Here is a 288,358-nt window from a genome sequence, read left to right on the forward strand (position 1 = left end):
CTGAAAACAATGTGGCTTATACCTTGAGCTTTCACACCTCTGATATTCTCTAAAATTTAAAAACCAAATTAAGTATCTTCTGAATAATTGTTGTTCTGTATGAAGAACTTAACATCTGTACACAACATATCGCTATTTAGGATATTTTAAATCATGATCAAGTAATTTCTTACAATTTTACCTCAAAGCCCAAGAGACATGCCAGTATCAATCTAGGTTTGGTTTAAGTGCAAAGAATTTCTGTATTAACCTTAACTTATTCCAACCATGACTTTTGCAGATTCCAACGCCTCCAAGAAACACAAAATGAACATACAATAGCGTGAGATTGCACAATACATTTTATTTCTGTACAAAAAGTTAGAACTACATTCAAATAACCAAATTCTCCTGCAACATTGATATTCTATATATGTAAAGCCACTTTGCCAATGAAATGCATTCAGTAGCTTGCAAACTGGTCTATTTATCGCTTTCTGGAAACTCAGGATATCCATTGTCAGCACCAACTTAGTCTGATGAGTAAACGGCAAAGTGTTACATCATCTCAGTTCTAGGTGAAAGCGTTTTGACCAAGAATTTTGTACATGCATGTTTCTTTTTTTTACACAGATATGGATTAGACAAAAAAGTTCCTGTTTTATTCTAACAGACCAAAATCTAAAAATGCAAGTATATAAATAAGCACTCAAATTAATAGATTTCAGTGTTTTTGCACTTAGTGTTGACATGTGCACAATTTCAATTTTGTGTAACATGGAAAACTATTAAATTAGTAAATGAACTGTCCTTAAGATCAAGCAATAACAGGAGACTAACATTGCGGTTTTTCAGATGCAGATTGGTTCTAAATGGATCAAATATGCAGTTTTTTATTGATTCTAAAATATCCACAAACAGAAGTTTGGCAAATGTACAGTATCAAATAAAACTGCCATTTCATAGGAAAAAAAATCTCAGTATACAAAGCATAATTTACATTTGTGGAAAGACTTACTGAAAGAGTTCAGATTTCTTAGTGGAGATCACTTTCTACAGTCAGCACCAATTTATTCTCCAGCAACACAGTGAAACCCAATATTATACTGTTCTAGTGTAGGAAAATGTAAAAATTATGTGCATCAAAACATTTAAAATAAAACATGCCAAGACTACCTTATTGATATGCACATTCTTGCAATGTCATCCTCTGGAATTATGGTCCCTTTAGTTGTGGCTCTTCAGAATCCCCATAACCTTTATAGTATACCTAGAGTTTCAACAAAGGCTGGATTTAGAATCAAGTCGAAAATAAAAACAGATAGATAGTGGAATACTGCTGGTATTTTAGATTACACAGTCTCAGCACAAAGACATTACTTCTATATATCTAGCACGATTTGTAACCTGGCATTATAGGCTTGCTAGGTTGCAGCAACCCTGCTACTTATAACATTATTTCTTACCTCATTTCACTCTGAAGGGAATCTCGCAGATTGTGACCATCTCCAAAATGATCCACCTATATGTAAAGGTTAAATAAATACAAAAAAAATGATGTTTAAGAAGGACTTTGTATTGGGATGCAAGATACCACCATTTCAATTCCTAAATGCATCCAAGACAAAAACGTTGATTGTGTTTCTACCAGTCTGTCAAGGAAAACCTTGCTTCTAACTGTTTTGGAATCTCTGATATTCTCAATGGTCAGCACTATTTGTACATTCAGATTGTATAATCATAATCATTGATCAACAATAATGGTATTTCAGATTTATGTGGCAACTGACTATCAAGCTTTCTATCACATTTTTCAATGTTAACGATGGTTTGTGTATCGTTTCTCGTTAAATATTTTCAGTTTCCTTGATCTCACAATGCAACCATTTTCACCTCGTATTATGGCATAATCTCCAGAGAATTACTTGCAGCCTCTTCACCGACAGTTTTAGTGGAGTCTCCATCTCCATTGGAGTGCATACCTACAGCTGAACAGAAGAGAACTTTACAATCCAGGAAAAGAAAACAGAACATTGTTTAATCTGAAATGCCAGCATTCTCAGCATAGTGACATCATTTAGCAGATGGGTAAACAGCAATAGTAAAATAAATCAATCAAGCAAAGTTTTGTAAACTGGCCATCAAGGCAAGTTATCAGTGTACCTTGGCCCCTGGTGTACTCTTAGTCGAAACGTACACTTTGGTTGAGTTATCTGGTAATATGGAACTACAATTAAAATGTATTCTAACCTCATTTTACTTCGAAAGGCAAATCTCCAGCAGTTATAGAATCCCAAATTATGACCCAAATCAACACATCTTCCAAGCTCCCATCCTCATGTAACAGTTAATTGTTTTGTTTGTTGATTAGCTCTGGCCATACACTATACAAAACATTCAGAGGCTGTACCTCTGGGCGATTGATATTTTGCAGCATTCATTGATCCTTCTATAATACAAAGGTCACTAGTAGTGCCTGAGGAAGAAAATCAAGCTCATGCCATCACACAACCTTCACCATGTTTAATACTGGGCATGATGAACTCTTCAAACATATTGTTTTCTTAGTGAAAAAAAGCAACATTTTGGATTCATCTAATCACTTTATATTTTGCAATTTTCTAATAAAATCAGTTTTGAAATGCTGTACATTTTCAATTTTAATTTACTGTACTTAATATTTGTCTAGAGAAATTCATTGCAACCTCATAATGTGATTTAATTTGTTACACTAATGTGTGTATACAGTACTGTATTTAAATGTTTAAAATAAAGGCTTGGATAAAGGCATCTGTCAAATTAAATTATAATGTATATTATACTGCACCTATCAGTGGGTTATTTTTATATACTGTATATTGTGAAATACTGTTCTGTTTATCCCACAAGCAATGCACACTGAAAGCATACAATTGCTTTTCCTCAATTAGTTTACCAAAACAAAAAACAAGGTTTACAGAATGATACATACCCAATTATTTCCTACCTCATTTCACACAGTCTTCAGATTGCACAGAAACTGCATGGTCACCTTCAACAGGCAACCTAAATGCAAAGTTGAAGGTCCAAGCACAGGAATACAAACATTAAAATCAATTCAACAATTTGGAGTCTTATAATAAGAGCAGTCCAGTTAATTAGGAAATTAATACATTGTCTGAACAGTTTATTATGAATGCATCTACCCTCCCATGACAACCTTAAGCCTGCATCCTACAGTGCCTGTGCTGGAAACTGAGATATTGTAAATCAATACAGACACCAACCGAACATTGTTTGTACAACAGTCACTGCTCCGGGGATATCAATACAGGTTTGGAATCAAACGCGATAAAAATCACGTTGTACAACAAGCCGATTTTCACGTGTTACCGTGCCGTATAATTCTTACCACACGCCCCTGCAATGGCAGAGGACATAGGTTCCTTTAAGGATATTTTTTGATGAGACATTAGTGTTTAACACGGAATTAAACCAGAGTTATGTTCTTGTCAATAGGTACATTGTTCAGATGAGGACAAGCTTGTATTTGGTCTACACTCAGTTCAAGAGAACTTCACTCAACCCAAATGATGGATCACTGCTTGGGGACTACACATTGGACTGCATTACATCCCAAGTGACATTTCAAGCAGTTTTAGCATTCAAACTTTAGGAAAATGCTAGGCCAGAAACAAAGTTGGACAGGGTTAGCATTAACTGTAACTTGAACTGCTTCAAAAACAGGTCTGCCACAAAGAACCAACTGGTGAAGCCGCCCAAACAATACTGCAAAAGCACAGTGCCCAATTCTACACTAGATTTACAATACAACTTTCTTTATATTAACTGTTTAAAACATGTTGTTGTTTGTAGTTTGATTCCAATATTAAAGTGTAACATGACAATTAAGGGAAAACAAAAAAAAAAAAAAGGATTGAACCGGTACAAACTGGAGAGCAAAATTACACCATCCCAGTTTATAAAATGTAATCGTGACTAAAATGGGTTTTCCAATGGGGCTAAGGGTCTGTGTGACAGAAAGGTGTAACAGTATGACAAATCACACATTCAACACACAAGTATTGATTCCTTCCTCTCTCCACCCCCTCGACATGATGTTTCTAATGAGTCACCAATACATCAGCAATTGAGTTTGACAAGAACAAAAAGAATGAAAGATGAACTACAGTTCAAAGGTCACAAGTAGGACAGCTTGGTAGCAGAGGTTCCAGTACAGGCTTAATGGTGCTCCTCCGGCAGGTTCAACTCAACGTCAAGACCTTTACTAAGACTACAGCCCCTCAGAGACAGGCAACGTTAGGCTTTTCCAATATACCCCTGTACAGCAGACTCCCTAACCAAAAGCCACACGAGCAGTGTCAATGTGAGGGCCTGGTCCGAGACACTGGGCAGCTCTCCGACCACAGTAGCAAGGGGGCAATTCATCATCTCAACTGGGACAACCATCTGCCAGCATGATTTATGATACTTCAGGCACATTCAAGTTATTTGTTCAATTCATAATTTTACAGAAAAAAAATGTACATCTTTAAAAGAAATGTCAATAAAAAAAAGTGTGCAAAAATGTAAAGTAATTGCTCACAAGGATTTATCTGTGCTTGCCATAAAAAAGCAGCCAATAGCCTTGAACAGAGAAAAGAGGATACAGCCTAAGGCTGCTTTAAACAGAAAACGTTCGACACATTGTACTGCATGGAGAATGACTAAAGGAGAGCAAACCTTTACTGCAACTGGCAAATGCTGCTTTTTTTTTTTTTTTTTTTTTTTTTTTTTTTTTTGTTACAGCACATCAAGGTGTTTAGGTTAATGACTACATTAAAATGTACTATTTTTCACTATCGAAAATATTAGAAATTTTATAATATAAAATATAGATATTATATATATATATATATATATATATATATATATATATATATATATATATATATATATATATAATATATATATATTATCGTTATCTTTGACAATAGTTCCGAAGGGTCGGGAAGGTACAGGGTGGGTGTCCTAGATCTCTCTGGGGGGGGTGATATGGGGGTATGGATCTATTGGGTGGTTGTAGTATTGTTCTATGGTGGGCATGATATAAAGTACAATAGAAACTGTTTTAGAGGGAGGGAGAGGGGGAGCTTGTACAAGGCCAGGGCACATTCCGTTAATATTTCAAACTGTCCTTCGCTTGGACTTCTGTTAAGACAAAAGTACCGGTATTGCCATTGAAGGCATTTCTAAAATGTCTTCGACACCAATGTGCCGAGTGTGGTTTTCTCTGGAATACAATGAATCATACCTAACCAATTATCATACGAATTACTGTTTTTTTTTTTGTTTTGTTTGTTTGTTTAGTTTTTTTTAATATAATTAATATATTGTGCCATAAGAAAGTTTTTAAAATAATTCAGTGTACAAGACTCAACAAATGACCCGCTAGTTAGGATACTACTGGATTGCGTTTATATTATTTGCCACCAACAGTCCAGCCACGTGGTCTCGCCAGTATGCATTCGGACATTGAAACATCACACCACACGAGGCAAGCCAAGAGTATGGTATGGCAGCTATTAGCAACACGCGTTTAAATAAAATATAGGTTTTGGTCAGTAGAGATTATTCATTGTAAACGCATAATTAAACCGAAACGCGGTACACAAGTATAGGGATTATAATATGCGTTTGATATACACATATTTTATTTTTTTTCTACTATAGTTCATGTAATATTTACGTTGTGTAGCAACAACCCTTAAATTATACAAATTTGATACCTTCAGTATTGACCAGATTGCACACACACTCGCTGATCACCTCTGGGCTTCTGGGACACAGGTGACATCTCCTCCCCAAAACATCCGTTTGATCCTGAAGTGTAAACATTCTTTACGTCACGGCTTTTTAAAATACCGCAACGCCAGCCCTGCACAATGAGTAGGCAAAGCCTCTGCTGATTGAACAATGTCATCAGAAATGTTGAATATATATTTCAAATGTCGTTGATCTCTTAAAGTTTAACGCTTACGAAGACAACATTTCTGAAAAAAAGAGTACATCTATTTTAGTCGTATAACTGTAACATAAAACAATAATAATTGTCAAAATACGTGCCTTTGCATTGGCAGCGAAATGTGATTGTCATTCTATTCACTTCACAAAATGTTTTCAAAACGTAGTGATGGCGGAAAAGAGACGCGTGTACAGAAGTTCACAAAGAATCCCACTGATTCATGTAACAATTTCAATTTAGATGCATTATATTATTGTCTTTGTTTTCTTTTATCACACACTGCTGAGCAAATGTATAATTATTATTATTATTATTATTATTATTATTATTATTATTATTATTATTATTATTATTATTATTTACAGTTTTACTAGATTATACAGTACACGGCATTACCAACATGAATCAATTCATGTACCTTACATCGATAAAACAAGACGTGAATTTTACAAGAATCGAAATACTTACTGTTACAGACTCTGATGTTCTATTGCTATTTAATGTACAAAAAAAATTACAACCCTCCTGCAATTATTAGGCATATTATAGATAAATGCTGCACAGTATATAATTCATGAAAAGCCAATATGAGTAAAATAATGGATTATGTATCAATCCCACATAATGAAAATGATGGACAGAAAAGTTAGATCGGAAAATAACTAATCACAAAAACTATTCAAGGTGACCGTTGCTTTGTTTTGCACATTTCTAGCAAAGGTGTTCAGCTGTAAATGGGCTTGTTTCATTATCGTTAAATAGGCTACTACTGCATATTACATGAGGGCTTCTAGTGGTTGCAGAAGGTAATACAATCTTTCATCTCATATCTACAACAATTAACCATACACATACGGCTTCTAGTTTTCGGTTTTTATTTTCCATCTCTCCCCATCCTTTCAACCCTTAATTAATAGTTGTTAAGCCTTAACTGAATACCAGATTGTTTCCATTAGCGACGCACTACTAGAAACTAACGCAGTGGAAATGGATAAGCTGCATACGGCGATTAGAGCCAGAACGACATGCAAGTTCAAATAGAATCAGGTGAGATCAGTGCACGTCGTTTGTTAACTCAATCAAGATATCAGGGTAAAATGAAACAGCTCCCTTTGGTAATTAGTGTTTGATTAAGAAAGCGACTTGGCTCAGAATATGGTTAAAGGAACATCACGTGATAAAAAATAAACCCCTAAATCTAGAAGCCCCAAGTGATTATATTGTGGTTAATATGGCACATAGACCCCCAAACCCCCCCACCTCCCAACAGCCACCAATTAACTTATAATTAACGTATAACATATGACAGTCTTTAGAAGTACATTGTTGGATTAATCATTTTGGTTCTTGTCATCTTGTAATTCAAGGATTTACTTAAAACGCAATAGGAACCAATATTGTTTAATTTTATAAAATGTTTGCGGAGCTGCAGATATGTAACATAAATTAAAGCATTAAATTAATTAGCATTAAAAAAAACTGAGGAAACGAGGTGGTGACATGTTCAAAAAAGGCCTCACACAGCGCACTTCAAGTGGATTGCTAATGTAGTAGAGCTTCTCCCATTCACATCATGGCTTGTTGGCATTGCTGTTTTTGTTTTCATAGCCACTGCGGGAAAAGAGCACTGTGTAAAAAAGTGACGCAGTCCTGGGAATCCTTAATCTCCTCAGAAAGCAGGGGAGCCTTGGAGTGCTGACAGTCCTGTGTAAGACATAAAGTCCTTGGTCAACAGTAGACCTGGAAAAATCTTCCAAAGCACTCCAACAAACCAACTAACCTTTTTTTTGTTATTTTACAGAAACCCAGACTGCCATTTGTCATTGTAAAGGCATTGCTCCATTAGTCCACATTAGCCTTGTTCCAAAAGGGTGTTTCACGGTGATCCCTGTCTTGCATACAATTGTTATTGTAAGGCTTTAAGGCATGAAGATAACAGGTATCACAGGCACTTGCAGTACATTTTTATAAAGTAAATATTTATTGACTACATTTTTTTTTTTTTAAATCTATGAGCTAGACCCCATAAACTACAGGGAAAGGTACAGTAACTTGAAGCAAACAGGGGCTCTTAGGATCTGAATGCACCAAAGCAGCTCCTTCCATCAACAAGATAAGAGTTTCATAAATTAAATTAGCCTGAATGTTACAATTTCTTCCTCTATTAACTAACCCCATCACGAGGGTCTTCAGTCAGCGTTCAAAACCCCAAATCCCCTGTATAAGGTTACAGTCATTGACGCCATACACAGTTGTTGGCATTGGCTGATATCTAACCCAGCACTTCATTAATGCCTTAAGTGACACAAGCAATTGAACGGTTGTTTCTTCTTGAAATACTTTTGAGAGTGACTCAAGCATCATGAGGAAACTGACAATTTGGATAACCTGATTCAACCTGTCAGTAAATGGTGTCTTGGGCACCACTGAAAAAAATAAGAAAGTTAGCTTTTTTTTGGAGGGAGGGGGCATATATGTATGTCCCTGTGAATGGATAGCGTCGGCAAGGAGACTCAGACCAGAATGCTGCAGTTCAAGTACTCAGGTGCATTTATTTACAATTACACAAAAACAACAAACATAACTCAGCACAGCACAGCACAACACAGCACAGCACTGCACTGCACTGCACTGCACTGCACTGCACCATTCCTTCACCATCACAAATCTTAACTAACACCTGTGATCACCCTTTTTATACACTTGCGGCTAGAGCCTAATTAATCACTTGATCATTTATTCAATTCACAGCTCCAGCCACATTCCTAGGTATTTTTACAGGGAGGAATTTAACCCCCTCCCTGCCACCCAACATTCCCCACACGCACATCCACACCCTGCCACACTGCCACAGTCCCTTAAAGGGTTAAGGGTATAAGAGCATGTTGCTCTTGTTTGACGCCTAAGCTAGGAATCTACCCATACTCCTAGAGGGGTGTCTTCTTCCAGCGCTATTACGCTAGGAGTTCCATATTGGTTACATTCCCCTACATTCCTGATTACAGTCCCCTAATATAAATTGGACATATATTTTTTGGTACCAGTGTTCCAGATTAGTGACAAATCAATTCTCCCCTCTGTGTTTCACTTCCACCCAGCTGCAATTCTGGGAACAAACAGAACATCCTGTTGGGAACCAGAAGTTGCATCACAGTCAGGCTACCATCCGTAATGTAATTCCAAATCAATTATTATGCATGTTACATCAGTTTTACAAACTAGCCACTTGGCAAGTACCATTGTAAGGATAAAGACATGTGTGATTTAGACAAATGATTTAAATGCAGAATGACTATGGTTTGAAAAATTTCAACAGAAAAGTGTTCTAGTTAAACACAATATTATTTAAAAGGTTCTACGGTGTGTTCTTTGAGATAAAGAATTGGACAATATTAGGAAATATCATTATATCATAATATCATAATGTAATTGTAATTTGACAGTATTGCTTGTGATATTTTCACCAGAATCATGTAACAAGAATCTCAATCCAAAAATGCAAAAGTAATTACATTTTTAAAGCTACCTTTTTTGAGAATCAGACCCTAAGCCTGTATCCTAATGCCATGTTCTCTTTTGAACATATATAATTTTTCATATATTCTTGGAAAGAATTTAAAGACATAATATAATAACAGCCTTGTTGTGAATGTAATCTGGCAACATGCAATACAGTGTAAATAAACATGTTACACCTTTTCTACAATGCATGTTTTGTTTAAGCATATAATCTAAAAGTATGTTTTATTTATTCTCATTGATGATGATGATGATAATAATAATAATAATAATAATAATAATAATAATAATAATAATCTATCAGTATGACGAATGGCCATGAGGTATATAAACAGTATGGACAGAATAATATACTGTATAATAAGAATGGCAAGGGATAGTTTATTGAAAATAGAAGTGGTATTTAAGACCTAAATCTAAAGGTAAGCAAGTGAGGTGTTAATATCATGATTAATATTAAAATGACTGATTTACAGTAAGTGAAATAACAGCTGACGTTTATACAGACGGACAGGTTTGCAGAGAGAAACCACTATATATGTACGAAGTTTCATCACAAATTAATTTGTGGAGTTCCAGATATATGCAATGTAAGTTTGATATACAGATGGACAAATGTACAGACAGACACCACAGATATCCCAAAAATATAACTCTCACCATAACTTCTACTAAATAATGCTATATGGCTTGCATTTGATTTAGTCTGTATAATCTGTGTTTCTTTTATACTTATTGCCTTACAAAGGATGCTGCATGGTTCCAGCTTGTGCTAAGCTGTCCTCATACATGTATTAAAAATGAACATACAAATCTTATTAGGCCCTCTTCACCTTTGCAATAAAAACTCACATCATTGCCACTGGCATGTTTCTGTGTTTTTTTCTTTTTTGTTTGTTTGTTTTTTTGTTTAAAGACATGAATGATTGCTGTTGTATTAAACTAAACCATTTTCTCATAAAATACAATTGAAATACTGTACTGGACTTAGTTATTTTTTAAATACCTAATACTTCAAAATACATGAAATTATATGAATAGTGTAACAAGGGACATGCTACCATTGTACCTGAACAGCCAATCACAAATTAAGATTTTACAATTTTGAAGTGCATGAAAACCAATGTTAACACATTAAAAGAAACAGAAGGCCTACGTATTGCAAAATGACAACCATAAAACTGAATTGAAAGAAAAAAGAGAAAATGTAAGTTCACCCAATCAAACCTGCTTTGTCTATTTGTGTTAATAATACTCAGCAATTAGAAATGTACTTTATAAACGTACTGTATTTTCAACAGGCTGTGTTTATTCACAAGACTAACAGTACTTTTTTTTTAAGTCTTGTTTTTATTTCTCATTTCATTAACTAATAGTACAGCAGTATTTACAAATATTTACAAAGAGCATGGCACACAATAGTAAGAAGTTTTCATTCAATACATTAACACTATTGTTGAGAGTCTGACAGTGCACTTCACATGACAAATGTTTAGTTATTCAGGCATGCATTTAGTGCAAATGTTTTAACTGAAAGTGCAGAGCCGACAAGTGAAGCGTGAGCGCTCATTTCTTTAACATAAATGGAATTTCTAAAAGCACAAAAGTAAATAGTTATTGAAGAATCTTAAACAAGTACAGAGTTGCAGTACCAATATTGTGTGTGTGTGTGTATATATATATATATATATATATATATCCATAATATTATATATATTAGAGCTATAGAACGATATAGCCATGCAATGTAAGCACAGGCAATAACATTAAAATACATCTCTTACAACATTCATTAAGTATTCTGTACTTAAAATGAATTATTTACATACTGACAAATATATTAATGTTCTTTATACAGAATTTTGGTTAGCTACATAACTTTTGACCCACAGCACTGACCTTCACTTGAACAAATGCTTTTCGCTGTTTATGATATTGTACTGTGTCTTCAAATACTGTGTCTGAGGTTTTAAATAACAGCAATGCAGATGACTGCATAGAATCCACATTTCAGTCCTTTACAGTTTTGCCACAACTATGTCACAAAACAAAGCAATTTAGCAGAACCTCTCATACCTCTTACTGAACTTCAGGCTTCTGATATCAGTATACATGGACGACCGCAAATGTTCCTGGAAAATCTTTATTCCTATGAGGATGTGGATTTTTGGGTTTGAGAGTTGACCATTAAATGAAATACCCCCACTGATGCTTAGTTAAGTCTGTGAAGCTGATGATGATTCACCTTGGTCTGGATTTTCAGCCTGCCCTGAATTATTCAGAAACTGGCCTGTAGCTCCAATGTACAACCTGGATCGCATAGGCCATTTCTGCAAAGTAAAGAAAAAAACAGATTACATATAAGCAAGTCATAGCAGTGAAAGTTTATTTTTTCTGTAATAATAAAAAAGCATGTTTTAGAAGTTGCACAATTTGTATTCCCTACATTCCCTTATACATATAAATCTGCTAAAAACATGGCATTTGCAATCTTAAAGTATGGTGCTTTCAAATGTATTCAGTCTTAACAGCAATATAAAGCTATGATTGATCAATGGTAAAATACTCAATTTACTGAATGTACTGTGAATCAAATCTCAGCATATGTGCTTTTAGGTACAAACCCCAGCGGACAGCAGGACATTGAACAAAATGTTCCAATGGAAACAACAAGACATATTTTAATCAAATAATATTGTTTCCTCCAATTTCCTCTTCTGTAACTACTGAACCGCATTGGGGTACACCTCTGCCCCACATTGCTTCTTGTTCACTTATTTAACACACAATGACGCACTGTCTCAAAAAAAAGTACACTACTTTTGTACAGAGCACCTAATTAATAAGTAAAGCCTATTAAATATCACTTTTTAAAATATTTAATATGCCTGTTCAATACCACATGCGAGCAAAAATGCAGTGTTTCTCAAAAAGGAAAACCAAAATGTCATCATACATTACAACTTTACATGCTTAAATATTTGTTTTGTTTTGTTCACAAGTAAATGTTTAGCGAATCTGGCACTAAATTTGGTTAGTCTAAATTATATTTTAAAAGGTTACGCTCAATTTGATGCCTGTATAGATATATTTTATGGAACTGTATTTCATATTAACACAAGCATTTTAGTATAAAGTATTTGTATAAATCATTACGCCATTGTTTAAAATTTTTGACTCTTCGTTTTTAATAAAGGCTAAATTAAAAACAAACTCAGTAAACTATCATTAACTACTATTTGTAATATTTAGAACATGTACTAAGTAATACGCCTACAAAATAAGTTAGGAAAATTGTATCAATAAATACATAAACAACCTTCCCATTTAAAAAATTGATCACTGGGTAAAATAATAATAAGTGATTATTTCATTGACCTAAGCATTGTCTAAAAAAATAGTCCTACCAGCAGCCTACTTACTTTTACAGGGTGCAAGTAGCCCTCTCCTTTGAGAGAATGTAATACATCAGCATGCCTCGTGCCCTCTCCGTCTTCCATCCCCTCTTCTTGCAGGGTCCTGGTCAAATGGGCGATATACGTGGTGGCCAGTATTAAGACGTCGAGTTTGGACAGCTTGGTGTCCGGAGGAACTGAGGGCAGAGTTCGCTGCAGTTCCAGAAAAGCGTGTCGCAGTGTCTGAACTCGGCTCCTTTCCCGAGCCGCGTTCGCAGCTGCAGGCCTGCCCCTGCCACCAGCGCTGAGTCCGAGCGGGTCGGAGCGCCTCCTGTCCGGGGAGAGGAGCGAATCAATGTCAGGACTCGAGCTGGAGCTGGAGCTGGAACCGGGACTCTCATCCATTATTGTCACTGAAACATTCGCACTATCCATAATGGATTTCTCACTGCCAAGCACGGGCTGCAACTCAGTCTGAAATAATAGGAGAATGAGTTTATGCGAATGCATTTTATTTTAAAAATAAGTTCAAGATTTTTTTAAAAAAGTAAACAAATAAATAAATAAATAAATCATTTGCGATACAATACATCCCCGATTAATGTTGTCGTTTAGAACAGGTTCACAATCCAGCTTCATATGCTTATTACATTTTTTAAATACAATTTTCATTTGCAAACGTAATTAAAAACTTCCTAATTAATACACAGCAAAATGTTACGCATTACTTATTAGCCTACATGTTGATAGCATTGGTCTAAACAGATCAATTGTACATTAAAAGTTACACAAATAACTTTTTTTTTAATTTGTTTTGTTTTTACGAGCTACAATTTTAATCAAACGTACTGCTTTTATAATATATCGAATTACTTAGTAATCTGTATTAAGTATAAAGATATTAAATGTTTTAGGTTAGCCATACTTGACACGTTTTGTCAGGCCTATTAGTTTTAACTGTTTATATTGGCAATAATAATAATAATAATAATAATAATAATAATAATAATAATAATAATAATAATAATAATAATATCAGTATCTCTTTTTTTGTAAATAATGATTACATGTTATAGTTAAATAACACTCTTAGATACTCAAATCTGAAAGAAAAAAAAATACAAAAATGGTTCTATATGAAGTTTTAAAAAAAACCTCTGTAAATGATCCACTGCTATATTATATCATACACTGGAAGTTGTGAATTGGTCAGCCCCTACCTTAAAACGTCATGTTTTAAAATAATAACCTAAATATGCATCCTTTAGAATCCTGGTACTTTACCTTTCCAATCCAGTAATTTAAAATACTTCCTGGGTCCTATTACCACAACCCCTAGGAACGTCTATATTTTATATCTTCTTACCTTCGAGGTTCCACTGTTCATGTAAAGTTGCATTTAGTGCAGTCTGTGCAAACTCTGGTTCGCCTCTAACGAGCCCTTCCCTGTTTTGCAGAACAGAAGTCTTCTGGTGTTTTGACTCCAGTAAAATGATGTAGTTCCCAGTACAGTGGGCTTTATAAAGCAGTGATTGCTGGTGGTGGTGGTTGGAGGTGCTGCTGTCTGTGCGTATGAGTGTTGAGATCTCACCTGAATGTGCGTATTGGTCTCTGGAGCCTCTAATTTAATGGGAACACAAAGAGTTGACAGCTAGTTCACTCCAGAGTAATTAATCATATAACCCCTTAATCTCCATGGCAGCGGGAGAAAGACACCCACGTACCCACCCACTTTTCTTTCAAAACTTATTTTAATTAGAGGGCTTTTCAGTGGCTGTTATTCTTCCAGCGACATTCTACACGTTCTCTTGCAACATATGTACATATGCATATGCAGGGTATAGTGCCAAATTGCCAAAAATAAATAAATAAATAAAAAATAAATCAAATAAAAGGCAACATAATACACCTATGACCCAATGTTTCACAAGCTTTGTGTGATTTTTTCATGAAATGATGTACCAACCCAACACCAATGGTATACTTTAATAACACAAGGAAAAGCAACCGTTTTTTTAAATGGACTATTAATTGACGGATATAAAGAAAATAATAAAGCATGCAATATTTAGCCAATCATTATTACAGTATTAATAATAGCAATAATGTCTTCTTCTTCTTCTTCTTCTTCTTCTTCTTCTTCTTCTTCTTCTTCTTCTTCTTCTTCTTCTTCTTCTTCTTCTTGTGGTTGAGTAGAGTATTGTTGACTTATTTATTACAAATAGCATTGGTGACCACTCATAAAGAACTGCAAGAGCAACGAGGAATCATACACAGTATTATAAAAACTGGACTTAAAAACAGCTTCTTTTAGTTAGTCTACACCCTAGTTGATATTGCAATGCAGAATTGGCACTAAGAAATCAGTGTATCTTCTCATAATCATAGCATTTAATTCCCCGAGTTAAAGCTAATAAATAAACCCTAAAACTGCAATCAACATTCAGACATGAGGAAATACTTGCGAGCCTCATAAATTAATCACTTTGATTTCCACAATGTCTGCTAACGGGGATCCCGGCAAATTAATGAATGGAATTATTCATACCATGTACCTAATAACATTGTTTTTGTAAGGATGGAGTAACAGTTTTGCCCCTGGCACTTATTATAAAGTAAAGCGGAGGTTAAGTAAGCTTTTTCGTTCATTACTATACGCCGTTCAAGGGTTATAATCACGTCGTTTTGAAAGACCCCATCAAAGCTGATGTGGGAATTAAAGGCTATGTAATAATATAATAACCTCTTTAGTTACTCGTCGTCTTTCAGTGGGCATTATACTCACACCATTCACTCGAGCTATCAAACCTGCTCCCTAATTTACAAACAGATACTGTAGATAGTTTGGATACAATATACTGAACATGGCATAACGGTATTTATTCTGGCATATTAAACAAAGGTATTGTGAAAACAATTTTAAACAACTTAAATGTATTCAAGTGAATTTACTTATTTTACAAAAAATGTCATACTATTTGTAGTATGAATTAAAACATACCTGCAACACAATGGAAAATAAAATTTCATAAAATATGCGTATATGCCTCCATTCTACTGTAAAAGTGTAATGATGCATCGATTTTAACACTTATTAATGTGCAAACCCGATTTTTATGTTTGGAAGATTAATATTACATAATAATATTAATATAATCTGTTATATCTGTATACAAATGACAGCGAACTGTTAATATTTCATTATGTAGTGTTTTAAACACAAGTAAAAATTATGACATATTCAGTTCTATCGATTTATCTGAAAGGGTAGGCTATTACTGAACAATTTGCATGCGAGTATTTCCTCTTGCGAAACAGAATGGCTAAACCAAAAAAAACACGCGTTGTGTTGTTTTCACCAACGTGTCAATCAGATTTGGATGCACCGGTAGCTGATCAACAGATTCTGGTTAACTTTTTTAAAATGTATTATTTTTTTTTTATTGTGAAATATAGCGAACAACAACTTTACATTTAAAATATTAAAGGTGAGTGCCTGTAAAACACGTCCATCATGAAACAAGTAGAGCCAACTAAAAATTAACTACTATTTTTCATATTTGCTCAACAGACAAACACATTGCACATTGTAACCCTAATGACATACTATTTTCTGTTATTTTATACCTCAGGTTATTATATATTTTTTCAACCAATTCTTAACAGTAGGTTCTACGCCACACATTTCCACACTGGATTGAAAGGTTTTTTTTTTTTTTTTTTTTTTTTAGAAATAGATCTGGCATAGAATGTTGTGCGATTTAAATATACCAATTCTAAAGCCTTTATGAAGCAGGTTTATTATAAAATAGGATATAGATGGCCAGTGAATAAGAAGTAGAATAAATAAATAAATAAATAAATACCAGTATAGTGTTATGCAATAAACATTCCCGTAGAAAAATGTATCATGCAAGTTGGGGTTCAGGTAGATATATGCAAATTCTGGAAAATGCAGTTGTTTGTGACTTTTAAATAATGCTATGCCGTGTAGCTACCCCGTTTAACCATTTAAGTGCATTACTGTATTTCAAAAAGACGTACAATGCAAATAGCCAATATCAGTTTATATTATAAATTATAAAATATTAAAAAGCGTAGGCTACTGTATAAACTGTTTTAGAATAACATATCTTGATAGACTATCATTAGGAAACTATTAACCAGTATGTATGCAGTTTTTAAATATTGCGAACTGTTTTTCTTCTTTCCTTGAAACCATTCCCTGGCAGGAAGATAGACCCAGGTGATGGCAAGTACTGCAGGCTTAATTCCTTCAAGCGCGTGTCAACGTTTACACCCGCTGCCAAATGTCCTCGTGCATAAGGCACAATTCGAAACGTAATGTCTAAAGCACATAATAAATAAGACAAGCTTTGGTTAAAAAATAAATGCATTTTATGCTTCAGCAAAAATCAAATATGCAATTTCGGCAATGTGAAACATGATCTGAACCGATTGTTTTTAATTTGGTTTACAGTAAAGCTAAAGCTCCATCACCGAGTTTGTAATAGAAATGAAATACAATTTGCAATGATGGAAAGGTATCAAGCATCTCTAAATATCTCGATCATATGGTTTCAGTGGAGTTAGAAGTAATCAGAATGACAAACACCAGGCCTTATAAGATGTGGAAAATAAAGGCCAGGTTTTTTAAATTTTTTTATTAAAGTGAAATTCAGATAATCTGTAAATTGCAGTACTGTTGACTTGGAACTCGCAGATCTCATAAACTAAAAAACATCACTCTAAATTTAAAAGGCATCTATGCATTATGTTTGGTCAATATCAGTTATAGATTTGTCAGAATTCCAGTACATTCCAGTTATCCTGTGTTGTGGAATGTGTTCATGGTTTCCAGAGAGCTCTCATAAGCCTTCAATGGGGCTGCTACTAATTGATAGCAACTGAAGAACGAAATAATTTATCAAGTGAACAGTTATTGTCAAATTCTGCAGAAATTAGAAAATGACAGATAGTACAAGTTATTAAGAGTCTATGAATCTGCGGGTAAGTGGAGGCATCCTGTCTGCCTATCTCTCCATCCATATGGCACACTAAATTCTATATCTAGAGAATCACTTATTCATTTATGATGAAACTTGCTCTGGAAATGCTTCAGCACCAAGCTACTGAGTGTATCACAATCTAGAAATGTGAAGGCACCTGTCTATCTGTCTGCATGTCAAAATTGACATTAATCCTGCTTGAGTTTCATAAAAGATCCGGTTTAAAAGTTTTGGGGAGGTGTCATTAAAATCTTCCCCTAAGCTTATTAAAATATACCTGTGTTATTAAAGTAGAAGTTAATCATTTATTAATAGGAATTCTATAGGACTTGAACTGCTTCTTAGAAATGTGTGAAACCTCCTTTCCATTTCTGCGGATCTCATCTGAATATTGATTTGATTACATTAAAGGACAAGAAGCATGGTGTTTACTTAAATAATGCACCTGTTGTTGTGTTTGTGGTTTTGGTCGAGTTCTAGACTAAAGATTTCTAAAGTTCATACCAGCTTTCTTAGTCCCACCCCTTACTTTACTCTTTACTATGATTGATTCTGCAATGTCATTTTGCTGGTTATTGCACTTAAAAAAAAAAAAAAAAAAAAAAAAAAGTTAGAATTTATTATTTATCCTTGTATTTCCTTGAAACACACAGGCAACACAAACTGTAGTAGCAACTTACAGACTTCATGCATTATGTAATGCAGTAGAGTACAACAAACATATTTTGAGGTAACGGCTCTTTTAAGTTTATTTTTGTAGAATGTGCTTAAATCACATGTAATAATTAACTGTCAGAAGGAATATTAGATTTTAATACAATTCACTGTCAAAAAACAACCAAAAAACCTCTGTTTCAGGACATCTGTTTTTTAAAAGTTTAGCACTTAAGCAGTCCGAATTAAGCAGGTATGCTGTGCATAAACGGTTTAATGTTAACCACTACATCTGGATTATCACATCTCAGTCATTCATCTTTAAACATCTGGAATGGGAAGAAAAGCTTTGTCTTTTGATAGCATCCATCGCTCAGAAAGTCAATTTTAGGATTTATTAATAACATAAACAAAGTTCATGTGAGCAATCTGAGACAGTGTTTCAAGTTTCTTAAACATGAGTAACGATATAATTTCAAAACATAATATTACATTAACAAGGCAAATGTCATAATAAATTAATTATGTCTCTCCATTTTTTTTTTATTCCTTTGCAGCAGAACCCGCAGACACAAGGCAAATCCATCATTGAGTAAATGCCAAGGAATTTTGTGTTTTTAAGAAACTGTAATCCCATTTACTTACACAGCCTCTTCTTAAGTTTAAAAAAAATAAAATAAACAGCATACATTTTTGCAATGAAAGACAAAATAGCAAAATTGGTTTATAATGTAATAGACAGTGCATTTCACAATTAGCAGCCATTTAAATTAGCAACAGTTAAGACAATTTAATGGCACACTGATAAAAGGGGGTTAACAGTATTGAGTGAAATTTAGAGCACTGACTTATGCCTTTACAATGAGACCAGAATTACCAGGTCACTGAAGGGACTGAACCTTTGTGGTTGCTTATTCATGGTTCCCATCATTAAAGAACAAGGCTGTTCTTGAACTTAAAAGAGAAGTTGAGCAGTTTAGATGACCATACATACTTTTTAAAAGTTTTATTTCCAAGACAGTCATAATAAAATCTTGAGGATAATAAGAAAATAATAAGAATTTTGTGTTCTATTCCTTAAACAATACACTAATCTAATTAAAACGTACATCTGCGGTCTTGAAAGTGGTCACAGGGACACTTGAGTGAGGAGTGAGGGTCTCAGATACATCCTGCACTGCAAGTGCAAACTGGGGCGTCTTCAAACTCAGATGTCTGTGTTAAGAAAAGAATCAGAAACAGACAAGACATCAACCATCATTTTTGTTACTTACTTCACCAGGAATAGAAATATGAACGTCAAATGTGATTTCATATTGAATTCTCATTCAGTACAAACTCCATAGTCTTATTATAATCCTTTGTTCATATGAATTGTATGGTATTATCAAAACACACACACACACACACACACACACACACACACACACACACACAAAATTTCATTTCTTTGAATTCCCATCTAATACAACAAACCCTAGGGATTAAGTTTGCAAAGTTGTGCATGGCAGAATGGTTCTCCTTAAGTCACAGGTATTCCTCCCTAGTCAGCCACGTCCCTAAGTGACTGACCTTTGCCTGTGATCAAGTGCAGAGATGTGTGTACAATGGCAGACACTTCACTACTGTACATATGTGTGTATGTATGCCTGGGTAATGGGTTATACATGCTGTTTCAGTAAAGCTGCTGTTTGGATCTGTTTATCTAAGAATGAATGAGCTCAATCCACATGCATTGAACAAGCAGACTGAGATTAAAAAAAACAAACAAAAAACGTAAATTGTAGGTGAATTGTGAATCAGTTCTGGAGTGGTGAAACAAACAGAAAATCCAATTAGATTCCTGTCACTGTTACCAGTGAACCTTGTTGTTTGCATTTGTTCATTCCCTCCCTTTTAATAAATAAACAGAAGCCCATTACAGATAATGATTGTGTTCCCAATTAACATTCACTGTATTTGAAGCATTACTAATACCCACTAAGGTAAAGGGGGTATAAGATGTTCTGGCATCTGGCTTGAAATAGATATTTGACTTTAGTCTTAGAACAAAAAAGAGGGTTTTAAATCCAGCATAGGTGTCAGAGAAGAAATATTACTTTGCTGAAACATTATATGTTTACAATTACTTCACAACAACACAAATAAAAAAAAACATTAAAAAAGTTAATTTATACTCATCAAAATAACAGTTCAGTAATTTGTTTGACCTGCTTTAGAATAACTTGCAGGATGTGAAACAAAGAAAGGGAAGTCTGAAAACAAACAGCATTGACCAGATTATTAATGAACCCACACAATAAAAACAAATTACAGGAAGGACAGCCACCACGAAATGTTATTGTTTACAGTTTGTGTGCCATGAGGATGTAAGTTACAGTGTGACTTGAATGTTATACTGTAAATCCGGCTTGCAGCAAGGTGGTGATCTTGACTGGTGCATTTGCCCTTGCGCTCCTGCAGGCTTCCCAGGCATTTCACAGTATTAAGTGGGTTAGTAATACACATAGATATGTAGGGAGGTTTGGTTTACACAAGGTAAATTATATCAGCATTTTGAAGTCATTCATCAACAGACTCTAGTGTAATAATGGTATTTGGAGCAAGTAATTTCATTGATAAAACTGGAGACATATGTTAAGCAGAATCATTTGTTTCCTAAAATGTAAATAAACAATACCATAACCCATCTGTGAAGTAATAACTAGCTATATTTCTGATGTAATTCACAGTAGCATCACTAATATATAGCTGGGGGACCTGCCTGAAGGAGATTACATTTGACTCAATAGGATTAAAATCAGAGGTGGGCAAACTTGGAACTACAGTTGTCAACCCCTGACGAATCTAGAATAAATTACAAAATTCAGGTGTAGAGTTGTAATCATGTGAAGAGAAACTTAGCACATTAAAAATGACAGGCACAAGATGGACATATTAAATATCAGTTTTCATCAAGCTTTGAAAAAAGTTTGATCAATAACAAATTATAAAAGTGAGAAAAAAAGAAAAAAACCTTAAAATTTCCTCTGCAAGAACAGGAGCAGCCGAGCATGACAGGCCCCCGTGTGCTCTTTGAAATGCACAAATAAAACCTGGTCAAAGCCTGAAACTAGGCTTCTCCTTTCAGCAAGCAAACCTTTGGGTCACTAGCAGAAAAGAAAATGCTGTTTATCTGCAGGAATAAAATCTCTGAGATTTATCAACTGACAAAAAGCAGGCCATTCATCAAAAACAAACACATAAAAAAAGGAAGGAAATAAGCAGTTAAGTGAAAAATGTTTATATTGGAATCACTTAATACCATTGAAATTATGTTTTCTATTGATTTTCTAAACAATATTTTATGATATGAATTGTACTTGTTTCTTAGACGACTCAACATTATATTTAATGCTGAAAAACAAAATTATCTTATTTTTTCAAGTTTTATAAGAAGCAGAGAAAAACATTTAATATACGCTGTTAAAAAAAAAAAACAGCAACTTGAGTGCCCAGTTTAGTTAACAATCAGCAGAATGATTTCCATGTCAAATAAAACATATTTATTTTTAAAGTATTTGTTAATGTATTTATTCAACATACAGAAAGCTTACACTTGGTATATTTTGTAAAATATGAAAAATAATAAAAACTAAAAAAGTATGTGGTGGGAGGCTAAAAAAGAAGGAAATAAGTAGTTATTTTTAAGTAATTTAAGTAATTATTTTTCTTTTTTCTTTTGAGACAAAACATCCCCTGTTACATGTACCCTAATTGTGACTAGCTTACAATTTATATATATATATATATATATATATATATATATATATATATATATATATATATATATATATATATACACACACACACACACACACTGACACTTGAGATGCTGTGTCTCGTTGTCTTGTGTTCATGAACTGAAAATGTTATGCGTTTGTACAGGAATAAACTTCACTGTGGTTAACAGAGTTTAAAATGACTGACATACAATGAAGAATGAGATGACTTACTGTGACAATGCACATATTATTATTGTATTCACTTCTGAGAGGTTTAATTAACATACTATTATTAATGATGTTTTTTGGTTAGTATTTTGTTAAATCAGAATAATAAGACATTGACAGAGGGAAAAATACAATATATATTATACAGTAACTGTAAAACCAAAGGGTTGAAATATTCTTATAATGTGTACATGTTATATATCTGTGAAGACAGAAATGAAGGACCCTATTCACAAAGCATTTACCTATGTGCTAAATATTGCCACCATTTGTTTTGTAACAAGGATAACAAACTGTTAAGGTTACAGAACTATCAAGAAACAACTAAGTCAAATTATCGTAGACTTTCAGAGCTGGGACATACCTTAATTCATTGCCATGGATTTGTCTGCGATCCACTCTCCCTGGTAAAGGCCGTTTTACACCCTGGTCCTCAACAGAACTGGGCAGGTTGTGTGCCTTATCCAAAACAAACTCTAAATGCTTCCTCGGAACACGTGGTTTACCAATTTGAAACTCAACTGAAAAAAAAAAAAAAAAAAAAAAAAAAAGAAGCATACATTTAGACATATTTGGTTATACACACCTGGAATTGAATTCCTTGAGTTAAGTGCCTTTCAAGGTAATAACATTTTTTTTGAAAATATGATTTAAAATAAAGCATCTCACCAGGATTTGAGAAGGCTCCAGGTGCGCTTCTTAGTCTTTCATCCTTGCTTCTCTTCTTGGCTTCTTTTGAAGCTTTCCAGTTCATAAGAAACTGTCTAGATGTTTCATTTATATCCTTCCCATCAAGAACCTCTATAAAATAAAAATAAAAAACAGATTTTTTTTATCATGCATATTGCAGCTAGTGTTTTCTTTTTTTGTTATGTTTACTTATTAATCAAATTACTGATGTCTAAACTGCAAGGACTAATAAGTTAATTGAATACTTTATTTAATTTTCTCCCCAATTTTGAATGTCCAATTATTTTTTCTCCTCACCGCAGCAATTCCCTACACAGCTCAGGAGAACCGAAGACCCAGTGGGCGTCCTCCGATCCCACGACCAAGCCAGCCTCCTCTTTTACACCCAGGATCTCGACAGCGGATGCCAGCGAGCTACCAGCCTCTGGAGGACAAAGGCCAGCCCTGCACGTGTCCACTCTGACCTCACTGGGAGCCTGGCCAGCAGGCTTCACAGTAGCATGATAAGGAGAAGCAGTCCCTGACGAGTTTGCCTTCCTAACCCACGGAAGTGTCAGAGCCAACGCGACGCTCCCTTCACAATCTTCAGCGAAGACCAGCAACTCTGCACAGCCAGGACGCGCCCCTGTGCTGTATGACTCACCCTGCACACCACGCAGCCGTGCTTCTACCAGGTGAACAACTCAGGGACCCCTTTGCATACTTAAGTTTAAGTGGTGTAATAAAAGTGATACAGTCCAAAGATAAATTCAGGAATTCTACTCACTTACAGTACACACAGTCAGATCATACATCAAGTGGATAACACATACAGTATCCAGGAAGAAAATACTCACAATTCAGTCATTAAAATAAATATCTCATTTTAAAAAATCAATCTAAAGATAAGATTTTTTTGTTTGTTTAATTAACATATTTATTTATTACTGGTTTTAAGAGGGTTTTGATATCAGTACATCTAGATCCCCAGCAATATATTTTCTTACCAAGAGTTTTGCACATCATTATAATTGTGTCTCTGTACTTTGGTTTATTACACACAGGGTTTCTGCTCAAATCCATCCGCCAGAGTAAAGGCCATTGGCTAAAAACCAATTCTAACTCCTGCAATGATACAAGAATAACATTATTTGTCACTAAATCATGTGCACACATTGAAAAATAAAATCAGCATAGATCTTATTTCAATTAAAGCCATCAAGTTCAAGAACTTGTTATTGTGAGCCGTCTTGTAAAGTGGATTGATATAATGGCAGACATCAAAAATCAGTTTTCTCCTAATACAGTCCAAAAAGTTATACTAATCTAATTAAGTATTTACTCTGATGGCTTCAATTAACAGGACCAATTTTTTGCATTACACTTAAAAACCCCTGATATACTAACATAGTTTGAGGAGAGAGGTCTAAAAATTAGCTTGAGCGCAGTGGCTGAACAATGATCCAATCCCAGGATATTTAACTCACACTGCATTACACATCCTTTCTAGGACCTTTTACTGAACGTTTACGTAGTATTTTCTTACTTTCTTCATCCAAGGATTGGCTTCTAAACCACAAGGAGTTTGTTGACTTTATAGGGACTACTTGTAAATTATCAAACAATCAGACTTCATTCATTAAATTTCTCTGAGTCTTGTCTATACATTGCTTTAATTTATAGTACAGACAGACCTATTGTTTTGAAATGGCATCCAAATGTGGCTAGCAGGGTATATGTTTATTGAAACCCATCTGTTTATGAAAGTACAAAAAATTTCTACTTCTGAAAAATTCTAGTATGTGAAATGCACACTTTACATCCATTCAAGACCTGAAGTTACTAAACAGGAGCTATTAAGATTATAGTTTGCAAAACTTAGGCATGTTTTTTTTCTGATGTTTAATTACACTCATTGTGTGCTACAACTGTAATAAACAAATAAAAAAAGGATTATTTTGTATAAGACTGCTGATAATCCAAGTACAATCTAAATCTGTTTCAATTAAAGCAGCCCTCTTGTGTTCATACTGTATATGTAGGACTTCTGTTTTTCAGTTTTTATTAATTTCACTTTTCGGTGCTTATTTTTTAGCTATGAGTTTTATGCAAATCTTTTTTTTCAATGCTTTCGTTTTAAATACTGTATGAAATTACTGTTTTCGGTTACTTTCGTTTTTTTCTGTCACAATATGCATAACTCGACAGTACTTACACACTTCAACCGTACCTTCTTTCTTTTGCTGTCTTCCACAACAAAATCCTTATGGTCATGGGCATATTCTCAGGGTTTTTTGTGTGTTTAGGTATTTTTTTACATTTCGCCACAATGGGCAATTCTGTTTTAAATTCCATGAGTGTATAAATACTCCCATAAAACATATCACTGGGATACTGGTTTAATTTAATTTTCCACACTTTAATATTTGCATAAAATATGACAGTATGATTAATAGTCTATCTTGCTCTTATAATTTCTGCAACATCTCTCAATCACATACATTTCCATCAAACTCCCGAAACCATTACACAGTCTACAGCACTATTTATGGACAGGAAACAGATACATGTCAATACTGTCTGTGGGCTCTTAAGGTACACTGCTATAGGCCTTTAAAATTAAGCTAAAGGAAGCCTTCAAGCTTAATCACAGTGATTTTGTCAAACATTTATTAAATAAAATTAACACAAAAAGCACGCAGCAAAGGTTTATTTCCAAACAATTCTGCCCTTTTTAAAAATGTCATAAAAATATTTCACCAGTAGAGGACACGACACTGGATTAAGTGCTCAGACACTCAGTTAGGTTTTTTTTTACATATATGTGTAAAAAATAACTACAGCAGAAAAAGGTTCAATAAACAAATTGTATGTATTGATACATAACTGACTTATACAAAATCCTGGGATGTTTAGGGTGTTCTTGAGATTTTGTTGTCCAACCCAGTTCAAGTTTCTAAATTTAGCTGATATGGCAGAGCGATATATATATATATATATATATATATATATATATATATATATATTATATATATATAATATATATATATCGAAATTATTTAACCTTTAATTAGGTACAATCCTGTTGGTGTTTTTTCTTAGGTGTGATTTAAAGAAACTCTATCTTAACTTGCCTAAGACTAGAAAAAATATTGCAGAGCGAGGTCCAAGAAAGAACAGGTTTAGACATTTTAGGGCACAGGTATCATACATTGTAAAACCAAATGTTTAAGAATTAAATCTTAGAAAACAGATTGTAAATGAAAGTATTGTTTATTTAAATAAAGTAAACATTACAGTGTAACGTATATAAATGATGTGTTATTCTGTAGCATGCTTAACATTGAATTGCAGTGTATTAAAATCCATCACAGTTAAAAGACTGTTAAAAAAGTAATGTTTAAAGTGAAATAATAATAATAATAATAATAATAATAATAATAATAATAATAATAATAATAATAATAATAATTATTATTATTATTATTATTATTATTATTATTATTATTATAATCTTACAAGCTATAATTTCGGGAAAGCCTAAACCGAATAAACTAATCAGCCAACTATTTTTTTTAAATTACAAAAGTAAATGAATAAAAACTATAAAAGTAAATGAAAAAAAGAAGACAGATCCAGCTCTTGTTTTAATAAATTAGGTCCCAAATGTCATGTAACTTACAAGTTACCTCTGTATTTTCCCCTAGAACATGTTGCCTACAGTGTATGTTTATCTAAAAGAACATTAATCCAGGGTGGAAATATGATTACTCTCTGGACACGCTCTGATTGTTCTCTGCCTTCCTGTCTCAACTAAAGTGCTTCCACTTTTCAGGCATTCTGTAATCAGTTCTAAAGGGACCCCTCTCTGCAGTGCGCTTTCTGTTTGATAAATGACCGTGTCAGACACGTCACTCAGAGGGACTTGCCATAAAAATACTGAGCAGTAAATTAGACTCCACGTGCAAGTGTTAAGTGTACCTCAGCAGGCACCCACTGGATCTGCAATAGACTTCTACTCTGCTAATGATGACCAGTTATGAACCTGTATTTGACCAGCTCTTCGATCTGTATATGGAATGTCTAACTCAGCCACACTAACTGGGTCTGCAGACACCAATTTGTCACCCTGCTGACTGCCTGTCATAATCTATTTAAGAAAATCTATAATTTTTCTTCTGGTTTCTGACTAAATTGTGAGAAGGATGAATTTATCTTTTTGGGTACTGTCTTTGTTAAATCAATAGTGGGCAGAGGTTGTATAAATTAAAAGCTCTACCAGTTAAACATGAAAGGCTCTTTGATGCCAGTTGTACTGCAGTTAGTTGTATTACATAACTCTGAAGAACAATCTCTTTTCTTTATGTTTTAAGGTTCAAGTAACTATAAAAAAACAAGTACTTTAAAAAATGTTCAACAGTAATACCATTTAACTTAACCTCTGATGGAGCAATGTAACACTGACTGCAAATACTTTATTACTTATACAGTATCAATGCTCCGAAAGTTTTGATCCATATTTATGCAGTTTATATTTGTATCCAAGCTAAGCTTGCATAGTACAATCTCAGAAATACTTGTTTGTTGAAAACTGAATCCATCATTCTGTGGAAAACGGTCCAGTAAAAAATGCATGCTTGAATAAGTTGTCAGCAAAGGCATTCCTATGGGAATTCTTGCTGCATTGCTTATTAATTCTGACTCTGTAGGCAGCACACAGGCACGCACAAGCTTTGCGGTACCTACAGGATACTGCTTTAATAGATCGCATCTCTCCATAACATTTCATAGCATTGGGAAATGTGCATAACACCCAATTCCTTATTAGGCTGTAGAAAAAAAAAAAAAACCCAATGGATAAACAAACCACTTGTATTGAATTTTAAAATGCAATGCAGTTTACCTTCAAATTCTGAATCTTATTATCTTCACCAAAAAATTGAGTTATGTTCTGCAGAATGGCCAATTCTTTTATGTCGTCAATGCAGTTGTTTCTGACATTAAAAACTGACAAAGATTTCTGAAAAAAAAGGAGAAGCAAAAAAAGGTTTTAGGGGATTCAACCTCAAATAACATTCGTTCAAACACAAAGTAAAAATCATAAATCAATGAAAAGATTCATTACTGTATTTCTAGCACAATTATTCTTAATCAGAAGGCATTTATTCAAATGCATTTAACAAATAACGAATGGTATATAAATGATCTGATTAACTCATCAAGTTCATTTGTCACATGTTTTTTAACTATTACCAGGGCTGGGATTAAAACATTAAGTTGGCGTGCACCTTGTGAGATGCTGCAAAATGAATGTGGCTTTAAATACTGCTGTTTCTTAAATCTAGAGTGCCATGAAAATATTAGCATTGCAGAATGGGAGGTGAGCTATTACACACAAAAAACAAATACAAGGAAAATAAGTGACAGCTACTTACATGGGGGGATATCAGCACCATACAATATTCTACAAATATTCTATATGCTGGTAACAGGTTCCAATGGAGACGTGACTTACAATGTATACTGCAGTTGTGTTGTAATGTAATGTTTAAATGAAGGCTTCATAAACACAAATCTATTCAATTAAATTAAAAAAGTTACCGTTACTTTTATTCTTTTGCATGTTTTACAAACAGTTCACAAACCATCTTTGCTTTTGTGTACGACGTATCTGAAGTGAAGAACACTTCAATATAAGTAGAAGATTTGTTTTTATCTAAAAAATATTGTTCTTTTGCAGTCTATTTAATTATTCAAAGATTGCTAGTATTAGGTTTCTGGTATCATGTAAATCATGTTTATTATTCATGAAGTTAACTACAGAGTTAAATTTTGTTTTCATCTGAAAAGCATTTTAGGTAAAAAAAAAAAATTAAAAAAAAAAGCTAAATCATTGTTGATGTTTTGTAAAGCATGACCCATTTTATAAGAGCCTTTTTATTAGGACAGATTTTATTTTAATAAACTGTTGAAGGGGAGCTAAAATTTAAAGACAAACTGCTTCTTTATTAAATTGTGTTGTGTATGGTAGATCACTACTGTATATTTACTGTGGGGAGATGATAATAAAATAAATATAAAAGCAGATTTTTGATCTTTTGTTCACTTCATGTGTGAATAAGAATATGTACATTGGTTCTCTTTTTGACACTTGAAATAATATGAGTATAGATTAATCAAACAACACCAATACCACACCTGATTCATTTAGTTCAACACAGGACAAACTCGAGAATGATAGCTAGTGAACAAAGACACACTGTGACAGAGAAAGAATCTTTTTTATAATCTCCCTCCCAACCTGTGAGGGCGTTGTGTAAAGGGAAGAGTGTCCCGGACTGGATGGTCTGACAATTCATTCCAGGGAAAGGTGGAAGTCAGCCATCTAGAAAGGGGGCAGCGCTACGGTACACCAAATCATTGCCCCATAAGGGAAGTGATGTGCAACCACAGAAACGGTTGCACTCACTAACCAAAATGGCGTGGCTGACGGTACAAAAGGGGACATGGATAAGCGATCTGTTCCTTTGTTATGGTTGCGAGCGAACCGCTAAAAGGAGAACCAAAACATACCATTAGTGTTTAGTGTTTGTTTGTTTTGTTATGTCTAATTCTAGTCGTTTGTTGTTATTAGACGGCTAACACGTACCGGGAGCTGTCGCTTAAGGCCAGCACCAACTCGGACAACACTTCACAACTGTACATGAATAAATTGTACTTCACCACTTGCACGTTAGCACTTACTCTGGACTGGTGATCATGTGTGTGTCTTTGTGTGCTTATTATTTCGGGACTGTAATCCAAGGTTTAAAACCGTGCAATACACTTTGCTGTGTATTGCCTGGGATTATTATTTATGGTCGCAAGGACCACGGATTACAAATAAAGATCTGTTTGGACCGTGAACTTTGTTGTCTGTCTTCTGTTACGTATCACATCACCTCTGCACCTGTGCACTGCAAATCATTTTGCCACACACATTAATTCAGTTCCTCAGCTTTAAAATGTACCTGAGCTCACTGAGAAAAAGAACTGCCTAACACCGCCACATTACACCCGAGGAAGTAATCTAATCCCTTACTTTATAAAATAGGTACTGAACTTAAAAGTCCTTGACTACCTTGAAAACTGATCCTAAAAAAAAAAAAAAATGTGTAGAATTGATCCTTAACCCAGCAGCTCATCCTTCCTAAAACATTTAGACAGTCATCTGACAAGAAGACAAATAGAACAGCAGTCACTTCTTACTGAGAGCGAGTGGAGGGTCCTGGGATCAAACAGGAGCTTCTCTCCAAGGGGAAGTCGTTGACTCTCAATGTGCAGCTCCTGCAGTTCTTCTAGCCCTTCCAGCCCTTCCACTACAGTGATGCAGTTACCTCCAAGGTACCTGCAATCAGAGAAAGCACAAAGGTTTTAAAAAGTTATGACAGAGATTGATAGGGCTAAAGGATGTATCAAGGTTATAACATTTTAAGTAAATACAAGCAAGATATTTTCAGCACATTCCTCAACAATGGCTTTGTACTAATGCTTTGACTTGTTTTTACAAAAATGCATGGCTACAGAGGAAGAGAGAGATTTCTGTGTTGCTTTTTACTAATACTTGTGAGGTTCTATATATTTGTATAAGTACAAAAAAGTATATTTATTAAAGGATTGTTGAACTGGAAGGTGGGTACATTTTAGAAAGAACAGCTTCAAAACTGATCATACCAAATATAAGCAGACACTGTTATATGATACAACTTAAGAGCATTATTTATTTATGCAAGCATTGTTTCAAGTTTCTTATATCAAATAACTACGTAAAAAGGTTGTGCTGTATGTTCATGTAGCTTACATTCAGGTTTGTACCATGTAAAAAAATACTTCTCACTTTAATATAAGCGTAGTATCATACACAACAATGAACACATATTTGCCTATTATGATAATAGTTGTGGATTATTTTTTAAATTAAGATACTACAGTACATTCCATACTCACAACTTGGACAGCCTCTGTAGTGACGACAGGTTTTCTATGTGTGTTATGTTATTGTTCTGTAAGTACAGGTGTGTGAGATTCGAAGCAAAACTCAAGTTGCAGATCTGCGTTATTTGATTATCATACAAGTACAAAACAGTGAGTTTTCTGCACAAGGAGAGATCATCCTAAAAAAACAACACACAAAAAAAAAAAAGATTACACTTTTTTCAAATAGAAATCCATTTCAAAGCAATCAGAACCTGAACAGTTCCCAACCTAAATGTGTTTAACTCACGTCCATTCCCTTAGAGAATCTCATTTTTAGGTCTTAATATTCAATACATGTAGTAGGTATATGTGCTATAAGAAATGTTATGGCCAAAATATGGAACTCCAACCAAGTTAAGCTGCCCTAGAAGAGTCATGGCTTTGAAAACAACTTTCTATTATAACTAAAGGCCACACCAAGTAGTCCTTTATTATCTGAGATCTGCTGGAGGTAGCCCTGGCAAGCGTCTTTGTCTAAATAGGAAGTACAAGTGGCTTAGAGACCTCTTCATTCAGTATTTTTGTTTATATGACACCATTTATTCAACGTTTCATATTGTCACTGTCTTCCACAACGAAATCCCTATGGTCACACATTCTTCTGGGGTGTTTGTGTATTTGCATATTTGTACATTTCGCCACAATTGTTTTAAATCCTCTGTACCATAACTGTAATACAGCTTTAAATCCCGCTAACAAGCCTCCATCCTGATTGTAATCTTGTTTTAAATCTCGCAAGCGGAGCCTCCAATAGAAATGTAGCCATGTGCTAGTTGGGGCGGGTTTAAAGTATTCAGGAAGGCGGGACATTGCCCAAGAGCACTGGGAAATGTATTTATTATTATTTTTGTAGTAGGTTTAGTTTTTTTTTTTTTAATGGGAAAAGGGTAAAGTCAATGTGAATTGATTAACCATTTCCACAGTTTTTACAGTGTTTTCCGGTGTTTATTGGCTATCCACTGATTATTTTTTTTGTATCGCGAGTGTTTTATCGGGTTTTATCGATTAAAACCAAAAATCAGAAGCCCTAAGTATATCAAATGCTGTTTTTGCTTTTTGCTTTGTCAAGAGCCATTACATTATTACAGTGTACTGTGCACAATATACAGAACCACATGGAAACATTAAATATGTTTTAAAACTCTACCATACTCTGTATGGCTTTCATGGTACACTGCAGTTAAATCCAATCCTGACAGAAAATCATTTAATCTGAAGGTTGTTAGAATCACTTCCTGTTCAATTCCTGCTGGGATGAGCCTAGACATATGGCTTATATGGGATAATGTCGTGAACAACAGCACACAGAAGTATTGTGCAAAAAAATTTTCAATGATATCCTGTTTATTTTTAAACAGTGGCAGCCGCATTATACCAATGCTTTTCCCTGCTACAGAGTCTTGTTTTCCATATCAAATACTTAAAGGGTGAAAACTGACAGGTGGAAGTAAAGCATGACGTTAATGAAAAATAGCCTTTTCGTTTACAGAAATAAAATTCCTAATATAATTGTCATAAAAGCCATTTTACAGATATACAGCACCATCACAACTTTTCCTTATTTATTTTCTCTTTTTTCTATGTGTACCTCATTACAGCTTAAGTGAAAGTTATTTAATTTTATTTTAATAAAATAACTGACATTTTAATAATTGACAAAGTACAATGTTATAACAGTTACTTTTGTGACGTTTTACAAATATTTTAAGGAATTCCATTAAAGAGATGCATATTCACTGTGAGATTCTTGAGTTGCATAACCTTGGTACACAAGAGCCCTTAGTTATGCGAACAGTGCTGGATCTGACTTTGTTTAGATAAACTGAATTGCCACCACAGTGTTGACTGTTGGTTATATTTTAATAGACCAATCATTTGTATTTACAAAGGAGATCAGTATGTAATTGTAGAGTTGTGTTTTTCTTTTTCTAGAGCTTTTACAAAACAATAGCACCCATACATTATGGGTATTCGGTATTACTGTTCTTAATTTACCTGTTCATTTCCCTACATAAGTACAGTATTCCTTTGTTATTTTTGCTATCAGGCTTACAGATTAAAAAATATTGAAATATTGAAAACAGTGCTACTTTCTACGGTAAAGTATAGTACAAGTAAAAATTTCAGTAAATTAACCAAATTTGTGGTGAATCCTGAAATAATGAGGGAGCAGCGTGAACATACAGTATTTACAAATAGAAGAACATATTGTAAGATACTTACAATGTTTTCAATGTTCTTGTTAGAAAAATTCAGGTGAGTAAGTTTCTTCAGATACTGCCCCAGTGGCTCATCCCTTCTGTTCTTTATGTGAATGCTGCTTTTAGCAATCAGATCCACGTTCAGACGGACCATGTTTTCTCTGCTACAGGAAGATTTTCAGACAACAACTTATGTTTAGCTTCAATTATGGTTCTGACATTGACTGTAAAACAAAACATGTAGAACAAATATATAGGCTAACTCTAAATGAACAGATATTTAAATAAGTTTCTATTTTTTGAAACTGATAATGTACAGTAAAAAAAAAAAAGTTATTGAATGTTTTCATCCTAGCCTACATAAACGAATGGATGAATTTAAGAAAACGTTATGTTGAAAATGACAATTTGTTTTTTTTAAAAAGCAGTCTCGTAAACAAAACAACAACAAAAAAAAAACATTATTCACTAGTACTAATCATTTTCTTTTATTAAATAAATACAACTCTCCACTTGAATAACATATTTGCCATTCTATATACCAGTAAATTATATATTAAAAACCTGACATTAAAGCATAAAGGTAAAAGAATAAAAGAATAATATAAGGAACATAGTTCACTTTAACTCATTATTAATACTGTAATGTATAATTCCACTTGAAGGATCTAGAATAAAAGGGTCTAAAAACTACTTTACTGCTTTTATCATAGAATTATCCCTCTGTGTATAATTCCTGTAACATGCAGACATAGAACACAAACCCCCCAAAAAGCATCCATTAAACAATTACATTTTTGAAGGTACGTAAATTATTTGGTATTAAATTGTCATTTACCTGGTCAGCATGTTACCAAAGTAAATATAAAGTGTACTTAGATCTTTGTTCCCATAGTGCAATGATTCCAATCATAAAATATATCTTAATGCACTGTTTTTTTTTTGTTTTTTTTGTGCTATACACAAACATAAATGTTTTGTCTCCCTAAAATTCCTGTTCAATATGTTATAATTCTAGACGGGAAATGACTTTAAATCACACATGTGGCTTCTGTTCTCCAAAACAAATTAAGTTAAATTGCATATACAATTAATTTAAAGACCTTTTAGTAAAGTTATCCAAAATAGCTTTTTTATACCTATTACCTAATACAGGATTACCTAACTCAATAAGAGCACAATTTATGCCAATGTGTTAAATGCTCATTATGCAGTTATTAGTCTCACATTGCTACTGGCAAGCCTTACTGCAGCAAACGTGTTAAATTCTAATTAAAATGTGCTAAAGTATCAATTCAGTTTGGCAGGACTTTAGCCGTGCATGGTCATACGTTTAAATATGCACTGTGACTACATCAAGGCCTGTAAGGTCATTTGAACAAATTCTGTTGCCAATTTACAGCAGCAAAACTGTTTCAGTGACATCACTACTGACCTGCCTGAAGGACATTTTTGTCTGGTGCAGCACGTCTTACTAGCAGTATCATAAAAGCATTAACATACGTTTCAGGTGACTGTTCAACTTGATCACTCAACTTTTAGCACTGTGGCACAATGAATAATACGTGAAAACTGACAGGAGTTAACTTTACATGATACTGCAAGAAAGAGAATTGGGAGGGGGGGTGGTGGTAGGGTTTAAATAAAAAAATTGTGAAAGAGTAGGCCAAAATTCCTCCACGGCACTGTGAGAGCCTGATCAATAACTAAAGGAAGCATTTGGTTGCAGTTATTGATGCTAAAGGTGGCGTAACCAGTTATTGAGTCTAAGGGGGCGATTACTTTTTCACATGGGGGTATTGGCTGTTGCATAACTTTCTTTAATAAATGAAATAAGTATCAAAATTTTGTGTTATTTGTTCTCTCAGGGTCCTTTTTATCTAATATTAGATTTTAGTTGAAGATTTGATAACATTCAGTATCAAAAATATGCAAAAATACAGAAAATCAGACAGGGGGCAAATACTTTTTCACAGTACTGTTCCTCAGACAAGGTACTATTACTTGTTGTAAACATTAAACTGGAGGTTTTCAACGTTTCCATTGATTGTAATTAATTAAAATGAACGAAGCCTCTGTGCTGGTCTCAATCGCTCCGTAAACAGAGCTGACATAACCTGCAATGTTTGCCTTATTAGTGACCAAACATTTAAAAATGCCAATCATGTATTTTTGTTGATAATAAAAAGATACAGAAAAGGAGAGACAAAGTTCACTATTCACGCATTAATACTGCTAACCTGGATAAGCCAATACAAAAATACATTATTGGATTATTAATTGGCTTGGTCACAACAGGCTATTGTTGCAGTTTACGTCAGCACTGTTTACACAGACTGGGGCTAACATAACAAAATCGAGTACATTTGAGTAGCAGAATTACGTACTGAAGCATAGCATTACCGTAGCGGACCGTTTAGATGTTCAAGACAAGCTGTTTTTAAGTCGATTACCATGTCTTTATGTTTCATCAAATCAATAAAAACACCGCCTGCTGAAGCATATGTTTTCTTTGATTTCATTAAGTTGCTGACTTGAAATTTTGGTCTCTTGCTTTTTTTCCAAGAGTTTTTGTTTCTTGTAATTCTATCCAATTTACACTGTCATGCCTCTGAAAAGATCAAATGTGACAAAAGGAATGTCATTCATTTTTAAAAACTCCAAAGTCCAAATCTGGCACAATATTAGCCCACAAAGAGTACCATATATGATATAAATGATGTGACTGTATATGAAGAGGAAATATATAAGACCCACATTAAGCCTTGTTTTCCCATCATAAAAACATGCTTAACGTGGCTGAATGTACTAAAAAATGCATCTAGTCGAAATTTGGTATATTATCCCACCAAGAGTACCACATATGATTGATGAACATTATGTGACTGTAAATGAAGAGGAAATATATAAAACCCATGTTAAGCGTAATTTTCGCATTATAAAAACACGCCTAATGTATCCAAATCTATTGCTATTAAGTCCAAACTTGACACAATGTTACCTTTTCAGAAGAACTCCCTTGAACTTAATAAAGGCTTTACGCTGTCAAATGTATGCTTACCTATAAGGTGTTTTACCAACTGTTTTCACTAAATATATGGATAGTTGGAAAAGTAACATTGTGTCAAGTTTCGAGTTAATAGCAATAGATTTGGATACATTGGGCCACATTAAGCGCTATCCATGTAATGCGTAATAGAGTCTTAATGTGTCTTTAATTGCTTCCTTTTGTAATTACTGCTTGTAACTATATGGATAGTTTCCTATGTTGAACACATTGTGTCAAGTTTGGAGTTTGTAGCAATTGATTTGGATACATTAAGCCACGTTAAGCGTGTTTTTATAATGGGAAAATGAGGCTTAACGTAGGTGTTTTATATTTCCTCTTCATATACATTCACATAATTTATATCAGATATGGTACTGTTTGTGGGCAAATACTAATTTGGACTTTGTAGCTGCATTCTTTAGTACATTAAGCGACGAAAAGCGTTGTAGAATGTCCCCCCCCCAAAAAAAACATTCAGGTGTAAAGAGTAAAAAGTGTGACAACCAGCACCGGTCTCCGATACATACGCATCTAAATGTGTCCGGGGTTTGCAAAACACACAAAAAAAAAAACGTTGGGTGAAAAAGGAGAAGTACATTTTTACCTTGATTTGTCGACTTATTTCTCTTACTGTATGACAGGTAGTGAGCTTTTTTCTACATTTCCTCTCAGAGTGTAGGGAAATACAAATTAAAAGTGAAACGGTGCTTTTGGCTGATTTACTTTTGCTGCGCCAATACCCTGAAAACGCCTAAAACTATCCGTGTTGAAAAGAGTGTGGTTAGTTCTCGCGCTTCGCTGACCGCTGATAACTTGGCACGAGGAACTATCGTTCCTCTCAATTCTTCTCTTCACCGCCATCTTCAACAGGATTCAGCTAAACTGTTGAGAACAGTTCAATTAAATGAAATAAAAATTGCATTCAATAATAAAAACTGACATTAAAAACATTTTAGTACATAACTCAAAAGTAGAAGGGGCAAATGTTCAAACCGTTTATTACAGTATTTATTTATTTCCCGTTTGTTTAACAAAACTAGAATTAAAATATTGTAAGGCAAATTAAAGCAATAACTTTTGAGCACTCTCAAGTTTTTGTTTAACAGCAGTAATGCCAAAAGTTATCGTTTTAAAAATAAAGAGTTAATTAAATATTGGAGTAAAAACAAACAGCATACGTTTTCTGAATAGGTCCCGTGTTACACACAACTCACTTATTCCTTGTCATAACCTTCAAGAGACTTCTCGGCGCATCTGAAAACTAGCTTAGCCGGTTGTGTTGAAAGAAATAGGAGACCAGTTAAAAAATCTAGCTACTGCTGCAGTCAGCATACTATTCTATATTTCTGAAAAAATTGCAAACTATACAATGGCAAGCTGAAGTTCTACACGAATTACATTATTATATAATTATGATGAAACAGATATTACCCAAAACGTACAAACTTTATTGCCCGGATGTGTCTCACTCAATAAGTGTGGCACTGAATGCAGAGACGAAAAAAAAACCAAAAACGAAATAAACAAGAATTAATCTCACATGCTAAATGAACCTCCAAGGCAGCACCATAGACAGATCGCAAAAAACAAACCCCTTAATTTACAATCGGTCAATTTTAATATAACTTTCCCCAATGTTACAATTATTTTAGTTTAAAATCTGCGCTTACCTTACAGTTACTAGCTGTTCTTCACAATTATGAGAGTACCAGTACCACACTGTCCACCGCACACATGCAAAAACATTCAGCTACAACTTGCGTTCTGAAGAAATACCTGCGGGATACTGTTTACATTTCCATTCGGGTTTGCCCTACTGTTTTAAATGCACTTGCTGAAAGTTATGGTTATTTCTGAATATGATTCCTCACAGACGACTTAAACATAAAACACCAATTTGTTCTTCCGTAAGATGGTTACGAGTTGCAGAGAGTAGGTGTTGTTTGTTGAGAAGTGTGGCCGTGTCTGTTGCTATGGAGATAAAACACTCAAACAGGCTGAGTGTGTTGGGAGAGAATCCCCAAGAGGGGTGGAAAGACAAAGTGTAGAACAATTTTATTTTTATGTTTAGTTCCCTTGAGCACTGTTTAATATATTGCACATCTTTACTGTACTTTTAATTTGAGGACAGACAGGAGCACTTTGATTGGCCAAGAGACCCATGGTAACGCCTTATTTGAATACCTTGGCTATCTCATAGCCATTTTATAAGCGCGATTCATGTGTAATATACACATCTTTGTGTGTGTTGAAGGCCTTGACGTTTACCTGGTGTATCACACACCCAAAGCATTATATATTGCAGAGCTGCACACGCTGTTGAGTTATAGCTTGAACTGAATATGTCCAAGAACTCAAACGCAACCAATCTTGTATCAAGCTGGAACCTGTTATTAAATGAATAGTGTAAGTTATAGTAAGTTTCGTTTTTCTTTCCTGTCCATCACAGTGTGGTGAAATTAATGTTATTGTCACATATCACATAACAAGCTGCTTATTTGAGTCCACAGAAAGATATGATGAATTGTTTTATAGCCTAAAGTAATTTGTCAAAGCATTTTCTAAAATGTATCACATTTCAGTCATTGCTTGATAGCGGAAAACAAAACAACAAAACAAAACAAAAAAATATATATATTTTTTTAAAATATGACTTAAATTAAAATAATTGGCAAGCATATCCTGTTTTTTTGTTCATACAGGATTGCATGCCCTAAAATAGTCATAAATTAATTTCCTTTCCAATGAAAAAATGTCATTTGAGATAAACAAAGGCCCCAAGGTAATTTGATCTAAAACAAATACAAGAATTCACAAAGGAAATGGTAGATGAATTACTTTAAAATTAATGAGCTGTGTACACATGCATACATTCTCTCAAAGGAATGCTATTATACAGTATTCAGCATAACAGATAGAAACAACAGTATGTAATTTATTGGTGTTTATATAGCCTTACATATAGTACTAGTGATGCATAACAATGTGTGTGTATGTATATATATATATATATATATATATATATATATATATATATATATATATATATATATATAGAGAGAGAGAGAGAGAGAGAGAGAGAGAGAGAGAGAGAGAGAGAGAGAGAGAGAGAGAGAGAGAGAGAATAGTGTTACTGCTGTACTGCTTACCTTGGAGTTTTTTTTTGTTCTGTTCTCTGACTAAATAAATACCATGCAAGCTGCGTCTGAAGATTTGCAGCATAGTCTGTCCTGCAGAATGGCCCTAAGTCATCCTTTCCGAGACTGTTACATGGGAAACTTAAGATATTTGTGCAGTCTGGGATACAGAACCACCTTTGAACCGTGAGCCTATGATCAGCCTTGCATCAAGGTCTGTCAGAACTGCTGCCTTGGAACAGGCAGATGCAGCTTTTATATATTGCTATGCTATTTAAGTAACAAGTTAATCAGTTATGTAAGACATCGACATACACAAAAGTGTAACCTATTGCAGGTTTATATGTTTTTTTTATTTGATCTGCCCCCATAACTCACACCACAGGAGTAAAGCCTTCAGTCATCTCATTATTTTTTTTATAATGTTGCTTATATCCTCCGTGGGGGATAAAAACAGAACACCACATGTCATTTTAAGAGCTACATGCTTGTGGAATCACATCAAAATCATATTTACTGTATATAACTGATAAGACATGGGTAAATGATAACATGGTGTATAGTCTTTTAAAATACTTCTGTATTTATTATTAAACCAGTAGCCTCACCTAAAGGTGTACAATAATTAGGAGAGAATGTGTCATATGAACTCTGGCATGTAAGTGTGTGTAACTGAGTAGTACATTTTTTAATTAATAAAACAAGATGTATTAATGAAACATTCCTTTGCTTACCATATAATTTAAGCTATTTGAGCAATTGATTTTTCAAGCATTTCAGTGACCCGTGTATTGTTATATCATGTCAAGAGACAGACTTCCTGTTACTGAGTGACTTACTATATTTATACATGCAGAATATTTGGCAGCGAGGAAATGTAGAACTGCTGTTTTCCCTAAATTTACCTCCAGGGCACTTAGTGGTTTTCATCCAGTCACTAACATGCTTGTTAAAATGATTTTCAAATCCAACATAAACACAAACGCTACCAAATAACTTGAGACCTCTGTTGCTCAGTTGTTCTGTAGGCTGAAGTCTAAAAAGGCCTAGTGACAAATAACCATTTATCATTAATCTTACTTACCATTCTTATGCTTGAGAAAATTCCAACCTTTCAGTATTTTAGCTACTTATTATATAGAGGCTTTATTTATTATTGTAATACATTTCTTTAGATTTTTCTTAATGAAGCGGAATTCCACTGTAATTTAAAGAAAACGTTTTGTAATTGGAAACATACCAGAAAGCTTGTACCTAAGCTATGCAAATTTTCACTTGCTGGTGAAAGGTAAAATGTCTTCATTTTTTGATGCACTTTCAATTCCCTCGAATGTCAGAGGCCATTGAGGTAGACATTCAATTCAAAGGGTTATATAAACTGGTGACCCTCAACATGACCCCCAACCCAATATGGGTGCCATAGCAAATTGCCTCTTGCTAGTTTTATACCAATAACACAAACTTTGCACTGGTGCAGACTGATCAAAATCAGTACATTTGCATTATTATTTATTTATTTGCAGCCATTCAAAAAAAATAAAAAGGTTGCTTACTGAATCAAATCCATTTTGTATTGTTTTCGTAAGTAATAAAAAATGCTTGCTTAAAACACTCAAATAATCCGCTTAATTTATTATAGAGACCTAGAATAAAAGGTGCAGTCACCATAAGGCAGGGGTGTCAGACTCCAGTTCCTGGAGGGCTGCACTGTCTTCTGGCTTTTGTTCCAGTCTAGCGATCAGTTACTTAATTGGTCTAATTATTTGATTGACTGGACACATTTAACATTTCTCTTCAGGAATCAAAATGGTACATCGGTAGTGTACCTTGAATCAAGTGCATTTGTAAAACCATCAACTGTAAAAGTCCTTGAAAAATATTAAATATGTCAAATTCAACAAATAATTACATCAATTATGTTAATTGAGAGCTTAAGCTGGAATGAAAACTAGAAGACCCTGCAGCCCTCAAGGACTGGAGTTTGACACCCCTGCCATAAGGAGATGCCAATGCATTCTGTAACACAAAAAAGGAATTAACTAAATTTCAAATAGAGTAGATATATTTAATGAATATTTAAAGTTGTTTATTGGGGCTGCACTTTGTTAATGAGCAGTCATTAAAAATGAATGAATTCCAGTGTGCTATGCTGCTATTCCTGTACTGCGTCATTGACACACCGGTGCTGAATTCAAGCCCTGAAAGGTTGTGCATTAAAAAGACTTGCCCAGATCTTTTGCTTATGTACCTGCCAACCTTTGTTTATTCTTTAGCAACTGCAGGGGTTGAGTTTATTATTCCATTATGTAAAGATATGACTGCCTGAATTTTGAACGACTGGTTGAACATTTTGTTGTAGAAGAACAGTAACCATGTTCTTTGTTAAAGTGCTAATGAGGTGGTGCAGCTTTATGGGTAGAGAATGATCACGTTTTGCTATCAAAATGCCATTGCATTCATTTTATACAGATTCCTTCTACTAGACAACACACTGCAAGAAGGTTACAGTTGTTGAGTCTAATAAATGTCAATTTGATGTGCAACTATATGAGGAAATAAAATAAGCTGTTACTTGGCAACAAAAAGAAGCAGATTTAACACTTTGAAGTCACATTGCAGCAAGGAAGAGACAACATTTTTGTGGCAGGCATCTTAAAAACATTAGTAAAATATTTTTGGTCTAAGTGCAGCCAAAGGCACTTGGTGACTGATAGGTCAAGATGTAGTTCAAAATATATAGCAAAACCTTTTTTTTTTAACAATAACTAAAGAAAGTGGACCATCTAAGAGTAGATTTATATGCTGGTGGTTTTACCACTGTAAATGTCCTGTTATAGTCACAATGTGTATGTAGTCCTTCCATTCATGTAGCCATATACAGCTCTATACAGAAAAAAATTAAGAGACCACTGCAAAATTATCAGTTTCTCTGGTTTTACTATTTATTGGTATGTGTTTGGGTAAAGTGAACATTTTTGTTTTATTCTATAAACTACTGACAACATTTTTCCCAAATTCCAAATAAAAATATTGTCATTTAGAGCATTTATTTGCAGAAAATGACAACTGGTCAAAATAACAAAAAAGATACAGTGTTGTCAGACCTTGTACAATGCAAAGAAAATAAGTTCATATTCATTTTTAAACAACACAATACTAATGTTTTAACTTAGGAAGAGTTCAGAAATCAATATTTGGTGGAATAACCCTGATTTTCAAGCACAGCTTTCATGTGTCTTGGCATGCTCTCCACCAGTCTTTCACATTGATGTTGGGTGACTTTATGCCACTCCTGGCGCACAAATTCAAGCAGCTTGGCTTTGTTTGATGGCTTGTGACCATCCATCTTCCTCTTGATCACATTTCAGAGGTTTTCAATGGGGTTCAGGTCTGGAGATTGGGTTGGCCATTACAGGGTCTTGATCTGGTGGTTCTCCATCCACACCTTGATTGACCTAGCTGTGTGGCATGGAGCATTGTCCTGCTGGAAAAACCAATCCTCAGAGTTGGGGAACATTGTCAGAGCAGAAGGAAGCAAGTTTTCCTCCAGGACAACCTTGTACTTGGCTTGATTCATACGTCCTTCACAAAGACAAATCTGCCCGATTCCAGCCTTGCTGAAGCACCCCCAGATCATCACCGATCCTTCACCACATTTCACAGTGGGTGCGAGACACTGTGGCTTGTAGGCCTCTCCAGGTCTCCATCTAGCCATTAGACGACCAGGTGTTGGGCAAAGCTGAAAATTGGACTCATCAGAGAAGATGACTTTACTCCAGTCCTCCACGGTCCATTCCTTATGGTCTTTTGCAAACCTCAGCCTGGCTCTTCTTTGCTTCTCATTGATGAAGGGCTTTTTTCTAGCTTTGCACGACTTCAGCCCTGCCCCTAGGAGCCTGTTTCGAACCGTCCTCACCGTGCACTTCACCCCAGCTGCCGTTTGCCATTCTTTTTGTAGGTCACTTGATGTCATCCTACGGTTGCTGAGTGACATTCGAATGAGTTGGCGGTCATCCCGGTCAGTGGAGAGTCGTTTTCGCCCTCTGCCGGTCTGTAGCTTTGTTGTCCCCAATGTGTGCTGCTTGACCTTGTTCTTATGAACCGCTGTCTTTGAAATTTTAAGGATGGAAGCAACCCGACGCTCACTGTATCCCTCTGCCAGTAAAGCCAGAATTGAACCCTTCTTTTCCTCACTCAAAACTTTCCTTTTCAACTCTTTGGGCATGGTCAATAGTTATTTTTTGATTCCAATTACTTTTGAGGTACTACTAGCACTGTTTTGCCATCCAGCTGGTCCTATTGCAAGAGGATAGTGATGACCACAGGAGTGGTTTTTATACTTTTCCTCGTTAAATAAGATTTGGTTCAGGTGATCCTGTAATCAGTACCTCATTCAGTAGAATGAGGTGTTCCTGTGTTGGAATTCAACAGACACTGGAATGGAATGGCTGCCATACATGTAGAAATGCTGATTTAAGAAAAATTTACAGTGGTCTCTTAATTTTTTCCAGAGCTGTGTGTGTGTGTGTGTGTGTGTGTGTGTGTGTGTGTGTGTGTATATATATATATATATATATATATATATATATATATATATATATATATATATAATGTGTAAATGATATGGGTGCTTTTCTGATTTTACAATGAAGCCATATAAACCTGAATATTTTCTTGGATTAAACCTGGATTTCAAGATTCTGATTTTTAGCAACTCTGGAATTAATAGCTACATTAAGGTCTGATGTGGACCAGAAACGCGCAGTTACAGATATATCCAGGTCTTGCAGCGGTTAAATCATGCCCTCCAAAGTAAGGCCCCCCAGGCCCAGAGTTGCCCATGCCTGTTCTAGACCTTAACAGTTGTACATGGCTAGATTGTGAGAGTTAAAAAAAATAAAACAAAACAAAGTGAAAGCAGCATTGGAAGTGTCTTTTCATGCAGAATCATTTTAATGCATAAAGCTTCTTAATGACTGTTTTCTTATAGCACTGATGAATGCAGGTAAAAGTAACTCTTAAATTTAAAATTAATTTCATTCTACATATACACAGTCAGCACTCACATATCTGACTAAAATTTTGACTTCAGTGACGGTTAAACGGTTGTGACGCATATCTGATTATTTCATTTTGGCCCATTCCAACCCTTGTCCGTTTTCCAGGGAACATAAAAAAGATAGAATATCAAAAATGCGTATCTGAAAAGACTGTTTTAAAATAAGCAGGCTTCCATGTAGATGTACTGTACTGTTGGTACAGTACTATATTTAACAGAAAGTATTTTAATTCAGAATGATATGATTCTGAAAAAAAAACCCTTTCCAAGAGAGATGACATGTGGACTGCAATACAGTACATACTTTTAAACCTGGTACGTATTGTAGCAGTATGTAAAATTCGTTAACGACCCAAAAGCAAAATTAAATGTCAATATTACCCATGCACAGAACTGTGTACAACGTAAAAGGTAATTTCAATTTAAAACATACATCACAGTATCTAAAACGGTTTAATGATTAACAGTTACATTACCATAGCTCGTCTCTTTGCTTTGGCTGCCTTTTCATCAGGTGAAACTGGAGGAAGCCCCGTGTAACTGCACAGACTGATTTGGCATGCACAGAGAAAAAAATAAAATTTAAAAAGTGGGCTGTGATGGATATTCAAATAAATTGTAACATTGAAGAGATGGGCCTTGTATCAAAAACTGGTGACGGAGTAGCAAGGCGGAAACCTCTGCTCACTAAGAAGAACATGAATGCTCATCTCAAGTTTGCCAAAAAGCACCTGGATGATCCTCAAGAGTTCTGGAACAATGTTCTACGGACAGATGAGTCAAAAGTGGAACTTTCAGGCCAACATGGGCCCTGTTATGTCTGGCGAAAACCAAACGCTGCATTCCACTGTAAGAACCTCATACCAACGGTCAAGCATGGTGGTGGTAGTGTCATGGTTTGGGGATGCTTTGCTGCATCAGGACCTGGATGACTTGCCATCACTGAAGGAACCATGAATTCTGCTCTGTATTAGAGAATTCTACAGGAGAATGTCAGGCCATCTGTCCGTGAGCTGAAGCTGAAGCGCAGCTGGGTCATGCAGCAAGACAATGATCCGAAACACACAAACAAGTCTACATCAGAATGGTTGAAGAACAAGAAATTTAAAGTTTTGGAATGGCCTAGTCAAAGTCCAGACCTAAACCCCATTGAGATGTTGTGGCAGGACCCGAAATGAGCAGTTTATGAAAACCCACAAATGTCACTGAGTTGAAGCAGTTCAGCATGAAGGAGTGGGCCAAAATTCTTCCACGGCGCTGTGAGAGACTGATCAATAACTACAGGAAGCTTTTGGTTGCAGTTATTGCTGCTAAAGGTGGTGTAACGAGTTATTGAGTCTAAGGGGGCGAATACTTTTTCACACGGGGGCATTGGGTGTTGCATAACCTTCTTTAATAAATAAATAAAATAAGTATCAAAATTTTGTGTTATTTGTTCACTCAGGGTCCCTTTTATATAATATTAGATTTTGGTTGAAGATCTGATAACATTCAGTGTCAAAAATATGCAAAAATGCAGAAAATCAGACAATGTGCAAATACTTTTTCATGGCACTGTATATATTATATAGATATATAATATATATATATATATATATATAATATAATATATATTTTTAGAAATTCCTTAAAAGGCACAAAAACACACTGTTCACTGGACAGCAGATAACTTGAAATTCCGTCTAAACATTAGCTTCTGTAACCACACAACACAGTATAATCATTTTTTATTTATTTTTATTTAAGTGCACATGTTTTTATATGTCACATAAAAACAAATCCAGTTTGGAGAAGCTTTACTAAAATGGCATGTCAAAATGTGCTTCTATGCATTACTTCAAATATGCCAGTTTGAAAAAAAGGAGCAACATAAGCAGAATAAACATCACAATTAATGTCTACTCCACCCCCAGGAGGACCTCCCTTTGAAAAGCCTAGCCACAGTTAACAGATTATTAAACAGAGCTAGGATATGTGCGTTGGTGAAACAAAATTCATTGTAAATCTTGGCTTCCAGGTAGTGACATGAGATCAGGTAGAGGATGTATTAATTTGATTGAAGAGTTTATCCTTAATAACCTGAGACATCAAGCCATGGATAGCTTCTATTGTGGTCTTGCAGCTAAAATCAAAACAAACCAAAAAATACACTCCAGTTATAATGAAAGTAAACTGCTAAACAATTTATTTTGATACACTGAGTAAGTTGGTAAACTACAGTTTAAACATTACATTTCAATTACTTTTACATTTGTAGTTATGTACTGCATAGTAAACATCTTTAGTTTGTCAAATTAATGCTTCATGCCTTAACAATACAGCATGAATGCGATTGATTGTCACCTGGGTTCTAATTGAAAACAAGACAGTACCTACCAGTTTATGTGGGTAAGCGGAAGTTTAATAAAATAAAATAAAACAAAAATCAGGTAAAATTGTCAGTAGCCTTTCCAAAGCGATCCCTGATCTTAACAAGTATTTCCTGGGTAAATTAAAATATACTGTTTGGTTTCAATCCAAGAGACAGTGTATGTGTGCCAAGTTTTGAAGAGGACTGGAGTAATGGCAATGAAAATAAACTGTATTTAAACTGACTTTAACCAGATATGTTAACAGAGAGATGACGTAAGTGACAACATAATACCACATTTCACTATACACGAGGAACATAAAAAATGGATTTCAGAGCTGTCCTAACAGACACAAACTTAAATTCATTCCTGTATTATTGAAAATACATTATATCAGGAAATAAATCAGTATCATCTATGTTAATAAACTAGACTGAGTGTGCCCTTACCTGTCTCTTGTCGCCTTAGCCAATTTATCTTCTGACTTTCTGTCATGTGTATCCAAACCTAACATAAAACTGCCTCGGCCAAGCTGGGCTTCGGACTGCTCCAGCTTCTCAGACAAGTCAAAAACCTGTCCTGTGGTATAATCCGAATTCTGGAAGGGAAGCAGGGAGAAGAACAAAGGCATTCAGAGCTGTTTAAAGGAAGGACATAAAGAATACACATTTCCCTTTGCATCTCTACAAGTTTGTTTTAAGGAGCTTGTAGCAGGGCGGTAGGAAAGCCCTGCTTAAACGTATTTGTTTATTTCTAGAATGGGGCTTCCCCCTCCGCCCCTGTGTTATTTTGTATTTGTTTGTTTTATGATTTATTGTATTGTATTTGTTTATGACTGCAAACCGTTGTGTGTTTTATTGTTTTATATTTGTATATATAACGGCGTGGCCGTGCGTTTTGTTTTGTTATTGTTTTTGTATTGTTTTGCAGCGTGGATGGAAAGTCCCATCCACATTAAAAACTTGTGCAGAAGGTGGCCATCTCCTGAATTAAGTGATTAATTTGTTGCCAATCGGGAGATGGTCGCCTGTATAAAAACCCTGCAGTTTTCCCTGCTGGTGGTGGGTGTTCAAGAAGTGGAGAATGGGAGAGCAAGAGGAGAAAACTAAAACCGAAACTGAAACTTAAAGGATCCGTGAAGGCTACTGCCCAGCCGGACCTTAAGTGTTATTATTGTGTTTGTGATTTGTTTTTGTTTGAATATTTATTTTCTGTGGTCTGTGAGCAGTGTTTATTTTTGTTTAAATATTTTAGTTATTTTTGTTGTTCTAAATAAAACGGCGCACGCCGCGCCTTTGAACTGCAGTACCTGCCTGTCTGTGTTTGTTCCGCCCTGACGTCACCGCAACGCCATTTCCTGCCACAGAGCTATACAGTTAGGTGGCACATGAATTTCAGTACAGCAAGAATGTACGTACAAGATAATGTTGGAATATACACTGAGTGTACAAAACATTAGGAACACCTTCCTAATATTGAGTTGCACCCCCTTTTGCCCTCAAGGCAGCCTCAACTCGTCGGGGCATGGACTCTACAAAGTGTCGAAAATGTTCAACAGGGATGCTGGCCCATGTTGACTCCATTGCTTCCTACAGTTGTGTTAAGTTGGCTGGTAGTGGATCTCTACTCCGAAAAGCTCGTCCATTTCAGATTGAGATCTTGCGACTGGGCAGGCCACTGCAGTAAGCTGAATTCACTGTCATGTTCGTGGAAACATTCCTGGACAACCGTAGCCCTGTGGCATGGGGCAGTATCCTGCTGAAAAAATCCATTAGCAGATGGATACACTGCTGCCATGAAGGGATGCACCTGATTGGCAATGATATTCAGATATGCTGTGGCATTCAAATGTTGCTCCACTTTTATCAAGGGGCCCAATGTGTGCCATGAAAAAAACACCCCACACCATCACACCACCACCACCAGCCTGCAATGTTGACGCACGGCATGATGGATGCATGTACTCATGTGATTTTCTCCATACTCTAGTCCTCCCATCAGCGTGAAACAGCAGTAACCGGGATTCATCAGACCAGGCAATGTTTTTCCAATCCTCCAGTGTCCAGTGTTTTCGTTCCTTAGCCCACAGCAACCACAGTTTCTTGTGTTTTGCTGAAAGAAGTGGAACTCTGTTAGGTCGTCGGCTGCCATACCCCATAAGTGTCAAGGTACTATGAGTTGTGTATTCTTTTAAGGGTCTTTCGGCACCAATGTTGTACTGGACTGTCAGTTGACTAACTGTGGCCCATCTGTTGCTCTGCACAATTCGTGTCAGCCTCCTTTAGCCTCTTTCATCAATGAGCCATTTTCGACCACTGGCCTGCCGTTGGCTGGAGGTTCTTTGAGTGGCGGACCGTCCTTGATACACACAGGAAACTGCTGAGCGTGAAAAACCCAGCAGCGTTGTAGTTCCTGACACACTCAAACCGGCACACCTGGCACCTACTACCATACCCCGCTCAAAGGCACTTAAACCTTTTGTCTTGCCCATTTACCCTATGAATGGCACACATAGACAATCCATGTCTCAACTGGGTCAAGACTTAAATCTCCCCTTCATCTACACTGATCAAAGTGGATTTAACAGGTTATATCAATAAGGGATCATAGCTTTCACCTGGATTCACCTTGTCAGTGTATTTTATGGAAAGAGCAGGTGTTCCTAATGTTTTGTACACTCAGTGTGTGTGTGTGTGTGTATATATATATATATGTTATATATATATATATATAGTAATACAGCAGGGAGGGGGTTAGTATCCTCCCTGCAGAAAACATGTGCGTATGCACATTTTGTTAATTGTTTTATTATTAATTATCACCTGCACCGGGTAGATATTGTTAAATTAAACTCAGGTGCAGGGTATTTAGAGAGCAGCCAGTTCGCTCAAGGTTGCTGCGAGTGTAGAGCCTGATTGCACAAAGGCAACAGCAAAGTATCGTGGTGCCGTAAGGGTACAAGAGAGAGAGAGTGTGTGTGTTTAGTTTGTTTTGAACCGATAAACAGGTTAGCTGTCCGGTCCTGTTTTAGTTAGGTTCCAGTTTGTGTATATAGTTAGTGCTCCGAATGGGAGCTAGGTGTTTATTTTCTGTTTTGTTTATTTCTGTTTATTAAAAGTGCGCGTAAGCGCTGTAAAAATCAATTTCTTGTGTCTTGGGTCTGAATTTAAAGGGGCAACGAACTGTGTGAGTGGCAAGGATCTATTACATATGGTGGCAGTGTGTGTGGGCGCCCCTATGACCCAAAAGAAATGGAAAGCATAGAGGAGTTGATTAAGAGGATCAACAGCAATATGCTGCTCAAATAGAGCAGACTATGAGACTGGAGAGAGAGATGAAAGAGTCGGGATGGGCTCCGCTGGAAAGAAGGGAGCAGGAGCCAACAGAATTGGAGCTGCTGCTCCAAAAGTGGGAGCAGGCAGAGAATGCGTTGTCGTCAGTGCTGGCGAGAGAAGTCCCGGAGTCGCCTGCACCAGAGGAGCTGATGCAGGAAGAACAGGAGGAAGAGACCGTCCCGGAGCCAGAGAAGGTGAGCACCGCACCTCCACCACAGTTCCAGCCCATAACCCTGGAAAAGGTTCCGGCGCTTCTTAGGTCGGTCCCTTGCCCCTTGCTCCTGGACACCCTGCCGGTCTTCCTAGACCTCCCTGCGCTGGACCTGGAGCCCAGGAGTCTGCAACATTGGCCACAACTCTGTCCCTGGTTCCCTGCTCCGCTCTTCTCGATCACCCAGATGTCGCTGGGCTGCTGCCAGACGTCGCTGCTTCGCTCCCCCTGTGTGATCGGACATCGCTACGCCAGTCCCCAGGTGAAGACCTTTGTCCACTGCTGCATCCTCCTGTTCCCCGGTCGTCGCTTCGGTCAGCCCTGTCATCCCGGTGGGGTCCCGTGTCGCCGGTTCACGGTCCCTTCTGGGAAGTGCCGGAAGGACCGACCCACCCTCAAGCCCGCCCGTGGAAGAGGGCGAAAATGGACATTTGTGGACTTGAGGGTGGGTGGTTGTGTTTTAGGGGAGGGGGCAGCCTTGGAATGGCCGGTCAGTGTTGCACACTTGTGGGGGAGGATGTGTAATACAGCAGGGAGGGGGTTAGTATCCTACCTGCAGAAAACATGTGCGTATGCACATTTTGTTAATTGTTTTATTATTAATTATCACCTGCACCGGGCAGTTATTGTTAAATTAAACCCAGGTGCAGGGTATTTACAGAGAGCAGCCAGTTCGCTCAAGGCTGCTGTGAGTGTAGAGCCCGGTTGCGCAAAGGCAACCGTAAAGTATCGTGGTGCCGTAAGGGTATGAGAGAGAGTGTGTGTGTGTGTGTTTAGTTTGTTTTGAACCGATAAACAGGTTAGCTGTCCGGTCCTGTTTTAGTTAGGTTCCAGTTTGTGTTATATAGTTAGTGCTCCGAATGGGAGCTAGGTGTTTATTTTCTGTTTTGTTTATTTCTGTTTATTAAAAGTGTGAGTATGCACTGAAAAATCAATTTCTTGTGTCTTGGGTCTAAATTTAACGGGGAAACGAACGGTGTGAGTGGCAAGGATCTATTACTATATATATATATATATATATATATATATTTTTTTTTTTTTTACAAAAATATAAACACGATATGCAACAATTTCAAAGATTTTACTGAGTTACAGTTCATATAAGGAAATCAGTCCATTGAAATAAATTCATTAAGCCCTAATCTATGGATTTCATATGACTGGGAATACAGATATGCATCTGTTGGTCACAGATACCTTAAAAAAAAGGTAGGGACGTGGATCAGAAAACCAGTCAGTATCTGGTGTGATCACCATTTGCCTCATGCAGCGTGACACATCTCCTTCGCACAGAGTTGATCAGGCTGTTGATTATGGCCTGTGGAATGTTGTCCCACTCCTCTTCAATGGCTGTGTGAAGTTGCTGGATATTGGCGGAAACTGGAACACGCTGTCGCAGACGTCGATCCAGAGCATCCCAAACATGCTCAATGGGCGACATGTCTGGTTATTATGCAGGCCATGGAAGAACTGGGACATTTTCAGCTTCGAGGAATTGTGTACAGATCCTTGCAACATGGGGCCGTGCATTATCATGCTGAAACATGAGGTGACGGCGGCGGATGAATTGCACGACAATGGGCCTCAGGATCTCTTCACGGTATCTCTATGCATTCCAATTGCCATCGATAAAATGCAATTGTGTTCGTTGTCCATAGCTTATGCCTGCCCATACCATAACCCCACCGCCACCATGGGGCACTCTGTTCACAACATTGACATCAGCAAACCGCTCGCCCACAAGACGCCATACACGCTGTCTGCCATCTGCCCGGTACAGTTGAAACCGGGATTCATCCGTGAAGAGCACACTTACGACGCCAAACTGCAGTCAGGTCAAGACCCTGGTGAGGACGATGAGCATGCAGATGAGCTTCCCTGAGATGGTTTATGACAGTTTGTGCAGAAATTCTTCGGTTGTGCAAACCCACAATTTCATCAGCTGTCCGAGTGGTTGGTATCAGACGATCCCACAGGTGAAGAAGCCGGATGTGGAGGTCCTGGGCTGGCGTGGTTACACGTGGTCTGCAGTTGTGAGGCCGGTTGAACGTACTGCCAAATTCTCTAAAAGAACGTTAGAGGCGGCTTATGGTAGAGAAATAAACATTCAATTCTCTGGCAACAGCTCTGGTGGACATTCCTGCAGTCAGTATGCCAATTGCACGCTCCCTCAAAGCTTGAGACATCTGTTGCATTGTGTTGTGTGACAAAACTGCATATTTTAGAGTGGCCTTTTATTGTCCCCAGCACAAGGTGCACCTGTGTAATGATCATGCTGTTTAATCGGCTTCTTGATATGCAATACCTGTCAGGTGGATGGATTATCTTGACAAAGGAGAAATGCTCAGTAACAGGGATGTAAACAAATTTGTGCACAAAATCTGAGAGAAATAAGCTTTTTATGTGTATGGAAAACTTCTGGGATCTTTTATTTCAGCTCATGAAACATGGGACCAACACTTTACATGTTGTGTTTATATTTTTGTTCAGTATATATATATATATATATATATATATATATATATATATATATATATATATATATATATATATATATATACATACACACACACACACACTAGAGTCAATTATCCAATCTCTGATCAACTACACTCTTTAATCAACAGAACACACCTGTAATCACATGATTAATTACGTGTGGTGTATTACACATACAGCTTCTGCTGCTAAAATGGCTAAGTGATTTAGCTGCCAAGAAACAGACCAGCAGACCGAGGCAAATAAAAGATGCAGAATTATTCAGACCACCAAAACCTTAGATGGAGCATTGTGTGCTTTAAGTTGTTGCAGTTAAGCAAATTAAGTCACCTGGTTCTTGATTTTTCTTCTATTTGGTCAGTAAGGGCTGGAGATCTTGTCTATGTTATTGAGCAGCTAGAATTTTATTCATTTCAACTGCACATTATTACAATGCCTTAACAGCAAGTATGAAAGTATAGAAACATTTTACTGAAGTTTTGAAGTGTAATGATTCCTAAAGTTCTGTAATGTGTCAAAGTTTTACTGAATTGTATTCTTTGATTATTTTCAAAGTTTGGTATATAGTAAGTATTTAATTACCTTAACTGTAGGTGTAAATTTTTACTGAATTGCATTAATTCAATGATTTGTAAAGTTTTGTAATTTTGCATGCTTAACGTGATAGAATAGGTTACTAGCTATATATCATCAGCTGGTACTTATGTACTAAGTACTTATAGAACTTTATTCTATACATTATTAAAGGTACAGTAATTATTATTAGTACTGTTTTATTATCCATATAAATTGATTATGCAAACTATTAATTGACTCTACTGTATAGGTATGGGGTACATGGATAAAGATTTTCTTGGCCGATGTGTAATTGTGTAATAACAATACTAATGCGTTGGTCTGCGCTAACTAAGAGGACTTGTTTTGCTGTTCGGACGTGGAGAGGTGTTGAGCAGTACAGGGCAGGCAAACACTCCTAATATTCAAAGAGCTTTTTTAAAAAAGGATCAGAATAAGTTGGATTTCAAGTCTGTTCTGCTGCACACAACTCGGCTATCCTATTGTTGTCTTCAGTGAAAAATGACACCGCACTGACACTGAGGATGTGACTCGAAAGTAAGGTTAGGGTCAAAGACCACACCAAGATTCTAACTACAGAGCTAGATTTAACTTCAAGCCCATCCGTCAATCCAAATTTGTAAGTTGTCAAGGAGAGCCAAGTAGCACTACTTTGGTTTTACCGCTATTTAATTGTAGGAAGTTTTATCACATCCAAGCTTTAATCTCAGTCAGACAATTATCGAGAGCCGAAACAGTCACATGTGTGTCAGGTGTGGTCTGAAAATATAATTGTATGTCATCTGCATATGAGTGAAAACTCAAACCACAACAATTTATGATCTGGCAGCATATAGATATTAAAAAGTAAGGGTCCTAAAACAGAGCCCTGTGGCACCGTAGATACCGGGCCAGGGTCAGATATATAGCCACCAACAGAAACTGCCTACGACCTGACAAGTATTATAGGAACCGCCGTAAGACAATGCCAGTAATACCCACCCAGCATTCCAAACGGTAAATTAGAATGCCATGGTTTACGGTATCGAATGCAGCACTGAGGTCTAATAGGAACAAAATGGTCAGTGCACCAGAGTCAGCGGCCATGAACAGATCATTGACAACCTTAACAAGGGCTGTTTCAGTGCTGTGTCTTGATCTAAAACCTAGCTGAAAAGGTTCATAAATGTCGCTTTCAGATAGATGATTATGTAGCTACTGAGCCACTAAACGTTCTAGGGCTTCAGACAGAAATGGCAGATTAGAGATGGGCCTATAATTACAAAGAATATCTGAGCCTTGAAGTAACATCAGCAAAATAGAACAAACAGGTACCGTTAAATGCCAATATATTACGGGGCAGAACAGCAAATGACATTGCTCCCTAGAACCAGTAGATACAGAAACGTGTTTTGGTTGTAGCATGCAATTTATTGTCGAGATGAGATGGCTGGGATTAGCAGAGCCTTCTCGAATGAGATTTGAATAAAAAAGTGATCTGGCTGAGTTTAGAGCATTCCTATATACATTTTTATGCTGCTTCCACCTTTCAAAATGAACAGGTTAGGCCAGTATCCATCCATGCATTATTCCAAGCTCATGACACACCATAGAAACATCATGGGAAATTGGGAAAGCGCCAGGATGTTGTAGGTACAACAATTGTAAAATAGAATAACGTAAATCCTCGTCTCACTGCGCACCAGCGACCTGTGGCTGCAGGCCTGCCTGTGTGCAATTCAGAATTGTGCTGTCCTCTGACGCTGTAGTTCTGTAATGGCTTCACGCCGGGCTTGCAGTGTGAAAAAATGCGGACAGCTGACGGCACACATTTCAGAAGTAGTGAGTGCTCGTCCTCATCTCTCCCGAGTTAGGGAGGGGGTTGCAGCTGTGAACTGGGTTGAATAATTGTAAAAACTGATTTACACCAGAAAAAGTGTGTGTGTGTGTGTGTGTGTATATATATATATATATATATATATATATATATATATATATATATATATATATATATATATATATATATATATATACACACACACATACACACACAGCACCAGAAAAGTGGGTGTCACCACGTTCAGATGAACATAGTTTTTACATACTCATTGGCGTTTTAACACATTGAAAGAAAATAGGAGTGGGTCTTTTATACAAAATATATAGGATATATACTCAAAAAAAATTAAAAATAAATAAACAAAAATATGAATACACACACCATTGTGCTATGTACCAACTAAACATTACATGAAAAGTAGAAACTATGCTATTCATTTGCAAATGCTATTTCATATGCATTTTGTACCAATTGCTGCTATAACAAAAGAACAGTTTGTTACAGTTTGTTTATGGTAGTGTTTTTATTCTTTCTAGTGACAGAGGGATTTTGATAAACAGGAAACCCAACCTTTACAAGTGTTTCAGTCTATTTCATGACAACACTATCTCTCCAATCATTGAGCAGGTACCAATTGACAGGCCCATCCTAGACATTGTACAAACCATCTGTCATCCCATTCACAACAACATTATTTGGTTAGTATGCAGCTATTTAACAAGACGACACCATACAGAAAACTGCAAGGTGCATTTCAGCAACAGCACTTTGCTTAGGCTAACCAGCCCTGCTAAAAGTAGGCTGTAATGTGTACAACAACCAGAGATAGCATCAGCTTTTAAACTGGGAGGAAAGGTTTACTCATCCAAAACACTTTAACATAATCAGAGCATGACAGACAAGCACCGGGAACATGTACTGTTCGTCCTACAGCAGTGCTAGATATATTGCTTGTTAAAAGAAAGTTTTAACTTTGCCACAGAGTTTTGGTGTTTTCAGTATGCTAAAACAGAAGTAATCTAATATAGTGAATACTTACAGTAAGCAAACTTGAAGAGCTGAGTGTGTTGACCCAATATTTGTTCCATAGGAGTTCCAGCAGTTTACGGTCAAGTGAAGATTTGAAATAAGACACCTCCAAAGCATAATACCTAAATACAAAGGGCTCACTTAGAACATAAACAAACCCTGTTCACAAAACCTCTCGATATTCTTAAATTAACACAAGCCTTGCATAATGTCTTTGTTTAATTTATTGATCTTATTCATTAGGTGAATAAACAGGAGCAACTGACCAAATCAGCTGATGTTATTTATAACAAATAAAGCCTTTTAAAACAGATGATTATAGTTTCCATAATACTGAAAATAAGTTTTGACGTTTGCATCTTAAATGGTTCAGGAGTTATGAACAGTTTAAGCAGAGGTGTGGGAGCTGGTGGGTTTAAAAAAAAAAAAAACACACACCAAAATCTTCTCTCAGGGGTACTTAAATATCAAAACAATCACAAAAGCATTTCATAAGAAATTTGAAGCAATACTGTATGTGACACTTACTGTTTGCAGTGCACTCCAAAGTCTTCTATTTTGTTCAGTGGAATTGTCTGATATTCAGAGGGACCCTCATCTGGAGGTTTGTAGCCCTGAAGATATTTATTAACAATCAGCAAAATTCTCAACACTGCATTTTTTTTTTTTTTTTTTTTTAATTTGTATACATTATTATGCATTACAGATTTTATTTAAGTTTTGTGAATTTAAATATGCAATATTCTATTATTACTGAACAAACAATTTTTTTTTTTTTTTTTTTTTACTTAAATGATTCTTAATACATTTTACTACTGTCATTCTTTATAGCTTTCTGGCAGTTGAAACAAGTCTGCTCTCTATTCAAGAAAGAGCTATGATAAGGAGGATAAAAATGTTGTCATATTAGCAACAGTTCTTGTTAATCTAGTTTGAAATTTCATGACATGATCCTCAAGTAGGTGGTAATAACTTGTTCCTACAGGGTTAACTGTGTTGAATGTAGGTGAATAGTCAGAATGTGTCACATGGAATGACTCCGTAGTTCAACCTGCAACAAAACTGACAGCACAGTAGCTACCACATGATTTTTTTTCCCCAGTCTGCTTTTTGTATATAGAAATAGAGTAAACAATCAGGGCCCTATTTAGCAACACTCACAAACCCCTAAGGCAATCGCAAAACACCTTTGCGGACAGTTAGCGCACTAAAATCGGGTGCACATGTGGGGAAACAGACTGCCCACCTCTGTGATTTAGCAACCGTGTTTTAGTGCCCATCCGGAAAGTCAACATTAGCGCTGAACATGGGCTGAACTTTAGGGGTCTCCTCATTAACATACAAATGTAGCGATTTAGCAAACCATCGACAGTGTTTGAATTAACATGTGAAAAACAGGTCTAAACTCCATGAAATTTACATTGTTGACTATAAGCTGAAACTGCCAGGGAAGCAGGGAAAAGAGAGAGAAAAAATATAAATAAAAAGAAATATGGTGTGCACAAAGAGACAAAGAGAGAGGAGAAGGAGGAGGAGGAGACGTCCCCAAATCTTTAGAAGTCATCTGTCTTTTCTGAGCCTGTCTGACACACAATGTATCCAGCAATTTTGCCTCAACAGACAAACATTCACTGACATCTGCCAACTGCTTCAGGCTGACCTGGAAGGAGGCATGCAGAGAGCACACTGTTTGCCTGTGGAACCAAGGGTACCTACTAAACTAACATTTTATGCCACTGGCTCATTCCAATGTACTGTGGTTTACTGAAAAACCATAAATATTTGTGACCAAAATACTTGGCGAATCACACCCATGAAACCTATTTTGATCCAGAAACACTGACTACCTGTTGCAACATACGAAGTATGTATTGTTAGTGGAATTTGATTTGGTGCCAAAAATGTTTGCAGTTTTTTTCATGCGCAAAAAAGAATAACAAAAGGCTTGCAAACATGTATGGCTTTACAGTATACTGCAGACATGAGCCAGTCGGCTGTATCATGTGCAGTGTGAGATGTACCTGCAGCTTTAGTAAAGCGGGCAGGAGAATTCATCAATTTCCCTGTCTCTCACAAGCTGCAACAAAATACAAAACAGGGGTTTCCTGGGAGACATCGACTTCACACACCAATGCAGAATAGGCACCTCTATATAAATCGTAAGGGGACCTATTCTGTCAATGTGCAAGAAGTGTATGATGCCAACAACTACATCACAAATGTGTTTGCAAACCATCCTGGCTCTTTTCATGATTTATTAATCCTCACTAATTCGCAGGTGCCAGCTGCATTTCAGCGAGATACAGTCCGAGTGGCTAGTTGGTAGGGGACAACGGGTATCCACTGAAGCAATGGCTACTGATACTGCTGCTCAACCCCACAACCCCTGCCGAACACAGGTATAACCGTACCTTTAAAAGTGCTCGTACTGTAATTGAGAAAACATTTGGAATCCTCAAAATGTGATTCCGATGTTTGAATGTCTCTGGGGGAACACTACAGTACACTCCTAAGAAGGTTAGCAATATCATCCTGGCTGATTGTGTTTTACATAACATAGCTCTCCATAATGGAGGTGATTTTAAACCTACAGGGTTTGAGGGAAGCAGATGCTGAACTTGAAGCCCCAATGGTGGAGTTTTCAGCTGCTGCAAGTGCCAGGCAGGTCAGACAAAGCCTTATGCATAACTTTTTATTTTTGAGCTTTTGTCTCCTTTTTTTTGGTTTCAAAATGCCCTCTGTTCGCTATCGCAGATGCACAGGTGCTCTTAAAGGGAATGTTGACTCCTTATTGGTTGTAACCTTACTCCCCCCACTGTGCTTTGTTGAGGTGGGTGGATGATTCGTTGTTTGATGTGCGTTAGCCTATGCATGAGACCTGACTTCTAAATCATGTTTTCAGGCGCTACCGCGGCGGTTTGCTAACGTTGCCATTTTTGCCAGAAGCGGCTGCACACATATTACGACCCTAACGTTGATTTTAGGGTTTTTTTTTTTTTTTTTTTTTTTTTTTTTTTTTTTTACTTTACAGCATGAAAAATGATTTACTGCTCAAGACAAATATATTACCTTAGGATATGTTCTAAAAGCTCCAAGATTTACTTTCCCAGCAGATATTGTTCTAGTTGGGTCAATCTTAAAAAGACAGAGCAAAAAACAAGAAAATCAGATCACGACAATTTATTTCTAATAAAAAGATGAAGATTACATAATTTACTGTAAACCATGTTTGCTTAAAACCAAAGCATGTATATTTATGTAATCCATCAACAGTCACAATCACATATGTACCCAAAACACTACAGATCTTAATTATTACCAATACAGTATTATGAAATTATATATTACTGGAGTAATACATAATTATGAAGGCAATTTGGCAATCTTTAAATTTTGCCAAGACTTTTTTCCAAGCCACTAAATGAACACATAAAATAGGCTTCACATTAAAACAGCTGGAAAACATCTTGGCGTGTTTCTGTATTTTTCACTGCTGACATTTTAACAGCACGCAAATTTGAGCATAACCAGTGCCAACCCATAAAAATGGTGTTCATAATCATGGGATACATTCAATATTTTGCAAATTACTATTATTATTTTTAAAAGTTTATCATATTATACCCAGATGCAATCTGAAAGGTACACTGGAGGATACGAGTCTATGATGAAAGTTAGGAGAATTTGTTTAAAAATAAATAAATAAATAAAAGTGATCATGTTCACTATCTAGAGTGTGACAGACCAACTGACAGAATCAGTGCACATATTTAATAATTTCACTTTTTTTAATGTTTGATATTGTACTTATTGTATACTTCACAAATACACTGGATATGTTATACAATTATGTATTGTTATCACTTTACTGGGTAGGTAATTATTTGTGTTTTGACTTTAGCAATTTGAATAATTTAATAAAAAAAAGAAACTGCCTTCTTTGTTACTGACTAAATTATTCTACTTGCTAAGTCCATGCAGATCTGCTCTGTACGCATATAGTTCCACTATTCGTACTTGATTTGTAAATTAAATAGAATAAGAACAAAAGTATCAACATTTAAATTTGGTTTTCCATGAAATGCACCTCATTCTGGCTTATAAACAGATAACCGTTTGTTTCCTACTAAATTTTTACATATTTTGATTTTAGATTAACGATTTATTTATATGGAAAATACCACCTTTTTTATTGAAAAATGTTGAAGTTTAAGTACGATTAGATTACAATAATCTTAAAAGCTAATGCCAGGACATTTTTTGCTTAATTATTTTACACAAGGTTTCTAAATGGGAACTTCATGAATACCTTGGCAATTGTAAATGGGTTTACATGTGCTTTGGGTTAAGAATCAGTTGTACTTACAACAACTGCGACAAAAGGTTCCTGAAACTGCTGATTAAGCATCTGAGTGCTGACATCAATCCCAGACAGCCAGCAGCCATAACCAGGGTGGCTGTGATACCAGCCAATGGCATTTTCTAGTCGCCCAACCTAGGAGGGACAAGGACATTTATTTAAAACTGTACTGAATTAACCAACCCCAAAATAAATAAATAAATAAATAAAACTCATAGAAATGAATCTTTACCACTTTAAAGTCATATTGAAATTAAACTAAACAACACCACCACCACCTCAGCAACCCCTACATGGAGAACCATGTGTCACCTCCCCACACAAAATAAACCTCCACAATTCTTGTATTTATGGTTGAGAGAAATTAAATGCATGCAGTTTGAAAAGTACATTTGAATTCAGGCTCAGCTGCTTGAAAGAACAGTTGATTTTAGCCCCAGAGATGTCTTCTGAGATCGAGAAATACCTAAAAGAAACACAGGGCCACCAGCTGGAGGTGTCGTGCTCTGCATATTCCCTTACAGTACTTTCTTTTTTTTTTTTATATATCAATATCAAAATATATATTTAATATGAAATGGAATTTTTCCAGTCACATGGGCCTCCCCGTTTCCTCCTTCACATTTGTGTTACTATTGTTTAAAAAATGTGTACTATGAGCATGTGTTTTAACTAGCCAGGATAAGCTACCGCTAGATTTTACAGCACTTGGGAACTTAAAGCAGGTGGTTGATGCAGTCCAGGATAACTCCCTAGCGCTGTAAAATGCAACTCTGGTTTATCCCGGTGGGGTTCCTTAGAACCTTGTTGTGCTTAGAGAGCAGCTGGGCCATGCGTCATACTGGACGGATCACGTGTACTCACATTTCTACTTGCCCTACAGGTTGAGATTTTATACCATAATTTTATGGTCTTCAATACAATGATTTTTGGAGTTAAGACATGTTAGGCAAGTCGAACTGTATTAATAGTCGAGAAGATTCCCCCATTTGAATAATAATAATAATAATAATAATAATTCAAAACAAGGTTCAGCTGAGAAATGTAACAGACCTGTTTTGCATTTTCTATATATGCAGCCATATACTCGTACGCTGCTGCCTGTGCATTGACGCGGGTCTCAGTTCCCTCAACCGGCAGTGCAAAACTGTCCATGATCATCATGGTCTCTCCGTCCACCTTCCCCAGCATCAACCCCATGACCTCCAGGTTACCACCTGACCTGGCATGCATCACCATCTTCAGAAGGGCTAGAGCTGTGATCTTGCAGTACTTGAAATAATGATGGCTGAAATCAACAAACAAAAACACTAATAAACATGCATGCATGTAACACATAGCTAAACTGGGGGATGTCTATAGCCAAACATTTCTACTCACATATAAGATCACATATAATCTGCAAAATCGCCGTGTTCACACAGTTGTTTGTGTTCTTTACAGTGAAATAGTTGACTTTATAATGCTCTAGTATAGATTACATTGTGTAATTTAAATGAGAAAATGCCCATGTGTGTTGCCCTTTCCTCCCAGAAAAACCCTAACATGCCCTTCTCCAATCCTGGAGAGAACACTATAATTATCTTACCAAAGCCTGGAATGTCTTAAAATACAATGGAATGGGTCGGTACAATCCAAAAACAGGCAATGATACTAAGGAAATAAGACTGTTGCATAGCAGTTTCACCAATACAATGTTTTATTACAATTTTTATTATCCACAGTGTACACAGGTAACAAACTCAGGTGTGTCTTATTAAACTCATAGTAAAACCAGGAATGGATCAATCGGCTACGCAATGAGAGTCTTATTTCCATCCCTACTCAGCATGACTAACATCTTTGGGGGCCGAGAGAGAAAAAAACTACGATGGTGGAGACATGTAAAACAATTCGTGAAAACAATATATCTACTAAGGGGTTGGCTATTGACACATCCCGATGTATGTTTACTAGTCTTATGACTTATTACCATTCCTGCATTTTTACTCATATACAGCAAACACTTCACTCTGTACACTCTCACCAACGAGAAAAGATAGTTTACTGCCAAGATACAGGCCTAGACCGAAACATTAGTAAGCTTTCAGTTTGTTTTGCAAAACCCTTTTTCTCCCCCACGACATTTTGATGTACTTACTCTTTTGTCCACGGTTTTGCTGCCAGGATCTCTTGTTGCTGCTTTTTGTCGTATTTATAAATTTCATCAATACTCTGAACTTCTTGCATGCTATTGGCGAGTTCCCATGTCTTCTGCGCAGTGCTTGAACCGGCCATTTCTTAATTAATTGGTATTGCTATGCTGATATAGAATTTAGTAGCTAGTTCTGCTAAACAGAAAACAACAAAAAAAGCATACTTATTTATTCAAAATAATACATTTAGGTGCTAAAATCTACAACAGTGAACAACTCCCATCAACAATACTAGCACCGGAAAAGCCGGTTCACAAGTTCACAACTGCCAAATTCCCGGGGGTTACAAAAAATAATACAAATAACCACTGTAAGTCAAGAGGCAATGATTTAAAATAACTGCTACATAAATGTAACTAAGGTTACCGTAGCCTCGTCATGAGTTGTTTATTATACGTGTTATGCTGTTACCGATATGTTTTTAATGTGTTATGTGTTATCTATAGTAGTACAGTCCTTGTATAAAAATTGCTGTGAAAAGGCGTGCTGCAAGACGATGGCGACCTCTGTTGAGAGCATCAGGATTTCACGTTTTATTTATTTATTTATTTATTTATTTATTTATTTATTTTTTGGGGTGGTTGCATTTCTAATAGAATACTTCTGCACAATGTTTTGTCGTTAAGCTTTAACAGGCCATTGTAACAAAAATAAAACGAGGAAAATACAGAAATTGTTAATTTGTTTATGAAATTTAGGTGAAAGTATTATTGCGTGTTACCTTTCAGTTCAGGCGGTGAACGATGTAGTCCTAGTAGCCACTAGAGGCCGCTAAACAAACATTGTTGATGTAATATTAATAATGTAATAGTAATTAATAGACTGTTTAATGGACATTAGGTTTAGGGGTGGGTTTATCTAGAGGCTGCGAAACAAAGGATGTTGTATTAATAGTAACAGTTTAATGATATTAGGGTTAGGGGTTAGATTTTGGGGATAAGTCGTTCGTGCAAGTCGCATATGACGTGGCATGGACTAAAGTTTTGCATGCACAAATCAATTATGTTAGTACAGTAATTGTAAACGAATGGTGACGAATGCATGATGCAGTAACATGACGTTTAGTTGAATTAGTTCTGTTGATTTTCCACATTTGCCAAAGATAAGGATAGTTGTTGTAGTTTTGTTTTTTCTAGTTGTTTTTTTGTTTGTGTGCTTAAAGAAAAGCTGCGGGAGCAATATTTGTTATATAAGTTTAGAATATGTATATATATATATATATATATATATATATATATATATATATATATATATATATATATATATATATATATATATATATATATATATTAATATAATTAGTCAAGGATGAGAAATGTGTAGAATTTTGTGTTTCTGGGTGTGAGTTAAGTGTACTGCACCCCTATCATTTTATTATTGTAAATGTAGTGTTACATTTTTGTGAACACTGTGCTGTGGTCGCAATAATTTAAACCGTCGTTTCATTTCAACCATACCTAAACTAAAGTGGATCATTCAGAATCGTGTACCTAAACATCTTCATTACTTTCTGCATTTTTTGTTTAAAACAACAAAACAAAACAAAAACGGCACTATGCTGTCCAAATTTACACAAAAGTTGCAAACTCCAAGCCGATAGGGGGGGCAGTTGATTTTCATTCGTATCATCAGGTCCGTAGTGCCCACATTCGCTTGTTCAGTTGCATTTCCGCAGCGCGCAGCAGTCGGGTTGTGTCTGTTGTGGCGAGGATTGGGACTGTTGACTATCTCATCCATGGAGATTGTACAGTGGGCTTGTACGTACCCGCCTGCTATAAACATCTGATCGTACACTGTTCAATAAGAAGCCATTTATAAACTTTCTGATGTTACTGTATGTCGAAAAATTCCACATGCCGTTCTACTGAGTGCAGGTAAAACATACATAAGTACAGTAAAGTTACCGTACTTAAAATGTTTTATAGCTTTGTTTACTGTTCCTATTTTGATATTATAAAATTTTTTCTTTTTAAAATTCAATCTGTATTTTCTTAACTGAATATTGTGTTATTATTATTATTATTATTATTATTATTATTATTATTATTATTATTATTATTATTATTAGTCCGGTGTTATGTTTAGAACATCAATTTAAATAATGGCAATGTATGTATAAAGAGTAGCCTACTTCATGAAATTCGATGTAGCCTGCATTAGCAAGCACTGCGGCCGAAACTTCTAGTTGCTAGGTTCCAACTTCCACTTTGTCTGCTGGTAAACAGTATTAATATTTCATTTGTTACGTCCAGGCAGGTAAATGTTTGTTCACGTGAAAATTATGAATCATATAAAATACATTTTCCACTTAACGATGCGTTTGGATTTCTTAAATGGTTTATTATTATTATTATTATTATTATTATTATTATTATTATTATTATTATTATTACTGAATTATAGGCTGTGAATTCATTCTGTGTGGTCTTTTTTACGTGCCTACGTTGTTTACTGTGGTTGCCTAACAACGAAAGTCATATTTTAAAGAGACATTGTTTCTATTGTGGCCTAGGCTGTGTTTGATTTGGTCTCGCAATAATTTCTAATGCAGTTCAGTTGGGCATTTAAAGATTGCTCTTAATCTCAGTATTTTTAGAGGTCTGACCTTGGTATCCATGGTTTAGCCCAAAAAATGTTCCAGTCAAGGTGGTTTAATACTGCTGTTTTGTGAGTGAACCAAATGATGGGAAAATAGACTGCAGGATGGCACTGCACTGGCGCCAACACCTACTGCAAATGCACATCCAAACTGAATGAAACTAAACAGCTTGCCATAAAATCATTAATCACTTTACAGTTTAATGTACCATCCTTTCTGTTTGAGTTAGACATATTGATTGCAACATAGTACATCTATGACAGCATCTGTGATGTTCTCTTCAGTTTGGTCAGTAAAGGTTTTTCCACAGCAAAATTAAGCACAACTTCACCAAGTGGCTATAAAGTTACCAACTTTGTTACAGGACATAAAAAAAAAAAAAGAAAAATACGCATATAACTAAATTTAGTGTTGTGTTGGATCAACACCATGTCTTTGAACATTTTAACTTGAATCGTTTTGTCAGCATATTTAATTGGATTAATCATATTGCAGTCTTCAGTGAGAGTGAGAAGGAAATTGCTGTGCTTTTATATAGTGGTGGAAGAAGATCAACCAGTCCGTGTTGTCTGCTGGTAATTTGGATATCATCTGCTTTGAATTCAGTGCTGTCCACACACCGTTCATAACTTTTTTTTTTTTTTTACAGACCCATTATGTTGAATACATATTTTTCCAATTGTATTACTTAAGGATAGAACTGAGAGAGTCGTGATTTTATGCGCACATACTCTTGCTAACTTATTCTGTGTGCAAGGGCTTTTGGTTTCACATTCATTCATACATGCTGTAGATGAAGGTAATGGTGACCTGTTTTTTTATCTGGTTCCTGCTGACACCCAAGTGTGTTAAAGCTTTGCTGTTTGTATTTTACTTAGGCACGCATACAAATGTTTTGTTATTGTTATTCCTGGATCACTCTTTGACAATTCACCCAATAGGACATTAAAGGTGGTACGGTAATCCTTCGCATGTCCTACTGTGGTGGGACCAGAATAAGAGCGGCTATGTAAAAAGTCGTATAAATGAATCCTGTTTTAAATACCATTATACACAGCTGTAACAATTACTATAGTCACACAATTATCAATGGCACTGGAACCATTTTTAAAGTGGGGGTGCTGAAAGCCGTTGAACAAAACTGTAACCCCTGTATATGATGGAAGACATGCAAAGCCAAGGGGGTGCTACTGCACCCCTAGTTCCAGCACCCTTGACAATTATTGTTTTGAGAGTCGACATTTATTAGTGGGCTCCCCAAAATCCCTTGTTTAGAAACAGCCTTGAGGAGTCTTTCAGGAGCTTTTTGTTTCTTCATTTTTTAATACCTGACAAACTGCAGCACGCCTGTAGAAATGTATTGCATGTACTGCAGTCAATGTCTATGCTGCTGTCCTGTGTATAATTCTTTCACATGCTTGCTTTTTTTTCTTGGAAAGGAGGTACATTTAGAAAAATGGCAGATGAACTGGAAATCTTTCTTGAGGAACAAAAGGCTAAATTTGCCCGTGACAAAGCCATCCAGGAGCAGGACCCACCTTATATGGAAATAAGGGTAAGTTATACTGTCACTGTAAACATGCACAGATAGAGAAGGTGGTAGACAAGTCTATATCTGTTGAGAAGGACTTGTGTAAAAGTACTTCTGTGACAAGTTGTCATAGCAGTCAAAGTGACTTGTAGTCACCACTGTATGCTGATCTTCTGATAGAAGTTTAGCAAGGAACCTTCCTAGGTAACCTAGCAACAAACCTATTGCAGTTTTACACACAAAAAGTACCCAGTGCAATTGCCTTCTACAATTACATGATATCCAATTTAAAGAAGCCAGTAACTGGCAGTGATGGGTTTGAGGGTGGCATTCTAATACAGGTCTGGCTGCTTTGTTCATTAGACTATCCAATTTTTTAAATTGCTCAGCAGAGGCATGTAAAAATTAAGTATCACCATAATCAAACAAAGGAAGAATAAAGCTCTTTAAACATGAGTTCTACTTTGAAGTGTAACGTTTTTTCGATGTTGAAAACAAAAAAGCCAGTTTTTTAGCTATTTTGTTTGAGATTGTTAAAATGTGCAGATCAAGCTTCAGCAGTGGATCCAGACAGATCCCAAGATATTGAGGTGGTGAATAACTATCCACCACCCCAAGAGGCTCTCTAGTCAATGAGTGAATTATTAAGTCTTGTTTCAAACTTTTAAATTTAGGTCCAAAAACAGTAACTTAGTTTTTTGTGTGTTAAGCTACAGCTTTAAATTCCAAAAACGTTATACAATATTGAAAGCCTCTGGGAGTTTTTTAATTGTGTCTGTGCCAGAATATCCAGTAGTATAAAGCACTGTATCATTCGCATATAGATGACAATGGACTCCATTCAGATTCTGACACACATCATCCATATACAGTGAAAACAGTGTCGGACAGAGGATAGAGCCCTGTGGTACACCTTTTTTATCACTATTATAGAAGTAAAAATACCTCCTCCCTTTACCTGTTGTTGTCTATCTGTTAAATAACTACAAAACCAGTCAATGACTTTTTTAGACAAGCCCAGTTCCCGCAACCTATTACACAATAATTTGTGTTCCACACTATCAAAAGTCTTGGACAGATCAGTAAAGACTGCAACATGCTTACTCTCCAAGCCACTTGAAATATCATCAGCCACTTTAGTCACTGCTGTTATTGTGCCATGGCCTGATCTAAAACCTGATTGAATTGGGGACAGCAGGTTGTTTGAATCTATAAAGACTTTCAGCTGATCCAGCATCACCTTCTCCAAACATTTTGCAAGAACAGGCAACAATGATATTGGTCTGTAATTGGTGACCTCCATTAGAGAGCCTCCCTTGTGCAATTGTACCACATGTACAAGCTTCCACAATGTTGGTATGGTTCCAGTATTTAAGGATAGAGTAAACAAATGCACAAGAGGCTATGAAATAATATTACTATCCAATTTTACAAAGAAAGGCTCCAATTGATCAGCTCCAGCCCCCTTTGAAGTATCCAAACCTTGTAATAATGCACACACAGTTAATGGTGTCACATTCTTAAAATCAAATTAACTGTCTATTAAAATAAGAAAAACGTCTTGAGAGCAGAGGAGGATCATCTTTCTCATACATACCAGAATTACCATTAAATGATATACTGGCTTGTATAAAATACTGGTTAAAGGCATTAATAATATTTCTCAGACCCTGAACATGTTCAGTTCCGGTGTTAAGTTCTGTTGCTAAACCGTTTAAAGAGCAGGTACCACCTATATCACAAACCACAGACCAACATTTTCAAAGTGCACTGGTTTCTAAGTTGTCTATAGTGCATCCAGTTCTTATTATGACCACTCATTCATACTGCCTTCCAGGCTAGCTCTCTGGACTCATAAAGAGCCATTTACTCAATGGTAATCCCTGGAGAACCCTGACTACGCATCCGACGTTGTTTAAATGGTGCATGCTTGTTGACAACTTCAGTAAACCTACCATGGAACAATCCCCATCCTCCTCAGTGGATGGGATAAGCTCTATTCTATTCCAATTCAGCATATTCAACTCATGTTGGAAAACCTACTCATTAAAATGTTTAAGTTGTCTCCTCTCAATTATCCTGGGAAAACAAATGCAGTAAATATTGTACAAATAGATTTGGTGTTCATTCATGTAAATTCAAGTGAAACATAAACCAAAAGGTACTGTACAAACTGCTTCTGCCTGACCAGTTCCATTCCTTAAAGTAGTGTTTAATTAATGAATTATTTATTTGCATTTATATAGCGCTTTTCATCACAAGGACCTCATGGCGCTTTACAACATTTTACAATATTATACAAAATGTAACCCTTAGTGGTCCATTTATTCAGCATTTGTCAGACGGGTCAGGTCCAATTTATTTTCACACGTGCTGTTTATTTTACACGCGCTGTTAACACCCCCCCCCCCCCCCCCCCCCCCGGAGTAAAACAGGTTTAAAAGACACTGAATCGCACTGTATCTCCAGCCAAGCCCACCCCTTGTTCGCTGTATTTTTCATATACCTCTTTATAGACGTTCATACCGATAAATCCTCTCTTAATCACTAGTTTTATCACCAAAGTCCTCAATAGTGTGATCCAAGTCATGATTTTATTACTATAACATCTCAAAAAGCTCTGCAAATGCCCGTGATATTCTTTAAACACAGGATGCAGAAGAAGCTATCTCCTTTGTTTATTTCCGTGTTATCTCTGTGGTGTATGGGGCTATCGGATACGCCCCCTTTTTTTTTGGCTTCATTCGGCTCCTATCGGTCTCAGGTTTTCTCTGCTTTTTCCGGAGAAAAAAACGACCAGAGACCTGTGCTTTACGTCTTTTTGATGAAAGAAAAAAAGGGTCCGATATTGAACTTGAAAGGGAAAATTTCAATGTCGGACCTGGCCCAACATAGGACCGCAAACATAATTCCATAAAGCATAATTCCTATAAGACAGTTAAAAAGACACTCTAAAACAGTACACAGTCAGTGCTAAAATTATGGTAAAAATGGGTTTTCAATGCTGTTTTAAAAGTGGAAAGATTCCCTGCTTTTTTGACTGAAGATGGTAGAGCATTCCACAACATTGGGGCTTTACAAAAGAAGGCCCTCCCTCCCGCACCTCAGTGTGGATGTCTTCTCTATGCCATAGTATGCTTCTGTATTGCCATGCCTTCTGAGCTTCCACTTCCCTTGGTAATCCATTAGGGTTTATTGCCCTATAGCATTTTTCTCCATTGTTCCCCTGTCAAAATGAATTGTTTACCTCTTCAACGTAGTGGTCCTTATAATATTTAGTCTGGAGATAGGAAAATTGTCATGTGTAGGTTATATGATGTCATTGGACAATGTCATTAAGCTGATAACTAAATACTCAGAGGGAGAGAAGCTTTTGAACAAAAAATGATAATCTGGACTATGTTAAAGTAGTAAATTTATGTATAAGGAGTACCTATTTTTTTTTTTTAAATGATAAAACTGGTAAGAAACTAGACCAAGGTTTTGGCAAATGCCTTTATCACTGTTTATTTTTGCTACAAATTAAACTACTTTTAGAAATTCAAGAATTTGTTGTTAAGTAATTGTTTTTGACTAGTTTAAGTCATTTTAAATTTAAAAAAATATGTTTTACCTTTTTTTATTGTTGCAGACCAAGGCCGACCCAGTTTACAACTCAAGGATCAAAGAAAATATTCCTCCAAGCAAGTGGCCCTCACCACAGAATTCGCATAATAACAATGTCAAAGGTATGTCATCGGCAGGGATGCACAGGTGGTGCTGCTGGTGTTCCAAGCTTGCTTCATTGTAAAGTAGAATGAAAGCAGGTTTTTTCCCCCAAGTTCCCCTGATCTTTGATTTGTGGTGCGACTTTCTATTGTTGGTGATAGTACGCTGTTGTAGTACAGTATGTGTTGCAGTTCAACAGTGTGCCAGGGTTAAATTGTAACATAATGTTTGTATTGGTAGTTGAATAGCATTTAACAATGAATGTGCCATGTCAGCCGCACAGTTAAACAAAGGAGCAGGAGTGAGCCTCTTGCACTTTGTCTCAAATTCTTGATTTCAATACTCTTTCTATATTTACGTTTACAGGGAGCACTGTCTTTTGCTGCTGGATTAGTGCACTTAGCAGGGGCTGCAGCCTGCATGCTTAACAGAGATTAAGATACTTTATGAACTAATGATACAGGCTTCACTCTGAGATGTTCCTTTGAAAAGATTACTAGCCTTTCACCTTCATTCTGAGCATGCATTTAGTATAGGGTCTCAGGATTTACTGTAGATGCTTACGTAATAACTTCTGACCGCTCTCTACAGTTTTTTGCACGTGCATTAGGCAGATGTGGTATAACGTGGACTGCTTAAGATAAGAAAGTGAATAAGTGCATATACAGCTTAAAATAAAATCATATAAAATCGAAGATGTATCAGGTTATGGCTGAATGCAACCCCAAATGTCTATAATGAGGCTAGGAGTGTTTGATAAACGTTTGGTGAAGATTGTTGAAAAATCAAGGGAGTTATTGCGTTCATCTGGTATAGTGTGACGGACAGACAGGCAGATTTGTGTGTTTAGGAGTCCACATTTTATTAATTGAGGATCTTAAAAACTAAAGCTGTTTTTTTTTTTTTTTTAAAAGCATTTCAAAATGTAATGTCCTGTTCAAAATAAAATACTTATCCATGTGAAACTACATATTTTTGCAGTAAACATTGCCTTTTTTCTTTCCAAATGTTCGAAGAGCAACACATTTACAAACGAGAGGAGGGCCATCTAAGCTCGTCTGGTAGAGTGTAATACTAACCTGCTGCTACAATAATAATTATTTGACAGTTGTTTTTTGACAACCCAGTACACTCTGCGTCAGACTGACAACCTCTATTTTATATAAACAGGTCAGACTTATGTGAATTTCACCTTTTGAGCATTTGTTACAGAAAACCTGAATACAATCTTGCATGTAAAATATATATGGTGTAAGAATGCTACTAATGTGCATTTCATATTTCAGAGGAGAACTGTGGCTTGAGTTTGCCGCTTGGATATGAGTATGAGAGGAAAAAGCACAAACTGAAGCAGGAACTGCGACAGGATTACAGGCGCTATATGGCTCAGGTAAATTACTCTCAACAAATCTTACTTTTATATATAACTACATTGATTTTTTGCAGTTTTAAATCACAGTGCCCTTAAAAGTTACAAAAATGAGATTTTAGTTTTTAATTAATTCTATAAAGTATAATTAAACATAATTAAATGTTATCTGTAGTGCAATAAGTGACCTTGCACTTAATGGCTTTTGTGCTAACTTGCAGGAAGTAGCTCGAGATGAAAGAAAGGTAGGGGTTCTAACAAGGTTTTGTACACCTTATCTTTTTATAGTTATTGTAGGCTTTTGCTGGCTTATAGTTGTTGAAATGTATCCACAAACTATTCGCTCTGTCAATTTGATTATTAATTATTGCTTTTATGCAAAGTAAAAAAAAAAATAAATAAATTGGCAGAACTTTAATTGTGTTTAAATAAGTATGTCCTGCTGCTTTGCGGTCCTTTCTGTGCCAGCTCCTTCACGCATAGTGATTTGATTAGCTTTGCATTAGTCTGGCATGTTTACGCTTTCCTCCTGTGTTAACAAAACTGTAAATGTGAATGAAGCCTGTATTTAATTACACGTGATTAAGGAATTTCAAATTACAATAATTATCAAGACTTAAATCTTGATGATGCCTTTTGAACGAAAGATTGATATGATGGGCTCTATTAACAGAGTTTTAACACAGGAGTGGTTTTAAGATTTGTTTTTCATGAATAAAATAGTGTGATATTTAACAAACTGTTGTTAATGAAATCAACAATAATCCCGAACAGTTTCAGGAATATCTGACTTGATTTATACATTTATACATTATTCTTTTAAATAACTTGTGAGTTAAAGCTTTGTGAACAGAGCCCTGTAAATCCAAATCTAATGATTAATATCATGAATACCTTTGGTTACCAAATTCTATTTGAAACAGGCTATGTTCCTGCTTAACAAAATCTAACAGGTATTTTTCACTTTTGGGATATTGTTACAAGTTCTCAATCACACTGCAACAGTTCACATGGTTTTTATAACATTTTATTGCTCCTCTAAACTAAGTGTCCAAAAGGAAATGCCTTCCAAACAATGTTATATTGGGACACCACATTTTTATGCCGTTAACATATAAAACATTTTGGCTGATACAATTAATTAAATGTTAAAATCACAGTATTAGAGTTTCTGTATTTCTTATCTTGCAGAAAAATGAAATCATCACAGGTGGGGCAGACCCAAACACTCAGGGGCTTTCACTGCCCATTGGAGAGAGAAGATCTGCAAAGGTACAGGTGGTATATTGACACAAAAAAATGGTATGCTAGCAATAAGACCTGACACAGAGAGCATTGCCAGGCATTGTATGACCTGAGACGAAGTTAAGGGCATTATTACAAGCAAATGGTCATATAATGCATGGCAGTGCCTGGTGTGGAGGGTCTTATTGCTTATGTACGTCAGTGTTACAGCACAATTAACTATAATTATTATTGCTTTTAACTGAATTTTTAGGACACCCTAACCCACCTAAGTTTTCTTACCAGTGGAGTGGACCCATTGTTTTCCTAAGGACATTTGTTATTAGGGAGTTGGAAGCTACCACAAGTGATGAGCTTGCCAAATGGTGTAACTAAGCAACAGCTTTAGCACCAAAATAAATCCCTTTGTTCAGATTGAAAGCACCAGCTTGGATGCCAGTGGCTGCTGAGCTGCTCAGGGAACCCTCTACTGTTGACTTAATAGAGATTATGTAACTGAGATGGTTTTACTAGTGAGCAGGAGAATGATGGGAAATCTAGTTCTGAGAGGTCCATGCGGACATATGTGAAGCCATCTTGAGGCAGATTGCAATTTAAAAGTGGTCAAAATGTAAAAAAAATAAAACAATACACACACCTTGCGTAAAAAAGTTGTAGCAACACATGGGAACGTGTAACGCAATAAAATAGAAAGGTCCTTATGTACCCTTAAGACCTACTTAATGAGGGTCCTACTGTTAATTACGAATGTGGTTTTACTGAGTTTACAGTAGTTGAGCAGAGTGTCAATTAGGAGTTTCCACTGAAACACAGCTTATCTCATTGCACTCTGTTTGAAAATGTTCATGTTTTTCTTCAGACCTTTGAGAAGCCCTTTTTTATTTTTTATATATATACGCTGAGTGACAGGGTGGCCCTTATTCCGGACCATTTTGTCTAATTGATTCTGCTTGTTTTCTTTCCTCTGCATTTTTAGGATAGATTACGAAGCGAGAGAAACAAGGAGTATAATCAGTTTCTTAGGGGACAAGAGGAAAATGCTTTGAAGAGAGAAACAAGGAGTACTATACAGGTAGGTATACTGTTGGCAGGTTTTAAAATAAGATTGGAATATTATTACAATATTCTGACAAAACATAAATCTACAGTTGGTATTACTGAATGACTAGTGATCCTTAATGTGTAATGTTACTACTTTACCAAGTCAATCTCACAGATATGATACAGATACCATGGTATGCTTAAGATTATTGTCACTGTGTTCCATGTACAGTTCAATACAATACAGATACTGTTCTTTATTTTACAAACCTGTTACACGAAAGGCACAGTTTCTATGTTTATTAATAAGTACCTGATACATGTTGCACCATTTAACTCAAGTATTTTATTTTGTTATTTAGGCTCATATTTATATAGCACAAGTTAATGTAGACCTGAGTTATAGTTTTGGGAGTTTTGTGCTAACAATTGATTATTTCTAAGATTTATAGAAGTTATTTATTGATTTAATACCCAATTTAGTACATAATTTAATGACCTGTCTATTTCTTTATCTATACATTGCTATTCCCTGCTTGTATCTGTGTTTTTTTTAAATTACCCTATATTAATGAATAGAAAAGCACAGTTTGAAAATAAGGCGCAGGCAGCAGCCAGTAGGTGCATGTTTTCAATGTAGTCTTCCTCTTATCTCCAGTGTGATCAGTACAGTGAGAGAGGAACAAGTCATACTAAGTAAGTTGCATAGTATGACTTTGGTCTTGTCAATTTTACAAACACATCCAGTTTCTGGACTTTCTGAGGGCAAGTTTTGATGGAAGTCTTGTGACTCGTGACCACTAAGAACTGGGATGAAACTACAATTACCTGCCAGTGCCGGCTTGTCTGATCCTTTCTTTGTGTTCTCTATCAGTACCGCTGGGACAGAAATGAGGAGCCTCCTGTCTCTAGCAGAGTCTTGCCTGAACTGTACCCAGAGGTTCAGCCAACGCCACGAGACAGGGCACTCACCCCTCCTCCCAGGAGAGATGCTGCCACCCTCACAGAATCCCAGGTCTTGTTAAAGGCAAGGAGGCAAGAGGAGGGCAGGGCATGGCTGGAGGAAGAGAGGAGACCTCGACTCGCCAGGCTAGACTACGATTCTGAACTCGATGAGCGGAAATACCACCGCGATGCCGAAGACGCCGAAGCACTAGAGAGCCATGAAAGAAGGCACCCACGGCAGAGCGAGGAACCTGGATTCACAGAGAAAAGACAGCGCAGAGGGAACCACAAATCAGAAAGGTACTGTCATGAGCAGTTTCACTCCTGAGCAGGGATCCTGCAATAAAAAAAAACGAAATTGGCAGACAAAAAAAAAAAAAGATACTGTGCTAAAATTGAGTCCCACCATCACATTAGAAGATACACAAACAGTACTATGGAATAACAGTTAAGACAGGACGTATTTATTGGTACACTTTTAAATGCTAAGGAAGTTACAAGCTCACCAGTGCCATCAGTCAATAATACAGTATATTTATTTATTTAATTTATTTTTTAGTAATTTAGTTGTCGCCAGTTGTTATTATTTAATCCCAATGTAGAATGTCCAATTGTTTGTAAGGCTCAGCTCGCCGCTACCACCCCTGTGCTGACTCGGGAGGGGCAAAGACAAACACGCTGTCCTCCGAAGCCCCAAGTGTAAAACCAAACATTCTCCGACAGCATTGAAAATGTCTGTGTGTGTTTCCGGGTTATTCTGCAGCAGACAGATACCTAGTATCCCTGTTCATGAGGTTATATATTCAATTCTGTTTACTCAGGGTAGCCCAACGGAGGGGGCTTGTTTCCAGTGAGGTCTTGCTTCTAACCATTGTTAAGGCTGAGGCACAAGAAGGTTGGTGGATTTGCTGTGCCTGAACTAGAATAACTGATTCGTTTTGCAATTTACATCTTGTGGAAATATTAAAAGGGCAGGGCAGCCAAACACTAAGCAGTGGTAACAATAGACAGATGTTTATGGAATATTCTAACAAATTGTTTACTCATAGACTATAGATATTGGCTTGAAACTTGAACAGCCTCACAATGCTTCTTTTTTAAAGTGCACATTCAGGGGTGTCAAATTGCCACATAAGTAGGTCATTGTTGTTAGTACCATTTTAACTCCTTCCTACGGAATTTTCTAAATAATTAATATTTTTTAAAATGTTTTTGTAATCCTTTATTAGTTGAAATGTGTCCTTTTTTTTTTCTTCTCAGGGACATGCCAAGACGGAGGGACAGAAGACTTGATGAATATGAGGATTACCAAGAAATTGACTATTACGCCCACAGACAGAAAAATGAAAATCGGTAACATTTTGGGAGATTTAAAATGTGTTGTTTATTTGATAGCATTGGACCATTACTGTCTGTTTGTCTACTCACTTGCCCAGCACTGCTTTTCCTTCATATTCTGAAGGAAGTGCTGCCAAAAAAGGCTGGAAGGGTGGTCTCCGTTCCCAGTCTTCTTTGGAATAAGTGTGACAAAAACGTACTGTAGTCTGCTACTGTGCGGGGGTTGTCAAAAGCGGGCGAGTATCTAATAGAAACTGGGCTAAAATGTGAAACACGTATCAAATGGCTGAATTATCAGATGTGTTTGTGCAGCTCTTCAATAATTATTTTCATATAAAATCTCCATATATTACAATGTATCTAGCACACATTACTGTGCTCCCACCTTTCATTTAGAAATCTAAAGTCTTTAATAATTTATTTTAAACCCCAGGCCTTATAGAGAGAGAAAGGACCGAGATGCTCCCCTGAACTATGAAGATGACTACCGGGAAATGCCAAGCAGGAGACCGCTCTCAGCTGCAGGAAAAGCCAAGTAATACCCTTTCTGAGGAAATAAACTGTTATATAATTCATCTTTTCAACCAAAGGGATATTTTCTTCCACCATAATGTGAAACCTCCAGTAATATTTGTTATATTAAACCTTTTTTCAAAGAATGGGATAAAAGCGAAGCACAGATTTAAAAAACAAACAAACAAATAAACAAAAAAAACTAACCCACACTATTTGCTAGACCGTCTTTTTGTCTTCAGCTGTAGAGGTAACAGTAGCTTTAGTAATGGTCTTGTATATCCATTGTGTTTTGAATGTATTGAGCAGTTTGTAAAACATACATTTTGAATAGTGTGAGCTTGATGGCAAAAGAAGATACACAGACGATCACAGAGGCCTCAGGTTGAAGAATTGTTTTGACCCGCTTCTTTTGTACACTGTTATTGTAAGACACCAGGTTTAGGTTGTGGAGTTCTTTGACTACTGAGCACAAGAGTAATGGTTTGTGGGCAATAGCACAAACTATTTGGTCTTGTGACACTTTATTAGACAATAACTCCAGGCTAGACAGATATCATATTACAAGGTTAATGATCTACAGAATGTACAAAAAAAAAAGGTGTTTAGCTCTGATGGGAAAGCTGTTATTTTAACTAACGATTGGGGGTTGTGAATGTAGGTAGACTGCACAACATAGGAGAAATTGCATTGAATCCAGACCATTAGTTCATTAGTCAAAGAAATCTGGTTGATGGTACTGACAGCAAAGTGATTTATTTTAGTGTGCTTCAAACACTTAGCATAATGGGCTGTAATGAAAAAAACAAAACAAAGCAAAAGAGCTGAAGTGTATCTGAAAACAAAATTTCTAAATAGAATGCCAGGGAGAAAATGAGTTGTGAAAGATGAAGTAATTGACTTTTTGGAGTTTCCAGTACTCTAGATTTGTGGCTAACAACCTCCTTCATCTTTCCATGCATTTGTTTTCAGGCCTCAAATGCTGACTTCATCTTACAGGCCTAATGAGAGATCAAAATCGGCAGCCAATACAGAGGATGGTGTGTTTGCTACAGGATTGATGATTGGTCAGTTTATATTATATATGCATTGTCACTTACACAGGTTCTTTGGTAGTAAGTCAGTGAGTGCAGCTTGCACACCACTGCTAAAAAATAGGTCTTTAAAACCGAAGAATCCTGCTGTTTGGCTTCTTAGGGTTCAGACTCGCCCAGATTGTGAGATTTTATGTTTTATGTTCCTTAATTTGATAGTTGATCCATGATATGTAGAAATGTACACCCAGTAAATGTAAAGCTATTCAATGAAACCTAGTAGGAGTAGGTGACGTTCATGACAAATGCCAGTTACTTTTCTTAATATATGCTGATTGCATGTTGTAATGTATGGTTCCATTAATGAGTATACATAGAAATGTATTGCTGGTTGGGAGGTAATACTCTGTGGTCTATACTGGAATTAGTCATACCTAGGGTATAACTTGCATTTTTAATTAGAGCTTGTTTTGGTGTCTTTAGGAGGAGCAGACAGAGATCTTGCACAGCAGAAGAGAAAAGAGAAATACAGACAAGAGCTGCAGGAACAGATGGCAGAGCAGCAAAGGAATAAGAAACGGTAATACTGTCCACATTCACTCTGACAGTGGCAATCAGTATTCAACACAATCCAATGTCTTAAGAGCACTGGGGGCCCTTAACTGTTAGATGTTCTACAACAGCATATGTTTAATGCAGATGTCTTTATGTTTCATTTTTGTTTCCAGGGAAAAAGAACTGGGGCTCAGAGTTGCAGCTTCTGGAGCAGTCGATCCAGAGAAACAGGTAGTGCATGGTACACGTGTGTGTGATAAAGAACTGAGGTCAGTTCTCGTCTCGAATATGCTTGGTAATTTGCTGTATGTACCAGACATAAGCTGAGCTGGAATTGAAGCTGGATTTGGCCAAGTTTAAAGCATGGTAAATCCAGAATCACAAATGTATTAAAGTTAGCCTATATAACATAGTTTGTAGAACCTGTTTTCTATTTTTTATTACCTGTATTACACATGGTGTTTGCATGCAATTTCCCAAAATACAGACACGACAGTTCTTTTTTGGCATACTACTGTCTACAGCGATTTATTCAACATTTTGGTTTTAAAAAGTTGTTGATAAAATAACATTAAACAAATCTTAATGTTGGAACAAGGTGGGGGTTTTGCAAGGATCACTGAGCTTAAAAAAAATTTAAAAAATAAAACAAACTTAAACTTACCTGCAATGTTGATATTCTTCTGCACTTTGAACAAACCTTGATAGTGCTTTTACACTTATTTTTCCAGCAAAGCAAAGAGGTAAACCTTGTGGTGTGTGTTTTGAATGCATGTATTCATTTGTTATTTATCACAGTAGTGCAACCTTTCATTTACAACCATTAAAAAAAAAAAAAAACAATAAACAAAAAAATAAGCATAAATACCCTAGCCCAGGGATGCAACAATTATACAGTACCGGTGAGGGGATGAGGATGGGGTGCTGTACATACAGCTACAATAGGATAGAACATTTTATACAAGAGCAAATACCTTTTCACATGATTCCTAGAACTGCACAGATGTATACGCCATATATTTATTCAGCACATTCAAATGCATTTTATAGTTCTCTGTAGATATTGCATTTAACAATAGCAGTAAAGAACATCAAAGGGTATCTTTGGAGGGCTTTGTTACATTTTGTCAATTTTAATAGCAAAGGGATGTTTGTGACCCCATCATGGCTTTTTGTGAAGTTATGGTTTACAAATTTGTACCTCTATTTCTATAGTATTGATTTGTATATTGCCTGTACATATTGCTAAATTTGCTGTGCATGATTATTCCTGTTGCTTCCAGTGGGAAGTGTTGTGTTTTATAATACTGTATTGACTCGGAAATAAGTTGCCCCTGAATCACTCAAGTCACACAATTAAAAAAAAATAAATAAATAAAAAAAAAAATTTATTTTAGCCTGTTTTTTTTCAACCAATTATAAATATCCAATTGTATTTTTTAGGCTCAGCTCACCCCTTACTCGGGAGTGGCAAAGACTAACACACGCTGTCCTCTGAAGCTTTTCCTGCCAGCCGACCGCTTCTTTTCACTATGCAGGCCTGCCATGCAGCCAACCCAGAGCTATAGTGTCGGAGGACAATGCAGCTCTGGGCAACTTGCAGGCAAATCCGCAGGCGCCCGGACAGTCTACAGGGGTCGCTGGTGCGCAGTGAGCCAAGGACGCTCTGGCTGACCTAAGCCCAACCCCCCGTGACCTCCAGGCTATAGGGCGCATCCTGCACTCCACACAGAGTGCCTTTACTGGATACGCCACTCGGGAGCCCTTAACACTTAATTTTTTATACTACAATAAAATACAGTATTTTAGCTACAAGCTTAATTGGGCTGTGCTAGGTAATGGTATATAAAGTGTCTCTTTTGTGTATTTAATTTGATTTGAATTCCCTGGAATTTCTTGCAGCCTGATAGAATCAAACAGTTTGGGGCAATAACTCGGGAATATGACAACAAAACAAGAGATGTGCCATATCGATCAGGGGTGGGTCTTGGTGAGTTTGGGTCTGAACCAATAAGGAGGCCTCATGAAGAAAGACCCCCTCCTGTTGCTGAAGAGAGACGCCCACCCGAGAGACCCAGAGTAGCGTTCCAGGCTCCTCCCATTGACTACACTCGGGCTTTGGGTATCTTAGCAGCTGGAGATGCAGCAGGGATGGGAGGTGCTGGTAGAAGTGAGGGTGTACCCCTCAATGAGGAGTTCCACAGAGGGCTGTCCAGTACCCTTGGAGAAATTGTTGCCCCCAGGTATTTTTTTTTTTTGCGGGATGTAAGTCAGTTTAATATCTGAAATTTTATTTTTTTTTAATTTTGTAATTTTAAAATTTTTTTAAAAATACAGTTTTTGTGGTTTTAATAGGTGGTGTAAGTAGGTGCAAGCTGTTCTAGAGTCAAATTTAAAATGCAAGTACTATAATAAAAAAAGAAATGTATGTATATATGTATCTTAAAGTAACAGTGGTTCCTATACCGTACTCCTCGCATAAACAATATTAAACTTTAGTATCTGCAGAACAATACCTTTAAAAAAAAAAAAAAAAAGTTTACCTGAAACTTACTTTTCATATGTCTCTTTATTTGTATTTTTGCAGGATTACAAGTGTGCCTCCACCCCTGCCTCCTACACTGACCGATAATTACAGAACCCCGTATGATGATGCCTATTACTACTACGGGGCTCGGAATCCTTTAGACCCCAGACTGGCCTACTGTAAGCAAAACTGTCCTAGCTTGTGGTATTAACCATACATCTAAATACCTGTGTTAAATAATGATCGTGATGGGAGATATTCCGTATTGCAATGTTAAATAAGAACATAAGAACATAAGAAAGTTTACAAACGAGAGGAGGCCATTTGGCCCATCTTGCTCGTTTGGTTGTTAGTAGCTTATTGATCCCAAAATCTCATCAAGCAGCTTCTTGAAGGATCCCAGGGTGTCAGCTTCAACAACATTACTGGGGAGTTGATTCCAGACCCTCACAATTCTCTGTGTAAAAAAGTGTCTCCTATTTTCTGTTCTGAATGCCCCTTTTTCTAAACTCCATTTGTGACCCCTGGTCCTTGTTTCTTTTTTCAGGCTGAAAAAGTCCCTTGGGTCGACACTGTCAATACCTTTTAGAATTTTGAATGCTTGAATTAGGTCGCCACGTAGTCTTCTTTGTTCAAGACTGAACAGATTCAATTCTTTTAGCCTGTCTGCATATGACATGCCTTTTAAGCCCGGAATAATTCTGGTCGCTCTTCTTTGCACTCTTTCTAGAGCAGCAATATCTTTTTTATAGCAAGGTGACCAGAACTGAACACAATATTCAAGATGAGGTCTTACTAGTGCATTGTACAGTTTTAACATTACTTCCCTTGATTTAAATTCAACACTTTTCACAATGTATCCGAGCATCTTGTTAGCCTTTTTTATAGCTTCCCCACATTGTCTAGATGAAGACATTTCTGAGTCAACAAAAACTCCTAGGTCTTTTTCATAGATTCCTTCTCCAATTTCAATATCTCCCATATGATATTTATAATGTACATTTTTATTTCCTGCGTGCAGTACCTTACACTTTTCTCTATTAAATGTCATTTGCCATGTGTCTGCCCAGTTCTGAATCTTGTCTAGATCATTTTGAATGACCTTTGCTGCTGCAACAGTGTTTGCCTCTCCTCCTACTTTTGTGTCGTCTGCAAATTTAACAAGTTTGCTTACTATACCAGAATCTAAGTCATTAATGTAGATTAGGAATAGCAGAGGACCTAATACTGATCCCTGTGGTACACCGCTGGTTACCACACTCCATTCTGAGGTTTTTCCTCTAATCAGTACTTTCTGTTTTCTACATGTTAACCACTCCCTAATCCATGTACATGTGTTTCCTTGAATCCCAACTGCGTTCAGTTTGAGAATTAATCTTTTGTGCGGGACTTTGTCAAAAGCTTTCTGGAAATCTAAATAAACCATGTCATATGCTTTGCAATTATCCATTATCGATGTTGCATCCTCAAAAAAATCAAGCAAGTTAGTTAGGCACGATCTCCCTTTCCTAAAACCATGTTGACTGTCTCCCAGGACCCTGTTACCATATAGGTAATTTTCCATTTTGGATCTTATTATAGTTTCCATAAGTTTGCATATAATAGAAGTCAGGCTTACTGGTCTGTAGTTACCTGGTTCAGTTTTGTTTCCCTTTTTGTGGATCGGTATTACGTTTGCAATTTTCCAGTCTGTCGGTACCACCCCTGTGTCAAGAGACTGCTGCATGATCTTGGTTAGCGGTTTGTAAATTACTTCTTTCATTTCTTTGAGTACTACTGGGAGGATCTCATCCGGCCCAGGGGATTTGTTTATTTTAAGAGCTCCTAGTCCCTTTAACACTTCTGCCTCAGTTATGCTAAAGTTATTTAAAACTGGATAGGAACTGGATGACATGTGGGGCATGTTGTCAGTATCTTCCTTTGTAAAAACTTGTGAAAAGTAATCATTTAACATATTTGCTATTTTTTTTTCTTCCTCTACGATTTTGCCATTTGTATCTCTTAAACATTTAATCTCCTCTTTGAATGTTCTCTTGCTGTTGTAATATTGGAAAAACATTTTGGAATTGGTTTTAGCTCCCTTAGCAATGTTCATTTCTATTTCTCTCTTGGCCTTTCTAACTTCCTTTTTGACTTGCGTTTGCAGTTCTGTGTACTCTTTCTGCGTACTTTCTTTTTGGTCCTTTTTTAATGCTCTGTAAAGTGCCTTTTTTCGCTGAATATTTTTTAATTTTTTTTAATTGATCTATTAAACCATTTTGGCAATTTAGTTTTACATTTAGATTTGTCTACTTTAGGGATATAATTGTTTTGCGCCTCTAGTACTACATTTTTGAAGAACAACCATCCTTCTTCTGTGGGTGTTTTCTCTATTTTACTCCAATCTACTTCTGTTAGTCTCTGTTTCATACCTTCATAGTTTGCTTTTCTAAAATTGTAAACCTTAGCTTTAGTCTTTACTTTTGGGGATTTAAAAAACACTTCAAATGAGACCATGTTGTGGTCTGAGTTTGCCAGTGGTTCTCTGACCTCTGTTTTAGTTATTCTATCTTCGTTATTTGAAAAGACTAAATCAAGGCATGCCTCCCCTCTAGTGGGTGCCTTCACAAATTGTGTTAGGAAGCAGTCATTTGTCATTTCCACCATTTCTATTTCATCCTTCGCGCTACCCACCGGGTTTTCCCATTTTATTTGGGGGAAGTTGAAATCCCCCATTAGTATGGCTTCTCCTTTGCTACACACATTTCTAATGTCATTGTATAACAGATTATTGTGCTCACCGTCTGAATCTGGCGGTCTATAGCATGCTCCTATTATTATGCCTTTTGAATTTTTGTCTGTTATTCTGACCCATATTGATTCGGTTTTATTTTCTTTGTCCAGGTTTAACCCCTGGGCTTCAAGACTGTTTCTTATGTGTAGCGCTACCCCTCCTCCTCTTCTGTCCTGCCTGTCTTTCCTATACAGTGTATACCCACAAATATTATATTCGTCCCCATCACTCTCAGATAACCACGTTTCTGTAACACCTATCACATCATAGTTACCTGTTAGTGCAGTAGCTTCAAGTTCTAGAATTTTGTTTCTGATACTTCTAGCATTTAGATAAATACATTTAATGGTTGTCTTACCTGAGTTGTTGTTCTTGTTTTGATGCTGTCTCCCTTATGTTTTTTTGTTGATTTCTCCCCCCTTCCTTTCTAGTTTAAATGCTTCCGAACCTGCTCGAGGAAATACGGTTTCCTCTCTGTGGGAGCAGTTGTGGTGTTTTACTATTTGTATTTAAGTTCTTCCTGACATCCTTTTGTTTCTTTTCTTCTCTTTTTTTCTGCGGTGTAATGATGTTCAGATGGACCCGGAGCAATGGGTGTGCAGTCTGTACCCTTTGTAAACCCTCACACTGGACCAACCCTGCAGAACTATCCTGGAATGCAGTCATCGTAAGTTTCATGTTGTAATCATTTAGAAGGGTACAGAGATTTGTCTTTTTGATCTGTTGTACTGTATATTTCATCATTGAATGCCATATATGTGTGTGTGTAGTAGAGTAGTGGAGTTTAACTCTATTTTCAATAGGTTTATTCAGAGTCCCAATTGAGACTAGCAACTTCAGGATCTTTTAAAATACTGGATGTAGTCAGGGCATTCTCCGTGGGGATGTAGGATATCTGAATTTAGTATTCTGATTTATCATAATCGAGGTAAACTGAAGTGAAAAATCTTGTTTTAGTTGAGGGAATTACTCTTGCTCTTGAATTTCTACATCTTATCATTCTGTTGATCAGCCATCTCTCCAAAAGGCATCCTGAAAAAAAAAAAGTAAGTAGTAAAAAATATCTTTGTTTTTTCCCATTGTGTTATACAGAGGAGCAACAGGGTCAAACACCACTACTGGTACAAACAATAATAGGGTTGGGATGATTCCTGGAGAGAAACCAAATCAATCAAAGGAGGCTATGCAAAATTATCAGGAGGCACTAAATCAGCAGGTACTGTCTTGTGGGGGAGGGGGTTATTGACTAAGGTTTTGATATACTCTACTGTACTTTTATGTCACTGTGCAACTGTTCTATTTCGATAAGCTACCAATGCAGGGTTTCCATGCAGTTTAGAAACTCCAAATTCTCTCACCATTGTCGTGAAAATGTGATGTAGCACACATATTCCTTGCGTTATAGGCATGCCTGAAAGCCATACCGTATGTTCACGAGACTTCAGCAGTGAAGAGACCGTTCGTACCCTCGCGCAACTTTCTACTACAGCACTCTCCGCGTATAGGAACACCTCTTAAGAGAAGATTTCGCCTAAGGGAACACCCTTGTGGTGAAACAGATTTTTCCATTATAAGTGTTCCAGCTAAAGGAACTGGAACTTCACTTAAAACAACACCTTCTTGGAGTTCCCACGTGGCGGCGCACAATTTTCCGAGCCCTTCCAGGGCGGAGGGCGGTTTAGGTTGGCCAGGGAGGCATAGGGGCAGTTTATGTCGGCCGGGGGCGGTTCAGGTCAGCCAAAAAAAAAGAAAACACCTCCTTGGCACTGATAGCGATTTGTTCACAATGGATACAGCACTGTTTTGTAACCTGATAACTCATCATCATCATCAAACTTAAATTGAAATGGTTTATTCAGTCTTTTCAAAGCAACTTGTCATCGCTAGAGTGGCATGTAAACAAACGGCGAAATGCGTTGCTATTTCTTTTGCTGCAAAAAGTTGGAAATTATTCGAGCTCTTGACAAAAAACCTGAATTGTCACCTGTATTTGTCATTTGTTCAAAATGACAAATACAGGGTTCAACATCAGCTTGCTGCAAGACTTAGTACATAACGAAGTTCCAGAAAGTTACAAAAATGCCTGGGTGGATCAGCATCTACTGAGAAATGTGTTGAACTCTTATGGACTACCGCTATACTGGATCCCCAATAACAGCAACAACAACAATAAAAGCATATCTAATTACATTCTACTGGTTATAGCCTTGCGCTGTCTCAGTGGAATTTGGATTCAGGTATTTATTAGTGTTATTAGAATATTATTATAAGAATATTATGTAGTGGGAAATGTGGGCGAGTAGGGTAACCTATTGTAGATTTACTACCAGTATTAAAAAAATATCCTGTACTAAATATTTTGACTGGATCATTTTTATATCATTACCCATCAGTGCTGGATTTTATCTCCATAAGGATTAGAATTGCTGAAGCTACTGTTCTGTAGGAAAGCTTGTAAATATTATATATGCTTATATAATAGGTTTATAAAAAAGATATGTCAAAAAATGTTTATGTTTATTGTAATATTAATTAGGTAATTTGCATTTGGAAGAAGAATTTCTCTCCCTAAAAGAAAACTACATAGAAACCCAAATTATCCAAAAGGTGCTACCAAAATAGCATTGGGAAGTAAAGGCGAGACTTATTTTTATTTAACGGAAACCCTGTAAATGTGGAGCCTCCTAAAACAGGATTTTCATTGATCTTCTCGGGTTGTGAATTTGCACACTGTTATGGGGCTACAGTTTTCAGATTACTGAGTGTTGAGAGCAATATAATGATTTTAAAATAAATGGTAGATGCAAGAAAGGCGGGAGCAGAAGAGGAGGGATAAAGAAGAAAGGGAACGATACGATGCTAAGATTGAGGCCGAGATGAAGAACTACGATCCCTGGGGCAAGGGTGGAGGAGGGGCACCTCTCAAGGACCACCAGGGAAATCTCATCAGTAAGTTGTTGTCTTATTTATTTATTCATTTTTTGCTCCTCAATTTATTTTTAAGAAAATTAAGCTATCTTGCACATAAGGCTGGTAATGACAACCATTGGTAATGTTATGAGGTAAAAGAAAGGGATGTTTACTACACACACACACACACACACACACACACACACACACACACACACACACACACACACACACACACACAGATATGTGTGTTTTAAAAACAGACTATACAGTTTCACATAAGACTACAATTTCACTCCATATCCCCTGTACATGCACTACTGCTCTCATTAAAACCTTAAAGAACTTGTACGACTTAAAGCCTTGATGTTTTTTTATTGAGCTCTTTTTTTTATTTTATCTCTGGACAGCTGATCTGAACAGAATGCATAAATTCAATGAAGACGCATATGTGAACCCTGAAACAAAAGCACTGCAAGAGAAAAGGTCTTTGCTGTCTCTAAACAGGAACTTAGAGACTCCAAGGGATGATACCGGAGCCCCTCCTTCGCACAAGGTTTCAGGTAACTGGGTTAAGCGCCGGAAAGAAATATCACATTCCTATACAGATCAAAAAGTAATTTTCTTTAACCTACAGCTTATGTACTACATGGGTGATCTTATCAAGTCTTCATTTATCCTGTTACAAGTGCTTATTTTGCAATTGTACAAAGTGAAGAGAAGTTAGTTCCTACCATGCAGCAGGCTATTGTTCCTTTCTGGGAGACTGTTCAGTGGGTTAAATAAAATGTAAAGACAACAATAATTTTACTTTTGAAAAAGAACATAAGTTTACAAACGAGAGGAGGCCATTCGGCCCGTCTTGCTCGTTCGGTTGCTAGTAGCTTATTGATCCCAGAATCTCATCAAGCCACTTCTTGAAGGATTCCAGCATGGAAGTAAAAGGGCAATTCTTAAGGTCACACACTTGTGGAAAACCTAAATACAAATCTTCAAAGCTTTCCAAATGGTTTTTTATAGTGCTTTTTAAACCAGAACAAGAACAAACTGGATCAGAACATTCCTGCTGCTTCTGATCGTGTCTGATTGCTCTCGGCAGTCTCTCTTTCGTGATTTTTAAAGCAGCTGTAGGGCAATATGTGGTAAGTAAATGTGTTCTTAAAATGATTTTGTTTTGTTGTAGGATTTGCGTTCTCCAACTCGTCCCCCTTTGCCCGAGGAACTCTATTTGGTGATGTTCCTACACCTCAGCAACTACATGAGCAAGATAAATACAAAGACTACCTCCGCATGCAGGTGATTTTTAAGCAAGCTTCTCCTTTAAATACGAGTATCATATAGTTTTAATAACTAACACGTGGAACATTTGATTGTTGCAAAACTGATCACACACCTCAATCTGTTGGTGTTGTTTTCCTCCAAATGCCTCCTTCAGATAACCAAATGCCTCTCACATTTGGCTCCCTATAGAGTTCCAACCTGTATACTGAATGGTCGTCTTTTATATTCTGTGACCCAAGAGTGAAAAACTAATCGTAGAGTGTGTGTGTGTGCCTAGAGCTAGCAAATCAAATACAGCAGTGCTCCCTTGTTATTTCGTTATCTGACTTGCACATAAGTAGAATTATCAAAGCAGTGACTCAATGGAGATCCTAAAACCATATAATACTGTACATGTCAAATTTACTATCTAAATTGCCAAACCATAAATTATCCATATTCTTACGTTGGTCAGTTCCTTGAGTTTTGTAATTTCTGCAGCATGCTGAGCTTCTAATCTTTAACCAGGAAAAATGGAGAAGTCAATCCCGCTTTCCCATTTTAGATTGAGGAAAAGCGCCGCAAGGAAGTGGAGGAACGGCAGAAGCTGCGAATGGAAGAAGAGAAGGAGGAGAGACGGCTTGCTGAGCAAAGGGCAAAAATCCAGCAGGAATACGAGGAGGAACTGCAGAAGAAGAAACGCAAAGAGGAGGAGGTTAGTGTGGAAACTAAGTAGATTGTTTTGGACTCTCTCAGTTAATTCAACTTTTTGATGTCTACTTTTTACTATGTACTAGATTCATGTCAGAAAAACATTAAATTAACCGGCTGCAGCTGCTTGCAGAGCTACAGATGCCAAAATGCTCACTGATCAAGGAAATGTTTGTCTACTTGTAATGCCGTTTTAAAAGAAACGTCAGTTCTACATAGCTGTTAGCTAGCGATGTTCTGGATATCTTGTCTCCCTGTGGATATGCATTACATTTTTAATGAACCGATCTCAGCACATGCAAAAAGCGAATAGCATGATACTCAGTGGTTAAGATTTAAAGTTTTTTTTTTTTTTTTTAATCCACTTGCAGCAAAAGTCAAAGAATGAAGAACAGATACGTCAAGCACAAGAGCGCCGTAAACAAGAGGAGCAGAAAGAGAAGGAAGAGAAATGGAATGATGAAATGCGGCAGCAGTACGAGAGAGAGCGGCAGGCTAGATTAGAAGAGGTGAGACACGCAGGGAGTGTGACATACACAGTTGAAATCCTAGCCCACTGTTCCTTGGGGTAACCAACCAGTGTACATGAAAAGCATATTGCTGGTAATTATGTCAGGAGTATTTGCCCGGCAGAGTCCTACTGAAATACAACTTCTCTCTTCTAGTGTAAGCCTACTTCTAATCAGATTTACAGCTGTGCGTTACTGAAGCAAAAGGAAATCAAAGCTACGGTTCAGCTCTTGGACAGTTTTTTTTTTTTTTTTAAGATTCTGTTTCTGGTAGATGTTCTATTTTAAACAGTAACACTTTCACAATGAACTAAGCCTTCTAATTCAGATTTCATTCTAAATACACGTGCATTAAACAGGCTTAAGAATGTGTTTCTCTGTGCTGTCACTGTATGAAAGGAATATGGTTCTGTAATATTTTTACTTGGTCTGTTAAGTTATCAGTGTTGAGTTTTTAAGTGCATGATAGTGCCCTTCATCACAGTGCTGATGTCACAAATCCTGCACATGTTTAACAGTTCTGCTAATATGGTAGTATCCTATTGGGGGTTAAAAAACAAATTGTACTGAAAAGACTACTGTGCCACAAGTACTCAATGACACGAATTCTGGTGTACTCTGACTTAATTGGGATACTTCTCTCCCTCCAGCTAGTCGATAGTATTTAGTGCCATACTTGTCATGTCTCTACATGCAGCTCCCACGACAGCCGTCTCCTCCCATCCCGACAATACAGAAGAAGCTGGCCTCCCAGACCCCGAGACCTCCCTCCGTGGACAGCCGCCACTCTGTGGCTTTCTCAGTAAGTTCTCTTTTTTTGTTACTGATATTCGAGTCTTTCAGTTCAAACTGTAAATCTAGAAAACTTTACTTTTCATTTTTTTAAATTAACAGGATCGTCCACAATCAGGGGCCCAGTCTCCACCTGTTCCAGCCAGGAGAAACCAGCTGCGAGCAGCAGGTAGGACATGCCCCAATAGGCTGGTTATGGGCAATTTGTTACACAACCAATTGGGTATGCCAGCTGAGAATATCCCTGATAATATACTTTTAAGTAACCAAACCAGTATTCGCTACGTAAGATTTATTATCCCGAGCTGGCAATGTAAATCCCAGAAGATAGGGATATTATAAAGCCATGTGCATGTTTTGGATACATCTAGAGAACTCCTTTTATATCTAGAGCACTTTACTGAGTATCAGAATCTGAGGGTATAAATAGATGCCTGTCTTCTACTGACAAACATATGTGCTGGGAGATCTGGGAATGAGGTGCATATTTACTGTGTATGTTCTTGTGTGAAAACTGCTGCATTGAGATTTTGCTAGGGTGTTTAGTTACTCTAGCAATGTCTTTACCAGTATCATCGAGACATCTGTCAGGCTATATTGACAAGTGATGGGGATTGGTTGTTGGGTGGGTATAATAATGGAAGGTGACAGATGTGATCTAGCGACTGCCTGTCTGTGTGCAGAGGACAAGAAGGACGTGATAGGTGAGCTGTCGGCTCTGAGGAAACAGCTCCGCAGCGAGCAGCGCCGACTGGAGGGACAGCTTCTCAAAAACATGGACCGGGAGGAGCTGGACACACCCCTCTCTGGCAGGTAGGAGCACTCTGCTGAGACACTGGCAAAACCAGGACAGCGCTCGGTTACTAAAACAAATCCATTGTTACTGACAGTCTGGATTCTAATGATACGATGCATTTAAATAACATTAAAAAAAAAAAAAAAAAAAAAAGAAAGAAATAATAAACCATCCTCTGGGCAATAGTACACAGGTAGCTGGTTTAGGTGGCATAGTAATGTAATGTGTTGAACAAGGTATGAAAACAGAGCACACCTTCTGTAGCATGATGCTGTGCTGTTCTCTGGAGCTAACTGACTGATTGAGGAATGGTCATCAGATGTGGAGTTACACAGCTAACAGGCACCTCAGTGTCCTCCTGTAAGAAATGTTGTGTCCAAGAGAACATGGAGGCCACCTGCATTATTGCTTTTTGATCCAGAGCAGAGTTGCTCCTGGTTTTCTAAAAGTATTTGTCAGAATCTGGAGGTGCATATCTGGCAAGAAACAATGCAGGTATGCAAAAGAGAAGTAAGATACAATCTAATAAATGTCCAATATTTGACAACTATGTTGCATTATTTAGAAAAAGAATATACAAAGTTGTATATTGCAAGTATACTTGTGCCAAAATAGGATAGTATAATGGTACCAATAGTATACTAAAACCAGACAATTTTGGCACAAATATACTTGCAGTATGTTACTTTTTTGTAAGAGATGATATTGGATTCTGATCCAAACTTCTTTATTCCCTCTGTTAAATATTGAACACTATGGGAGGTGAAAAATAACCAAAATGAAATAACAAATGTGCACGCATTATATATTAAAATGTGCAAGTGGTGTGTATTAAGCATATAAGTCAAATACTAAACACAGTACACCCTCAGTAAAACAACCCTGTTTGGGTCCAGAGCCTTTTGTTCGCTGTAGTAAAAGAACAATCCAAAATGAACAGTATCAGCTGCTAGAGTAAGTTAAGGAAGTCACCTTGGATAAAGGCATTCGCTAAATTATTAATAATGTTAGTACTGTATTATTCTTTTATTTTTTTTATTACAGTATTTGTCACTACTAGCACTAATAATAATAATAATAACAACGAGACTGTGAATAATAGGAAAATTACAAGTACAGTACCCAATTTGTGGAATGCTGCATCCAGTATTCTGGCTATGTCCTATTCATTGAAGAACACAGTACAAACCCCACCCCCCCCACCCCCCAAAAAAAATAAACAACAAAAAACACATCGATTTGGTTTCAATTGCAAATGTTTAATTGAAATCTTGGTTCCTTATTTAAATAAATAAATCAATAAATCAATAATAATAATAAATCAATGTTGCTTTGCCGTGCCGGTTGCATAGAGCTGACAAGCCAACATCAGCTGCAGGTTTTATTTTTTTTTTAATTTCTTTATTTAAATCAGTATTTAATCGTATAATGAAATGAGGGCCTATTGCGAGGATGTAAATAGTATTTCTACACTGGGCTGACGGTTTGGACCTGAGGCTGTTGCTGCACTCAGTACTGTAAGTTACAAGCAAGCACCATACATTTTAAAATCAAATTGCCAATACATTTTATTAATCACATAAAAGAAATGAAAAAAAATTATGTTAACATGCTAGGTGCTAAATCTGAGTCGGTGATAATAACTCGTATTTGATTTTAATTTTTTTTTTCCTGGTTTGGGAAATAGTGTTAATGATTTATTAAAGGTAACAACAATAAGATAACACAAAATGTGAATCTTGTTGAGCAGAGTACTGTAGCTTGTAATTCCAGTCTGTAACTTTGTTTAAAAAAAACATAGCCTTCAATATAAAAGTATATATTTTGGCTGTCGTAGTGTCCATTTTAACCTTCGCTTCACTGGAGCAGACACAGTCGTGTACCTTTGCGCTGACTAGATAGATAGGCAATCCTCGCGGGATTTGGTCACAAACAATGTGTATGTGTACATCACCCCGGAAATCACTCAAGCATTACTAATGAAAAACACTGATCCCTCTAAACGTGTTTCTGTGAGCGGAATCTCGATTGGGAAACCACTGTTTGATTAAAGCATAGAACATTATCTTGTTGTAGAGTAAAAAAAAATCAGATTGTCCGTTGGGCAAGCAGCCAAAAAAAAAAAAACTCGTCTGACAGATTTTTTTGGTTGTCCCGGAACGTCGGGCTAGCGATTTTTGCGATCCCTGAGGATCTTGTATGTACTTTTGTGTCATTAAAAAAAATCTAATAAATTCACTTAGTCTGGAAAAATTAATTTTCTTCAAGTTTTTCATGTAGTTTGTAACACATACACCCATATATTTTTTATTTGAAGCATGTCTCAGGAGCATGCAGGGAAAGCAAACATTGTGTCAAGTTTTGGTAGGATAATGCAAGTAGGACTAAGATCAGTCCTAACCCTACAGTGTATAAAAAGGTCTTCACAGTGTGAATCTCATTGTCATTGATGTGCAAACATTTGCAGGCGAAGAGACAGAAGTCAGGTGGATGTTTTTGACATGGCCAGGCTCCGGATGCAGGCCCCTGTTAGGAGACCGTCCTCCAAAGAAGTGGACCCAGTAAACCCCCAGAACATTCGGGATTTCAATCAATTGAAATACAGAGGCAAGTCCAGCTGACCTGTATTTGGGATGTTCAGTAGAAATCACACATGTATGTATGTTTGTTTGTTTGGTTGGTTTAGTTGTTGTTGGGCTATACTGATAATATTGCTGTTCTGCTAGTCTATGCAAATGCAGTGTGGGGATGTAGTTGTTGTAGGTGAGGCCTACAGTATAATGCAAGCGGCCTCAACATAAAGGCTTTCTACTATAAATCTCTGCAAAATGTTTTTATTTTTTTTATTTCAAGATCCTAAGTGTTGAGGGTTTCCTTTAACATTTTCTTTTTTAATTACTATGTTAGATAATTGTTTACAGTATCAAAACAGGACCCCATGCAAAAATATGTGCATATATATTTTTTAAAATAAAACAAAACTTGTGTGGGTGGCAGAGAATCAGATGTACAAGCTGGGGATACCTTTCATTATGCATAAAACATGTGTACAAAGCTCTGATAATACAGTACTTGCTGTATTTTTATTGGAGAGATTTTATGCTCACAGAAAGTGAAACCCGCGAGGAGGTGAGGCAGGCTTACCCAGACCCGCCGAACGACGACCACAGCTTGGAGATCCAGCAGCAGGCACTGCTCCGTGAACAGCAGAGGAGAATAAACAGCATGAGGAAAAGAGGAGGTGACTAGAAGGCTGGCGTATAAAAACAGTGCTTTATAAAAAAAGGCTGCGTTCTGGACCATGCCATAGAACAATGTGAATAATTACTGTGTTGACATGGTTCTGCTGGAAGTGTTCCTTCTGTAGCGAATGTGTCATTGCATGTAAGTCACTACAATACAGTGTTTCTTTGCAGTGCTACACCCCGGTTGTACAGTATTACTTGGTCATCTTACAAATGGCCATCTCACAGAGTCATCCATCATCCCAACACAAAATTACAGGGAATTTAGGATGCATTGACGGTTTAAAGATTTAGAAAAGTTTGTCCTGCACTGGTTTAACGGCAATGCTTTTGGTCTGGTATTAGTTCCAGTGTCCATTCATGGTTAAGGAATAGGTACAATAGTATCTGGAAAGTAACTTGGATTCCTGTTTTCTGCTTTGTACAGATGATCATGTCTTTCCTATTCCACGTATAAACCCACAAAACCTCCTGCTGGTGAGTACCCCCATTGTTAGTGGAAACTTGTCTCTCTTGTTGCTGTAAATGTAAAAATATGTTGGTATGGCTCGCACGGTTTTTATTACTGTATTTTGCATTTGTTTTTTTCAGCAAAGGGACCATTCTGAAGAAGTATTGAGAGGATCATTACTGGAATCGGAGAGTGCTTTCATTGGTGAGTGTACATTATAAATAAACTGATTAGTACATTTTACCTGTTTTAGTGAAATGTAAGGTGGAAGAGTAGTAACATAAAACAAAAGAAAACACTAGAGAAAGCTGTTTTAGTGTGGTACAGATTAAGATAAGTATTCATCAAATCACCAATGTGAACAGGATACAGTCCCAGCTGCTTTGGATTCCACTGTACATGAAATGGGATGTTTAAATGTGTGTACATTCTTAATTAAAGCAGTCCTTTAATTATTCTATGTGCCTTATTTTGATGAAACACTGTAAAACGCAAATGTAAGATCAAAGTACTTTGCGATTTTATACTGGATTGCGCCATCCGCTTCATGTGTGTGATTTTGAAGGGACTTTGAGATGGGCGCTGGTGGAATTCTGTTCACACTGCCCAATGAAGAAAGCGTGGGAAGCAAAAGCTGCTAGCAGATCAGGAGCAACTGACATTCCCTTTAAAACCATAATCTTAGCGATTGCCTTAGCTGTGGTCTATGAACAAAAATCTGCTGTTTATTGCATTAGCACAATTTGTTAATCCAGTGTTTAGAAATATTTAACATTTTTGCATATGTGATTGCAGTGTTTAATTATATTCGTCCCCCCCCCCCCCCACAGGAACCAATGGAGAGACCTACCCACTGCTGGAAGACCCTGAGCCAAGACAGCTTTCTGCAAGAGAGCGGAGGAGACAGATGAAAAAATTAGACTTTGAAATTGTTGGTGTTTTGAGTTGATTCATTTCTATTATTCCTTGACATATTTACTTATATCACACTTGGATTTTAGTAATATCTTGAACGCCATCATTGTGGTAAACCTTGGTATGTGCATCCCCATGCTTCAATCTGTTGGCCTCTGATTGGTTGGAATAATGAAAGATGTATCTTCAGAAACTTAAGACACTTTATTTTTTTTTTCTGCTTGCAGCCTTATAGTTTTCCTCTGTTTTGTTTCCATTGACAGGACAGTGTACTTCCCAGGGAACCCCAAGCACACCCAGACAGCTACTCTCTCAACTCCCTGACCAGTTTGAATGTTGATCAGGTCAGGGCTAGGAATGAGCACAGGATGAAACGGCTAGAGGATCTGCACTATCCCAGTAGGAATATAGGTAAGTAAAACCTTTGCTATTCTAATGCATTTAATGTTTTTATGTTTGAGTGGATTTATGTATATGAAGGGTAGTGATGTGGAAATATAATGAAATAGTTCCTTGTGACAGGATACTACATTTGTTATATTTTATTTATTTATTATGTATGTATTTTATTGCTGATTTATTTATATATTTCTGTGTGTGTTTTATTACTGATTATATATATTTGTGTATGTTTTTTGTCATGTAAAGCGCTTTGTGGCGACCCCCGTTTTAAAAGTCCTATACAGAAATAAATATTGATTGTTGTCTGTTTCACGGTCCAATTCCTTTTCTTGGAGATCCAATCAGGTCTTAAGTTATTTAATTGGGCCTTGCAGTTTCAAGTTTTAGTAGCAAGGATCTGGTTCAGTGTGGGTGAGTTAAGGAGTTTGAAAAATTACCTTTTTACTTTTACTTTTTTCTTTTATAGGAGAAAATATTTCTGTGGAAGATCCAGATGACCTCCTAGACCAGTTTTCCTCTAAAGACAAAGAGAGGCCGTACTCTGTGGATACGGTAGCCACAGAACTCTGGCTCAGACCGGGGACCTCTGAAACACTAAAGCGCTTTATGGCTGGTCAGATGCGACGAGAGAGACCTCCATCAGCAAATTCATTGGCCTTGAACTGGCAGGGCCCTTCAACATCACACGGATGAGTTCTTTGTGAGCAAAGTTAACCATGCCTTTTCCACCAGGGGAAAAATATATCACATGCACTTTCCTGTACCAGAAATATAATGTATTCTGAGTCTGCATAAGGTTGATTTCGTGCACTGTATGTGGACTTCAGTACTTTGCTGGGTCTTTATCAGAATTGTTTAATAATTTATGCCGCATGACAAAATGCAGTTCTCTAAAACGAATGTATGCGTCAGGATTTAAAATATGCTTCTTTTTTTTTTAAAATTGATTTTAAGAAAACATTTGTTTGCTACCTCACTCTATTAAAATATTCAGCCCTTATTTCCAATGAGGTGGTGGGATTAAAACCTGTTAAATCAAACCAGGCTATCTACAAAAAAAAAAAAAAATCTGTTTTTAATCTGTTAAATTACATGGTTTTTGATAAATATAACAATATGCTTCTGCTGTCTTCCTGCATATCTCCTTGTAAATAAGATACTAACATAGACCTTTCTTAGCAATGTATGTCTAAATATATTCTGTGTAATGTAGACACAGGAGGTGACTAGAATGAAGCATACTTCTTTTAGGCCTGTATGCAGTAAAGGGTTAAGAGCAACATGAATGATTTATACCTTCCAAAATCCATTACACTGCACCTGTATGCAATTAGACATACATTGCCAGTAAAGGTCTATGTTTGTCTCTTATTTAGAAAGAGATCTGCTGAAAGACAGCAAAAGCATATTGTTACATTTATCAAAAACCATACATGCTATTTCATTTAATAAATCATCCCCCGTGTGTTGGTAAAACTGCCTCATATATATTTAAGACTTCATAATATGTCTTTATCCAAGGCAACTTACAGGTGTTACATATGTCAAGAAGTCATCTGATATACAGATTTAATACTGTAGGTTTTTTCATAAGGATTTAAATTTGACAATACTTTTGGGAGAAAAAATGACAAATGAATATCGTGGTAATAGCAGCAGCACCTCATCTGTTACATAAAGCGAGTGTGGTTTCTATGAAGCACTATCTATTGACTACTGTCTTACAGCCTTGTGCTGTCAATACTAGGTTTTATTACAGTTGGATTAGTAGTTCTCAATATACATCTAAAAATGGCAACGGGACATATATAGCATGCACTAGCAATTTTGCATAGGCCGTGGTCAAGGTTACCCAACAAATTCCTCAAAGGTTGTATGTTGTACAGACCTGCACTGTTTCAAAGTCAAACCAACAAATGGTCCCAGAGATATTTTGCAGTGGATACACATGGGGGATGCTTTAAATATTAAATATGTACAGTATTTGTGCTGTGTTTTTTGTGTAAATTATTTCATTTGTTTGTAGAAAACTTAATATAAAATAAAATTATATTTTGAAAGTTGTAACATGCATGATCTAAAATTTCTCAAATATATTTATGGAAATTTTTTTTTTTATATATATATATATATATATATATATATATATATATATATATATATATATATATATATATATATACACACACACACACACACACACACACATACAGTGCTCCCTCGCTATAAGGCTCTCGTATTATAACGCGCCTTGGATAGAATGCTGTTAATTCCCTATAGTGATTCATGCAATATTTCTACAGTAAATACAGTACCGGTGTTCAAACTGTAAACCACTTCTAAGTCCAACTTCCATTTCTGTCTTTCTTTTGAACTGAATTGAAAAAAAAAATCTGAACTGAGGAAAAGCTGCGCTGGCATGTTATAACACACAAATCTTATTCAGCATTTGTTTTATAACCAAGTAAATATTATGCCTATTACGTGGTTATCTTTCCTAATCAATTTACTTTTTTGCTGCAAGAGGAGCTGTAGCTTTCTCCGGGAGACAAGACGCTTCAGCGCTTCTCTGTCAGCCGAACCTGGGGCGAGCCCATTCCCTCTCCTTCTCGCACTTGGTTTGCTTGTCTGTTGCTTCAAACTGAAATGCCGACCACCGTTTAGCCACGCTAGTTATAGTTTAAAAACTGCTAATTGAAATGATCCATGAGTGGGAATGTTACTTCACTATATGTGCATGATAGAGGGAGTTATTTTGTATTTTACTCAGATGTATGTTATGTGTCCCGCTGAATGGCCTTCGAGCATGCAAATCATTTTCATGCAGACGGCGAGCTGCAGTCATTCTGCTGATGCGTGGGTTATTTCTTCCTGGAATTTCTCGTGCTGCAGCCACTGCAGTCTGAAAATGATTACGCAGATTGATCAGTCTGTCCCTTACAGAGTCGGTGTCCTGGTTTCTCTGGACTAGTCTGCTGATGGATGAAGCAGACCATCTAATTCTCCAGTCAACTTCTCTCACAGACAGGCCGCCTTCAATCACGCCGATAGCAATCGAGCGATCTTCATTACTCAAGGAGTTCATGGTTGTATCTTTTGCTGTTGTGGTAATTAAAATTAAAACGTATAAATGGTTGTTTATACAGACTCTTAATCGACTAATTTTGGGAATTTTAACTCGACATGGAGCACCTGGCGTTTCACATGACATAAGCTCAGTATTTTGTTATCCCAAGAACAATACTACTCAAACAATCAACAAACTGCTCACTGTTTAAAATGTAAACATTATGTGTGTGCCCAATGAGCTACTGACAGTGTTGATTTTTCATTGTGTAAATTTACAGTATAATCATAAATCTCGAAAAACTACTCACTTCTAAATCTTTTGTAGTCATTTTTGTATTACTTTAGTATAAATACATGTTAATTTGAATTCATATGTTGTTTTTTTCTGACTTTATGTGAACGAAAAGACACAAATTAGCAGGTTTTCCCATTGGAAACAGTGATATTTTGAAATATCAATGTCCTGGTCACAAAAGCAAAGTTTGTGGGGAATAATAGCCATTTTCTATACTTTTGAGGCATAAGCAATTAGGAAATAACACTTACTACCCGGGAACAAAAAAATAAATAAAAAATTTGTTACATGGTGTTATATATATATATATATATTTATATATATATATATACATATACATATATATATATGGAAAATATACTTGAACTTTGACCCATTCGACTCTTAGGGACCATCACTTTCAATTCAAATCGTTTTCAATCAATTGACAACACCCACAGTACAGGAGTGTTCATTAATGATCAACAAAATAAGAATATGTTTAAAAACTAAAAAAAAAAAATGTAAAGCTGGTACATTCGTATCTCAGAGAAACGAATAATGACACAGAATGTCTGTACAGCACTGAAACACTACGTTTTAAAAAAAAATGAACCTCATCTTTTTTAATATTAGCATCTCAAGGGTATCCATGTATTATAAAAAAAATAGATGGGCCTCTGCAGTGAGTTACAGGAAAACAACTGAATCTCGGGTTTCTGTGACAGTTTATAAATTACTCGACCTTAGATTAAATTACTTGTAACTCACTGAAGCCCATCTATTATTCTCTCTACAACATTTACCTAATTTCTGTTTATTTCTTCATGAAGTGCAGTTTGCCTTGTTTTGGTTCACTTCAAATACACACATTACATTAATTACTTAAACCCTTCATTAACATTTTCATTTATGCTGGTGCATATTTTCAATTCACACAATCATTTATTAGAAACCAAGAGGGCCCTCCACATTTACATATAAAGTACAGAGTAATTGGAAAGTGTGCTGACTTTTAAAACAAGCTCATTTGATACTTTTGCATTGTATGCATTTCAGCAGTCCAGTGTACAGTATTTGAGATTTTTAGTATCCCCTTGCATTACTTTTTTTGATCCTAGGCGTCCTAGTTTGCAGCCATGTGTAACCTCTTAATACATGCATCCAGGGCTGACCAGTGACCAGATTTATCACCAGATGAAAGAAGACAGTTTGAAGACCTTCTAGATTCCCAGGGGTGCAGTGCAGAGGAAATGGCTAAAAAGAAAACAAGCAAGCATAAAATACAACTACACCACCCACTCGATATATTGTGGGTGTCGGAAATCCGCTATACACTGAGGGCTGCAATATAGCAAGAGACCCATAGAAAAACAAATGGGAAATAAATACTGTACAACCACTCATTTTATCAGGGGTGTCGGGGTCCAGGATCCTCTACACAACACACTTTTTCTCATTTTTCATATAAAAAGCAGCACAGCATTTTAATTTGTACTGTGAAGGGCAACTGCTTCTCATCAACTTAAGTCTCCAATTAATTTCATGACTCTTCCTCTCCTTTCTCAAATGCCCAAACCTCTGCATTGAAAGAATCCACTCCCAACACAGGAGGCTTGTTGCTAGGGAGCTGACATCACTGCCCTGTGACTTGCTAGTGCATTGCTTAAAAAAAAACACTTCAGCACGTAGATATTTCATTTGCTTTGTGTTATTGTGCAATGTGTGTGCATATGATAACAGTACAATATTAATGCTTTGTTTTTAATGGTTCTGTATATTTTAGTTTGTGATGTGCAGTACAAAATAAAACAAACGTAATTCTAAGTGAAATTGTCTATGTACAGTTCAGCTAATGCATGCGTAGTTAGACTGTAAAAATGGGGAGCCAACTCCAGGACCGCGATATATCCAAATTAGCAGTATAGAGAGGGGTGATATAACAAGGGGTGGGTTTATTTTATTTGCAACTCAGTAAGCTCAAATGAGACTTTAAATGCAAAGTACTGATGAATAATTTAGGATCTCATTCTTCACTCCTGTAAAATCTTATTAACAGTAGAACACCATCTTTATCAGAACCTTATTGGAAGATAGATTAACTGAACCGAAAATTATTAATATTGACCAAGCTTCCTTCGGGTGCAATTACTAGATAATAACCTAAATCAGTCATTTAACCCTTACAACTATACTGGCCAGCAAAAGCAATGTACCCAACATGTATATCTTGTATTTATTGAACTAAATACAATTTAACTAAAACTACAATGCAGAGAAAAAAATACTGTCCCTAAAATGAAAACGTCTATCCAGATATAATGTTCTGATGGCTTGAGATTAGGGCACCCCCAATTTCGAGTGTCCTGCTTAGTTCGAAAACCATTCTTCATTAAACTGTAAAGCAAAGTATTTGGAATAACCAGGTGACCAAATAGTGATTCATTCCTATCCTGTAAAATTCCACTGGAAACAAAATTGCCACATTTACAATGCAGGCAAGTTGTTTTTATTTTTTGTGTGTAAAAAAAAAAAAAAAAGTTTTCCACTTAAAAGATCTATAAACACAGGTGAAAGCAGAGTTCAAAAACTTTATTGACCTATGACCTGATTAGAATGTATCAGATGATAACCGATATTGTACAGAAAGTTGTACGGTACAGATTATTTTTTCTTTTTTTTTTACATAGAAAACTTTACATTACCGTACCAGATACATGTCGCTCATCAGTTTACTACATCTGTTATGACTAGGAATGCTTCAGACCCATTCATATCCATATTATACCATAAAACTCACAGTTCACAGTATTAACAATATACTTTCAATACATTAAAACCATCCAAGCCAAAAAACTGTTTTTGTTTTTTTACACATACAGTGAAACCTACATCAAATATGGAAACAGACTTATGACAAATTAGTTTGCAGTGATTCAAAAATTCGAGTTTGAAGAGGATCCCCATCACTGACTCATCTTTCCCATTTAAATAAAAGCTTCTATACATATTTTCCTTGGAATTGTTTCATTTAGTCTCATACCCTTTACATCCTTGTATAAATGATCACTATTGCCAAATTCCATTGGGCTACCTGCCTTAGAAATCATAATGGGAAATTAAGTGTAAGAGTGCAGCAAATTAGAAAACATAAAATAGAAATAAAATTATTGCAGGAACAGTTTTCTAGTGTTACAGGTTGTAGATTACAGACCTGCGTTTCTGTACTACTTTTATTCAAGGGACTGCTTATGGTTATGTTAGCCACTGTCTGTGAAAAAAAATTAAGTCACTCAAATTAATATTACCATTCATTTTTTATCACTTTTTTTCTGAATTATTTTTTCATTTCATTCTCATGTAAGATTAGAGAGAAACACATGTCCTTCAAAATACTACACTTCTGAACATTCAAAAGGTTAGAAATGTGTATTCTTTAAATATTTTATTCTCTAGAATATTTATCCAGCTGTAAAATGGTTGGTCATCATCCCAACCACACCGGTGACATTGATCTGTGGACCTTGCCTACGAAGGTCTCCACGCTCAGCATGAACCAGTGAAGAGCATTCAGGACCATTAATCATCCTGAAAGTTGCAAGGGAATTGAGGACTGCAAGCCAGGATTAAAGTTCAAAGCAGCCATAGTACAGGACCCTTTAGCAGGGTCAAATCTGCCATACACAAAACCGTTTCAAAGCAACCCATAAATGTAGATAGACACAAACTAGACGTCGAGCGTTAATGCTTTCAGTGAGTGTTCAGTATTTCCCGCTCCTTGCTCCTGTTCAGAGGGCTGTGATATTTTAAAGACATTTCCAATTCGCAGGTAGAACTTGCGGAGAACAGCCCGCAGCTCAGGAATCAGGTCGAACTGCATAATTTCACACAGGAGGGGGTAGTAACTTGAAGCATGAGCCTTGAACTATCAAAGGAAAGAAACAAGAGACATACCTAAAAATACAGTTCATGTAGAAGATGTTTTCACATTTTAAAGTAATAAAATATATGTCCTGAAGTTTGAATGTATCCAAATCTATGCCACAAGCCATTTATAGAGTAATATAGTCTTGAAATTAATTCATATCTAGAATGTACTTTGAAATGCAATTCTGTCAAAATGAAAAATAGTTGGCCTTGGCTTCAACCATTCATTAGATGATATGCCTGTCACATGCAATATGTTAGCTTCTCCATCTTCATTCAACACTGTACACATTACACTGTGGTGTTTTTGGAATACTGTAGTGTACTGGTAACATCAGTCATTTAGCATATTTTTTTGTATTTTGACTTGCGATAACCACCTGTAACAATTATTTCCCGCTGTCAATTTATTTTCCTCTTTAGTCAACATGAGGAAAATCTACAAAACTAATTTAAATTAGCTGTCTTAATTGTATTTATTTAGTTAGTTTTCTTTTCTTACCCTGTCGTCACTTATTTTTAGAACTTTTGTGAGAAACAGAAGCAGCAGGCTTGTCCAGGCCTCCCTGTGACTTTCAGACGTCAGTGTCAGGAAGTAACTGATGGCATCACTGCACACACTGCCAAAACAGAGTAACAGTAAGAGTGTTTTTCGTGTTTATTTTTTAACACTCTAATGAACCAAGTCGTGTATTTCAGTGCACTGTTTCTACAACTATAGTATACATTGTTTTTTTATATACATACACTTGAAAATTTTCGTTTAACTTTTTGCTGGGAACCGAGAGGTTGCTAATAAGAGACATCTACTATACATCGATTTAAAATCAAAGCCTTATGTGCTCTTAATTAAATAATGAAATAAATAAAGTGTGCAGTCTTGCCATAAATCATTGTTTTGAGTAATTAGCTCATACAGTACATGATGTCTGGATGGCACTGCATCACAGAACCCTATTTTACTAGGATTCAATAACTTAGAACACAGGGCTTAAAAGTACTTGTCGCAAAATCCAGAATAGATTTTATTAAATTGTTTTATTTATGTATTGTTTTCAGTATGTTTGGTATTAAATAAATCAGACATTGTGCTGTGGTTGGTTTGTTTACTAAGTAGGCCTGAAGGTGTCATCTTACTTGAGTAGCCGCTGCTGTACCTCGTCCCAGGCTTCGCTGCGGTTGTTGTCTGTGTACATGCGGAAGAGAATGCGCAGGACACATGCCAAGCTGCTGGCCTCTTGTTTCAAGAGGTTGGGCTTTGATTTCCCTTTAAAACCTGTAGCTTATAAACAGCACAATTAGTAGGTGGATGATATATAAACACTGTCAAGTCTTCTGACATATTTACAGAGTGCATTCTGTCTACCCACCTGCTTTCCAGAGCGCAGTTCTCTGCTCATTGCTGGAATTAAATGCTTTGGCAAATTGGTGTGATTCCAGCAGGCAGTCTAGCAGCTTAAAGAGCTGCTGTGCTGTGAGATAGCGATACATTCCCTGATCCTGGGTTTCAATGTTAACTTCGGCATCTAGAGTATCTCGCTGAGCAAGAAAAAAAAAAAGTTATGATTAGTGGTCTAACTAATTAGTGGAAATCGGAAAATTGAGGGGTCACATGCAAAATTCACCTCTTTAGGGGCCAATGCATACCAGACTAGTACGGAGAGAATAGTAAATAAATCTAATTTAAATGAACTACTGCACACCATGATCAGAGACTACGTATCTTAATTCTGTAGATAGGCTTTTTTTTATTCCTTCGTCATCCTGTGTGCATTGCACTTAGGTAAAAAAAAAAATCTAAATTTTATTCCATAACCTACCCGGGAAAAACATGTAAATTCTCTGAGATTTAAGCAGACCCCTAGTTATGATAGTGACACACATCCCCTACTATGGCTGTAAATACAAAATTAGAGCAATCTTGAAACAGTCACCAAAGCCACCAGGGCCTATACATATTCTGATACTCTCAAGTTACATGTTAAACTTGTATACATGCCTCCTCAATACCCATCACTGTGGGATTATAATAAAAAAAGCTTTCCTTGTTTACATCTCAAGGTTATTATTAAAAAATAAAAATTGAATATAGAAAAATTAAAGTTAAAATAAAACCAATTTATTTAAGCATTAGAGGTCAAGTGATAAGTGTATTGTTTATTTAAACAAACAAACAAAAAAAATCAATACTGTGAGTCAAGATAATTTAAGATCCCACCCCCCAATACCTGAGCAGCTGCCAAGTTTTCAGCATCTTCCTTCTTACTTGTTGCTGGAAAGAATACTATGCTGTCGATGGTCTGAATCAGCTCAAGCTGGACTACGCATTTAATGAGCAATGCAGCGAACAGCTTCTGTTCCTGAGCTTCTGAAAAAAGCATTACCAAAAGGCAAATTAAAAACAAAATATCTCTTCATCTTTTAGTTTTATTCACATTATTTGAGCAGTACTTACTTGTAGGGGTCCTGTTTTTGCTTGTCTCCTCATAAACCCCAGACCCCACACTGAACTGGCTCGGTCGTCGATTCTCGAAGAAAATCTTCTCAGCGCTGCTTATAGACTGTTGATCCTCAGAATGAACATGCAAGTCAACTGACTTCTGAGATAAGAAATCCTTAACACACACACAGAAAGCACAAAATTAAAGGTTGCTTTAAGGAGTATCTTTTGAGTCGCCAGTACCCCGTTTACACTAGCCACTGTCCTAAGTTGCCACAAAACTTTGTGGCACTATTGTCAGAAATATTTTCACACATATCTACAAACATAACCTGTGATCATATTTTCAGTTTTGTGGGTACCTCTATCTAGAATGAAACAAACAAATAGTTGCAGTAAAGGTCAGTAAGAAAGTGAAAGGTTTTCTTCATGGGGCGAATAGATCTTTGTTTAGAAAATATAAAAAATAAAGCCAAAAACTTAATGACATCACTACAAGGGTCTGTATGATAAAAGCGTAAGGAGAGCTTTACTCTGCACTCAGTCGACTTTGCTGTAGCCCAGCTCTGTCCATTTAGAAAGCTTCTTTATAAGCTGTACAAAAAAAAACATATATTTGACTTGAATAACATTGCTCATCAGTTTTATTTTTCCCTGCACTCATCTCTGGCAGTGGCCACAGCAGTTTTTGAGGCTGCTGGGGCCTAGGGCACCGGTTTGTCACTGGTTTACAAACGGGAAGTGGTCAAATGGGAAGCAAGCGAACCAGCTCCTTCGTGGAATCCCGCATTTCGCCCACGCGGAAACAAACGTATGCCCTGCAGTGATCGGGGCATCCAACAGCGGTGTTGGGGGACGGGGACGGACTCCAGGTCCTTAGATGGGAACGCAATCTCCTGTTCGCCCCACTCCTCAGAGGCGGCGATGGACAGCATGACCTCTAGTTGCCAATCTGCTCTTGTGGTCCCCTGGGGCCCGACGAAGTATGCGACGCCGAACATTCACACATTAATACTGCAAGCACCGTTCCTTGGTGGGAAATAGCTGCCCAGAGCTTTTCCTAAAGCTCAGAGTCCACTGATCACTTGGAATGGTTTCCTGCGTGGGCTACTTTCCCGGGTGAGTCGTCCGGTCTCCCTTGGTACAGAGCTATGGGGTGAGGATGCAGCTAACTCTCTAACAGAGAGTGATGGGGAAGTGTGCAGGAGTGAGGGACTCACAGCGCTCTGTAGAGCTACAGGAGAGATGTTTCTCCAGTGTGCTTAGAGAAATGGTACACACAACTCGCAGAAACTGTGGTTTATCACTGCCTCCTTGGAGCAGTCTGGCCCCAGGCAGGAAGAACATCTGCTGTGCTTGTCCTCAACAGGCAGACTGGCCTTGCATGTCTCACAGGGATAAAACCCAGGCATGACGCAAGAAACAAACAATGCAGTACACAGTATACAGATGCACAGGTGCTGCCTCAATCTGCTTATAGACCGCAACTGGGCCAGTCAAGACCCAAACAAGACTGGTTTGGTACCGGACCATGGGCATAAACACCGGTCGGCAGCAGGCTGGAACCGGGTCAGTTCTGTAGCGACTTTGGTATACAATTTATTTACATATAAATTAGTCTCTAGACGCACTGTTTAAGAATGGCCAAATGTTAATAACTGAGACATACCATAATAGTTCGGTGATATCATGTAGAACTCGGATTCCCTTGACAACAATTGACATCCACACAACATGTCAGAAATATAAAACAATCTTTTGTTTAAAAGGAAAAAACGGGTGCACAGCTAATCTAACATTACAGAAAGGAAAGGCTATTGGTTAGAGATATGCGCAAATAGTAATATGCAGTTCATTGATTCCATAGTCAAACTATTACAACGACCATAACATCATTAGCATAAATGGTTAATATACTAATATAAAATATGACTTATCACACAAAGTGTCTACTTTGCTTAATATTTTCAATACCCGTTTCTCGTTCTAATCGATCATGTCAATATGCACGAGAATTAATTTAACTTCCCATTCAGCAAGGAATCCAACATTCCAGAACCTAATTTAGAAAATTAGTTTTACTATGTTAATTTAGTTTAGATGTGCTGTACCAAACTAATAATAGGTTATGAACCTCAGTCGATTATATATTCAAATGAACCAAAATAGAGCAATGATGAAATTCTCTGCATTTACTAGGGCAACTCCTTTTGAGCTGCACATTTCAAACAAACATAATATATTCCTTACACACTCTAAACAAGAAATTATATTCTATTCCTAAAACAGTTTCTACTTAACTTTTTGCTTCAGCTACTTTCTCGAGTCATAAAGTATTTAATATTAGACATGTTGAATACTTATCGATTTCCATATACAGAAGTCAATCTGTGTCGATGAATACTGCAGCTCTCTGGATCCGCAGTTCCAATGTAGACGTCACTTTGCTGTATGCATTATTGCGTAGGCTCGCAACACAAATAGTTATTTTCAAATGGAGATCAGCTTGATGCTCTCCAAGGCTTGCAACATTATCTTTGTTGTTGGCAGTTTTCCCCACTGAGAATAGTTTTGTTTATCAGACGTAACTCAGTTCAGCTAATGCATTGCAATTGAAAAGTTATATAGTTTGTATAGCCTAAGTGTTCTTGTGGCGATTCTCTCGGAATCTTCCAAAAACATAACTGACGGCTTCGTTCAGATACGGAGAAACAAAGACCCTCTTTCCAATTAATGCAGTATCCCGTTTACTGATCCATTCTCTCGTAGGACAGACGGCAGGGCCCTTCCTCAAAGATGATTTTAGCAATTATTCAGAACATTGGTTCTTTTTTGCGTCTGTGAATTCGGGCATGTGTGCTCCCACAACTCTGCAACTTTCTTCAGAGCACTGTAGCTTTCATTTCGTTCCTCCGAACTTCCAGCCACTTCTAGCGGGTGGACACTCCTTGTGCACACCTCCTTTGCGGACAGCACACTTGGTCAGCACGCATGTCTAGAAGCAGCAGCTCGCAGCAGAAACTCGCTCACACTTCAGAAGTCAGTGGGTTTTGTGATTTTCTTTTCAACCCTGTGACTGGTTAGTCTGGTTATTTTGGGCAGTGCCTGAGTCCATGTGAAGTGTCTTTCATAGGTTGTTCTCGTACCGACGCGGCCCTCTTGTACTCCATTGGTCCGCTATTAGCCCCGTCAGCTAGATTTACGACAAGGACTGGTTCTCGTCTTAGTGTCAAGACACCCAGAATTGTCTGGAAGTTGCCTTCAGCAAAATACTACTAGTGCCGAAATGACTCATTCAGTGATAGGCAGAGATAAAACACTTGTCCAGCAGTTAGTTTGCGACTCTTTCTAAAAACATTCTTTGTCAGTGGGGGAGTTTGTGACCAGACCAAGAAGACACAGAGAATGGTTTAAGATCCCCTCTATACATTCCAATTCTGTTACTTTCATGCACAGAATGGTATGATGACCCCCCTTCTGACGCTACAGTTCGATACCGGTTCACTGACTTTATTCCCGGTTTGGTACGGTATGGTACTGGATCGGAACCAGGTCGGTTAGGTGACTTTAGCACCAAGTCGGTACAGGACTGGGTCGGAACCGGTGCTGTAACCTTGGTCCTGATTAGGTACTGGGCCGGGAATGGAGCGGGCCCCACCTGTAAAAGCCACTGGCAAAACCACTCAGTCAGTACTCGCACGAGACTGAGGGAAGCCTGCTTGTTAGAATGAACTAACAGCCCTCGTAATGGTGATGCAAAAGCTGTCAATTAAACAGCATCAAGATACTGTAGGAGAGATTGCAAGCAACCACAACCGAAGCCAAAACGAAAATAAAAACTCCAGCCGGAGCTACTGCAGCCTTGGGGGAGAGCTCAAAGTCAGCTAGTTTATGTTGCTTCATGCCTGGAATGCAGCGACTCAAGCCGCTGGCTTCACACGGGGCACAAGGCCGCAGTGGGACGTAACAAACAACAGGCTGTAGTGCAAAAATATGCATAATTAGTAAAACTAATACAGCAATTATTTTTAATATCACATACAATTTGTGTAAAACACAACAAATGTAAAACATATAACAGCTCTTTTGTCAGGTCAGTTCTTGAAAGGAAAAATGGCATTGAGGTCTGGCACCGCAGTGTTTTTATTTCCTCGGGGGAGGCCATGGCTGCATCACAGGCTCGCCAAGCAGCTTTGATATATCTTATTCAGGTTTCGGGTCTTTAAGAGGTAAATACGGTAATGGTTACATTTTGTACTTGAAAGGGAACACACAAGTTACAGAAATGACAGGCTTAAACACTTAAACACTTCTGCCTCTGTGTTTAGGGATGGGAAATGTCTTCACACAAGGGGTGGTCAATATAACTTCAAATCAGGCACACGCTACAGTTCAGGGGCTATGCACACGCAAACGGTGCCGAAAACTTAGGTCTGTGCTCAAGTGTAAACGGGTGGCTCAAACGATAAGAACGTTTTAATGATACTGTCTCTAAGCCAGCTTGGGTCCGAAAGTATAAAAGGCAGTTTTGAGCTTCAGGCTGTATTGTAACTATTATAGGATTAATTTTACCTACTGTACCTGTTTCAAATTCCAAATCTAAATACCACCATTGCTTAAATATAATAAAGAATCTACAGGTAAACAAATCAAACACACAACAGCTAATATTAGAATATTTAGCTCAGTAAAATAACTTTGTAAGGTTATTTCCTATTCTAAGGTTATATTCTAATGCTTCAGATGACAATATTTAGATTCACCAATTGATACACTTCACTAGCAGAAAAGACATAATTAAGGTTAGACTGACAACCAAATAAATACGGAACACTGTGGTACTTGAGACTGAGCTGTAAAACCATTTCAGTTTAATAAGCCGCCCTGACAAAGTCACTGCTAACATACCAGCTGTTTGTCTGGAACATCTCCCTGTAAAACAGGCTCACTCTCCATTCCTGCAGGTCTCCATGTCAGCAACCTTTAAATACAAGATAAATACCATTTAACAGCAGCAGCTACAAGACAGTATACAAGCAGAAAATAACAGAACAGCCTTTAATTTGTATAGTATTTAAAAATACTTCAATACAACCTAGTTGCAGGTATCGCAAAACAGTATCCTTGACCTGACCAAGTGTACCAACCTGATCAGTGGATGTCAATTACATAAGCTTAGAGTACTGTATATACTGAGACTACTGCTAGTCCACCAACATAATTTATATATGCAGTGCCTATAGAAAGACTACACCCCTTTGAACTTTTTTCACATTTTGTTGTGTCAGTGCCTCAGAGTTTCATGCATTTAAGTGATTCTTTCCCCACTTATCTACACACCACACTCCACACTGTTAAGGGGAAAAAAGTTTTTATTCAGTTATATATTAAAAATACAAAACTGAAAGATCATAATTGGATAAGTCTCCAACCCCCTGAGTTAATACTTGGTGGAAGCACCTTTGGCAGCAATTACAGCTGTGAGTCTGTTGGGATAGGTCTCTACCAACTTTGCACACCTAGATTTGGCAATATTTGACCATTCTTCTTTACAAAACTGTTCAAGCTCTGTCAAGTTTCTTGGGGAGCATTGATGGACAGCAATCTTCAAGTTATGCCACAAATTTTCAATTGGATTTAGGTCGGGGCTCTGACTGGGCCACTCAAGGACATTTACCTTTTTGTTCCTTAGCCACTCCAGTGTAGCTTTGGCTGTGTGCTTTGGGTCGTTGTCATTGCTGAAAGGTGAATGTCCCAGTTTCAGCTTTCTTGCAGAGGGCAGCAGGTTTTCCTCAAACTTCTCTGTACTTTGCTCCATTCATTTTCCCTTCTATCCTGACAAGTGCCCCAGTCCCTGCTGATGAGAAACATCCCCATAACATGATGCTGCCACCACCGTGCTTCACAGTAGGGATGGTGTTCTTTGGGTGATGCGCTGTGTTGGGTTTGTGCCAAACATAAATTTAGGCCAAAAAGTTCCATTTTAGTTTTGTCAGACCACAAAACTTTTTGCCACATGGCACAGAATCTCCCTACTTCAACGGGATTCAAGGTGGGCTTTCTTGAGTAATGGCTTCCTTCTTGCCATCCTACCATACAGGCCAGATTTGTGGAGTGCTTGGGATATTGTTGTCACATGCACACTTTGACCAGTCTTGACCATAAAAGCCTGACCAGCTCTTGCAAAATTGCCATTGGCCTCTTGGTAGCCTCTCTGATCAGTCTCCTTCTTGCTCGGTCATCCAGTTTGGAGGGATGGCCTGATCAGGCAGGGTCTTGGTGGTGCCATACACCTTCCACTTCTTAATAATTGTCTTGACCATGCTCCAAGGGATATTCAAGGCCTTTGATATTTTTTATACCCATCCCCTGATCTGTGCCTTTCAACAACTTTGTCCCGGAGTTCTTTTGAAAGCGCCTTGGTGCTCATGGTTGAGTCTTTGCTTTGAAATGCACTGAACCTACAGGAACTGCTGAATTTATCCTGAAATCATGTGAATCACTACAATTTAACAGGTGGAGGCCACTTAACTTGGTGTCTTTTGAAGGCGATTGGTTACACCTGAGCCATCTTAGGATTGCTCATTACAAGGGGGGTGGACACTTATCCAACCAAGCTATTTCAGTTTTTATTTTTAATTCACTTTCTACAAATTTCTAGAATATTTTTCCCTTGGAACAGCATAATTAACCCGGTTAGGAACTATTTTTCGAAAACTTTTGTTGTTTGACCGCTAAGTATTTTCATGTCTATTGAATAGATGTTTCGTCTACTAACGGTGACTGCTTGCACTACGCTATTAAGGCCAACAAAGGTGGTTTCCAAACAATTGTAAAGGGAGTGTTAACTTACTCATAACCTATGCAATCACTTGATTGACGATATGCGTTACATGCATGTCTGTATACGGTTATTATATACATATATGTATATATGAAATATATATATTAGATATATGTAATATAAAACTAACTCTCCCATTTACACTCCTGGAAAATTTGGTGGTGTGACCCAGTAGATTGTTTTGTGTAGAGGTTACACACACACACTGAACAAAAATATAAATGCAACATGTAAAGTGTTGGTCCCATGTTTCATGAGCTGAAATAAAAGATCCCAGAAATTTTCCATATGCAAAAAAAGTTTATTTCTCTCAAATTTTGTGCACAAATTTGTTTACATCCCTGTTAGTGAGCATTTCTCCTTTGCCAAGATAATCCATTCACCGAACAGGTGTGGCATATCATGAAGCTGATTAAACAGCATGATCATTACACAGGTGCACCTTGTGCTGGGGACAATAAAAGGTCACTCTAAAATGTGCAGTTGTCACACAACACAATGCCACAGATGTCTCAGGTTTTGAGGGAGCGTGCAATTGGCACAAGCTGACTGCAGGAATGTCCACCAGAGCTGTTGCCAGAGAATTAAAGGTTCATTTCTCTACCATAAGCCGCCTCCAACGTCGTTTTAGAGAATTTGGCAGTATGTCCAACCGGCCTCACAACAGCAGACCATGTGTAACCACGCCAGCCCAAGACCTCCACATCCTGCTTCTTCACCTGTGGGATCGTCTGAGACCAGCCACTCGGACAGCTGATGAAACTGTGGGTTTTCACAACCGAAGAATTTCTGCATAAACTGTCAGAAACAGTCTCAGGGAAGCTCATCTGTTTGCTCGTCATCCTCACCTGGGTCTTGACCTGACTGCAGTTCGGCGTCGTAACAGACTTCAGACCTAACATGGCGTACTACACTACACTATACTTCCAGTTCTAAATGTATTAGACAGCTAAGCATTTTACCGATTGCAAAAACCTTATAACACACAAAGGTTTACACAGTACCTTGCTCCGACTGACAGCCTCTTTTCGCACACACAGACTGCCCTGAACAAACATTTTGGTATTTTTTAAATACCTGCCTGTAGGTAACAAAATAATTACACTTGAGGTTGTGCGAACACAGCCACACTCCTACATTCTCTGGCCAGAAGCACAAATTAACCCTTACACAGACACACACACAACATACATTCATCTATCTATATACACAGTGCTACCCTGTTATAGTGCGGAATCGGTTATAACACAGGAAAGTCACGGCTCCCATTTCCCCCATAATGCAGTTTGACTCTCAAACGTTGGGTTTTATTGTTGTTTTACATTACCGTATTTAAACCCATTTAAGTTGAAACCAGTATTTGTTTTTCTAAAAATAAACAAACTGTCCGTTAATGTTAAGAAACAAGTACGAAACAATACAAGCGTGTATAAACGTCCTTAGATTCTGTGTTCTTTATTTACAGTTTACAATATTTATTATAAAAAGATACAATTTAAATAAGACTGGTGTAAAGTTTAAACTGGTGGAATAGCAGTTTCTATTATACTGTATATATTGTAAAGACCCGGGATTTATACTGTTACACGACTGGTCTACTGGTGCGTGTGCGTGCATATAAGCAGGGAAGCGGTAAGCTTGCCTCAGCCGTGATTGACTGACGTCTGGGTAGGCAGGGACAGAGCTGACAACAAGATGCTGTGTGAATTTGCAAGACTGTTTGTTGTTTTTGGTGTGGCCCAGACTGACAGGGGCCAGGAATACTCATCCCAATAAACCGTGGATTTGAGTACCAGCAAATTGTTTGTGTCTCCTTTCTCCATTTTCCAAGGTACGCTAAAGTATTAATTTGGCCATTGCAAATCATTTCGGGAACAAAAATGCCAATATTCTTTATAAGGCGAAACACAAATAACACAATCTCCAATTATTGAGTCAGACAACCACATTATAAATATATTAAAATAAAAAACGCAGATGATTAACTGAAGAACGTAACTTCAAAAGTGATAACATAAACAATACCTTGGTAAGTTTATTCATATTTTAATATTTTATTTCACAATCACTTAAAAAAAAAAAAATCTAAACAATGTAATACCAATGACGGTGGTGGTAAAAATAGATGTAGTGGTAAATATGGAAGTATTTAGAGCTTACGCATGCGGAATTGTCGTTTTAAAGATGTCCAGCATACAGTTGCAAGTCTTGTCCCAGATTTCCAATGTGAATTTTTCTCCATTTAGAATAACAACATTCTCCAGACAGTTTGTTCCAGATCTAGCAAGCTGCTCATTGTCTAGAATTTAAAAAAAAAAAGCATAGCTGTGTAAACCTGAACAGGCACTGCATTCAATTTAACAACCAAATACCACTGGTATTATACCACTGTTTTACCTTGCTGTACACACCAGTACAACTGGGAGAAGATGTCATCTAAAAGAACATCATTCAGTGCCTCGAAATACTGAGTGAACACGTCGCAGATGGCGTAAAGGGCATGGTTACAGGTTGTTGTCATCCACTCAGCTTTCTAAAAAAAAAAAAAAAAAAAAAAAAAAAAAAAAAAAAAAAAAAAAAAAAAAAAAAACGTCAGTCCAGGTTAAATAAAAGTGTGTAAGACAAATATAATGTACGTTTAAATAAAGTCCCCCCCCCCCCCCCCCCCCCCCCCCCCCCCCCCCCCCCCCCCCCCCCAAAGTAAAACAGGTTTAAAAGGCATTGAATCACAAAAGGACACTCGGTACTGTATCTACAGCCAAGCACCACCCCTTGTTTGCTTTTTTTTTCACATACCTTTTTAAAGACGTGCATACTGATAAACCCTCTCCCGATCACTTGTTTTATCACCAAACTCCTCAATAATGATCCAAGTCATTGTTTTATTACTATAACACCTCAAAAAACTCTGCAAATGTCTGTGATATTCTTTGAGTGCTCGATGCAGAAGCAGCTCTCTCCTTTGTTATATCCGTGTTATCTCTGTAATGCATGGGGCTATGAGATATGCCCTTTTTTTCGGTTTCATTCAGCTCCTATCGGTCTCACTTGGCCGTTGAAAGGTTTTCTCGGCTTTTTCCGGAGAAAACACGACTAGAGACCTGTGCTTTACGTCTTTTTGATGACGTCAGACAGGGTCCGACATCGGACTGGAAAAGGAAAATTGTACTGTCGGACCAGGTCCGACAAAGAACTGTAAAGGGTTAATATACAGTATCTATCAGAAACAATGCAGTGTTTTAAATTCTGTTCAGGGGTTGAAATCTGCTGGGGGGCCATACTCATAAAACACCTCATTTTTTCATGTTCCAGGATATACTTGATAAATATTTTGGTCTGTCATCCAGACCTATTGCAGTATTGAAAATGTGGCAATAACAAAATTATAACTATTGCCCTTTATGAAGTGTGCTGCATTAAATTGCAGTACTTTCATACAAGTCCTGTGCTAAAAGGAAACTTTGTCATGGAGACATCCAATGCACAAGAAATACTTCATTCTGAGCACAGTGGGTTAAATCAGTGTTTCCTGTGCAAACAGATGAATAATACAGTGCTCCCCCTTTAGAAGGTGGCCCTTTACACTGTGAACAGGTTATATGGTGGTACGGGCATGGCTCCCATTTGCCCCATAATGCCCTTACACTAGCACTAGTAATCTCGTTATAAGTCGGAGCACAAATAGTACAGTCTTAACTATGGCTCCCGACAACAGCGTTATAAAGGGGGATCACTGTAAAATGTTTCATACAAACCCAATGAGATTTATTATGCTGTTCACCTACCTCAGTCTGTTTCTCCGGAAGCTTCATATTGTCAAAGATCCTGAAGACAATTCTAAACAGATCTTGCCACCAATGTTTTTCGTAGGTGTGTCCGTAGGTTTTCATTATTTCAAACATCACAGTCAGCCCTCTATAAAAATGGAAATAAATCAAATGTTGTAGCTAACTGTTAAACAAGTTTAAATACTGTACTGTATTTTACAGAAACACAAGACAGATTTGTGAATGATTTCTGCAGACATTAGAATCAGCTATTCTTACCTGGTTCTCACATCTAGCTTGCATCTATTGATAATACAGGAGAGCTCAAACAGAACGGGAAACCACCCTCTCACCCACACTCTGTCCTCGGGGGCCACATTCATATCATCACTGGTGTAATCTTTGAAGGCCTGATGGTAAAAATACAATTATACAGGTAAAGAAAAAAAGAGTCTTTTTTTTTTTTTTACTAGCTGTCATTAAATTTCTTTCTATATTTTTTTAATAGCGTCTGATAATAGTGTTGAAGTGTACCATGAAAACGATACGGTAACAGAAGAAACTGATGATTTAATGGTACTGTAAGAACAATGAGGAGAACACAAGAGGGAGTCATCTCTATCTCACACATTCATCTTTGTCAAGTCAGAATTCTTTTTAAGGACTAGGAGTGAAAACTGTCTGGAGAGGAGGAATAGTTTTGAAAGTTATATACAAGTTATTAGATGGAAAATGAGGGCAGTCGACAGCAGAAACCCTTTTAATCTTAATGTTCTGCGAACATGGACAACATATGGAAACTGGGCGTTCACATAAAGGGGATATTTTTGGATAAGAGGTCAGCTTGGATAACAGGTTACGAGTTAAATAGGATACTGGCAAGACTGTGAAAGTCATATAACAAGAGATTATGATAACAATGATAATTGTTTAATGCCAAAAGATGAATTATGATTATGATTTCTTTACCTGTGGCCGATCAGAAACATATTTTGCACAGTGGCGAATGAGACGGATAGCTTCCATACTGGTGTCTGGGAAGGATGCGTTACAGGCAAACTCTGACAAACACTTTACAGCATCCTGGAAGGAGTCTATGGCGGCTGGAAAATGCTTTTCAAACACATTTGCTGAAAATATACAGGGAATATATTTTTATACATTTGTATACTTTTGAGGGATAGTAATATTTTAACAGTACCAGCAATAAATTACTGAGTAAAAATATTACTCACATTCATACCTTTCTATTAAACACAGACACAGGAAAAGCTAAAAACATATCATAACTCCTTGCCTGCATATTATACATTGCACCTGAAACTGCACTGTAAGAAAGAAACTGAAAGAAAGCAAAGAAAAATAATTTTCAAACCATATTATTATTCTATCTATTGTATATATTAAAACAATACAATCTATAAAAAATTGGCCTAGTTAATTAAGAAAAATGTACACTTTAACACATTTGTTGAAATCTTTACGCAAGAGCATTGTGAAGCAGGTAATCTGACACCTGTGAGCATCATTTCTAATAACATTACAGCTTACACAAAAGCTACAACAAAAATGATATAGTAGCCACTAGCATGCATATTTTACATTCCACCCAAGGCAAAGTGCCCTTAGATATAAACTCAAATAAATGTATTGACTGACAAAGGCACTCAAATAGTGATGTTTAGCAAACTTTAAGCTATTGTAAAAAATATGCAGTGACACTAAATGACAACTAAAAAGCTTCTAAGATTAAATACTACTATAAAGAACAAATGTACTTACTGACAATATGCCCTGAAGTCTGAAATGCCAGCTCCACTATGCTCTCATCCTGATCTGAAGCAGCCAGGTGAAAGACAGAGAAGATATTCTTCCAGCCTGAACGGATATTCCCAGCCTGTGAGTTAACCATTTGGGCTATACACCGGACAACCATGTCTCTAATGGTTGGAGACCTAAATAAATAAATAAATAAATAAAAACAAATGCAAAAGCCACAAAACTGGCATTCGAATAGGAGCAATTAGACAGACAGAAAAATCTTGTAACTTTTAGAACATCTATTAACTATGATTTATTTAGCTATAAAAGCTTATAGTTTTAATTTTTAGTTTTTAATTTTTTAAATCAAGTTCACCCTTGGTTCTCCATTTTAAATTAAATGGTTCCTCCCATTTTAATTAATTTAAACATTGTTACTTATTGAACACACGGGACTTCAGTCAGAATATATAGAACAGTTTGAAAATATTTATATGAATTTTCACTGTTCATTCTGGTATGTCAAACATTTATTTTATGTATTGTATCGGCTGAATACAAAAATTACCCTGGTGAATCCATGGGACCACTGCAAAAAGCTACTATATATATATATATATATATATATATTAGAATATATCTATATATAATATATATATAACAACACATACAGTGCATTGTCTATATACTGTAACATGAAGCTAACAAATTCTAAACTGATCTGCATTCATGATAACCTTACCTGTTCTTTTTCATAATATGCTCAAAAGGTCTCAGAAAATCCTTCTGGAATCTGAAATTAGCAAGTTCTCCCTTTTCTAAAAATTTCATGGACAGCTGCCTCAAGGAGTCTACTGCAAAGATTGCAACATCCTCATTCGGATTGCAGCCAACCTGGACAAAAGAGTGGAAAACGTTTTCACTTCTCAAACATCTAACACTGGACGACCATGAGTTTAACGTTAATATATTCCTTCAAAATGTACACTAAGAGTACATAATACACTTCAGATACACATTCATTCTGAATTAGCTGGAAAACAAAAGTATCATTTGTACCATATTACAGTAAAATATATATTCATAGTCATTTATAAATGATGTTACATGAAAAAATCTGAACATGGTCATTTTTGACACAGAATACATTAAAGCAGTGTTTGTTGGAATATTTGAGTATTTGTCACAGTACTAAATTTGATTAACAAAAAAAGTAATCTGGTAAAAAAAAAAAAAAAAAAAAAAAAAAAAAATAATTACCCTTATTAAAATGATCTCCAATAACTTCCCAGATTCTCGACCACTGAAGCCGGATTCGACCCATGTTGTAATATGAGATCTCAACTATCTTTTGCAGGCTAAACATGCGTGGGTGTGTTGTGGAGGCAAGTTCATCCATAGATACAGAACACAGCCAACGTACAAAATCAACTGAAAAATAAAACACTAATTTTTTTCACCCATTCATCCTTTTTTAACACTTCTGCAATAATTATTATTATTATTATTATTATTATTATTATTATTTTTTTTTTTTTTTTTAGCAATACCTACCAATTGCGTTGCCATCCAGTCTGGTAGATCCTGTGAATACCCTAAAAGAAAAACAAGGTACGTCAGTGGCACACACACTCCCCTGCCAAGGTTACAAATAGCACACGTGTGGAGTCAGTCCTACGTTCAATTCATGCGACGACTTGTAACAAATGTCCATATGTTTTCTATGAAATTCAGGCTACGCAGTTCCCAAAATTTAGCCTGCAAAAGCCATTTAACTTTTAGTAGCTTGAAAAAGTCTCTGCTACAACATTTAAGGCCACTTCAGAAAGGATCTGTTTCACTGTTGTTATTTTTAACGCGCGTGACATCGAATCAAATCAGAATGCATTCGATTCCAAAATCAATGAATCACACTTGTATCACAGTTAGGGACTTGCCATGCTCGTAGGTACAACATGACATGTACATGTTTGTTAAATCATCATTTGTTGTACCTTTAATTCGAATAAAGAAACAGATCCTGACTGTTAAATTATTAATTATGTATGAACAAAGCGAAAAACATCTGCATACCAAGTATTAGCATATTTGTGTAACAATGTTTGATGTTGTAGCCTCATAGGTCACAATAAAGCTCACTTTATTGAAGAAACCAAGATGAAATTACTATACCTGTCAACAGCCACAACTACACTTTGCGAGCTGGTCTCCCCAATAGATTCCTGAATGCTAGCTATCTGCTTGCGATCCACATTCCCTCCAACTTGTGTGTTGAAAATGTATTAAAAAATAAGGGGATAGATAAAATAAAAATTGCACATGTAAATAAAATGTAAATAAAGCATATGGAAGAGTGTTTCACACGCTAACAACTTTCTCATGAACTTACCTAGCCCCAGGCCGACATACTCGTCCGATGTCTGTTCCTTGGTGCCAGTAATGGTTCCCTCTTTACCTCGCACTGTCCCTGAGATATAACGGGGCTTCACTCCAGTGCCTATCAACTGAGCCAACTCTAGCTGGCTGATGCACTTCAGGATCTAAACATTTCAAAACACAACACATTCGTTAACTGTGGCTGTTTGTATACATCAACAGGGTTTAAGTGTGCCGATGATTCTATTAAATTTACTACTTCCTTCAGCCTTTACCTAAGATTTGAAACAACTTAGATTTATATTGCAGCTTTCATTCCCAGGCATCCCAAGCGCAGCACATAGCAGGGGAAGTAGTGCACCCCACCCCGACCCCCCACCCTATGGAGTAGTGTTTCAAAACTATAAAACAGCACATGTCAGTTTTATACTTACGGCAAATCAACATTTTTTTTATTCTACTTAGAATAAATTGGAGCAAACTTTGCACCGGTAAAACTATAAGAAAGTCAAGTAGATGTTCTTTGGCTAGAGCCTTCTTTAGTGTGCCTAAGGCTACTTATGCACTTTTATTAGTACAAAAGCATGCAAACATGTTCCACCAGCTTATAAATTCAAGATAGTGGGATACTATTATGTGCAAGTCACTATGCAGAGTATGACGCAGTTACCTCATGCCAGGAGGTTCCCAAATAATTCCCATCTGTGTGCGCCACAGTGATGAGGGTTTTGATGGTGTCAATGTTCTTCTGCTTCATTTCCGTAATACCAGAGCTTGCTGTCAGTAAGGTAAATCTTGCTAGAGCCTGGACATATGCATCTCTCTCGAGCTGTAAAATGAATAACCAGTTAAAAATTTAGCAGTATGCTATGAGTTTATGTTATTCTGTTAAGATGATTTAACTTTTTTGTGACAGCATGTGTTTCAGTATAAAACAGAAATCTACATCAAATGTACCTGTATTTTTGATTACACAATATTGTACATTGAAAAAATAAATACTCCTTAGATAAAATCTATAATACTGGACTCTTGAGACTTCCCTCAGCTTAAAAAAGGTAATAGAATGAAATATTACCTAATTAAAATGTAATACTCTGGCAATAACAAACTGATAAGAGCATACCAAAATAAGAATATGAGGCATGATTATATAAACTGGCTGGTCCAGTCTTGGAAAGTATTTGTTCTAATGGAAGGGATTATTCAAAGTTAATTATCTTAAGGGCTGTGTTCGAAGGTTTGTTCGCTAGCCAGGAATATAAAGGTGGTTCTAAACCTGCGAAGGTTCTTCAGGCAGCATTCACAAACTGTTTGTTTTTTTCCTAGTGTAATCTTGACCAATACAACTGAGGAAACCACTGGTCTGAAAATGAAAAAAAAAACATTTAAAATCTTGAATTCCTGTAAATAGCTTTTTTTTTATTATTACCTGAATAGTAAAGATGCAAGTTATCCTAATTGCACACCGTATTCCCTCAAGGCACAAAGAAGCCACTTCTGTATCATCGCAGTCTTGCAACCCAACACTGAATGCTGCTAAAAAGGGTGTCCATGCCAGCTGGAAGAAAAGAGAGATTGATATAAATTGCAGATTAGAGCGCTTGTGATGTCCAATAAGCCAGAGAGACAGCAATTTAAAAAGTTGCACAAATGACCTATAGAATGCAACACAACTTGCTTTGGTTTAAATACAATGAATTGGCATTCTGTGAAGCAGAATTCACCGCACTAACACCAAAAAAAAAAAAAAAAAAAAAGCAAGGCAAAACCAGTCATATTTCACTGTCACTCAGTACATTTATATGAGTTTTCAGAAAATTTGTTTTCAGAAAAATCAGAAAATTGGTTTTATGTAAATGACACTTTTCTGCGTTTACATGATTTTGAATATATAATCCAATTAGACCTCTGATAAATTCAACTATGTACGTGGATTGGAATTTTTCAGAAAATGTACAACATTTGCACACAGTAGCGACTAGGATGGGAACAGACAGGGCTCAGTTCAGTCAGCAGTAAGTGTGAGGCATGAATTATCAGGTATTTTAGATTTAGCGAAGTTGCACAATCTTATGCTGTATTCAACAGATTATTATCCTATACATCTCTCTTGTTCTAATTCCCCAGCGTGTGCAAACTGTCCACTCCTTGCAACAGCTCATCATATAAGTGACTGTACATAAAGTATTGTACATTCTCAGTGCATTTTACCTAGCTAGAATTAATTTGCTGCGACAACAGTACAGGCAATTTCTGTGTGAACAATATAGTTGTAATAATGGTGTTTTCTTTTGATCAAATGCTATTTTATTTAAATAAACAATATAACTTCATCCTTAACTAAAATGGATCCGTGTAAACTGATCAGAGACTGAAATCTGACATCCATTTTTTATTATTTTATTGGTTTCGAACAAATAAATACAACACAAAATAGAAAAGCATCTCTTGGATTACATATTATTATATATAATCAAAAATCATTAAGCGGTTTCCATTATGTGCCACTATAGCCTGCTTTGTTTTCCCCACCCTTACACAAGACGCTGTTCTATAACTTGCCAGAAAACACTTATAAAAATGAGTTCTCATACTTTCCTTTCTCGTGTCTTTATCTTGTCTTTTTACGATAAAGTTGTTGGGCTGTGATATTTACAAAAAGTACTACTGTCCAACACTTTGATCTATGGAAATTGAAATGGGAATGCAACAAAACAAAACTCTTTCTCCCAGCTCCCATTGTTCAGTACAAAGTGTCATCTCGTGTTCAAAATGTTTAATCATTATTCATAAGTCAAAATTTTAGAGTCGGATATGTGAGTGCTGACAGCAGTTGCCTTAATAATCGCATGTGCGGGAATAACGTCAAAGTTTGTACATGTGCAGCACACTTCAGAATAAGTTTCCTGAAAAGTGTGTTTACATGACATAAATGATGTTAGTTTTCAGAATACTATTGGAATATTCTAGATCTGGGGTGGACAACCCTGGTCTGGAGAGCCACAATCCAGCAGGTTTTATAGGTAACTCTTAAATCATCAATTTCATTTTGACTAGTTAAGCAGGTTATTTCAACTAATTAAATTCAGAGATAATTTGGAAGAAAAACCTGAACAGCCTGCAGCTCGCATGGACCAGAGCTGACCACTCCTGACTTAACTGAACACATGAATTTGATAAATTGTTCAACAACTTGCATTCTTCAGAAATAGATGATTACGGGTTTCCTGAAAACTCACTTCCAGAATTTTCCAATACGTTTTCAGAAAACTGTGTTTACATGACTTTTGATATCAGAATTACTTTTCGGCAAACTATATAGTGGGCTCTCTCGTTGGAGCGCGGGAATTCTTATGTTCATGTAAATGCACTGACTTAAGTTGTAAAGAATGTTTTACCTTTTCCCTGTTATTGTACTTATTTATAACAAATAATAATAATAATAATAATAATAATAATAATAATAATAATAATAATTCAACTCCCAACAGGATATTGCCTATTTATTAGTATAATATTTGACTTTCAACCAAAGCTATGCTGGATCATTTAGGATCATACAGTATGTAATTTTTGATATATTACGGAGAAAATATATTTTATCTGGACAGGCTGATTTAGCCTGGACACAAGTTAAAAATAAAGACTCCAGGCTTTTTATGGTCACGGTTTTGATAACTTGGGGTAGGTGTCCACAGATACTGTTGCAGAAAAAGCCAGCATTTCTGTGTTAATAAAGAAAACACCACATGCAAAATGCCACCAATATCTCTTATAAATCATTAAGCCAATCTCAGCCAATCAAAGCACCATATTTCAGAACATTCACATGCATCTTATTTTGTGCTGGGACAATCATTTCTATATTAGAACAAACAGAGCTTAAATGCATTTGATGGCAAAAATATTAAAAAATATAGTGTTGTCTTGCACCTTAAACATTGGTCTGACATGCTCCAGGTGAGTTGCACTCGTGAACGGGGCCTGCACATGGCTCACAGCTTCCATGAGGGCCTTTGCTGTCTTAGCCATCTGATCCATCTCCAGATTATACAGAATCCTTCTCTGCTTCTCACTGGCCACACCTGTAACATTGAGAACAAATGGTTCTATCAAATTGTGTATATCAGAAATTTAGAGCAGGCATCCAGGATAGCCTCCTGCTTTCTGTATCATCATGAGAATATGCTTTGCTTTTTATTTTTTGATAATGTTTGCAAAACCTCCTGTTTAATATACAAACATGTAGGAATAAAGCTAACTGCATCCATGCAATTCTTAAATTATGCAATGCAACCAGAGTTAATATAGTTGGTGTTTGCCTTCAGCAGCTAAGGATGAACTTAGCATGCTAATGTGACTCTGTATCAAATCCTTATTGAAAATCAAAGTGTTTCTCATTTAAATTCTAAATGCCTCACATTTCTCTTTCAAAAAGTTTGATTTAAGGGTACAACACATGCTCTAATTAATGCTACTAATGCTGTGTCATTAAAACACCCAATAATGGTACTTTCAGAAACACTGAAATAAACTTTAAAAATCTAATGACAACCACTTTGAAAAAGTCTCAATGTTTTCAATGCTGAATAAACACCGAAACAAAAAACACACAGAAGTAGCAGGTACACTTATTTTTGTAATGATGTTTCAGAGTGCCATACTCTGTGGTAAGTATCATATCTTACATTTTCATGTGAGGAACAAGAAATGCTCTTACTTACTTTGCTTATTTGATTTAATTGTTATTTCTTTTGTTTCTTTCATAGCTATCTTCTTTCCTGCAATTTCATTGTATATAGCTGAAAGATACTCCTCAGGTAAATCTTTGCTGTCATTAATCCCTCTATTCATCTTAATGTACTGCTCTTTTGTCATTTTATTTTTTACCTGTGAGTTACGACCAAAAACAAACAATCAATCAAAAACAATTACACTACACAGAGAATATATGCTTAACACTAGGATTATCTGCATGCAGTCAGCTAACTTGCTGTAATAATAAACTAATAATAATAATAACAACTGACAAAGTAAACATAGCTGTGTTTTATAAAATATTATGAATCTTATCACATATCTGTATTTATGATTATTTACAGGGGGACACATTTATATAAAAACAAACAAAAAAGAGCTTTCAATTCTGCTTAAGCCGCCAAATAATCTTTTCCAGAGACAACAGTCCTTTCAGACTTCTTTCTGAACCGAGAGCACTCTTACTCTAATGTACTCTTACATTTCTCTTACAACTGGATACACTGTGCTCTAGATATAAGGTAATACTAAATAAGCATAATCTAACTGTAATACTTTATATTATTGAAATGTTACATACATTAAATGGACCATACATTATTTCACATGATAATTATTGTTAAATAACTGGTAAACATGTCTCACCCTTTAACTTACAGCTTATCATATTTCTATTGCAGTTTACTGATCTGTCGGGAAATCATTCTGCTAGCTATGAAGGTTCTTTTGTTACCATGAAGGACTTCTTTAGTCCACAGTATTAGAACCACCAGACAGACAACAGTGGAACAAGGCAATGTATTCTATTTACTTACCTGTGGACTATGAAGGTCTGTTGTCAGCATAATGATTGAATAGGCAAGAACATATGCCGTGTCTGCACTGGCAAACAGAGTTTGCCTGGTTTAAAAAAGACAGATGCAGAACAGAGGAAGTTTAATAATATTGCATTAATTAACATTACCACACAACTCAACATATTTACAGTATGTTGAAACACTAACCCGTGATTGCATTCCAAGTATCTAGCAGCAAATTTCTCCATTAGCCGGTCAATCTTTTGGGCTTCTCCTGGAAGACGAAATCCCTCTAAGAACATGCGGAGTGCACAGACAAAATCCTTTCCTTGAAAGTCCATCTGGTCCACGTAAGCGTACATCACCTCTTTACTGAACCGATCATTGTCGCCAAGGAACTCGCCTACCTGAGTCTGAAACAGATACAGACATGAACAAGTCACACACTTTTACAAGATGCAGCAATTCCTAATATAAATAGAGTTATACTGATACTGGCCAGTTTACACACACACACACACACACACACACACACACACACACACACACACACACACACAGCTGTGCAAAAGTATTTGTGTTTTTCTACTCTGGTGCATTATGAGCATCAACAATTTACTTAAAGCCTCCGCTAGAGTTTTCTACTGTTACATCATCCTTGACTTGCATAAAGAAGGAAAAACATTGAGTGAAATAGCTTGCATCACTCAATTTTCATGGTGTGGTAGCCGAAGTAATTAACAAGTACACAGAAACATCATCTGTAATTCACAAACCCAGGACTGGAAGAACCAAAAAGCTGTCTAACAAGGATGAGCAATACTTGAAGATAACATCCTTAAGGAACAGAAAGACGACAAGTGCTGAATTAACAACAGAACTGGCAAAAGGCACAGGTGTCGTTGTCCATCAAATCAAGAGTACAAAGGTCACTCTTGAAGTCAGGACTTAAAGGATGTGTTGCAGTAAGAATACCTCTGTTAAGAAAGGGGAACAAGACTAAAAGGCTAAATTATGCGCAAGAACACATAAATTGGACTATGGAACAATGGTCACAGGTGCTTTGGACTGTTGATGGATGGACAACAACACCTGTGCCTTCTTGTGCATTACTGGTGGTGGGAGGTTGATTTATGCTTTCTTTAAATTACTGTATTCCTTTTTTCACAGGTATTTCAGATAATGTCTCCACCTAGTTACAAATGGTTCAATATGCTGCTGCTGTGTTTTGACCTTACCCAAAGGAAAACATAGCACATTCTGTTTGTTAGAAAGACTGGGTATTTGCAAGATAACATAATAAATAGGGCTTCTGTTTTTTGGTGTTTATTCATTTTATTTTTCGGTGCTTATTTTGAGCCATTTTCGAGTTTTATGTAAAATCGTTTTTTTCGGGGCTTTCGTTTTTTGATATAATGTATAAAATTAGTGTTTTTGGTTATTTTCCAAAATGCTTCAATGTTTTTTTTTTTTATTTCTGTCAAGATTTGTATAGTAGTATCTCGACAGTACTTGCATACTTAAGTTGTACCTTCTTTCTTTTGCTGTGTTCCACAACAAAATCTTTATGGTCATGGGCATATTCTTCTGGGATTGTTGTGTGTAGGCAAGTTTTTTACATTTTGCCACAACTTGCAATTCTGTTTTAAATCCTCTGTATCTTAACTATAATAAAGCTTTAAATCCTGCTAACAACCCTCCATTTTCAATTTCTAATCTCGTTTTAAATCTTGCAAGCAGAGTCTCCAATAGAAATGTAGGTATGTGCTGCCACTCTGTAGTTGGGGTGGGTTTAAAATATTCAGAATGAATTAATGATAGATACAAAGCAGGAAAGCGGAACATAGCCCAGCTGTATTAATTGGAAAGGGGTGAAGTCGATGTGAATTGATCAACCATTTCCACTGTTTTTAAGGTGGTTTACGGTGTTCATTGGCTATCCACCAATTAAATTTTTTTTTTGTATTGGGGGTGTTTTATCAGTCAAAACAGAAAATCAGAAGCCCTACCAATAAAGTAACAACATTATTACTTGGAAACAAAGCACAGGACCAAATTTATCGAGATCAAGTGCAATTTGCAACTTTCTGCAAGTAAATAGTGTAGGAGACCTTTGCAGAATTTACAGGGGAAACTTTCCAAAATATATTATTAATTGGCTCTGTTCCAGCGCACATAAAGCAATACAACATGTATGCTTAGGCCAAAGCACTATCTCAATTTGAAAAGTCTGTCTGTTGTGGAGTTTACATGGCCGGGAACCATTCCTAGGTCAGACCAAAAAAACAAACAAAAAAAAACACAGAATAAAAAAAACTGTTTAGGAGACATCTTACTGAGTCTAGCCTTTCCTCCTGATGTAGGAACTGGGCGATATCTTCAGCTGTGGTACCAAGCATGCCTTGTTCTTGGAGGTACTGGATTCCTCTCTTTGGTTTTTTATTGAATCTGCATGAAACATGTTGATATCTCTCTTTAATCAACCATCTACAAAAGCATGTGTTCAGGTCTGCAGTGCTGCTTGATCAGTATTATAAGGGCAGTGCCCCATAAAGCCACAAAACAGTACATTTAAGATTGTTATCACATTGAAAATGTTACCAGTGTTTCCAGTTGTAAAGAAATGTTTTTATTTTTTATTATTTCCATTTTGGGCTATAGCAGAGCATTGCTGATCACATTCAAAATCTCTACTGCTGCAGACCTGTTTAGTTAACATAGCAGAGAGGGAATGATTGTGGTTCCTAATGAAGCATAGGGTATAGAAGGTTACGCTTTAGAATAATGTAGTAAATAGATTTGATGGATTTGTATTTGTGTTTACAATTAAACATGACTGTGTGACACTTTAATATGCATTAGCATATGCATATAGCAATAGCAAAACCTGAGCCAACTTACAGATCGATCCCTTGCTCTATTATTTCTTTCTGTTGCTTGAGCACCTCAAATTGCTCTGGGTTATCGGTCCCAGACATCTGTGTGCTGTAACTGCCTATTCCCGAGGATGCTGTGGAGTCTAAGGAGTTTATGCTTCCGTATCGGTTTATGGTTTCAGGGTGTTTGGTTTCATTGGTCTCTTGCTCTGAAGGCTTTTCCTGACCTAAATGCAAGATATCATGAGTAGTCCAATTAAAACAGAGCACTGGCAATTAAAGTAATTCAAGAAAACGAATTAAAAGCAGTCCTTCATGCAAACTAATTAAGCAATAACACCCTTCACAGCTGGCATTAGTAGCTAGATCACAACAGCTTTGTTAAGAGTCCCATGTGGAATGTAAGGTCGGTTACCTAGGAAGCACTACACAGCACAGAAGGTACTAAATGCTATTATGAACCAATAATTGTTTTTTTTTCATGTCCCTTAATAGGTTTGCTCTGCTTTGTATAAGCACTTAAAATGCATGTTACAGTGATGTTTCCAAACTTCTAATCTTAGTGGACATCTACCAGTGACAGAATTACAGCTAATATTCTAAGTTTACTGAAGAAGGCGTGCCAGGTTTTTTGGTGTTGTGTTCATAAGAATAAAAAAAAAAAAAAAAAACAATACCAAACAAGCTCAAGAAGCAACATGAAATACAACAATAACAAAAGCAACTATGACTGTTCACAAAAAGAATGTTCAAACCCATCACCAAGTAAAATAAACCCTTAAATACTACTACTAATGCAACCAACTTCAAACAATATTTTGACATCTGCTGCTGTTACCCACCTGCTCTTCCTTTTCAATCCAGCCAATGAAAAATAGTAATGATGGAGTAGTAAGATTATTGTAATATACACCAGGGAATTTCCTAACTGTTAAGAATCACATTAAAATCTAATTTTATCACACCATACTTTAGTTAGGTGAAATAACACTTAAGATGTTCACAACATTGTTGCATGACCATATCAATGTGAGAGTATACATATGTGTGTGGGTATAACATGCGTAGTTTCATGTCATCATTTTTAAGAAGCACAAGGAAAGGCCACCTTAAAAGAGATCCTCTGTATGTTTTTCAGTAATCTTTTCTGGGAGAGGAAGGCCTACAGAAACAACCAGACTAGTGCCAGCTAATTCCAGCATTTGATCAGTAGTCTGCTGTGCGGGCAATCGATTACATCCCAGTTTCCCTTTTTCTCAAGAGGGTAACCTCTAACCACACTGATCAGGATAAGGCCAAGCCATGTTTGATTAAGATAAATAAACTTGCTGTATCTGCGTCAGACCTGCCTCAATAAAACCATGGGCTCAGATTCTATTAGCACAGAAAAACATGCCTCACATTGTCCTAATGCAAACAATGGTGCTAAAATGTGGTGCCAGTCAGAAACATCACCCATGATGTGCCACAGTGAATAAACATGTGCAAAGGACACAACCTTATGCAGCAGATTCAAGGTTCAGTGATTCTCAATAGGTTTAAAAATAAAACTAAGATGTGGGCTGGAGGGTAGCAGGAAAAGCACTACACTTTATTGGATTTACTGATTTATGAGCTGTTAACCTAATTTTTAAGATAGTTATTTGGTAATATATTAATATGAAAATACAATTTAAAAATAAATAAATATACAGGAATGACAACTTAAATAAAATGAACCAAGCATACTTCTCAGTAACCCCAATATGTATATTTATTTGAAAACCCCATACAATATAGGAAGATTGCAGTTCATCTGAGCAAGGGGATAGCGATGTGAAGACACAGACCACCCCTGTGATTCACATATGTGCTTATAAAGAATCAGTTAAAAGCATAAACATATCATTGATTATCACCTATTTCTTTAAATCACAGAATTTATAATACAACAATAACAAAACATCTTACCAAGGCTAGTTTGGGAGTTGGGGTTGACGTACTGATCTTTACTCCATTCTACCATGCATTTCAGGATTGAAACCAGGCACTCCAAGCCTTTCTTTCTGAGGCTCAGTTCCTACAGAACAAGATCAGAAAACATTTCATAGATTAATGAAAAGTTACAAATAACATAGTTACACTGTAAAGGCACAAATATTTGCGACCAATATATTTGGCGAAACACACCCATAAAACCTATTTTGCTCCAGAAATGTTGGCGGTCTGTTGCAATATACAAAGTATGTATTGTTAGTTGAATTTGATATTTGTGCCAAAAATGTTTGCTTTTTATTCATACATGAAAAACACATAATAAAAGGCTTGCAAATATTTATAGCTTTACAGTATTAGGTTTTTTTTGTTATTTTTTTTTTAAAAACACTTTATTGTAGTATGATAACTTATAAGTAAATTGCAATTACAAATTCAAACATTAAAATCTGCATTAGAAAATACTATGTTGTATTGTAACAAGGTCAAAATGCTTCAAGGTACTTTGATACCTGAACAGGAGTCATGCCCAGCTCATGTCCTGCTCGCCCCTGGGCGATTTTTGATAGGTCATTTACTAGCCTTTCAAATATATTAGCAGCATTCAAGTCACAATCATAGTTCACATAAATATCCACCACACCCTGGGCATCTGAAAATACATAAAAAAAAAAAAAAAAAAAAGGTTCACAAAAAAAATATATAATGTATATTACAGAAGACGTACATACTGCAAAACACACTTGATGGAGAAACCTAACAAACTGCACCTGCACATATCCGGGTCAGGGTCTGAATAACCATCCATTTATGGTCAAAAGAGCTAGTGGATGTCTCCAGGATGTACAGGAAGATCTCTTTAAAGAACACCTGGAAAGGAAAATACAGCATGACACTGCACTGCTTCTGAGGGTTTTAATGAAAAGCACGCAATGCCTGTCCTACAGTCGCTAGTAATTGATGAATTGTTAGATAGGGATTGGCTTTCTTTTCGCATGATGCAGCACAGGAACTGGTACCTACAGTAGCTTCCATTACAGATTTCTTGGGAAACAGCAAACCAAAACTTCTTTAAAATCTTTATTTATAGATAATATGGGATATTATTATTATAATTTGTTAAAATAAAGTAACATAACTTTTCTAGAATGGATCTAAACAGTGTCACCGTTTAAATAATGACCACAATTGTGTTACATATTTAATAATGTACACTTGTATTCACTAAAATTAGACTCACTTGCCCTATTAGTGGTCTGACTTTCAGTAATCAATTGAATTACCTAAAGAGTGACAATATTTAGACCAGAATCAAAGAATATATGCCATGATATTGTCTAATATACAGGTGTATATATTTTAAACAAATAACAGGTACCTCAATTTGCATCTTCAGATGTGTCTTGAAGTTGGAAAGCAAAGTGAGGAAAATTGAGAGAGAAAGCTCAAAGACCTCTGGAACAGACGAAACTCCATTTTTTGATAACGCAACACACAGGTACTGTTTTATAGCGTTAATAAACATCTCATTTGTCCTGAAGATGGGTCCTGCATTTTGCAGGATTGATAGAAGAAGCTGTAGAGAGAGAACCTTTGATCGTAGTTCATGAGATCTATAAGAAAGACATACAATCATAAATCGTTTAACACACTGCCACAAGCAATTCAGACAGCAACTACATAAGTGTGTTGTCAGAGGTTATTACAGTAACTTCAAAAGCAGTTAAAGTCAATCATCAGAAACATGAAGCGTGCTTGAGTTCCTTAAATTCAAAACAAAAACAAAATGCAGTTTACACTAGTTCACTGTCCTTGTTAAACTTACTTGATCCAGCTTCTCCAATTATTTTCCCCTTATGTCTTCCTGCAAGTTATGAGTTTGTAGTCTACAGTTTACATTACAAAATAAGATCCACTTGCTAATTTTTCCTCCATTTTCTACACTGTACTCGTTACATAGAAATAAGAAATAATTACCAGTGTTGCCCCAATGGGTTGAAGAAAAGGTTAACTGATGAAAACAAACAGGGGGTACAGATTACACAAATGATTCCACATGTAATCCATATGAAATACACATGTAATTAAAACATGATGTATACTGTACTATTACTGATATACATCTATTTGAGTTATTTTATCAATGTGTATCTAACAAAACAAAATTTGTCAAAATAAAACGAAAAATTATGAAAAAATAAAACTAATTTCATGGGGCTCTATGTATTAATAAAGCAGCATGGCCTTTCCTAATGTTGCAGTTGCACAAATGCAGTGTGTGAAAGATCAAAGCTGCTGCTGGGGAGCTTAACTGGGCTCAGATAAAGTGCACCCAGGTTACATAACACAGTGCAGCTGAACTACTTCAGTATTCTTATCACCCAGTCTCTTTAAAGTCTCGAACACATCAAATTTGCCTGCTAGATAACTCATGAATTTAAAATAGGAAACCACTGCCAAACAACCTGATGTAATGAGAAACCAACTTCAACCCATTGAATGTCTACATCTGATCAGGCGGATCTTGTAATAACAGGTACCGGAGGCTTATCAACTTGCATGTTTGAGCGGTCGCTAGTGATAGTGATGGAGGTTTATCCTAGTATTTTAAACACTAATTATTTGAGTGTTTCAAAAGCTGCACTATTTTTCTAGAAATAATGCAATTGTATTTGCAGCTAACATTACAGTTACTGCCTCAAATTAATGTATTGGCAAGCCAGGAAAGAAAAGAGCCTAAAATGCTAAATGGTTAATGAAGGGCAAATAATTTATATACAGGGAAAATGACTTCTCTGTCCCATAATCATATCTTCATCTGCACTTGATATTTGGCACTGTTTTTTTTTTTTTTTTTTTTTTTTATGAAGTCTTTACCTTTGAGACTGTCTGACTAAGAATGAATTCATACAATGCGGCCAGTATGACAATGAACACTAGTGTGCACTGGTAATTTATTCATCCTAAAACAGTGAATTTGTTAAAAATTTGCAATGGAAAGCCTCAGATAAACTACCAGTGCAAATATGCTGCTGATGTTATTAAACATATAAATAATATGAGTGCACAAACAGTAATAAATAATGACGAGAAACATATTTAATGGGATAATAACCATTTAAATAGTATGCAAATTCAGAAGACACAGTATAATGCATTCATTCAATTTGCAGAATGGTATAAACCAGTCTAAATGTACAACTACTGAGTCTGGCATCCCTAAAAAAGACAATAAACCCAGTTCACTATGTCCAACCTTTCTTTTTCTACACAAAACGTAGAAACCATTACAAAAATTGCTTAGCTATACCAATATACCATCTCTTTATTTAAAATAAGGAATGACCTCGAGAATAAACAGCAATGCTAGAAATATGGGTAGTAGAATAGCAGTGTTGCAGTACTGAGAAATTACACAGCAATTACTGTACAGCCTTTAGGGTCGACTGTTTGAAGGCAGCCGTGTACAGAGAGGTACATAACTATTAAAATAAGAAATGTTATCTAATGCTAAAGGAAATATAATGCACAATGCAAATTAACATCTAATGCTAAAGGAAACCTCACTTCCAGTTGCAAACCAATTTTATCCAAATAAAATACGTTCTGGTTAAAGTGATGCATTCAAGTTTATTTTTTTAATAAATGTGCATTACATAATCCCTTTGAATGTGCAAATGTATTTGAAAATCACAGCACCACATACATAAACTGGATCTTGCTAAAGCTAATCATTTTTGCACATGAACTACAATTTCCATCTGGTCTTATTTTACTTATTAATGCCATTAAGAATTAGACTTTGTAAAACAGCACATATTGTTAAGTAACTAGTGCTTAAATAATAGAGGAAAGACACTGAGAAGAATAGAAACTTATGTTTGAATGTCTTCCTTTAGCCAATATTTAGGTTAAATGACATTGGAAAACAATGTAAAAGTGCTCCAATGAACTGAGCTGACTTCAACTAATATACAGAGCCAACCACATTCGGGCTGCTGAAATCATATGGCTGGTTTATTTTATTGAAGACAACTAAACAAAACCAATGAGCCCAACACTAATATGAGACTCACTTTGGGTCTGGAGGTCCATCTGAGAGCGGCTTCATAGAAAGTTTGCACAGGGACCTAAAGACTAAAAAGGCATCTTTCTGTAGAATGTGGGAGAACTTAGCATCAGCACCTGTTGTAACTCCAGATTCCTGAGGAGGAAAAGAGAACTTATTGCGAGCCCTTTTGGAAAATGAATGCATTCAAGACCTCTTGTCTGGATAATGAAAGTGTCTCTTATTAATCTTTACTAGCAAAAGGAAGTCTGTCTGGTACCAACTTTTCACACCGTGATGCTGACGAAACTCAATTCAAAAGAAATAATGGTGAAAACATTATTATTGCTTCTTATAATAAAACACTGTCTTTAAAGTGTATTTAAATGACTCGATGATTTAGAATGATAAGTGCACCTGAGTGTCACTGGAAGAAACAGACAGTCCGTCATCGGGGAGGGATGGAGTGTAGCTAGCCGAGATGGGAGTTCCAGGGATTCCGTTTGCACGGACATTCTCATTGTCATTGCATAATCCAGTTTCATCATCCGGCGTTCCAGTGGTGATCTCCACAATCCCATTCCTACCAGGGCCTTCTCCCAAATCTACACACAGAAAACCTTATTAAAGTTCAAACTGTAAAATACTGGAGCCTCAACTGACCAGAGGCAGATTTCAAATGTAGTTTCACAGAACAACCACCGTTCACTATTAAGATAACATCTGCTCTACTGAACACACAAACTGAAACAAAGAAAAAAGAGAGAAAGCCAAGCTCCCACTGACCTCCTTTAATGAAGACAAACGTAAAATGAATACAAATAAATACAAAATAATGAACACCAGTCGGCATATACATATGAAAATACTGATAAAACAAGAAAGTCAACAATGCATTTGTATTGTAAAGTGTTTATGTTATACTAAACAACAAAATAGTTTGCTATGATTAGTCCACATCTGTCCAGCTAGCCATTAAAAAACTACCTTAACCCCCCCCCCCAGCTCCCCCCAGAGTTCCACAACCACAGGTTATTGGTACATTAACGAATGGTATGATGGTATTTTATTTCAGAAATAAACAAATGGCAACCAGCAACTACCTCCCACGACAGTTTTTACTACTTCCTGCAGGATCCTCTGTACAATTTCTTGTGCCTTTTCTTCATAATTTGAAGTGTCACTCCCATCAATGTCACCTCCATCCTGTTTAGACAAACCTTAAAAAAAGTTCAATTGACTTAGATGATGTATGAGCAACATTCTGTATATGTGAAAGCAACATGACCTGTATATAGCATGTAAGCACGGCACACACAAGACAAATCTGCTATCAATGTGTATTTTTTATATGTGTACAGCAAACACAGATACATGTATGGTGTTTTTTTTTTTTTAATCTGGAAATAAAAACGTACACAAATTATAATATGGCAGCAATATTAGACAAACGGTAAAGGTCAGTCACCGGCCATGGTCTTTAAATACTGTAGCCGTGCAAAAACTGTATGTATAGAAATTTTGCAGAAGAGCACCCTTATATAGTTTATTTTCCCCTGTAATAAACACTTGAAACTTCTAAAGATAAGCATTGTTATGTAACAAGGGATTATATTGTTAATACTGGGTTATACTGCGACTGCCTCCAGCCTGAACAGTGAAATGACAATATTTCATTTACAGAGAGAGAGAGAGAGAGAGAGAGAGAGAGAGAGAGAGAGAGAGAGAGAGAGAGAGACACGGGGGGGGGGGGGGGGGGGGGGGGGGTGTTACCCTCTGCTGCTGCTGTAGCCTGATCAGTCTCAGTTTGCTGGTTTTCTGCACTGCAGAACTCTGATCCGTTTTCTGGCTCGGTGTCTTCATAGACACTCTTTTCCGTCTCATTAGCCGGGTGGTCTGGCTCTCCTACAGGTTCTTGAGGTAGCTGCTTCATCGGCTGCTCCTTGAGCTGTCTGAGCTGTGGGGAGTCGGGCTCATTCTGGCTAATCGGGGACTGCTGCAAATGCTGTTGCCTGTGTCTCTCCTTCTCCATCTGCTTAGCCTCTTGGAGCTGGACATACATATAAACAGGCAAGAAATGCAATATAAGAGAATACATGAGAAAGTCCTGATTCATCAGCCACCAACTAAAAACAATATTAAAATGCACCAAGCTTTGTAAGCAAGATAGCAGAACAAAGAACACTGCTTTGGGGACTGTAACACAGGCACAGGGCAGTCACAAACAACAATACTCAGTCCTGTTGGAATTCTGTAACTTGATGGTAAACCTACTTAATTTTTTCCCCTCAGTTGGTTAAAGACACTGAAATTGAAAATGAAACTGATAACCCCAACACCCAGTTTTCCAATCCCAACATAGTCACAGAATTCCATTATACAGCAGAAAAGCAAGCACACGTTCCAGGGTTAAAACCAAACAAATAGTTAAAGTAAAAAAAAACAAAAAAAACAACAACATTCACAGACTAGACTCTTGACAAAGATGTCTGGGAAACACAATGACTGACACATAACTGTTCTGCGGAAATAGCTAATCACATTAAAATCACAATGGATTAACCATTTCATTCCCAGCATTGTCGCTGAACAGCAACATTGTCAAATAGACCAATGCATTTGGAAATAAAAGTGTTAACCACAAACTACAACTTTAAACTAAAGAAGAACACATGTATTTTCTTGTCAGTTTTTATCTGATAGTTAGGAGATCTATCCAACATGGAGATACACCTTGTGGAAATACATGCGTTTTGAGCTAAAGAGCAATGGGGCTCCATTGTGGGACCCTTGTTTCTCTCATTTCAACAACAGTCATTACAGTTCCATTTAAATGGTTAAAAAAAACAACAACAATAAGCACAACAGAATTCCTACATGTACTAAGCAATTAACTGATATTGCCATGTTCCCCACTTCAGTAATTACACTTGTAATTTAGCACGTTAATGCAAAACCAAGAGATCATATTGTATTGCACACATGAACAGTAATTTCAATGTTTTACATTAGTGGGCGCGATCATTACTACATTGTACATTTATGGCTGAAGTACAAATCAGAGCTCATCGAGGTTTAAAGCTGCCTCGCTGAATACAGATTTCAAAAACTTTCTGCATTAACATTCAAAACATACTGTAACAAATCTAGGATCTAAGTAAGCAAAAATAAGAAAAACAACAAGAAGCAGCAAAACAGTTTTTAAACAAGTCTTCCTTGTCACAGCTTCTACTATCACAGAAGGAGTCAAGCCAAAGCAAATGCAACTACAAGATATCTGTTCAAGCATTTCGAGACAGCCCTTTACATTTACCTGTCTGTCTTTTTTCCTTGATGCCAATGTAATCTTGTGATTTGTAAGCTACGTTTTGGGGAAAAAAAAGCGTTATTTAAAAAAAAAAAAAAAGAAAAAAAAAGAAAAAAAAGAAAATGAAATAAAAATATACATACTTTTTTTATTTTTAAATCAGAAAGAAATTTTTCATTGATATTGAAAACACGATTTCCAAGAAAGTTACTTACTGCCTGGTTTTCCATTCGTGCAAATATGACATTTAGCATCTGGGTAAGAGTAGCCTTGGCTGTTGTTTGATTGATAAGATTCTTGCTGGCCAAGTAGATATTGTAGCATGTTCGTACAGCCTGCAAAACTGTTCCCTCGTGAATTTCTATCTGCTGAGAAGTTACTGCTGTAAGCAAAGCCTAGGAGATGGAACAAAAAACTATTTAAAACGATGTACATTAAAACTTACTAGTGTATTAAAAAAAATGGTATCTACAAACAAATTACTTTGTAAGGGTATGCACTGCCATATACATGCTGTTCAAAAAAGTGCAACTCTTATTAGGATGTCTCCTGGATATCCATGTCTTGCCTAATTATTTGGCAAGAATATCACTCTAAACATATCTGTGAAATCTCCTGAGGTCAAAATATCTCAATCCTGTTGTCACACCAAGCGAAAGGAGGCAAACCTTTATAATCTGCAGCTGAACACCTTCATCGGTTTGCGGACCTTGAAAACAGCTACATATGGTCTCGATTATTCTATCAATTAATTTCTTTCCAGGCGCTGTGCTATCTGGGGCGCTTCCAGTGAGATGTCCATAAGCAATTAGTTTCTAAAAGACGGAAAGAGCAGAATGTTTATTCAAGTAACGCACACACACAAAGGATATTTATCAAAGGTTACTAAGATACAGAGCATACTATTCGTATTGAAACAAGGTTTCGTTTTTTTTACAATACAATTATTACTTACTGTTGTCTGTTTTACCATTAAGCTTTGTTTACAAATAAAACTGTCTTTGGAAGATATTTACTGCAGCCAGACATTTGCTAAAATATATACTGAACACGTTTATTATAAACCTAAAGTACTGCAACAAACAGAACAAACAAAGTAGGAATAACTGAGCTTAAAGTATTAACTGATTTAAAAAAAAAAAAAAAAAAAAGCCAAATCTTAAAACATATTAGGGCCCACGATGTTCAGTATATGAATTCCTTTCCTGAAAAGTAAATAAAGCCACGGGGAAACTTCAAGTAAAGGGGCGCTTACTTAGAACCTATACTTCTTCAACCGTTTCTTTATTGATTTTTTTATTTCAGCCACTTTGTTTGCTACAGAAGCATCATTACTTGTGCTTTGTTCTACAAAATGCTACCCACGAGTATGTGTGAACACAGAGAATAAAATGTAGCAAAATAGTATACACATGTGCACCAACTGATCAAAGCTTTATTTTGCATTATTTTTGTGAAAGCAAATAAAATTAATAAATGTAATGAAATACAATTAACGTAATGCAGATACCGGTTCAATTTTAACCTTGGAGTAAACATCTTTACTTTGATGTTATAATCCAAAACAGCAGAAAACTAAATTAGGGGGGAAAAAAGAAGTCTACATTCAAGTTCTTCCACTAGTTGTTAATGATTACAAGTACTGACCTGTAAACAGTCTAGAGATGTACTGACAATCCGGGGGCATTTGGACTGACACGCTAACTCAAAAGGCAAGAAGTACTTGTCTGCTTCAATGAAGTTTGCCTTTGATTTGAGTGGTGGCAGAGTGCCCGAGATAGTCTTGGAATCTCCCAGGGGAGGACTAAAAAAAAAAAAAAGAGAAAAAAAGTTTGGATTAGCAAGGGTGAACTTAACTTGTGTCAGCTTTCACCAGACACTACTCTATATTTTCATGCTTTGGTGCAATTTTTTTTTCCTGTTTAAATGTTTTTCTCCTTGTCTGATCACTTGGTTGGCTGTATAAAACGTATCAACTTTCATGAGAACATTTGAGTCTAACGTAGAGGATGATGATGGACTGGCAGACACAACACCACTCGCTGTCTCCATGGCACTTGAGCTGACCTTAAACACAATACTCTAGTAATTAACAGGTCACTGCAAATCATCTTGAAAATTCTAGTACGAATGTTAATATATTTGCATTTTTTGTTCAGATGACGGGTTACTTTTATTAGTAATGAATAAAAACTGATTTACCTAGCACAGCCAAACTGAGATGCAAGGATTCATCAGAAACGGAAGGGATATCAAAACAATTTGAACTGGGACAGTAAGCTCCATTTAAGATTGTTGGCTGGCAAAATTTGACCAACCCAAACTGCTTTGATGAAGTGAACTAATTACTGCAGTATATCCATGTACAAAAAGGAATAAGTGATCAAGAATATGTAACTTATTTTTTCTATCTTCTATGTATTGCTTTCCATTGCCCTTTTATGCAGATTGCAACAGAGACCGTGGCAGCCAAAACTAGCAAATAGATCACAATGAGCTTGATCTGAACCTCCTGGATTCATTAGTATATGGTACACAGCATTTAATCAGAACTTGACTTTAAGCTGGGTTTGGAATGGGTTGTAAGTTTTAATTATGGCGTCACTACCCTTGATGTTAAAAAAGTTAAAATGCTGTCCTTGTCTAAGATCACTTACAGTAAGGACAGAAGTAATTAATGGCAATACCAATTACTTTATTCATTATATAAACCCTACTAATTTAAGAAAATAAGCCTTCATGTGTACTATTTAATATCAAGACATTACAATAAAATACATCCATGGATTAGCTGTCCTTCAGCAGGGCAAGATCAAAAGCAAATCAAAACACATACAGTACTAACAAAACAATCACAAAAGAAAAAGCTCCAATTATTAAAAAAAGCAGTGCTTACCTTAATTTTTCTGTTTCTTCTTTAATTTCCTCTGTGAAAAAAAGAAAAACGATAGACTATTATAAACAGCAAAAATAGCATTTATTTAATGACAGTCAGCATATACTATACTACACAGTTATTCAATAGATTACCACTGAGGTTTCATTTTAACATACAGTCGACAGTATAGAAGACAATGTGTTGTAGGCTTGGCTTTAAAGTTAACTATAGTACAACTACATAAAATTCCCCACACAATATTATTGAACGTGTTGGGGATCTGAGAATTGGTGGTAGCACAACAAGTCTCACACTGCTAAGCTTCCATCTACAGCTGTCACTAGATCTTGGTCTGTCATTTCTTGAGACAGACGAGCCATTACAGTACTCAACCAATCAAAAATCAAAAGCTCTACATCTACATATAAAACTGAATGCTCCAAACAGACAAGATTATATAGCACAGGGTTCATTAACTGGCAGCCCGCAAGAGCCTTCCATTTGGCCTGTCGCACATCAGCTGTCCTTCGTTACAAAAGCTGAAGATTGTAATGTCACCGCTAACTACAGGGTATTTGTTCCCCTAACAAGAGTTTTTTTTGTTTGTTTTGGCAACTTAATCAGGAACAAGCCAGCTGATTGACCAGCTTTCATTCTGATGAGATCTCATTTTGTCACAAATCCCCGCCCATTTAGCTGAGTGTTAGTGCGATATGAAAACAGCGGTATGAAGTAATATTATTTTCTTTAGTGTGAAGAAACTATCTGAATATTCTTACAAACATTGCTGTACATTCGAAGGCAAAAATCCATGTCTGCATCTAAAATGGCAAGTGATGTGTGGTATGAACACAGCATCAACAAAGTGATGCTTCAGATTTGGGAAGAGAGTCAGAATTGGGTCATACAGATGCTGGTAATGCACATCACTGGAAAAGGCTGCACACTTTCCAGACACCGGTCAAACTAGCAAGGGAAGTGTTACGTATAGTGATCAACATTTTGTTTTGTTGAGATCCTATTTTCTAAGGAGAGTAATAAACGAAAACCAAAATGGTGTTTTTCTTCCTTTGTGCAATGCCTCCTTTTCCACATTTATTTCTTGTAGAGTTTATTTAAATTAAATTTGTGAGTTTTCACTTGTGTGTACGGCTTACAAAAAAAAAAAACCCTCAGTAACGCTATCACTTTGTGAAAATGTGTAATTTGCCACTTTGTTTATTGCGAAGAAACTACAATGGCAGGGATCAGACATTGTATCACTGTAAGTAGTTATTTCTGACATCTATCAGTTGACTGGTGCAAGTGTGGTGTTGCAAAGTTCTGTTACTGTATAAAGTATGACTCAATAGTCAGCTTTTCATGACCATTTAAACAACCCCCCACCAGCACTCACATCTTAAGCGCCCTGTGACCCAACAAGGTTTGGACATTGCCTTATCTGGCCCGCCAGAGAATGGAATTGAGTAGCCCTGGTATAGCACTTTCTTTTTCTTCTTATGTTCAATAGACACCAGCTGAATAGGTTCTGAAATGCTGTTACTTTTGGTTTGCCTGGGAAGTACTGTAGGCCCGATCTGCAGTCTACATTACAACCTGCTCTGCAGTCTGAACAGTGCAAGCATTAATGCTAAATTGAAATTCTAATGCATGAAAACTGTAAACAATAATTTGCGTTAGAATTTAGAATTTCAAAAGACAAAGAAAAAAGTCTAGTTCCATGTGTTTAATATTCCAAGGAGCCAATGCTAGGACTTGCAGAAGCCAGTTTAAGTTCTCACTTGACAGGAGCCTTTTAAAAAACAGTAACATTTGAAAGTTTAATTACTTTACTGCTAACAGTCAATTCAAGCCCCCCCCCCCACCAAATTAATGGTTAATCCTGGGCAATTAAAGAGTTATAGATGTGACATTTGCACAAAAAACGCAACTGTACAACCATAAACAAGAACTCCCTCACTGAATGAAACAAACATTGTTGACTATATAGATTAAGTCACGGTATGGATGCAAACAGGAACAGTCCAGCCTTGCTGTGCCAATACTGTGTCGCTTCTCAAAAGCCTGTGATTAGTTGGCCATCCAAATAAAACATTTAATGTAGTTTTGCAAAAAAGACTTGGGTGCTCTCCACAATCACATTAATTGATGTATCCTATCAATGTTATTTTAATGGCACAGTTTTAAGTCCAGCATTATGGATGTGATAAATATTATTGGAAAGCTTCCAAAACAGCCTACTATCAGCAAAAATGCAATGTTTATTTAGATTAAAAATACTATGAAATATGAACAAAAACAAAGCATCCCTGGGGTATCAGCTAAGGGGAATGATCGAATGAAAAAACTAACAAAAAAAAACCAACCTATTATTTCATATGTTATGTCTTTAGTAGTAATTCTATATTATGCTCCAGAGTATAACAATGTAATTCTGAATCCAGCAGACACAGTTTTCAATGTCTGTGTTCCATAAAGAGATCTACATTCCCATTACTAAAAAAAATAGCTTGAGGGCAACACTCAGAAATAACACACCTGGTTTCAATTTGAGAGTCAGTCAATTTGAGGAAAGAAAAGTACTCTCCTTCTCATGAGATGAGAATGATTTATTATTCATAAGGACCTGAGCCCATATCATATACCTCAGAGCCTATATCATATATCCGCTTCTAATTAAAATGGAGAGCAACAAGGCAACTGCATATAAAAAAATATATATAATAATTAATACTTAAATATGCTCATTAAAAGCTTGAATGTTCCCTGGGATATTTTTTTTTTGTGACTGAAGCCTCTGCTACACACACAACCACTTTTTCATTATTTTCAAAAGGAAAATAAACTCAAACTACTGGGCTACAGTATGGTACATGTACCCTTCCAGAATTGATTACACTTACAGTAACATTTCAGTTCTATTAGCCAGAGTAGACTACAGGTACACTACAATAACCAGACAGGTTATTTTTGACAACATGGTAACAAATGTCAACATGCTCAAACAAATTAATAGAAAAACATCAAAAATACTGTACAGTAACACAACAGTACCAGTGCAGGCTCCTTAGAGGCAAGGGAGGATGTGCCTCCTCAATTTCAAAGTGTTATAAATTCTGCTAATATTTCATATATACTATCATAGTATGCATTTTCCACTGTATTATGCATTGTTTTTCTGTTTTACTGTATATCATGTATTATGCATTTCTCTATTTAAATTATAATGAACTTTCTTGTTGTTACTGCATCTTGTAAAGCGCTTTGTGATGGTGGTCCACTATGAAAGGCGCTATATAAAATAAAGATGATTGATTGATATTGCTGTGTAGCATTATAATATAATAATGTTCAAAAAGAAATTCAGAAATTATTTTACTTACAACTTGTCATTTTACCAGATGGATCAACCTGATAAATCTCACAAAAACACACAGTTTTTTAAATGTTACTGATCAAACCTTTTACATATATGCCAAAGTCACAGCAGCAAAAATCATATACAATCTCTGATTAACTCAATCAGATATCATAAATACACGGTTCATATAGTTTTTTCTGAGTTTGACATCATTTTCTATGTTGATAACTAATAACCAATAGTAAAAAAAATAACGTTTTTGCATTACAGTTATTTAACTGTATCATAACAAAAATCTAAATTATGCTCACTTTTCCAGATAGGCTCTGGACCTGTAACCTTTCCTATTCAGTAACAGGAGTCAGTTTTGGTATCTATAGGTGAGCGTTTCATTCTAAAAGCAGTGCAACAATTCAGTGTTTTAATCAATGTCAGAAGCAATGGTCAAAGAATTGTGTCACAATCATAGGCGCCTAATTCTTAAACAGTGGGGGCAAACTGAAGGACTAACTGCCGAGCACTGAGGCGAACTGCTGCTGAGCATAAAGAAGAAAATATTTATTAATTATTTTTATTTTTTTATAATTAAGAAGTTCTAAGAAGCCAAGCAAACCTTGCTGTTGTGAAGTTACGGTTTCAGTTATTGCAAACCTACAAACCTGGGCAGATGTTTCAGCATAAGATGTACAATAATGCTACAACTAGAATTCCCATATGCAGTTTACTAAATGAAAGTATTGAACAAACAAAGAAAAGCTTAGTACAGTAGCACACTTTCCACTTCTACAGTTGAACTTTCATATGGTAATATGTTCTCTTAACGTTGAACGTGTGATGGTGGATTCAATGCTCTATTTTCTGGACAAAGAAAAAAGCCTCCCATTCTAGTTAAAACTAATGAAAAAAATCATCAGCAAGTGTTCATTCTCAAAAGAAGTAGGGTCTCGGGGAATTTACAAACAATAATCCTTCAAGACCTGCAGTACATTTACTTCAGGTTAAAAAGTTGTTTAAAGCTCCACACATTCACATGCAGTAACTAGGTACTTTATTTGACACTACTGTGGCTTCCTCTGACCAAAAAAATTAGAATGAGTATAATTATGTATGTTTTTTTTTTTAATCTAGGTATTGGAAGGGTAATCCAGAAAAGGGTGAAAATGTGTATAATGTTCCAATCACAGGAATGAAAGTACACCTCCATCAGTTTTAAAACAATAATTTCCCAGGGTGCAGTGTCTTGTTTAGTATCACACTTCTGCTGTACATGTGATTTAGAGAAAATAATGTCAAATGACTTGCACAAGGGGACAGTGACACAGTGGCGGAGTAGATATTTACAAATGCCTTTCACTAAACTCTAACTCGCCAAGGTAAACTATTGTATACATTCAAGTGAAACCCACTCCTGGAGACAGCATAAAGGAATATCCACTAGCAGGTGTCCTGAGGGCATCAGACGATTCTAGGACATTTTCCAAGAACTTCCACCTTTCGCTTACAGAGCTCGACAACTCTACAAAATCAACCCACCCTGACCCTAACCCAACCCCAACCCTTAAGCTACCCCAGCCCTAACCCTAAACCTAACCATTCAAAACCATCTGATGCCCTCAGGACACTTTCTAGTGGATATTACTTTGTGCTGCCTCCTGGAAGTGAAAGGTAAGCAGGCTTATTTGGGGGCACACACACTTTAGCTCGACTAGTTCTACTGGCTCATTATATAAATGCGATTTCTTTCATCACTTAAAAAGGTACAGCACATATCTGTGGAGGATGTCAGGCTCATCTGATCCATTAGATCGTTTCCATGGAGAGGACACAGAGCCCTAGAATGGAAATCCTGGACTACATTCCACTATAATATGGCAGCCCACAGCCCCAAAACAAAGAAACATTACAAGAATGTTGATGAATGGCCAGAATGAATTAGTTGCAGTGTGGACAAAGTGTATGGCGTTGCTCTTTGGTATCCCGGTACAGAGAGGGTTAAGGCACAATACAATTTCAAGTTTCAGGATCAATGTCACAGGTACTTTTCTAAATGATGGAAACAATTTCAAGTTAAAGACCAAAATATTGTCATATTATATTAACTTTCCATACTGTATTGTTTTTTATAGTCTACTGTTCAAGACAGTGATCCTAAACCAGTGTAAGCCTACTATAGGTTTACATATTCAGGACAGAAATAAAACGGATTAATGTACAACTATCTGTGACTGGAAAGCATTCAAATTTAAATACATAAATTGTACAGCCTCTTTGAACTGGTACAGACTACAATATTTTAATACATGTATTAGCAGTCAGAAGTGCAAAAACTGAGCAAAGCTGGGGATGGCACTTGCAGTACATTAAAGGCAAGAATCGAGCTAGTCTTAAATAATGCAATGATCATTTATCTAGCTTCATACTTCTGAGCTTACTTCAAATAAGACTTGCTTCATTACTAAATCCCTATGGGTTTTTTTTTTTGTTTGTTTTTTAACCCTTAAATTTTAAATCCTGTCAGGTTATACTATTCATTACTTCGATCCTCGGTCAGAAATGACAATTAATTTAATTTAACTTCAAAAAGCTTTCAGACCCCTTCATGTAAAAAATGTAATATACTGTATGACAGATAATGATCTTAAATACCAAAAGGGTGTACACTAGACCAGGGGTGCCAAACCTTTTGTAAAATGGGGATTGAGATTTTTCCACAGACCACTACTGCACCTGCATTGGACCAAAAATAGACATATTTAAAAAGTACACTAAAAACACAGTATCCAAGGGACACTTAAGAGAGTGTACACAAAATTTTTGGGTCGGGATTAGAGCAAATACTGATTAAACCATATCATTTCAGAACTGCCCATTATTTTAGACCAGTGATACTCAACTCTGGCCCTCGAGATTCATTCCAGTCCTGGTCTTTATTCCAAGCAGGTCCTAAACTGGTTAATTGCCTCTTAGCAGCTTCAGTTAATTACATTAAAATCTGCTTAGAGTAAAAACCTGGAATAGACTGAATCTCGAGGGCCACAGTTGAGTGTCACTGATTTAGAGTATATTCAGTGATGGAAGTACTTCAGTACCACTGGTTTTAGATTACAGTGCAGTTATTTATTCTATTCTTACTTTTATTTACGAGCCAGCACAAGATCTGGGCTTGATTTTTTATAAAGGCTGTATTCACAGTGTATATAGTAAGTATTCGACCCCCTTGGACGTTTTTTTTAACAGGTTGTTGTGTTACAACCCGAAATCTTGATGCATTTAACGGGATTAATTTTTTTCCTTTCATTTACACAACCTACTCAACACTTTGAAGAGGCAAGAGAATTTTTATTGTGAAACAACAGTTAAGGAAAAAAAAAACAAACAAAAACTGAAATGTCTTGGCTAGACAAATATACCCCCCCCCCCCCCCCCCCCCCCATATTCGCCGCCCATTCTTCTTGGCAAAATTGTTCAAGCTCTGTCAAGTTGGATGGGGATCGTTGGTGGACAGCAATCTTCAAGTCTTGTTACAGATTCTCAATTGGATTCAAGTCCAGGCTTTAACTGGGCCACTCTAGGACATTCACTTTCTTGTTTTTAAGCCACTCCAGTGTTGCTTTGGCTGTGTGCTTGGGGTTATTGTCCTGCTGGAAGGTAAATCTCTGTCCCAGTCTTAGGTCTTTTGCAGACTGAAGCAGGTTTTCATCAAGGATTTGCCTGTATTTAGCTCCATCCATTTTGCCCTTTACTCTGATAGCTTCCCAGTCCCTGTCGATGAAAAGCATCCCCATATGATGCTGCCATCACCATGCTTCATAGTACGGATGGTGTTACCTGGGTGATGTGCTGTGTTGGGTTTGCGCCAGACATAACGCTTTGCATTTAGGTCAATAGTTCAATTTTTCTTTAAGCGGACCACAGAATCTTTTGCCACATCTTTTCAGAGTCTCCCACATGTCTTTTTGCAAATTCCAAGCGGGATTTTTCAGGTTTTTATTTTTAATTGATTTGTTTTTTCACCCCCCTATTTTTTCACACATTGAAAGTGTTGAGTAGGTTGTGTAAATCAAAAGAAAACAATGGTGAAACAGGGTGAATACTTCCTATAGGCACTGTATATATGTTTACCATGAGAACAAATTGGAATAAGGCAGCCACATTAGTTCAGGGGTCATACTCAAGGTCACTGTCCAAGGAATAGCTGAAAAAAAATGTTTCAAGGTAACGGCTGATGTTAACAAATATCAAATGTCATATGCTTGTGTTTAAAATCTGATTTAGATTTTAGTCAAGAGGAATAACCCACAGAAAAAACACACCAAGTTGGTTTCCGTTGGGATCTCTATGACAACCTGAGAATGGGTGTCATTGTGTATATGAATAGAAATGAAAAACCTGAAGCCTAATTTGATAAAAAGATGAATGTGCACTGATGTGTGGTGCACACCCTGAAGCAACATTCTCAAACCCAATGTATTAGGTTTGCATCTCTAAATATGGTAAACATAATGTGGTAGTCTAATTAAATCAACTAAAAAATATACAGTAATAAAACTCCTGCAATCACTTCTGCCTATTTTTTTACACAAACATTCAGCATCAACCACTTGTCAAGTATAGAATATATATATATATATATATATATATATATTATATATATATTATATAGATACTATATATATATATATATATAATATATATATATATATATATAATAAAAAAGTACCAGTAATTGAATTCTGCTTTAATCTAATTAGAACATTAACGGCTATCTTTATGGTCACCTGAACTACTGGTCTCACAGTCCAGTGAATTACAACAAATACATAAAGAAATGTTAAAATATGGAGCGCATGTGATATTCAGATCAGCCTTTATTAAAATACATCCGGTCCGGAGCCCGCGCATGACACAGCTTTAAATCACTTTAATCTGTGCTTCACTTGAACAAAACCAAAGCAATTCTTAGGCATGTCTGTCATTGTTTTGTAGTAAAACCTTTGTGCCAATTTTCAATATAGTATAATGTAGAGAAAAGTCAACTGAAATAAGTTTGAATATAAAATGTACTCTAGCATTCACCTTTAAGCTTTTATAATACCACTGCTAAAAACATTTGAGAATTAATAAATAAGGAGGCAACATCAATAAAGTACTAGATCCGCATTATTCATTTTATCCTTCGCACACTTCTAAAGAAAACATAACACAGGCAATTTTATGTCAATATGTTATATAGCTTGCAGTGAGATTAGGGTTGATTTCCATTATAGTCAATTACTATAGGCTACAGAACGACACACACTATACAAATTAATTGTAATGAAAGGTTAATTAGCAATTACAATCCATTTCAGATCACATGGTATCAAACAGCAATTATACTAAAGGTCTCAAAAGGCTTAAAATCTTCGTTGTCTAACAAATTGATTCTGTGTGTGAGAGAATACAACCTGTGATTGAATTTGAATTTCTGTACTGCTGTAGTACATAGCAGTAAAATATCTGTAAAAACCCTAAGTGAATTCTGTAAAATATGAGTGTGTATGGGAGAAATAACTATTTTTCCAATGGTGAGACAATGTATGCAATGCATAGTTTACCATGTTTTCTAATATGCTTTCCCATATCTCTGGGCTTGTGCATGTTTTATTACCCTTTGCTACAGTTTTACAATGGGAAACTTTGATAAAGGTTTTGCATACTGTAGTTTCTCCCTAAAAATCTCACTCATATTGGGTTTTGGAAACGAGAGCAAAAATATCCAGTATTCACAGGTTCTCAAACTGGGGTTCACGGGTATGTCTGAAGGGGGTCGCAAAGGATTTAGTCTCCTCCTTCCTTAATATTTGCAGGTCCCGCCTATATTTTAATATAACCAGAAGTTACTTAGTTACAAATATACAGTCGTTTCTGGAGGTTACATGCTAAGCTGTGAAGGGCGAGTCTCTTTAGAATTGGGTATGATAATTATGTGGGCCTTTCCTTGACATTTCTCACTGATTATTCTGATAACTATAAAAGAGAGGAGTCAATCAATCAATGCGTTTACATGAGCATTCCGATATATTTTGGAAAACGAACTTTTTGGAAAACTAATTCCAACATCAAAAGTCATGTAAACACAGTTTTCTGAAAATGTATTGGAATATTCCGAAAGTCAGTTTTCGGAAAACAGCACCTAGAAATTTCCGATTAAATTCCGAAAATTTAACAAAACATATATCATGTAAATAAACTTTTCGGTATTGGTTTGGTCTCCATTCTATTGCAGAAATGTCCAGTCTGTTCAAATCGTATAGGCTACAACAGTACTGTGCACGCAAAAATATCCTGCGTTTTCCAAAAACTTCAATCCATGTTTACAGTTGAATTCTAATTAGATTTTCTATCGTTAATCATGTAAACACAGAAAAGTGACGTTTTAAGAAAATCAGTTTTCAGCTTTGTCATGTAAACACACTGAATGATGCAAAGAGTTAACCTCATGTGAAAACGTAATAAACTAAGCGACCATTTTACAAAGACAAGCTTTTTTGTGTACGAGTTTCAGTATTAGCGAACTACATTGTGTAATAATACGGTTCGGTTTTTGGAAAAGCCTGTTTCTAAGACGGCCAGTGAGGAATGTGAGCGTTGAAGTCATGTTTAAAAAATATATTGAGCTGCGGTTTACATATGCTGGATCCATGACTAACCCACAAATGCAGTGTGTTCTTTGTGGTGAAATACGTGCTCATGAAAATACGACGCCTTAAAAAATGTACCGTCATTTAACCAAGCATCCTTCCCTGATGGACAAACCAACTGATTTTTTTGAGAGGAAGTTAGCGAATCTGAAAAAACAAACAAGCAGTGTGAATACTAAAGAGCACCTACAGGTAGTGGACAAAAAAAATGGAAACACCTGGGTAAATGAGGGACACCAAGTATACTGAAAGCAAGGGCTTCCACACAGGTGTGGCTCATGGGTTAATTAAGCAACTAATATCCCAGCATGCTTAGGGTCATGTATAAAAATGCTGGACAGGCCTGGCTGCCTATAATTATGGCTAGCATGGCTGCAAGAGGAGACCTCAGTGACTTTGAAAGAGGGGTGATTGTTGGGGCGAGTTTGGCAGGAGCGTCAGTGACCAAGACAGCTCAACTTGCTGATGTTTCACTAGCAACTGTGTTTAAGGTGATGTCGTCATGGAACTCTGAGGGAAAGACATCAGCAAAGGGTAACAGTGGTTGGAAGTGCATACTCCAGGATCGTGATATCTGTGCATTAAGTCGAAGTGCAAGGCAAAACAGGCGAGCAACTGCAGATGAACTGACTGCAAATTTCAACCTGGGACGCAAGCAGCCAGTTTCATCAAAAACGGTCCGTCGAGAACTCCACAGAGCGGGATACCATAGTTGGGATGCAGTGCACAAACAGCTCATCATACTTGGCAATGCACATTTGCGAGTGCAGTGGTGCAAAGATCACAGGCAATGGACTACCGAGCAGTGGAGAAATGTGATATGGTCAGATGAATGATCCTTCACCATGTTCTCGACATATGGATGAGTGCACGTGTGGTGCCAACCTAAAATACTCTACAGCCCTGAGTGCTTGGTTCCAACAGTGAAGGGTTCTGGTGGTTCCGTAATGTTATGGGGTGCCTTTTCCTGGCATGGTTTGGGTGCACTCATCCCCTTAGAAGGAAAGATCAATGCTAATCACTACTTAATGGTACTGAGTGATCATCTTCACACCATGGTGCAGCATAACCGGGGTGTCTTCCAGGATGTCAATGTCCTCATCCACAGAGCATTTGTGGTCACCGAATGGTTTGATGAGCATGACACTGATGTTATCCATATGTCATGGCCTTCTCAGTCACCAAATCTGAACCCAATCGAGCACTTATGGGATATTCCGGAACGACGCCCGAGACAGTATTTTCCACAACCATCAACCAGACATGAGTTGATTGACTTTCTTGTGGAAGAATGGTGCCGCATCCCTCCTGCAGAATTCCAGAGGCTGGTAGACTCTATGCCATGGCACATACAGGCCGTACTGGCCGCACGTGGTGGCCCAAAATCCTATTAAGTGACTCTACGTTGGTGTTTTCATTTTTGTTGTTCACTATCTGTACAAGGACAGCAAAAAACGTTAAGCCCCACACCACTGTTGAATCATTATAGTGCCATGTGCTGCTGATGTGGCCACCACTATGCTGGGACCTCATTCCACAAGTAAATTAAAAGTTATACAACCTTTCAAATTATTTGGTTGCACGGTGCCATTCATGAAATGGCTGCCGACATTCATAAACAGCTTTACTAGAAAGTGAAAAACCTTTTTGCTCTCAAACTCTATGAATCAACTGATGTGTCAGGGACTGCACAGCTCTTAGCTTTTGTAATATACATTCGTGACAGATCCGTGCAGGAGGATGTATTATTATTATTATTATTATTATTATTATTATTATTATTATTATTATTATTATTATTATTTTATTTTAATTTAGTAGTCGCCAATTAGTATTTTATTGTTTTCTCCCAAATTTAGAAATGTCCAATTATTTTTAGGGCAGAGCATGTTGCACGCAATGCTACATGGACTCATTGCTCAATACATCGTAAAGCTTTAGCTGCTAAGAATATGCTTGCTGATCTTCACAAGGTACTTGATGTGGCTGTAAAAGTGGTGAACTTCAAAGGTCGACCAACTTAAGCTTTGCGAAGAAATGGGTTCTGAACTCTGCTGTTTCATACTGAAGTACGACAGCTTTCCTGTGGGAAGGTTTTTACACCTTTATTTGAGCTGAGACAAGAAGCAATGTTTTTTCTGGAGGAACAAAGATTTCCTTATTCTGGACTTCTCCAAGACTTACAATGCTTGCAATGCTTGCTTATCTCGTGGATGTGTCTGATCGGCTCAAAGTCTACAAGGACGTGATACGAACCTTCTTTCTGACAAGATCGAAACATTCATTCAAAAGCTTACTATCTGGTGTCCATGTGTGTAGGATGGCCGTTTTGAAACTTTCTCTCTGATGGCAGATTTCATAAGAGAATTAATTCTGTGAGTTGAAAGGTACATCATCCTGTCGCACAGGCAAGGCCTACAAAACCAGCTGCGGCATTATTTTCCTCAAGTTACAGCAGCAGGTAGCCTTCGGATAAGAAACCCATTGGAAGAAGATGCTGTTAAAAATGCAGCCTTGCCACCAGCAGTGCAGGACAAGCTTGTGGATTTATCTTGCGTTAATACCCTGAAGCTCATTTTCTCCGAAACAATTGCTTTTTTATTATCTCTGCGCATGGAATACTCAGAATGTTAAGCCATGAAAGTACTTGTGCCTTCTGCATCAACATGCCTTTGTGAGTCAGCATTTTCGAATTTGGTTGCAATCAAAAGCAAATAGCGTAACCATATCAAGAACCTCTGGTTTAGATTATAGAATTGAAAACTGAAGGGAAAAACAAAAACAAACACCTGTCATAATTCTGTCAATAGAGAATGGGTGAAAGTCTAGTGAAAGTCTACATTATTCTGGAAGGATACGACACTATTGCTAAAACCTCCTCCAATTACTACAGGGATTCTGTGGGTAGATATCTACTGTACTGTACCTCCAGTGGAAATCTGTTCTCTAGAATGTTGTCACTTTTGTTACTAGTAATTTGTGCAATCGCTGAGACAAAAACACCTGAGTTCTACCCTCTGTTAGATCTGACTGAACCTGAATTGCAACTGTGAGATGCTGATATACAACAGAATATTACAGAATGTACAGTACATTTGCAGGAAAATATCCTAGAGCGGTAATCCTGCGAGGTAAACAATGTCATTTATGTGGCCTCTGCTGACGATGCAGGGCAGATTTATTACAGACGTTCATCTGGTTGCACAGACAGGGCCAATAGAAAGGTTCCTCCTCAGTGCTCTTAATCCTTGAGGTCTGGGCCCATATAGCCTACTCTATTGAAGGGGGGTGGACAGCAACATTACTATCCCTTAAAATGCAAAGGTATAAAACAAGCAACTGAGACCAGAGATCCTGAGAACAAAAAACAAAACAACAACTATGTACTGTGCTGTAAACAAAGCTTTCATTCACTCTATGCTATACTACTGCAGGGATTGCATTTCAGTGTGCAATAGCAGGAATCTCGCAATTTTCAGACAGATCAGCCCCTTTTAAAAAAAAAAAAAAAAAAGATGCGAGCACAATTCCCAGTTTGTTGAAAAGCCTCCTTTCACCCAAATAAAAAACAAAATACAGGGCTCCAGACTGCGTCTAAAATTGACACCAATTCGACAAAAAAAATAAAAATAATAATTGGCAATTTTTGGGGTTACAGAAAAAATGCTGCCTGTCCCTTTAAAAAGTGTCAGTATTTACATATGCGCTATGACGTCGGTCTGTAAAGAAAAAAAGGCGTTGTATCACATGTTTTAAACTGAAGTGCAAGAAGGACAATAGCAATCTGATTGAATACAAATACCTGGAAGTCTAGAGGTGCTGTATTAACACAAGCATAATATGGTAAACCCCCCCCCCCCCCCCCCCCCCCCCCCCATTTCATGCAACAGTTTTGACAGTGAACAAATGTTTGTGGGTACTGTTCTTCTGCTGACTCATCTATGCCAGATATAATAGATTTGGTTATATTGTTTACCGTCAGGAGTTTGTGGGTGATTTGATTGCGCAGCAGCTAGATGAGCTGATAATATCTCCTCAGCAAAAGAAGCAGGTACAATAATTTAAGATGTTACCGTAACGAAAAATACTAAATGTAGCGTAAGTTTTGTACTAAGTCTAAAGCAGAGTCAGCTTCTTCAGGGAAAACAAGAGTTTATTTCTCAGACTAACCATTTTAAGAATGATGAAAACATAGAAATACATGGGGCTGTAATTAAGAAGTGTGCTACTGAGAGAAAAAAAAAAACATTTAGGGAATTAAAAAATGTAATGTACTGTTGCTTACTTGATTGCAGCAAAAAAAAAAACTGCTCAAGGATTGTGGTAATGAAAAATAATGGTTTGGAAATATCTAAAATATGATAATGTGCTTGCTGTGGTGTATTTAATATCATAGAAAACAGAACAAACTCACTAAAACTTAAACACGTTTTTACTAAAAAAATAAATGGTAACATGTAAACATAAGAGCTGGCTGTGTCTGTGCCTCATGCTTTCAGATCAAGACTTCACTAACTAATACACAATTAACCAATTCCATACACAACACTTCCAAAATATAAACACGTGGAGTTCATTGCAGTCATCAGCTGCATAGATTAACCAGAATGAGACAACACGCAAGTGAGTACAAACATTAAGTTACTGTTTTAGTATCACTTCTGTAATTTAGTACACCCTTTGTGTGAGATGAATAAACCCTTAAGCTATTGCTCTTGTGGTTTACATGGCATCTCACACTTCGGAAGTGTAAAATCACATTACACACACATCCCATTCATCTATTTCTTGCAGATATGCAGCTGTAGATAGTTTAACACTAGAACCGCTACAGCAATCTTTTTAACAGTTTTCACTTTTAAAATTTAAATTGCTCTGCCTGTGTGAAAGCTATGCGATTGTCTGTTCTTGACTTTTTCTAAATAAATGTATTAAATACCCTGATGGCGTTTGAAAGGCACCATCGCAAAACTATTTTATATTTTGAATATAACCCACAATATTCTATTTTACTTTTTATATACACGCCTGTTATCATCTCTACTGGACCTGTCAGTCATCAATTCTTTTGTACAAGGAATGCACCTGGGAAAATATCAGTAGGGCAGATTTCATCTTGAAGCTAGCCACAGCACTTCAGCAGAAACATTTCGATCAGAAAACTGCTAAGCAACAGGCTGCTGCAGCTCAACCTGGATTCTGTGCTGCACAGTGACACATGCAAGCGAAAACATGTTACTTTCGTTTTAAATTAAAAACTACTTACGTTTTTTAAAGTTTTGTATGTACATATACCTGTTTACACACTAGTTTCTTTTGAAATGTTTATTTTATAATAGTGTATTGTAGTGCTTTATATGTGGTATGTTTAATTGTTCATTTAAATACAGTGTTTCAGCTGTGCAGATGTTTCATACGATGTGCTTCATTAAAACTTTTGAGTTGTATCCGATAGTTTGTCATTGATTTTAATATTGATGTTGTTTAAATTATAATCGTCACAATGACTCCGGCAGTGGTTTTAGGGATGACTGTAACCGCGGTGGTTCTACTGTTAAAGGGAGCGAGTGGCAGAGCAAAAGTAGGGCTACTGATTTTCCATTCTGGTGAATATAGCAAATTCTGTTTTTCAAATTGTTTTAGTTCTTTACCACTTTTTATCAATGTGTTGCTAATTAAACATAGCAATAAAGCCCATATTTTAAATCAGACTTGTTGCTGTAAGTAAATAACGTACCTGAAGACACTTCAAACATGTCATAATGTTTATAAAACATCACATCACATTGCTGGCATTAAAATAAGCAAGAAATCGTTAGGTTATTATCATAACCCTGGTTCCCTGAAATAGAAATGTAACCATTAACGAATGGGTACTTACCTCCTGAAGACCCGAAATCTGAAGACATGACAAAGCTGCTCAGCCGAGCCTGTCATGCAGTCATGCCCACCCTGAGGTCATTTTTTTCTTGAAGCCTGCTGCAATCATGGACACAATGACCTTGAAGTTTAATGGTAACATCTATATTTCAGGGAACCAGGGTTATGATAATAATAGATAGGAGGCTAGATAGCTTCAAGTACTAAATATAACCATTACCGAATGGGTCAGTATAACCAAGCCGTAACAAGGGCAAGATTGCCACACGACTGGAATGCTACAAGGTTAAGCAAAGAGGCTGCCTTGTGCGTTACCATTCGGAAACCCAGTAAAAAGTAGCTAGGGCTAAATAACTTGAGGGAGAAACTCACCTCTATGCTTGTGTTGTAAGGGTTGATTGAGAAGCCATCCTTAACACTATTTCCAAAACCAGGGTTTTGAGTATCTACGATATTAAGTCCGTAGAACCTAGTAAAGGTATAAGGAGTAGCCCACACTGCTGCATTGCAAATGTCCTTGACTGATGCACCCTGGAATAAAGCACAAAGCTGAAATGCCAAGATAGTCTTCAGCAAAAAAGCAGGACTGGTACAGAGCGTAACCTGGCTTCTGCAAACATTAAGCAGGCTTTCGCAACTGAGAATGCCTGCATTACATTCACCCGCTTTGTGGCGGCGCTTGCAAGAAAGCTGCTTTGAGTGATAATAAATTCAGCTCAGCTGAATGCAAGGTCTCAAATGGAGGCTTCATGGGTATATCAAGCACCACATTAAGCCTCCAGCGTGGAACAGTGCGTGGTGCAGCCACCACATTGAGTGTCAGCAGAGAAGCGTGAGTGAAGTTACATGATGAATTAGTTCAACTTGGTTGGGTGTAGTGCAAAAAATAAATAAATAAATAAATGACACGCTAGAATGTAGCTAAATTCCATTCCCAATGCACATTTCTATAAAATCAGTAGCCCTGAGAAAGTGTGTGTGTGTATCGGAATGGAAGGTTGGCAGGGGTGGGGTTCATTCTGTTCCTGCCAATGATCACAGGTGTGGCCATTCTCCAATTAGCTAATTCAGTGCCAATTGGAGAATGGCCACCTGTACAAAAGAATACATCCTTTGTGTGGGAGGAGGGAGTTAGGTGAGTGGAACTGTGGTTTGTTGCAGCTTAGTAGTGAAAGCGAATGCCCTTGTGTATTTTGTTTGTACATTTTATTTTGGCCCTTGTGCCTTTTTCTTTGTGTCTTTTTGTTAAATAAATGGGCACAGCATCACTGCAATGCAGCTTCAGTCTCAGAGTCTCTACTTCCTGCTGGTAACATCTTGGGCCACAGTGCTATTCTGTCACAAAGAGCTATGCACTAACCACCCTTCTCTGCATTCAAATATATACGTATTAAAATGTTTGGTTGTTTTGTGTTTGCTTTATTATAATTATTTATTCATTTAGCAGAAACAAAGAAAGGGAGAACTGACCCCAATGTTTTGATGAGGTAAATTAAGTAAAAAGTGTTGGGAATTATCAATAACTAGGCGTTCCTTTTTATTTTGTAATTTTTTTTTTTTTTTTTTTTTTTTTTTTTAAAGTCCCGCCAAAAAAATCCTAATCGCTCAATCCTGTCAATGTTGTACAAAGCAGTTTAGAACGAAAATAAATGTAGCAAAAATCTACTTGACAAATGCACATGGAATGTACATAGGTACCAATAATGGGGTACAGAATGTATTCAGTTTACTGTAGGGATTCTTTACAAGCAGTTTTACATTGAGAATGTATAAGCCCAGATGGTTCATTAGTCTTGACAATTTAGCTCAAGATGTGAGTAGATGCAAGACCCTCTGCCACCCTAACATTCCACTGATGTACAGTATAATTACAGTCTGCATACTATAATGAAGACCATGTTACTCCTTACTTAAATAACTACACAGGCATGTTAAAATATTTAATACATAGTATGCAACTGCAGTACTGTCATTCCACTCACGTATCTCCAATTCCATTTTATTTTATTTTGCATCTATTTTTGGTATAGGTTAGCTTTCTAATGATGCTTTTACATTGTGATTATGGGATCTGCTGGTCTATTTAACAATGCTCTACAGTAAAAGGATTATGCTGATTTTTTAATTTCCCTTCTAAAAGCTTGTTTTACCTTACGTGACATACAAAGCTAATCTGAACGACTTGCACAATAAATAATTAATTCCAATGACCTGAATCCTTACAGACAGGCCCTGTTGTACAGCACTGCTCAACTGCACCCTGCATTTCATCATACAGAAGTGCTCTGTGCAAGACAAAGCTAAGGAGCGCTGTGAATTAAATTGAAAGTAAATACTGTCATACCCATCCTTCCCCAAAATATCCTTTTTTTGCAAAATAGTTAGGAGTAGGAGTTTATTGTTCTGTTTGCTTTAGTATAATATGAGTGAATTTCAACAGATCCACATACTGTGATACAACTGTACATTACATTTGTAGTGCCATTTAAGTAATTTATTGTTATGTGTTTTTCAACAAAATAGGACAAGTTGCTTGGCTAGATTGACCTTTTAAAATATTTTTTACTAAGTAAACATATGAGTTATGTACTGTACAGTATCTTGAGTATTTAGTCTGTTTTGGTAAATACATGGTACTGTAGAATGAAAAAGGAACAAATTGACCAGACCTGTTTCTGTTTTCAAAAATAATGTATACAATCTGATTAGATTTAGAACCCATTCTTCCACAACCAAACTCAGTTTGCTTCATCAAAGCATTCTGAAAAGAAGTGAACAAAATGCAAATGGAGGAACGTGGCAGTGAGGAGGTGGGTGTTTTAATCAGCTCAAGGCCCTTTCCATTATCACTCCAAAGTCTTAATACGTCAATGCCATGCTTGCGCAGCAGCATCATCATTCCATTTGTGCGGCAGTCAAAACCTACCTGAATACATTCCCAGTATTCCCTAGGCTTAAATCATTTTTAAAAACTGCGATTTTGTGAGCAAAAACAAAGCATCCCCATTATTATATCTAAGGGCTATGTCAAATCAGACCAAATGGTTTGTAAACATGAACATGAAGAGAAATAAGATTAAAAACCATGTGGCACTGAAACACAAATGTTCAGTGCACATCACCTGTAATGGAACTTTATTAAAAAAATATATACATTTAACTCATAAGGTCTTACTGTAGGTATAGAGAAACAACACACACATACTATACACACACACAATATGATTTCTGACATCTCTACTTATTTCTATAGAAAGACAATTCGTCCTGACACCAAACAAACTCAACACCAACAAAAGAGTATTGTGCCACAAAACAATGAATAGTACAGGATCGTACAGTGTGACAAATTGAACCGTCTAATTTCAAAACCACACAAAACTGTTTAACTTTGCTAAACACCTGACTGAGAATAGCAATTTTTCAATTACACTGACAAATGGAATATCAAGAGATGCTTGCTGTTGTTCTAAAACAGTAAAGAAAACAAAGAGACAGCAAAATATTGTTAGAATATGTCTGTTTAAATCTACTGGTGCATACAATATAGTACAACAGATGAAACTCCAAACAGAAACCTCTACCATGTGTTCAGATAGACCATGCATTATTAAGCTGCTTCATTTTCTCCAAGTTTAGCTCCCAGGGCAAGCAACATTTTTGTGTGACCAAGTGAAAGCACACAACATGTCTTCAATACACCACAAATGATACAAATTAGTACAAACATTGTAATAAATCGCACTGTACCTAAAAAGTTACAAATATTTGTATAAAATTGAGTGTTTACCAGATTATAGCAATACAAAACATCTATAGCAGCCTAGAAGTGTATGAAGTTTGAAGAAGGTTTGTTCAAAATCAAGTAAGTTGTCATGTTCACCATGAAGAGCATGACAGACTGACAGACAGACAGGATAAAGGCATAAGGGTCCCTATTTTTTGAGTGAGGACTCTACCGGTGTCAGTAACATGGACAGCACGTAAAAGTACAGCCTTCTGAACTCTTTTAGTAGGGACGACTGTGTGATAAAGATGCCTCATCAGCTTCATTTTTGTATTTGCGTTGCCATTTTCTGAAAGAATAAGATCAAGACAACCTTGGTGAGGTCTTTGTTTCTTCTACAGCATCGCAACGATACATTCTTCTGTCTCCGATGACCATGCAGAATGAGGGACCGGTCATTCATATTTAGAATACCTTCATACTGCTTTCTGACACAATCAGTGGTTGCCTGCTATTTAGGCTTTTTTTTTTTTTAAATCAGAACTGAGTGTATGACTGCTGTAAAACCTATTTTGATCAAGCAACTTGCTCTTTGATTATTATTAACTGTGTTCAGGTACTGTCGTAATCACAGCTTGAGTGCAAGGGAGGTTTGTCTGGATGAAAACAGACCAGGATGAAGCCAAGCAGAACTTATTTAAAATGTCAGCATATCCACTATATGCAAACAGGACTGAATTGATTAGGAATTGCAGCTTGCACATATTATTGGCTGTTTAATTTACTAGAGACCAGCACTGTGCACTGTTTTAACAACCCCAACAATATGACTCCCCAGATGCTTTTACATTATTAACAGTAAAGATAAACATGCCTTTTCTTTTTTTCCGTGCTCAATCACTTCCCCAGTAACATTAAGGGACCACAGTAGCTGTACAGTCTGTTCCTCTGACACCAGTAAACGCAGGTTCCAGTGTCAGCAATGAAAGCCAAGGGTCAAACACAAGAACGAAAGCAGCAAGGTTAATTCCTTAACCTATTCCAGGTTGTGCATGCTCAATTGCATGACCCACACAGTTAAAATCTAGAAAGTCACGTCTACTGAGTTTTTGGAAATACAGAACTATACTACAGCAGGAAGGATGCAAACATGTTGCAAAGGAGCTCCATGGGTCAAGTGATCAACTATGCAACCAAACACTAAATGCCGAGTTTGAACAATCTGTATCAACCACAAACAGTGTACAGGCAGTATGCTTATAGGTCTATTATTCATGATGATTGTTTATCAAGTATCAGCTCCTTCCAGATTAAGTGACCACATGGATTAATTGCACTTTCTTTCCCACTCTGGGCTGTACTGCAATTGTGAGACACAACAATTATAAAAAAAGGCATTTTACATAAAAGCTAACCTGACAAGTGTCACTAAAAACATTACATTTCCTTTTTTTCTCTATCACATAACTTTGATAGTGCCAATCAGCTTCACATATTGTAAAGGGTAAAACAACTTGCATGAAAGAACAGTTCAATTACCGTTTCAAATTGTAGCTTCTCGCCAGATACCATACCTTATTCATCTCTAAAATACTGCACTGTACCATGGTTATACACATACAAGAGCAGGACCTACTGTATAGTAGCAATTCTCTGACAACAGCAGAAAGCTTGGAAGAGGTCATAAGGATGGAAATAATCCAATTGCATAGCAATATGATCCACTCCTGGTTTTAATAAGACAAACCTGGGATTGTTACGTATACACTGGGGCTGATCAAGATCATTTTAAAATGTGGAATGGGGGAAACTGCTATACAACAGGAGTCTTATTTCCATTGTTTGGTCATATGGGACAATATGGCAACTGTAGATGCAGCTGTAGTGGACCACCCCCAATCCTGTGTATTAAAACTACCTTTCTGATATATTTAATTACAATTTAAATTATTAAGATAGGTGCCAGAAATAAAAGCAATCCCTGTTAAATCTGAATGAGAAATATATTTTTCCTTTACTGTACAGTAGCTTCCTGGACAGCTCCCAACAGGTAGTAGAATTAATGACCTACAGACTGTTGCGATGTACTGCACTTACAACATTTTTTGTGGCATTAAGTTAAAGTAGGATAAGTTCATAGCAGATTTACACTAGTAGGACCTGATTTCTGAACAAATAACAATCTACATTAAGGATACTGTAATTCTGAGCCCCAAGAAAATCACATTTTTGTTAAACATAAAATAACATCATAGCACTGTATTATGGAATATATTCAAACTAAAAAATAACAAATACAGTAAATAAGTCTAATTTTATAGTAAAATGATTTCCTTTACACAGCTTGGTCAAATTAATAACAATCCTCACAAATTAACCAGGCAATAAACATCAAATAAAATGATAGCCACGTTTTTCTTTAGTTTATGGTATTGAGTTTGTCTCTGTTGTTTTCAAAACAATGTAATTATAATGCCTCCATTTACAGTAGTAGCAAGTAAAGACGTGAATTTACAGCATATCCTAAACACGTTTGTACCCCTACACTTATTACAGATCCATAGCGTGTAAAGCCTTCACATTTTCAAATTATTATTACTGATTTTCAGACCCATTACAGCAACATTGCACAGGTAAAAATTGATTACTAAAAAAAGAAAACAAAAAATAATTATTAGTAATGCTTACATTATTATCTGAAATCAACTGTAGCGTTTTGGTCCAATTCTCTACTTAAGACTACCTAAGAATTATTTTCACTTCCGTTAAACCTCGTCACACAATTACAGACATTGTCCTCTCCTCACACACCTGCTCCTTCACAGGGCAACTCCCCACCGATTATACACCTTTTTTTCTGCTGTCATGCATTGTCATCACTGCTTCAATTTTGTTAAATTAAAATCATCACTGCTACAATTTTGTTAAATTAAAATTACTCGCACTTCTGTGTTTTTATACTCTGTATTTACCTACACAAAACATTTTCAAATCATGACACCCTTATCTCCTGTCTTCATCATTCAACCTCATCTTGAATTTAAAACATAGTAGATTCCTTTATCTTTGTACCACAGTAATTATAAAAAAAAATGTTGCCACTTAAAAAAGAAAAAGGTTATGTTTTTAATATTTTTCCCTCTTTATTTTTCTTAATCTGGCATTACTTTTGCAGGACGCCCACTCAATCGCCAATCGTTTTCTTTTGTTAGAACAGCCACGCAATAAATATTTAATAAGTTGAACTGTCAGTTTTTTTTTTTTCCATTGACTAGTAGTATGGTTCCGTGGGGTGCATCATCAGAAATGAACAAAATAAACTTATACTGTTTCTGTCCCATACCAATTCTTCTTATCGCTAGTACCACTCGTCGTATACCCCCATACAGAATGACAACAAGTAATCGTACTAGTATGACGTATGTCAAGCTAAATATACATATAATATACCCTATTTGTATGTCTAATTGCAATTCTGCTTACCTAATGCCACTTCGCAGGCTTTGCGCAGCTGACTGTGGTGAGCCTTTTTCACCTCCTTGTCGGCTAAAATCTTCTCCAGAGCCCGGGTTAAAAACATATTCTTCGTCTTTTTACCTTCATGCATGACGCGCAGAACTGAGTTTGAGCGAGAAGTACCAATCCAGCGGGGGCAGGATTCGTCTTCAACCTAGCACTCCTTTGAAAGCGTGCAACCGTTCTTGGCCAAAAATAACAACATAAATAAATACATAAGGTAGGATGAATTTACACGGAAACCCTTTGCTTTTCCATCAGCAACCTGCCTGCGCCATGTTGGAAGGAAGCTACGTCACTCACGTCAAAACGGCCGCAATGAGGCGGTGAGCAGAGTTGGGAGGGGAAGAATGGACTGTTTACTGTTGTACTGCAACTTCCTTATTCATTCACTGTTTCTACACAGAGTCGGGATTGTGCGATACGGCACTTCTTTATTTTAATCTCAAACTGAGTGTCAGATTTAAAATTTAAGGCAGTGCAATGTGAGCCTGTGTGTTCCGCAGTAAACGCTGCGCTTTCAGTCAGGCTAGATTTCACATAGTATTTGAGAATTGAGATCTAGTGCAGGGTCATTAATGGTTTGGTGTCAGGAAAAAAAACAAATTTGATACACAACTAGTCGGACAAGGAGAAAGAACCAATCAACAGTCAGGCAATAGTTATGCACCCCTTTAGTTTAAAAATGGATCTCATCGTTTTGTGTAATCCCATAGGAAAGAATGGTATGTGAACATTTTATCAATATTTTATAGGAACACATTTTTATAAGCACATACGAAAATATAATTTGCAGTTTTTCCATGACCTAAATGTTGCACATTAGAAATGTTGAACAGTTAACATATGCCACACATATGTTTAAAAACATACATTGTAGTCAAAACTTTACTTAGCCCAATGGAAATTTATGAATTCTAGCAATTTCTCAAAAACAAACAATTGCAATTTTAAAACAAATTAGAAACAAAAGACTAATTTCAAGCCCCAATATTAAATGCACTTAATGACTAGTACATTTTTTTTTGGTACATTGTTGGATTCTTTCTGATTTGGAATTTGGAATAAAAAGCTTTGAAATTAATATCTTTGTTATTAATTAATCAAACCCGTCTATACTGCTGTTGGTTTTTAACAGCAATTCCATGAGTACTAGAGATAAATAATTAATTAAAACTGACCTAGAAATAAAACCTTTCAAAAAACATGACTTTGCTTTGTAAAATAGGCCCGAATCACAGTACATACCAAGAAGCATATACCACATACCCAATTAGATGTGCTTATTGGGAAATATATTTCTTCCATGCTTTTTAACATGTCTGGATCTAGTTTGGGTTGCCTTGAAGGATCAAAACCATCTTCCAAGGAAAACAAATGACGTGGCTCGGTTAATAAATATCAAATTGTGGAATCACGTGACCCTGACTCGGTACCTGGAGCAAGGTCAGCTGTGCTAGAATTAGGAAGCCTCTGTCTGAACCGGGGCCCTGAAAACAAAGCTTATGTTCCCATCCCAGGATTTATTCATTAAGACTGGGAAGAATCTTCAAGCACACTGTATTGGAATGAATGTATTTAACACCTGGAAGCACCCAACGAGATTAAATCTGCTCCATCCTGTCACCTTCATTTCTGTTTCAAAGAATTAGCCCTGCAGGCAGTGTGTATACACTCTGGATGCTTTTGAACAAAGGGACATCTTTGAGGTTTGTTTGGTTTGCACTCCTGCCTTTCATTAAACTTCAGCACACCATAAACAAATGTAACCCCCCCCCCCCCCCCCCCCCCCCCCCCCCAAAAAAACATGAACTATTCAATTGAACAGATTTATAAGAGTTTGTTTTTTGGTAAACCACCTTTCATTCTACTATTTAGGTTCTCTACATTTTGTGCTAAAATATGACATGTTCCTGAACAAAAACAAAAAAATAATGCCGGATTAGGACTTGAATCTACCCATCTCCACACACTACAGGTGACACTTCTACCTTGTGACATTACTGTACAGTACATTACAATTATCTACATATCAACAAGCTTGGTACCTCATAACCACATACTAGTTGCCTTTTATCCACTGATTACAAAGATATTTTAGAATTTTTTTCTTCAAAGTTTACTACGATATTAAATAATTTTATTTATACTTGTTAAGCATAACAGTCATAGCAACAATATCTAAGTACCAGTCTAATTAGCAGTATTGTTGTATAAATACATATGTTTGTTTGTCACATGCTGGTAGAGGGAAAATTCCCAAAAAGCAAGCTGGTCTCTCAGTATTAGAAGAGTTTGAAAAGGTAATCACTGCACTATATATTGAAAACAAGACTGATGACTGTATTTTAAAAGACAATTTAATAAGACCTTAAGAAAAAATAAACTCAGGATATTAATAAACAGTTAATAAAAAGAATACTATGAAACAATAACGTGAAATACATGCTAAAAACCCCATTATAAAGGTATAGCACATAAATGAATCCACAATTCATTTACACCTGCATTTTCTGACACTTTAGGGTACATGCAGATTCAGAAATGTGGTACCTCCAATTTGAGGTTGTAAACAGTTTTCCTGAAATGTAAGCACCTCTTTTAGACATTTTTAGTTTTCAATATTGTTTACTACTATCATAGCATTTTATTACACATTTCCTATAACCATTTCAACCAACGCTGTATATATTGTAAAAATAAGATTTTAAATGTTGTGTTTGAGAAGCGACAAATAGTAGGAGTGAAATCCATATAAACTGGGCATGACTAGCATACACAATTTGCTGATGAGGTCAAGGTCTTAACATTAGCAGATTTTTTTGTTATGCAATGTTCTGTCTTCCCATTGACTTGATCACTGTTATCAGTACTTTGATTACTGCTGCTATGCTGGAAACAAGAGTATAAAATCTGTATGGGTTGATTTTAATCCCTATAGCAACGGTACTCCTCAACCGAATAGAAAAAGCCTGCACCACCATTATAGGAATTTAAACACAACTTGTTAGAATGCTATACTTAAGTGTTGATGCTGTAACACAAGGAATGAGATTCGGCTTTCTGACATATGTAAACAAAATCTCAGAATTTTGCATATTACTATTGCCTTGTTTTTGCAATAAAATAATAATAATAGATAATAATTTAAAGGCCTGTTCATAACTTTCATTTTAATAGTCATTTGTTTACAATCACAGTTTTTCAATGTAATTATTATTTGTGGTACTACCAATATTTGTTATGAAGAGCTAACTTTCTGTCTATAATAAATGGTATAAAGCATATAACAATCTACAGTGAAGATAATACAGATCTAAAGCATATAACCATCTACAATGAAGATAATACAGACATAAAGCATATAACAATCTACAATGAAGATAATACAGACAAAGCATACAACCATCTACAGTGAAGATAATACAGATATAAAGCATATAACCATCTACAGTGAAGATAATACAGAACACACAAAAGGTTTTCAGAAAGTCTATTAGGATATTGTGTGGCACAGGTGAATGAACTATTCAACATTTGAAGAAAAAAAGATTCAACAATATGCATGTATGGGTGCAATACAATACATTAAGCATTGAACACTAAAACACCAAAGACGTTGCTTCCGTTCATTAATGAAAGTTCCACTGGAATATGATTTTTGAAGTGATAAAAAACCACAGCATGTATTGTATGTCCAGCCCAGTTCAAAATGCATTCAAATGCATGTATATTATGGGAGGATTTATCACATGACATGTGTTAAATCAACAAAAACACTACAGGAATTGTACATAAGCTCTAAGTTTTATTATTTTAACTGCTTAAACAGACCAACAAAGCTCTTCTGGTTAATTCAAACTGAAATGATGTGACAAATGTGTTTCCCTGTGCATTGAACAGAAGCACTTATTTGAACCCTACACCCTTTCTTGAGCGCCTTGGCAAGAAGCTCAGTGACTCCCTCTGCTGTTATGAAACCGTGTTTACTGCTTTCCTACTTTTTTGGTTGGTTGTTTGTATTTTTTAAACAGCTAAAGATAACATTATAGTAGGGTTATTGTCAGCATATATGAAATACATGTGAGTGACATTTATATCAGTAGTGAGTTCAATAAAACCATATATCTCTTATGAGAATTCTCTATCTGTGACCTGCAAACCAAAAAACAGTAACATACACACACATTTATATATATATATATATATATATATATATATATATATATATATATATATATACACACACCGTGATTACATTCCCACTTTACAATTGTCTCACAGTTTCCAAAATGTTTAGTTTTGACATCTGAACAGTGTTCAGTAAAGACACATGAAAGATCTCAGCATATTCTTGCCATTTTTATAAGCCCAGTGCATAAAGCTTCCAGAACTCACATCTGAGAATACAGAAACAGTGGATGTAAGTACATTTGAATTAATGATAATAGACAATAAGATGCCCATGGATTTTCTAGCTAGAATACTTGTCCATACTGGCTGATATTCACCCTGGGACACCAGGGTGAATATCAGCCAGTTTCTGTGGCAGCAAAAAGATTTAAAGGACATTTCCATTAGGCAGCATGGCATACTTAAAGACATTCTGCCTTGTTTGATTGATTAATTGGCTAAATATAGGTATTTAATTAGATTTTTTTATGTTATCCTTTCCATTTGTATCCTTTAAGGAAAGTTTAAGCTAATCTAAGGTTTGTTACATGAAGATGAAAAAGGCCTTTGGTCACTGGTGAGAATGACTCTGCCTTTTATTTAAAGTCATACAATAATGTGCATAAATATTAACAAGTTGATAGATATACTTCACAAATACCAAAACATGACATAGAATGTCTTTTTCAGTTTGTAGGCATTTTATTTTAAGGACAGTGTCAATTACTTGTCTAATTGTAATTAGAGCCCCCTTCACAAACAAAGAAAACAAACCTCTTACTGTACTGCTGGGTAAAAACTTCCTGTGTGGAATTAATTTACTGCACCACCATCACCACGGATAGACATCCATAATGCTTCAGTATTTACAGACACACACAACAGCAACAATGAACTGCTTTTTTTTTCCTTTTCTTCTTTTCAAGGCTTCATTAAAAGCAATTGTGTTTAAACCTTGCATGATGCTGTGGGGACAAATACACCAATATGATTATTTGATAATGCTTTCTCATTTTCAATGCTAATACACTGATTTCTATGAGAATAAAAATACAAAAAATACAGTTATTTTTAGACAAATCATGTAACACAATCTGGACAGGCACCACATTGTGGCAGCACATTATGAATAACGAAACAATCATAAAAATGTAACAATAAAATACATTTGCAAGTTCATCCCTACTTTCCCACTGCTGTGAATGGAGTAGCACACATGCACAGGCACACATGTTTGCATTCCTATATTTGTGGGGACTTCTCATTGACCAACAACAAGCTAAATATTTTGGCAGTTTTATTTTATTTTTTGAAGGCATATTTAGTTCTTAAAAAAGTGTTTTACAAAGTGGGGATGTCCCCACAATGTCGTTCTTTCAGGAGCTACTTTGTGGGGACATTTTCTCAAATTTTGTCCACACATTGATAGTAATACCTGTCCATACACATGTGATGTATTGAACGCCACAAGTTTAAAATAAATGTTGGATTTTGTATGGCTGTAAGAATACGTAGCCAGAGCTAGGGTTCTGGTGATTGGTTCACCTTTGGATATAAATAAGGGTTCCCACACTTTTAGATATAACATTTGGTGACGAGGATGGGATCTCAGGTAAAAACCTGATAACAATGAATGCTAGGACCAATTACTTACTTGGTAAAAATAAATGGAAAGTGTTGCAAAAAACATGTTGACCAAATGACAGCCACTGAATTACAAGAATTGGACAATCCTGATTCTCTTGTTTCTGAGTGAGAGATTCCTGAGGCTGTAGTAGGGGATTCTAATGAAAGGGAAGCTCCGGCTTCTAATAATCAAATTGTATCGCTAATTAAAAAACATATCTCTGGACTCTGCTGTTTTTGTTCAAATATCTTTATCAAGATACAATAACACACATACACATCAATTAACAACCTCTCTGCCAATCAAAAACACACAAAGCACAAAAAAGACAAACAATAAATCCAATCTGAATATTACTGTACAGTATCTGTGTCAGCCTGGTAATGTCTTATTTATATTCTTTATTTTATTTTTATACACGTGATGAAATTGAAGCAGCCTCTTTTTACAGCTTGCTCTTTAACGAGAGCAGTTCATGGATCACACCGGTTTATTAATATTTCAAGTCCTCATATATAAATAAGCAACTATCTGGGCACTGACTTGCAATAGGCAGTGCTGAGAAAATATGGGGGCCAGGATGCCTGGGAGTAGCAAATGGAGATTTGCACAAGCAAAACTGTCAGCAGAAATGGAGCATCGAAGGGCATGCATGATCAATAGCTTAATCAGTTTAATACATCATGGCAATCCATGAAATAGTTCTAGATTACTGGCAGGTGGTAAAATTAGGGGTAACATTTTAAAATAAGTTTCTATATAGATTTTAAAAAATAAAATAACAGCAATACATTTTAAATGTGTTTAGCCAAATAAATACAAACACACCTTGCCTAATCAACCCTTTCTCATAATGGAGCACTTGTGACATAATTCAAAGAAACCTCAATAAAATGCTGTAACCCCATAAAATGACCTAATGGCACTTTAACCTAATGTTTAACCAGCAAGTTGAAGGGAGTTGTTCTTCTGAATCAATCCTGGATGCAATGCATACACCAAAAAACATTATGAAAAAATGCAACTAATTTATTAAGTTCAGGATTCAGATTGTCCAGCTAAAATGATACCCATCAACATTGAATACAGGCATAATATAATAATAATATCTATATATAGCACCTTTCATAGTGGACCACCATCACAAAGCGCTTTACAGAGGTAGGCTGTGAACTGTACATTATATGCAGAGTCACTTACAATAAGGCATTGACTTAACATATCATCCGCTGGATGGAGCACAAGGAGGTTAAGTGACTTGCTCAGGGTCACACACTGCCTCCTGTGAAATATAGAAATACATGGGGTCTATGATACGAATGCAATGCCTGAAATTAAATAATACATCATGACAATGCATAGCCAAATGTATCCTAATAAACAAATCCCCTGGGCCGGATGAGATCCTCCCAATAGTACTCAAAGGAATGAAAGAAGTTATTTACAAACCGCTAACCAAGATCATGCAACAATCTCTTGACACAAGGGTGGTACCGACAGACTGGAAAATTGCAAACGTAATACCAATCCACAAAAAGGGAAACAAAACTGAACCAGGTAATTACAGACCAATAAGCCTGACTTCTATTATATGCAAACTTATGGAAACTATAATAAGATCCAAAATGGAAAATTACCTATATGGTAACAGTATCCTGGGAGACAGTCAACATGATTTTAGGAAAGGGAGATCGTGTCTAACTAAGCTGCTTGATTTTTTTGAGGATGCAACATCGATAATGGATAATTGCAAAGCATATGACATGGTTTATTTAGATTTCCAGAAAGCTTTTGACATGGTCCCGCATAAAAGATTAATGCTCAAACTGAACTCAGTAGGGATTCAAGGAAACACATGTACATGGATTAGGGAGTGGTTAACATGTAGAAAACAGAAAGTACTGATTAGAGGAAAAACCTCAGAATGGAGTGTGGTAACCAGTGGAGTACCACAGGGATCAATATTAGGTCCTCTGCTATTCCTAATCTACATTAATGATTTAGATTCTGGTATAGTAAGCAAACTTGTTAAATTCGCAGATGACACAAAAATAGGAGGAGTGGCAAACACTATTGCAGTGGAAAAGGTCATTCAAAATGATCTAGACAAGATTCAGAACTGGGCAGACACATGGCAAATGACTTTAATAGAGAAAAGTGTAAGGTACTGCACGCAGGAAATAAAAATGTGCATTATAAATATCATATGGGAGATACTGAAATTAAAGAAGGACTCTATGAAAAAGCCATAGGAGTTTTTGTTGACTCAGAAATGTCTTCATCTAGACAATGTGGGGAAGCTATAAAAAAGGCTAACAAGATGCTCGGATACATTGTGAAAAGTGTTGAATTTAAATCAAGGGAAGTAATGTTAAAACTGTACAATGCATTAGTAAGACTTCATCTTGAAAATTGTGTTTGGTTCTGGTCACCTCGCTACAAAAAGGTTATTGCTGCTCCAGAAAGAGTACAAAGAAGAGCAACCAGAATTATTCTGGGTTTAAAAGGCATGTCATATGCAGACAGGCTAAAAGAATTGAATCTTTCAGTTTTCAGTTCAGTCTTGAACAAAGAAGACTACGCTGCGACCTAATTCAAGCACTCAAAATTCTAAAAGGTATTGACAATGTCGATCCAAGGGACTTTTTCGACCTGAAAAAAGAAACAAAGACCAGGGGTCACAAATGGAGATTAGACAAAGGGGCATTAAGAACAGAAAATAGGAGGCACTTTTTTACACAGAGAATTGTGAGGGTCTGGAATCAACTCCCCAGTAATGTTGTTGAAGCTGACACCCTAGGATCCTTCAGGAAGCTGCTTGAGAGATTCTGGGATCAATAAGCTACTAACAACCAAACGAGCAAGATGGGCTGAATGGCCTCCTCTCGTTTGTAAACTTTCTTATGTTTTTATGTTCTAATACTGGCTGGAGAGTAGTGTATGTAAAACCTTATCTAAATGTATCATGGGGCAAGACCATTTTTCGAACACAAATTAATAGAAATTTCTTCAACCCACCAGTTAAACCAAATTCAATGTATCTGTTAACCTCCAAGCTTCCCTTCTTGGTTGGTATTTGAAGCAGTGGCAGAGGACTAGTCAGTGCAGCCAGGGCAATACTGTACAGGGGCCCACACACTCAGAGGGCCCTAGAGGCGTCCGAAAGTTTGGAAAACATAACAGCGATAATATCCTTTACATTTATATTTGCAGATAATACATTTCTATTCATATGATTGTAGCTACCAGTGCCAGTAATTACGTTTTTATTCTCCCACGTTTCATCAGGTACTGCTATTCTCATAATTACGTTTTTGTTTTTAAATGGTTAATTAAAATTAGCTTCTTAACTTTTTTTTTCTTTCCTTGAACTGTCTTTGCATGGAGGCTGGTATGAGGCACTGTTTTATGCTTTGTTGGCATCTCTCTTTGGAACCACCTGTACTTTAGCCTTTCTCCATATTGCAAAACAGTTTCCTAATGTCTTCATGGAAGGTTTTGGGGTGCTGTTCAGCAGTCTTTTGCAGTTATATGCCTTTATTTCTGATTGGAAATAAACCATTTTCTGTGCGAAAAAATCCTGGTGAATCTTGGAGAGATGGGCGATTAAACTTGTTATCCCTCCAACGAAAGTATTACATACAGGTAGGGGCCCACAATAAGCAATAAGGTGTGCCCCCCCCCCATTTATTTAATTAATCAATTCATGACTGAATGGTGGTGTTCAGGCCTATATCATCATGTACTTGAGCATATTTTTATTGCAATAATTCAAGTCTTCAATTCAATATTAGACTTTTTTTCTCATATTTTCTAGACTCTCTCCTGCTCTCTCTGTCCTTGGTGTGTCTTAAATAACCTTGGAATCCATCCCAGGAGAGACATCATCCATTTGCCGAACAAGGACTGGGGGCAACAAAGCAGGGTATTTTGGGAAAATACTCCAACAGGGACTTGCTGACAGAAGAAATCTGGAGGACAGTGTAGCGCAGGACTATACCAATAGATCATAAAATGCAATGCCTCAGGCACAATTTGGTTCAGCTGAATGCCAAATAGGGCTTTATCATGTTCCAACTTGCAGTGCTCTCCCTGGTAAATAAACACTCACTGATTATTTGTGCTTGTAATTGGCTAACCTTGGAAGCTGTTTGATGTGCACTCAACTTACAGTCTTACAGAGAGGTACTGTATAAGACTCTTGAAGTAATACACTGTTGCAACCAGCATTGAAATGCCACAACTGCTTGAGCTGGGCCGAGGTTCTACTTGTGATAAATCTAAAACAAAAATCTGTTAAACTAAGCACTTCCATGTTTAGGATTTGTTTTTTAATCTGGCCTATATACATACTACCCACTTGTGTACATTTTCTGATAGGGTTATAGTCTTGGCTGGGGGCTATACCACCACAACATATATACAGTCACCTCCAAAATTATTGGCACCCTTGATAAAGATGAGCAAAAAAGGCTGTATAAAATAAACAACACAGGTAATGAGCTATATTGTAATTTTCCAACATGTGGAATATATTGTACTTTATTAATGATTCAAGGGAATCAACCAAAATTACACATTTCTCAAATTATAAATTAATTACCAAAAAAATTAAGTGTCACAAGTATTGGCACCCTTGTTTTCAATATTTTGTGCACCCTCCCCTTGCAAGGATAATGGCACTGAGCCTTTTTCTATAATTTTTTATGAGATTGGAGAACACATTGGAAGGGATCTTAGACCATTCCTCTATAGATAATCTTTCCAGATCCTTGCTATCCTTCGGTCTGTGCCTATGGACTGTCCTCTTCAATTCAAACCACAGGTTTTCAATGGGATTCAAGTCCAGAGACTGAGATGGCAATTGCAAAATGTTGATTTTGTGGTCAATTAACCATTTCTTTGTGGATTTTGATATGTGCTTGGGGTCATTGTTTTGCTGGAAGATCAACTTGCTGCCACTTGGCTAAAATGTCCTAGTACTTGGTAGAGTTCATGATGCCATTGACCTTAACAAGGGCCCCAGGACCTGTGGAAGCAAAACACCACCAGACCATCAAAGATCCAGCACCATATTTCACAGAAGGTAGGGGGTTCTTTTCTGCATACGCATCCTTCTTTTGACGCCAAACCCACCGCTGGGGTGCTTGGCCAAAGAGCTCTATTTTTGTCTCATCTGACCATAGCACCCTGTTCCAATCTAAGTTCCAATGCCGTTTAGCAAACTCCAGGCGCTTACATTTGTTGATTGCTCTCAATAAAGGTTATTTTTTTTCTGGCAACCCTTCCAAATAGGCTATTGGCATGGAGGTGGCATCTAATTGTAGATTTGGAGACTTGGTGACCCCAAGATGCAACCAAGTTCTGTAATTCTCCAACTGTGGCCCTTGGATTCTTCTTTGCCTCCCGAACCATCTTCCTCACTGTGCGTGGGGGCAAGATGCACTTGCATCCTCTACCAGGCAGATTTACCACTGTTCCACTGGTTTTGAACTTCTTAATTATTGCCCTAATAGTGGTAAGTGGTATATTTAGGTTTGTAGCTATTTTTTTTTTGTATCCATTGCCTGATTTCTGAAGGTCAACAACCATTTGTCTCTTTTCATTTGTGAGTTCTTTGCCTTTCCCCATGGTGATGGATGACAAATGGATTTTACATGTGTGTTACCTCATTTTTATACCCCAGTGAAACAGGAAGCCATGGAAGGCACATTTCACTTTCACTTCCCCCACTATCACGAGGAGAGGAGCTGGAGCTGCCTCTGCCTCCATCACCATCAGGGGGAGAGGAGCAGGAGCTGCTACTTTGAACAAATATCCGTTTGCAATATAATTATCCATCTGGGATATTTTTTTTCCTATAGCACTTTTATCATTAAAAATGGAGTAATATGTAAAATGTTGAAAGAGATTATCACAGAACTCAAACAGCACTGTTTGTGAATTCAGTGTTCATCACATTTTGAAAATGTGAATAGTAATCAATGTTGATTGAACATTATTACGGATAGTGTACCAGACTTCATTTGGTGTTGTATAACAGCCCCAAACAGTTGCAGCTATTAAGCTAATCAGATTTATTATTCTTCAGTTGCTGCAATGATCAGGTATTACAGGTTGTATGTATAGAGCACTATACACTTATGCACAAAGGTGTCAGGGAGATTAAGGATCTGTAAGGCAAATGGAGGACTCTGACCTGAGAGTCTAGGGAGAAACTTAAAGTGTGTGTTAATTTGGTCTGACTGTCTCCCTTGAGAAAGATGTGTGATTTTATTCCTGGTATAGTTGTGAAAATATATATAAAATATAAAAAAGTTGTGTGTCATAAAAAAAGAATAGCTTATAATTATGAATGATAAACATTCTTGATGCTTGAGAAGGAAAATATTCCATCACAGTGCAGATGTGTGCAGATACTCTCATTTCTCAAGTAATTCCCTTTTACATGCTTAAGAAACAGGCAAAGCATAATGCATTTGAGATGTTTCCACACCCCTAGTTCAGGACATTTTGTCAAACATTTTGAAAACAAAAAATCTCTTAAACAAAAAGACTGACATGGCATTTGAAGACAACATCAATAAAACTACAATAAAATTAACAAAAATAAACTGAAGGACATCATTAACTAGTATTCAAATTCTGATGGCATCTGTTCCAGTTGCACAGCATATTATGGATATCACCTTTAGTTTGAAATAATATTGAACTGCTTTTCTCTAATGTCAGAGTTTACTTGGTTTGAGGAAGATCCTCATTAGGATGCATATCAAGTTCTCTTTGGAACCCTCTTTGACAGAAGAACACACTAAGAAGAATTTGCACTTACTAATATAGCAGTGCTTAATAGACTTTTCTCATATTTCTACTTTCGTTATGTACACAGAAGAAATGCCTATCTCCTTGGTGTGATTTTGACCAGCCTAGTGTTTAATTATGTAACAGAAAAAACAAATATTATATTGTATTATTTCATCTTTTTTTGTGCTAGAATACTGTTGATTGATATTGTTTATTTTTTGTAGTTTTGTAAAATCAGTGAAACAAGAAAATCTGCCATTACACTTGTATAATACCACCTCTCTCAATGCACAGTTGCACAAAAAAAAAACTGTCTTCAAAAGCAGATACTCCTAAATACAACCAAACAGCAACTAGCTTTTTCAGAGATCTTCAGAGCATGGACCACACAACTTGGAAGATCAAGTTGAGTGATACTTGAATAGGATTTTACCTCAGCTTTTATAGAGTTTTTTCTCAATTTCCGAAGACTCAATTAAATCTAATTATTTGCTCTGTTTTGACTGCTCTTATCTTTATGTGATAATATATTTTAAAAAGTACCGGCGACCACCTTTTCAAAATTAACTGAATGTGAGCTCAGGGTTCATTATCTTCCACCCCTTCTTTGCCTAAAATTTAAGGGAATTGAAGTTCACAGGGTCCTTGATACCAAATAAAATACAAGCATATCTATCTATCTATCTATCTATCTATCTATAAGAGAAATGTTTTTAATATGTAACACCATTATATTAACCTGGGACAAAAATATATGTCCCTCTTAGCAGCATATTATGTTACCGTTTCAGTGTGTTGTCAACAGGCCAGTTTAACTTCATTTACAAATGTGTGTTAACAAAATGTTCGACAAAGACTGTAGGGGCTTATCATAAGCCTTTGATTAAAGGATATAACTGGCCAGTCCAGTTATTGTCATTTAAATTCAGGCTATAATGAATGTATTAAATATAATAGTCTCATATTAACTGTACCATGCTTGGACTAAGCCTGACCTTTCTCTGTTTCTAAGAAATCTTGTGTGCAAGCAGGTTTCAAACACCCTGTTCACCTGCCAAGGCTGTTTTTTTATTACTCACAAGCATCATCTCAATTAAAGTCACTTCTTTTCTGATAAGAACTGATACTGTAGACAACTTTTCAAATTTAAATGAAATGATGGCTTCGGCTGCCAAGTTTTCAATAATTTCTATAATATAATGAAGAGAACCCCATATACTCCCTTATTCTGGTACCAAAAGGTATTTCAGTAGTTCATTTTGCTCATTATAGAAAGACCTTGGATTCAAAACTGCTGATTACCAGAAAGTCTTTCTTCAACTGCCAAAACCTATTTTTTCATGCCCAGCACATCCTTGCTACGAGCAGGTAAAGAAGAGGTCACAAAATCAGTTATTTTCCTTGAGTAGGTCCACTGTGTACTAAAGTTATTAAATACAGTTTACACTTTATTGTTTTTTATTCAAACGTAACAATTCTTACATGTATATTATGTTTGAATTATTCTAGAATACATGTGTTTAGCTTAAAGATCTATTTTATAAATTGTAATTTTATTTTATTCCATTGATATACACAGAAGACAATAGATTAAGTTTTAATTAGGCACCTACTTAGCAGCAAATGCAACCTTGAATATTAAAACTTAGGACTGCTATATTTTGATATAACCAGAAACCTGTTCTAGTTCAATTATTCCAATTATTCATATTAGCTGTGCGAATAGATTTTGCCATTCTTTTCTTGCTGGATCAAAATGTTTGAGGTTCTGAGTCTAATTAAATAAGATGTTTTTGCCTGATAAGGGAGGTTTGGAACTTTCAGCAGGTCGGCCTGACCTTACACATTTACTAATAATATGTTTCTACTGTTATATTGGAACAAACAGAAATATGGAATCCTACAATATTATCATAGACTAATACAGAGTACATATAACAATTCTGAATAGTGTGTTTTAACAATTTGTTTAATATTTTTTCTGACTTTATATTCTATTAAAATGCATTACAGTCATTACAATATTTGCTGCAGTTTCACAAGTGTTTATATCCCAAAGATCAGCCTGCTTCCAGTAGCTGTGACAGTCTTGGGTCAGTTTCTGCTCTCAGTAAGTCTGTTAAAACCACTACAGGTGTGGGTGACAGTCTTTAAAAGCCTGATACCTGCAAAAACAAATCTTGTTAGCTGGGTTCCCATCTCTACATACTTCAGATAAATTAAACTGTTTCTATCAAAGAGCCATCCATCTCTGCCACATCACCTTTCACTCAAAAAAGGTGCTTGCACCTTGTACAAGGGAATACAGGTTTTAGGGTCACTCTGTGACATTTCCCCCCTCTGGCTCTTTTGATAGAATCAGTACCAGATCTGGATTATGTGGTGAAGGCCGCAATGTAACGATCACACTGGTAATAGTACATTTTTACCTTGTACACATGCCCTTATTTTTTTCTATTTAGTCCAGGCAACATTTACAATGACGTGGTCATTTTGCATTAACATTTCAACTATTATTACTTATACTTTTCAGTTTCCAAAATCCTTGCTGCTTTATGAAACAGATGTTTTTCATTCTCCACACCCATGCAATCACATAAATATATTTTTTTCTATACATTAAGGTCTGCTGGAAAGGTATTTAAAGATCATCCTATTTAAATTAATCCCCATAAATCACTAGGACATAGGGAACCTGTTCAGCAAATTCCAATGCTTATGCTACAGGTCCTTGTAAAATTATTTATTTTATTTTATAATTTTTAAATTTATTTGTATTACTATTATTATTATTTGGGAAAGCATACCTCATGCAGCAGTTTGTAGCAGAGAAAAAAATGCTTGATTCAACGACCTGTTTCACCTTTTACGGCTGTTCATTCTAAAGGTCTCTATTGAAATATGAGTGCAAGTCTTTCTTTGTCTTATTACATGCAGCTATCTCTGTTATAATTACATCTGATAAACTTGATGTTTTACATTTTTTTATTATTATTTATTTTGTCAAAACCAAGTTACAAAAACCTGTAGGTCTTTACCAACAGTACATAATCACTAAAACCAAGACAGGCTCAACTGTCCTTGAAATTATTTTTTTCTTTAAATTTCATTCCTTACAATAGCATACCCCATTATCTGCTTCCATTGTACCTGGACCTAGGGAGTTAACATGGCTTCCCCATCAGTGTAGCTATGGTTTCCAAGTAAGTTTTACTGTCTCTTCCAGTCCTGGTTAGACTTGCAAAAGATAGTGTATATACATTTAAAACACATAACCTCCTTATCTCTTCCAGTTGGCAAATTGAATGTAAGAAAGTGTTCAAACAAAAACTCTCTCCTTTTATTTTTTCTTTGTTTTAATAGTTTTGCAATACACAAGCTGCCTTCTGTAATTCAAGAGGTGTATATTAACAGACTTTCTCAATAAACAATCATAAGAATTTTGCACCTTCCAAACTGCTCTCTTACATTCCTATAAATTTTTTACACTGTTTTGCTTTATTCGTTAAATCAAAACAATAATTCTGTTACATTTCTTTTACAAAAGTAAAACATAAAACATTACTGTTTACATTTATTATTACTTTATTATTATTTGTATTCATTTTTTAAATTTTTTATTTATTATTCAATTCATGTAATAAAATAAAATAAAACTACATTAGGCTTTATATATAATCATTATAAAATTCTGAGTAAACTGCAATAACATTTTTTTCTAAAATTGTTATTAATAGAATTGAATTTTTTTATATTATACTGTAGAGTTAAGTATTAAAATGTATACTTTTTTTACCTGAAAGAAAGTCATATTACTGCCTTGCAGTGAGAAGGGAAAGAACTTTCCTAATAATCTTTAATCCTTGTATAGGATTTATAAACACTTATTATGCAACATTTAATTTAATAATTGTAATGTCAAAAGAGCAGCTAATTCAATTCCTCTCAGGTTATCGCCAAGCCCTGATTGTTATATCAGTCTAATTAATTCCTCTCTGTTTTCTTACAGAGCATGCAACTTACTATTATTATAGAACACAAACTTAATTAATAATATTAACATTTAATCACAAAAATATTCTTAATAAAACATTTTCTGGTATTTATCTTAATCTGTTCCATTTGCACAGTCACCTTATCAAACAGAAGTCTCTCTCACTTACCTCTGCCTGCCGGCATGTAATGGCTCAGTAAAGTGCGGGCAGAGGAAATATGCTCTGCAGATCTACGTGGTTTCAGCATACAGTTCTAGGCACCACTATTTTCTTTATAGGCTGTGTGGCAGGCTGGTGAGTGGAAAGAGGCCCAGAGACAGACTGCAGTTCAAAAAAATAACTATTTTATTATAAATAAACACAAAAATGAAAGGGCACAAGGGCCAAAACAAAGCAATTTAAACACAAAGAAAGACAAAAAGCAAAACTGACAAAAATAACAATTTCCAGGCTGGGCAATGCCTTCACTGGATTCAAACTTTCCAAACACCCAAAAAAAAACCCAACCTGCTTCCTCAGCTCCCTCTCTCCAAATCAGAAGCAGAGGCCTCCTTTTATATCAGGTGGCTGGGCGCTGATTGATCGTTAATCAACCTAATCAACTAATCAACCCCAGCCACCTGAACATAATAAACCCAGGCAGGTAGGGGAAGTTAACCCCATCCCTGCCAATTTAAAGGGCAGAGCTTTGCTCTGCCACACACCTCCCCCCATGTACAACGTACACCGGCCGCAATCGGCCAACTCCCCCCTTCCCCCCACCCTCCCCACCCCCCAAGAGTCCAATTATGTCCCTTGGGTGGGCTGTTATGGTGGGTGGTGGTGGGCGGGGTTGATGTCGGAGCCCCCAAGCCTTCTTTGGTTGAGGGGGCCCCGAATCTCCAAGGTAGCACGGCGACGGCGGCCCGGCTCCCTCTGGTGGCGGCGGCGGCCCCTCCCTCTCGGGCTCTGAGAGCGGCGGCGGCGGCTCCTCCCTCTCGGGCTCTGAGAGCGGCGGCGGCTCCTCACCCCTCTCTGGCTCTGGGAGCGACGGCAGCTCCTCACCCCTCTCTGGCTCTGGGAGCGACGGCAGCTCCTCACCCCTCTCTGGCTCTGGGAGCGACGGCAGCTCCTCACCCCTCTCTGGCTCTGGGGGCGACGGAGGCTCCTCCCCCTCTCGGGCTCTGAGAGCGGCGGCGGCGGCTCCTCCCTCTCGGGCTCTGAGAGCGGCGGCGGCGGCTCCTCCCTCTCGGGCTCTGAGAGCGGCGGCGGCGGCTCCTCCCTCTCGGGCTCTGAGAGCGGCGGCGGCGGCTCCTCCCTCTCGGGCTCTGAGAGCGGCGGCGGCTCCTCACCCCTCTCTGGCTCTGGGAGCGACGGCGGCTCCTCACCCCTCTCTGGCTCTGGGGACGACGGCAGATCCTCACCCCTCTCTGGCTCTGGGAGCGACGGCGGCTCCTCACCCCTCTCTGGCTCTGGGAGCGACGGCGGCTCCTCACCCCTCTCTGGCTCTGGGGCGACGGCAGATCCTCACCCCTCTCTGGCTCTGGGAGCGACGGCAGCTCCTCACCCCTCTCTGGCTCTGGGGGTGACGGAGGCTCCTCCCTCTCGGGCTCTGAGAGCGGCGGCGGCGGCTCCTCCCTCTCGGGCTCTGAGAGCGGCGGCGGCGGCTCCTCCCTCTCGGGCTCTGAGAGCGGCGGCGGCTCCTCACCCCTCTCTGGCTCTGAGAGCGACGGCGGCTCCTCACCCCTCTCTGGCTCTGGGGACGACGGCAGATCCTCACCCCTCTCTGGCTCTGGGAGCGACGGCGGCTCCTCACCCCTCTCTGGCTCTGGGAGCGACGGCGGCTCCTCACCCCCTGGCTCTGGGAGCGACGGCAGCTCCTCACCCCTCTCTGGCTCTGGGAGCGACGGCAGCTCCTCACCCCTCTCTGGCTCTGGGAGCGACGGCAGCTCCTCACCCCTCTCTGGCTCTGGGAGCGACGGCAGCTCCTCACCCCTCTCTGGCTCTGGGAGCGACGGCAGCTCCTCACCCCTCTCTGGCTCTGGGAGCGACGGCAGCTCCTCACCCCTCTCCTCACCCCAGCTCCTCTCTGGCTCTGGGAGCGACGGCAGCTCCTCACCCCTCTCTGGCTCTGGGAGCGACGGCAGCTCCTCACCCCTCTCTGGCTCTGGGAGCGACGGCAGCTCCTCACCCCTCTCTGGCTCTGGGAGCGACGGCAGCTCCTCACCCCTCTCTGGCTCTGGGGACGACGGCAGGCTCCTCCCTCTCGGGCTCTGAGAGCGGCGGCGACTCCTCACCCCTCTCTGGCTCTGGGAGCGACGGCAGCTCCTCACCCCTCTCTGGCTCTGGGAGCGACGGCAGCTCCTCACCCCTCTCTGGCTCTTGGGAAGGCGGCTCACCCCTCTTTATTGGAGTGACCGGGGCATCTCCCATGTCTACCGCCAGGTAATTAACCACCATGAGGGCAACCTCTGGGAAGGAGGCCGGGTGGTGTTGTTCCTCCCACTGTTCCCACCTCTCCCCATCTCGACGCCACAGCGTGTTGATAACTATGGGGAGATCGTGGACGAGGTCTGCCTCAGGGTGCATCAACCAGTCCCAGATCTCCTGGGACGGTGGTGAAGGTGGTGGTGCTGGAGGTAGTGGGGTGGCCCCTGATGCCCGGGGTGAACAAGGCACCTCTTCCTGGGCCTGGTTGTAGGGGCATCCTGCCCAGTTGTGGCCGTCCTCCTCACACCGGCCACACCAGTTTGCCGGTGGCACGTCTGGGCAGGATCGCCAACGATGGTCCTCCTTCCCGCACCAGGAACACCAGGGGAAGAGGCTGGCCGGGTCCTCCAGCGGTGGCTGCAGCAGCTTACATTTCTTCAGCTGCTGCTGCTTTTCCTGCCTTTGCCGCTGTCTGCTCTTCTTTCCCATTTTTTTTTTTTTATTTTTCAAAAAAAAAAAAAAATAATAATAATAATTATCCCAAAAAATTCCACAAAACAAAACAAAAATACTGCTCTGAGCCTCTAGGTGGCACTATCCCACTCTGACACCAAATGTGGCAGGCTGGCGAGTGGAAAGAGGCCCAAAGACAGACTGCAGTTCAAAAAAATAACTTTTTTATTATAAATAAACACAAAAATGAAAGGGCACAAGGGCCAAAACAAAGCAATTTAAACACAAAGAAAGACAAAAAGCAAAACTGACAAAAATAACAATTTCCAGGCTGGGCAATGCCTTCACTGGATTCAAACTTTCCAAACACCCAAAAAAAAAACCCAACCTGCTTCCTCAGCTCCCTCTCTCCAAATCAGAAGCAGAGGCCTCCTTTTATATCAGGTGGCTGGGCGCTGATTGATCGTTAATCAACCTAATCAACTAATCAACCCCAGCCACCTGAACATAATAAACCCAGGCAGGTAGGGGAAGTTAACCCCATCCCTGCCAATTTAAAGGGCAGAGCTTTGCTCTGCCACAGGCTGATATATGGTCCCCTTAAGTACACTATGTAGTGCTCCTATTTCTTAATGAGCTGCCACCAGTATGGCCTGCTGTGACAGAAATAGAATCTTTGGTAGTAAATCTCTCTCCCGACCTGTGAGGGCATTAAGTAACAGGAACAGAGTACACTGGACTGTTCGTCTTGACAATTCATTCCCAGGGTTAAAAGGAAGTCGGTCATCCAGAAAGTGGGCAGAGCTTTGGTGCACTAACTCATCGACCTGGAAGGGAAATTATGTGGCAGCCACGGAGTGGAGGAGCTGCTGCAATCATTTACCAAGGGGTCACGTGTGACGGTACAAGAAAGGGACGAAGCGACGTAATCGGTTCCTTCATTTTGGTTAAGGAATCGACCGGAAGGACCCGTGTTACATAGTAAGTGAGTGTTTTGTTTGTTTTGTCTTGTCTCTTACTGTTAGTTGTTATTTAGTAGACGACTAAATCCCATAGGCCAGCACAAACCCAGACATCACTTATTTGCACCACAAGCTTTACAGCACTCACCCAGGACTGAAGACCGTGTTTGTGTATTGTGTGTGTACTATAGACTGTGTTTATTATTTGGGACTGCAACCTGTTTATTTATTCCAGTGCATTACACATTGTTGTGTATTGCCTGGAATTATTGTTTGGTCACCAGACCAGGACTTGAATTAAAAACCAGTTCTGAGTGGATTACAATCTCCTGATTAAACACCTGTCTACTTGTTTGATGACATATTACTTTTTTACTGGTTTTAAACAGTTTGCATAATACTCCCTGCTCCAACTGGTATCACAGATATCCATCTATCAGATATTCAAACAGCAATTGACTGTCAATAAGCAAATTAAACACTCTGGCAGTTACTGCCTGAAAGGTCAAATTTTGGTGGCCCTGTACTGCTCCTGATTCTGATTTTGGTGGCCCTGTACTGCTCCTGATTCAACACTGATTCTGTTACCCCTCAAGTTTTCAATCTTCCTTGCATATATTTTGCTTTGTGATATAGGTTTGCCCACATGGTCAGAGTAACCATTCTCTTTCCAGGCTAGAGAGTGAATATCGAATGCATAGGCGCAATAGCCAGAGTCTGTCACTAGTAACATGGTCTCACTGAGCGTCCCCAGGATTTGAGCCATCTGAAGTCCCTTCAAGAGGGCTTTTGCTTCTGCTATTTGAGCAGACCGACCTGACACCACTTTAGAGTGATGTTGAGTTTCTTCATAAATTCCATTATTATTTTTCCCAACTGAGAGTCCTATACCACATTCTGGGTTGCCTTTTCTGGCAGGATCCCTCAGAAAATATCAACAGTCAGGTACAAATATCGGTTGTCCTGCGTTGTGTATCGTTCCTCCCATTCTTCAGGCCGAGATGAAATAACACCCAAAATATGAGGAGGATAAGTTGGAGTCCATCTCAACTATTAAAGGCTGTGGGGATCTTTTTTTCCCTTCCTGCATAACTTCCAGTTCTTGGCACCCTTACTTTTCGAACTGGGGCAGTAGTTGCTCTCCCTTCTAGCTGTCCTATAGGCAATAAGTGATTTTGATTAATAGTCTTTTGCATGCCTGTGACAAAGTGGCTGAGTGGATGCTGGTGGAGGGGAGATGCAGTGGGCAGAAAGTGAAACAGACAGAGAGGTTTAATCTGGTTTGGAAAATAATGTTTTTATTGTTTTGTTTTTTTGTATCCAAGTCTGGTGACCGATAACAACAATAATAAAAAACAACAATGGGTTTCCAGACCCAAACAATAGCAATAACCCAAACAGTGTATCCGCCCCATAATTACACACACACACACGGTCACCAGTCCTGGCTGAGTGCAGTAGTGCTTGTGGTGCGTGATACAGGTTAAAGTTGTGACAGTAGTGGTGCTATTCCGGCTTTAGTGCTGGCCCTCGGCGACAGCTCCAGAATCGTGTTAGGCGTCTAATTTGCTGTTACAAACAGACAATTACACACAAACAGACAAACAAACAAAAAACACTCACAATACTGCTTTCTCATACAAGGGGGTCTCTCACTATCCTTCTCAGTTCATATGAATAAACCACAGTGAAGAAATAGATTACAATTCTTCATCCCCTTTTATGCTGTCACACATGACCCCTTGGTAAATGAGTGCAACCACTTCTCCAATCTGTGGCTGCCATGTTGTTTCCCTTCTGGGTCAATGCGTTCTTGCAATGGAGTCTTGCCTCCTTCCAGGCTGGCCGACTTCCCTTGAACCCTGGGAAAGAACTGTCAGACCAGCCCGTCCAAAGAAATCTGTTTTCGCTGCTTAGCGCCCTCACTGGTCAACAGAAAGATTTACAATCAAGAATCATTGTATTTCTGTCACAACACCCCTCCCAACTTCAGGTCTGACGCAGTATGCTGGTATGTCAGGCAGCTTCTCTTCAATTAGGTAAGGTTCAGGTTTCCAGCGATCAGCTATCTTATGTTTTCCAGGCAGTCCCAAGTTCCTCAATAGAACATGTTCCCCTGCTTGCAACTATTGATGCTGAACAGCCCTGTCATAACGAAATTTGTTCCCTTGATTTCATTTAGCAGCTGCTGTGGAACCCAAATTGTAGGCCTTCTTCAACTGATCTCGTAATTTAACAGTATTCTGGAGATAATCCTCGGCAGTGGTTCCATCCGGGGACATCACAAAATATAGATCAACAGGAAGATGAGCGTCCCTCCCAAAAATTAAGTAATAGGGAGAAACGTCTCTGGCATCATTTCAAGTACAATTGTACTCATGTACCAAATGGGACACGTGATGACTCCACTCTGTCTTCTTTGTTGGATCCAGGGTCCTTAACATATTAAGCAAGGTATGATTGAATCTCTCCGGTTGTGGATCTCCCTGTGGGGTTGTTTGAGATTTCCTGATTCTGACAATGTTCAGCAGTTCTCGCAGTAACCTGCTTTCAAAATCCCTCCCATGATTTGAATTAATTCTCTTGGGCAGGCCATAATGTATAAAGAATTTCTCCCACAAAACTCTTGCCACAGTACATGATCGTTGATCCTTGATTGGGTAAGCCTGGGCATAACGAGTAAAATGGTCCGTGACCACCAGAATGTTTCCAATATTTTTGCCGTCATTCTCCAAGCTCAAAAAGTCAATGCATACTAATTGCAATGGGGCTTCAGTGGTGTTATTGAATAATGGTGCTACCCTTTTAGGCAATGTCTTGCGTGGTAAACATTGAGAATATGATGTACAGTGTTCTTCAATGTCAGCTGCCATTTTGGGCCAAAATACGGGCAAGATCTTGGGTCCTCTCAATGCCCAGATGGCCCATGTCATTATATAGAGACTTCATAACCATTTGATGATATTTACTTGGCAAAACCAACTGCTGCCTTGTAAACTCCCTTCCTCATTTCTCCAACATTACTCTGCTGCACTGCTCCCTCCACTGGCTCCCTATCGGCGCTCGCACCCAATTCAAAACTCTTGTACTCGTCTATTGCTGCCTCATCTTTTCTTTTCCCTCCTATCTCTAGACTATTATTTCTCCCCACACCCCCTCTTGCCTGCTCCGCTCCTCCACTGGCAGATTAGTTGTACCCCACCTCTGTTCCCCTGTTTCCAGAGCCCGCTCCTTCTCCACCCTTGCCCCTCAAAACGACCTACCCACAGATATAATGACTGCTCAGTCCCTGACCACCTTCCGGCGCCTCTTCAAGACACACCTGTTCAGACAGCATCTGCAAACTTCACAACTTTCTACTATACTGGACTATATGGCACCCAATTGTATCGGTGCTTGCATCATAGCACTAAATTTACTGTATTTTATAACTGTACTTACCTGTAAAGTGATATTCTGTAATGTGATATTTTGTAACAACTGTAAGTCGCCAAGGATAAGGGTGTCTGCTAAGAAATAAATAACAATGCCTACAAATGTGATCTAGTTGCAGGCAGATCTAGTTGCAGCATAAACTTTGGGAATGTAATAAAAAACTGGTGCGCTTGTTGATAAAAATTGAATGCACATGATTCTAAATTAGGAATTATATTTTAGAATACAATCAAACATGTGGACACTGCAGCTTTAAGAGAAGTTCTGACAGAATACACTTAATAGAAAGGAAATCTAATGAGGTCTGGCCACAGAGAATGGGATACATCTCCACAGCTACTGTAAAACAACACAACAGCAGTGTTATGTGGAGTCTAATTGGAACAGGACTGCCTCTGTCCAGGACAGAAAGCAGACAGGACCTTTAACATGCCCTCTATCTCCATTGGCTTTTCAATATGAAGAAAAGAAAGGTTTACTGAAAGCATTATCTGACACACCAGAGTTTTCACCCCAGAGGAGATCCTGTAACAGAAATTGAGATGTTTAGGCCATTAAAAAAAAAAAATGTAATCCATCATTTCATCTCCTACACAAATATTTTTTCTCATATGATTTCTCTTATTGCAATAAAAGACCTGTACAGATATTTTCTCACATTAGTTTTCAATGCATAAACCAAAATCATTTGTATGGTCTTGCTATTGGGTTAAATTTGACATCACCCCTGATAGCAGCTCAATAATCAAGCTGCTTATAAGACATTGTTTAATAAAATGTGCATTTGAGCACTGGACCACTGTGGTTATTAGTCTCATGCTTAGAATAATAGCTAGCCACAATAAAGCTAATGTGTGCTTCACATGTGTTGAGCACTCCCTTCCATGCAAGAAACAAAAATGATTATATTTATATTAGAATATTATTCCACATGTCTTACTCCGGACATGCAGAATATTGTTAAGGCTATTGTTCTATTCCTACTAAGGTATATACTGAGTAATGACAAAATTAATATAGATTGTCTGTGTGAACCTCAGCAAATCATTTTACTGGCATAGGCTAGCTGAGCCCAAAAAGAAACACACGCTCCCTCTAGTGTCCAAAAATGAGTATACAGTAAGTTCCATTCCTTTTGACCATTGGAGATGATCCCCCTCTTACTTTACAGTTAGTATATAGGTGAATTATGTAATCATATGCACCTACGTATATTAATGTTAAGATATGGTAAATAATATTAATTATATTAAAATGTTAGTGAATACTGTTTCAGTTTGTTTGTTAGACTTTATCATTTTATATAATTCACAACTCAGCACTCAGAATTCAAGTCTACTTCAAACATATCAGGTATTAACTTTTTCTAAAATGACCAGGCCCCAGTAGGCCTATTGAAAAATACTGTAATGCCAGACTATAAATGGGCTCTGACAGGTAGGCGGTTAGAATAACCAGGAAGAAATAAATACATACATAAATAATAATAACAACAAAAATATCTCTTTGACACTGTGCAATGCCACTCGGCCCCCCCCCCCCCCCCAATTGGTTTGAAGTGTTTTGTGGCCTGGCCTGACAGTTCTTTCCCTGGGTTGGGAAGTCGTCAGTGGAAGAAGGCATATAAGGGGGTCGGAGAATCGTAATCTGTTCCTTTGCATTGGTTTGTAGTGAGCAAGAACCAGAAGGACAGTAAAAGTGTATTGATACTTGAAATTGTGAGTGTTGTGTTTTGTTTCTTTGTTGCTAAGGGCCAGCACTAAACCAGACAACACTGCACCTTTGTCACAAATATAAACCTGTAACACCCACAACGAGCACTGCTGCTCGTTCCTAGGACTGGTGATCGTGTTTGTATTATTGTGGGACGGATATTGTTTATTGTTTGGGACTGTCTGCTCTTGTTATAAACCAGTGCTGTACACATTGGTGTGGACTGCCGGGGAGCTATTGCTTGGTCACCAGACCTGGAAATAAAATAAAACTCTTCTAAAAACTGGATTACAATGATCTCTGTATGCTTCTTTCATGCACTGCATCACCCTAGTGGGCACGTGTCACATATGTTTATTTGGTGAAACGGGGTTTTGGGGTATAGCTTAGTGTGGTATAAACACCCATATTGTAATATTTTTCCTTTAAAACGGTGTACCGGTCTGATGATGGCCAGACTATAAATACTAATATTATAATATTAATATTAATATTATTATTATTATTATGTAAGTCTTTATAAAATGACCCATTTCTTTTTATTACCATATAATTTTTTACATGACACATATAATATACATATTATATATATATATATATATATATATATATATACATTATAATTATATTAATATATTAATATTTTATACGATATAATTCCTTATATAAACACCAAAATTGCTATATTAAGGAATCTAAGATGGCAGACCCGAGTATTCAAACGTTCGACATATTAATTAAACAATAGCTCATGAATTCAATTTTGTGTTAATGGATTCGATTTACATTAGCTGCAACAACTTTTGGTTTTAACATAAATCTGTGATTATATGCATGTAACCAAAGCACGAGTTGTTTATAAACTAGCAAAGTTTAACTTGCAATAAAATGAAGAGGCTTGTGAACATGAAACATTATTTACAATGTATTGTTCCCTGTTAAGTCTACTAATTGCCTATATAACTTTTGGATTTGCTGAACAAAGATGTAATTGATAACTGTGTAAACCTGTGCCGCAACATGTGCGCTACCACTTTCCCACACGACACAAACCTTCTCTCCTGTGTATAATGATGAGTATGGGTGGGTCATGTGAGTAGTCCAGACCCAATGAGAAACTTTCATCATCTACGGTTGCTAAGGTCGTCTGGACAGGACATCTGCATTGACGGGCTTCGCCCCTGGTCGATGGTGGATGTCGAATTCAAAGCTCTGGGGCATTAAAAAGTAAACGTTGAATCATCTGTAGGCCTTGAGTAACCAGATGTCAAGAAAGTACATTAACAAGGTGATCAGCTGGCTTTGATTTGTAAGGACTTTGAAACCAAAACTGGATTTTCCATGAAATGAACAAATCAACAATCAGGCAAAAATAGGGTATTCGCTACTATCTCTATAAACCTCTATGTATTCATAATGCAGGTCACTGTAAAGTTTGTTTACTATCTTAGTTAAAAGAGAAGTGGTTTAGTCAAGCGATTAAAGTCTGAAACAAAGTTTAATCAATGACTAGATCCTGTAGAATATGTATGTACTCAATTTATTATCACCCACTGCAGCTGCAATCCCCTTCGAAATGGGATACCCAGGAAGCTGTTGTGTCTGTACTGTTTAGCCAATTGTCATTAACTTGGTATGAATGCATTTTAGCATAACTTATTGATAATGCTATTAATGCATTTCGAATTGTATTTTTTAGGCAGTAGAATGTGAAAAATATTCAAGGGTGTGAAGACTTTTTCAAGGCACTGTGTGTATATATATATATATATATATATATATATATATATATATATATATATATATATATATATATATATATGGTAATTGATCGTACTGCCAAGCAACGGTTAGTTTGCACTCACACGGTTCGTTGCTCCATTAAAAGTAGACCCAGGACACGGAAATAGATTTTTTCAGCGCTTGCGCGCACTTTTAATAAACACAAAATCAAAATAAACAAACAGAAACAAAAACCTAACTCAGTTTTGGAGCTCTGACTTTACACCATTGGATCTCTGCCTAACCCACAGGACGGCGAAGCCGTTTACCTGTTACACACAAAAACTTACACAGGTCTCACACAATACCTTTCTTTAATACGACTGGACACACACGCAGTCGGGCTCTTCACTCAGCAGCCTGGAACAGACTGGCTGCCTCTCTTAAATACCCTGCACCTGGCTCCAATTTACAATTACCACCAGGTGCAGGGGATAACTAAACAATAAAACAATTAAAACCCTTAGCCCATTCACCCAAAACGTGCATTCTCACATGTTTTTAGCAGGGAGGAATTTTAACCCCCTCCCTGCTATATATATATATATATATATATATATATATATATATATATATATATATATATATATATATATATATATATATATATACAGATACATACATACATACAATGGTTTGCAGAAGTATTCACCCCCTACCAACAATGTCACATTTTGTTGAACTACAAATAATTTAGGCACAGTTTTTCAAATAAACTTTTTTTATTCAAAGCTGTAGTGGTTAAACTGGATGCTGTTATATGAGGAGGAAGTTAAATGTCAGCAAAACTTGCAAAGAAAATGTACAAAATTAAATTTACTGGTTGCATAAGTAGTCAGCCTCTCAAGTCAGTACTTGGTAGAAGCATCTTTTGCAGCAATTACTACTATGAATCTTTTTGGATAGGTCTCTATTAGCTTTGCACAGTAGGATGGTGACATTTTTTCCCATTCTTCACAGGAAAATTGCTCCAGTTCTGGTAAGTTTGTTGGGGATTGTTGATGGACTACAATTTCAAGCCTCGGCATAAATTTTTGATTGGATTCAAGTCAGGACTTTGACTGGGCCACTCAAGAACATTAATTCTCTTCTTGTTCAACCACTCCAGTGTGACTTTGGCTTTGTGCTTCGGGTCATTGTCCTGCTGAAATGTGAATTTCCTCCCCAGTTTCAGAGTCTTGGCTGATTCAAATAGGTTTTCCTCAAGGATTCACCTGTACTTTGCACCATCCATTCTTCCCTCTATCCTGACAAGCTTCCCAGTCCCTGCTGAAGAGAAGCATCCCAATAACATAATGCTGCCACCACCATGCTTGACAGTTGGGATGGTGTTGACTGGGTGATGTGCAGTGTTGGGCTTTCGCCAGACTTAACGCTTGGAATGTAGACCGAAATGTTACATTTTTGTCTCGTCTGACCACAAAGCCTTTTTCCACGTCTGCAGTATTATCTGCATGCTTTTTTGCAAACTTCGTATTTGCTTTAAGATGAGGCTTTTTGAGTCATGACTTCTTTCTTTCCACCCTTCCACACAGGCCAACTATGTGTAGGGACTGGCTTATTGTTGATGTGTGAACACTGACTCCCATCTCAGACACAGAACTTGGCAGATCTCTCAAGGTCATTGTTGGCTTCAGAGTGACACCCCGAACCAGTTTCCTGCTTGCCCGGCAGCTCAGTTAGGGAAGGCAACCTGAACTGGATAGTGTCTGGGTGGTATGATGCATCTTCCACTTCTTAATGATGGACTTCACTGTGCTGAGAGGCCTTTGACATTTTCTTGTACCCTTCTCCTGCTCTGTGCAATTTATCCCCTACCTTTTTTGAAAGCTCCTTGGTCTTCATGGTTGCTTTGTTGGATCACTATGTGAGCTGCAGCTTGAAAGTCTTTATATACCTGAGGGAAATTAACCACTTTGATTATACGCATGCTGAAACCATTACACTAATTTTGTGAACTTTTGAAACAAATCTGACAAATTTGAATCAACCTGAGCTGATTTAGGGCTGATTTACGCAACTGAGATTAATTTGTTTTTCTCTGTAAATCTTGCTTATTTCTATTTTATATGCATTTTTTTACTTTATCTGTGTGGAGTAGTTTGTGCAGATTCTACATGTAAAATCTAATTTGAAAGCACTCAGGTGCCAACAAAATGTAAAAACTTTGCAGGGGGGTGAATACTTTTGCAAACCACTATATATGGCTTTTTATATCATGGAAAACCTCATTACTGAAACAAATGAATATACTTTAAGTAAGGTTTGCTTCATTATTCAGATTAGTAATCTCAATCTTCTTACATTTACCTCTGAAGTGACTGACTAGAAGGTCACATCCATCCCTATAAGCAACAAGTCACAAAAATAAGAAAATACTTTATGGGATGAGCATACTTCCGCAACTCTGTCTATTACTGAACATCCTTTTAACTGCCATAAGCATGATCGACTCCAGATGCTCCTGGGATACACTGCTCCTATGAACTTCAAGATGGAGAAGCTTCTCTCACAGTCAACTTGTGTGAAAGACAGCCTCAGTAGAAATTTGTATGCCAGGCCAATCACGTTATATACATCTGGTATCGCCACAGAACTTGAAAGCAACAAATGGCTTATTCACCAAGTCCATGTCTATGTCCTCATACTCTTCTAGTGCTGATCTCTTCACCTTGTCCTAGTTCAAAGCCAGATTGATTCATTCAGAACATAAATTTTGCACGGTGGCTCCCTTGTTGAACTTTAGCAAGCGTTTGCTTAATTCTTCCAGTGCCGGTGACTGATGCCCATGATCTCTTCTGTCAGAATAGTTCTGAGGATCCAGACAAGCAAGGTCACCATAGACTGTTGCGCTGGAGAGAAAACGACGGTGCATGCTCTCATTAATTGTGTTGAGGATTACGTTATATACTTGAATTCTATATGCTGTAACAGCATCAGATATCTATTTATCATGAGCGGATTCGTCTGCCATGGTTTTATTCCTTTGTACCCTCTTTTCGGGCAGAGCGACTTGTACTTCAAGTTCAAAATGTTCCAGTTGTTGTAGCTTGTCATTTGCCCACTCAACAAAATGATCTGTAGCCTTCTTAAAAACGTCAAAATCTCTGTCTAATTTTTTTTAGCTCCCCCTGTGTTCCAGTGACTATTCAATGAGCTTGTAAGATATCTATTCTGCCAGTTTGGAGGTACAGTATTTTGACAATGTAGTTCAAATAGCGCAGGAAAATCTGAGCTGTGAGAATGGTCTTATATTTCAGTAGCGATTCTTTAGAAGCTTTCACCTTTACTCACGCTTCGGGCATAGATCTCTCGTTGTCTTGAATCTTTGCTAATGTGACAATAAGGTGGATGTATAAAGCCGAATCTGTGTGTGAAAACGATCCAAATACTTTTCTCAGTGCTGTATCTTTTGACTACCAGCGAGTTTTGCTGATCATAGAGTCTTCAATGATAAGTGTCCTGACTGACATTTTCCCATGTGCTCATCCTTTGACATGACTCCTGAAAAAACACTGCGACATCATTCATCAAACTGAATAGCGATGCACTTGCAATCACATCCTTTGTTGAATTTGTCAAATTCAGTACGTGTGCATAGCACAAGACATTAATTTGTACTGGGGACTCTGTTGATAGCCATGCAGTGAAGCCTTTATATTGTCCTTGCATGTTATCTGCTCCATCAGTTGAGTTGCCATTACATTTCCGTATGTCAATTTTGCAGGACTTGAGAACTCACATTATCAAATGAAACAAATCTGCTCCAGTTGAAGATTCACACTTTGCCAGCGCAAGGAGCCTCTTGTCAACGCGATCTGTTATGTACTGTATGATAACAGGGCACTGATCTTTTGAAGTGATATCTTGAGTTGTGTCAATTTGCACCAAGAACATTCCAGCTTCCTTCACCTCACTTGCAACAGTCTCCTGAATAAGCTGTCGAATTGTTTCGATAACAGTATTAACTGTAGTTTTTAGAAAGCAAAGTTATAAGTGATCCTCTGCCCTTTCCACTCGAGGAATGCACATTCTTGCTTTTTTCTATGCAATCACTTACGCGTTCTTGCAGACAAATGTCGTACTTGCTAAGAAGTAGAACTAATTCCAAATAATTGCCATGATTAACAGAAATATCCTCTAAAGTGTACGCAGCCTTTGATTTGTTTCCCCTATAGCTGAGTTTGTGCTTTCCTATCAGTTTTACAATGTCCGCTCCAGTACTTCCCTCCTTTTCTCAGTTGTTCTTGATGTACAGACATTTGATTGTGAAATAGTAAATTATCGATATCTGCACTGATGGTCTTCAAAAAGTAAGCTTCTGCACTGTACATGATACTTTTTTCACGTTCCTCGATTCTCTTTTGAATATGTCTCCAAACTTTCATTCCTTCGATAAACGGATTTGTTACAGAACTCTTAGAGAATGCCAGGCAGACCAAGCAATATACAACATTTTGTTCCTTGCAGTAGGTTGGCCACTTGCGGCTAGTTCCATCCTTATGAAAGAAAGCTTTCTTCATTACAGGATCACTTACATTTTGTTTTGGGTGATTATCAAAAAACAAAATGAGCGGGGGTGAATTAGGGCATGCAAAATAATTGAACATAGACTCATCCTTAGACTGAGGTGCCTGGTTTTGTTCAAACCTTGTGTTTTTCTGCCTCATATAGGCCTACTGGTAAGTTCTCCTCGAGATCAGCACTCACATGATATGTTAAATCACCTAATTCTGCAAATTGTTACTCACTAACAGGAATAGCTGCCACAGGATCATGAATAGGTGCCGCTGGATCAGGAATATCACTTCCATTTCAGAGACATTTTAATTCACATCATCACGATCACGATTCCCACTTGAAACTGATGACGATCTAATTTTCTCTGCTCTGCCTTTTTGTTTATTTATCCATCTTTCCAACAGGGAGTGCAGGCCTACTAATTTTTAAGTCTTTGCTTTTTTTTTTAAATATGGTAAAACATGACCCAACATTCTATGTGCTAATTGGCTCAGGATTAGGGAGAGGTCATGCATGAGTGTGTGTATCACAGTGTTTTTAAATTGCTGAGAGGGAAGGCCCCTTAGTTTGTATATAATTATATTATTTTAGGTGAGTTCTGTAGTAAGTCCTTTGAAGTCTTTTCTATTTGACTAATCCTCACGTACACAATAGTGAAAGCAAAAAAATTAACATTTACTTTTTTTTCCTTTTTCTCATGATCACCGGCCCACTAACGCACTGGTCCCTCTGGCATTAGCCAGAGCTGCCAGATGGCAAGTCCGGGCCTGCCAATAGCTCTCATTTTTAATTAACAGACATGGCAGGGGATGCACAGTATGTTACTGATGTATTTGTTTGTCATGTTACTTACGATACAGCTCACTCTGACATGGATTGCTTTAAATATCTGTCTCTCCAAACTGACAAAACAGAATAGCAGCGGTTAGAAAATAAGCAATATCCTCACTGTTTACCTATTCTTACTGTAAGCACTTCAGACTTACCAAGTCGATGCCCTCCCCATAACTCAACTCCACAAATACTAGCAGGATCCTTTTAAATTCTGCATTTAAAATGTATGTCCCAGGGACATTGCATTTGGTGTCAAGATGATTACGTCCCATTGAATACTAGAAATCCTCTGTCTCCTCTCTGAGATTTTAGTAGTAGGCTCAGGAGGACTGTGATTAATAACCTACTTTGTCGACAGAACTTCTTCATTAGTCAAGCTGTAAATGGAGACTTTGTGTGACCCAAGACAGTTGACAGTGTCAGGTTTCTGGTTATTTCTCCCAAGAGGTAATTTTTACAAACTATGGGGGGATGTAAGTACAGATGCAGTGCAAGTAATTGCAGATGCAAAATTCTAATTGCATTGCGGCCAGGCAATTATTTTGCACTGCTCCCTATGTAAGCTTAAGAGCGATGCAAATTATTCAAGTAATGATCCGCAATTATGATAATGAGGGTCTCAATTAGCGCATCTGTCTATTTAGCGGCTGCACTTGCAGAGTTAGGAGTACAGAGAGCAGTAGTCGCTGTGTGACATTTGTGGAGCATGAAAGTACGAACCAAATAAAATGTCAGAGTAAGGGCAACAAAGTCCTCTTGGCACACGGAAAACAAAAGTTTCTGAGAAGGAGCTGAGAGTCCTTACGGCTCAGGTCACTCTGGAAAAGGTGGATTGGGTATCCCTCCAGACATATCAACTGTGGTCTGAAATGAACCAGAGGCTAAGTAGTGCAGAGAACACAGCACTTTCACATGTGTAGGGATAGCAGTCCCTGGATTGATGCTGGGGTCTAGCTCATCCCTCAGTTCAGCTGTGAAGTCAAGGATGACCTGCAGAGTGAGACGATAACACTTTAGCACCGCATCCTCCAGCATCCAAAACAAAGTGACCCTGGGATTGAATATGCAGGGTATTCTTCGTCTTCCCCTTCTCCTTCCGAACATGTTCCTGCTTCTCCTCAACAAGAGCCAAGTGTCGCCGCATCAGGAGGTGAACCACAGCTGCCATCCTGAAGCCAATGACAGGTCTCTGCATATGTGTGCTTTTATACAGCTCTTAGTACAGCTTCTACAATGGTTTGCACCTTGTAAGAAGAGGTGTAAAGTTTTTGGAGGATCAGCAATTGCCTAAGTGGAAGGCAAAATCCTTACATCACATTATAATGTTTGCGTCCACTTAGTATCCAGATCTTACCCAATTCCATGCTCTTTTCTTCATTTGAATGCATTTCAATATAATTGTAATGGATTAATGATGGCTAAGTGCAAATTTGGTAGCGGGTGCAGAACGGCAAGTGAATTTTACAGAGCAGGGTTTTATAAAAAATCAGCACATTTTGTAAGTGTTTTGGGTTCTCTATGGCCATCAGTTAACCACTCAGTATATTACACCTGCACTCTGTTTTATTTCAAGCCACATAATATTTTAATAGACTAAGACAAAGCCCCACAACACAGAAATTTGCTCTGACAGGCCAGGCTTGGACAATGCAATGCCTGCAGGGGGCAGTCTTTCCTCCAGGACCTACATTTTTGAACTTCATATGTTCAGCACATTGCACCTGAATTCAGCAGTCTTGTCCATCATTAGGATAACTGCAGGGTTACTTGGACTGCGCTGCTCCCTCAGTTGTTGCCATTGTAAGAAACAGGAAAAGTCAAAACACTGACACTTGTGCTCTTCCTTTTAACACTGGTACGCACTGCTTATTTCTATACACATATGTGTAGCTTATTATTTACATCCAGTATGTTAAGATATATATTTTGTGTTTGTTAGTATGTTTTTTTTCTCAATTTTAAATAGAACATTTCTGGAACCTCAATTATACATTAGCTTATACATTATACAGAAAACTATTTAACATTTGACTGCAACACAGAAAATAGATAGACCTACAATAGTATGGATCCTCTCTGCACCTCCTGACCCCTGCCTGCCTCTCCTGTGCAATAAATAAAACTCATTCCAAATGGCTGTCTCAGCCTTTGTAGGCAGGATAAAAACTGTATTACTGCTGGTAAATCCACAGGGGGCAGTGTGTATTAAGAATTCACAAGACTTATCTTTTCAGCTGCAGCAACTAATTGAAGAACTTCTGAACTACAATCCCAGACATTTCAGAATTGAACATGTTTATTCTGAGATTACTGTAAGAAAAAAAAAAAAGTAATTTTTATATTAGAGGAACATCAAAAATAAAATAATGTATTGTAGTTAGAATGCTAAATTAAGTTAATAATCAGGTTGGCCTTTAGCCAGAAGCTGAACTAGCATTGCATTAAAAAGCAAAAACTATTTAAACAGATGTTATTTGACTTTTACTGTATTGTTAACTGATTATGCTATTATGTGATATATAACTGTATTAAATCCCACGTAATTTAAACTTTGTTGCTAGAACTCTTCACTTTACTTAAGGTTCCACATATTAAAATTGTGTTCATTTCTGAATACACTGCAAAGCAATTTTATAGCGTAATAATGATTCAAACACATTTTTACTGCTTTGTCAATAAATCATTTTTTAAATTTTTTAAATTATTTGTAGAATTGCTATTTGCCTGCATCATCATGTCTGTTCCCTTTGAAGTACGCAACCATTGCCGAATCTGTATTTATCTTCTAAAGACCCAAAATCTAGATAAGATATTACAAAGCTGCTCAGCCAAACCTGTGACGCAGTCATGCCCGCCCCCGAGGGTATAAAGGACTGTAAGCACAGATCTCAGCATTATTTTTTGTTCAAGCCTGCTGCATTCATGGACCTTGAAGGTTAACGGTTTCATTTCAGGGAATCATGATTATGATAATAGCCTTTCAAGCAGGAAATGCAACCATTACTGAATGGGTCAGTATACCCAAGCAGAATTTATTGTGTTTTTACACAAATTATATGTGATATAAAAAATAATCGCTGTATTATTTTTACTAATTATGTGTATTTGTGCACTACAGCCTGTTGTTTGTTATGTCCTGCTGCGGCCTTGTGCCCCCCTGGTGAACTTTGTGCTCTTCCCCCAGGCTTCTCTTACTTGAGTTATTTTATGGTGGTTTTGGTTTTGGTATAATTAAAGTAATTGTTATTATTGTAGTTTGTTGAGAAAAATAGTTTTTTTTTTCTCATTCTGTTTTTCTGTTTTCACAGAGGTTAAGTGCAGGCCTGTCTGCAGTGTATGCTGCGGCACAAGTATAGTGACAGCAGCTGATAGGTTCAGCAGTGCTGCACAGGACCAAGAGGCTGTTTCTGTCGTGGTTGCTTGCACTCTCTACCACAGCATCTTGATGCCGATTACAAGGGCTGTTAGTTCATTCTAACAAGCAGGCTTCCCTCAGTCTTGTGTGAGTAAAGAGTGAGTGGTTTTGCCTGTAGCTTGTACAGGTGGACATCAGTGCTACCTGCGGTAACTGTGAAGCAGTGGACCTGTACTGAACCTGGACCGAGGTTACTGTATTGCACCTGGTACCGCACCGGTACTATACCGTACCAACCCATTGCTAAAGTCACTGAACTAGTACTGAACCAACCCGTTACTTAATTGACCCAGTGCCATACCAACCCAGTGCTACAGTCACCAAACTGGTACCAATCCGAACCGGTACCATCCTGTTTCCAACCGGTACCATACAGTACCGACCCAGTGCTAAAGTCACCAAACTGGTACCAATCTGAACTGGTTCTGAACCGAACCGGTACCATCCTGGTTCTGTATCGACCTGGTGTTACAGTCACTGAACCAATACCGAGCCGAACTGATACCATCCCGGTTCTGACTTGCTACCGACTCGTTAGCGACCGGTGCTTACATCCCTGATCCAGTACCAAGCCGGTCTTGTTCGGGTTTTAAACAGCAAGCAGACTAAGGCAGAACCTGTACAATGGTACTGTACACTGCATTGCTACTTGCATAATGCCTGGGTTTTATTTCCGCAACACATGCAAGGCCAGTCTGTCTGTTGAGGACAAGCGCTGCAGATGCTCTTTGTGCCTGGGGGAAGAAAGAGTTTCTGTGAGTTTTGTGCACATTTCTCCAAGCACACACTGGAGAAACATGTCACTCGCAGCTCTACAGAGTGCTTTGCACCCCTTACTCCTGCACAGTGCTCTGCGTCCCTTACTCCTGCACAGCACACTTCCCCATCCTCCTCTGGTAGAGAGGTGGTTGTGTTCTCACCCCATGGCTTCCTCATCTTACTCTGCCTCTCCTTCACCTCCTCTGAGGAAGAAAAGAGTCACCATTCCAAGTGATTGGCAGACTCGGAGCAGATGGAGAAGCTCTGAGCAGCAGTTTGCCTCCAAGGAACGGTGCTCACAGAGTTACCGTGTGAATGTTTGGCGCTGCCTGCCCACCTGTTCCCTTGGGCTCCCAGGGGGCTACAGAGCTTCTGATTCAAGAGGGCCATTGCAGTCTTGCCAGTGTCCTGGCCACCCAGCTATAGCCTAATTTGGCGTTCCTGTCCAAGGATGCTATCTGCCCCAACAAACAGTACAGAGTCTCGGAGGTGATCCTCAAGCATGCCTATTCAGTCAGTGTGTTCGCAGCACAGCTGGGCAACTTTAATAGTATTCTGATAGCCTACCAGTACTATTTGCTGAGGTTCCTGTCTGACAGCCACAGGCTCTCACCACAACAGCTGGATGAGCTGCGCCTGGTTAATAAGAACCTGCTCCATCTGTTAAAACTGAATGGACAGGCTGTAGGTAGAAACTACGGCATTCTCACCATGTGTGGGAATCCATGAAGGAGCTGGTGCGCTTGCTTCCCAAGTGACCACTCCCAGTGTGCAAACCAGCCTCAAAGACCGGCACAGCCGGCTGCGCCTGCTGCCAGAGACAGTGTTCATAAGTTCCGGGGCCCAGCGCATAGACAGAAGTCTCAGGCCAAGCCACAAGCCAGGCAGCAGTCATAGGAGTTTGTTGCCACAGGCCCACTGCCCCTTTTCAGGGAACCATCTGGTGTTGCAGTCAATGCAGTTCAAGCATGGTTCCCCTCCCTTTCGGGGTGTGACTAACTTCAGTCACAGACCAACAGGATTTTGTAGTGGTGTCTCAGGAGATAGCAGCTCTGCTGCAAAAACAGGCTATTCACATGATAGACCCTCTCCAGTTGTAGGGCTCAAAGGTACTCAATTATCTGGACGACTGGCTCATTTGTGCTCAGTCTCCAGCACAGGCAGATGCTCACACGGAACTTGTCACCAGCCACATTCAACGGTTGGGCCTTACGTTCTTCTCAGACAGCCTCCCATCTAGGAATGTGCTTGGATTCTAGGCCCATGCCACCCACTCTGTCGGACGGCAGAGTGCAGCGAATAGCTCAACAGCGTGCTCACGGTAATGATGTTTCATGAGCATGATGGCAGCAGCTTCTCAGACCCTGCCTTTGGGTCTCCTGCCCATATGCCCTCTGCAGCCCTGGTTCAACAGCAAGGTTTTTCAGCCTGCGTTGAACGACGACTGCCTATTGAAAGTGTCTCGCCACTGTCTAAAGCTGCTCTTACGGTGGAAACAGCCTGCCCATCTGAGACTCGGTGTACTGCTGGGCAGTGTCACCAGAAGGGAGGTTGTCATCAGGAACGTGTTAAGCCATGGGCTGGGGCACTGTGTGGAATAGAAGGGAGGTGCAGGGGGTGTAGCACCCTCAAGCCCTCTGCCTTTTTTCAGCCTCCCCATTTTTTTGGCCACCAGCCGCCACTAATTTGAGCCAATTCTAATGCAAATCTAGTTTTTGGACTGTTCACACATACCAGTAAACTAGCTGAACCATATTTGCCAGAAGTGGAACAAATTATAAGAGAAAAGACCCCAAGATTTCATCATTCATGTTTCATTCATTGCCATAAACGAAACGAAAAAAACAATATATATATATATATATATATATATATATATATATATAATATATATATATATATATATATATATATATAAAGTGGAGCTTAATCAAGTGAGTGAGTGCTGATTGTTATTAATAACAATCAGTAATATAAGGAATATAAAACACAGCACTCTGCTTTATTTCTTGGAGCAACTTGATAGAGGGGGAGTGGTTGTAGCCATATTTGTAGATATAAAGAAAGCATTCGATACAGTTCATTATGAAGTCCTTATATCTAAATTATTTAAATATGTTTTTTTTTCTAATAAGGCATTGAAATGGGTTGAGTCGTATCTTAAGGATAGAAAACAATGTGGTAATATTCATTCTCCTATTAGGAATTGTACAGTTGGGGTCCCCCTAGGTTCTGTACTAGGGCCACTGCTATTCAGTTTGTATATTAATGATCTACTGGATGCATGTCCTGCTGTTGATCTCCAGGTGTACTACTATGAGAGAGGTAGCAAACTGGCTGGGCCACTTGTCTAACTTTGAATGTGAAAACAGTGGGAATGTGTTTTACCATTAAACAAAATTCAACTGGAAATAACTTTGATATTTTAATTAAAGGAGATAAAATTGATACAGTCTCAGATTTAAAATATTTATGAATAATAATGGATTCTCAATTAACTTTTAAAAAGCACATTAAAAAGATGATAAAAATGACGATATACAATCTGTATAATTTTAGGTATATTAGAATGCTGCTGAATTATATTGGCAATCTATGATTCTTTGATTCTAGCGTACTGTATAACCAATTGGTCACAAACAGGGAACTCTTGTTCAGCCAATTCACTCTCTTTATAAACAAAGCCTAATTTTATACAGGATTCAGATGGATTTCTGATTTTTAAGTCTCTGCATGAACTTGCTCCTCCACTATTAAAATAATTCATTACACATCGTTCTGAATTTAGCAACTGAATCACCAGACCAGCTGTCAATGGTATTTGTATGAAGGCAAGACATTGTACTTAATTTGCACAATCTGCGTTCTCAATTAAAGGTGTAATATTGTGGAATTCATTAACAGATGGTATAAAAAATTCTCATGAACAAAGTATTGCACTTATAAACTTAAAGTATGGTTAAAATCAAAACAAACATGTATTCATTGTTGGGAGGGTTGTATTGTTGTTTATTCTGCAATTGATTGTTGATTTGCTTATCTTTGTTCTCAAATGAACAAGGACTACCAAAGGAAATTAGTTTTTAAGCTTAATTTGGGTACAATGACATTTTTATTTGTATTAAAAAGTGTACAATGTCTCTGTCAAATAAATTGAATGAAAACCGCCAGTTTACTGGCTGAGATTATACTCGGATTCCGTCAGTTCATTACAGTTTTGCCCAAATATTGCATTGGTAAGGTAAGCTTTGATGGGATGTTGAGCCAGTTCCGAATCATATTTCAATACAACGTGCATGTACAGTACAATTCTCTTCGGTATTGGTTTCTTTACAACTGCACTTACCATGTCAAAGTAGATACTCAATGAAAATACTGCAATGTAAATCACGACTGAAAGGTGTTGCAAATTGCTGTGTGTCTGTTAATTGAATACATAGGATACGTTTTGACAAGACATGTAACTGTGATTGAATTATGTATGTATTTTCCATACATGTTTACTTGTAATACCACAGCAAAGCAAACACTAGTAAAGCATGATAAAAAAAAACCGAGGTGAAAACAATGTTAAACCACAGATAAGTATGATAAATATGTTGTAAACACCTTAAAACAGCATTATAAACTACAACGTTACATACTTACATGTTGTACAAATTTTTTTGCTTGCAAATTTTTAAAATTTAAGTTATATATATATATATATATATATATATATATATATATATATATATATATATATATATATATATATATATATATATATAATTTTAAATAACAGACTAATGCAGTGTTTAATGATCCACTTGTCGTCGATATTTTGCTCCATATATTTTCAGTCAGATAGGCTGCACTAGCACAAAATCATTCCCTGGACTATATTTCCTGTCCCCTTTGCTTGAGTTTTTTAGTGGAAGGGGGTGGATTTAGGACGGAGGTCTTGTAGAGTCACATGGACTAAAGTTTTTGATTAATGTCCAAATGCCTGTGTTGTGTAGTTTAAACAGGCAAGCAAGTGGAGGAAACTGTGTCTGCGCCACTTTTTAGCCGCTCCACAAACATTTAATTTGTTTTCCTTTTAAATCGCAAACTTGCCTAATAATTCATGCTGCTGTAAACTTCAATACGTTTTTAACTATGTAACGTTTTGCTTGAAACATACAAAAGTGTTGCCAAACTGGAATAAAGTTTTAAAGGAAGATACTGCGTGTTCAGGAAAACTTGATATTTGTAAGCACAATGACTGAAGAAGGGAAAGCAGAACACAGAGGTGAAAGCGGGAAAGATTTGGAAAAACAGCTCCGTTTAAGAGTTTGCGTTTTAAATGAGCTTTTGAAGACGGAGAGGGATTATGTGAGCACCCTGGAGTTTCTCTCGGTGAGTTTTTAAATTCTTATACTTTTTTTTTTTTTTAAAGATTCATCCAAATGAGTTATATTACCTATTTAGAAATACCCTTCTTGGGTGACTTGCAAACAGCTGTTTAATATGCAAAGGACTTGCAGGCAAGCGACTGCACTTCAGTGGGTAAATCGTGTATTGGCTGTCAATTACTTAGGCTACATTATCTCAGTAGCCTTCTGGTGTAGTTTGCTTAAATCGGTTTATAAAAGAAAAGAAAAGAGTGATTTTCCAATTGAATATTTTGGAAACTAGCTGTTGTGCCACGTATATCTTTCTCATAGCTTTAGTTAATTTCCCGTTATTATCCAAGGGAAGCAAAGTAGGTGACGGCCCTAAGGAATCAGGACTCGATTCAACTTTTTTTTTTTTTTTTTTTTTTTTTTTTTTTAACTTTATTTAAACAAACAAACAAACTAAACACAAAACCAATCGCATTTGCTTAATTTATTTACCCCGTCAGAGTGCAAATTGACAAGATAATGTTAATTGCAGAAATAATCCACTTATCTCCCGAAAGTATTGTAGACGCATTTGCTTTATTTATTTCTTAGTTTACCCCGTCAGAATGCAAATTGAAAAGGGTTAATGTTAATTGCAGAAATAATCCACTGATCTCCTGAAAGTATTGAATGAGAGGAAACTTTAAATGGCAATGGCTTTCCCACTCATGTAGTCGCTTCCTCTGTTGATTTATCCTGGGGTTTTAAAACAGTTTTGCAAATATGACTACTCTGTGGTCCGTGTTAGAAAATGCAGCTGTCAAAATAACACCAGCCATTGGAAAGATAAACACAGCCACAGGAAATGCAGTGATTGTCGTGCTTTGCTTGTGTACTTTATAACGCGGGGTTAAATTATACTTAAAGTGACAGCATGTTAGTTTCCCAGTTTTTCTGCAGGGTTAGCTAGAGAACTGTCACATAGTATGAGAAGAGATGTAAAGTGTTTAGCATTTTTCTAAAATGGTTATTCTATAGGTTTATTCTGGCTAGTTTTATAATTTAAACAGAACACTGCACCTTTGTGTTTTCTCCCAGGGGTTACTTTTTGATACACACACACACACACATACATAGATATCTATCTATCTATCTATCTATATATATATATATATATATATATATATATATATATATATATATATATATATATATATATATATATATATATATATATATAAAAAAAAATTAAAAATATAGTGAAATGAGTCTTCGGGCAATGGTATTCATATCTGCCACTGTTTTGGTCATGCATTAAAATAATCCTCACCAACTCTATAAGGCAATGTGTTTAAAATGTCCTGTCCTCTAGCAAAGTAGGAAGGGGTAGTTGGTAGTGTTCTAAAGCCAGACCTACCCTTACATTCAGTTTTGCCAGTTTTGCCAGATTCCCCCCCCCCCCCCCCCAAAAAAAAAAAACAAACAAAAAACAAACAAACAAGAACGTCTAGATGAATGCAATCCTTTAGAATTACCCCTAATACTCCTAGGGGAAATATATAGTATGCAGGCTCAAGTTCCAGTTGGTCTAATTGTAAACAAAAACAGTTTGGCTGGTGAAGTGTTCAATATCTACTGAATTTATTGAGACACTCACTGATAGATAAAATGGCAGCTGTGTCAGTCCAGAGATGATATACAAAGAGAAATGTAAATTTGTAAACATCAATCTCGCTTTCCTACTTTCACCTGAAGAGACTTTTGAGGTCTTGAAAGCTTGTGATTTAATTAGTGTTTAGTTAGTCCAATAAAAGGTTTCACACCTCCTTCACTTTGTCTATTAAGAGACACTGAAATCCAACTTTAAATAATTCCAGAAGCACATCACGTTAACTTGTATTACAGTAAAGTCTTACTTATTGCATAGCCAGGTGCCTACTGTAACTGTTTTATGCAATTACCAGCGTATGCAATTGTCATTAACATGTACAGTGTAGTACATTTAATTGTTTACCTGATAATTGCATACAATTGTGGTACATTTCTTTTGAAATTGTATATTCATTATTTTGGTTAATTGAAAATGCATGTTCCCTATTCTGGTTAAATGTATACAATTGTAAGGCACACGGGATGTGCATTACACAGGAATCTACTGCATGTGCATTTTCATACGTAATGTGCATTACTTTTTTTAAAGTTAACAGGAATATGCAATTATCATGTATGTAATTCATTGTAATGCACTGTACCTGTATAATTCCTAAAGTCACAATAATATTATATTGGCACACCGTAGTTTCATTGTAAAAATAAATAAATGAATACATAAATAAATAATTTTGTAAATGTGTATTTTTCTTAATTTTCCATGTGTGTGTGTGTGTATATATATATATATATATATATATATATATATATATATATATATATATATATTATAGAAGTCTTCACCGATGGGGCCTCTCCCTCACACTATTTTGGGCCTAGGGGCCTTAGTACCTGCAGCACACGAAGTGATCTTATATTGTGGCAGTCAAAGTAAATCTAACGGCTGGAGAAATGATATAGATATCAGTGGACATTATGAATACATCTCGGGGGCGGGGGGGGAATAAAATGTTTTCAGACAAAAAAAAAAAAAACCTTTAGAAAATCTGCTAAAATTAAAAATGTACCTTTTAAAAAAACCCTTTGCTCATTTCTTACCTCCAAATTGACCTGAGCACAAACGTAGAACCAGTAGATCTGGAGGGAAAACGTCCGGTCTGGCAACACTGTTTACACTGCCTAGTTAGAAAAATACGCAACAAAAAAAAACTATGCTGGTTTGACCTATTGGCTCTCTGTTTATTTAATGAGTCTTTCTCAAGCAGCAACTGCCAAATGTGTCAATTTATGCAAACTGTTGCCTACTTGTAACCACCAAACTCATTTTACTTATTGAACCCAAAGGGCAAGGCTATATTACTCCAGTAATCATCTACTTGGTACTCCAAGTAGTACTCTATGTGGTCACCAGATGGTAAACGTTCATTAATGTTATTCAATGGGTTTAATCAATGTTTAGAATGTTAAAGGGTTATATAAGTACATGTTTTTGTAATACCCTCAGAATTGTCCCTCTCTGTGCTGGTGACAGTCCCACAGAAGATAGCACGAATCTTGAAAAATAAATGACCAAAACAAACTTACCTGCACCATTGTACTTTAGTTTGTCAGTGTCTATAGTGCCTATAATCCTAAAAGAAATCACTTGGAGCCAACTTGTGCAATAGAAGTGCACACAAGTTAGATGTCAATCATACTGTATGTTACAACCCAACTTGTCTGCATGGTTTTCTAATACAGACCTAAGTAGTGGGCCCACGTCTAGCTTTCTATAGTGAACCAGAAAGACCTATAGTGATCCACCCTCGGATACAATTTTAATCATGGTTCCGCTAGCCTTTTAGTGGCTTTTAAAAAAGTTTCAAATGACAAAGCAAATACCTGTGTGTGGCAGGCTGCTGAGTGGATAGAGGCCCAGAGACAGTCTGCAGTTCAAAAAAATAACAATTTTATTATAAATAAACAAAAATAAAGTGCACAAGGGCAAAATAACAGATACTCAAACACAAATAAAGCAAAAACAAAACTCACAAAAATAAAGTTTCCAGGCTGGGCAATGCCTTCACTGGATTTAGAAAATTCAAAAACCACAAAACAAACACCAACCTGCTTCCTCAGCTCCCTCCTCCCCAAATGAGAAGCAGAGGCCTCCTTTTATATCAGGTGGCTGGGCGCTGATTGATCGTTAATCAACCTAATCAACTAATCAACCCCAGCCACCTGAACATAATAAACCCAGGCAGGCAGGGGAAGTTAACCCCATCCCTGCCAATTTAAAAGGGCAGAGCTTTGCTCTGCCACACTGTGATAAAGATAACTAATGCTTTTTGACACTTCCAGCTGTGTTTCAATAAGCCGCTATACAGTAAGTGTATTGGTGCCAAAATTAAAACGTAAGCTAGAGTTAGTCTTGTAAATCTTTCTTTCACACCATTAGACATGAGCCAGAGCCAATGGGCTGCTTCCTTCAAAATCCCCAGTGAAGACCAGCAACTTCGTAGAGCCAGGACGTGATCCTGCATGGTATGACTTGCCCTGTGCACCACCAAGCACGCTGTGCTTTTACCTGGGGACCCCTGTAACATATTTTTTCTTACAGTTTGTGTAGTCTCAACAACACCCTGCTCAGTCAGGTGCCCTTTAGTGCAGCTGATCAGCTACGAAGAGTAAATCAAAGGTTGTACGATTAAGTTGCAAAGCCTCATAATCTTAACTGGTTTCATGATGTTTCAATGAAGAACCAGAGGCTCAAAACAGATAAGTTCCTCTTTAAGTTGTGTGATTTTTATTATGGGATTTTGGGTGTAAATAACTTGTACTGAAAAATTCAAGCTGTAGTCAAATACCATATTATTTTCCCATACCCCAAAGATACCAGTATATTTAAAAAAAAAGGTTATATTTAATGCAGATAAAAATCTCTACACTGAAATGTGCCATGATCAAGATTTACCTCCTGCTTAGGAATAATATGGAAGGTTATTCAATAGTTCTTTTCACAGCATCAGCAGTAAGGAAACGCAGTTCTGGAAGGACCTCATACTGCCAAAAAACTAAAACTAAAACAACTTAGCAGGAAATTTTCCTTCACCACAGAATTCACAGTTGGAGGCAAAATTAAAAACACTTGGGCTGGCATCATATGGTTCTGCTGTTTTTATTACTTGACTGCTTTGTAACAAGATTGAAATGTTACCAATTTTGCAGGCATTGAAGTCACCTTGGGGATCTAAGACAAGGAAATCAGGGTGCTAAGTGGATTTAACTCCTTTGTAATAAAATCATACTAAGAATTACCAACCCAAGGAATCTGCTGCAATTATCGTAATGCTTACAAAGTATTGTTGTCGGGTGAAGCTGATACTTTTCAATATACTGGCTTTGTTTCCCCCAGGTAACCTCTGTGTCTATTTAACTGTACTATCTATATTTACAGGTATATTTGCACTACTATTCCAGCACCTCTACCTACAGTATAAAATGTGTGTTGAATAATGCAATTGTACTGTATCCTGTTAAATTTATTTAACAAACAAATGGGTGGTGGTGCAAATGTAGCCTTTTTTTTATTCAGCACACACAGCCCTAGCTAGGAAACTGTGGTTAAAACAAAATCTCAGCCAAAATCAAAATAGTTTTTATTACTGTAGAGGTCACTTACTGATATGCGTAGTGCCTTCCACACATAAGAATCCCTTTCCAGAAACCTCAGCAGCAGATGGTTCCAATGCAGACAGGTTTGGGGAAACTTCTGAATATTATGTGCAGTCACTATGAAAAACATTTTGTAAATCGTGGAGTGACAGATCAGAGTAGCTTAATACTATGCAGCCAGACAGTCCCTGGTGAACATATTTTGTAGTGTACAGGTGAAACTGGTCTTTATTCATTTGAACAATAACTCAAGTCTACAGTCGCAGACAAAAGTATTGGCACCCTACACTTAATATACGATAATTCAAGAGAACATGTTAAATACAAGCATTTGGTGAATATTAGCCACTAAGTAATGTGACAAAGTCCAGAATACAAAATTTCAGGTAGTTTAAAAAAAAATAAAAACAGTGCTTAAGCAATTTCAGATATTTGTTCATGACAAAAGTAGTGGAACCTTTACATTAAGTCTGTAAAAATATAATATAACTATAAATAATTAAGCTGCATTGTAATGTCAATAGCCAGCAGTCATTTATTTCAACATCTGTTGAAGAAAAACATTTAGCAAGACAGCAGGTGATGGTCAAGACAAAGAAGTTGGATTTATTTTTGAGAATAGCATTTGTATCAAACTACTACAAAGTAAATGACTACAGAATAGTATAATAAAATGGAATACCAAAATCCACAATCAGCAATAGTCAAGAAGAACCACAGAACAAATTTAACTGAAATATTTGAAAGAAGTGGATCTCCAAAGAAAATTACAGGTACAACATTAGGAGAATCATCTGAGCAGCAAAAAAAAAAAAAAGCCATGGACTTTAAAAAACGATTTAGATGCATCAAGCATAACAGTGCACAAAAGAAATGTACAAAGGCAACTAAACACAACTAGACCTTGCTGTAAACCATTAAAAAAAATCTTAATACAGATATGAACAGGAATCTGACAGGAATTCAACAAAAGTCTCTGGTGTAGTGAGGCTGAAATATAACTTTTCTCCAAAAAGGGACCACAGTATGTTTGAGAAAAAGGGAAAGCCTTCAATGAAGAAAACCTTGTACCGACAGTTACACATGGATGTGGTTCAGTCATGATATGGGGGTGTTTTAGCAGTTCAGGGACTGGAGACATTTATGTGATTTGAAGATGAATCAATGCAGCAGCCATGTATCAAAACATTCTACAAAGTACAATGATACCATTAGATCGTAGGCTGATTGGCAGGCAGTTTATCTTCCAACATGACAACGACACAAAGCATATGGCTATGTCAACTGAATTCTTAAACGAAGATCTAATTTCAGGAATGGCCTTCGTAATCACCAGATCTCAATCCAATGGAAATGCTTTGGACTGATCTGAAAAAAGCTGTAGCCAAGCATTGTGTATCTAGTCTGTTGATGGAAATATGCAAGACACAATGGGCCCAGATTTCACCAACAAGATGTATCATACTGGTTACCAGATAACAGAATTATCATAGATGTCTATTATCATAGAATATTTTAAATTATTTTTTTTTTAAACTACTAGGAATTGTGTATTCAGCTTTTTGTTTAATTAAAAAGGTGGTTAAAGTTTACTAAATGCTTGTCCTTAATCTGTTATCCTGAATATTGGTATAATAAGCTTACGATGCCAATATTTTTGTCTGTGACTGTGTGTAATACCTGAAATAGTCACCAAACAGTTAGTGTTGGAGTTGGTATGTCAATCGATTATCTATGGTGATCAGTAATATATTTGCAGCGTTTTTTTTTTTTTTTTTTTTTTCCAGCCTCCATATTTTTTTTTTCTGTAGGTACAGATTTAAAACCTGTCTCTTGCGTCCTTTACATTGGACTCTAATGGTAACTTGCACCATCAGCGTGGAGAGATCTAGTTCTTCTGGACAACAGTCCTAATTCGGGCTGACGGTCTCAACTGAAATGCTGCTGATGGGAATGAACAAGTCTGATTTCAAGTCAACCCCAGTGGCAGATGAAAACTTACATACATTTTAAAAGAATATGCTGTCTTTGCTGAAAAATGAATTATGTGCCTTACATGGGAAAGACATCTTCCTAGGGTAGTGTTATAGGATACGATTGAAGCGATTGAAAGATGAAATGACGTGCATCTTGATTATTTGGCGCCTATTTTTGTAAACTATTTCCTGACTAAGGAATTCCTGAGGGGCTGAGAAAAGTAGCATACAATAGGCAGCTCAATAACTAGTGGCTCAGAGGAAACTAAGCTTGCAGAGAGTTCAAGTTAGAGAACGGGTACCTATCGCTGCATATAGTTCCACATGTTAATTTTCTTCTAATCATGTGCATTTAAACTTCCTAAACATGGGAAGGAAGGATAGTATGTTGTTAATAGTACCACTATTAAAACAGACAAAATGTAAGTCCAATCAAGGGCAGTTAAAGACTATGGTTATTGAAAACACAGCTCTTAATTTTGTAAGCCTAGGATTTATTAGTACAATCTTTACTTGTGCATTTTGATAAATCAGGCATAGTTTGTCAGTTGGAATAAAACAGTTGTGAGCCTCCCATTCTTTCATATTCCCAGGGTGGAGGAGGTTTGTTACCCACCACTGAATCCTGTAATTTGTGGGGTTTAGAAAATGGTTGTCCCTGGTTACCTTGCTGCCTACCAGGAATTTTGCCATGCTAAAGGTGGGGAGGTGCCACATGCCATCGCCTGCAGAGTTATCATTGAGGCCAGGAGGTCTTTTGTTTTGGGGCCTGTTTTTGCCAGGAACATGCATAATTTGGAAATGCACATACCTTTATGCAGTTGATGTACACATAAGAACAAAGTATAACCTGTTTTTTTTTTCTTTGTACTAAACTTTTTTAAAAATAAGAACACTTTATTGCCTGACACTCTTTAACATTCCTGGTTTCTAGAGGAAACAGAGTCTGTCGTTTATGAAACTCAAACATCTGCAATGTAAAATGCAGGGGAAGGACCTGTTTTAAAGACTGAATCTTATGCGTATGCAACTATAAATTTAGTTAAATATTATCAATGCTGAAACAGAGCTTAATTAATTTGACATCCAGTTGTCCTCATGAATTTTTACCAGAAGCATAGCAAAGTGTAATAAAGCATTGTAAGCTTACTGTAGGTAAGCATTGCTAAACCCAAAGAGATATGATAAAGCAAGTTATCAAAACACCTAAACCATGGTAATTGCATAGTATAAACCTGGAAAAAGCATGATTAAAACTGCAAAATTACTGTGCAGATTTACTGTGGGGAACTTTTATAAACTAAAGTTTGACTGGTGAGGTGCGTATGCTATAAAAAAAGGCTTGTTTTTGTATTGAGATTATTTATGTGTAAAGATATTTACAGTAAATATCAATTGGAACTAAAAATCCAAAGTTGAGATTTTTATATAGAATGTACTAAGTGCTACTTTTAATAAGAGCATTAACAGACCCAGAAGTTGAAGTGGTCCCACTGCAATTTCCATTCGTGAGAACCTGTGGAGCAGCTAGTCGAGTTGTTCATTGTAACAAAACTTTTCTGAGATATGCTACTTAAATATGTTTGAGAATAACTGTTGTGTGGTATGATTATAAATTAACATTAGAATGCTTTTCCTCTCAAGTTTCACATCGCCGTGCACTTTTACTCACTTGGTGTTTGCTCTCTGAATTTTATGAGCTTCATCTGAGACGTACATCCCTTGAGCAAAGTTATACTTGTTACTTTTTGTTGTTTCAAAATTAACCTCAAATAGGGAATGCATAGTGTTAACAATTTCACAGAACATCTGGAAATGAGAACAAACTGTAAAACCTCCAAAAGGAGAACTAGAACGGTAATGAAGCGTTCATGCCACAAATCTTAGAAATCTCGTATGCGTAATTCATTTGGACAGAGTCCTGCTGTAAAGTGTATCATTTTTTCAATTATTTTGAGCAGCTTTGCTGAATCATAGGTGTCATATTGTGGAAAATATTCATTATTTATTTCTTTAATGTCAAGCATCAAATTTGTTGTTTATATCGTTGCTGTATCTGGACTTTATGATTCACATTTTTATATAACATACTTTAAGTGGTGTTGGCAGTTTTATTTTGCAGTGCAGAAACCAACAAAATAGATGCAGTCCTCTGTTTTTAGGCCACACACTTTGTTTACATGTTCCAGAATTCCAAATTCTGATTTAAGTCGTCCGTTTACAATCCTCAGTGATGTGCTCTTATGATACAGGAAGGATGAAGCCAGATGTAAACAAAATGTGCACAGGCACAAGACAAGTGGTCAAAGTGCATGCACAGATACAGTAGTTTAGTCTATGAATCCCGTTTTTTCAGTGTTTCTGTGCTATTTTGTTATCACGATTCATTTATTATTCAAAATCTACATGTAAGTGATCTTGTATTTTGGTTTTTTGGGCACAATTGTGGGCCTAAGTATTATTTTACATATTTTGTCCACTTCAGAGGTAGGGTGAAGGTGGAGGAGGTTGTGTTTACCCGCCACTGAATCCTGTAATTTGTGGAGTTGAGAAAGCATGTGGTTGTCCCTGGTCACTTTGCTGCCCACAGGGAGTTTTGCCAGACTAAAGGTGAGGAGGAGCCACATGCCAACGTCTGCAGTGTTATCACTGAGAATTCCTGACAGTGTGTCTCTTGTTTTGGGGCCTGACGCTTCAAGAAACCTCATGTAAAACCTTGGAGCATGCTGAATTTGGAAATATACATATGCATTTGATGTACACAGCATTTGTGGGTTTAAACATGAACATTTGTGACTTTTTGCACATTTTTCTATGGTCTTTTATATCAATGTTTTGTTCTTCCGAAAAAAAGAGAAGCGTGAGACACAGATGGACTCATTGATCAGTTCAGCCACAGTTTTGAGGGACAAGACATTCCATGAATGTTGCTGAATCTTATACTGTAGGTCTAATGGCTCACATGACACATCATGGCCAACCATTGTATGTTGCTAGTTTTATAGACAGTTGAAGTTTAAAACACATATGGAACAGTTTAAACAAATAAAAAACCTGATACAGGGAATGTTGTACGACTTTGAAAAAATTATATTGTACACATTTTAAAAACGTGATATTGCAGTCGTTAGGGTTCAAGGTCACAAAGTAATGTTATAGCATCACACTGAAAATACAAATTCAACTGTACTAAGAATAAAACCATTTATAATGGTATATGTAGTGAGTTATTAATGTGGTATCTCTCCATAAAAGTGCTGCTTTTCTTTATGAATTAAAGCTTTTTAAAGATCTGTTTTGGTGCCCCTTTAAGGCAAATATTTCCTTCCTTCCTGGACCTACCCTTCTTTACATTGTGCATGCTATTTCCTGTGCACAGTCTGCTGCTGTTCCTTCTCACACATGGTTTCCCTTGAGCCAAATTTTTTTTATGAGACTGACCCTAGGCTTTAAAAGGTTCTGTAATTAAAATAAATATTGGTATAACGAAAAAAATGTAGATTCTTAACTATCAAAACTATAAACGTGATAACAGATCACATTGAAAGAAGTCACCTAAATACACTTCTTTGTGAGAAGCGAACTATAAATGGAGAACACAATTTCAGTGGTAGGACCTGAGCACTCCAGGTACCCTGCCACACTCATTATGAGTCAATCTGAGTAGTGGCGATCCCTGATTTTTGAAGAGTAGACATCGAGTGAAACAGCCTAAACAAAACAACTGAGATTGCTAGGAAAGCTTGGAATCATTGCTTGCTTGGAGGTATCCGAAAAAACTGTGCAACATTTGAAAAGCCAATTAGTGTTGAAGAACGGTTACGTCCAGTTATCTAGCTATACTGAGGATTACTTCTTCCAAAAAATTAAATTTATTTTGTATTTTTACAGTTTCAGATTAAATTTTATTGCTGCCAACAGAGCTACAAAGAAAACAAGGTCCTAAACCGGTCCTGGTGGGTTTATTCCGATATTTTAATAAATGACAACAAATAGTGCAGAGAGACAAAATGACATCCAGCTGGACCTCGCAAGACTGGGTAACAGGTGTGCAGTGGGTGACTTGTGTAGCAGCACTGTGTGCGTGAATTTCACAAAAGCTAGGAAATTCAGATTGAAGAAACAATTACACAATATAAACAGTAACACAGTACACAATTATATAAAGTGATATATTATTAAAATTTTATTGAATGTTTATTTTAACATAGTAGATAATTTCATTTAATCATGTTGATAGTCCTGTAGGCTATACTACGGTACTTTACAGTGAGAGAACATATATAAATAAGTCTGTGTTAAGGTACAAATATATTGTTACTGTTTTTAAAAAGAGACAAAGTAATAGTGTTTGCAAAGAGAGCGCTGGTGTTCAGTGGAGGCTTTGTAGTAAATATACCTACTTTCAGTATTTTAATAAAAAATAAATACAATTCTGTTAATTCTTACATAACTTTGAACGCAAAAATGTAGTATAAACGTCATGATTAGCAAATGCTGATGGAAAACGTTTCCTAATTATTACGTTTCTACTATACTACAATGTTACGCAATGCATAAAAATGATACACAACACGGTTGTCATAGCATCAGGAACCATATGAACAATATTTAATTTTTCAAACACTCGCCCCTCTAATATATATATATATATATATATATATATATATATATATATATATATATATATATATATATATATATATATAAAAGTTGGGAAGCTAGCAGTGAGCTACTGAAAATACTTTCCATTACATTCATACATTGCCCATTTCTGACTGTTAAGTCCTGTCCGCTCTTGCCCTGTCACGCTTCTTTCTCTGATATTTGTCTGTAGGTTAGGCCATTGTTTCTTTACTTCCTTGACTACAAAAATGTCCTTGAAAATAAAAAGTATACGCTTGTAATAACCTATACTGCACAAAATCCACATCTTCATGTTTTGCAATACATATCATTCACGCACAAGTCCACGGCAATGTCTTTCCATATATGTGTTATTTTTTTTAAGAAGTCTTCATAATCTTTATTGGATTTATCATAAAGTAATTTTTGTTTGGCGCCACACACAATAAGATTTTCCATTTTGTTCATGGTACTGCAAGAACCCATGTGTCTTCCCAGTCGTTATTTATTGGTCAATGTCATTTTTAGTGCATGTCAAATTGGATCAAATCGAACATGTTTTGATTCCAAAACTGACTCATCACCGTCAAACGACAATTCCGGACATAGTGTGCAAGGTGCAATAGGGAATGCACATGATCGTCTTTTTTTCCTTTTTAGACGCACGTTAAATTCGGATGCGTTATCGGGTCCACTGTGCAATGGCCTTAACTCTTCTAGAACAATCTGAAAAGAAGTTGATATTTACATCAAGACATTTACGTTTTTTTAGATAGTGTTCAATATGACTTAAAACATTTTGTACTTGCGATTTTGAGTGAGAATAATTTCAAACACCCCTCAGTCAGTCAAACGCAACACGTTCCTATCTAGCATTTTTGCAGTTTTAAAATTGGAGGTGAACTTCAGGATGATAGAAAGACAGGGAACGAAAGTGCAAGGCTGTTATTTCTAGGCACTTTTACTATTGAAAATAAGCAGTGTTCTCAAATCTGTGTAGGTATGCTGTCCTCGTGTTTATCATCTGAAACAAAAACACATTGGAAAAGTGAAAAACAATGCCAAGTTAACAAAAGTGCCCAACTATTTAAAGTAGAGGTATCAAAAACACAAGCCAGGTTTGAAGAAACCATTGGGGCAGCCTTGCCCAGCACCAAGGAAAGAGGTACAACTGTCAAAGCGGGTGAAAAATAAAAATAGTGCAATAGTGGTATAGGTCTGCAGTAGAACAACTTAGAGAAATTAATGGAATCGTCACTAGAGTTAAGGAGAGTGTGGAATGAATTCAGGGTTTATGAACCTAAGCCTCCAATTAAATCAGTTTTATTTGATATTTTTAATGGCTTGGCCTATGTTTTTTCTTAATTGTAGCTCCTTGCAAAGCCAGGCTAGAGAGTGCGATTGCAATGGAATTTCCAGCATGGTTTGAAAAGCGCCATTTAGAGGTTTTCCTTGGAACTGTTCTGAAGAAAGTTTACATCTTGTTCAGACCATCCAAGGTTGATTTACACATTTGCTATAGATCACACAGATGTTTGTTTCTTAAAATATTTTGATGAAAATAAGCAGACTCAGTTTTGTTGAGCTATGCATTATAGCCCTCTTGGACCAGCAGAAACAAAATGTAAGGATCGTTATTCAGTGAAGGCAATGGGGGGAATGCTTGGTACTTTTGCTACTTAAATAATATGTCCATGAGCCCTTTGTGCTGCAGGAAGACATGTCATTTGTCAAACTAATTACCACAGTTTTAAAAATTTTAGATTTCTGACTCCACAGGATCTGTCGAAAAAATAATTTCTTTCCATCGCTCACTCTTTACAACCATGGTTTCTCAGTGTCTCTCAGGCTTTTCATGTTTATAATGAATGTGTAGACCCTAGCTGCTTCATTCTCCCTGGTATGCTTCACATTGAAACCAGTCCAGTTTAACTGACTCTAGGGTTCTTGTTATGATTGTTTTATTTTGTCCTACAATTTGTCAGTGCTTCTTTTTAAACATTTAAAACCAAGGGAAACACACTAGTATAGGGGAATAGTTATTTTCTTTTCTTTTAAAGCGGTTTGCGTAAATGCAGTCTTTGCAAATACCAGGGGGAAATTTACTACTAGATTCCATTACTCAAATTCAGACTGCATTGGGGCTGTTAATAATTGGACTAAAACCAGTGTGTTTACCTGAAATAACAGACTGTTATCTTCGCATGGGTCAGCAGCCAAATAAATCATGCCACTTAAACACAGACCATGAGGATTGATTTAAATAAATTGTTTATTGCACTGGCTCTATGCTCAAACAGCAATGGAGAGAACGGCCATTAGATGATAATCTCTGACAGGAATTGTGAAGAGAGGCAGGACAGAGACAGGAGCTTCAGCCAACAGTCCCCTTTAAGGAAGCATGCTGATTAAGTGAATTGCCCGAGCCGGGTCATCCCACGAACCAGCATTCAATCCCCGTCATTAACTATGCAGGAAGCCGTTCAAGTCCCTGGCTGCAGTGAGGGGTTATTGGGGAGCTGGGACTACACTTTTCATTCACAGATACAAGTATGGCACTGCTCCCAGTTTCCTTAGATGGATCCTTTCACAGTAGCTTTTAATTTAAATTCATGTTGCCGATCAGAAAAAAACAATCCTTTTTTTTATTGACTACTGCCAGCTTCTCTTAAGAATGACGGACAAACCCGGCACAATGCACAAGTAGGTGGTATCCAAGCAAAATGTGTTGGTTAGCAACCTAAATTTACCTAATTGAAACCTATCTGAGTTACATTAACAACAATTAGCAATTAGGACTTAAGAAGTTATAAGACAAAAAAAGAACTCTAGAATTATGTACACTGTTAAGATAGAAGTACAGATTCTTCTGCAATATTTCTGAATAAATCTCACTTTTTACTTATTGTAACAAAACATTGGTTACATTTTTAAAGGTTGTTTAAGTACACCCATTGTTTAATGTGGCATAATAATAATAATAATAATAATAATAATAATAATCTTTACAAAGCGCCTTTATGTAAAACATCTCAAGGTGCTTTACAATTAAAACACAAAACACATACAAACAAATAAAGTTTAAATAGGCGAGAATGGCAATGTAGTGTTATATAAAAAATAAATAAATAAAAAAAAAATACTTCTAGAGTCCTTGCTTACCATGAGGAGAGCATTGTTTTGGGGAGACTTAAAAGTCCAGAGGCTGGAGATCGCAAGTTACGCACAAATATGTAATTGCTTAATAAATCTTAAATGTAACTTGGAGCCAAACCAATACAAGGCATTACATGTCAAAAACACACTTTTAAAATCAACCCTACTCTTAACAGGCAGACAATGCAATGATGCAGAACAGGGGTTAGATCTAATTCTGTCACTGATTACCCATTCACCACCTATATTGTTTGTTTTGGTTCAGCTGTGTCAAGTTTCATCCATACTTTAAACACTCAATCAGAAATTCGGAGGTACTGTATAAAACACTATAAAACCTTTTGCCAAACATTGACATTTCCGTACTTGTTTAGTCATTTTGAGGTTAGGCCAAAAAAGAACAAATATTCCTACACTGTTTTATAGAATTGGGTCTTGTATCCAAAGATCATTGACATTTTGAGGTCAATATGGGTTCATTTTGAATAATCTCCATAGCAAGGTTTAAGGGTTTCCTTCACTCATGTGTGAGAAAGCACCTTATTATTCCCCATCACCTGAGCATTAGGGATACAATGAATTCACAGTTTGAATTTTGGAACCAAATGGTTTCAGATACAGTACCTGGAAATACATACTACTAATGAGGATATCCTTTTTTAAAAACATTGCACACCCATGCTCATAAAAACAACATGCTTACTCTAGTATCGAAGAAGGCATATTTCAAAGAAATTGATTGCACAAAACTTGCTGAAGATACAGTCTAAACTTGCCAGTTCTTATATGCATCCAGCATAACCTTTGTATTTTTACTAGCATGGGTAAGTTAACAAAAAATAACATGGCCATTATCTCTAGTAAAAAACAGTTCTACATGATCTAAGCAAGGAAAATGGAACCGCTGTAATTCCCCCACCCACCAAATTAAAAGGGTATTCTTCTCTGCTTCTCTACAAACTGCTTATGAAACACACTAGACTTATTATGCATGAATGGCATTCAGTGTTGGTCTGTATACAATATGAAAGGTTAAGTGCATAAAGACAGACATGTTTTTTAAAATCAAAGAAAAACGTAATTGGCTAGCCGCCTGATATTAATAAACTACATACTGTACCTAATTTAGAACCGCCTGCCCCAAGACAGGATGGTAACATTCTTTGCTTTATTTATAGTCCATATTTCCTATACACATTTAGATTCTATAGGCTTATTTAAGTAGGTTAAAATACACTAGTCCCAGTGGTACCATTGCATTTAAAAAAAAAAAAAAAAGGTTAGATTTTCTTTGTTTCCAGATAACCTTAAAATGGCCTGTTCTCTTTATTTTGCATTGAATCTTTCTATGCTTTCGGTCAGTGTTTCACAGTCCAGTAGTTCTAGATCATAAAAACATGGAGAATGTGCTGAACTATGGCATAGATGATCATTGTTTATGCAATCAGGCTCCAGTACTCTACTGTACTTGGGTTTTAAAGACCTCTCCCCATTGATTTCAATAAATGTCTGTATGTGTGGTCAGCAACCTAAGGACTTCAAATTGTAGTATCATCCTGGAAAATCTGTGACTTCTCTATACTTGTGGAAAAATATTTCTATTCCAAAAAAAAAACAAATTAATCCTCTTGTTAGATTTCAGGGTAAAGTGTGTTTATTCTGTAGAAGCAACCAAATTCATGTTTGACAAAGGCATATTTGCCTGAATAATCTATGTTTCCATGTAATCTCAGTCGCTGTATCAGTTGCAATTTTCATAATAATGAAGTGTTTTTAGCTCTACAGTCTATTGCATTTATATTGAGATAATATATGGGGACTGTGTAAACTGTATTCAACTGAATGGTGGCGGAACTAATTAGTGCAGATGTTTAAAAAATGTATAAGGCTGTAAAAATGTAACATCCAACTGATAATATTAGTCATTGTTGTCTGTTTATGGCAGTAATTAGATCCACTGTCAAGATCAACTGAATGCCCTATGGTGGTTACGCCCTTGTGTGGACTGCAGTGATGATCAAGGATTTACTTACTGCAAATGTATGTGTGCTTTGTTTTCTTAAGGAATGGCACATTTGTGGGAAGTGCAAGAATGAAATACTTTAGACTGTAAAGAAGGATGATGTACTTGTGTCTGGGGAATCATTATTAAATACTGAAATGTACATAACAGATGTGAACTAGACTGTTGTTTTTGTTTTTAAGCTTACAAAAAGCAGTATATATTATTTGTGTACATGTTTTGGGTTACTGGCACTCTCAAAACATATACATAAATCAGTTTTATTCTGATGATACACAAATCTGTGCATTATTTCCTGCGCGGGCAGATACGGCAATAAATACACTTACAGAGTGTTTAACTGAGATCCAGTCATGGAGGGCTAGAAACTGGCTCTCACCAAGATAAGCACTAAGACATAGCTTCTTTTACTGTAAATAATGTGATCCATCTGTGTTTCCTTCCATCTGATGAGGTAGATATCTTTCTGCCTGGTGTTGATGGCTGAAGTGTAATGCTGGCTCCAGGGATCAGGCTATTTTGCTTCTCTGGCACATCAGCACACACAACGGCTGCAATATTGGCTCCAGGGATCAACCACAAGGCAGCCTCCCTAGCGCATCAACAGGACAACTGTCTGGACTGACCTGAGTAGGGTACTTCTCTGAGGTCTTCAAGTGGGCACCTTCCATCCTTGGTGTTTTGTCGACTAGCCCACGACACCTTAAGAGGGCTTGACAGTGATTCTGGTGTCCCAGCATCACCCTCCTCCGTCCCCCACTCAGCTAAGCCTGGCTTACTTACCTTCCTTTACAAAGATGTTGTTTTTTTATTTCTACTATGCTTGAGATTCCCAATCAGAGTCTTTTTGTCTCAACCAGAGCCAGTTGCTGCTCCTCTCTGCTGCTTCAGATAAGTTCTTCACTATGCGTCGCAACTCTTGACCACTGAATCCAAAGTCTCCTAGAAACCATGTTGTGGATTGTGCCACAAATCCTTGACAACGAACCTCTTCTGGGTAAACTTGGACTCTCTATCCTCGCTGATCCACTTCAGCAGCTAATTCAACGTACCAAAGTTTCTTAATTTCGTACGCCTCATCCACAGCATTCTCCCATGGTACTGTTAACTCTACTAGGTGAACAAGGCGTGCTGATCCAGACCACAAGACAGTATCAGATCGAAGGTTAGTGTTGGTAATCTCAGGTGGGAAAATAAGCCTTTGTCCAACATCTGCCAGCATTTTCCAGTCCCTAGCAGCTTCTAGTTGTCCTAGATGAGTTTTGGTTTTAATACCTTTTCTTGGAGGTTGCTCCCCTGGACAGAGGAATGTTGTTCTTTTTGTGTGTCATATTGCTGGCATTGGTGGCAACTGTTGGTCATGCTGTGCTTGTCTTCCAATTCTGATGCCAAACATCGCAGCACCTGGTCATGACGCCAAGTAAACGGTCCTTGGCTAAGAACGACCTTACATCCTGTCAAAATGTGTCTTAATTTAGCTGCCGATGAACACAAAGGACACCATGGATCCTCTCCTACCCATAGACTAAGGTTCTGTGGTGATAGAAGAACATCATATTTTGACCTGATTTGGAAACTTATCCTGCTGTGTTCCATTGTCCATAGATCTCGCCAGCCGTTGATGTTGATACATGCATTTATAACTTCTCGTCTTGACTTGCAATTCATTGTCTTTTGGTATACCTGCCACTAAACACAGAAGGCTTCAGCTTGTTCAGAACGCAGCCACCAGACTGCTTTATCATACTCATCGTTCACAACATATTACTCCAGTGCTTGAGTCCTTACATTGGTTACCCGTGATTTACCAAATTGATTATAAAATTGCTGTAATAACTTATAGGCCCTTCATGGATTAGGGCCATCCTATCTCCGAGAACTACTAACTAACTGTATGTTGCTAGTCGTTCTTTGAGATCAGAAAATGCAGAACTTTTTTTAATTGTTTCAAAAAGTCATCTTAAACAGCTGTGGCCAGAGATTTTTTGCTGTTGTGCTCATTTGTGGAACTCTATTCCGATTACCATTAGGCAGGCTGAAACCCTGGACTCTTAAATCTAAATTGAAAACATCCTTTTTTGAATAATTGGTTATAACTGGAATGTACTTTATACATGAGCTATTTTATTTTGTTTTTAACTTTGTACAGGGCTCTGGGATTCCTTGGCGTGAAGGGTGCTATATAAAAATACATGTGTATCCGAATACGTAATGTATGCTTTTTACATTATGTATAGTGTGTAAATATATAATATATATATAGTATTATATATGGCGGATGTATATATGTATTATATATATATATATATATATATATATATATATATAATATAGATATATAATATATATATAAAATAAATAACATTGTGAAGAGTTCTGCAACTCGCAAGGTTCGTTGCCCCTTTTAAGCAGGATCTGGGACCCAGAAATGGATGTTTAACACACTGACGTGCTATTTTTTTTAATAAACACAAAAACCAAAATAAACAACCACAAACCAAACACCTAGCTCCTATTCGGAGCACTAACTAAACACAATACCAGCCCTACCTAACACGGGACAATTAAGCTGTTTTCCCGTCCTAAAACAAAACACAGTTTAACACAAAGGTTTCACACTACCTTTTTTTCACGATTACACACACTTAAAACCGGGCTCTTCACTCTGCAGCAGCCCTGAACAGACTGGCTCTCTTTCTTAAATACCCTGCACCTGGCTCTAATTTACAATAATCCCCAGGTGCAGGGGATAATTAATAATAAAACAATTAACAATAAACAATTAAACAGCACCAAGAAATTAAACAAAACGTGCATGTTTTAGGCAGGGAGGAATCTGCCTCTCTCCCTACTACTTATATATATATATACACACACACACACACACACAAACACACAGTGTTGCTTAAGATAATTACCACAAGTCAATTACCACTGAAGTATTTAATTGTGTCTGGATATGGAACTGTCTCAAAGGGTTACACTTGAATCAGGTTGACAAATAATAATTCTATATACACTGTTGTTGTTTCCCGCAAATACATAGATAATAACTGTCTGTAGAAAACAGATAAACTTCCGACAATTATGGCAGCACTTCTCTGTGGAAAAAAATGTTCAAATCCTTGGTTACCTAACAGTAGTACTCTACACAATGCCTTTCCCTGTTTGACAACTTTGAAGCATGACTGTCATTTCCTGACACACACGCATATGTACAGTGCAATAGGCATACATGTTTTATGAAGGTGTCTTCTAAACTTGTTTATTTTAATACAGTAAAACCATGTTTATCCAAAGATATAGAGATTATACCAACTATATTCCTGTGATCTTTTTATTAGTTTTTCTTCTAAAACCTTATAGTTTAGAAAAAACATTTTTGGCAATAACATTTGGCATAGTGTTCACAAACCAACCCCAAACACGTGTCTGTTTATCATAGTGCACCATATTATGATATTTACAAAGTTACAAAGCAGAGGTGACAAAAACTGTTTAGTTAAAATATAGACTTTTGTGGAGGTTTGATAGCTAGACAAATGAATTCCATCATAAAAATAAGACAGTATAGTTACAAAAACATACCACTATGGCATAAGAATGGTTACAATTATACAACTAGGTTATTACAAGTACACTTCAAAAGATAGGAGACACACCAGTGGACAATTTTTATACGTAAATAATTTTCTTCCGAAGCATATAATGGTCCCTATACATAAAACTTTAGGAATGTTTTGTTAAGGACTGTTTTTAAAGCCCATTTGTTTTAATTCAATCAAGTTTGTGATTTATGAAACCCTTTTTAAACTATTTTGGTGAGGGTTTGAAGTTTATTCACATTTTTGGCAAAGTACTGTTTAATAAAAGAATCCTCAAATCTTTTTTATCTTTTTTTTATGTCCTTTAACAAAATGCCTTAAAGTTTTGGGAATATGACCCAATGTGACATACACGTAATGTTTGGCTTGTCAAAAAATATATTTGAAGAAGCTTGTCATTTTGAAACATGCACAGATTGTTTTACAGACCTCGATTAGCACTAGTCTTGGACTACCCTACCCAAATTAACACTACTAGTTCAAGATTAGTGCTAATCTGGGTCTGTTAAAACAGATAAATAGTATTTGAAAATGAATTCAAACAATGTCCTGGCGAAATTCTGTAAGTATTCCTGACATTTGATTCACAGCATAAGACTATATTTAATGAGTGTAGCAGTAGATGACTGGGTAAAATTTTAAAATGCAGACAGTTCCTTAGAAGTAAAAAGTTTAGCCTACTAGTACCATAACCTGGGAATAGCCAGTCTCCTTGTACGGATTTGGGGGAGAAGAATTTGTTGTTGTTGTTGTGTTACTTGCGTCTAGCAATCCACATAAAAACTGAAAGAAATAACTGACACAAAGAACACCAACTGTTCATTATGAGTTTTAGGAACAGTGGAGATGTTTTGCAGGCTTCTAAAACAAGAGCATAGGTGTTAATGTTGCAGAGGGAAAGGGAAGGCCAAGATCCACTAGATTAACTGATAATGAGAGACTGGAACCACTTGGGAGTGGGCTGAATCTGATTTTGTTTCTTGATATCAAAAAATGCAATTAGGAACCTGGAAGCCTTCCCATTGCAGAGCCTCTCAAAGAAAGAGAGATACTTATCAGTTTTCAGGATTACTAGACTATATGCAGTCTGAGCCAGGTGAGCTGTATGCTTTTATTTGCCTTGATTGTATTCTTTTCTGACAAATTGAAAAAAAAAAAAAAAACTAAGTGACTTTTTTTTGTTTAATGTGTCAATAAAATATAATACTTAAACTGTTTTAAATACTACTTGTTATAAAGGGCATCTGTTCCAAATCACTAATTTCCACAATAAGTTATTTAGAATTATCATTTTAGGGCAGGCTTCCTATGAAATCACACTAAAAAAACAGATTGCTTTGACTTCCTCATGAACAGTTTATATTTTAATGGCTTTTGATCTTGCCATGTGAAAGACATTGAGAGACATGCAGTACTACTGTAATTATATGTTTGAAAATGTGCACTTTACATTTATTGTGTGGATAACTGAGATTTATTATTATTATTATTATTATTATTATTATTATTATTATTATTATTATTATTATTGCTCGTTCTGTTTTGCTTCAGTGATATAAAAGCAAACCACTTAATTCAGAACAAAAACCACTTATTTTGCTAAACTTTCTAGGTTAAATGTTTGTCGGCATTATACCAGCAAGAAGTTTCTCTATTAAAAAATGTTTATTTGGTCATAATAGCAAAAATAATTGTACTACCGTATCTTGTGAACTTAAACTATCCATTGCATAGCAGCTTAGAATCAGCTTGAAGCAGGCAGTCTCGCACAGACAAGTTCATATCTTCAAAAACGTGGCGAAGACGAGTTTGTTCCCTCCCGCGGTGGTTTGAGAGAAAGGGACACCCACAAAGAATTTAATGGTTATTCATTTAAACACGGAAGGAAATGGCTCATCATAAATGTTTCACCTGATAAAAAATACTTTGTCGCGCAAGAGGAATTGTGTCCAAAGTGTTTAAGTGTTATGAGGATGAATTGTGAAAGGGATGATAATAGTGGTTGGAAAATGTATTTGAAAATTTGTGCGACGAACTGGTGCTGAAGGAAAACGCAACAAAGAAACGTTTACATTACAACGTTTACTAAGCTGGGTAAAGTGAGCCAGCAGAAAAACAGGGAGCATTTAATTGTATGATTTTGACAAGTGCGTTGAGAATAGAAATGATTGGTTTTTAACCAGGGAAGCGCCAACCGTTAGGAAGCAATTTGTATTGAGACAGTATTGTATTTGCAAGTAAAGATGAATCTCGTTCTTAAGAAAATGAGCGTCCAAAACAACAGTAGAAATTTTAAATTATTTCAGACATTTTAAAGTTGCTATATTGTTTGAATGACCGAAGCACAGCTCCGTCCTGAGTTTCAGCAGTACACCACTGGATTGGAATGTGAACACAGACACATCGGAAACCAGTCCTAGTAAGCATGTTATCCACTCATGTTATCCTGCTCGAGTGGGTTAACATATAATGATCCCACGCTAGGTATACCCAGTCTAGATATAGTACTCACCTTTTGTGAAACGTGACTAGAGTTCTGCTCAGGTCCTGTTGAGAATCGACAAAAGCACTAGAATTTACCCAATTATTTAAGGTTGTTTTAAATATTTCCATGCGAAAATGCTACAGTAGTGACTGTTCCCTTTTTAATGGGGGCTGCTGACATACGGACAGAACTAGTTAAAAAATAACCACGGTCCTGTGTTCTAGTGTTTTTAATTTAAGGATAAACCAATTAAAGTATTCATTCAAATCGGGAGTTGTGAAAATACAATTTTGTTCCTGGATAACATTTTAGTGACGTGTAAAACGTATTGAATGCAACGTGCGCATTTACAAGTTGTATTATGAGATACTTTTTCTAGGAGACGTAGCTCAATAGATTTATTTAGATTTTATTTGCTTTAGAGAAAAGCCACAAAATTGTAATTTGTACAGTAGGTACCTATATCACAGTCTGGAGTCAAGCAGGGTAACCACCACAGTGCTCTAACAACCAAAAAGAACAACCTTAGATATCATTCAGGGTCATTTTTTGGAATATGAAACGATCTCAACAAAGGCTAGAAGGATATTGTCTACAACTATAGTGAAAAGTTTTGCATCTACTAGAATTTTATGAATGTTTTCTATAGCATGCTTCATTGGAAACTGTTGCCAGATTTGAGTATGTACTGAATGGATATGCATGACAAGATTTATGGAATTATTTTGATATCTGAAAAGTAATTTAAAAGCTGTGCATGCAGAGCAGATATGTGGTCTTTTAATTCTGATCCCCCCCCCCAAACAGGCATTTCTTCATCGACTAAACCAGTATGCTGCTTCAAAAATGGATAAGAATGTGACCGAAGAAACAGTTAAGGTCAGTACTTTAACTGCTGTTGTATCATATTTTTACCTGGTTCATATAATAATAATAATAATGGTCTATATATACTATTTCTATAGAGTTAACTAAATATAAGCATGCTCTCATGTTGCTGTCAATGTAGTTCCTATAACCCCAATGTGCACAGGGAGTAAAGAAGAAACATGTTTATTCTGGTTTTCTTTCTGAAGGGATACTTTCCTGATGTTGGTTTCTTTTAAGGCCCTGCAAACGTTTGGCTTTGACAAAAACATCCTCACAATACCAGTTATACTAATCATTTGCATCATTGTGAAAGTTCTTACCAATGCAAGTTTATTTTTAAGGGTTATTTTTCCCATTATGCAGATGCTGGATGTCTCGTGCTTTTCTTCTTTTCCTGCAGCAGCAGCTGCTCTGGATAAATGTATATTTTTTGTGTTGCACGCTTTCCTAGCAAAAAAAAAAGCAGCATCTGTGTATCAGACCCTGACATGTGTTTATTCTGCTCTTACTTTCTTCCTTGTCTTGGAGAGTCATGGGAACACAATTCCCTTATATGAAATGGGAAACGTTGCTGTTGGGTTCACTGAATAGTATGCACAACATGTTTTGTGCTTTCCTGTACCTCTGTTTTTTTTAGCAGATGAAGCAAAACTATAACATGACATCTGACATTATTATATATAATTATTAACTATAACTGGTGTCAATAAGGAATTTGAATTGCAGTGTGTTTTATCCCCAGCAAGTTTCTTTATGTAAACAGCACAGTTTTGGTAAACTTACCAGTAGATATGTACTGAATTATAAACATAGAATTGATCTTTATGAAAACGGATCAATTATTATATTGTTGCACAATTTAAAAAAATATCCCATTAGCCACACTATTTTCATTGTTTTTCAGATGTTGTTTTCTAATATTGAGGACATTCTGTCGATGCACAAAGAGTTCCTGTCAATGATTGAGGAGCTACTGCAGCCTGAAGCCAGCGCACATCATGAATTGGGGCTCTGCTTCCTGCAGTTTGTAGGTTTTCTCTTTTTTTAATTTTTTTTTTTTTTTATAACTGTCTTCTCTGAATGTTAAACCACAAAACTAATTTCACTTGTGACCTGCACCAAATTAGAACACTGGCCTCCAGAGGAAAAAGCATGAGAGCCTAGTGAATTAAACCACTGTTCTTCAGTCCCCTAAGAAACTTTGATATGTATTTCTCTATCTGTTATTAGGGAGTTGTACATATCCTGATGTTCTGGGGGTGGGGGGCGGGGGAATGGCCGGGGGGTGGGCAGGGGGCATTTCTCATTAAAATGTTTGATTTTTTTTTTTTTTTTTTTTTTGTATTGGCACATACTGAGGAAGTTACAGTTGTTCAACAAATTGACTGCCGTGGTGACGAAGGTTATTGTTAGGTTTTAAAGGGACTACCTGAAAGATAAAACATAAACTATCCTACCTTGCTGTTCCAAATGTATTTGGTCATTGTATAATAATCTGTATGCACCCAGACATCTACATAATGCCACACTGCTATGTCCAAATTCATTGTTCTGGAGCACCTCTTCTGAGCCAAAAAACATGACTTCGGTATGTACCCTCACATGTACTGTGAAACGTACCGATGTCACAGGAAATAAGTTAGCGTGTTGTCTTTTTGAGCCTTTCTGCGCATGCGCAAATTTTACAATTTAAAGGCAAGGTTAAGCTGTCTCCATTTTCTGTCTGTCAACTTTAATTCAGAAAATTGTTTTACTTTTAAAAATGTTGTCAGGATCTTTATTAAAGCTACATTATATGTGGTTAAAATAGAAAACACATTGTTATAATATTGATAATACTTTTGATTGTATCATGTTGTATTTTATTGAATAATAGCGGCTAACTTTTAATCTACTACAAAGATGTGGTCGTGCGATTTATTTTTATGTGCAATTATATTTGTTAAATAGTTATAATAAAAGTTTTTAAATAATATGACAATATCTGTTATTTAACATATACAGTTTAAATCATCATCACAGTTGTCATTTTAAGTTTGTAATCGCCAGATATTTAGTTTACGTTTTCTTTGTACAAATATTACCGAAAGAAAAATAAATACGATATTCTGTATAAAATATACAAAAAACAAAACCAGACGCATCACAAGAATCGATCTGTAAGTACTGCACTCTAATTTATCATGCATAATATAGGTGTGTGTATATACACGTCCATATATATGAAGTCTGTGTGTGTTTCTTCGTATGATCATATTCATGTATGTGGAAGCCAATCATTTTGTGCGTTTCTCAAATTATCTATCTATATATCTTTTAAAACGCCATCTTTCACTAAAAACGTATGTTTTCTGTATATATTAAAACAGGTTTAGATATTCCCACATGTAGACTTGATTAAAACGTCAAAAACAGTATCCGTTGTATCAATGAAGTGTTTGTACCCACTTCCCCATAACGTTTATTAAAAAAAAAAAATACAAAACAATCGAGAATTTTAATGAAAATACTAACTTAGTTAAACTTGAGCCTACACAGAATAAACGCTTATGTTTGCTTACGCCACAGTATGACTTGACATTTTTGAAAGGAAATAAACATTTGACAAGTAGTCATTTTAACTCTGCATAAACATAAATTATACTGACAAAATAATGCTTTTAAAATATTTATTTTTGCTAAAAACCACACTGCACATCCAAACACAGCGAGCGCTTTACTTGAAATAAAATGTATTTATAAAAAAAACAGTACACTTAGATAAATATGATGTGAAACGTCAATTTTTAAACAAAAAAATACGGTCTGCAACACCTGTTTTCGTTTCTTACAAAAATACAAATGGCATCTGTAAAATCTTGGATAAATCTGTACAGAACCTTGCCTTTAAGTTCTAAAACTTGCGCATGTGCAGAAAGGCTCAAAAAGGCAAACGCTAACTTATTTCACAGCTAACTTATTTCCCCTGACACCGGTGCATGCCCAGTGAAGCATTGTATAAGCTATATTACCTCTGTGTGGAAACACACTAGCCTGTTGGACAATAATGGTCCATCTAATTTTTCATAACAAAGGACCTTGTACCTGCTTTCGTTTTTCACACTGTACATGTTTCCATTGCATGTTGTGTTTTGATGTATTATTTACTTTGCTGTGTAAGTGGTTGCGTGGAAAAGAAAACTCAAGATGGAGTTGTTCTCATTTCCAACTAATGAAGGGACCTACCCACAATTATAGCAGCACTGTGTTATTTCAATATACATCCCCAAAGTCTTAGATATAGCTCCAGCTGATTCTAAATGTTTGCAGAATAGACACGTATCAAATAAACTAGCAAAAGAGATTCAGAAACTATGTATTCCCTTTTTGAGGATGATCCGACCTAAAAAAATAAATACTGCATTTTTATCATCCTTTGTATTTGGTTTTCAGTTGCATTTCCTGACACAACACATGCACAGTCATCTACACACCACTGAGTGGGAAAGTTGAATTCGGCCACAAATTCCATCTCCCTATCAGTTTCTGAACAATCTGATGTTGAAATATTATCTGCCGTTATTTCAGACGTTCCCTGTGTACAGTCGCACTGTGTTGCTGAGGAAATTTAATTGGAACTGTTAATGACACAACTTTGAATGAAAAACATACCGTTCCACTGCCACAAGTTGCTGGGATTTACAGGCTGAATTGGAACCGCAAACGTTATTATAATTGAACCTTACACTGTATAGTAAATTATGTATTGTGTGCTTTCGTTGTTAAATATTGAAGTTGTGAAAGATGTCTACTACACAAAACGAAAGCAGGTATAAGTTCCTTCCTTATGGAAATTTAGACTGGCCATGTTTCCACATGTATGTAATACAGCTTACACAACGCTTCATTGGGCATGCACTGGTACGTTCCAGAGCACATGTGAGGGTACATGCGGAAGTCATGTTTTTTGGCTCAGAACAGGTGCTTGAGAACCTTGATTTTGGACATAGCAGTTCAACATTATGCAGATGTTTGGGCGTGTACGGATTATTGTACAATGACCTAATACATTCGTAACAGCAAGGTGGTATTGCTGATGTACCCTTTAAATATCCCAATGAGCTTGGAGTTGAAATCCCATTTCTCTTTATTATTACTGCGCCAGTGGATTGTACTGTATTTGTGTTTTAATGAGCAGGTTTCTCGTCAATGACCGGTAACTTGCAGATCCTGGTCATGTGATTGCTAACTTGGCATGGGTAAAGTGCTGGTGCACCATATTGATATTGGTTTTGAATGAAAGTGTGTCATTCGAAGAAAAGACATTTACCCTTGAGTAAGTGGAGGAGGTTTATTTACGATTAATGACTTGTCCTTTCTGAATCAGATGAGAACAACAATGATTTTGATACAGATGGGTGAGAAATACAACATGGGCAATAATGAGCTAGAAATTGTCACTGCATAAATGTAAAGTGACATAAGATGGTTAGAATTCTAATTCCACCTTTATACATAACCATATATGTCAAAAACTGTCAAGTGCTCTCACAGATTTCTAAAACTATTGTTGTACAGCATGTTCAACAAATGTTGACATTTAAAGATTTCCACTAATTTGAAAATGCAACATATAGTATGCCTGGAAAAAGGACTTTAAAATGCCAAACTGGGCTGTCACAACATGACATTACACACTTTGACGTAAAATCTTCTTTTTTTTTTTTTTTTTTTCTTTCTTAACAGAGAAACAGATTTCAGATTTATGATGAATACTGCAGCAATCACGAAAAAGCACAGAGGCTTCTCCTGGAGATGAACAAAATAAGGACTGTCCGGACATGTTTACTGGTAGGAAACAGAATATATTGAATGCTGCATGTCACAGTTTATAGAACATTTGCCGTAAAAGGTTTAAAACATTATTAAAACACATATTTTGCCATAATGCTATATTACAGTATTATTATTATTATTATTATTATTATTATTATTATTATTAGAGCATTTTAATGAATTTCACAGTACTTTTTTATTGCTTTGTAGTATACTGTAGTTGTGTTGCCATTCAGTGGAAACTTGTGTAGAAAGAAGGTAAACTTTTATGCACATTTAAGTGACCTGCATTAGTTGGGGAATGTTTCAACCAGAGTAGTCACAATATTATCTCCAGCCTTATTGAGTGTCTACTTTACTGTCAAAATGAAGAAAAATGCGTGATTGTTCCACACTAGGACCTTACTCACACAAAGACATATGCATAATTATAGAATCCATGGCCTTTGGTATTCCTTAAGGGACTACTGTATTACCGTGTAAGGGCAAAATTAATTTCCATCGTATGACCAAACTATAACTATAAGGCCCAAACTTCTTTAAACAGCCTTAAATGCAAACAATAGGGTGTATGATTTCTTAATGCCTGTGTAAAAGAATGTGATGGCAATTAATTAATTAAATTAATTAATTAAAAAACTAAACAAAACAGGAACGTGGGTTTTGTTTTTCAAAACACACTTACCGTATCAATGTAGCAAGTCCTTTTCATAATATTCAGCTACGTTTTTTGTTAAATACGTCCTTACTTTGGTTTAATAGAAGGACCACAGACTGCTCCTTTTGTGAGTTTGAGAGCTTTTATGAACGTACAAATTTTAAGTGTGCTTGGAGGAAAAGACACATCCATTTGAACACAAAAAGCAGCAATACGAGGCAGTGGCTTTGTTTCCCACATCTCACTTGGTTAGACGTGACCGTTTTGTTTTTTTGTTGTTAACTTCAGAACTGCATGCTGCTAGGAGGGCGGAAGAACACCGACGTGCCACTTGAAGGTTATCTGGTAGCTCCAATTCAAAGGATCTGCAAGTATCCTCTTCTTCTGAGGGTATGTGTGTGAGTTATATCTCTCATGCCCCTGCTATTGTATTAACTTTTCTTTTATTTGTATTTATATATTCATTTATTGTAAACTGATCGGGATCTTTCAGTCAATCCGCACCTTCTGTATTCCACGACAGATCATGATTATGTATTGCTCCATGCCTGCTTTTTTAAAGGTATATATCAGTGTTTCACAACCCTGTTACTGGTGGCACACGGTGTAGGTCATTCATTTGGATAATAATTTCTTTCTAGTTTTTTTTCTTTGGCTATATGTTTGAATCAATGAGCTACATATTGACTTGTGTTAAATATTTTTTAAAATTGAAAAATATTTGTTCCGTCATTATTCTAGAAACAAGTTATTTACCCGTGATAGATTTAATGCTTGCGAAATAAGGCAGTCCATGTAAACAAAATAAACAAGAAGAAAGACATTTTGCTAACAGCACTGAGTAACCATAAACCCTGCAGACTCCTGTAGTCTGTAAATCTGGACAAAGTTGTGGTCATCAAAGGATAAACAAGCAAACAAAGAAAAATGGTGACTGATGTGGTGCTGATGTTTTTGTTTGGATTCACTTACAGTATGTAATATAGAATGTAAATGAAGCTTTTGTTGCTAAGTGACAGCTGTGATGCAGTAAGGGGAACCTGTCTAGACAATAGGAAATATGAGTCATGTTTTCTGTATTGGCTTTTGAAATAAAAGTATGACTGAACAACTGTCTGAGGATTATCTTGCTAAAAAGAACATGTAACTAAATGTATACTGTATGTTGCAATAAAAAAACATAAAGATATATTAATAAAAGCATCATAACTGTAGAATTAAAAAAAAAAAAAAAACTATAATTTGACAGTGTATTCTACACTCTACATTTGCCAAATCACATTTATTCAAAGTGTGATAACCTATTGAGTAAATCTCTATTAATATATCCCCATTTTTGCATATTTACTACTTCAATATAACTAGGAATTGAAGTTGAAAAAACTTCCAGTCAAATTGTTTCTTTTAGTGTTTCTAAATCAATATAACTTAACTGAGCAAAACTACTTCAGTTGAAATGCCAAAGTGATTTATATTTCACTTGAGTACATTGCCTTAAGCTTCCCTTGCCAAGTTCTGTATCTGTTTGTGTTATCAGGAGTTGTTAAAGAGGACCCCGAAGAAGCACAATGACTATTCACTGGTGCAGGAGGCTCTCCAAGTCATGAAAGCTGTTTGTTCCAACATCAATGAAGCAAAGAGGCAGATGGAGAAGTTAGAGGTCCTGGAGGAATGGCAGTCTCATATCGAGGGATGGGAGGCAAGTTATCAAAATATCTATTCCTTTTTTTTTTTGTTTCATTAAAGAACATCTCTGTTATTTTTAAAGAGCAGCGCAATCAAATAGACAAAGGGTAACTGTCAGTGAGCAATTTGTTTGGCGAACAGCTGGGGTATGACGTTGCTTTGAAGATCAAGTAATTCGGTACATGTGTCTCAGTGTCTCTCCCATCTTGACAGCAGTCACTCAAGTGTTGTTTTAATTTTGCTTTAAGACACTTTTTTTGGTATTGTTTTTGGTCTAAATAACTTTTGTTTTGTAGTGGACTCGTACAGTACCAATCCTGTAAACATCTCTTACCTGTCACATACAATCACAAGACATTTTAAAATGAGTTGGTGATTTTGGGGAGGCAGTGGAAGCGATATGAATCCTTCTGTCCTGGTGGTTCTCGATCAATTCAAAATATGTTCCAACTCATAGTTGTTTGGCTTATGAAATAAGTTCTCTCAGAGCACACCGATTAGAAGTCCACTGTGAGAAATCATAGCCTGGTCCCTCTAGGGAATGGGTGATGCCTATTGATGGAGCTTGCTGGGAAGCTTTCTGAGTCGACTCATTGTACACCTGCTTTGTGGATCAGAACTGTGCCACTATATTATCCACTTCCACAAGCAATACAGAACAAACTGAATTAAACGCAAATGTTTTACATTTTTTTATTCCAGGTGTGTGCTTAGAGTTTCATATCTCCTTTAAACTTGAAATGGCACATTTCGACACCTGCATCAATATTCATATCAGATTTTCTGTTGATAGTTTTAGGAGTAAATAGTTCTTGAATTGCATTGCATTCCTTAAAAATGGAAAACAAAGCGTAAGTACACAGCTTTCTTAAAATATGTTTAACCAAGACTTGGTTTGCAGTAGTAGTGCTGTTATTCTGGAGCTATTACAACTTGATATTAGATCAAATGTAACCTCACAAATTAAAACAAGATCATGTTGTTTGACCGTACAGTGCAACACTCATCCTTTCACTAACACTTTGGATAAAACAACAATTCTCTAGTGTGTACTTCATAAATAAACCCCTTCAGAGCCCTCCATGTCCAGTGAAAATCAGGTAAATTCAAGAGAAACGCATGTTTTCAACAACAAAACTACCTCGGTAACAGGCTCTCTGCTTTCAATCTTTGGGCCGAACTGCATTTTCCACGAGGTGTCATTGTAAACATGTATAAATCTGTCACCAAAAAAATCAGTCATGAAATCAACAGCAGCTTTCTACTTTTCAAATCTTGGGCGCGGTGCACAACTTCAGTCGTCATTGGCCAGCGAGTCTTTTTTTTTCCCTTATTGTCTTCATTGAGGATTTAACATTTTAATAAGGGTTACGTACATGTAAATCTACTTCGAATTTTGTTAATGAATAATGTTGGTAGAAGCAGTAGCCTATCTATGCACCACTACTTGTTGTACTTGTTTATAATTTGTATGTTTTTCATAAATTACTTATTGCACACAAACTTTGCATAAAAAATTTATATTTTCCAACACTGCACAAAACAGTTGCATGATGTTGGAAAATAACAGTTTTTTGCTCAATTCGCAAGTGTGTTTGTGTCTCATAAAACCACCTGCGCATTCAATACCAATATAGCAGAAATTCACAAGAGCTACGCGTCAATGCGTAGAATTGGATGCTACATGACAATGGACTGCTAACAATACCCTGCCAAGCAGCTAGCATAGGCGTAAAGTACATATCAATATTCCTCAGATGAGTTTACACTCAAATGTAACCTGCACATGGAATCGGTTGCATTGGCACCCCCCGAAAGTTGCTTGCCCACCCCCACAAGTAAATAAGCTACTAAGTGGAGAAATGAAACAATGAACCACAGGATAGTGTAGGCTATTCAACATATAACTTAAATAAAAATATATTGTAGCGAACTGGATAAGTGTCAACATGGAGACGGACAAAATATTATCTGTAGCATCAAACTGCACTCTTTATTTTACAGAAATGCACCTGTCAGGCGTTGTTCTGAGTAGGTCTGACCCGTAGTCCTTACACTATACATAAACATATTTACAGAAGTGTGGACTGTAAAACAAACCCACAATGCTGAAAACACTACTCTATTCAGAAGCCCTGAAGACGGGAATCTCAGCATGGAGCTGGATGCAGTCTGCACATGTGTATCCCTTATCATACTACTGCTGAAAGCCCCTTCCAACTGCGTCCACCCTCACCACGCATTCTGCTCCTACCACACCTGTATGGCATAGTCAATAGCATGGAATGCAGATGGTGGGTGTCAAAGTATGCTTCTGATATCAATGATTAATAAATAACAATACTTAAAAAAAAAAAAAAATAATAATAATAATAAAAAAGTGTCCTTATACCCAAGTGTGGAATTGCCGGTTGAGTGGCATGAAAAGGAAAGGGAGCCTTTGGAGAATGCAAGTACAGGGATATTTTACGGATTTGGCCGGCACTGCTGCCCTTTGCCAGTGTTGCTGAGGACAGGGCACTTAGTTAAACGCATGGAATGGAAACATTCTGTGCATTGCAGGCCTGTCACGCTTATCACAAAATGTAGCCATTTTCATTCAAATTTGGCAACCTGAGCAATTTTAAATAATTTTGTGCTTAAGCATATGAAAATTGCGCACATGCATACATTTGTATCTAATGTTTATCGTTATCACAGGCATTCACATGGCCAATAAGCTATACATTTAAAGGGCCATCACAGGTTCAACGGAATTCAAACAGATGTATCTATGCTGTGCTGTTTGAGGGGAAGTGAGTTTGTGATTTCTCTACTTCAGACTTCATAATTTTGACAGGTGTCACACAAATATGAGTACATGTTACCTATTTGAATTCATTTACATTTTTGACCTGTTTTCTGTTACAGTACCATCCGTTTTTTTTTTCTTCTCAGTATTAGCCGTGATCCTGCTTATTAAACTGCTAGTGCTCCGTGTCTGGACTGATCTGATTTCTGTAATGTGTTTTTTTGTAAGAACTATAAGTCACCCTGGATAGGGGCGCCTGTTATAAGAAAATACATACATTAAGAACAACAACAAACAACAATAATTAATAATGTTAATAAACTTGCTTGACAAACCTAGGGGGCAATTAATTCAACTTAAATAAAACGGGCTGAACGGGCAGTGGAATAAGAAAGGGTCACCTTTCGTATATTAACTTTACATTCAAAATGCTGACAAAATTTACCAATAGAGTAATCAGTAGCCTAGTTTACTACTGTATAAGCAGTGTATTTGATATGTGAATGCAAGATAAGGAGTTGCAAACTGTTGCTTGATCAATCTAGGGTTGATATACTGCTGTATGTGTATTAAAGTAAAGCTTTCCTGCATTATACAGGTAGTTGTTTAGTGTCTGCTGGCTTGGTCTATGATACATACCAACGGTATGTATTATGATACCCTGGTGTGCTCTTGATTTTGGGAGTTATTCTTTCAGCACCAAGAAAGCATGCTTGGGGAAGTGAATAGTTTTGTTTCTCAATCCGAAAGAACGATCATGATTGCAGCTTCCTTGTTTATTTTTTAAATATGTATTAACGCTAGTGATGCTGCTATCACCATCGTTCTTTTGAATATAATCATTATATAGATGTGGATGGAACCTTGTGTGATCGCTGGGTGTTTTCAATTGTTTTAGTACCTCGGAAAGCGCCTGCATTTCACTTCAGTGATTGGGTGAGTGAGTGCTGGAGTGATGTGCGCAGAGTTAAGGCTTGCTTTTTAAAAGTGTTCTTTTATGCCTCGCAAAACTGGTTTTGTGCTTGGCACATAGTTTCGAACAGGGCAGGATCTCTCAAATTGTCGGCCACTCTCGCCAAATTGCACTATGCACACATTATATTTGTGCGCAGCTCAAAACGGATTCTGGCACGCAAAAAGAAGTTTAGAATATGGTACATTTTGTGCATTCGCACATAATGGCCATTTGTGACATGCATAACCCTTTGCGCAATGCGCAAACCTTTCGAATATCTGGACCATAGTATTTTTTAAATGCATTTTAAATTCTTAAAGCATTCCACCTCTTCGTTTCACAACACAAGGAGTGAGCAAAGCAAGCAGAGCAAAGTGAAATTGATTCCAGCTTTATTTTTCACTTGCCACATGATAGGGATGTGACGTGTTCAGCGATGACATATTTTGAAGCTGCGCATGCAAAGGCCACACAATTTTTGTTCCTGGTAAATACAGTATAATTGTAAATCTCGAAAAACTACTCGCTTCTAAATCTTTTGTAGTCATTTTTGTATTACTGTAGTATAAATACATGTTAATTTGGATTCATATGTTTTTTCTGACTTTATGTGAACGAAAAGACACACATTTGCCCGTTTTCCCATTGGAAATAGTGATATTTTGAAATATCATTGTCCTGGTCACAAAAGCAAAGTTTGTGGGGAATAATATCCATTTTCTATACTTTTGAGGCATAAGCAATTAGGAAATAACACTTACTACCCAAGAACAAAAATTGTGTTACATAGTGTAATTTTAAGGAACTCGCGTAGACAAGCACTTTGACTAGTGGCTTCATCTGTGTACTTTTTACCTTTACAAAGAAGAAAATATTTGACACTAATGACTGTCTCATTTCCATAGGTGTCCTACAAACAGCTTCAATGCAAGTTTACACAAAACAAAATCAATTGAGGAGGAAACTTAAGGGGTTTATGATGTTACTGATAAGTTATCAAGGAACGCATGATAGAAATGACAGACGGATTATAATGATACAGAAAGACATGCACACACAATCCGAACTGACGTTTGGCCACTGAATATGTAATACTATAATAATAACGCTGTGTGCCATAAATATAGTTCCCTTTCAATTCGAAGACTACCACCAAAACATTGCTTATGGGATATGCCTCCTATTGGTTGGTATTCACTGAGCTCTTTAAATTAGAGCTGCCGATAGGCCTCTTCCTGGGGTGACGTCCTCTATCCCACCTACCGAGGGATTAAACGGTCAGCCCAGAGATTTTAGAGGAGAAGAAAGAGGCAAAGTCATCAGAGGAGATAGAGGAGGGAGGAGAAGGTAGAGAATAGTTTCTGGGGGTGGTTAGTGGAGGATTGGGTAATAGATTGGAAATAGGAGCATTTAGGAGTAGAGGAGAGAGCGATATTGGTCTAGAGCAGCATGGAGTTTGGTTCTCTTCCATTTCTTTTCAGCAGAGTGCAGTTTGGTTTTTGCTGAGGAGCACAGAGAAGAGCCAGGGGTGGGGAGGGGCAGGCAGGTCAGGAGGTGGGGGGACAGAGGGAGTCGAGGGAGGAGAAGAGGGTAGAGTTAGTGGAGTCTACACAGAGTTGGGATAATGAGTCGATAGGATGGAGGTGAGAGAGAGTGGTGGAGGCAAGGACAGGTAGGGAGAGATTGGAGGTTAGTGCGGGAGGTGACAGTGGGTGTAGGTGGAGTAAAGAGAGGGGAGAGAGAGAGAAAAAGAGATGGAATAGTGATGTATCTAATTGCTATGGATTGATGTTCTCCCTTTTTTGAGAAGCAGATATTGATATTGAGCAAGGGTATTTCTTGTTGAAGGACGCCTGTAAATATTTCTATATTTCTGTATTGCTTTAGAAACCTGAAATTGGAAACAAAGAACACATTGTTTTAGTGAGAAGAATATATGCATGCTACAGTATTCCAGGGCTTACACCACATCAAAAGCAGTGAAAACCCATTGCAAATCAAAAGCAGTGAAAACCATTTTTTAAATCAAAAGCAGTGAAAACCTATTGCAAATCAAAAGCAGTGAAAACCATTTTTTAAATCAAAAGCAGTGAAAACCTATTGCAAATCAAAAGCAGTTGGTAAGACTTCTATTGGGGAAATCTTTTGATATGTCATTAAAGAGCCAGACATAACCTTTTAACAATGTTGATTTAAAATTTTTTATGCAACTTGAATTATTTTATATATATATACACACACAATGTGTGCTTTAAAAGGTGCATATAAAAATTCAATTACCTACTTTTGTATGGCTGATTTTAAAATTAAGGCTAGAATCTTTATTTAAACATTTTACCATGTTATATTTTTTCCATATGAAGCATCTTTGTTAACTATTACCATTATAAATATATAGTTGTATATAGACATATAGTCTGTTCTAAATTGTAACCTATTTTGATAGCATTTAAGGAGTGACAGTGGCCAGAATGTTTGTTTACATAATATAAATATTTTGCATAGCATCATATTCCCAATTATGGCTTATTTCTAAATATGTTCTGACCTTGAGGCTTGTCAAAGGAGCTGAATTCACAATTAGATGGAAGGAGTCATTTCAACAGGGCCTAGGCTACTTTAGCCAAGTTGTGTGTTGCATATTATATTCATAAATGCATATTGTCGTTTCTTCTGTAGTTAAATGCATCTACATGTAAACCTATTCCAAACTACAAATCTCAGTTTTACCCCAAGTCTTTAACTGAATCCTAGCCTTAAAGACACTATGAGATTGCTCCGTGAGCGTTTAATATGGGACGACTCAACAACATGTTTTGTAAACGGTACACTATTACTAGAACTGTAGTATCACTTGTTTTATAAATATACAATTGGATTTTAAGAGGAAAACTTGTATCCTCACTGGTGAAAAAGTCTTTCCAGTGTAGTTTAAAGTACATTCCTGTGTCCTTGGTGCCAATATTTAGTGCAGCTTGTTTCTTTTTCTTACAGGCCTGCAGTCCCCAGCTGGGGATACTTGTATAACTGCAGTAAGATCCCTACAGGGAGGAACTGCAGATGGCTGTGGGCCTGGTATCTGCCAATGGTCATTCCTGTGAGCACCCAGGGCTGTGGTTCTGGCAGAACAAAATCAATTCCTATATTGTCTCCTCATTTTTGAAAGCGTGGGGACCTCATTGATTAAAATATTTTTTTTTTATAGTCAGAAATTTGCATCATTTTACACTTGCTCGCCGAGGGACAGCAGCCTGTATATGGCAGTTGAGTTATCCCTATAAGTTGTTTTCCTTATTTCATGTATACTGGTCTTAGTGTTTGCCAGGAATTAATAACTGTATTGCATGAAAGGGCTGTGGCATCAGTGGCACACTTACTACTCTGAAGAAAGTCACAGGAGCCATCGTGCCACAGAAAAACGCAAGCATTCGCACAAATGGTTGTGTTGTATGCAACATTTTTGGCTAACCTTATCAGTTAAATGTAAAACTGTGTTGTAGACAGAAACAAGATAACAGGAAAGGAGCAGTTTAAGACTTTAACAGGAGGCGCATTTACCGGTATGGTGTGTCTGATGGAAACATAAAAGCTGGTCCTAACAATATACTACTACTTAATAATAATAATAATAATAATAATAATAATAATAATAATAATGATTTGCAGAAGTATATTTTTTGTGGTAGATTTTATATTTGAAGATTAAGTACAACGTACCTTGTTGTGAAAAGGGACTGGACAAACTTTTATGTTGAATTAACGTTTATGTTAATATCTGTTTAATTTGAAAAGTAAATCAATCCCTTTTTCATCTGGACAGCATACTCTCTAAAGTAAAGGGAAAGAGAGAGATAAAGTGTTTCCGATTTCCTACCAGAAGGAAATGTTTAGCAAGAGAGTATTTTTGGATTTCACAGGGAGGATAAAAGTACAGTGAGACGATAGGCTAGGTAAAAAAACAAAAAAAAGCCCCACAAAACCATATTGTTTGTTATTGTTAGATTGAGACACACAATGTGTGTTCAATATACTCTTAACTAGTCACTGATGTATTTTTGTTGAAAGTTAATGTAAATCATTGATAATGGCTTTATATACTCTCAATATAAAAATACTGTCAGGTTCAGTTGAAATACCATCGGCACCTATGTTACCTTTACTCACCAAGCCAAGCTATTGGATTGTTAGGAATAACAAAGGTGTTGTCATGTGGGAGAAAACCAAGGATGACCATATGCAATAGTTTGAACGGTTTGTTATTTTCAGAACTGAATAGACTGCCATATCTTCCTCTCCAGCTATGTGTAACAGGCAGTGTTGTTTGATACTGCCATTAAGGACTGTCGTCTGTCAGTAAGATGAGATGAGGTTGAAAGCACGAGTGCAGACAAGCCTGGCATTTTCTGGCATTGTGATGAAAACGCTCGCTTATGGTGTTAATGATACGCATCTGTTTTTATAATTTTATATCTTGTTCTTCATTTACATATATTTGAAACTATTCTTACATTAAAATAAAAAAGAAACATTGTTTTTTTGTTGTCTTTCAGGGTTCAAACATTACGGATACATGCTCTGGGATGTTGATGCAGGGGATCTTGATGAAAATTTCATCTGGAAATATCCAGGAGCGGAAGTTCTTTCTTTTCGATAATCTGCTTGTGTATTGCAAAAAGAAACACAGGTAGATAGTTTCAATTTTTTTTTGGAATAAGTATCTGGATCAAATACCCACTCAATGCTGTTCCGTGGTATGGTTGGCAATGTACTGTGGTATCAACAAATTCACATACTGGTTTCAGAACTATTTAGAAGAGACATTTCCTTGGTGAGGTATTGGTTCAGGATTAGGACGTGGATGAATTTAATGTTTGATATGAATTACTCATTTGTGAGGAAACATCTTCTTGGTTTGTGATTTAGAACTGAGATCACAAAACAACTACACAAGGCTCAGGGTTGCTTGGGGATGGAAACTGAACTGCTCCTTCACCCCCAGGAGAATGGATTTCCTTCCATCACTGGCTTGAGGCATGCTTTGCTGGTGTAGCGCTTGTGCCTTACATTGATATAGGTATTTTACCCTTCAGTGGAGCTTGTTTTCCACTGCATGAAGCTTAAGAAGTGCAAAATGAAACATGTACCGTGATACCACGAGAGTAAAGTGTTTTATTCCTATAAATTGCAGACGTTTAAAGAACAGCAAAGCTGCTACAGATGGCCCCCGCTGTCTGTTCCGTGGAAGAATCAATACTGAAGTTATGGAAGTGGAGAACATGGATGATGGGACAGGTAAATGTTTTTGTATTGATCAATATAATACACAATAAATTTAGATGTATGTGTGGGTTTGGTTAGATTAGCTTTTTTTCCCCACACAGAATATCAAAATGTCTAAAGAATGATGCACCAGTGTTTCCAAAGAATTATATGGGTTGTTATTTAAGCAATAACATAGTTGAGTTATTGCCCTGGCTGTAGGGTTCATTGCAGATGGGTGCATCTCAACAATGATGGCTTTAATGGAAATGTGTTTTTTTTTTTTTTTAGGCAGTCAAGGAGAATGCATTGTTTTTGCACTTCTGATTACATCAGTATAAATTACGTTTTATATTATCTGTGGAAATACAATTTTATTGTGCTTACATTTGTGCATCTGAAAACAAGCTGATGCTTCTCTGTAGTCTAGACTCTAGACCAGGGCTTCCCAACTCTAGTCCTGGGGACCCCATTTGTCTTCTGGTTTTTACTCCAACTGAGCTCTCAATTACTTAACTCTTAATTGAGCTAATAATTATCTTAATTAGACCTTTTTACTTGTTTTCAGAGCTTAAACTGTTGTAGATTTCAAGTTAACTATAACATTTTATAAGTAACTTGAACTGCAACTTTTTAAGAGCTGAGAACAATTAAAAAGGTATAATTAAGCAAATAATTAAACTAACAAAGGGTCTAGTTAAGTAATTGAGCTCTAATTTGAATGAAAACCAGCAGACACATGGCAGACCTAGGACCAGGGTTGGGAACCACTGCTGTGGACTATCACACATCCTAAGCAATAATTAGTCTTAAAAAATTGTCCTGTTTAGTCTGGTCAAATAAAAACACCTACATAATAATAATAATAATAAGTACAAAATATTTATATATTTCAAAATGAGTGTAAGAAGCAAAGTATAAACTTCAGTACCGCTTTTCACATTTACGTTGAGTAAATCTGCATTTTTTAAAACGCTAAAAGTAAAGATAAACAGCATTGAATTTAAATTGAAATGCAAAAGCCAAGATGATTTTTATACTTTTGAAAATTGATCAGTGGAAATGTACTCAATATCCACTTACCATAGGCAGCACGTATAAGAGGCTTGGGGAGGCTAAAACCTTCTCAAAATAAATTGCCTAAACCCTCACACTAAATGTATCACTTATAACATATTTATTTAAAAAACAAAAAAAACTAATGTATATAAATAATGGACATTGATTAAATGTTTTTGGTTTCTTTTTAATCACTGAATGATTGAAGCATATTCACTTAATCACCTAATTAGTGAGACAGTTGATTGGACACTGGATATGGAGTGATTTCAGCTGCTGAATTGCAAGCAGAAAAAACCCCAATATGCTACGTCTGCCAAGAGAGCAACGCCTTCGTGCAATCAGCATGTTGGAGGCTAGACTAGGGCTGCGTACTGTGGCTCGCCGTCTTGGGTGCTCACAGCCAGCAATTTCAAACCTGGCAAGACGGTATAACTAGGCACACTCTGTCAATGACAGGCCATGAACTGGGAGACCAAGAGTCACAACACCTTCCTAAGATTGGCAGATCACTTTGCAGCATATCTTTGTGAAGTCAATTGTTAATCAGCACAATAAAAAGTCACTGCACCTGCTCTAGGAACCAGAATTTGTCATTTTTCAATCATATCTAGTGAATTTTATCCAAATATAAGTGATACTTTTCTTTTGATGGTCAGTGTTGGGTTCAATAACTGCAGGGAAAAAAGTGTGGAATAGCCTCCCCAAACTAAAGACTCAGCGCCTCCGATGCATTTACAACATTCTGAAAATCATGCCCATGGTGTGCAGTTTATTATAGAACTTTGTATGGTTTTCATAAATTAAATACAGTACATGCACTGAAGCCCTTCACAACATGAGTACCATATGTTTGTACATGTTTTTTTCATAACCAATAATAAGGAGTAAAAGTTATTGTACAAAGGCTTAACATTTTATAGTAATTTAATGTTTATGAAAGTAATGGTGTGCTGTTCTGTTCCATAACTCAGAAATCTTGAAATGATTTAATCATTTGTCCTGCATGACTTTTGTTTTTTTATTAAAATCAAATTTTGGATCCATTTACATTAGTTAACCCTACAGTACATTGTTATAGTTATACATGTTTAGTTATTTTTCAGATTAAAGTACCCTAGTTGATTCAAAGATCAAAACATGTAATGACTCATTTAGTATTAATTACTAACTGGAATAAGTTTATTTGTACAGTATGCCAGTAGAAGAGTTAAGCTGAGGCAAAATGCAAAAATACTGTATTTCATGTTCCAAAACAAAGTTAATTTGCCACATGTATGAGATGCACATGTGGCGTTGTTTTAACTATGTACACACACATTGAGTTTCTATACACACATGCAAATAATGTGTCTCTTTCTTTGTACTTCTACAAGAATAACATTAGTAGAGAAAGATGTTTAATTTATAGCATCCCTTCTCAGTTTATTAGCAGGATGGAGTAAATTTTAGCAAATTCCAAAACTGGGTAATTGCAGTATGTACTATTTTAAGAAAATGAATGTGCACGAAAACAACATTGTTTTCCTAACTTTCTGTTTTGTATATTTTGGATGGGAGATATGCTTTGATGATTGGTTAAATATGTAGAAACCTTGATTTGCTCCCAATTTGTGGGCCCCGGTTTTGACTTTATCTAAGATATATGTGTTCTATTCTGTAGAAAATAAACAAACCAGTCTTTCCAATGGTAGTGCTGCATGCCCTGTATCTTGGATACATCAAAAATACAAAGACTGCCTGTGAATTGTGTAAAGGTACACAAAACCTTCTGATCACAATCCAATGCATATGAAAGCTGCTGTTTTTAGCAGAACAATTATGTTTTATGCATGTGACGTTTTGGTTTCCAGGTGACAAAAGACCAAATGCTTTGAGATACTGGCTTTATATGTGTTACACAGCTGTATTCTGAGCTTCTCTAGTTTCTTACAACAAAAATGAACCCTTTCGTGTCAGTAAATTTACAGTGGTGACTCTGCCATAGTGTAAAAGCCTCATATCTCTGAGACCTGGGAGATGGTGACTTCATATTTGCAGTGTTGTATAAAGGTTGTATGGTATGTGGGTTGGTGTCCAAGACATTGACCTCTGACCTAATGTGGCTGCCATACATTTAATGTGCCCAACTGCTGATGCTAAACTTCTACCATCCCAAAGAGCAGTTTGGGAAATTTCTCACAAAATGCTTTACATTAATAGGCAGCTTATTTAGTATATTAAAGAAACTCCTTTAACTTGGCAGTCAAGCATTCCTGCCCTGCTAGTAGCAACTTCATATTTTCTGTTGGATGCTCATCACAATAGGTTTGGTTTCATTGGGAGTCATTGCAGCCTAATTGTGTTGCATAACGGTGAACTACTTCTTGTGAAACTTTTGTTTTGGTGCTTCCTATGAGTGTATTCCCCTTGTATTCTTGATGTGTTATTGTCTTGTAATTATTGGAATTGTTATGTTTTGCTGTGGGATTCTAGTCTGATGTGGTCTCTTTATAAATGTTACTGAAGTTTATGTTTACTGCGGTAATGCCTTTCCTTTGTCATATGGCTAATATTAGTATTGTTGTTTCTTCATATTGTTTAGTTAAGCTATTTGTTGTGCAAACCAAAATAATTATTTTACATTATTGTAAAATCAGAAGCTTGCTGAAGATGCCACATTAAAAAGTCAGATCTAAAAATAATGATTTTTGTTCACTTTCAAATTCTGATTAAAACTTGAATATAATCCAACAAAGTTTCAAAACACAACAATTGTACTGTATATGTGTTTTAAAGACATGTTCTAATTCATATTTTATTACAGACAATTACAGGGATTTGCACGTTTACTTTTGTTGTGCGTATGTTTTTTAATATATTATTTATTTAATGTTTTTTTTTTTTTTAAGCTGACTTCCACAGCAGTGGAAACATAGTGTACAATGGCTGGAAGATACACAATACAGCTAAAAACAAATGGTTTGTGTGCATTGCAAAGAGCCCAGAGGAGAAGCAGGAGTGGCTGGAGGCTTTTCTGAAAGAACGAGAAAGGAGAAAAAGTGAGTAAATAAATACATACAAATTATTAATCTAGCATAGAACTTAAAAAATGCTTTTGTCACTCTGGAACAGACTGCCATTCAGATTACCTTATTCAATCTCCTAGTAAAATACACTACTACTATGATACTAATAATAACTGGTGGGAAGTACAGTATTCAAAGCTTGAAAACCCTAATATGTTGGTTCCTTATCTAGGGGCCTGGAAAATTCACAGTAATTTTTAAAAGAAATTCACGATTTGACAATCAAAAAAAACAAGTGAGAAACTGCGTTTTTATAAAAGACACATTTTCTATTTACATTATATTATACTGATATATTATATTCTTCAGATATAAGTTGCCAAACATGTGTTGTTATTGCTAGTTCATCAAGAACATCAACCAAAAAACCAAGGCTGAAATATTTTAACATGTAGCCTAGCTACTGAATCAACTCATTAAAATGTACATTGTAACACTGGAACTTGAATCGCTATTGACACAATCTGTAAACATGTAAAAACTTCTGCTGGAAACAAGTTGTTTTTAAAATGATCTGTTTTGGCTACAAAAAAAGTAACAAGCAGACAAACCAGATTTTTTAAAAACAATCTTGAATGACAAATTCAGCAGCATTTTCGAGTTTTATAAACATTTAAAACTTATGTTGACACATTAATTAAAATGGAAGTGAAATTCCCATAGCCTATTTTGCTGCCTCTAATCCCAAAATATTAAACATGGGAGAAAAGCTTTTATGTTTTTTTTTTTATTATTCACACTGTACATTTCTAGTAGTATGTAGAAATGTCATTGTACAGTTTGAGGAATTCATCAATCATGAAGCTTGTATTTGTTTGGTACTTCTACTTGATACATGTATGAAATGAAGGGGGGGGGAGTGAAGAGTAATATAAAATATTGCAAGGAAAATAAAATGCGTATTTTTCTAAGTAGGCAATCAAATACATAATTTCCGTGATATCATGAATTTTCTGGGGCCCTACGTATATCCCATTGAATCCATATCTTCATCTGGAATACAGAAGGGTTCTTGTGGGGAAAAATAACTTGCCTTTCATTTCTTAATTTCCTGAGATCCGCACCGGCTGTCGAAATATATAGATGATCTAGACTAGATGAACCAAGCCAGTTGTTGTGACTCAGGGAAATTATAACAGTAAACTCAAGACAATGTATTCAATCCACATTGTTACAATGAGTGGACAGGAGATGCAGAAGAATCTCTCTCCATCCAGTATTATTGGGTCTCTCCAATGGATTTTCTATTACAAGCACTGCATATTTGTTTTGAAGGTATTGGCAGGATATCCGACACAACACTGGTAATAATAAACCATTTCCCTGTCTTACAAACAGGAAGGTATGAGTACAGTTCATAAGGACTGTCGACAACCTCAGATTAACCTTTCAGAAAAGAAAAACAGTGGCAAACGTCATGTTTCGAGATTAATGTGGTTGTGAACCTTGCAGGTGGCTGACTCTTTTTCAGTGACCACACAATAAGTTTCCAATCCAAAAGGCTAGGCTGTCTGTTAATGGTTTACAAATATATACGTAAAATTTGACCAGTCTGTTAAGTATGTTTAAGGTTTGAAAACGCATGATATGTGTTTGTTATCTGGATCTGGTATGGTATTGTACATTTGTACAGGCACAGCATGGACTGTATGTACCCTCCTCTCCTGGCAGTCAATAGTGCAAAGACTCTTCTGAGACTTTAGGTTATCAAATCCAGCTGGGCTGTACATCTTGCAATGACGAACAACATCCTAGATGTCTAGATATTAGACCATGTTTTGAACAGACTGTTGTGTGTTATTGTTTTCTTATCTCTTTCAGTATATGGTGATTTCTTTTTTTTTTTGTAGTGGGGTGAAAAACTATTGTTTTATACACCAGGAGTTAAGCTGTGTTTCAGTTACTGAGATTTAGATTTGTTTAGCAGTTTGTTATTTTTCTTTTAAACCTTTGTTGTTCGACAGGCCTCAGACTGGGTATGGAGCAGGATACCTGGGTGATGGTTTCAGAGAAGGGAGAAAAGCTCTACAACTTGATGTGCAAGCAAGGACACCTCATCAAAGACAGGAAGCGGAAACTCACCACTTTCCCCAAGTGCTTCCTTGGAAGGTAGGCTTCCAAAAACATGTGGAAAGAATCGCGCAGCACTATGCAGGAAATTGAATCCTTCAGAAATGCTACGTGCTTTAAGCTTTATTACTTTCCCTCTCTACCATATGTCCACTGGAAATCTGTTTTCTTGTACTGAAGGTAATCTGTGTTGCAGGTCAAGGGTCTAACTGCAGTCCCAACATGCAACAGACAAGTAATTGAGTACTTAAGCACAACAGAAGAGGGGATGGATAAAGGCAGTAATATTTCTGCTATTATTTTAAATGATTTGTTATTTGGATGGTGCTATTCTTCCATCTTCTTCCTTGAGTGAAAGGTTGAAGTTTATCGGCTTGAAACTATTGCAGTACTGCTAAAATAAGTCCATGCATATATGTTTCCTTCATTATGTTTGATTCAGGTTTATCCTAAGGTTAGTTAGTGGTTTTTCATTAACTAGCATTGTTGGTTCTCAAATAGAAGATTATTCATGGTTAATGTGTGTGCGACACCTTTCAAGTTGGACCTGTGCATTTTCTCCATCCCTGTTTATTTCTCTGTAGCAGTGCAGTATAGGAGAAAATGAATCCCCCCTCGGGGAAGGCCACTAGAATATGGAATATGCAGACCTTACCACCTACTCATAGAAAACATCCTTAAGAAGTTCTTCATAATTCCTGCTTAAAGTATTATTGGCTGAATCTCAGAACCTCAATAAATCATGCAGATATTCTCAAAAAGATACTTCTGAATCCCATTAAACAGTGAAAATCTCCCGTTCTGCGGCATTATCAAGAAAAATGAAGACCTTTGCATTTTTTTTTTTTTTTAAATGAGAGTATTATGTATTTGGCTAATATGCGTACTAGGAGAAATAGGTACTAACTGTCCCAAAACACTGCACCAAATTACTTTGTATCTGGCACAGGAAAACAGTTGTCATTTGACTTGAAACTCCTCTTTTATAATCATTTCAACAGAGATGTGCTTGTCTTGCAGTTTTTTTAGTTTTTTACCTTAACAAAAAAAGAAACATGTGTTTGGTTGTGTTGTGTACTTGCTGTATCATTGCTGTGATACAATCATAGCGAGACGTTGTATCTCAATTATGCTGGTAATTTATTTACATAATCTCTTTGGCTAAATAAAGAAACATAATAATTTACAGTGGATTAATTGTTTGAACATATTGCTGTTTTAGTCCACAAAGAATTCCAGACAGCTTTGAGCAGTTAATACAAAGGAGGTAAACTTGAGCTTTATATCCTCGGGCAAAAAATTACAGTGTCTATCAGTTTGACCTCTGGCATAATATGGCCCCTATATTTGGTCATGTGACTTTTTGGTTTCTAGATTATTATTTATTTCTTAGCAGACACCCTTACAGTTGTTACAAAGTATCACAGTACAAAATATCATATTACAAAATATCAAATTACAGATTAGAGCAGTTATAAAGTACAGTAAAATCAGTAGAAAATAATATCAAATTCATAAAAAAATAAAATAAAAAATACAGTAATTACTTTTAAGAGGGAGTTCAACAAAGAGCAGTTAACTTTTGGTAAAAAAAACATTTGCTTATGTGAGTAAAGTCCATTAAGAGCACATAGTAAGTACAATAAATGGATGAGAATGATTTCAAATAATTACAGTAAATGTAATGTAACAATAAAGAGTAAGAGTATAGATGATACAGAGATAATGCTTTGAGGTATTGACTTTAAATTTGCAGGGTTATATAAACACTGTACAGTATGCTTAATGTGTTTGTGACCTTGACATTGACCTGACCCAATATGGCTGCCATATTGAAGTCATGTGACTTATTTTGGTTTCTACTGTACATGATAGATACAGCACATACTATTTGGTACACAGCTGTATTCTTTAATTCTCTGTCGTTCTGTAATGGATTAGTCCATTTTGAATCTAACAATTCCCCTGCCACACGTTTTATATATCCCTGTATCTTCACATTTACAACCATTAGAACATTTTGCTCCCCCCCTTACTCCCTGTTTTCAATGTAATCTCATATATGCTCCCTTTGCAATAGTGATTCACACACTTTTAATTTCTAAAAGAATAAATAATAATAAACCAGTTAAGTAGGGTTAAAAATGTAACTATTCATAACTTCGATTTTTATCAACACACTCTATCCACCCGTTACAAGTCTGGTGATGTTAAACTTTTTTAGTAAAATGCATTAAAAGGAGTTTGACTGTATTTGTGTGTGCCTAATGATTTCCCAGTGTGACTCTCTTATTTCCCTAAACGTTTGATTTTACAATGTTGCCACGTTGTTGTTATATGAGCGCATCATAAGGGCCTGTTCCAGAAGCACACCAGTTGTATATGACCTTAGGGCCCATCTGTGTGGTGTTTGGTTTGCCAACAAGATTTCTTAAGCATTATACTATCCTTTATATGGGGAGAAATTAGCTTCTTACGAAGGTTTTCTTTAGGCTACTGTTCCACTTCATATTGCTAATAATGCTTCCCTATTCTCATTCCTTAGCTCTTTCAGTTTATTTTTTTTATCGCTCCGTAGAAAGAGAGATAAGGACAGTTCCATTTCCGAAGCACTCCTCCATCTGTTTTCTTTACCACTTCGGGTTTATCCTGCTTTTAGATAATTTTATACACTGCCATATGTTTGTTTACTCCATGTGTTGTTGAGTTGCCCACTGGGGATTGTTCTGATAATTAGATGAATATCATGACATTTTATTTTCTGTTCATTATATAGCCTTTTTGGCTGTTGCATTTCATGTTCTTCACAGTTATAAACCCCTCCTACTGTACATGGAGCTCTTGGGATCTGGACTTGGGATCAAGGATATCTGTTGAAATAAGTGTCAAGTGCTTATCTCTTCCTGCAGAAATGCAGCTGTTAGTTGTGAGAACACTTCTGGGAAAATGTTCTATGTTTTTATACAATTACAAAATGAGAGACTCCACTGCAGACGGTTAATTTCAGTATCTTTACTACCATGCAATCGTAAGATTTCACAGAATATTCTTGGAGTATGCTTTGCAATGGCATTCTTTGGGTTTTGATTAGGCTGTATTTGGTTTCCATATCCCTGAGCCCCCTGGCTGTGCAAAGACTTACTGTGCTGTATTTTCCAAGTCATTTCCTTTTAAAGTGCTATTTCTACCTTTTTATTAGTTAAACTGTCCTTTTAAGCAGCCTGGAATTAGTCATCTGATGTGTATGTGAGGCTGTGTGTCTGTTTGCCATGTGGTTCTCAAAACTGACCAAAATCAAATCATCAAACCTTTAGCACTGTCCTAGTTAGAGCTTGCAATTTGTTAACATACTTGCATGGAATATAAATGTTTTAATATAAGACTTATATTATAAGACTGTAACACAAAATCAGTGTCAAAAATGGTGAATCAGAATTTGTAAACTACTTTTTTGAACAGGAATGTTAAAAGTGCTATTGCTGTCTTTCAAGAGTTGTGTAAGAGAGCCTATTGTCATAATGGTAACTTATATCATACATCTCGCCCAACAAATACAGTTCACTGGCGACCATAAAACAATACTAAGAAAAACCAGTAAAGTTCTTCAACTAGAACTCATTCTCAACAATGGTCTTGGTGGCCTTAAGAATTGACACCCTTGGTTTTGAGATTGTTGATCAATCATTTATCGGCCCAGAGTGTACTGCACCTAATTAGTACTTAATTAAAGGGCCTATAAAGTGATGATAATACACATTACCAATCATATGCTATCAAAGGAATGTCTTTCATAGCTTAAATCCTAATATAATGTAATGGAGCAATCATTGTGTTTTCACTATAATCATTGCTGGGGACTGTGCTACCCCAATTCAGTAGCATATGCATAACAACAACTAACTTGTTTTCTTGACAACCATGAGACTTTTACAGAAGGACACTGCAGGCTCTCGTTCATGTCGTACCGCTTTTAAAGAAGGAAAAAAAAGCAAATCTGATACAATTGTATGTGTTGAGTGGCTTACTAATTCTAAATTGTTGAGTTTCAGGCTGGACGTCTTCAGCTTTTAATTACAATGCATATTTTTATACCATTAGTATGACCACTAATATGTTTATTAAAGTAAAGTCTTGATCACAAGAACTGATCATTATGAAGAAAAATGTTTTAAAGGCATTAGTTTTAAGCAAACAATCCTCTGATGTATGTTTGCTGAGGCAGGCGTTGTGATGTTTCCCTCATTACAAACTCAATGAAGATAAGTGTGTCAGAAGCATAAACTTGAAAAGGTTTGATGTATAATGACAGAAATAACTAACATGTTTTGCTGTTGGGTTACATAATATTAAGATCCCAAAAAAAAAAAACATTGGAAAAGTTTACCAAGCTTTGATAACAGAACAAAGGGAAACTATTGGGAAAAAAAATCAAATTCTGGTTGTTTATTTCTAGAGAAAATAAAATTGCAATTGATTTACTTCTAATTCATAAGTAACATTGAATTCTATAAACAAAAAAAAAAAAGTTAATGTGGTTCGCATCTCATTTATGTTATTGTTCTTAAGCTGTTTTCAAGTGCTTTCTATGGCTGACTGATCTTCTTTATTCAGCTTTTTCCTACCTTCAGCAATTGATTCTTAATCCCATGGTTTGTGGTAGTTCTGATCTTTCTGGATTGCTTTATAATTTAGACAAACTATTCCCAAGGCCCCTTTGAGCTCAGGATTCTTACACAGCCGATGCATCTCTTGTCCTTTCTGTCACACTGTCTTTCACCATCACGCTTTTCTCAATAAAAGCCTGCAGGCATGAAAACCAATTGATGGAAGTTTCAGACAATCAAATCTATAATAAATCATTGTGGATTGCATTGGCTGTATGCTAATTATCACTTGGTAGATTTGTAAGATACTTGTAGAATGTATTTTACTGAACGTAATTGAAGCTAACTTAATAGTTCCATAAAATGTCTGCCATGCACACCTATTAATTATATAGGTCTCAAATGTACAATTTTGAAAGAAACACATTTTATAGCAAGCATGTACAGTTTCATTTCAAACATGATATCTGGTGCAGCTCTACAGTAAGTTAAAGAAAATGTGTACTTCCTAGGTCACCACATGTAGAGTGACATTTTCCGCTCCCCCTCACTGGCTTCTTTTCTGTCTATAACCTATCAGCTGCTTCCTCTATTGACTGACATGCTTTCAACCATTAACAGTGTTTGCCATGCCTCCTATTTTTGTGTCATCTGCGAATTTAACAAGTTTGCTTACTATACCAGAATCTAAATCATGAATGTAGATTAGGAATAGCAGAGGACCTAATACTGATCCCTGTGGTACTCCACTGGTTACCTCACTCCATTCTGAGGTTTCTCCTCTAATCAGTACTTTCTGTTTTCTACTTGTTAACTACTCCCTAATCCATGTACATGTGTTTCCTTGAATCCCTACTGCGTTCAGTTTGAGAATTAATCTTTTATGCGGAACCATGTCAAAAGCTTTCTGGAAATCTAAATAAACCATGTCATATGCTTTGCAATTATCCATTATCAATGTTGCATCCTCAAAAAAATCAAGCAGCTTAGTTAGACACGATCTCCCTTTCGTAAAACCATGTTGACTGTCTCCCAGGACACTGTTACCATAATTTTCCATTTTGGATCTTATTATAGTTTCCATAAGTTTGCATATAATAGAAGTCAGGCTTATTGGTCTGTAGTTACCTGGTTCAGTTTTGTTTCCCTTTTTGTGGATCGGTATTACGTTTGCAATTTTCCAGTCTGTCGGTACCACCCTTGTGTCAAGAGATTGTTGCATGATCTTGGTTAGCGGTTTGTAAATTACTTCTTTCATTTCTTTGAGTACTATTGGGAGAATCTCATCTGGCCCAGGGGATTTGCTTATTTTAAGAGCTCCTAGTCCATTTAACACTTCTGCCTCGGTTATGCTAAAGTTATTTAAAACTGGATAGGAACTGGATGACATGTGGGGCATGTTGTCAGTATCGTCCTTTGTAAAAACTTGTGAAAAGTAATCATTTAATATATTTGCTATTTTTTTTTCTTCCTCTACGATTTTGCCATTTGTATCTCTTAGACATTTAACCTCCTCTTTGAATGTTCTCTTGCTGTTGTAATATTGGAAAAACATTTTGGAATTGGTTTTAGCTCCCTTAGCAATGTTTATTTCTATTTCTCTCTTGGCCTTTCTAACTTCCTTTTTGACTTGCGTTTGCAGTTCTGTGTACTCTTTCTGCGTACTTTCTTTTTGGTCCTTTTTTAATGCTCTGTAAAGTGCCTTTTTTTGCGGAATATTTTTTTTAATTGATCTATTACCATTTTGGCAATTTAGTTTTACATTTAGATTTGTCTACTTTAGGGATGTAATTGTTTTGTGCCTCTAGTATTGCATTTTTGAAGAACACCCATCCTTTTTCTATGGATGTTTTCTCTATTTTACTCCAATCTACTTCTGTTAGTCTCTGTTTCATACCTTCATAGTTTGCGTTTCTAAAATTGTAAACCCTAGCTTTAGTCATTACTTTTGGGGTTTTAAAAAGCATTTCAAATGAGACCATGTTGTGATGTGAGTTTGCTAGTGGTTCTCTGACCTCTGTTTTAGTTATTCTGATAACAAATTGTGTTAGGAAGCAGTCATTTGTCATTTCCACCATTTCAATTTAATCCGTCGTGCTCCCCACCAGGTTTTCCCATTTTATATGGGAGAAGTTGAAATCCCCCATTAGTATGGCTTCTCCTTTGAACCACGCATTTCTAACGTCATTGTATAACAGATTATTTTGCTCACCATCTGAATCTGGCTGCCTATAGCATGCTCCTATTATGCTCTTTGAATTTTTGTCCGTTATTCTGACCCATATTGATTCGGTTTTATTTTCTTTGTCCAGGTTTAACACCTGGGCTTCAAGACTGTTTCTTATGTATAGCGCTATCCCTCCTCCTCTTCTGTCCTGCCTGTCTCTCCTATACAGTGTATACCCACAAATATTATATTCGTCCCCATCACTCTCAGACAGCCAAGTTTCTGTAACACCTATCACATCATAGTTACTTGTTAGTGCAGTAGCTTCAGGTTCTAAAATTTAGAACTTGAAGACACTGTTGAGGTGAGATGACCCAGGAAGTACAATCAAGTGCAAACAGATAACCCAAGAAAAAGCCATAGAAACTGAGCATTTCCTTTAATCTAAAGTAGTACCAGCTGTCTTGTTTTCAAATTAAAATACATGTGTGCTATAAGACGTATTTCTTTTAAACCTGCACACTGGAGGCATATGAGATAATGGAAGTTACAAAATGGCTAAGATTTATGGAATGATGTTGTTAGCTACAATTAATTTAAGAACCAGTTCTAATACTTACAGAATAGTACACTTCATATACAACTTATTATTTTTTTTATATAGTGGAGGCATTACGCAATTACGAGTGAGTGTTATTATATCAGTAGTCAGCAAATCTATTTAACTCTGACAAAGTGGCTCATGGTTCTTTTAATTGTTCCAGTGGTGGTGGTGGTAATGGGGGTATGCATTTTGTTATTGTTAAATTGAATGCAACCCCTTTCTTGCTGTTTGCATTCCACTAGTGAGTTTGTGTCGTGGCTGATGGAGATAAGAGAGGCTGACAACCCAGAAGAAGGGGTTCATCTTGGGCAGGCTCTGCTAGAAAATGGCATAATCCACCATGGTGAGTAGGAACAGTGGCCAGTGTAAAAGAGGCAAGGGTTGCACTGAGGAAGAAGACCTACATTCACTAAAGCCATTACTGAATTTGTTATGACCATTCCAATTAATGTTTTAGCTGAAGCAGAAATATATATATATATATATATATATATATATATATATATATATATATATATATATATATATATATATATATATATATATATATATATATTTATATATATATATATATATATATATATATATGTAATTAGTTCAAAGAGTTAATAACACATCATTTATGGTGTGTTACTTGAATCTAAATAAACATGCGCCCTATTAATTGAGTAAACTTATACTTTCCTGTGTTGACCTATAGCTAAAGACTTAGGTACTATAGTTTGGTACATTTTCCCATAAAACTAAAAATAAAGGAATGGACGCTTCATGCATGTTTTAAACATACTGTATTAAGTAGTTATCTAACCATTTTCCTTTTATGGCAGAAAGGAAGACCCCATGTTTGTGTTTTAAAATGTCGGTATGTGCTTAGTGGTGGGGAGCAAAGGAAGAGTACGCAGATGCTCCGGGGAGTACATTCTTGCCTGCTACACTGTTTTCACTGATTTGTGTTTCTGTGAACATGAATGCCATATCCTGGCAAAGCTGCTTCTCTTTTTCAGTACAATTAATTTTAACTCTCTGAGTGATCAACATCAATAAATGTCATTTAATATTTTTTTATTTTATTTCATATAACTGCTGCCATATGATCGATTAGACATGCTTGATTAATAATTAATTTTTTTGCTGTATGCTGGAAAGAAGCTGGATTAATGCTGAGTTTCATAATTAATTCTAGCATCAGCTGAATTGAAACATATTCTTGATGAATGTACTTGTTCAGGGGTTATGGTAAGTGTTAGTATGCCTAATGCTTTCAAAGAACCTGCTTACAAAGTTAAACGTGTTGTATAAATATGGTTGGTTTAACAGAATACTTGGTAGCTATTTTTAAAGAATAAAGAAAGCAGAAAAACATGCTGAGTTCTTCAACAAACATATTTATGATATTGATGATGATACTGGGGATTGTCTAATGTGACCTTCATCAACAAATCATTGAAATAGTCTGGGGAAGTGATGGTGGATCGCCATGGTCACCGGATTGCCTCCACAGCAATGCTTTCTAGTGGGGAACAGGCCATTCAGAAAAAAAACAATCATACAATATGAGCTCACCTACTGTATTAACCTGCCAATATGTCCTTCAGTGGAGAAATAATGACTGAGCAGAGCAAGGGATGTAGGAATGATTCTTGAAGTAAACAATGTATTCAGGGGCAGTGTTGTCCATATAAGGGTTATACATTATTTTCCAATGAAAGGAATCTATAAAAGGTTATGATGAATTTTTGATCCACACAGTCAGGGAATTATAAGTGAAGGAACGTGACCTTTGCTTACTTTCAGCATTCTCTAATTTATAGATGTCAGTAACTCATCTGTAACTGTAAAAAAAAAAAAAGTGTATGTTTGCTCTAAATACAAAAAAAAAAAATATACGTTTTAGCCAAAAGTTCTGTTACCTTGGTCACATAGAAAATGCTGATTCTTTTATGTTTTTATGTATTATTGTATGTGAATTTAAGCCTGGACACTTAATTCAGTTACAGATAAGCACCAGTTTAAGTCTGAACCAGTGTTGTACAGATTCAGATATGATGACGGGACGTACCATCCAAGAAGTGACATGCAGGATGTCATCTCCAAGGTAACCAAACCATCTACTTGTAGTACTTTCTGCCTATGAAAAGATTAAACATATAACCTTCTAAGCATTGGCTAAGCCCATAGAATAACACTGAATGTGCTGTTACCATATGGGTACATTATTGACAACGATTTAAAAGAATAATTATTTTTCTTAGACCCATCTAATCTTTGTCCATCCCAACTAAAATAATAATGTGGTGCTCTCTCATTCCACTTTTTTTCCAATTCCCCCAGGGCGTCAGGCTGTACTGTCGGCTTCATAGCTTGTTTACACCAGTGATCAGGTGAGAGGAAAATGTGTATGTGATTAACTAGAATTATATTTGTGGTTTGGGGATGGTAGAGATTTTCAAGAAATTCAGAATTAAACTTTGCGGTAATTTAGCAATGAATGACAAACTGTGAAACTGTTGTATTGTATAATAAACTACAATATACAGAGTACCCACAATATTAGGCCTTCTGACTGAGGACCCCCCCACCCAATGTGAATGAATTTTTTTTTTTTTTTTTTTTTTTTTTGTATAATTGTTCATAAGTACATGCATTGAGATATTATTTTTCTGCTTTCTTGTTGCATATTCCTGCAGTTCACAACCATTCCTACATTAATGTCATGTCACTGAAAGCAGTCTTGATGGGCTGCAGGTTTTCAATCCTAAACGCATCCAAATGGAACCATCAAACCCAATCAAAAAGCATTGTGTTCACTTTATGAGAATAACTGCAAATACAGATTTTTTTGCTTCACTGTTATTTTTAGACTGGTGTTTGAGTCTTCCATTTTTCATGAGTTGTCTAATCACTGAAAGATTGTAATCTTCTTTTAAAAACGAACTGCTTATCAAGTCCTTTAAAGGTTTAAGAGGGAAACTAAATGGATTGCTGGCTGAAATGTCGGCAGAATGAAATACCCATAATTGCATCTCAGGCTATTGAGATTGCAGCTTAATTGGGTGGAATTTCCTGATTGTAATGTATGGGATTGGGGCTTAGAAAGGGTAAAGCAGCTCTTCTTTCCCGACAAGAACACCACATAAATGAAGAGCACTCTAGCACAGCACTGCAATGGGCTGTGTGTGTTTTGAAGACATTGAAGATCGCTGCTTTGTTCAGATTTTAACAAATCCATAATTTGAATAACAATTGGCACTAAGCAAAAGACACAACAGGAAAATAAATCTGTCCTTAAAGCGCATCAGGTCTTGTAGTTCAGCATAAGTAATAATAGTTTTTTCACAAAATTTATATATATATATATATATATATATATATATATATATATATATATATATATATGAACTATATATATATCGGTCTTTTTGTTAACAAAGTTCTCCCCGTTTCTCAGCCAGAAATCCTGCTGTAACCTTTTTTTGGCATCTGTACTTTATATTGCACAGCACAAATCCTGGGCAGATGGTGCCTGCTGTGTTTCTCTTTATCTTTCATTTTTCATTTTGACAACCTCTGTGGTTAAGATCGGGTTATTTCTGATTTAAGAAAAAAGTCTGAATTTTAAAGCTATATGTTTGCATTGTGGTTACGATCGTAAGTGCTGAGAAACAACTTACTTAACTAATAGTTTCTCAAGAAAACTAGTTTTGGTACATTTTATTATTCATTGAACCAGCTATTTTAAATGTTTTTTTGTTTTTTTTTTCTGAATCTATTACATAGTGTTATCAGTCATATCATAGTAGTATTTACAAGCAAAACAAATTGTATTTTAGGAAGTCTAAAAGAAAAATACTATTTAAAATGTTATTATACAGCATCATTATTTATTTTCAAACCATAAACCCTGACTGCATCTGGTTTTACAAAACACAAACGACAAGTTTTTCTCCCTGTCATTCCATGTTTTTGATGGAGGGAAACTGCCGTTAAACAAACTTCCAAAAGAATGACAGGCTTATTGAATGTCCCTCTGGAGATGTATTGTTCATGGGAAAATGACTGCTTCATTTCAGAATAAATTCCAGGGATCTGGAACTGGCTGTTTAACACCCTGAAAGTTGTTTAATACAAACATTCACACAACTGTAATGCTGGTACAAACAATAATGGCTTTTGGATTCAAATTAAATGTTTGTGATATTCCGGTTTCTTCAGATGTTGGAAGCCGTTTATCCTCTAGTGGCAAATAAAGGTTACAAGACGCGAATGTGGAAAGTGTAGAAAAAAATAAATGACCATCATGTGATAATTGGGCTTAATAGGACAAATGAGTTTACCATGGCATGACAATAGATTTGCTTATTGCCACTTTGAACTTCTTAAGCATGCTTACAGGCAGGAACATGCTACTTATTGAAAGTGTTGTGCTCAGATTAGATATTGCTTACCCAATCTGGATCCGAGTTATTGGGTGTATCAGAAACTGGAGGTACAGTCTACGCAGCAAACTGTCCATCGGTCTGTATGTGACACATTTCTACATTCACATGCACTGGCTGGAGATCATGCTGAACTTCTTCAGCTTGGTAATGAAAGCTCTAATTTTATATTTGGAGTATGGTGGGGGATTTATGTTACTATACTGTTGAATAAACAAAGAGCTTACAACATTATGTCTCTGCCTTTTTAAGGGATAAAGATTACCATCTGAGAACATACAAATCTGTGGTGATGGCAAATAAGTTGATAGACTGGCTTATTGCGCAGGTAAGAAACAGATTGGAACAATACAAATCAGACGGTGGATTAAGATAAAATACAGTTACTTTTTTCAATAAATAATTTTTTATTATCCTTATCAAAATAACATTCTACAGAGCTATTTGCGATAATTAAAAAAAAAAAAAAAAAAAGATAATCAGATAATTATAAATTTATAATATGTAAATATTATATATTTAAAAAAGAAATGTAAAACTTGTCATTTTAAAGTGTTTATCAATCCCATCATGGAATTGTGGAAAACAGTATAACATTCACCCATGTTTCTCATGTGGTGTGAGAGCTGTGCATTTAGCGTCCGCGTGTGTTTTTGCTTTGCCAGGGAGACTGCCGGACAAGGGAGGAGGCAATAATCTTGGGTGTAGAACTTTGTGACAATGGATTCATGCACCATGGTAAGAGGGAAGATACTGGATTATCACTTCGAAAGGAATGACACAACAAGAACATTCCTGTATGAGTTACATGGTTTTTGCAATTCATAGTACAGATGATGATCCAATTATAGAACTGGAGAGACATGAAGATTAGACAGTTACAATATTGTATATAACCTCTGTAGACTTTGTTGCAGTGTGGAGCAGTTACAGTATGTTCTTGCTAGGTTTACTTAACACTGTTAAACATTATTTGATTCCTCACTGAAAATTAGCCTTTGCACTTACCCGTGTCTAGAGTGTTTGAGGTGAAAAAAAATCAGAACGATTATGACACTATATAAAAAGTACTTGCTGATTTGTTCTAGTAAATCGGATTTTGTTTAATACTGACAAAAATAAAATCTATTCTTCTTTCCTGACTTCAAACCTAAAAGTTCTCTGACAACCGTTGTTAGCTGATAACAAAAGCTATAGCAGTAACACCTCCAGAAGTATTCTAAGAATCCATGTTGCCTGTCTCAGACTGGTAAATTATCCGTCCACAATGGGCGGTCAAAGTTGCACATTTCCTAGGTGTTATCTGTACATTAGCGTTTTTAAATATATTTGTATTATTATTTTTTTTACTGGCTCTCTTCAGTGTTTTAACTGTTTGTCTGAATGACCATGTTTGAAAAAAGAAAAAAAAAAGTATTATGACCTCCCTATTCTGCACCAGCTGAGAGAACCTTAATAATGATTTAAATAAAATGCACACCCCCAAATATATATATTTTCATTCAGATATTAAAAAATCATATTTTACACTAGGTTACATATAGCTCTGTTTGCTTGCTTTACTGTTATACCTAAGTCATTACCCTTAATAGTGTATTTGGGGTCCAAGCATTTCACTGGCTGCAAAGCATGGCTAATGACAGGAAAAAGCAAAATTACTGCAAAGTGCAAGACTACGTAAAAGTAAGGCTTGCAAATAAAACTTACTTCTAGTATAATACCAGATCTATTTTTACATAAAAATCCAGGTGTGCCATAATGTTCCTTTTATAACTGAACATTTGCGAAATATATCTAATGAAAATCTGCATTGAGCTAGATAGTCTAAATGCTGTCATCTCATTGATGGTTGGCGGTTTGTTTGTTTTAACCGTGTTTATACAGTGCTGGAAAAGAGTGAATTCAAGGATGAGCCGTTGTTGTTCCGATTCTTTGCTGATGAAGAAATGGAAGGCTCAAACACCAAGCACAAACCCATGAAGCATGATTTAAAAATAGTTGAAAATGTCATAGCTAAGTCCCTGCTGGTAAGTGATAAATGTGTTTCATTAAATACAGCCAGCAAAGCTTAAACACAGAGCCCTCCAGTCTTACAGCTCATATGGTTCTCATTGACACCATCTCTGTAGGGATATATAGCTCTGTCTGACAGGATATTCTTTTTAAAAACATCAAAAATGTGTTGATTTTATAGATAAATTCACGGATACTCATGTCAAAATTATTTTAAGCTGCAATATTATGAGTGAGTTAATGTCTTTTGATTGTCAGTAAACCTCTTTATTCTTTTGTATAAAAACAGAATAAGATATTTCTGTAATATTGTAGTGTTTTTGCCAATAGAACAGTTTTGTGAAATTCTCATGACATATAGTAGCTGCGACCCCACATGTACTTTGTATTGTTGAATATTTATTTTTAAACACAATTTTTGATTATTTTGACACTTTTACCTACATGTTCTAGGTTATAAATCAACTTCAGTTAGGATTTTTAGCCATGTCTTTCACCCCAACAGATTATACATAGCGAAGGAGGTTATGGTTTTTCTTTAGAAGACAGAAATACAGTGCCAATAGTCAAGTCTGTGGAAAAGGGATCACGTGCTGAGGTAAAGTAAAAATTATTTTCATTACATAGGCCAATAGAATAATGCCTATTTGTGAGGTATTTTTTTTTGCTTTGCCAGCATACATCTTCAGAGCTGAGCAGAGTCTGTCACGTACATGAAGATGAACAACCATCCTATTACAATTCAGAATAATAAAATAATAGTTGCATGGCCATTTAGCAGCGACCTGTGAGACCACTTGTGTGCCTGTCAGTGGCATTAGTCATGTTAGCATATTAAAATGTAATCAGAAAGATTATTTAACTGCTCCTTTCCTCAGCTAAGTGGCTTCTTGCCAGTTTTATAGCACTGTTTCATTTCTTATAAAATGTGCACATGCTTTAGAGACTGTTGTATTGATGTAGTCAGTGTTTTATGTTTGTTCATTTATACATTTCCAGTGGCTTCTGAGGAACCCCTAGTACTGTAAACCGGCTAAGAGGGCCTTATTCTCAAAACATTTACCCGGTAGCAATTCTTTCTGTAGAAGCAAAAACACATACGTGACAGGATAGCATCCGAAATTAGACTAAGAGGGTGGAAAGCTGCAGTTATAAAAAGCCCTGTTGCACACATTTATTATACACAACAGACAAACAGGCACATGGGCCAAATTAAAAGGTTTAAACAAAGAAACAAAACAAAACTACTGCTCAGACTGGGCATTGGCCTTCACTGAATAGTCTCTAAACAGTTTCATAAAACTCACCCTACACTCCTTCCAAACGCCTTCAACAAACAAAGGATTTTCTTCCTTTTTATATAGGTGGCCATTCCCTAATTAGTACTCAATTACCTAATTAGAGAATGGCCAACTTCCACCTGTGTATTCAGGCAGGGAGGGTTTTAACCCCCTCCCTGCCAAACCTTTATTCATGCATGCATGCACGCACGCACACACACACACACACACACACACACACACACACACACACACACACACACACACACACACTGTTTACATTTAGGGCTTTTGTCCTACCACAGTGCATATGTAAAAGAGCAGCCCTTTTGTTAAAGCAAACAAATTTGGACGTGGACTTGCAATACAAATGCATATACTGTCTTTTAATTGAAGTTATCTTTAACAGTAATGGATTCATTTTGCTTTTCTATTCATTGGTTGTCACATGTATAGACTTACTAACCCCTATGAGGATGAATATTCCCAGTGGCAGGGATATGGTGGTGCCTGTGTTTATGTATGCACGAATGTGGCTCTTACACTGTTCTCTGTATCTTGGGAACCACATTTATTATATGTTGCTTATTTAAATACAAGAGTTTACTTAAGTTTTTTTTTTCTGAATAATTTACTATAAGAGAATTTTGAGTAGCTGAGGTTCTGAATTTTGTAGTTTCAGTGCAAGTAGGTAGCTTTTTCTTTGCAACATTCAAATACAATATAAAAGACAATAAGAAATGTAGCAATGTCAGAATATGTGTTGCAGATACTATACTTAGTTTAAAATCCTTATCTATGAAACGTGAATTTTAACCAGTGATGTCGTTATCCAAATACCGAGAAGACGAGTGCTTGCATACATAAAGTTTTGTGTGATATTAATTATAAAATTGCATTTAGCAATAAAATTAACTTAAGCGGGTTGACAAGACGGAGAGAGTTTAGCTGTGTGAGTTGTTAGCACATCATAACAAATGAGGGTTGTAGCTCGAGCTTTACGGCTGAGCAATCGGTTTGATTGGCTGTGTTCTGACTTATACTCGTACATATGCATTCGACTTCAATTAATGTGATTGGCCAGCTGTGAGGCACCATGCAAACCACAGCCCAATGAATTCGACACAGTCCTCAATTAAACTACCAGTGTCAATCATACACTATCTGAAATAAAACTTGAAATATCCCCATTTACTTTAAATGCTTCTAAATACACCAGAACGGATATTTAGGGTTTCTGGTTTTTGAGTTTTATTTCTGAGCACTATATGCACACAAACAGGGATCAAATACATTGTATTTTGCAGCAAAGCAACATGTAAAAGGGCCTAAATAAATAATTATTAGTATGATTTTAACTAAAGCCCGTGCCTCATAGCTGGCTACGTTGTTGCTGCTATTATAATTTTTTTTTACAGTTATGATATTTGGTAGATTGAGCTATTCAAGACCTTGCCAAATATGATGAAATGTTGCATTGTATTTGCTATGTCATTCTACATTATGTGGATGTCAGTCATGTTGTCCTGATGTGTCAGGGTCATGAGTTATTTATATACTTGGTGAGAGGATATACGTGTTACTGAGACAGTGTTTGTTTGTTTGTTAAATAAAGTTTTATGGCATTTTTTTTCATTATTATTCTCATGAAGATGGCTGGTCTGGAGCTGGGGAAGAAAATATTTGCCATCAATGGAGATCTGGTTTTCCGAAGACCTTTCCAGGAAGTGGAGTGTTTCCTGAAGCAGTGCTTCAATAGCAGGAGTCCTCTCAGGGTGCTGGTGAGCACCAAGCCAAGAGAGTAAGTGTGGGGAATGCCTACGGATGAAAACTGAAAATGAATACAAAGCCATCATCACAAAACCAAACTGACAAAAGGTTACGTTCAATCTGTGGGAACCAGTTTTTCTGTATCCAGATTTCACTGTTCTTCATGCATGCTTGATACTTTTGCAGGGACAGTGTGTGAAACGGTGTGATTGCAGATTAAATTAAGAAACGCAAAATGAGGCAGTGTAGTTAAAACATCTCCATTGTTGTAGTGGTAAAAGCATAGTAATGAGTAGTGGTGGCTGTATAATGACGTAGTGAGGAGGACAGCTTGGGGTGTTGTGTTTTTTTTTTTGTTTTTTTAATGTGTTGGGCATATCCTAAATCAGAATGTCTTCTGGTTAATACATTTGCTTTTGTTGGTTTATTACATTTAATTGCAAGATTGATTTATATATGTTGATTTGTGCACACATCATAATGCTGAGTGGTAGCTTACACTTTACAGCTAAAAAATACAACCTATGTCTTCTCTAGGACTGTAAAGATCCCAGACTCAGCGGATGGCCTTGGATTCCAGATTCGGGGCTTTGGCCCTTCTGTTGTGCACGCTGTTGGCAGAGGTAAGTCATTAGAGAAGGGTTCTTAAAAAGAAAGCAAAACACAAACAGCATGTCTTGGTCTTGGTTTGTTGTGGACAGCTGTCATGCAGCTGTGCTGCTAGGTAAATCACTCTGTCACAGCTACTGTGTTAAAAGTAGCTGGATGAGTGGTTTGTACTGTGGAAGGATTGAAAATATAAGCCAGTCTTTATGGGATTTACAGGCGCTCTAACTTGTGTTGTTCTCTTATTAAAGGAGAATATTATTCACTCAATCATATGTGATTTCAGTAGCGCTGTAACAGCAAAGAAGTTGCCTTGAATAAAGAGCAGTGAGTGTCAGTAGGCAGGTGGTTTCACAGAGCATTTTTATCGCACACTAGCCATTGCTTTTTAAATCGCCCACTCACTTGCCTCTTTTTTCCACACTGGTTTATATTTTGTCTGAATTGGGAATCCCCCTGAATGTTAAGCATTCAAAGGCAGTAGCTTGAAACTTGATAATTTGTTTTGAAGTGAGCTGCAATGGCCCTCCCTGACTGTGCACAGTGCACCCCACCACAGCGAGGGCATCCAACACATGTGTGCCTCAGGAGAATCCAGAGTACTGTTGACACAAGGGCAATACAGAAGCCTGAGGCCTGGGAGAAGTCTTCCTTTAATCCCAAAGCACATTTACGATAAGAGATTTGCACAGTGCCAGTATTAGCAAACCTTTCCAACAGAATAGATGAGACTCAAAAGTCTTTGATTTTTGTAAAGAAAATGCATTTTATTTCGAGACAGGCACATGATATATTTTACCACACTTCTTGCCCATTCATATGCTTATGAATAGCAGAATATACCAGATGTGCACGGTACATATTGCAAAGATTAGATAAGACATGAAATAACCACATTTGAATTACTCTCATTAGCACAATATGTGTTATTTGTAGGAAAAGATTCCTTATGAAGAGCCCTCAGTTTCACTTGGGGGACGGGGGACGGGACACACACACACACACACACAAAAAATAACACATATGTTAAACACTGAACAGCCCAAGTAATTCCTTAATGCTTTCCAACTGATGTGAACAGGACATGTGCATTTCATTCATGTGGCGCTCCGTTGTGCTGAAGTGGTTTAGCAACATGTAATCAGTCTGGATATTTTCATGTTTTATTCATTGTGCTTTTTGAGGCTGAATGGGTTAATTGTCCCCTGACTTCCATTTCCTGTTTTCCTGCTGTGTAAACAGGAAACATTATTTGAGAGATCATAGGGAGCTGTGGAGTGAAATTTCAGCCCACACCATAGATGTTTGTCAGTGGCGTGACATAATGGAGCATGAGTTTCTACTGAAGCAGACATGAAATGTTCTGAAAAGATTGAAAAACCCAGGTCTGCGTCTCTGAGGTGATAAACACAATAATGCCATTGTACTACATTAGCAAGGTTTATACCATGAGTGTTTTATTTACCTCAAAAAAGAGGTGTCATGTTGAGATCAATATGCTCAATGAGCCACAGTATATGATATTATCTAAATGTTGAGTGTCATTAATCAACTGTCCTCTAAAAAGACCTTTGTCCACTGTTGCTCCGCCCCTTCCACATTATCTGTTGAATTTATGAGATGTGAAATTTTAAATTTTAGACAAGCTTAACTCATGACCTGGTTTCCAAATTGCCATAAGCTTAGGGCCTCATTTTCAGATTTTTTATATGTATATAATGTATGTAATTCAGAATGCAAATTGGAGGAGCTCTCAGATGACTCAGTTCCAGTTCATTATTCCTACTCGTGTGAGACGTGTTCACTGTTATGGAAAGGACATATGCACAGACTAAAAAAGCACATATTGTATTTCCCTTCATACTAGTGAGCAGGTGTTCCTAATAAGAACCTTTTAACAGAGAACCTGTTTGACAATTTAGCGCCACATAAGGCTGTGATTCAGTTCTGTGGTTTCATACAGCATCACTCTGTGGATGCAGCTGTGTCTGTCAGTTTGGGAGTTTGAGTTGAAACGGGAAACGCAATTTGAATAGTGCGCTTTGGTGATTTACTAACTGCTTATTGCATTTGGTTTAATAAGCAATTCAAAATCAACAATAATATATACTTTACATTTGTCTTTTTGAAGTTTGCTTTGATGTACAGATATAGCCAAAAAAATTTAATCACCCTATTGAATTAACTCATTTTGCTTTATAAAGTCGAATGAAACCTGCTGCATATGCATATACTTAATGAAAAACTGACAGTTTAAAAATGTGACATTTCGAAATCTAACATGAAATGCTGTGCTGCTATTATGGCTTACAACAGTTTTGTAATATAATGTTGTAGTTTCTTTGATTACATGGTTTCTTTGATTACCATAAAATATCTAAATTATGTTCATGTGTGTTTTTGGATTGGATAAGAAATATGTCAGTGGACCCAAAACTTAATCTGATTGGTTAAAGTCATTTTGAAGACTTTGGGGTCTATTTTAATGATTAAATACTCATGGATTAAAGAAAAATAAACATACTCTCTCAGGAGAGATTTATAGATCCCACTATTAACATTACTGCAATAAAAATATAAAAGGTATTGCACTATTTGGATCAGCTGCAGTTTAGATTAGTAAAACACAAGCCCCCTTTATTATAATTCACGGGGCGGGAACGAGGGCTGTGAGAGGAAGGGATTGTTTTGCAACTCTACCTCTAGAGCAGGGGATAGAGAGAGAGAAAAGGACGGGCTGGACTCCAATCGAGAGGGCCTTCCCTGTGGAGCAGAGGCTGGCCCTATCTGCCTCCGGGCCCCTGAAAACAGAGTCATCTGACTTCTCGGAGAGTCGTCATAGGCTCGGCCTCGCAACTGGGTCCCAGTTAGTGATTGAGTTCGACCCTCAGAGGACGGAGTGGCTCATACAAAGCTTTGACGTAAGGAGAAAAAGAGAATCTGAAAGAACACAAATAATTGTTAGTTATGGGAGTCGAGCACTAAGAGTAAGAGGGCCATGTCCCAGGAGGGTAAAGGAGGAAGTAAGACTTATTGAGGCAAGATAAAGCACATGAGCTGTGAAGTAATGTGTCCAGTGGTTTTTTCTGACCACATGAAGAACCTGTAGAGTTATGGGAACTCTAGGTCGGGAAAATGAGAATCACTATCCCCCCAGAAGGGACCGACACAGAGACAGGCGGCATATGAAAAAAGTGATGATAGACAGGTGAAATTAGGAAATAGTGAAGCCCTGGTTTACACCCCCTGCATTTCACCAAAGTTTAACATCCATAAGTCATAAATCAGTGTTCATTATCTACATCAATATACAGTGTTATAGCAGTATGACATTCAACCAGTTTGCAACCTTGGCAGTTCTGTTATTACTGAAATGATAGATACGTTTACATATGTAAATGATGTGGGGTTCACTTAAAAATTAGTCTGTTTCTGACCAGGCGATATACTGAGAAATAGAAGAAGGCTGTAAACGATATTGAAAGATCAGATTGCAAAGTATAGTGGGATGCAGTGAACAGTAACTGAAGATTGGGTCACAATATACAGTGCTACCCTGTTATAACATGACCTTTTATAGCTATAACACTATTTATAGTTATAACACTAAGGTCAAATCCTTTCTGCTGGAGATTACGTGAGATTAAGTGAGAATTTTAAAATAAATATATGTGCATTTTAATAAAAAGCTTGTCTGTATAATATATAATGCTGTATGCTTGCTAAGTGTTTGAAAGATGCCTTGTTCGCTTTTATTTCAACATTCTTTGTAGGAACTGTGGCAGCTATAGCAGGCCTGCACCCTGGACAGTGTATTATCAAAGTGAATGGGATTAATGTCAGCAAGGAGAGCCATGCAAGTGTGATTGCACATGTTACAGCCTGCCGCAAATACAGGCGACCAACACAGGTAAAACATTGTATCATTTATAATATAAATATTTATGAAACATATTAGAATATACTGTAGTAGTAAAGCAAAGTGTGTGTGTGATGTTTTATTTGCTGGGTATTGGTATTTTTAAGTTCTTGTGCCATTTTAAAGTTGATATCTAGCATCAACTCTTCCCTTAACAGACTAGTAAAATATACAATATAGTTATAATATTAATATTTTGGCTAACCACTGATGTGTCCAGGGTTATACCCACAAGATTTGATGGTCTTTCGGAATACAGCTGTGCAGGCCTGGCTTGCTTCTGTATCAAACTAGTAATTTGCTCCATTGATCATTGACAGAGCTCTGGTTTTGATCAGCCCATTTGCTAAAGGCACACCCTGCTTGTTGCTGGGTGGCTTGGTCCCTTATAGTGAAAACATAATGTCACCCTGGCCTCTGTACGCAGCTTGGACTGACGGACTGACTTCACTGTCTGCCTGCTTGAATGGTGCTCAGGGCTGGGCTGCTTTCTCACTGTCCTGCTGGATTGGTCTTCTGCTCGAACTAGCCATGCTGAAGCCATGCAATGACCTCAACAGTTACTTCTGTGGAATAATAACAAGTTAAGGAGTTGCATGGAGATGGGTTCATTGTTTTATTTGGTGTAAAGAACCATGTCTTCAGGAGATTTTTTATGTTCTAAAGTGCACATTAAAAGTTACGGATTATCGAAATCCAATTTAATTTGCTCCCTTTTTCTCTGGTCCTCCGCAAATTTAATTGGCACATGGATTCTCTAGATGGGCACCAAAACCAAATAATACAGGATATAATAGTCAGACATTGTGTGATACAACTCTATATTCTAATCTTCTTGAACATTTGTAGCTCTGAAGTCCGCCTTTAGTAATTCGACTGAGGGAATTTTTTTTTTTTTTTTTTTTTTTTATCTCTCAATTCTGGTTATTGATTTTTTCAAACATGGTAAATGTAACATCTATTATTGAAGAACAATTACAATTACAAATGATGTGAACATGTACTCCCCAGTACTTCCCACCCATCAACTTTCCACCTTCCCCTTCTCAGCCTACCGCCACCCACCTGAACAACCCCCCCACCCCCTTTGGGTTGTCAGCACACAGGTTCTAGAGGTACATCATGCCACGATCAAAAGAAATTCCTGAAGACCTCTGGAAAAAACATGTTGATGCCTATAGGTCTGGAAAGGGTTACAAAGCCATTTCTAAGGCTCTGGGGCTCCATCAAACCACAGGCAGAGCCATATTGTCCAAATGGAGAAAGTTTGGAACAGTAGTGAGTCTTCCCAGGAGTGGCCGTCCTGCCAAAATCTCCCCAAGAGCAAGGCGTAAAATCATCCAGGAAGTCAAAAAGAACCCTAGAACAACATCCAGGGATCTGCAGGCCTCTCTCGCCTCGGCTTGGGTCAGTGTTCTTGACTCCACCAGCAGAAAGACACTGGGCAAAAATGGGTTTCCTGGCAGAGTAGCAAGGCAGAAACCACTGCTCACTAAGAAGAGCATAAGTGCTTGTATTAAGTTTGCCAAAAAGCACCCGGATGATCCTCAAGAGTTCTGGAACAACGTTCTATGGACAGATGAGTCGAAAGTGGAACTTTTTGGCCAACATGGGCCCAGTTATGCCTGGTCAAAAACCAAACACTGCATTCCACAGTAAGAATCTCATACCAACGGTCAAGCATGGTGGTGGTAGTGTCATGATTTGGGGATGCTTTGCTGCATCAGGACCTGGATGACTTGCCATCACTGAAGGAACCATGAATTCTTCTCTGTATCAGAGAATTCTACAGGAGAATGTCAGGCCATCCATCCGTGAGCTGAAGCTGAAGTGCAGCTGGGTCATGCAGCAAGACAATGATCCGAAACACACAAGCAAGTCTACATCAGAATGATTGAAAAACAAGAAATTTAAAGTTTTGGAATAGCCTAGTCAAAGTCTAGACCTAAACCCTATTGAGATGTTGTGGCAGGACCTGAAATGAGCAGTTTATGCTTGAAAACCCACAAATGTCACTGAGTTGAAGCAGTTCTGCATGAAGGAGTGGGCCAAAATTCCTCCAAGTCGCTGTGACAGACTGATCTTTGGTTTTTGCATTTGGTTGCAGTTATTGATGCTAAAGGTGGCGTAACCAGTTATTGAGTCTAAGGGGGGGGGTGATTACTTTTTCACATGGGGGCTTTGGGTGTTGCATAACTTTCTTTAATAAATAAATGAAATAAGGATCAAAATTTTGTTTTGTTTGTTCACTCAGGGTCCCTTTTATCTAATATTAGATTTTGTTTGAAGATCATGTCAAAAAAATGCAAAAATGCAGAAAATCAGGCGGAGGACAAATACTTTTTCACGGCATTGTAGATCTTAATACCCCTATTGCTTAGATATTTTAAGTAGGGCTCTTTGAGTATTATGTGCAAATGAAACATCTAGAAGTGGGTGAGAGTCTATTTATTGTGTTTCTGTCTGTACAAATATTTAAAAAAGTAGTGATTGTAAATACCAGCCATCCACTTTCATATGCAGAACTAATGCCTGTTACTAAAGGAGAAAAATGAAGCAAAGAGGAAACAATGACAAAAGTACCTTTTTATTAGCAGCAAATTAAAGCAAATGTTTACAGTTACTTGTTTTTGTCTGTTTTTTTCAGCAAGATTCTATAAAATGGGTTTATAACAATACTGAAAGTGCTCAAGAAGACCTTCAGAAAGCCAGTCTGAAGCCCCCCGGGGATGGCAGTGGTGATGTGTTTGAATGTAAAGTAGAAGGTAGGAGCTTTAGTGGTTCCAGAAGTTATGTTTGTGAAAGTAATGTGTCTAACCAATACAAAAGCTTATTTAGTAAAATTGTATCCCATATAAAAAAATAGTACTGTCCAAAAATACCAGTTTCCTGTAGTGTACAAACATTGACTGGATTTCAGGTTTATTGCGGAAAACTGTTGCCCTAATGATTGAAAAAGTGGCTACCGTAGTACAGTATATTAGATGGGTGTTCCTTTTGAGGTCAGTTTTTCAACTCGAGGGGAACTTTTCCACTATAATGTCAATAAATGTTATACCTTAAATTCATTAAACTCTTATTAAAAATATTCCAGCTTTGGCTGGTTTGACATTTTGTTTATTATAGGTTAGTGGCTAAGATTGACGAATTCAGTCATCACCAGTTAGAAGAGAAACGTTGTCCAGAAAGCTTGTGTAAGCTAATTTTTTTTTTTTTAAAAAGTGCAGCAAAACGACACTACTAATCTGTCCAATAACTATAAGGTTTGCTTATAACATGGTCTGGCACACAAAAAGACAGATCAACAGCATGCTCTAGCATGATTTACATTTTAGTTTTGTTCTATATTTCAGAGGTGATTGACAAATTCAGCACTATTGCGATAATCGATGGAAAGAAGGATCATGTGAGCCTGACGGTCGATAACGTTCACCTGGAATATGGGGTTGTGTATGAGTATGACAGCACTGCCGGGATGAAATGCCATGTGCAGGAGAAAATGGTTGAACCCAAGGGATTCTTCAGCCTAACTGCAAAGGTGCAGTAGTGATGGAAAAGTATTTGGGCTGTAGAAAAGAATAAGGGTTATTGGGAAGAATTGTAATTACTTCTGTGCTGAAGGATATAGATTTAAAGATGCCGTTACCTTGTGCAGAGGGAAACAATAACAAGAAACCAGAAAAAAAGGGTTATCAACTTTTTCAAGGTGTAAGAAGCAAAGATTTAAGTGATTCCACATTCTTTCTTTGCTTGAAAGGTTTTTAGTTTGATTTAAATTGTTATACTGTTGAACGCACTATAATGTGTGTCAAATGCCACTACTTGCAGTATTCTTCTCAAATCCACACTTACTGTGGTTTGCCATGGTTTTTAATATGCTTTACCCTGCCACTCTGGGTTTAAAAATGCTTTCCTATACTTTACCATGTTTTCAGTATGCTTTGTAACACTGTGGTATGATTTTACTTAGGACATTTTTATAAGAGTAATTAGCAAAAATCATCATCATTTAAAAAGCAACGTTCTTATTTAATTTCCATACAGCACATTTAATTAAGAAATACAGTACAGTAGTAACGATAATGTTGCACAACTAACAACAAATGATTTTCCATTTTCAGTGGAACGAGGAAGCTATGTAAGTTCGTGCAACTTATTTTATGATGTTTTTACCCAATTGTAATTGCTGTGAAATCTGTTGTCCACTTTAAGCACCAGATTGTAATCATCTTAGTGAAAGTTCAGCATTTACCTGCAAGTACAGTATATTAAGGGAAGAAATGTGTAATGTTTTATATTTTGAGGGAAAAAAAAGCTGTGTCAACTTTTACAGAGGAGCTTAGTACATCTCCAGTTAGTTTCATTTTAGTAAAAGTGATGTGATTTCCTTTCTCAACAGAATAGTGCTCATTTACTCTATAGAAATGTGCAGCGTTTGATAAATGAGCATGTTTTCTCTCAACAGATCCTTGAAGCACTGGCGAAAAATGATGAGCAATTTGTACAAAACTGCCACAGACTAAGCTTAATACATGACATGATCCCAGCTGACCTTCGACCTAAGTTTGCCACCATGTGTAGTGAGAGGATCGAACACGTCAACAGAAGAGTCACCAATTACAGGAAGGTAAGGCAGATCAATACGAGGACAAACACAGTCGCTCTTCACATGTTGTCTTCTTTTTTTAGATGAATTACACTTGTAGGAGCTATTGAATATTTTCTCCCTTTTTTCAGATATTTTGAGCTTTGATTTGAAATTGAACAGTGATCAAAGTTGTTGAATTTTACCAGACCTGAGTTGGGTTTTGGGTAATATGTAATTATGCTGTAATGTATATTGAGAGAAAAGCATACAATTAAATCATTAATGCCAACACGTCATATACTGTACCAAATTATACAGGGAATCTGTGCATTTTAGTCTGAATTTGTAAAAAGCATTAAAGATGAAGATAGATATCGAGATCACCCAATTGACGAGACTTTAAATAAAACACTCTCCCAATTTAAACAGAAAGATATGTTCTGTGAGTATTTTTGATTGATAGCACTATGTAACACAATTTTTGTTCCTGGGTAGTAAGTGTTATTTCCTAATTGCTTATGCCTCAAAAGTATAGAAAATGGCTATTATTTCCCACAAACTTTGCTTTTGTGACCAGGACAGTGATATTTCAAAATATCACTATTTCCAATGGGAAAATGGGTGTCTTTTCGTTCACATAACGTCAGAAAAAAACAACATATGAATCCAAATTAACATGTATTTATACTAAAGTAATACAAAAATGACTACAAAAGATTTAGAAGTGAGTAGTTTTTCAAGATTTATGATTATACTGTAAATATAGCCATTTTCTATACTTTTGAGGCATAAGCAATTAGGAAATAACACTTACTTACTACCCAGGAACCAAAAAAAAAAAAAAAAAAAAAAAAAATAAATTGTTACACGGTGTAGTTATATGACTAATTGACAAAATGTTGATTTTCTCCAAATCTTTCCCTTGTTTAAGTTTATTATTGGACTCTGTGACAGACTTAGTGGCAACAGTAACACATTATTGAAATGTAGACCTGTGTATTAAAATAAAACATTTAATTGAAATTCTAATTACATGTTAAGTGCATTTTTTAAAAATTGACCAGTTATAATGTGGTGAAGTTGTTTTCTTTCTAGATATATGAAATCAGCACTCCAGATAAGCTGCAAACTGGATGTTTTACGCATTGAAAAAATATGAATTGCATGATATTTAAATTTAATGCATAAAGAATACACAGAGCAATTTTGCTACACAGCTTGAGTTTGCATGTTATCAGAAACACATGACCAAAATAAAAACATATGTTTGAATCCACTTACTTGCAATGCATGTTTCTGACTGGATTCTTGGATTTCTCTACACCATCTTTTGTTCAACTCAACCTAACGTACAAATGCAAATCTGTCAACCCACTTTTTGGAAGGTAAATCTATATAGTATACAATATTCTGTGTTTGGAGAGAGTCGGGATGCTTTTATATTACTGTAGCAAGTCGATGAAGAAGCAAGACAATGCTATTGTTTCTTTGTGTGCATTAGAACAGTATTGGTACAGTTTTTGTTTTTAAATACTTTGGTGTTTTAGGGGTTTTATAATTTTAAAAGGTATGTTCTGCTTTTGTGTTTATTTGCTTCACAGCCATATTGTTTGTGGACAGTAAAGCAAATAACTATACTTATTTATGTTTTAAGACCATGACTTTGTGTTGTAGTTAAGTAACATTACAGTTATAATGTAAGGCTGTAGTTAATGCATATCCCATAGTTAGCATTAAAGTATGCACAACATGTATTGAATGCCTTCAAGGTAACGCATGCCTTCAAGGTAACGTTGTGTTTTACTCACAGAAAATACATTTTACACAGTGTGGCTAAATTGCAGGGTAAATTTACTGAATGACCCAAAATATTATGTGGAGCACTGCATGAAATAATGTACTTGTCTGTCATTAGTTTTCCAGGGTGCTGAAAAACAGAGCCTGGCCGACATTCAAGCAAGCCAAGACTAAGGTATCCCCACTGCACAGCAGTGACTTTTGCCCAACTAACTACCACACCAATATAATGGAGGTGTCCTACCCCAAAACCACCACCTCATTGGGAAGTGCTTTCGGCGTACAGCTTGACAACCGGAAAAACTCAACACTGGAGAAAGTGAACAAGAGCACAGAACAAGGTAAGGGAGAGCTAAGCTAAACAACTGAATCTGCTGTTTCGGTGGACAGGGTCCCAGGTGACTCTCTTTGAGACTGTATAAAGTAGGGCAGTCAGACAAAAAACAAAAATGTAACACAACAGATTTGTAATTGCACGTTTGCCGAAATGCATGGCAGTCGCTATGCTGAAAAAACAGTACGTGACTGGAGACTAGACAAAGACAAACTTAAAATGGCCAAAGAAAAACAAGCTGATAGAGGAGGAACATGTTTATGGCTTGATGTAGAACACATTTTGTTTGAACACATCACTTTGAATGATTTTAATACATACTGTAACGTGTTCTATGTGTCAGTGCAACACAGTGGTACACCTGTAAAGTATGTGTATGGTTATGGTTGTGATTACCAAAACGAAATTAATGTATTTGTACGGCTGAAAATTGAATGCAGTTGTACTGCACCGTATGCAACACTAAAATGTTTTGTTTACTAGTTATTCAATGGTGCACTTAGAATATAGTTTTTTTTTTTTTTTTGCTTTTTTAAATGATACAAGCAGCACTGTTTAATACTTTTAAATTTGAATTAATATAACAAAATGGTAAAAGCCAGTGCAGCTGGAACTATTGTCTTAGGCTGGTTTTGGAAAAAATGTTCAGTAAAGCCAAGATGATATGTTCTTGAACTTGTTTGCTAAAATAGAATAGGTTAATACTAATGCGATGTGGGATGTATAGCTTGATTTTACACTCTGTTAATACTTTTTAAAGCTGTTCAAGTACCATTTGTCAGTTTACACTGTTACTACTGGAATTTAAAATACTGTAGTATTATATCTATATTTTGATGTATTTCTATGCATTTAAATTTACTTGAACTAATTATTTAGAAATCTTCAAAAACTGAATAGTTTCTAAAAACAACACTGTAAAATTATTAATGGAATAAAATGTTGCAAACAAGGGTTATTTCGAAATCAAACCTGTGTATCTTTATTTATCAGTGCTGAGCATATAGGAAAAAAAAAATGTAAAAAAGGTATTTTAAATACAAATAAAGGTGTTTTCCTAAAATGGAAGTCTAGAGCAGCAATACCCTTTTTGTAGCGAGGTGACCAGAACTGAACACAATATTCAAGATGAGGTCTTGCTAATTCATTGTACAGTTTTAGCACTACTTCCCTTGATTAAAATTCAACACTTTTCACAATATATCTGAGCATCTTGTTGGCCTTTTTATAGCTTCCCTACATTATCTAGATCATTGGTCCTCAAAGTAATTTGGGCACAGGCATAAATTGATCTTACTTGGCTGTTTGCGGGCACCCTGACTATTGCATAGGTTCTTATCTTACACACTTCCTTCTCGCGATATGTATCTCTCTCTTTAAGAGTTTTAGTGGGGTTATTCTTGGCTCACTCTGATAAGGCCAAGTCTCAGGTAGTAATTGTGCGGGCTGCGCTTATTCTTTAATATGCAAAATATGCAATGCAAATATTTGTAAATAGAATGTTTACACGGATAACTATAAATAAAAGTGTAGAAAGTGTAATACTCTTAAAATAAAATTTTAGAGAGAAAATAATAAGTTTTAAAGATCGCTCATCTCCAGTACAATTATTCAGCGAAAGTGGATTTGTAACTAAATATGCTATGGTGTTTCCCTTGTCTGGTGAAATAAAAAAATAAAAAAATACAAAGATAGAAAATAAAATTCTAAATACTGAAATGTATTCTTTTTTCTCAATAACAGTCGGCGGAATTCACTGTTTACCCGGCATATTAACACCCCGCCTCTGCTCATGAATGATTGGACAGCTGTCAGATCTTTCACTTTCCCATAGGCTACTTACTTACTGACTCTCCTTCAATTTTCATACAGAATACTGTGAACGGCCTCTGCTTGCCTATGATTGGCAGATATTTGATTCTCTTATTGGTTAAACATACAGTCGGTACCTGCACCTGAAACAGACACAGTTTATGTCCCACCCAGCTAACTTATGATTGAACTACCGCAGAGACAATGCAGATATTCAATTGGTTGATCGTATCGCAAAAGTCATTTGAAAAAAAAAAAATAATATTGCGTACGTACAAACACAGCATTAGCGAGCAGTACTGTCAACAGACTGCTGTGGCGCTTTTGTTGGAAAACGTGTTTAAAGCTTTCTTTATTTTCCCACGCTACGACCCACCAGAAATGTCTTCACGACCCATTATTTAAGAACAGCTGTGACGGGCACAATGGCCTGGCTTCGCGGGCACGATGGCCTGGCTTCGCAGGCACGACTTTGAGGTCCACTGATCTAGATGAAGGCATTTCTGAGTCAACATACTCCTAGATCTCTTTCATAGATTCCTTCTTCAATTTCAATGCTCAGTTCTGCATGCTGTCTAGATCATTTAATGACCTATTTTTGTGTTGTCTGTAAATTTAACAAGTTTGCTTACTATACCAGAATGAAAGTCATTAATGTAGATAAGGAAGAGCAGAGGACCTAATACTGATCTGGTGCTCCCTGTGGTAATACTGATCCCCACTGGTTACCTCGCATTTTGAGGTTTCTCCTCGAATCAGTCTTCTACATGTTAACCACTCCCTTATCCATGTACATGCAGTTCCTTGAATCCCTACTGCATTCAGTTTGAGAATTCATCTTGTATACGGGACTTTGACAAAAACTTTCTGGAAATCTAAATAAACCATGTCATATGCTTTGCAGTTATCTATTGTTGATGTTGCATCCTTAAAAAAAACAAGCAGGCTAGTTAGACACTATCTCTGTTTCCTAAAACCATGATAACTGTCTCCCAGAATACTGTTACCATATAGGTAATTTTCCGTTTTGGCTCTTATTACAGTTTACATAAGTGTACATACAATAGAAGTCAGGCTAAATGCTCTGTAAAGTGCCTTTTTTCTCTTCATATTTTTTTAATTGATTTATTAACCATTTTGTCCATTTTGTTTTAGATTTTGATTTTGATTTGGGATGTATTTGTTTTGCGCCTCTAGTCTCTGACCTCTGTTTTAGTTATTCTGTTATTGTTGGTTATTTGAAAAGAATAAATCAAGGTATGCCCCGAAATTGCGTTAGGAAGCAGTCATCTGTCATTTCTACCATTTCAATTTCGGCTGGCATGCTTCCCACCGGGTTTTCTCATTTTATATGGGGGAAGTTGAAATCCCCCATTAGTATGGGTTCTCCTTTGCTACACACATTTCCAATGTCATTGCATAACAGATTATTTTGCTCACCATCTGAATTTGACAGTCTATAGCATGCCCCTATTATTATGTCCTTTTGAATTTTTGTCCATTATTCTGACCCATATTGATTCTGTGTTTTTGATATTTTTCTTCCAGATTTAACACCTGGGCTTCAAGACTATTTTTGATGTATAGCTCTACCCCTCCACCTCTTTCATCTTGCCTGTCTTTCCTATACAGTGTATACCCACTAATATTATATTCGACTTCATCTCTCTCGGCTAACCAAATTTCTGTAACACATATCACATCGTAGTTACATGTTAGTGCAGTAGCTTCACGTTCTAACATTTTGTTTTGGAGACTTCTAGCATTTTGATAAATCAATTTTAATAGCTGTCTTACCTGAGTTGTTGCCCTTGTTTTGATGTAGTCTCCTTTCTTTTTTTTGTTGATTTCTCTCCCTTCCATTCTAGTTTAAATGCTTCTGAACCTTCTTGAGGATCCTTCCTCCGAGTTGATTGGTTCCCTTTTTGTTGATGTGCAGTCCTAAGAAACAATCTGTACAGCCAGTTTTTCTCGGTACAGTTTTTGGTATGTGCCAGAAAAAACTAAAACAAAAAAACAAACCAACAATTTAAGGATGGCCTTGTCGTATAGGGGAGCGCAGTTATAGGAAATTAGTGGAAAAAAATAGAATAATTGAGCTTATTTATATTTAGTGAGGTGCACAGTGAAAAACATTATGAATCTGGGGTCGGAATCACAAACACCAATATTTGGAAACGCTGAGGTGGGAAACGATTTAAAATAGATTTATTTGGACCTTGAGTTGTCACTTTTATTCACACTTGTTCATGCCATGTGCTCCGTACGGGTGTTGGCAGAACCGAGCTATGCCTGGAAAGTGTTTACGAAAGCTCATCTGACATCTGTGTTCTGTTTTCCTGTTGTCCTATTTAATCTATGCAGAACAAACACACATTGAGAATTTGTTACCCAGCCCAGCTCCTTTTGCTTCTGAGCAGCTCGTAAGCCATCTGGAGCGCAGTAAAGTTCTGCACACACTCCTTTTGTTTATTTTTGAGACAAAAAGCTTGATTTAAAAATGAAAATAGAAACCCCAGAATCTTGTGTCTGCAGGGAACTGCTGCGAAGGAGTTACATGTGATGCCAACACTTGGAATGAAAGCCTCTTCTTAAACATTCCCTCCAAGTCCTTTTATTTCTTTAAGACTGCAGACATGAACTTCATGTCAAATGTCTTTTCAAGCTATTGTGGTGTTTGTTCTCCCATTGACATAACGGCTAGAGAGCAGCACAGTGCCATCATGAAGATGCATCTCTGGTGTGCTCCGTGGAACTGTGAAAAGTTGATCCTGTGACTTGATTTGTATGGAGTCAAAAGTTGTCACGATTTGTGGAAATTACTCCCCGGTTAAAAGGAAAGAGACACTACTTATTTTAATCCTCCTACTTCCTATTACCTTACTAAAGGGATAGCTCCTCCCACACCAAACAGTGGAAACATTAAAGACACTTCAGAAGATGTATAGCATATTTTTTAACAGTGTTCTAATTTACAGATATGCTATACTAAGCCTCTAGCTTATAAGCTATATTTCTTTATATAGAGTTGCAAATGGTGGCAAGTTCACCTATAGGCCACAAATGAATCCTGAGACATCTGGAAAACTTGACCCTTATTTTTTTGGTTTCTTGAGCTTACCCTATCTAGAAAAATGTGTAGGGCTAGGTGTGGCAAACCAAGCTGGTTAGGTTCTAAACTCTGCCCCCCTGGGTTATTATCATGCTGGTTGGCCCTGCTTGTAACAGCTTCACTTGTTGCCATATTCCACTTCCATGTTAGTGCAGATTGATGGCAAATCAATTGTTGTGAAAGGATTGGTAAGGATGACATGTGTAAAGTAATTTTATTTTGGGTATTTTGCAGGCAAGCTGAACCCCATGGTGTATGTTCAGCACACCATAACCACCATGGCAGCCCCCTCTGGTCACAGCCTGGGCCGACCGGATGGTCATGGCCTGCGGTTCCTCTTAAGGGAGGAAGATCTGGAGACACTGGATGCCTACCAGAGGCTGCTCAGCAAACTGCAGACAATGGTGAAGGAGATGGAGAGTTACGCCTGTCAGATTGATGAGTAAGTTCTAACCCAGTATTAAAACTGATGGATTGAAAGGCTCGCTTAGATTCACACTGCTATAGCCATGTGATTATCCACAGAAGCATTTAACTATAACTGTGCTAGGGGCGTTATAAAGTTTGTCAGGCCTTGTTTTTGCATGATTCAATGGGTGAGGTACCACTCGCATAGGTGTTGTGGACTTAATGTGGTAACAATTGGCAGTTTGGAGGTGTTATTTAGACAGTTTTGGCCCAGGAGGTCGCTGCCCGCAGTTGAGGTCAGACTCTGATGCTGAGATGACGCTGCAAAGGAGGCGGGGTGGAGGAGGAGAGGAGAAAGAACTTTGGGACATTTTTGGAGTAGGCAAGCATGAAAGCTAAGGGAGATTGTAGCCTCGTCCTTAGAATCACGGCATACCATCAATAAATATAATAAATACATACATAACTGTACTGTTACAGTGTGTTAACTGCTGTACTATTACACACATTTCAGACAAAAATGGCTTCAGTGTTTTGGTTGAAGATATATTATATATTTTCATTGTGTGCTTCAGCTGTTTAGAAATATGTAGTATGATGTGTAGCCCCAGGGTACTATGGGAAGCACATGTTGGTAAAGGCGTCAGACCTGTGCGATGCCCCGTATTTCACATGTGGCATGTTCTACAGTTTAAAACAGAGGCACCAAAAATAGAGGCATAATTGTTGTCAAAGTTCATAGCATAGTGCTATATTCCTGGTCACTTTTCTAGTTCCTCAGTTTCCTCTTAAGGTGTATCGTAAAATATACTTCCTGTAGCAGGTCCGCTTCTAAGTGGGGAATAAAAAAAAAAATGAAGCTAAACAAATTTGAATGCAGGATAAGCTTGTAAATTTTATTTATTGATTTTATAATACTATCACTACTAAAAATATATATAAAAATAAAAGTGCTAAGTATGTTAATATAATTAAAAAAATGTATTTGTACTGCAACTTTAGCAATAACATTTTAGTTAAGGTAAGCACCCTGTGATGTCTTTAGTCTTCCTGGATTTACAAAGTTGAAGTTATTTTGTTTTTGGTAGAACACTCCCTTGCCAGTTGGGCCTATTTGCAACATTTTCAGTAAACCATTTTTAGCATGAACAGTAGTTCTTCCCACAATACTTTAGACTTAAGGATCAATATAGTCTGATCTGTTCTTAATAAATAGTGCATGCTATTCTATTTCCTTCTTTAACGAGAAAGCCTTTGGGGAACTATTTTCTGCACCTCTCCGTCAAAACAATTAAAATCTTTCTCAACAAAAAGTATCTAGTACCAAATTGAAGTTCTTCAAATTGTTGAATGGCCTTTTAAGTTGCAGTATCTCAAGGTCATACAGTGTTCATCATGAGGATATCTCAAGGTCTTACAGGTGTTCATCATGAGGATATCTCAAGGTCATACAGTGTTCATCATGAGGATATTTTTCCAATGTGTATAGAATGCCAGCAACAGTCCTTTTAGAGTAATGTTAAATCATTATACATACACAGTGATGATCAGAATATTTTGCTGAAAACTGAATCTTGCCAAAAGTATATTTCTCATTGGAGTTCAAGGTAAAGATGAACATGTGCTTGAGGATGTGGCAGATGCACACTGATCGTGATTGTTCTGTCTGCCTCTTTGGCAAACCAGCTGTGCTTGGCACCAAATAAGGGTTTAGGGTCTGATGCATATGCATTATATCTTGCTGTCTAGTTAATGTTTACAAATCTGTTCTTGTGTGTGGCAAAGAAAATGCACGAGTCCAGCACATTTATTATTCCCCACCAGGAGTGCATATCCCCAGCCAAAGGAATAGAGTCGGAAGGGCCTGTACAAATGTCCGTACACTTCTTCCTTTCTGTTAAATAGGTTAATAATACATTATCCTTAACTGAGAAACACTCAATTCTAGGGTAACACTAAAAAAGTTAGGTACACATATGTTTTGTCTTGTGCCTTCAGTACATAATAGTCAGGTTTCAGTGGATAGAAGTCCCTATCGTAAAATCATCCCACAATTCAGCACAACCGACAGCCCGCTGTATGTTTGAGTGAGGCTAAGAACTGGGGAGCAGGGGATGTTGTTGAGGCCAAGGCTGTAGCTTGGCTTTATCTAGTCGAATGGTTTTTCATATTTCATAGGAATTCAATAAGAGTTCACAAGCAGAAAATAACAATGTATGAGTTTCATACTATGACAAATGTTTCCTAGTTAAGTTTGTACTCTGTTATTTAGAGACAAGTCTGTTGTTCGCTACCGTCTTTCGGTGTCAATGGCATTTTGACTTCTGGCTTCTATAGGTAATATAATAAGAAATGTGACAAACAGTAAAGCATTTTGGGTTGTTCACATTTGAATATTCAAATTAGTGTAGTCATTATCAACATGTATTATAAATACGAATATTATTACAATAATGGGGCGGGGGGGGGGGGGGGGGGGTTTGCAAAGAGCTAAAATTAATACTACAAATGTGTATTATATATTGAACTGACTGTGTTTTGTTATGTGAAAGCATCTTAGTTGTCCCGTGTTAGTTTAGGGTCTGTGAAAGATTAGTTAGTGCTCTGTGACAGAGCTAGGCTTTTGTTTTCTGCTTTGTTTATGTTGTGTATGGATTATGTCCTGCATAAAGAATATAATTGTGTAAAAAGCGTTTCAAACTGCATGCCTGTGTGAGTTTTCATTGTCCAGCCTTGCCATCAACCACTCAACCGCAATATATATATAAAAATATTCTTATAGTGTGTGTGTGTATCTATCTCTAGCTAGCTATATTATAA

At 36.8% G+C, this 288,358-nt stretch overlaps 6 protein-coding genes across 10 annotated transcripts in view; 2 read left to right on the plus strand and 4 right to left on the minus strand.

Annotated features, from left to right (window-relative positions):
* Nucleotides 1-11,629: 11,629 nt before the first annotated feature.
* On the minus strand, nucleotides 11,630-14,284 carry LOC121309344 (transcription factor 24-like). Its single transcript, XM_041242225.1, has 3 exons — nucleotides 14,264-14,284; nucleotides 12,925-13,371; nucleotides 11,630-11,832 (listed from the first exon to the last, which is right to left on the minus strand). Exons 1-3 carry the CDS (start codon nucleotides 14,282-14,284, stop codon nucleotides 11,719-11,721), a joined length of 582 nt encoding a protein of 193 aa, XP_041098159.1. The 3' UTR covers nucleotides 11,630-11,718.
* Nucleotides 14,285-18,646: 4,362 nt separating this feature from the next.
* On the minus strand, nucleotides 18,647-38,465 carry ppp1r42 (protein phosphatase 1, regulatory subunit 42). The gene is made up of 9 exons (XM_041245877.1): nucleotides 38,158-38,465; nucleotides 33,461-33,602; nucleotides 31,208-31,374; nucleotides 30,470-30,608; nucleotides 28,125-28,241; nucleotides 24,229-24,346; nucleotides 23,222-23,353; nucleotides 22,917-23,073; nucleotides 18,647-19,775 (listed from the first exon to the last, which is right to left on the minus strand). Exons 2-9 carry the CDS (start codon nucleotides 33,590-33,592, stop codon nucleotides 19,655-19,657), a joined length of 1,083 nt encoding a protein of 360 aa, XP_041101811.1. The 5' UTR covers nucleotides 33,593-33,602; nucleotides 38,158-38,465; the 3' UTR covers nucleotides 18,647-19,654.
* A 7,938-nt stretch (nucleotides 38,466-46,403) lies between these two features.
* Nucleotides 46,404-63,534, minus strand: cops5 (COP9 signalosome subunit 5). Its single transcript, XM_041245878.1, has 8 exons — nucleotides 63,004-63,534; nucleotides 61,917-62,151; nucleotides 60,870-60,998; nucleotides 59,573-59,638; nucleotides 57,032-57,117; nucleotides 56,514-56,625; nucleotides 47,484-47,632; nucleotides 46,404-46,805 (listed from the first exon to the last, which is right to left on the minus strand). Exons 1-8 carry the CDS (start codon nucleotides 63,138-63,140, stop codon nucleotides 46,715-46,717), a joined length of 1,005 nt encoding a protein of 334 aa, XP_041101812.1. The 5' UTR covers nucleotides 63,141-63,534; the 3' UTR covers nucleotides 46,404-46,714.
* Nucleotides 63,535-64,731: 1,197 nt separating this feature from the next.
* LOC121313396 (centrosome and spindle pole-associated protein 1-like) lies at nucleotides 64,732-98,209 on the plus strand. Of its 2 annotated transcripts, XM_041245879.1 has the most exons (32): nucleotides 64,732-64,932; nucleotides 67,097-67,212; nucleotides 70,820-70,916; nucleotides 72,183-72,286; nucleotides 72,487-72,510; nucleotides 73,457-73,537; nucleotides 74,487-74,582; nucleotides 75,426-75,796; nucleotides 76,757-76,849; nucleotides 77,268-77,369; nucleotides 78,320-78,414; nucleotides 78,865-78,961; nucleotides 79,110-79,167; nucleotides 80,839-81,179; nucleotides 81,524-81,642; nucleotides 84,813-84,903; nucleotides 85,329-85,452; nucleotides 87,038-87,185; nucleotides 87,557-87,709; nucleotides 88,330-88,442; nucleotides 88,972-89,121; nucleotides 89,489-89,626; nucleotides 90,324-90,428; nucleotides 90,521-90,587; nucleotides 91,102-91,231; nucleotides 93,682-93,821; nucleotides 94,324-94,455; nucleotides 94,887-94,936; nucleotides 95,051-95,114; nucleotides 95,741-95,841; nucleotides 96,089-96,236; nucleotides 96,694-98,209. In XM_041245879.1, exons 2-32 carry the CDS (start codon nucleotides 67,114-67,116, stop codon nucleotides 96,918-96,920), a joined length of 3,858 nt encoding a protein of 1,285 aa, XP_041101813.1. In that variant the 5' UTR covers nucleotides 64,732-64,932; nucleotides 67,097-67,113; the 3' UTR covers nucleotides 96,921-98,209. The 2 variants fall into 2 exon arrangements, with proteins under 2 accessions (XP_041101813.1, XP_041101815.1); XM_041245881.1 differs by lacking the exon at nucleotides 72,487-72,510.
* A 3,908-nt stretch (nucleotides 98,210-102,117) lies between these two features.
* Nucleotides 102,118-164,784, minus strand: LOC121313397 (brefeldin A-inhibited guanine nucleotide-exchange protein 1-like). Of its 4 annotated transcripts, none has more exons than XM_041245882.1 (40): nucleotides 164,461-164,784; nucleotides 141,345-141,375; nucleotides 140,096-140,252; nucleotides 139,117-139,263; nucleotides 138,664-138,843; nucleotides 138,455-138,502; nucleotides 136,915-137,191; nucleotides 136,245-136,361; nucleotides 135,559-135,746; nucleotides 135,170-135,297; nucleotides 132,472-132,706; nucleotides 131,864-131,963; nucleotides 131,606-131,745; nucleotides 131,070-131,178; nucleotides 129,145-129,346; nucleotides 128,580-128,691; nucleotides 126,451-126,656; nucleotides 126,262-126,346; nucleotides 125,413-125,578; nucleotides 124,622-124,773; nucleotides 122,118-122,246; nucleotides 121,356-121,514; nucleotides 120,699-120,849; nucleotides 120,482-120,572; nucleotides 119,864-119,904; nucleotides 119,570-119,740; nucleotides 119,052-119,202; nucleotides 118,331-118,503; nucleotides 117,518-117,678; nucleotides 116,828-116,958; nucleotides 116,567-116,696; nucleotides 115,179-115,314; nucleotides 114,942-115,080; nucleotides 110,846-110,918; nucleotides 105,953-106,112; nucleotides 105,726-105,865; nucleotides 104,868-105,036; nucleotides 104,635-104,779; nucleotides 104,000-104,117; nucleotides 102,118-103,495 (listed from the first exon to the last, which is right to left on the minus strand). In XM_041245882.1, exons 1-40 carry the CDS (start codon nucleotides 164,582-164,584, stop codon nucleotides 103,298-103,300), a joined length of 5,670 nt encoding a protein of 1,889 aa, XP_041101816.1. In that variant the 5' UTR covers nucleotides 164,585-164,784; the 3' UTR covers nucleotides 102,118-103,297. The 4 variants fall into 4 exon arrangements, with proteins under 4 accessions (XP_041101816.1, XP_041101817.1, XP_041101818.1 ...); XM_041245883.1 differs by having other exon boundaries at nucleotides 102,120-103,495; nucleotides 104,635-104,773; XM_041245884.1 differs by lacking the exon at nucleotides 138,455-138,502 and having other exon boundaries at nucleotides 102,120-103,495.
* Nucleotides 164,785-205,360: 40,576 nt separating this feature from the next.
* Nucleotides 205,361-288,358, plus strand: part of LOC121313398 (phosphatidylinositol 3,4,5-trisphosphate-dependent Rac exchanger 2 protein-like) — a 125,220-nt gene continuing 42,222 nt past the window's right edge. Inside the window, exons 1-25 of the mRNA XM_041245886.1 lie at nucleotides 205,361-205,755; nucleotides 229,665-229,736; nucleotides 230,632-230,754; nucleotides 234,453-234,557; nucleotides 235,489-235,590; nucleotides 236,738-236,899; nucleotides 245,183-245,316; nucleotides 245,821-245,924; nucleotides 249,842-249,991; nucleotides 251,983-252,127; nucleotides 259,706-259,806; nucleotides 261,455-261,558; nucleotides 261,795-261,844; nucleotides 264,152-264,227; nucleotides 264,565-264,637; nucleotides 265,784-265,926; nucleotides 266,418-266,510; nucleotides 268,845-268,993; nucleotides 269,500-269,585; nucleotides 273,342-273,478; nucleotides 276,135-276,252; nucleotides 276,841-277,025; nucleotides 277,953-278,114; nucleotides 279,991-280,213; nucleotides 285,365-285,572. Coding sequence (XP_041101820.1) covers nucleotides 205,618-205,755; nucleotides 229,665-229,736; nucleotides 230,632-230,754; nucleotides 234,453-234,557; nucleotides 235,489-235,590; nucleotides 236,738-236,899; nucleotides 245,183-245,316; nucleotides 245,821-245,924; nucleotides 249,842-249,991; nucleotides 251,983-252,127; nucleotides 259,706-259,806; nucleotides 261,455-261,558; nucleotides 261,795-261,844; nucleotides 264,152-264,227; nucleotides 264,565-264,637; nucleotides 265,784-265,926; nucleotides 266,418-266,510; nucleotides 268,845-268,993; nucleotides 269,500-269,585; nucleotides 273,342-273,478; nucleotides 276,135-276,252; nucleotides 276,841-277,025; nucleotides 277,953-278,114; nucleotides 279,991-280,213; nucleotides 285,365-285,572 — 3,143 coding nt within the window. The 5' untranslated portion in view covers nucleotides 205,361-205,617. The remainder of the gene's footprint in view (nucleotides 205,756-229,664; nucleotides 229,737-230,631; nucleotides 230,755-234,452; nucleotides 234,558-235,488; nucleotides 235,591-236,737; nucleotides 236,900-245,182; nucleotides 245,317-245,820; nucleotides 245,925-249,841; nucleotides 249,992-251,982; nucleotides 252,128-259,705; nucleotides 259,807-261,454; nucleotides 261,559-261,794; nucleotides 261,845-264,151; nucleotides 264,228-264,564; nucleotides 264,638-265,783; nucleotides 265,927-266,417; nucleotides 266,511-268,844; nucleotides 268,994-269,499; nucleotides 269,586-273,341; nucleotides 273,479-276,134; nucleotides 276,253-276,840; nucleotides 277,026-277,952; nucleotides 278,115-279,990; nucleotides 280,214-285,364; nucleotides 285,573-288,358) is intronic.

Source organism: Polyodon spathula, chromosome 3 (genome assembly GCF_017654505.1).
Source record: "Polyodon spathula isolate WHYD16114869_AA chromosome 3, ASM1765450v1, whole genome shotgun sequence".
NCBI classification, from domain to species: domain Eukaryota; kingdom Metazoa; phylum Chordata; class Actinopteri; order Acipenseriformes; family Polyodontidae; genus Polyodon; species Polyodon spathula.

What these genes read in the sequence shown, in the direction of transcription:
- LOC121309344 (XM_041242225.1), bottom strand. Translation starts at nt 14,284, where the DNA reads ATGAACAGTGGAACCTCGAAG. An exon ending in TGAACAGTGGAACCTCGAAG is followed by an intron (nt 13,372 to 14,263) that starts GTAAGAAGATAT and finishes CTATTATTTCAG; the next exon opens with ACTGAGTTGCAGCCCGTGCT. An exon ending in GCTACTTGCACCCTGTAAAA is followed by an intron (nt 11,833 to 12,924) that starts GTAAGTAGGCTG and finishes TTTACTTTGCAG; the next exon opens with AAATGGCCTATGCGATCCAG.
- ppp1r42 (XM_041245877.1), bottom strand. Translation starts at nt 33,592, where the DNA reads ATGGTCCGTCTGAACGTGGATCTGATTGCTAAAAGCAGCATTCACATA. An exon ending in AATGATGTGCAAAACTCTTG is followed by an intron (nt 23,354 to 24,228) that starts GTAAGAAAATAT and finishes TTTATTTTATAG; the next exon opens with AGGTTCTTGATGGGAAGGAT. An exon ending in ATCCATGGCAATGAATTAAG is followed by an intron (nt 19,776 to 22,916) that starts GTATGTCCCAGC and finishes TTCTTAACACAG; the next exon opens with ACATCTGAGTTTGAAGACGC.
- cops5 (XM_041245878.1), bottom strand. Translation starts at nt 63,140, where the DNA reads ATGGCCGGTTCAAGCACTGCGCAGAAGACATGGGAACTCGCCAATAGC. An exon ending in CTTTTAGAACATATCCTAAG is followed by an intron (nt 57,118 to 59,572) that starts GTAATATATTTG and finishes AAATATCTTCAG; the next exon opens with GGCTACAAACCTCCAGATGA. An exon ending in GCTAAGGCGACAAGAGACAG is followed by an intron (nt 46,806 to 47,483) that starts GTAAGGGCACAC and finishes TTTTGATTTTAG; the next exon opens with CTGCAAGACCACAATAGAAG.
- LOC121313396 (XM_041245879.1), top strand. Translation starts at nt 67,114, where the DNA reads ATGGCAGATGAACTGGAAATCTTTCTTGAGGAACAAAAGGCTAAATTT. An exon ending in TATCCTGGAATGCAGTCATC is followed by an intron (nt 84,904 to 85,328) that starts GTAAGTTTCATG and finishes TGTGTTATACAG; the next exon opens with AGGAGCAACAGGGTCAAACA. An exon ending in ACCCACAAAACCTCCTGCTG is followed by an intron (nt 94,937 to 95,050) that starts GTGAGTACCCCC and finishes TGTTTTTTTCAG; the next exon opens with CAAAGGGACCATTCTGAAGA.
- LOC121313397 (XM_041245882.1), bottom strand. Translation starts at nt 164,584, where the DNA reads ATGCATGAAGGTAAAAAGACGAAGAATATGTTTTTAACCCGGGCTCTG. An exon ending in TGGGAACCTCCTGGCATGAG is followed by an intron (nt 120,850 to 121,355) that starts GTAACTGCGTCA and finishes TGAAATGTTTAG; the next exon opens with ATCCTGAAGTGCATCAGCCA. An exon ending in AACTGCGCTCTGGAAAGCAG is followed by an intron (nt 104,780 to 104,867) that starts GTGGGTAGACAG and finishes GCTGTTTATAAG; the next exon opens with CTACAGGTTTTAAAGGGAAA.